Source organism: Eubalaena glacialis, chromosome 19 (genome assembly GCF_028564815.1).
Source record: "Eubalaena glacialis isolate mEubGla1 chromosome 19, mEubGla1.1.hap2.+ XY, whole genome shotgun sequence".
NCBI lineage: Eukaryota > Metazoa > Chordata > Mammalia > Artiodactyla > Balaenidae > Eubalaena > Eubalaena glacialis.
Genome location: NC_083734.1, coordinates 47,807,278 through 48,012,849, shown reverse-complemented (window position 1 = coordinate 48,012,849; position 205,572 = coordinate 47,807,278). Strand labels below are relative to the sequence as shown.

At 40.3% G+C, this 205,572-nt stretch overlaps 3 protein-coding genes, 1 non-coding gene and 1 pseudogene across 12 annotated transcripts; all 5 read right to left on the bottom strand.

The window, feature by feature from the left end:
- Positions 1 to 4,745: 4,745 nt before the first annotated feature.
- TLK2 (tousled like kinase 2) lies at positions 4,746 to 109,550 on the bottom strand. 6 transcript variants are annotated; one of them, XM_061174871.1, is made up of 22 exons: positions 109,229 to 109,550; positions 107,240 to 107,325; positions 75,455 to 75,526; positions 74,421 to 74,490; positions 73,335 to 73,378; positions 72,512 to 72,607; positions 62,683 to 62,850; positions 50,028 to 50,123; positions 48,530 to 48,622; positions 44,577 to 44,687; positions 43,209 to 43,345; positions 35,607 to 35,759; positions 32,270 to 32,336; positions 31,142 to 31,239; positions 29,463 to 29,544; positions 25,643 to 25,734; positions 20,244 to 20,333; positions 16,403 to 16,572; positions 15,038 to 15,176; positions 11,303 to 11,414; positions 9,342 to 9,449; positions 4,746 to 7,403 (listed from the first exon to the last, which is right to left on the bottom strand). In XM_061174871.1, exons 2-22 carry the CDS (start codon positions 107,318 to 107,320, stop codon positions 7,230 to 7,232), a joined length of 2,253 nt encoding a protein of 750 aa, XP_061030854.1. In that variant the 5' UTR covers positions 107,321 to 107,325; positions 109,229 to 109,550; the 3' UTR covers positions 4,746 to 7,229. The 6 variants fall into 6 exon arrangements, with proteins under 6 accessions (XP_061030854.1, XP_061030855.1, XP_061030852.1 ...); XM_061174872.1 differs by having other exon boundaries at positions 107,240 to 107,322; XM_061174869.1 differs by lacking the exon at positions 50,028 to 50,123 and having other exon boundaries at positions 109,229 to 109,302.
- Positions 42,126 to 42,197, bottom strand: TRNAE-UUC (transfer RNA glutamic acid (anticodon UUC)). The gene has a single exon. It is a non-coding gene; the product is annotated as a tRNA-Glu (tRNA).
- A 13,112-nt stretch (positions 109,551 to 122,662) lies between the features above and the next one.
- On the bottom strand, positions 122,663 to 136,674 carry LOC133080860 (serine/threonine-protein phosphatase 2A 55 kDa regulatory subunit B beta isoform-like; annotated as a pseudogene).
- A 4,201-nt stretch (positions 136,675 to 140,875) lies between these two features.
- On the bottom strand, positions 140,876 to 150,785 carry METTL2A (methyltransferase 2A, tRNA N3-cytidine). 4 transcript variants are annotated; one of them, XM_061174908.1, is made up of 9 exons: positions 150,676 to 150,785; positions 150,378 to 150,469; positions 148,307 to 148,665; positions 147,161 to 147,210; positions 146,772 to 146,832; positions 145,162 to 145,301; positions 143,580 to 143,686; positions 142,093 to 142,158; positions 140,876 to 141,239 (listed from the first exon to the last, which is right to left on the bottom strand). In XM_061174908.1, exons 1-9 carry the CDS (start codon positions 150,783 to 150,785, stop codon positions 141,085 to 141,087), a joined length of 1,140 nt encoding a protein of 379 aa, XP_061030891.1. In that variant the 3' UTR covers positions 140,876 to 141,084. The 4 variants fall into 4 exon arrangements, with proteins under 4 accessions (XP_061030891.1, XP_061030892.1, XP_061030894.1 ...); XM_061174909.1 differs by having other exon boundaries at positions 150,368 to 150,469; positions 150,676 to 150,765; XM_061174911.1 differs by lacking the exon at positions 150,378 to 150,469 and having other exon boundaries at positions 150,676 to 150,756.
- Positions 150,786 to 156,028: 5,243 nt separating this feature from the next.
- EFCAB3 (EF-hand calcium binding domain 3) lies at positions 156,029 to 186,752 on the bottom strand. Its single transcript, XM_061176364.1, has 9 exons — positions 186,664 to 186,752; positions 184,229 to 184,305; positions 176,339 to 176,482; positions 174,788 to 174,859; positions 173,586 to 173,706; positions 167,306 to 167,499; positions 166,772 to 166,956; positions 159,654 to 159,776; positions 156,029 to 156,349 (listed from the first exon to the last, which is right to left on the bottom strand). The coding sequence occupies exons 1-9, from the start codon at positions 186,735 to 186,737 to the stop codon at positions 156,029 to 156,031; spliced, it is 1,311 nt and encodes a 436-aa protein (XP_061032347.1). The 5' UTR covers positions 186,738 to 186,752.
- Between the last annotated feature and the right edge of the window lie 18,820 nt (positions 186,753 to 205,572).

Sequence of the window (205,572 nt, the reverse complement as noted above, 5' to 3'; positions counted from 1 at the left end):
ACAGAGCTGAGCTGAAGGATGCAGTTCCCAAAACCTTCCTTCTACTGCCCTACCCAGCTGGTACCAGAGCAGGCAGAGAGGGATGTCGCATCACCCTGTCTGCTCTACGGGGCCCTCTCTCAACCTGGAGGTGCAGGTCCTCTTAGCCTGTCCTTGCACTGAGGACAGGGCAAGCCAGGAGTCGAGGCCTGCGCTGGTCCACAGCTCTGGCTGGGCCAGCAGCTTCTGCATCCCTCTCTTCACGAGGTCACCTGAGGCTTCAAGAGGGAGGTTCTGACTCCCAATTCCCAACTCAGGAAGGACAGGCAGGATGAGGTTTTCTCCAGTCTCCGTACTTGACCCTCCGAATGCAGGGCTGGGCCCAGTTCCTGCCCACAGTTTTGTGTGGCCCTCCCAGATCCTGACCGAAGGCAGAGCCTCCCCTGGCGGAACAGAGCCCTGCATGCAGGTGGCTACACCCAGCTGGCCCAGCACCCGCACTCCAGCTGCAAGAGACTGGCCAGACCCTTCCACAGCCCCCAGCGAAGCAGCAGCAAGCACAGACTGGGGCACCAGTGGCTGGTGACCAGCATTTTTAAGATGAAGTAAAACAGTAAATATCAGTGCATTGCACATGAGCTAAGTTCTAGTCTGTGAAATGTGCGTTGGGTTGAGATGTTAAGGGTTTCTTTTTGCGGCTTGCCATCAAAGAAATTTGAAAAATACTGCTGTTGAAGACCTGGAACCAGTTACACAGGCTCCCTGGCTGTCCCTGCCCAGCTCCGATCTGCTCACTCCCTGACCAAAGACCTGCATCCAACACACTGCCCCGACCTCCTCCTCGGTCTCACATCGAAGGTCTCTCACCCCCACCTGTCCAGCCCAACTTCCCCTTCCAGGAACTGTGCTTCAGCAGGCCAACGACCCGTCGTTCCTTTAGCCACGCCCTGGGCTCACACACACAGACACACACACACACAGACACACGACAAGGCAGAGAAGTAAGGGAGAGGTGTTCAAGGTGCTGTGAGAGCCCAGAGGAAGGAAGGCTGCAGGGGACGCTTGAGCTGAGTTTTCAAAGATGCTCAGATGACCAAGTCCTGGAGGCATGAGAGTGCAGGGAGAGATCTAGGCATGACAGACACTTCATGGCAAGAGCACAGAATGGGTGAAGGACCCTTTGCTGCAAACACTGCCCTTCCTCACTCTCTTTCATTCTGCCCATCTTTCAAAGCCCAGTTCAATGCCATCTCCCGAATCCCCAGGAACCTCATCTCACTCATGGAATTCATCAGCTCCAAGCTTACATTTATTACATGTAGCTACTAAATGATAACGCAGGAGCCAAGTCTGATGTACCTTTTTACATCCCACACAGCCTAGCCCAACGTATTAGAAACAGAAAGCTCTCAAGAGAAGTGTTTTGAGTGGATGCATGAAGTTTAGAGCTGTGACAACTGTAGCTCAGAGTGTGTGAGTGTCTGGCCCAGGGTCGCAGAGCATGCAGTCTTCACTAGGAGCTCTCCTGTTGTCTTGTTTTATCAGATACCAAAACCAGGCCCAGTTTTGTCTGGTTCACGTGGCCTGAGGAGCAGGGTTAGCATTAAGGTTGTGGGTAGGGTTCTGGGAGTCTGTAGATGCGAAGAAGCAATGGCTCCTGAAATTAATTTGTAGGGAAAGACCTTCCTTTTCATGCATGCCCTTCTCTTAGGGCACAGGGCTGAGTCTGACTCTAGGACAGTCTTCCTTCTAGAAACAGGCCAGGGCCCACCTGCACTGGAGGGCCTTCTGTGTCTTGCAGACACCTCTCCAAGGGCCCCTGTGACTCAGAGGAGGCATCTAGCAACACCCTCTGCTTTTTACTTTTTCAGTTGCTGAAAACATCTTTACATCTCTCACCCCCTTCAAGACTTACAGTGACCATGAGCAGTCAAGGCAAAGGGTCTGATCCCCACTTGTCAATTAGGACACAGGAACAGGGAGTTACAGGATTTTTCACTTCCTCATCTACAAAGCAAGATGACACGATAAGAGGGCTTAGGGAACCTGAGGCAGGAACGTTCTGGGAAACCATGGCCCCTTCTTCCCACCTAACTTCACTTCTAGCTCAGGACAGCAGAGGCAGGGCTGCTGCCCAAGCCAGCTGGGTCTCCAAGTAGATTTCTAAAGGCTAGTCCTGAGGGAGGGGGTACTCAGTGAAGGGAGCCCCGGGGCAGTGGAACCCAAGATTAGAGAAAGATATGCTTCCGGCTGGGCGCCAAGGTGCAGCCTTTAGCTCCAATGCTCTCTGCCCAAAGATGACACTCAGAGAATCCACCTCACAAAATGTTCAAGCCTGCGGTCCCTCCCCTTCGATCCTGCTCTACCTACCTACTACCAGTCGCCAAATCAATCTGGGCTTTGGCTTCCTCATATATAAAATCAGCGAGATGTTTCTATGAAGCAACACAGCTGAGGAACTTCTCTGCAAAGTAGCAGTGCGAGAGCCCCTTCTGTTTGCTGATACCGCCCTCTGCAGCTCCTCCCCCAAGCTGCCTTGGGGGTGCAAAAAGGCTGGGACAGCACAGGAGGCCACCACAGTGGCAGGCTGTGCCTGGAGGCCAAGGAGGTTGAGGTTACCACAGTCCTCTGGCCGGGCACTTACCGCCACACCCAGGCCTGACAGGTGGCCCGCCGCTCTCTGACCCCTACACACCACGGGGTCTCTTGCCCAGCACCACACACGCCCCCTCCGCCGGCCAGCCTGTCTCAGGCCCTGCGAGCTTCCCCGGCACAATAGAGCTCTTTATTCCTTGCCCCTACCATGCCCCAGACCTGCTCCCGGGCCTGCCTGTTTTCCTAGCCTCTGGCAGGTTCCCCCAACCCACCCACAGAGCTTGGCATCGGCCGGAGTCCCACCTCCTCTCCCCACGATCTCTCTGCAACTCTCCTCCCCAGAGCCCTTCCAAGGAGCTGCAGCTCAGCCCCAGGATCTCCTCAGCCCGGATCCAGATTACCAGGCTGGATTCATAAGCAGACCCAGGTCTCAGTCCTCCGGCAGCCCTGGACCCCTCAGATAAAAGAAAAATATGATAAATTAATTCACAAGAAGGAACTGATAAGTTGTTACATATATTTTAAGAGAAGGCCAAAGGTAAGAAGCTTTGCCTGAAGGAGTGAATGATTCTTGAGTATACTGTTAGGTACCAAGGCACCGGTATAAGGGTATAAAAGGGCATATAAATGACATCTGGTCCTAGGACAGCCCAGAGCTTAAAGTAGATTTTTATCCCCAACACAAAAAACAAAACAAAGCCATCTCTGTCTTCCAGCTGGGTGAGTTTAGACAAGCCCTGAGAGCCACCCTCCAGCTGCCCCCTTGCTGGGGTGGATGATAAGGTCAGTAGGGCTTGTGACCTTCAGTGCTTATGCCATCTGGGAGACAGATAATGGGAGGGGGGCGGCTGAGAACCTACATTCTTAACAGGTTCCCAGGTGATGCTGATGCTGCTGGACTGGTGGCCCCACTGGCCTATAAAACGCCCCCTCCCACACTCAGCCAGAAGCAGTCCTGGATGCAGGGTAAGAGAAGGCTGCTGACCTTGCAGGACAGAGGTTGATATTGAATCTCAAGCCAGAGAGGAAGGCTGCTGAAAGGTCTACATCATTACTCCAGACAAAATCTCCTGACAACCTGGAGAGTAGAAAGGCTCTGAACCTCAACCAGCAAACTTGGGAGTCTCACTAAATCTCGTGATCTTTTTCAAACCACACTTTTTGATTTCCCTCTTATGTGCCAGGTACTTTAAATACCTTATTTCTACTCCTCACTATAACCATGCAAAGAGATATTCCTGAAGCTTGCAGAGGGGGGATTTGAACCAGACCTAATTCTAAAGCCCAGGCTCTTAACCTCTAGGTGATTCTGCCTTAAGAAACTAAAACAGAACAGCTAGTTTGTGCACCATGTCTCTCTCCCACTTAACCCCACGCGGATTTTAATTACAGACGAAGAGGGCTTGAGTGATTGGAATGATGAGTAATGGAGAGAAGGAAAAGATTCTCAGACAGCAAAAGATTGCCAAAGGTGGGTCGAGTTAGTTGTAAACTTCGCCTTCTTAGGAGCAAGGAGCTGGACCCAAAGCTTGCTTCTAGCGCTAGGATTCGAGGAGATAACTATGCTTAAGGAGAGTTATTTTCTAAATTAAGAAACACAAGAGCTCCTTGACTGCTAATCTTCTCAGCTGGAGGAAAACCCGTCCTTCCTGGACTAGAACGCAGGCAAGAAACAAACCCTCTAACAAGGACAGCAGATGTGTCCAGGTCAGCCACAGAGTGGGGTGCGTACGGCTCTGACTGGCGATTCTCTATTTACAGCTGCCCATGTCATGATGGACGATTCAGAGCCCAAGTCCTCCTCCTCGACCCCTGTATTCCATCCCTTCCTGGGGCCCAGTGCCTTTACCCCTGAATGGTGAGCTCATGGTCATGGCTGGGCCTTCCCCATTCTGTTCATTGCTGTATTCCCACCCACAAGCCTAGCTGTTGGCACATCAGGGGTAGAAAAGATGTTGCATGAATCCACACATTCCCATCATGCCTGCAACGTCCAATGGGATTCTGCCAGCTGCCAGGATTCCTCTAGCTATACTCTAGGTGGTTAAGGGCCCCGTTTGAAGCTGGAGAACTAGAGTAAAATCAAGAGGCTGGGAAATTCACTTCTTAAAACTTATTTTAATATTTTCCCCACCCCCCAAATTGGGAAAAGCCAAAACAGTCTGGCTGGATTTAATTACAAATTAGTATACATTTTTTTGTCATTGTTTAAAGTAAATCAACATTGTGGCAATGAGGGATTATCCTTGGAAAAAGTGAAACCCATATTAACAAAATATGTCATGGAAGAACTCCACTTAGTGATTTCACTGGTTACTTACAAGTCTAGAAAAGGTCAACATTCTGCATGTTCCCTGGGGCTTATCCATGCAGTGGAAAGAGGCCTTGGCCAGACTCAACCAAGCCCAATCAGCTCCAACCAAGCCCTAGACCCAATAAAAGCAAGAAGAGAGGGCATCCCTTCTTCAAAATGAGGGTAGAAAAAGTAGATCACCAAATAAAGTCCTACAGCTTCACTCATAAGAACTTGGGGGAAAGGAGGCAGGAAGTTAGAGGGAAGTCTTAAAGATGCAGCATTCCTTCATCCTTAAAAGAAAGTTAAAAATTAAACAAACACTTCAAGATCACTGAATGAGAGGGAAGAAAAGAGGAACAGAACTTAATTATCTTGAGTAAGTTTAAACATGGTCTCAACTTCATCCATCTCTTCACGTATACAGACACCATCCTTTCAGTGTTGTGCTCAACCTTTGAGACCCCATGGGTACTCTGCTTAGCAGCTTGAAAGTAATGGTTTAAAAAAGAGGTACGATACATACATGTGTATAAATATATATATTGCAATAAAATCGCTTTGGAAAGCTAGGGGCAACAAGGACTCTGGAGCTGACTTCCTTCCCTTCAGAGTTCCACACGGCAATACACCCACGAACCTCTCTCCAATTTGGAGCACTCCATCTTCCCTTAAGATCTCCTGACCCTGGAGAGAGTGGGGCAAGTCCACAAAACAAACAAAGGTCCTAGAAAATGTGTCACTACTGGCATTTTTCACATGTAAAAGAAATACTAGTCATGAGTCATTTGAGAGCTTTCTACCCTTCCTGACTGCCCTCCCCCCTGCCTAGGGAACTCGCATGCCTGAATGCTGCATCTTTAAATATTTCTGGCTGAGCCCTTTTGCCACATATGTCAGTAACATTCCAAGCTGGCTACCACATGTTCAGACTCTGGCCTCCTTCCCCCTCTACTGTCGAGTGCTCTGCTCTTTCAAGGGCACGGTGGGGCCATGCGGCTCCCATTTCAGCTCCATCTTCAGTTGATCATACATCTCAGAAACAACCAAATTTAAAAAAAATTAGTTCCAAGAGAATGTTCATATTTGAAATACCTATTTCCTTTGAGATTATTTAACTTCAATGAATCTATTAAAGTGAGTTAGACAAAGTGTGTGTGTGCACATGCACACACAGACACACACACCAGCACACACCCACGAAATTTAGGGGTTTGGAGGTTGTTTCCTGCCAAAAGAGCTGACAGAGGAAAAGCTTATGTGCTGACCGAGTTTCAACATCATGGCTAACAAGAAAGGTACACCATTTAGCAAGCACACACGGGACTGCGGGTGGGACTCCTGACCCCTGGAGCATTTGGCTCCCCGGCCCATTTGTTGCCTACCTTTGGAACAGTTTCAATAGTTACTACATTCAGAGAATCCAAGAGGACTGCATGGACAGATGAACCTTTATTTAAAAAAATAGCACTTCAAATAAATTAAAAGGGGCAACCGTCAAGTGTTCAAATTGTGAAGAAATAGTTGAAAACCTAGAGAGACTCCAAGCTGCAGAGTTCTAACCTCATTCTTTGTCCAATGGCAAAAACCCACACATCTCAGTACTCCCACTCAATTTTTTCCCTACTGAGATGAGGGAAGCAATTGCAAACAGGAGACCAGACGGAGGAGAAAGCTGCATCTGACTGGAATGAACATTGCCACGTACTTGCTAATACGGGTTTCACTTTATGACCAAATGTATTCTTTCAAAAATAAAAAAGGGGGGAGGGAAGCTGCATGTTTTTAAAAACTGAAATTATTTAGGGATAAAACACTAACTCTAGTGCCTTTAACGGGCAATAGCAACTTTTTTTCCTCCGAAGTCAAACACCATCCCCAGCCGAGCCTTTGTGCTACAAGCTTTTCAGGAGATGTTACCTAAACTTTATTAAAAGAAAAGAACAAGTTTAAATATAGACACTGGACTAGCCCAGTCTTGTATTTTCAAGTCCACATTCTTCATCTGAAGCACTGCATCAGGGACCCCCCCCTGAGTCTGCATGTTTTCAAGTTCACAGTACATGGAACCAGTTTTTCTTTTTAATTTTTTCCTCACTCAGAGCAGCCACACGCAGTGGCCGTTGACGCCGGAACCTTGGGCGGGGCCTTTTCCTACGAGGCCTGGCCAGAGCTGCCCAAGGTTTCTCCTCAATGAGAATCGATGCTGTCATGCTCTATGGATGGGAAAAAAGCAAGAAAATAAAAGCACCTGGTACAGGTTTCATGAGATCCATTTGGATTCGCTATGTTCCAAACCCGCTGCTGAATGCCATTTAGTCCACTTTGTGTGTGTTGAACAGTTTGTGGCTAGGAGTGGGTCTCAATTCGAAGAACTGTTATTGGACGCCCCAGAGGTTGATGCAATAGCAGCTCCAGCAGGGCTACTTGTGGAGACCGACTTTCGGATGTGAGGAAGCAAGTAGGGGTCACAGGCCAACTGCTGGACGTCGATGCGGTCCTCCTTTCGGTAGGCCAAGCATCGTCGAATAAACGCCTGAAAGGAAAGTTTCTTGAAGAAGCCTGAAGCAGATAATCCTGGCACCCCAAGAGGGAACCCAGGCGGTTCTGTAGCAGCTGCCAGGGCCCAGAGCAAACGTCTCCTAAAGAGAAGGGGCTTTAGGGCCTTGCCCGGAAACTATCAGGCAGACCCAGGAGAGACATGCCAGACGCAGCATCTCTCTCTGGCCGCTGGCTCCTTCCCCAGCGAAGGTGGCTGAGCCATTCCCGAGGGGGCACGGGGCATGACCTCTAAAGATCTCTGTCCCCAAAGCACAAAGACCAACGCAAAACTCCCTCTCTCTGCCTTGGCTGATGTGCATGGGCACAGTCTAGCTTCATAGTTCTGCATCTACAAACCACGGTCTCGTGTGAACTTCCTGAGGAAGTGGAAATTGTAGTGACAAACTATCACCACGTGCAGGGTGAGGAGACCAACACTGACTAACACTACAGTGTGTCACAGATGGGTAAATGCTTTCTCGGTGTATCTTATTTTTCCCTGAAAGATCATCAGGCAAATGATCAGGCACTACTACATCTAAGTAGTAAAGGAAAACCTGAACAGGACTTGTCTCCTCAAGAGTACTGCAGACATAAAAACTTACTGATTCGGAATCCTAATTCACTACCAACATGGAGGTTTCCTTTGTGCTAGGTACGAAGAGCTATGTAGCCTCAGTTTCCACAATCATAAACACAAAGGCCCTTACATAGATTATCTGTCTTCTCCCATTTCTTAACCAGCCAGTTCTATTTAATCACAGCCTTACAATATAATTATTTTAAATTGAACCAATTTTAAAAATCTAAAATATTATCATCCAAAGTCCATCCTTTACATTCGGGTGGTAATGATGCCTGGATGTAGGTCCATTGATCGTAGCAGATGTACCACTCTGGTGCAGGATGCTGACAGGGGGAAGGCTGTGCATCCGCGGATGGGGTGGCTGCGTCAGCAGGGAGTATATGGCAATGCTTTATTTTCCACTCAGTTTTGCTGTGAATCTAAAACTGCTCTGAAAAGTAAAGTCTATTTTAATATATCTAAAACATAAAATGAACTACTGATTTTCTATTTTTTTCATGTTTAATTAATAAAATTCCTGGTTTTTCAAAAGCAAAGACACCTACACATAGTTGCTTTATTAAAGCATTTGGAAAATAACAAATTCACAGAAATGAACATAAGGATCCTTGGCCTTTAAAAATTAAGCTTTCTTAGTGAGATACCTGGAGCTGGAAGGTTTTCTTGGGATGGGCACCAATCAAATAAACTCCTTTTGCCTTGAACTTTCCCTCTACACAGCTGCCAGGGCAGGCTTTTGAAACAGCAATCAGGTCACAAAGCTGCCCTGATTAAAACCTTCAACTGCCTTCCATCAGTTTACAATCTATCCTGCTGCCTCTCCTACTACTCTCCCCTCTGCTCGGCCTGCTCTGTGGACCTGCTAAGCTCACACTCACATCTGAGCTTTACTCACTTCTCTCTGCTCAGAATATTCTTCTCCCAAATCTATACATGGCTCCCACCTTCACATCAGTCAAGACTGTTCAAAAAAGTCACTTCATCACTGAGGCCTTCCCCGACCATGCCATCAAAAAAGGGGGTTCCCCCCTCTCTACTCCCTTACTCCGATTTGTTTTCTTCAAAACATTTATCACCACCTGAAATGTATTCATTTTTAGTTATTGTTCGTCTCACCTAGTAAAATGTAAACTCCATAAGTATACGGACCTTGTCTGTGTAGTTCACTGCCACATAGTCACAGCTCCTTCCACTACCTAGAACAGTGTCTAGTACTTAATAGGCACCCAATAAACGTTTGTTGTGGGAAGAGAGGGGGAGAAGAAGGTAGGGGTTGGACAAATTACCCAGAGAAATAATGGAGAAAGCAAAGCAGACATTTCTGCTGGCCAATGGGTTGAAACTTACCTTTGCTTCAGGTGTTACTACTGGCTTTGGCGGGAACTGCACTTCAGTAGCTTTGAGGATAGTATTTTCTTGTAGAATGTCTTGCTGGGACTGGTTATGGCCAAAAGGCTATCATATAAAAACAAAACAAACAAAGGTAGGTCTCTGGTTAAAATTAGAGAGAACACAGACTTCCCAGGTGGCACAGTGGTTAGGAATCCGCCTGCCAGTGCAGGGGACACGGGTTTGAGCCCTGGTCCGGGAAGATCCCACAGGCCGCGGAGTAACTAAGCCTGTGCGCCACAACTACTGAGCCTGCGCTCTAGAGCCCGCAAGCCACAACTACTGAGCCCACGTGCCACAACTACTGAAGCCTGCACGCCTAGAGCCTGTGCTCCGCAACAAGAGAAGCCACCGCAATGAGAAGCTCACACACCACAACCAAGAGTAGCCCCCGCTCGCCACAACTAGAGAGAAGCCCGCACGCAGCAACGAAGACCCGACGCAGCTATAAATAAATAAATTAATTAATTAATTGAGAGAGAGAGAGAGAGAGAACACAATTCAGAACCAAAGAGAAAGGAAAGGAGAAGACACATCTCAACAAGAACTGCTAGAAGGAACCCTGGAGATGATCTCCTCTAATTCTCTCATTTTATAGATAATGGATGGAAAGGCTCAGAGCTTAAGTAACTTGCTCAAATTCTAACATCTAGGTTAAGGCAGAGCTGGGACCAGAAGCAGCATCTGCTATATCACAACACCTCTGCTAAGCTTTGCTTACAGCAAAGATAAAGAAGATTCAGAGCAGGAACCACCAACCTCTTTTGCCCTGAGTGATACCTGTGGGCTTTAGCAAGTGCCACTGATAGACCCGAGACACAGATGAAGAAATGGAAAGGAAGTGAAAGAGGGGTACCGACAAAGTGGGAAAAAAACAGAGTCGGGGCTACTCAGTGAGTGGCTTCATCTGTGCCACAAATTGCTATCTTCTAATAAACTCCTAAAAAAAATAAGTTCACACCCAGTGTCATCTCTACAGTGTTTCTACTGAGATCACGATTCTTTCTAGATAACCTCTACCACCATTATCAGCAGCACTTCCACAATATCAGAGTATAAATAATAATTAACCCCTATTAGTTCTGAATAGTTTCCCCATGTTAGATAGGTACAATAAAGAAACAAAGCCCAAGGAGAAGTTAAAGAGGAAGCTGAGATTTGAATTAAGAGTTTGGTCTGGAGATTGTAATCAAAATATTAGGAGTCTAAGGAAGTTGCAGAACTCCCAAATGGCTTAAACCCACAGCCCAATGGGGAACGCTAAAACACACAAACACACTGGTAGCAGAAATAAGAATATAAATATACAACTGGATCCCAATATATACATTTATACAAGATATTATGCTCACAAGGAAAACACAAATGTGACAATTCATTAGATGTAGTTTACCATCTACGTTTTTACTTACGCAAATAATATATCACCTTTACCAGAAGTAACAGACAATGAGTACTTTCTGATGTCACCTCCCCGGTACAGGAATACAAAGCATGCTTTTATTAATAAAAGCTCTAACTAATGGGGTGGTTGGCAATAAGAAGCCTTGCAGATTTTTCAAGTTTCAATTCTTGGGACGCTTAAGAATGGCTCTTGGGAAGACTGTATACTTTAGTAAACTATTTCATATATTTCCCTGTACATATTATCAGAATCAAAACATAGACTGGATCTGAGAACAGCAAAAAATGCATGTCTTCAACAGCCCCGCAGAATTCATTAGGTGCCCTGGGGCTGAAAATTTCTGCTTATGCATAAAGCTTTTATAATTAAAGTCTGTATTTTCTTCAAACCACAACTTTCAGGATTCCATTCTGTATAACCCAATGATTAACGACAAGAGAATAATCCACACAATGCCACCGTGTACATGCACCACCTAAGACAGAAGCCACCACATCCAACCGGTCTTCATTACCTTCCTTCCATAAAGACACTGGTAGAAGATCACACCCACTGACCAGACGTCAACTTTATTTGAGATCTTTGGTGGTTCTTTCCCAACCACAAAACACTCTGGTGGTAAATACCTGGGACAAAAGGGAAATAAAAATTCTTAGGAAAAAGACTGTATAAATCTAAGACATTTACAAAAAGGCAAAATAAAGACCCTGTTAGAAATAAAAATATCTGAATCTTAACAGTTGAAAAGCCAACTTAGACCCAGCTGGATAAAGTAGATGAAAAGACACTCTAATTTAAGGAGGCAGCAATGTCCTATTATAAAGCCTTAAAATACATGTTTCTTATTTACGGAGAGAGGTGAATATTCTCCCTAGTTCCTACTTTACCCACCCCAGCCTCCTTTCCCAGTGCTGTGCCTAATATAAGGTGTCATTCAACAAGTTTTTAAAAGGAGGGGGAGCACAAAAGAAGTGCACTCCCTTTTATGACAGCTGCAGCAACAAACATTAAAATACAACTAGAAGTGGTGTGATTTCCTTTCAGGCTGGCAGAAGATGTCTCCAAAATAAATTACTCTTTTAAAAGTCCAAATGAATTCAGGACCCAGTACAAATCTCTGAGGGGAGTGGCTATTCTGTCTTCTTAAGGTAGCCTCTTTTGGAAATCTAGACTAAAAATAACTACAATTATAGTCAATAGTGACATTAAAGTTCATATTATGAAAGGATATTTTACATTCCCTACTTTAAGGGTGATCAGGGGCTTATGGAAGACTAACAAATAGTGCATAAAAAGCCAAACAAACTACCAGTTATTAGCCCAACTCAATCCTCATCTGAATTCCTTCCTTCCCCACCCACCCCTGGCCTCTAAAAAGACTAGCTGGACAGCCAACCACACCAAATTGTATGGTGTGGAAGGTAAGTGCCTCTTAGCATTTAGGAAACCAAATAAATATGTTTCTCCTCATTGCCTGGAGTCTTCACCATAGCACAGCTGGAAGGCAGAATTCTGAAGATAACAGACTGATTTCTGCAGATTTCATGCTGGCAAAATCAATTCCGTGAAAAACTATTATAAACCCCGCTGTGCTTCTGGTATAGAAATCTAAATGTATAGCTGGAAGGGAATCACAAGAGTTGAGAGGCAGAAAATGTTCAGATGATGGGCTTTTTTTCTTTTTCTTTTTTTTTAAAAAGAAGTTTTAGTTTCACGTTGTTCCTTTTTATTTTATTTTTAACAGTCATTTTTAAATGATTAAGACCACTGACCTAGATTATTATTTCACAACGAAAGCTTTTAGCCAAAACACACATTGAAAAGTGAAAATATAGACAGAGAACTCACAAAGGGGGGTGGGGGAGAGAGAAAGGCAAAGAAATAAAAATACAGACAAAAGAATCCATAAAAAGAACAGCTCTTCCAAATGCCACTAAAACCTCCCTGAACCATAAGTTTTCATGGTTCTTGATTCTTTAATATACATAACTTAAATATGATCTTGGATAAATAACAAATAGAACCTTGATTCTAAAATGATTTTTTTAATGTATTTATAATTTTTTGGTGGAAGTAGTGGGGAAGAAGTAAGTTCTTGTTTGTGGTGAGGAAGAACAGAGGTTTTTGGACTTATCCAAATGCAGAGCAATAATTTGGCCAAATAGACACTGTCCCTTAATAGTACAAATCTGGCATATCACTTTCTAGGACTCAGTTTCCCCATCTATAAATGAAGAAATACACTAGTTCTTCACCCAAATAGTAAGCATTCTAAGTCCCTATCAAGGACTCTGGGAGGGAGAGTAGAAGACAGTTCTAAGATACTACACTAAATTGTGTTTAAAAAACAAACATGGTTGCATACGCCATCACGATAAAATCCTCATAGAGAAAAATGATTCTCAAGGCCTAGTCTAGGGATTACTTATCTAAAAGTAGTATTCCATGTAGAAGAATTCTGGAACAACCAAATGCCGCAAACAATCACTTAAAATCTGTTATGTCCTCCCATTCTATCTGTATGTCTCTGGGACATAATACGAGGATGACACATTGAGGATGGTGATTAAAGTCTCCAATATGGAGACTTTTTAAACCTTCATAGAAACCCATAAAATTAATTTTCTCAGTAGCTCCCTCTCTACTTTACTCTTTATTATGAAAAAAAACCTTCAAATATGATCTAAAGTAGAAAGAATCGTAAAATGAACCCCAAGTAAACATCATCCAGCTTCAATAATTGTCAACATGCGGCAAATCTTTGTTCATATACACCCCTCTCCACCTCCCCCAAACAGATTACTTTGAAGCAAATCCCAAATATTATATATTTTTATTTAAATTCCAACCACTGAATTTTATAGCTTAGCAAATACAGCAATAGGCAGCAATGAGATAATTAATTTAAACATGAAAAATCTTTACCTTTAAAAAAGAACAAGCTATCAAATGAAAAGCTAAAATCCAAGTTCTGGTGAATTTATATAGCAGAGGTATAGACCTGCTTCCAGAATTTCCAACAACAGATATTTTCGTATCATTTACTGACAGGAACCCACAACCACCACCAAGTGAATAAACACTGTAAACGTAGCTTCTATTTTAAACCTAGAATCTCAAAGTTTTAATTTAGGGACTGATTTTCACTATAGGTACCATCTCCACAAACAATACGGAGCAAGGGAAAGTTGAAATTTTGTGTACATGGTGTTTCTAGCAGGATATGATTGAGTCTTTCTTTAATATGATGGGAGTGGTAAGACCAGGACTGACGTCCCCCTCTTCTCTGTCTGTTTCAGATCAACAACCTCATTCCGAGAGAGTCACTAATCTGCTACGGGCCAGGGCCCTTCAGTCTCAAACATAAGTGATTTGGCCAACTGACCCTGGGGTTTAACAGTATGTATTCCCCCTCCCTTAGTGCTACTGGAGGCTTTTCCATGTTCAGAATTACACATTCCAATGTATGGCTTTGTGTCACCACCACAGAAGTGAAAAGAAAGCTCTGGTAACATGCCTTTACAATCACAAAGTCAAATGCCTGAGCTGCAGGTATCTTTTATGGTTCTCACTGTCAAAAGTAATACTAGGCAGAGTAGGATAGGGCATAGAACAGGCAGGCAGAGCTAGCTGGGGTGGGGTGGCTGAGGGTAGATGAGTGACAACAGATGGGAAGAAATGTGGCTCAAAACCTTTTAGAACATGGCTGCCAGAAATGGATAAATTTCTTGGTAAACCATGCTCGTGTTTTCCTGTTTAGATTTCAAGGGATGCTATGGTTATTTTACATCCTAATCTTCACAACTCCTTAGTTCTTGAGAGTCCACCATCCTCAGGCAACTCTACAAACAAATCCCTCATCCCATTAACTCATGAAGAGAGAGACCTGCATTTGAAATTCTGAAAAGAATTTAAGGCCATTCTGTACATACACATGAGCAACCTCATTCTCTATCTACTCAGTAGGGGCAAACCTATGGAGGAAACAAACAACTCAAACACCTGGCCACACATAATCTCTTTCTCAATGGTTTTTCAAGAACAGAAAGACAAATTAAGACAAATTCATGTAAATACAAAGAGTCAAACTGTTGAAAAGACAGTAAATATTTGGAGAGGAAAGTCTACTATGGTATACTGCATTTTTGCCTAAGCAGACAGGATGTAGTTTAATTAATAATTACCAACACTTCAGTATAGCACAGCCACATCTCCATCAGCCAACTTGACAAATCTCCCAGGTACCTACCAGTAAGTACCAGCACCTTGTGATGTTAGCTCCATGCCATCCACTGAATTGTAGCTATCGTCATCCATGATCTTGGAAAGACCAAAATCTGTGATTTTTATCTCTCCACATGCTGTACCATTTACTAAAAGAATATTACCTAAAAAGATAAAAATCTTCATGAATAAAAAAGACTTACTAATTAAAATAAACCAAGGTAATAACAGGCAAGAAGAGGACAACTGAACTGAAACTCTTACATATAACAGCAAACATTTAAATCTCTGGAATAAAACCATCTGGACTCTGAATGCTAGGGGAGAGTTGTAAGTGTCTGGCGGCAAATTTCTCTTTTCCAAGAATCACCTGCTTAATGTGCCAAAACCACCACTATGAGCAGTGGAAAAAAATAATTAACTAGCCAAAGTAAAGTATCACTTCTATGGTTGGTCAAAAATAGTGGGAAAGTTACATCCGAACTTTCAGTAAGGATCTCTTAAGCACCCTGTTTAGGACAGTAGTTTCGGGGGGGGAAAAAAAAATCAAAGAAAACATACAAGAGAATCTAAGCTAGTACCACAGTGCCACCTACAGCTCCTGGGGCAGGAAAATGTAATGGATTCAGTGACAGAAAACCCAATCACACAATAGCCATCTTTTAAAAAAATCACTTCATTGTGATGAATTTTTTAGTCATTTGAATTATACTAGAACATTAAAGAATAGTGAATAGTGAGATTTAACATGTAGCTATCAGAAGAGGAAAGCAAAGTTAACAACTGTGCCCACCAGGAGGTAAATGGGAATCTTCCCAACACCTAAGCTCAGCTGGTTAGAGCTGTCTACAGACAAAATAGGCAGACTTCTAAGCAACAGCTCAGAATGACAACAACAGACAGAAGTAAGAAGTCTTAACTGCTCTCTACTCGACTGGCGACTATCAATGTTAGATAGTAACCATGAGAAAAGATGGAAAATTCCACTCGGAATTTAATGAAATGGGAGGCATATGTGTAAACTAATTTGTTAATGTGGGGGCACTTATCAGAGAGACTTGGAGTAGAGGAACTGCTATGCAGTGTGAGTAATGGGAAAAAACATAACCGAGCTTGCCAGAGCAGTTCTTTCTTAATCGGACTGACATCATGAACTGCCCTGGCTCTAAGACAAGGGCATTGTTTCTCCAGAGCATTTAATACGACCCACCCTCCTAAACCCAGTGCTGTGTGGCCGGGACTCTCTTATTCCCACTACCCAGGCAATTTAAAGTCAGATGTTATTAGGCCTTCTTGGTCCCCAGCCAAGTCCCCTAACTTTATAAAATTAAAAGTCACTTATAAGACCAAAGAAATACTACCAATACTGTCTCCTAAAAATTAGACATACCTGGTTTGAGGTCATAGTGTATGATGGGAGGTTTTATTTCATTTAAGTACTTTAAAGCATTCACAATCTGCATGATAATGGATCGGGCCTCTTTCTCCGACATTAATTTGTGCTGTTTCAGGTAGAAGTCCAGATCATTTCCCTCACAGTATTCCAATACTGTACAAAACCTAAACACAAATAAACCAACATTTGACCGTGGGAAAAGAGCAAGCAGATTAAGTCTAAACCAGCCCCACTGAAAACATCAGGTCATTAGCTTCTCACTTCTTTCTTCTTTGCTCCTTAAAATATTCTTCTATTCTTTATTCAGTATTAGCTAACTGAGTGGTTTACTGGAAGAAAACTGCTTACTCTTTCGGTGAAGAGCGTCTGCACCCTTCCTGTTGGAACCTGCTGTGCTAAAGTTCACCCAGGGCATACCTCTTATTGAATCAAGACTATAACAATACTGACAGGAACCGTAATGTATTTAAGCTAGATACCTCTTTTACTATCTACACAATGCTCCATTTCTAAACAAGTACCTTATGATCAAATACACAATTGTCACTGCAAACATTTTACATGACCTCAAGTGCTGACAGTGAGGAAGAATCTAGGGTTTGCCTAGGTCGCAAGGGCTGGTTGCATACTACCTCTCCTGCCAGATTGGCATATACTATGATTTCTCTTTGCTAAACACACAAGGTATAAAAGAGCTTTTTAAAGTATTGATGGTTCTAACAAATGTATTATTACACAGTATGAGTTTTTTTTCTTTCACTTGTATCAGTATATCATACAGACCCCAATTTTTTTTTTAACATCTTTACTGGAGTATAATTGCTTTACAATGGTGTGTTAGTTTCTGCTTTATAACAAAGTGAATCAGCTATACATATACATATATCCCCATATCTCCTCCCTCTTGCGTCTCCCTCCCACCCTCCCTCCCTATCCCACCCCTCTACGTGGTCACAAAGCACTCAGCTGATCTCCCTGTGCTATGCGGCTGCTTCCCAGTAGCTATCTATTTTACATTTGGTAGTGTATATATGTCCATGCCACTCTCTCACTTCGTCCCAGCTTACTCTTCCCCCTCCCCGTGTCCTCAAGTCCATTCTCTATGTCTGCATCTTTATTCCTGCCCTGCCCCTAGGTTCTTCAGAACCTTTTTTTTTTTTTAGATTCCATATATATATGTTAGCATACGGTATTTATTTTTCTCTTTCTGACTTACTTCACTCTGTATGACAGTCTCTAGGTCCATCCACCTCACTACAAATAACTCACTTTTGTTTCTTTTTATGGCTGAGTAATATTCCATCGTATATATATCATACAGACCCAAATTTAAAACTACATACCATTCGTGCCATTAAGGGTCATGTGTCTATCTTCCAAGGCAGTTATAAGCTAAAGAAAGGCTTCCTGAGAGATGAATACCTTTTAAAGTATTCTAAGCTGTGACAATGTGGGTAAATCACTCAGGGTCTAGCTGGGAAATAAAAACCAGTATTTAAAACAGAGGGGCTTTAATTCAGGGAACGAATCCCAGAAATGATGGAAGAGCTGAGAAGACAAAGTGGCCAGTGAGCACCCCAGAAATCATCTAGAGCAGGAAGGCATTAGCACCCTAAGGCCAGAGGGCCAAAGGGAGGAGATGGTGCAACCAGACCCAGAGTCACCAAGGGAAACTGCAACCACAGCTGGGCGGAGGGGTCTCCACCCACCACCACCTATCTCCCCATTGGCTGAACCCCACTGAATAACAACTGACAAAGGAGCCTGGTAAATACAACCTGCAAGGGCCAACTCACGTCAGATTAAACAGGCGCAGGACTAGCACTATGGGGCTCTGGGCAATTTGAGGCCTTCACAAAGCACAGCAACAAAATGTGGACACACACAGCCCCGAGGGATCCCCAAACTGAACAACAGCTTATGTTTCTTATGAAACAGCATGTCCTAGCATGCTAGCACCCTATTTGAGAAAATATGCCTAAAATTTATAGATTCTCTGATCTGATATGCTGAAATCTGAGGCACAGACTCTCATGCTTAGTAAATTTATTCTGGACCCAATGCAAGCTGAAAATAAAATCTCACTTTTAATACCCAAACAACTCTCAGAAGACTTTCTAAAAGAATGGTCTGACTTACTTTTGATAAAAATTCACCATACACACAACAGGAAGAACAAAGTAAACAACTTAACAATAGCACAGAATCAACTCAATTTCTCAGATTAGTTAAAAGTGTGTATACAATTAAAAACAGCAGATAATCCGAGTCATTATATTTATTTTTGAAATGATTTTTGTACTTACATTTGGGGGGGTGGTGTGTGTCCTTCCTAGTATTCAAGGAACTTACTGAAAGCAAAACAGTAAGCCACCCTGTGGAAACCTGCTCTCTAACTAGAGTGGGGTTTTCTGAACCCCACTCCATGCTACATGCATGACTGTGCTGGGTGCACCCGACTGGAAAGGGGAAATCCCTGAGTGGATGTTTCCAAAGGGAATTATGGTCTCCCTTTGGGGCCACTTCTAAATGTGGGCCGGCTCTCTGTGCAGCAACCTCTGAGACAGTTGCTGTCTGGAACAGGCTGAACAGCCTGAGAGGCGGAGGGAAACACTTGCGGGCCAGACCTAGGTATGTTCTCCTGATTTATTTCAGACTCCAACAGAGAATACGTTTCCAAATGCTGAAATATTTCTAAACTCCTGGATAAACCGAGAGGTCTAGAGCTTACCTATACCAAGTAATGAAATACAACAATGCCTACGATTATTAAAGATCTCAGACAAGTCATTTAACTTCCCTGGTCCTCAAATCTCCACCTACAAAATGAGAGGGCTGGACTGAAATCCCTATAAGCCTCTGAACCAACTTATATTTTAGGATGCAGCATTGGGCTACGCCACATTCATTCTCATTCTGTGATAAAGTCACATTGCTGGCACTTCTTTAAAAGGCCCATCAGTGCTCATCAGAGTCTCCAGGATGGGGCAGAGACTCTCTTGACTGGTACTTCTCGGTGGTATGCTGGCACCAATTTGTGCCAGTTTCTGAGAGCTGATAAATTTTCAGGACTTTTGTGAGCTGGCTTTTAAGCCACTGGTAGGATGAATGGATAAACAAAAAGTAGTGTATCCATACAATGGAATATATTCAGTCATAAAAAGGAGTGAAGTACTGATACATGACACAAGAAGAACCTTGAAAAAACACCATGCTAAGTGAAAGAAGCCAGTCACAAAAGTTCACATACTATATGATCCATTCATATGAAAGTCCAGAATAGCAAATCTATAGGCACAAAAAGTAGATTAGCGGTTGCTTACAGCAGGGAGTGGGGGTGGAAGAATAGGGGGACGATAGCATAAGGTTCAGGGTTTCTTTTTGAGGTGGTGAAAATGTTCTAAAATTGACTATGGTGATGGCTGCAACGTACGTATCTGTGAATATACTAAAAACCACTGAACTGTATACTTTTAAATGGGTGAACTGTATGTATGTAAACATATATCGATAAAGCTGTTCTTTTTTTTTTTTAAATTGGACATGTTCAGAGTATTTATACCACAGAAATTGGCAAACAGTACAAATCAGCCCTATGCCTCTCCCCACCAAGCTGGTTGTTAAACATTTACCAGCACACAACAGCACACATCCTGTGGCCAAGAGACGTCTTGCTGGCCCAAATCTGAATTCAAATATGATCATTTGCCCATAAGTATATTTGGTCCCCTCAGAGAGCATTTCCTGGACCCAGATTTAAACTCTATTCCATGAGTAGTCAACACACTGCAAGAAAATAATATTATCTGCTAAGCTAAAATGGCATAGCACTTACGAGTCAGTGTCCAGTGAAAAGTAATCATACAGTTTAACTATTCTGGGATGATCCAGTTCTTTGTGAATCCGGTACTCCCTACATGCATGCCTGTAAACAAAATGGAAAATTAACATTTTGTATTTTGGCCTGTCTCTTAGAACTCTTCCAGGATACTCCTAATTTATTCTTTCACTTCTCCATTGTTCCCGAACATTCATTCCATTCAGGTCCATCTAGTCCCCTGATCTTTCTTCATCTTATTTTCTCTACCAGTATCTACCAAGCTGTTGAGAAAATAGTAGGTGCTAACCTTTTATCCCTTTCGAGTTCATTCTACGGTAATCTCATCTCTTTTATATTTATACCCAAATATCAGAACTTTAAAAATTATAAAGACAGCATTTTTTTCTTTCCTCTAAAGCTGATATTTTCTATCTATAAATGTTATATATCCTGGGGTTACATCAAGGGGATCAATTTTAGCATGTAAATTCACTGGGTAAAAGGATTACCTGTTAGATAAGGCAATTAGCAATGCTTTGTATTTGTTTGTTTTTAAATCCTACTCCTTACAAAAAAAATTTTAAAGACTGTCAGCTTTACTTTAAGAAAATGCTAATTCGATAAAAAGTTTGAAATTATGGAAACCCTAGTTTTCTTATAACAAGAATATATATATATATGTATGTATGTATTAACATCTTTCTTCTTTAGTACTTTTCCAATTTAAAATTATTTAGTAAGACTAGGAACAAAAATGTATGATATAATCTGGCAAATTCATATACTGAATTTTAAAAGAATAACATTTAGTTCTTACTTACAAAGAGAGTAATAGGATATTATTATATTTTAAGTAATCTAGCACCATTTAGTTTGGGGCATTTTGTTATAAGACAAGAGTCAGAAAAGGGAAACTTTCCACAGTATGATAAAAAAAAAAAAGTGTGTTATTTTCTGAAATGTACTCTAGCATGTCAAAAATACACAGAAAGTACTCAACCAAAGAAAAGCTGAGGAACAACTAGGGGAAGAGGGAGGGGAAGGATAGGAATCTAAAAGTAATTAAATATTCTTCCCCAATGGAAATTTGTTTGATTAGGCTTATTTTTCAAGTGGCCATTTTTGGCAGTTTTTGCTTCTTCTGATGCTTAATTTCATCAGCATCTTTATGTCTTTCTGAAAAGAAAAAACTTTCCAGCACTGAGGGAGAGCAGCGTTAGAATGCAGGAGGCACTGGGATCAAGAAGCCTGGCTTTGAGTCTGAGCTCCATGATGCCCCCTCTCCGGCCTTGTGGGCCTGCACCACCATGGCAGCGGACTGGAAGTTTTAAAGGGAGCTCCCTAGATTTGGACGCCTCCAAAGAGAAGCTAAGCAAATGCAGCTTTGACCCAACCCCCCATCCCACCAAAGCAGCTCCACACTGTCCTTTTTCATATATCAAGATTCCACGGGTGGTGCAGTGATTAAGAATCTGCCTGCCAATGCAGGGGACACGGGTTCAAGCCCTGGTCCAGGAGGATCCCACATGCCGTGGAACAACTAAGCCCATGCGCCCACAACTACTGAGCCTGCGCTCTAGAGCCCGCGTGCTGCAACTACCGAAGCCTGGGCGCCTAGAGCCATGCTCTCCAACAAGAGAAGCCACCGCAATGAGAAGCCCGTGCACCACAACGAAGAGCAGCCCCTGCTCGCTGCAACTAGCGAAAGCCCACGCACAGCAACGAAGACCCAACGCAGCCTAAATAAATAAATAGACAAACAAATAAATAAATATAAATATAAATATATATATATATTCCACGGGACAGTCCAGTGCTTAAGACTCCATGCTTCCAATGCAGGGGGCACAGGTGTGATCCCTGGTTGGGGAACTAAGATCTCACATGCCACACAGTGCAGCCAAAAAAAAAAAAAAAAAGATTCCATGTAATATTTCATTTGGTAAAATAAAGGTGATGCTGTTTCTAAAAAAAAAAAAAACAAAGTTAGAAACCTATGGTCTAAACAGATTACCGTTAAGTCATTTCTTACTCTCACACACTATAAATCTATAGTCCTCTGCCCTTTTAACTTCTTTGTGCATTTCAGAGTAGAGACCAATTTCTCCATCATGGTATAAAAAATAGAGGAAAATAAAGGAGGCAAAAATTATGAATCAAAGAAAGTGGCAAAGTCCTCGCCAACTAAGAAAACTTTCTGTGTGTCACTGAAAGCACTCCCTCAATGTCACGTCAGGCTCTAAGGCCATTCCTTACGGTTCAGCAGGCAAGGCAGAGGCTCTGCCATGTCCTTTATATGTTCAACTTTCAACTAAGCATCCAAGGGATTAATGTACTATAAATACAGAAACTTAAATAGGAGGCTGGAAGAAACTTATCCACTAAAGTGTTAGTCTTTTACTCTAAGTGGATCTATATTTAGACTTTCAATAATTTTATCCTAGAAAATTAGAAGAGTATCATACAAGAGTATACTAACTACTTTGGACTTCCCTGGTGGTGCAGTGGTTGAGAATCCGCCTGCCAACGCAGGGGACACGGGTTCGAGCCCTGGTCCGGGAAGATCCCACATGCCACGGAGCAACTAAGCCCGCGAGCCACAACTACTGAGCCCACGTGCCACAACTACTGAAGCCCGTGTGCCTAGAGCCTACACTCCCCCACAAGAGAAGCCACTGCAATGAGAAGCCTGCACACTGCAACAAGGAGTAGCCCCTGCTCGCCGCAAGTAGAGAAAGCCCGTGCGTAGCAACGCAGCCAAAAAAAAAAAAGAGTATACTAACTACTTCAGATACAATTATTTCTGTGGATAGCTTTATATGAAGTTTTTCCTACCATAAAGTTCTTAATATGCTATTTTGGGGAGTTAAAGAAATCGAGTAATACCTATTAATGCCTTAATAATGCAAAAGTAAAACAATCAGTTTACTTTCTGTTTGTGGGGAGAGGAGAGGAAAGGGGGTATAGAACAGAACTCAAAAATAAACAATACAACAACCTTTTATTTTCTTTGAATTTTTCCTTCTTTTTTACCCAAATAAATGTTCTGATTCCAGATGGGGCTTGGAAGTCATCCCCACAAAGGGAAAAGCAATCAAAAGACCTTACTATGCAGGGTAACAGTAGCACTTTCATATTTTATAATGTTACCACAACACTGAAGTGTACTACTTTTCAGTTTAACACTGAATTTTTGAAGCACTCTCTAAAATCTGTTTGGTGCCTGATGTAAGCCTCCTTAATTTAAGTTCAAGGGAGTTCATAACATTTTGCTAATTCACTATTTTTTGTAGCCTGAAAGTCATCAGTATGATTTCATATCAATTAACAAGCAAAATCTTTCAAAGAAAGGTGGAAGTGCTTTAAGAATTTCCCCTCAAGGATGAATAGAGGTCACAAAAACTTTGCACACCCCCTCCCCAGTGTGTCTGTCAACTGGGAAACGGCTCCTGCCCAGATGGCGCCACAGAAGGTGCTCAGGAGTCATGATTCCCGCCTTGGTGAGGAAACAAAGAATAGGAGGGTACCACTGTGAACCACAGCTGAACCAGTACAGAACTCAGAAAAACGAGACTGCCCCCTTCACTTCCTCTGTGACTCCATCTGGTAGACAAATGTGAAAAGAGAACCAATCTACATCCGTCAGGACTCAAAACAGCTTGCCAAATGTGTCAAGGAGGTACATGGTCCTGACTTCAATCCCTCACTGCTTCAAAAGGCTACAGTGAGCACAACCCCACATGCAGCCACTACAGTATTCGACACCAGCATTCTCTTTAAGATCAGCCTGAAAGCGGGATACTGAGACTAGGTAAAATCTGTATAAGTCTCTGCACAGGAACTACTTCCTCAAGGTTGACCAAGGTTGTCCCCTTGTAGAGTCAGCTGGTTTGGAGTGGGCAGTGCACACAAGCTGCAGAACAGGCTCTGAGGATAGCTGAAGGGTATTTTGAAAGAGATGCAGGAACTGTTCCTATACCCTTAGGTACTCTGAGTCTCAATATAATGAGGACATTTTTCACCGTTTTCCTAACTGGTCAGAATAACATGTGGTTTCCTTCTCTCAAGTGCTCCCTGGCATTCGCTGCCGCGTGCTATTCGTCCCTGCATGTCAAATGCCTGGAATGTACTTATAATAATGTAACTGCTCCTCAGAAGCATCTGGACTGCAGCTGCCTCTCACATAAGGGACGCATGAGGGGTGCCATGCACAGAGCACACATCATCCTTTTTCCTACCTCTGCTAAGCCCTATTTCTCTTAATGCCACAGGAACCTTCTCTCCCCCAGTGCTGAGCACCACTGCCAATCTGCATGGAACAGCAAGAGTTCCCGGGTCCCTGATGAACAGTAGGTATAGAGCAGGAGTTGCCTTGCTCCATGCCTGAAGAATGGGTTGATGATGTAGAAATGTTTTATTTTTCCATTGAGACTTAGAAGCTAACTAAAAGTTGGCTAAAGTCCACTGCCTTTTTCCCTCCAAAGTACTATTTATAGGAAAAAAAACAAACTGCTTTTATAGAAAGGAGGTAGACTGCTTTATATCAAAAGGGGCTGTTTCCTCCTTTCAGGGGTAGGACATGTCTAATGTAGTACTTGTACCTACAACAAGGAAACAATATTAAACCCAGTGGGGATCCTAACAGCAAATTAAGTCTGCATGGCCTCCAAAGCAAGTGAGCCATGAACTCCAATGTTCTGAAGCTCAGGGGAGAGACAGGCAAGGCCTGACATCAGTGGACCAAAGACATTCACACCCGCTCATGTAATAACTATTCATTCTAAAGAGTCACCCTCTCACCCCGTACCCCAAGCACAGATGAGGGCCACCATGAGTGGCATTCTGAAGAGGGGAAAGCACAGTAAGCTGGACGCTGAAGACCAAGAACTTTGAGACGGGCAAACTATGACGGGGAAGGTGAGCTCAGCACTGAGGGCCTGAACAAGTCAAACAAGTACCACCGAGGCACACCAGGTGCCCCACATTGTCTCCTTTACGACGAGGTGACTGAGCAGCAGACAAAGCCCCACCCGAAGCTCCCCAGGGTCCCTAGACCACTGAAGAACACTCTCACATCTGGTTTCTACAGACAAGCAACAATAATTTCTGAGGCTTTACTTGTTTATTATAGCTAATTTTAGATGCGCAATGGAAGGGGATGGTTAAACCCACTGGCTTTGGATTAAGGGAAGTCTAGATTTAAATACCAGCTCAGCCATTTCTTAACTGTTACTCAAATTCTTTAAGTATTAGTTTCCTTAGCAGTAAGATGGAAAATTTATTCACTCTCCTAGGACAGTTAGGAGGATTAAATGAAACAACAACAACAATGCATGTAAAGCTCTTAACACAGTGCTCAAACTACAGCTATTATTACTAAATTTTGAAAAATGAGACACTCTAATATCACTTACTTGTGGTAATTCTCCTTTTTCTCATCTCTCCAGTTTTTATTTAACTGGTGAATTTTCACAGCTACATATCTTTGTTCTGTTAGATCAAATGCCTATAAAGAAAAGGAATAAATTATATTCTGGATAATACTAATAAGAATTACAGGCAACTGACTTGAAGCTTCTGTTTAACAGACCAACATACTCAAAGTCCAAAATGCATTATTAAATAACAACAGCAGTGGACAACACAACACACACTTGTTTCAGAGTTGCAATCATCTTTCTTGAAACCTGTGATCAGATAATTTAGAAGTCTCCAGACGCACTGGCACCAAGGGGTTTAGAAAATAAAACCAAGCATACACCACAAACAGAAAGACAGCCCATGCCTTAACGGTCACTTCTAAACAATTCTCTTTCTGGACATCATCTACCCTATTTGGGACCTTTCTTCCCTACGCTGGCTCTCTTCCCTCAGCTGACACTGGGACCTGACATTCTTCAACAGTAAGTCCTGCCACTTTTTTTTTTTTTTTTTAAGATTCTTTAATAGGCTTTATTTTTAGAGCAGTTTTAGGTTCAGAGGTCCTGCCCCTTTTGAAATGCTAGCGACATAGACTATCTGCCTCCTTGAGAAAGAATCCCCCAGGATACACCTCTTTGCTAAATTTGCTTAATCCCATCCCTACATACTGAATAAATAAAAAGCAATTTTGGATCGCAACAATGTCTGAAGTTAGTCACACCAAATAGCTTCTCCAGCACTGTCCAAAGAAAGGGACATGCTTTCCCCAAAGACCACCACTGCTGGCAAGTTCCACATCAGCTAGGTAGTGCTATATTATGGGGTGAAAAAAGGTAACAGATAGATTTTGGAAGATGCCTGGTGTAAATCACAATTTGAAAAAGTAAGTAGCATTTTACAATAGATTTCCCCAATACAAAAGAATTTACTGAGGAACTCTTTTAGAATGAATAGTTCTTCCTAGGTTTTAAAGTTCAGATTAAAAACTTACTACTCCAGTTTCAACACTATTACCACCGATCTGCCAGTTTCCACAAATGTTTGAACAGATGAAGGCAACAGGCACAGGATATACAGTCCATGAATAGCGGTGATTACCGTTCTACAGATCTTTTAAGATGTAAGCTACCTCTAAGAAAGCACAGGATACAAGAGAGGCCTGATTATAAAAGAAACCTCTAATTTATACCAAATTTAAACCAGTATTTTTTAAATATAAAAACCATTCAATTCAAACAGAATATCTTATTTCACAGAAATGGAAACTTTTGAACTCTATTTTTCTTACAGAGTCTGAATGAAGTCCACCTGTATGCATGTATCCATCATGGCTATAAGAGAGAATCATTTCAAGCTATTAAAAGCCAGATTAAATACCACCTAATTTGTAAGAGCACAAATGAACTACAAGTGTCATTTTCTCCAATTACCAAACCCTATTTCTGAATCCAAGACACTGTGATCCACCACTAATCTAAGAAGGGCTTTTGGAGAGTGGAGAACAGCAAAAGAATAACTACATTAATGAACATATCGTTGTAAGAAGCATTTAGATTTCAGAAGTGTTAAAATGTTTGAAGAATACATTAGGAAAAAATATGAAGAAATCACTAACAAGTAACTGGGAAGCCCCAAGAACCAATTTTTTGATGATTTTAAAAAAGGAATAGTCCCACTTCTGGGAATATAGCCAGAAGAACTGAAAGCAGGGTCTCAAAGAGATATTTGCACATGCATGTTCAAAGCAGCACTATTCACAACAGACCAGAGGAGGAAGCAACCCAAATGTCCACTGACAGATGAATGGGTAAAGAAAATGAAGTATATACATACAATTGAGGGTTATTCAGCCTTAAAAAGAAGAAAATCTTGTCACATGCTTCAACATGGCTGAACTTTGAGAACATTATGCTAAGTGAAATAAACCAGTCACAAAAAGACAGACACTGTGTGATTCCACTCATATGAGTTAACTAAAAGTAATCAAATTAATAAAAACAGAAAGCAGAATTGTGGTTACCGGCGGCTGGGGAGAGAAGGAAAAGGAGAGCTGTTGATTAGTGGGTAGAACTTCAGTTCTGCAAGATGAAAAAGTTCTGGAGATCTGTTTCACAACAACATGAATATACCTAACACTACTGAACTGTACACTTAAAAAAAGTTAAATTGGTAAATTTTATGCTATGTGTTTTTTATCACAATCAAAAAAGTTACCAAAAATAAAAAATAAACTAAGTATATGACTCAAGAATGAAAACAAAGAAAGCAGAAAGAAAGAAGGTTTGAAAGCAGAAGTTAATGAAATAGACAACAAATCAAATAGTAGATCCAATCAACAAAAATAAAAAGTTAATCTCCAGAGGAAAAAAGAAACATTGACTAATCTCTGGCCTATCAGTCAAGAGATACAAAAATAAACATTTCATAAGAGAAGAGAAATAACTAAGGTATGCATGATATTTTTAAATCAAGATGAAATAGGATGATTTTTCAGAAAAAATGAATTACCAAAACCGACTTAAGGAGGGGGAAAAAAATCTGAATAGCTCAATATTTGTAGAAGGAATTGAAAAGGTTGTCAAATAGTTTTCCTCTAAAATGACACCTGTCCAGGTGATTTTATGACTTAGCTCTAACAAACTTTCAAGTAGCCAACATGTAATGCAAAGCATTCCAGAACATGGGAAAAGAGAAATTTCACAACTCATTCTAGGATAACTATGACATCAAAGCTAGACAATGCTGCTTGCACATAAAAGACAACTATAAGCCAGTCCCACTTATGATCACAGATTAAAAATATGAGCAAAATATCAGAAAATCAAACCCAGCAGTACACTAGAAATATTATTATAGTTCTGGAAATGGAAAGTGATGATGTTTCGCAACATTGTGAATGTACTTAATGCACTGAATTGTACATTTAAAAATGGTTAAAATGGCAAATTTTGTGTATACATCATCACAAGAAAAAATTAACATTAAAAAAAAGGGAAAACAGTAGAACTAGTTTTTATCTGAAATAAAAACTAATTATTTTACTCAAAAGATTTCCTATATAAAAATTCATATGGGCATAATATAAGTCATTAACAGTGAAGGCTACACCTTAGAAAAGAGAGAATTACCAGGGTCATGCAGTAAAGACCACTTAATAAACCAATTCAGCATTTAAAAGCCAGGTGCCAGAAACATCTAGAGAAATTTAAGGAGGCTGTGGCTGGTGAACGTGTTCTATACCTACAACTATATTTAAAACAGGCTGAATTCCTCATTTAGGGAAAATCAACTGGAGGCTTAGTATTAGTAGCCTGTTCTTTGCTGGCCCAACTGAAGTACTCTAAGCCAGGACAATCCTTCAGAACACCAGTGCTACTAAACACTCTGACTTAGAAGATGAGAACATTTTAAAAGCAAAAAACAGGTTTTCAAAGAATTAACTTTTTAACACATCCATTTTGTAAAAATAAAACAAAAACTTATAAGAATAAAAGTAACACTCATCTCTAACAAATACAGATGAGGCAGAAAGATTCCATTATCCAGAAATGAGTGTTGTTTTCCCTCCCTGTTTTTTTTTTAAATCTGTAATTATTTACTTCTCAAACTTGAAAACAGGGTAAAATATTGAATCCTGCTTTAGTCAACAAGTTTACTGGAAGTAGTTCTCCCAAAGATACAGGTTCTTAAAAGTTTTGGAATTTCAACCAATAGATATCAACCCAGAGTTATATCACTATTCTAAATGATCTCCAAGTTTGTAATAACCAATAATTTAACCTTCAGTCCCTGTACGCAGTTCCTCATACTTACCTTGTAAACTTCACTGAAACCTCCTCTACCCAAAAGATGTAACAACAAATATCTGTCATTTAGCGTTGGATGATCTTTAAATCTGTGGAAACAGTGGATATATAACAACATCCTGAGGTCAAGGACTACACAATTTTCCATGTTTGCAAAATTTCCAGAATATCTAACATGTTATACACATGATTACAGATGCTGCCAACAGTTTGGCAACCATCACAATATAGCTAATTCTGAGCCTAAAATAAGTTCTATAGTTCAAAGAGACAGCATAATTACAATGAACAGCATTAGCTGTGGAGTCATGAGACACAGGTGCCAGTCTCAGCACAGCCACAATTAGACTAGTGACCTTTGTTGACTTCCCTCCCTTTCTGCCCTGCTGTAAAGATGGGGGGGGGGGGGGGAGGAGATACACTTGATCAGGGATTTTCAAACTGTGCTACTCAGGTCCTCCAAACCACTCAAGAACCACTCGTTCCCACCATTCCACAACTACATACAATAAAATTCCAAGATAGTTTACACGGCCTTAAAAACAGATTTCATTATAAAGTGAGTCACATGTTCTATGTGCATTCATTTTCTCTCTTTAGGTCTTCATGATATAACTGTTTTCCCCATATAGGATTCCACTTCTAACAATAAGACAAAGAAATGAGAGATTCTGGCAAAAATAACTTTTAGAGTATTTCTACCTGTTCCTCATCAGCCCCACTAATATTCCTGAAATTACTTTATTTTGATTTTGAGACAGTGGCATGCCTGTGGAGAGAGGTGATATTACTGCATGGGAGTTAGCTGTGGAGTCAGATCCACATTTCAACTCTTTGTTTGGTCACACTAGTCCCTGGACAAGTTAACTTAATCTGTCTAAGCCAGTTTCCAGATCTATGTATTGAAGATGACCTACCTCACTAGGCTATTGTGACAATTAAGTGGCAGAACACAGGGACACTTAGCACTCTGCCTGACACAGAGAGTGTGCAGTAATGGTAGCTGCTGTTGCTTGCCACTTTACAGAAAGCAAAGTCCATGGCTCACTCTGGTCAAACAAAAATACACAAGCTGTAGCCATGCCAAAACCCCCATGTTTCAGAGTCAGAAAAATGTGGGAAAAGAAAGGATTATGGTTAGAAGCCATTTCCCACTTGTAATCTACTTTTCAGTTTCAGTTCCTTAAATGACTTACAAAGATGGGCATTTATCTATAATTAATGTGCTGAACTTAAGAGAGTCTTTCTTAAAAATCTCAACACTTAAATGGCCCATAAAGGTCATTCAGAAACCGAGTGTCATCTCAACCCAGTAATCTTTCCACAACACCACACTGTCATCCCATGCTTCCCTTTAGTAAGGCTCTGAGGGTAAATCTGAATACACAGTGTATCTAAACCATTTGCAACTACAAAGTTGTATATTGTTTTAGTGACCTCTACTTGTGTAAAAATGCTATAATATATGTATAGATGTATACTTAATATATAAACTAATATATTTATATATATTTAAACTAACGCAAATCAAAATTTTATTCATAAAACTGTATTACACCTACAACAGAGCTAAATACACAGTGGAATGGTTTACCAAATTTACATTAAGCAAAAATATCATTCTAGACCATTCATGTCAGAAAGTGCTCAGCAATCTCTAACCCAACATACTCCCAAGTTGCTTACTGTGAATTATCTTCATTATGTATCCTTTTTAGTTCCCTGATATGTAGATTTCTAACCCTTTCTAGCCTTTCCAGCTCTGCCTGGATCTCTGCTTCCTCCTAAAGTGAAAAAGAAAGAAACAGCTCGGAACACAGGAAACTTTACCGTTCCAGAATCTCATTTCAAAAACAAAAGCAGACATTTCTCTTATGAAAAGCTAAGATGTTTTGCATTGAAAAAGATATTTTTAAGAACTAGAATTTTAATCATAAAAACGAGCCCACAGCAAAACAGTAAATAAAATTCAAATCATAGAAGTACAGCAGGAAAAGTGAAAGTCTTCTGTCCACCTCCAAGCCCACTCCCCAGATATAATCACTGTTAAGTTTCTTGTGTAAGTTTCCAGAAATATTTTGTGTGTATACATATAGGCATGCAATCTTTTTTAAAAAACAAAAATCACATTCTCTATCTGGTTCTGTTCTGTAAGGAGGGATTATACTTGGTGCCTTAAGTTCCACTGATTTAACAGGATCTGAGAAAGGGGAGGAGGAGACGACAAACATACACCAATAGCAATTTATTAGACACTTATTGATCATCTTCAGAATAAGCAGCATCCACCAAAAAAGCCACCAAAAAAGTACAGGCTGCTGAATTTAAGAGATGAGTGACCTACATCTAAGATACCTCCATGAACACTGTCAATAACAAATTCTATGTAGCTGCCTTTGTGTTTCAATATGGTTGGTGCAAGACCTTCTCTTCTTAGCCAGTTTAGCAAGAGATAAGAGCTGCTATGTGATTTAAAACATCAAAATAATTTAAATATCAATTTTAGAACCATCTGCTCTTATTTTATATTTAATTTTTACTAAAAACATAATCACTTGTGGAGCCGAATGAGGCATACAGAATTAAGTACTGGTACATCATTGATGGAAAAGGCACTCTCACCGGGTGGCTGGAGTTGACTTGCAAGTTGAAAGATATGAACTCCACCATTAGAATACAGGTGTGACAGAGCAACCACTGAAGATTTCCACAGGTATGTAAAGCTATTAATTTGCCCAAATGACCAAAGAGCTTTAACACCAAATGTAAACTAAAAATTGCATTTCTCCAGACAGATTTTCTCATTACACTTACCTTTTTAAGATGACCTAATCTGAGTTTGAAGATTTCTTCTTGTTCATGGTATTCTGCTAATGTTAACCTGGAAAATAATGATAAAAATTTCAGGAAATTGTTTGAAATCATAGTGTGCCTATTTAAAGAGAAATGCCAAAGCATGCTATACCGTATGTTAAGTCTCTTAGTTAAAATGACCAAAAGATAGATTATCTTGCAGTCCTTTGACAAGAGAAAACTTCTGTGATTTATCAGATGTGATGTGAAGGAAGGACTTCAAAGCCAGAAGTCTAATTTATCTTAAAAATGAGAAAAATAAATGAGCTAAATTTTCACATTACTTATGAAATGAGTTTTGTCCCATACCATACTCAGATGAAAATCCATTAAGAGAAGTAGCCAAATTATATGTCTAAAAGTTTTTATAAAGGGCATGTTAATAAGCCAATGTATTTGATTATTTTTGATAACTCTTGGACTTTGATACAAGGAGAAGAACCTAGAGGACAGAGTCCAGGATCTGGAGTCTGAGGACTAGGGTTCAAAGCACAACTCGGGCCATGTGAACTTGGGCAAGCAACTTTAACCTCAATTTCCTAAAAACGCAGCAAGTAATGATACCTATCTAAAAAAGCTGTTGTGGCTATTAAAATGAGAATATGAAAGGAATCTATAATTTGTAAAATGCTATTTAACACAGTTCTCAAAGGGCTTACTTGATGGGTAATCACTCATTTCATGTTCCACCTACCCTGATCGCATCCTCATATCTCAAGAATGAGCATGTAAGAAGTGATATCTTACTCCTCCATCTTCACCCTCTTCACATTCTAGAAGCACACACATATACTTCAAAGTTTTAGGTGTCACTGTTTAGATATATTCTAAATAGCAGGAGAAAGAAGAAACAGCTATCCTATCAACCAGGAAGGGCTACAAAATAGTGTCTCTGAGGTCTGACTAAAAGAAGATAAAAAGAGCAAGAAAAAATACACCCATTAGGGCTGTTACACCTATCATTGCACAGCTGCAGAAAAACTTACATCTATTACTCCATATCACACTAGTAAAAAAGGGAGGAATGGAAAATCAGAGCTTAGAATTCTCTCTGCCTGAAATAGGTTCAATACCAGGAAAGGACAATGTAACCCACTCCAAGACTCCAGAGGACCGTTTTTGGCTTCTGGCCAAAGGAACGAGCCAAGTCACAGATACTCTAATTATTAAAGACTAGACCAAAGCCCTTCCAGCTTGGATTTTACACAGGACTCCAGATGGCAACTGCTTACTGACACACTACTGGCCTAGACTGAATTCTAATTATTATTCTATGGCAAAAAAACAACCTATGCCTACTTTATTACTCCTAAGCCAATGGTTTTATGCACTAGCATGAAATAATTTTCAAGTAACACTGGAAGGAGAGTCCCTACACAATAAATATAGGAGTCATGAAAGAAGACAATAATTAGATTAACGTGTACAACATTTGCCTGAAGAATTCTTCGAATCTGGGCTCCTACTTGGACTTTTTGAAAGGAAATATTTTTTACTTAGAATCTAGTTTTAAAATATTTGTGAAGTGAAGATGTTTTCCAAACTTATTCACTGTGTATACCTTTATCACAACACTTAAAGTAATTATTAGTTTATTCATCTGTTCATTTCCCCTAAATAAACTGTGAGCTCCTAAGACTGGGCTGTATCCTTCAGCTCTGTACCCGAGTGTCCAGAACAGGGCTGAATATATAATAAGCATTTAACATAGACTTACTAAATGAATGTCAAGGAAAAGGCTCCCCAACACATCAGGTATGTATGGGGTGAGGACTGGTGTTAAGCCATCTTTCTCACTGGAATGAAGAAAGATACATTTCTGGGATGTCATGAACTTTTAACAATGGTGTAATATAAGTATTATTATACTTGAGGTGGATTATGGGTTAATATGTTTTTGTGAACTAATATGAAAACATTAATGGCAAAAGACATATTAGTCAATAAATTACATAATATCATTATCTCTTATTTGTAGCTATCTTTAAATCCCACAATGACAGCTTTACAAAATTTCTTTTTCCCTTGAAAAACCAATGTAGCCACTATGGAAATACTGATTACAATACCAATGACTGTTTCTATGAAAAAATATATTTTAAATTTCAAACATTCAAATATCCAATTCAGAAAATGACTTCATGGCTACCACCAATTCTGTAGAGATTTTCTACATCATTATTTGTAGATCTTTTTTTCCTTTTTAATTGGAAAGCCTCTTGAAGACAGGGGTGATGGTTTAAATGTCTTTAGGGTATGCATAAGAAATATTTTAAACAGGTAAGTAATATATAGGTTTTATTTCCCGTACCAATTCTAACTGTTTAGCAGTCCTGCCTAGTTGGCAAACTACAACCTGTGGGCATTCAGCTCACAGTCTATTTCTAGAAATAAAGTTTTACTGGAACACAGCCACATCCATTCACTTATGTACTGTCTATGGCTGCTTTCAAGCTGTAACAGTAGAGTTGAGTAGCTGCAACAGAGACCCTCTAGTGCGCAAAGCCTAAAGTGTTTATTATCTGGCCCATTAGAGAAAAAGCTTGCCAACTCCTGTCCTAGAGGAAGATTCTCTTAGTGGTCAAGAATTCAAAAATCAATTAGGAAAATCTGACATGGGGCTGGAGTGAAAAAGGAAGGCATTTGTACTCTGAATATTCTACTTCTCGTATTCATGATAGCTATGGAATAATTGTTGACTGGCAGTGAAATAGATGACTACACTGCAATTGAAGATACTGGTGTTTTCCTTAGGTTGCCAGAACAGGAAAAAGTACTGGGAATGTCAAGATTTGGTTTACTGGGAAAATGTCCTTTTCCTAAAATAATACCTATTTTTTCTTAGGTTACACCTAAATTTGTGAGTGTTAACTAGTGTTCTTTAGACTACTAAATAGCATTCTTCAGTTGTGCATTCTTCAGTCTGAAATAGAGTCAGGTAATCCCCATAAGATGAAGCCAACATACCATAACCTGGAACCACATGTAAGCAATTATATCATGTGAATACCTAATGACTTCACATTTGTTATAAGAGTGGCCAAAGATCATGACATCAAGTTAAATGACATTTTTTCTCCCTCTCATTTGAAACTCCTTATATAAGATCATGACTAAGAAAATGAGTTAATTTTAGATGGCTTTTATATGAGTTGAGCAAATCCATTAATGTAACTAAAAAGAAAATTTAAGCTCTAGAAATCTCCACAATCTATCACTTTTTCCAGTGGCACTCAATAGGAGGTTTGTATCTCAGGGGAGAATATGGTATCTCAGTTCACATTAATAAAGAACATACGTTTCATTCTCAGCTCCGTTGGTTTTGCTTTTCCGCTGTTTCTGCTCATTGGTTGCTGGAGGGGCCTGTCCCATGGCAGGAGGTTTCCGCTTTGCTAACATTTTTCGTTGTCTTTCTATCTCTTCCCTCTGTGAATTTATCCTTTCCTGTTGCCTAGAGATACAAAAGATGTTGCACAGAGGAAGAAGGTCAAAATTTTTTGAACATGGCTGTGGAATAAACATAAATATATTTGTTACCTGCATATTCGATAGACTCCAGAAAAAATAAACCCCTTTAAGTAGAGATTTGACTTTAACTTCAGGTTGGAAAAGCCAAATATTTGGTGATAGAACTATTTTTCAGAATGAATCTGTACTTTTAAGACACTAATTATGGTAATTCTCAGAGTAGGAAAGTGAGCAGGAAGAAACAATATCAAATTTCTATTGTGACGTTATTTTCTAACTCAAAAGGAAAAATTTTCTGATTGCTTTTTAACAGTTAAGAAAACAACTCCTGGGCCGCGATAATGAGAGGCCCGCGCACCGTGATGAAGAGTGGCCCCCACTTGCCGCAACTAGAGAAAGCCCTCGCACAGAAATGAAGACCCAACACAGCCATAAATAAATAAATAAATAAATAAACAAACAAACAAACCCAAAGTTTAAAAAAGAAAACAACTCCTGGTAATGAACCCATTAAAGAACTGTATTTACATAAGAAAGAAAGTACAAAAGGTTCCAAGTGCCTTTTTATTTTTTTTATTGGATTATAGTTTCCTCAAATTCTATCTAGAAAGATACCAAATTTGAAGGATGCTAAACAAAGTAAAAAAGATTTTCCTTCTAGACCTATCATTTATTCAGTCTAAGTGAGGCATTACCACAGCCAAGTCATTCCCAGTAACTAATATGGTGAAACCTAAACTAAGTTTTTTAAGAACAAGGATGTACATTTAGAGAAAGCAAAATGAAGCCTTTCAACTAGTAAAAACTCCTTAGGAAATAGTATGCAAAATGAATGAATAAAAAACATATATAAAGACTCTTAAGATATTTAACACCATTTCCATTAGAGTATTTCCTAATAAGATGTCTAATTTTTTAATAACTAGTTTACAAACTAGGAGTCAATAAAAATACCAATATAAGTAATCCACTTTCTCTCACGTATCCTGCTACCTGAAAGACACTAAGGTTTATAGACTTGGCATATAAAAGTATACCAAGACTTAACAGACTAAAGTCTTTAAATCACCCATCATAGTTGACCTGACAGTCAAATGCTAGCTTCCTTCACCTTCTCTTTCTACCATGCTTTTATCCATCTCCTTTTCTCAATCCAACTTCACTTTTGCAGAATGATACAATCTAATTTTTTAAACCTATATTCTAAAATGAACTCTACTCGACCCTCTTCCCTGAACACTATAGTTGTCGGTCTTTAGACCTTTTCCAGATTCAGTATATCTTTCTTGGAAGAACGGCAACCAGAAAAACAAGACTATATACCCCAGAGCAGATGCCCATAGTACAATTTACCCTGCCACATCTAAAATGGCAACACCATAAGCAAGGTTAACCTGATCAGACAGAGTACCGCAAATAAATATCCATTCACTTGATAATACAATTCTCTTGGCTTCAAGATAAGCTGGGTTATTGATTAGATGTCAATTTAACAGCAGAGTAGAAATTTTAATTCAAGTGTTGTCTGCTTGTGTAAGAAAATCTTTTAACTATTAGAGATATGCCTTTCCCTCCAAAATATATGTATATGAATAATTCATGGCTTGAAAGAATTCTGGATTAAGACACAGAATCACAATCTGTGATTGTGATAGGTAAAATCACAATCTTCCTTCTCACTTAATGAATGTCCTTGAGGAAAACATTTATCTTCTCTGAATATGAGTTTCCCAATCAAAAAAATTGGTAAAATATCTTTAAGCTCATTTCTACCCTTTCAGGGGCCTCACTGAGTTCAAGACACCCTGAACTCTCTGAAGATAACCATACAATATATAGTTTAACTATAAACCACAGTGTACTAGTGGAGTGCCACAACATTTTGTCTCTGAAGACTAACTGCTTTGGAAGATTGAGATTTTAGCAATTACCCTTATTAAATATAAAATAAAACTAATTTCCTAATGTTTTCAGGGAAAATCCACACATTTTTAAAAATTAATTAATTAATTAATTAATTTATTTATTTATTTATTTTTTGGCTGTGTTGGGTCTTCGTTTCTGTGCGAGGGCTTTCTCCAGTTGCGGCAAGCGGGGGCCACTCTTCATTGCGGTGCACGGGCCTCTCACTGTCGCGGCCTCTCTTGTTGTGGAGCACAAGCTCCAGACGCGCAGGCTCAGTAGTTGGGGCTCACGGGCCCAACTGCTCCGCGGCATGTGGGATCTTCCCAGACCAGGGCTCGAACCCGTGTCCCCTGCATTGGCAGGCAGACTCTCAACCACTGCGCCACCAGGGAAGCCCCACACATTTTTTTTTAATTAATTAATTTATTTATTTATGGCTGCATTGGGTCTTCATTGCTGCACAAAGGCTTTCTCTAGTTGTGGGGAGCAGGGGCTACCCTTTGTTGCGGTGCGCGGGCTTCTCACTGCGGTGGCTTCTCTTGTTGCGGAGCACGGGCTCTAGGCACGCAGGCTTCAGTACTTGTGGCACGCGGGCTTCAGCAGTTGAGGTGTGGGCTCTACGGCACACGGGCTTCAGTAGTTGTGGCGCGTGGGCTCTAGAGCGCAAGCTCAGTAGTTATGGCGCATGGGCTTAGTTGCTCCGCAGCATGTGGGATCTTCCTGGACCAGGGATAGAACCTGTGTCCCCTGCATTGGCAGGTGGATTCTTAACCACTGCGCCACGAGGGAAGTCCCAGTTCCACTATCTTTTTTTTTTTTTTAATATTATATGAATCCCAATTGTAAGCTACATTTGTAATTTATTAATTTATTTATTTTTGGCTGTGTTGGGTCTTCGTTTCTGTGCGAGGGCTTTCTCCAGTTGCGGCAAGTGGGGGCCACTCTTCATCGCGGTGCGCGGGCCTCTTACCATCGCGGCCTCTCTTGCTGCGGAGCACAGGCTCCAGACGCGCAGGCTCAGCAGTTGTGGCTCACGGGCCTAGCTGCTCCGCGGCATGTGGGATCCTCCCAGACCAGGGCTCGAACCCGTGTCCCCTGCACTAGCAGGCAGATTCCCAACCACCGTGCCACCAGGGAAGCACCTCCACTATCTTTTACAAAAGTATTGATGACCTGATAAATTTATCTCATTCAAATCTAAATAACTCTATTTAAAAAGCCATTATTTGTAAACGATAAGAAGACCATCAGCTTTAGGTACCATTATCAGCTGAACTGTGTCACCCAAAAAGATATGTTAAAGTCCTAACCTCAGATTATGACCTTTGGAAACAGGGTCATTGAAGATTTAATTAGTTAAAATAAGGTTATACTGGAGTAGGGTGGGCCCTTAATCCAATATGACTGGTATCCTCATAAGAAAAGGAGAGAAGACACAGAGACACACAGGGGAACACCATGTGAAGACGGAGGCAACTGAAGCTATGCTGCCACAAGCCACGGAACACCAAAGAAGGAGCCTCCCTAGCGGCCTCAGAGGGAGCATGGTACTGCCAACATCTTGATTTCAAGGTTTCTGGCCTCCTGAACTGTGAGAAAATAAATTTATGTTGTTTTAGACCACCCAGTTTATGATATTTAGTGACAGTAGCCCTAGGAAACGATTACAGGCAACTTCAATAGCAAAACTGTATCATAACTAGTAGGAGAGGTATTAAAAAAACAAATGCACATATTTTCAGACATTATTTTAACCAAAATAATTTTAGTGGTGATCTACAGATAGCATCTAAATATCCAAGATAAGAATTTTTAAAGATTCCCAGGATTTCATATGTTCTGTGTGTACTAGAGACTGTAAAATGGTATATACTACCCAAGGAAAATCTGGCATTTATAAAATCAACAAAAAGAGTTGTCTCTCCAAATATCATATGATATCACTTACATGTGGAATCTAAAAAAAATGATACAAATGAACTTATTTACAAAACAGAAATAGACTCACAGACACAGGATGCAAACTTAGGTTACCAGAGGGGAAGGACAGGGGGATAAATTTGGAATTTGAGATGAACAGATACACATTACTATACATAAAACAGATAAACAACAAGGACCTACAGTATAGCGGAGGGAGCTATATTCAATATCTTGCAATAACCTATAATGGAAAAGAATCTGAAAAAGAATACATATATATACATATAACTGAATCACTTTGCTGCACACCTAAAATATTGTAAATCAACTATACTTCAATAAAAAAATTAAAATTAAAACAAAAGAATGGTCTCTCATTATGGATCCTGTGACCAAGAATCAGATGGTTCAGGAGAAATCACTTTAAAATGGGATTCTATGATTCCTTACACACCAGAATAAATATGTGGACTAGCGTAACAATGCTATAAAGTTTAATTTACTCCCTCTGATAATCCACATCTTAAACAACCACAATTTTGTATACAGGTCAAATTCCATTACTTTAATGTGGTTTACTTTAATATAAAGAAAATCTTAATAAAAAGTTTTTATTGCCTTGCCATTGATTATTTGAGACTTTAAGACTTGTTTAAATAAAAAATTGTGTCCTGAATAACAATAGTATTTAATATAACTACTTTCTCAGAACTATAAAATAAGCTACTTTTTCAATAGATTCAAACATATTTTTAGGAAAAATTACTAACGTAGTCAAAAAACATTACAAATCTGTTATGATCTTCCTATTAGACAGTAAATCTTCTGTTTCAGGATCTTAATAAAGATCATTCAAAACAGAGCCAAGGAACAAAGTGAGAACAAAAGAACTGTGTTGAGGCTCCTACTGAGACTATATTTGATTATCTGATTAAATTTTTAATGTCTTGAGGTTTGCCTCTTCCTATAAAACCTAGTACTCCTGCCTTGTGTTCAGGTACCTTGCCCACCAAATTATGTGTCATGGAGTTTCTTATACACAGAAAATTATCATTTGTGAGGATATCAGCTACAGCCTTTTACAACTAAAGAACTTCAATTCTGCATTAAAATTAAGAAAGGGAATTAATTTATTAAAGCACAACTTTAAAAAATAAAATACTTATAATTAATAAGTATCAGCCAGGGGACTTCCCTTGTGGTCCAGTGGTTAGGACACGGCCCTTTCACTGCTGGGGTCCGGGTTCAATCCCCGGTCCGAGAACTAAGATCCTGCAAGCCGTGTGGCGTGCCAAAAAAAAAACAAACAAAAAAAGTTATCAGCCGGAAATAGCTTCCCAAGAGAACAGATGGATAGTCTGCAATTTATGTGACTTAAAACTATGAAAAAATGCTATCTACTTAGGAGAAGCAAACCTGGTTAGGGATCTCATTTAGATAGTCCCAGTTTCTCTGGTCCGATGGCTCTACAGCAAAGTCATTGTTTTGTCCTCTAACTACATAAGATTTCCAGAACCTTCTGGGCATCAGGCTGCTTACAGAGTAAAAAGATAAAACACCTGCTACTATCAGCAAAAACTGTAATCACTTCTTAAAAGTAATTACATTTTACATCTCTATACAAATCCACTAACCTTTTGAGTTTAAGTCTTTAGACATTTTTAAAACTGCCATCTGGGCTTCCCTGGTGGCACAGTGGTTGAGAATCTGCCTGCCAATGCAGGGGACACAGGTTCGAGCCCTGGTCTGGGAAGATCCCACATGCCGCGGAGCAACTAGGCCCGTGAACCACAATTACTGAGCCTGCGCGTCTGGAGCCTGTGCTCCGCAACAAGAGAGGCCGCGATAGTGAGAGGCCCGCGCACCGCGATGAAGAGTGGCCCCCACTTGCCGCAACTGGAGAAAGCCCTCGCACAGAAACGAAGACCCAACACAGCCATAAATAAAATAAATAATTAAAAAAAAACCAAAAACTGCCATCTGAGGAGTAACCATTGTCATGGGCTGGTAGGAGTCATTATCACATCTGGGATTCAGTGTGAACATTAGGTAGCTCTGGTCAATAATGGGGGATATAAGTTTTATCTTCTGTCCCATTCTAACGAAATTGGATGGTGTGCCCCTTCCAGGGCAATTTGCACATCACAGTCAGGGTGTTAAGGAATAGATATCATGCCTCCCTGCAGCAGCCGTTTACACTGCCCTAGTGCAACTCTGCTATCATCTATGCATAGAGCTCAGAGTGGATGCCACTCTGAGCCTCTGGCATCTAGCCTAATTCAAAAGCCTGTTTTCTTCCACAGTACTATATCTCTGACTGACAGCCTCTTATCACACCCAAATATACATACATGAGGTGCACTTGTGAGGCAAAAACACACCTAAACCAAGTTGGAGATTATTGTATCACATATAAAGCACTGACTACTAATATGTAATCCAGAGGTTGGTATTAACAAAGCTTTTTTTTTTTTTTTTTTTTTTTTAATTTGGCCGTGCAGTGTGGCGTGTGGGATCTTAGTTCCCTGACCAGGGATCAAACCTGGGCCCTGGCAGTGAAAGTGCCAAGTCCTAACCACTGGACCACCAGGGAATTCGCATTAACAAAATATTATTAATAATATCAGTATCCGTACTTTTCTTTCAGACATAAATTTATTTATTTATGTTTTATTACTATTCAAAAGTAGTTCTACCCTCTCCAATCGATGCTCAATAAGTTATTTCAGCAAGAAAAAAAAGGTAGGAAAGGCAGTCTATGGAACCCTTCAACTCGCGGTGATCTACAGATCAGAGGTTTGAGAGCCCATGATTAAAAATACAATGTGCCACCCCTGCCCCCCCGCAACCCAGTCTCAAATGGAAATGATCAAATCAAAATAAATAAATAAGATACAATAAAAGGTACTACAACTTGAAGGTTTTTTTAAAGTCCTGAGCTAATATTACACAGTTGGAATTCTAGGATTTTAAACGTTAACTCCCTCCTTGGAATAAATACTTGAATGTTTCAAACCAAAGTTATAATAAAGTGAAGGAATGCTCAAGATTCCAAGTTGCTGAGAGGCACAGGCAGTGGGGCTGGTCACCAGCCTGACCCATGGCTCAGTCCTTGCCTCCAAGGAGGTGATTATCTCTGCTGACTGGATACTCTCCCCTTAAAGGGCCCCAGGGACATGGCCTGTAAGTTCTTCCAAAGCTTTATTTTGTTTTATACCTAACTCAGGAAATCCTTCCTTGGGTCTTTGCCTATTTCATTTTCCTGTGGACCCAGAATAAATGCTGACTGTGGGTGTACTCCTCATGAAAATCAATTACATAATTAAAAGGATATCAAGTCAGGTCCCAGATTTTTCTTTCTTAGCTTTGTTGATTCTGATTCTTTTAAGCTTTAATGTAGAACTTGTTTTTTATTCATCTGATTATTTGTCATTTTTTTTCCAGGACTTTATCTCATTCCCTACATTTCTTAACACATGTGGTGACAAAAACTGAATGAAATGATGACTGCCACTACTAAGATATTAATGACTACAATTACAAAAAAATTTTTAAGTCCAAACCAACTTTTCAGTTCTCGACTTAATCATCACAATTCACTTACTTGATAAGGTTCTGGAAAGCATAACCGTCTGTCCACTGTTCAGTGAACGAGGCCCCATGTCGGACAGTGGTAAAGTGGCCCAATCTCAAGCGATCTTGCATGCTTTTATCTCTACATGCCATCTTCTCTTGTTTTGACTTAGAGGAAAACGACAAATAGAAAATAATTTTATTTTCCTATGAGAACTCACATACAGCATTATGTTTATTTTTTTGTACTATACTGCTCAAAGTTTAGGACAACTGGCTAAATCTACATTGACTTCAGGAAGTACCCTAAAGCTATAAACGTTCTATATAACCCATAAATGTCCTATGTTGACATATACCTCGTTATTTCTCTTATAAATGTGGAAAAAAGTGATTTCCTTTCTATAAAATTAATGGATTAAGAGATGAAGCAAAGTTCTCCGCAGTATCTTTGACATCAATAAAATAATTCACTTCACTTTTATCAGTGTTCCCTGTCTTTTTAACAGCATTTCAAAGATTTCAGCAAAAATAACCGCTAGTCTGGGACTTCCCTGGCAGTCCAGTGGTTAAGCCTCCAGGCTCCCAATGCAGGGGGCCCGGGTTTGATCCCTTGTCGGGGAACTAAGATCCCAAATGCTGCAACTAAGATCCCACATACCGCAACAGGCCGCAACAACGAAGACCCAGCGCAGCCAAAATAAATAAATAAAAATTAAAAAAAAGAAAAAAAAAAACCACTCGTCTGTCTCAAACCTCTAGCTTGTAATAATTTCATTAGGAAGTATTATCATCTTAAAACTTTCACTATAAGATAAATAAGTACTGGAGATGTAATATTTTTAAAATCTTCAGGAAATAGTTACTTGTATCTATTAAAGGCAAGTTGCAACTAATCAGTTACTATAATAAAGGAGACATCAGCCAATTAAAGTATCATATACAAGTAAATGCCAACTTAGTTTTTTAAAGCACAAAGCACTGAATTATCACATTATTATATACATAAGCTACTCCAAATACCATATCTGAAATAGACATAAAACTATTGCTAAATGTCTGTAATAGTAACAGGATACACGCTTTAATTAATAGGACGAATGTAAGAATTTTGGAGAGCAATACCCCGAATAAACTCAACTAGGACAAGCTGCCCCTGTCCAACCAACACCATACTCAAAGCAAAGCGCAATCAGAAAAAATATCCCAAATTATCACTCTGGATACTTGGTTCAGTGTCCACACAAGAAAGAATTCTAACTGTCAAATCATGAGAAGTCTTTTCCTAAGAAGCCCTACTCTGAAATACTTTCATTTCAGGTAAAGAGTAAGAAGCCACAATAATGACACACACTAAGCATCTTGGGGTACAGAGTTCAGGCCACCACTAATCACTTACCTTTTCTATAAGGAGTTTCTTGCTCATTGTCACACATCGATTTAATCGTTCTTTGTATTTCTCTAGCATCTTTTGCTGTTCATCAATCTGCCGTCTCAAATCACAGTTGGCCTTCAATGGAAAAAAAATTTTTTTAATTAGCTCCAAGGAAGATAGATTAATACAAAAGCAGTTTCTAGGGAGTCTGAAAATCATTTGTTGTTAAATTATAAGCAAAATTAAGGTTCAAAGAGGTAAGAGTAACTATGTCTTTTTAAAAAAGAAAGTAAATACTTCGTTCCTTGATTCTCTTTTAATAAACTTATTTATTAAAGATGAATTCTGTTACTAGAAGTGGGCATGTTTTTCTACTGATCATATTTTATTCCTCCCCAAAGCCAGTTACAGATAAATCTAGTACATCACACATACTTAAATTGTCACAAAATAAAAGAAAAAACCTACAATGAATGAGGTGTTTAAAATTCATATAAAGAGCAGTTTTTAGCACTTACAGATTAAATACTTCCAAAGGGTGATTAAGCACTACCAAAAAATTACAGAATTTTTTTAAAAAAAACTACATAATGTTCTTTATGTTCAATTGTTCTTTGTTTTTCTGTTCTTGTTTCCAAAGAAGAAGAGACATGGATTTATATAAATGTTCCTTACCAGAGAAGCCAGGCACACCCATGCCCGCCTAAGACAGAACTAACAAAGAAGTTGAATACAGCATCTTGGTTCAAGAACACCAGAATGTAAATACACAGTTACTTTAGCTGTGGTCAGAAGGGCTAAATACTTCGAAAAATTCAAGCCTCCTACAATAACAGAGAAGGGAAGAACCACTAACCCAAGGTCAACTTTGACTTGCAACTCCTGAATTTATTCTTGTGTTAAACAAAAGATATCTACTCTTTTGGCAAATAAATGATACTTTATAATAACTTGCTTGAATTATGAAAAAAATACAGCATTTCCCAATCAAATGATATAAGTGTTTCTGAAACAGTAAAAAGCACAAATGGAAGATACTATAGCACACTCAATTTTTGAGACTTTTCAGCTTCATTTTAAAGTGACCACTGTACAACAGCTTCCATCTCCAAATTTCTACTCTCCTCATAAACATAATTTCTTCTTATTAGTTCTTCTAACAGAGCCCTAGAGTTCTATGGACCACGTTACCGAAGGCTAAGTACAAGTACATTTGGGTAAATGTGACTAATTCATACTTAAAAATCTACAAGCCAAAGATCATGTAATGTTGGGACTTCCCTGGTGATCCAGTGGTTGGGACTCTGCACTCCCAATGCGGGGGGCCCCGGGTTCGATCCCTGGTCAGGGAACTAGATCCCGCATGCATGCCGCAACTAAGAGCCCACATGCTGCAACTAAGAGCCTGCATGCTGCAACTAAGAGTCTGCATGCCACAACAAAGATCCCACATACAGTGTGCCACAGCTAAGACCCGGCACAGCCAGATAAATAAATAAATAAACAAATAAATAAATAAACATTTAAAAAAACAACAAAAACAAAGATCATGTAATGTTTATATGAAATTCAATCTACTTTTGGAAGGTGAGCATTGAAATTTGTAATCAAATTTATGGCATCAATCAATCTCTGGCAGCTTATTTAAACTTTTAAGAACTCAATTTCTGTGGTTTCTAACACTAACGATTTTGTGTTCAGGTTTAAAATAGCACCTGGCTAGCAGCTCCTGATGCAGCCTTACCCAAACATTTAACTAAAATGGAAAAACTCAATGAATGGTCCATGCCTGCCTGAAAGGAGATATAAAGAGCAGTGGTCATTCCCCCTGTCCCTCCAAATCAGAAACACAAGCTCTCATCAACTTGAAAAAGTGGCAGCTGTCCTTTTGTATCTTCTTTTTTGACATATCCATTCCACTGGCACTGCTCTATACCCAAAGAAAGACTACAACCTTCAGAAAACAAGGCAGTAGAAAGAGGGTAGCAGTGAGTAAAGAGAACATACCACTTCCTGGAAAATTAAACCAGACATTTTTTTTAAACCCCCCAAAAAAGAGTCCTAAGTTAGGATCAGTTTTTCACTTCATCTTCTCAATCTTAAGCAAGTCAGGTGATGAAGGAAGAAGACAAGCCCATGATCCTTTTTTAGTCCAGCAGAGCTACCCTGGACAAAAACCTGCCAATACCGCAACTAGGTTAGGAACTTTTTAAACCCACAGTATCTAATTATAAATCTTGGTAATTCAACGAGCACCCAAGTGTACAAAGACAGGAATAAGAGCAACCCCAAGCAAGTATGGATGCTAACAATGAAAGATGGAAAATAGATACTGAGTCCAAACATGGCTCTCCTCATTGAAAGATGGAGAAAAGCAAACAAACAAACAAACAAAAGAAACAGGCCTAAGGAAAAATATTTCTGAATAGGAAAGGGAACATCAGCTTGAGAACAATAAAAACACTGGAGAAGATTAAAATGTTAGCCAACTTTATTTATAAATTGGTAGTATTTATGTATAGATGCATTTATATATGCTACAGGGACTTCCCTGGCAGTCTGGTGATCAAGACTCCGTGCTTCCACTGCAGGGGGCACAGGTTCGATCCCCGGTCAGGGAACTAAGATCCCACATGCCGTGCAGCATGGCCCAAAAAAAAAAATAAATAAATAAATAATTTTTAAAAATTTATATATATGCAACAAATAGCTCAAAAAATTACTGAAGTAAATGTACCAAATGTTTTACCTCAGTAATGGAATTATGGGTGTCATATTTTTTTTTACTATTCTCTAAATTTATTATAAAGAGTGTGTATTGCTTTTACAATAAGAAAACAATAAACCTTAAAAAAATTTTGTAAAGAATGGGTCAGTCAATATGCCAAACTGTATATTAAAAAATTATTTCAAGGGCTTCCCTGGTGGCACAGTGGTTGAGAATCCGCCTGCCAATGCAGGGGACATGAGTTAGAGCCCTGGTCCGGGAAGATCCCACATGCCGCGGAGCAACTAAGCCCGTGCGCCACAACTACTGAGCCTGTGCTCTAGAGCCCGTGAGTCACAACTACTGAGCCTGCGTGCCACAACTACTGAAGCCCATGCACCTAGAGCCCGTGCTCTGCAATGAGAGAAGCCACTGCAATGAGAAGCCCGCGCACTGCAATGAAGAGTAGCCCCCGCTCACCGCAACTAGAGAAAGCCCACGCGCAGCAACGAAGACCCAACACAGCCAAAAATAAATAAATAAAATAAATAAATTTATAAAAAATATATATATATATTCCAAAAAATATCATGGTATTACTGTATAGCACAGGGAACTCTACTCAATATCCTGTGATAACCTATATGAGAAAAGAATCTAAAAAAGAATGAATATATGTATATGTATAACTGAATTACTTTGCTATACACCTGAAACTAACACAACACTGTAAATCAACTATACTCCAATAAAATTAAAATTTTAAAAAACCACTGTATATTTTCTAGAGGTATATTTTTAATTCCATATTAGTTATTTTTAAAGTTTCTCTTGTAAGCACAGAAAACTTTACATGAATAGGTTATAAAAGATACAAAATGCAAAACCAGTGCTGAAAAGTACTTGTGAAATAGTTTTTAAAATTCAAGGACATTAAAAAAACAATTTTCCTGAAATGGGAAAACATTTTATACCTATTCTCACAGTTCCAAATGAAACACAATACTCCACACATATATTCCTCTAGTATATATTTAAATATTAAAATTCTATAATTGAGATGTCCAATTTAAAGACAGAGTTTAGAATATAGGTTTGATCCTCGTTCCCTACTCAGATTCCCTCCGATTAAAGGAAAATATCCAAATGTTTACTTTTTAACTTTATTATTTGGCTATGGTAATTATCTCTATGATATGTACATAATTCAAATATATATAAAATCAATTAGTGCTTGCTATAAAATCTCTTACGACATTTTAATACTTACTCTTAACAAATCATCTATTCTTCCTTCCTTCTTCTCTAAGTCAGAATTCTTACTGTTTTCTAGTGCAGATATTTTTTCTATTGTGAGGTCAGACTATAAAGAGAAAACAAATTTAGGATTAGTCTCAAAATACTACATGTCATCACATTTTTCTCATTACTTTTCTTAAAAAAAAAGCACTTGACAACACAACTAGCCTGGAATCGCATGGCTCAATAACTTAAATCTGCTTTCCTCATTCCATTCTTTAAGCATTATGTTCTGCTACACCTGCCCTTCAAAAATATATTAGCTCTGGAATCAAATATATAAATTTTCAAACTGCTGTGCACTGAACAGTACAGAAACATACTACTCTAGAAATGAAACTAACTTTGAATAGAAAAGGCCATCAGAGGAGACAGGACCCAAATCTCTAAACAACAAACATGCCACCTAGTGGAAACAAAGAGTAACCAGAAGGGAGAGATGAACACGCAACTATCTAAGTCTGTTCAACTATTCAAAAGCTTAATTCAAATAAAATTGAAAATCTGCTCCTGAGGGTTGTTTAGCTCTTGCATCTTAAGAAATTCTCCTAGATTGCCAAGCATCCTGCCTTGAAGGCAACACAGTGTCAACGGGCTTCAAGAAAACCAGGTATAATATTTGGCTAGCTCAATACCACAAAATGGAGGATATATCCACTATCCTTTTCAGATATTATCTTTGAACGTTCACAACATTCCCTAAATTAAGGAGTTTCTGAAGACTGCTTAAGGAGAAATTATGTTGGTGTGCCACATGTTAAAGAAGTTTAAAACAAGAATTTACTGTATAGCATAGGGAACTATATTCAATATCTTATAATAAACTATAATGGAAAAGAATTGGAAAAAAAGAATATAGACATATACATATATATGTATAACCGAATCACTTTGCTGTACACCTGAAATTAACACAATACTGTAAAATCAACTATACTTCAATAAAAATTTCTAAAAAAAGAAGTTTAGCTAGGTCTTGCTAAATGAGTATGTACAAGGAATAAATTAAGTACTTTCACAAAGTAGGGAATTAAGATTCACTGAAGCCTACCATAAGCATTGTGCCAACAAGCGTTTTGTATACACTAAGATAATGATAATCAACCACAGTTTTATAGATGATTTGAACTGAAGAAAACTAAGGCCCAAAAAGATAAGGTATAAGTTGCAGAGCTAGAGTTTGAATCTAGGCCTAGAGGTCTTTTCCTTAACATCATGCTGCAGTATAATCATTTCTGCTGCAATACACCAGAAAGGTAAACAAACACCTCAAAAAGTTAGATTAAAAGCACCTTCCAAAAGACTCTAAATATTCATAATGCAAGTTCTGAATACGACGCACACAAATAATGAGGTGAAGTCAGAGAAATAAAGGGACAACAAAGGGAGGACCTAGATTTTATATGTAGTTATTAGTATTTATTCCTAGACCCTTCTTTTCCTCCTCTGTTTAACAATCACTGACCTACCTGGGTCTGTCTGTGCTGGATGGAGATCTGTTTTTGGGAGCTGCAGGAATGCTCTGTGTTGCCAGATCCCGTAGATGAGGGACTGTTTTGCTGAGCCTGTAATAAAGGTCCATCACCAATCACAAGAAAGTTTTGCATCTTTCTCCACAAACATTTGTATGAATGCAAATGATTAACTCTATATAAAACAAACACTTGCTGATGAAAGTCAAAAGTCAGGGCCATGTAGCCAAGATGAAAGTATAAACAATTCAAATGAAAACTAAGGGCTAGACATGGTAGCTTAGACTACGTTACTGTAAATAGCTAGAAGTATCAAATGCTTATAAATGAATTTTTTAAATATGTAAATTATCAAATAAGTAAATGCCCTTTTCACTTGTACAATTGATACCTGAACAATGCATGGGTTAAGGGTGCCGACCACCCCACCCACCCCGCTGCCCGCAGTGCAGTGAAAATCCACGTATCTAACTTTACAGGTGGCCCGCCGTACCCATGGTTCTGCATCTGCAGATTCAGCCAATCTCAGATGGTGTAGTACTGTAGAATGGATTTGTTGAAAAACAATCCACATATAAGTGGACCTGAGCAATCAGTCCAAACCCATGTTGTCCAAGGGTCAACTGTATTTTAATATGCTTTTGCAGGAAAGGCTGGTGAAGCATCCAAAGCACAGGGGATGCTTGTGACTCCAGGCAGAAAGGACTGTGAACTACTATTCAGAATAGCGTCCTAAATCCTCAAACATTATTCATGAACATGCAGTGGTCCAAAAAATCCTGGTTGATTTCCAACACTGTCACTTGCTTACTGTGACTTTTACACATAAATGATGGGCCATTCTAAGGCATTTTCGAATTTATAAGGTTTAGGACTTAACACAATTCAACTGTTCAAGAATATGCAATCATTATACAGATGGTCCCCGACTTAACAATGGTTCCACTTAACGATTCTTCAACTTTAAGATGGTGTGAAAGCAATACACATTCAGTAGAAATGGTATTTCAAATTTTGAATTTTGATCTTTTCCTGGGTTAGCAACATATGGCACAATACTCTTTCATGATGCTAGGCAGCAGCAGCGAGCCACAGCTCCCAGTCAGCCACACAATCATGAGGGTAAACAACCCAATACACTTACAACCATTCTGTACCAGACAATCATATTGGGTTTTGCTTTCTCTACAGTATTCAATAAATTACATGAGATTCAACACTGTATTATAAAACAGGTTTTGTGTTGGGTGACTTTGCCCAACTGTAGGCTAATGTAAGTGTTCTGAGCACATTTAAGGTAAGCAAGGTTAAGCTACAGTATGTTCGGTAGGTTTGGTGTATTAAACACATTTTGACTTACGAATGATATTTTCAACTTATGATGTATTTATCAGGACCTAATTCCCATCGTAAGTCAAGGAAGACCTGTACTTCAGAAAGTCCTTTTAACAACAAAATTGCACCCAACCCAGTACAACCCATCATAGACATAATTAGAAAATATTGGATTATTCTGGGGATTATGGGCTAATGGCAATACAGTATTATCATCTCATCAGAGAATACAGTGTTTCCACATATGTAAATTTTTTGATACTTCCTATATATTCCTTTAATTATTTTCTTATTCATGAACATTAAAACAATGTATAACCACCACCTATTGAGCAATTATCACCATGATCACACACATTCCTTACAAAACCCTATAAGGTACTTATTATTTCCACTTATACATAAAGAAAATGCAAATCCGAGATATTAAGCACCTACATGCGGTCACAAAGCTAGTTAGTGGGGGAACAAGAATAGAGGGCTATCTGCATCCACAATAACCGATCTCTATGACCACGGTACACTGACTGCCTCACATCAACAGTTACAGGTACTGTTGTGAGCAGGCCACAAGCAAGCTAAGCACTTCATACACATAATCACACTGAGGGCTCACAACAGCCTTGTAAGGTAGGCAGTATTATCATCTCCATTTTTATTTATTCATTCAACAAGTACTCACTGAGAACACCCTACGTCTAAGCACTGTGTTAGGTGCTAGGGACACTGGCCAAGAAAAACAGAAACAAAACCCACAGACCCAGTCATTACTCTGCTTTATAACGCTTACAATCCAAGCGAAGATGTATTAAGTACTCGATAAATAACTGTTGAAAGAAATTGTTAAATAAACAATCATATAATAAATGCAAAATTGCAATTAGGATACGTGCTATAAGAGTACACAACAGGGTACATAACCTAACTTAATGAGTTGGGGATGAATTCCTTGAGAAAGTAATATCAGGGTTAAGATTTGAAGGAAATAAGCAATCAAAGAAAGGAGATGATGGGGTCATTCCAGGTTCTCACATTCCATACAAGAACCTTAGGGGAAGAGAGAAGAATGATGTGGGGATCAAAGAAGTAAAAAATGAGGAGTCAGTCTCAAAGAGGTTAAACAATGCGCACAGCCTGTAAGTCAGAGCAGCGATTAGAGCCAGGTCTAGGAGAGTCTAAATAACTGAAAATGTTCCCCACTCTTTCTACAACGTGGCAAATCTAACCTTGTCTTACTGATTAAGGGCCATCATTATAAAACTCACATATTGGGTTTCCCTGGTGGCGCAGTGGTTAAGAATCCACCTGCCAGTGCAGGGGACACGGGTTCAAGCCCTGGTTCGGGAAGATCCCACATGCCCCGGAGCAACTAAGCCTGTGCGCCACAACTACTGAGCCTGCGCTCTAGAGCCCGCGAGCCACAACTACTGAGCCTGTGCGCCTAGAGCCCATGCTCCACAACAAGAGAAGCGACCTCAATGAGAATCCCGCGCACCGCAATGAAGAGTAGCCCCCGCTCGCCGCAATTAGAGAAAGCCCGTGCGCAGCAACGAGGACCCAATGCAACCAAAAAAAATAAATTTATAAAATAAATTTATAAAAAAATAAACTCACATATTACACTGCACTATGATACAAGCATTATCTCCTTCAGTTATCATTAGGTTGCTCTTACAACCCTCTCCTTTTAAAATATGTCCCTAAACAAACATGACTGTTTGAGCAGCTTTTATAATAAAAGCCAATAAGAATCACATGACCGGCTAAAAAGGCCCTTCTATGAACTTCTAGATTCTGGTATATGGGCTTTGTTAAAATGCTTTTTTAACATGTGCTCATTTCTAAGTTTTCTTTCAGCAAACCAAGATTGATAGAATGTGATTCAAGGGGATGTTTCCAAATTAAAGCTCTCTGTAAAAATGTACATATAAATAGCCCCATGATAAGAAGTAAAAATGTAGAAAGTTAACTGAGGAAGTGGGACAGAGGTCAGGAGGTAGCAAATCCTCATGAAAATGAAAATAATACTTTCAAAAGGTAAAAGAACTACAAAAATATAAGGACCTACTGTGACAAGTGAATCCATGGTAGAAAAAAATGCTCTAATTCTGATCATTCATTAGATATTAATTATAAACCTCTGTGCCTGGTCCTGTGTTAAACACTAGAAGTGCAACACTGGAAAACAAAGAGAGCTTACAGTCTCCCAACAAGTCCACGATTACGGAATCATGTCCTCGAGAAATGAGAACAGAAGTCGATGGTCTTGCTAAGCGGGCCACTGTAGTTGTAAATTTAGTCCAACCCCTACTTTGCAAAACATTCTCCCCAGACTTCCGTATTCTTTGTTCCTATTATAAAAGTAATATTAGCTTCTAATTCATGATTACAGGCTGGATCTCCCAAAGTCCTACTGATATTCAGAGATTTTTAAAAAATAAAATCATAATAGCACGAAGAAACAAGGGAGAGTTGAGAATCAGAAATTTTTTAAAACTTTAAATTTTAAGAAACATTCAAAAGCAGTTGGTATCAGACTGATAGAGAAAGTGAAATAAAGAAATTCACAGCTGAAAACATCAGCAGTAAAACAGGCTGGGTCTTTTCAAGAGAGCTCCTCCAAAGCCTCACAATGAGATTTACCTTTAAAAAAACCAGGAGTGACCCATGGGACAATTATCAGACATTTAAAACCTACACGGGGCTTCCCTGGTAGTGCAGCGGTTAAGAATCTGCCTGCCAATGAAGGAGACACGGGGTCGAGTCCTGGTCCAGGAAGATCCCACATGCCACAGAGCAACCAAGCCCGTGCGCCACAACTACTTAAGCCTACGCTCTAGAGCCCACGAGCCACAGCTACTGAAGCCCGCGCACCTCGAGCCCGTGCTCCGCAACAAGAGAAGCCACCGCAATGAGAAGCCTGCGCACCACAACAAAGAGTAGCCCCCGCGCGCAGCAGTGAAGACCCAATGCAACCGTAAATAAATAAACAAATAAATAACCTATTTATTTATTTGTAAATAAATAAATACATAAATAAAACCTATACTGTCCAATAGGGTCCTCTCTTGATCTCCTCCTTGCACAATGAGGGTCCTGGATACTACTGCTTCTGACCCAAGGGTAAAGCACAAGAACTGGTCTCTTAAATAAAAAACAAACATGTAAATATTTAAAAATGGAAAATAAGTGGGTCCAGGGGAGGGCTCCTGCTATAAGTACAGTACCCCTGCCCTCCACAACTGACACAATGGAGGAAGAAATGGAATACACCACTAAGAGTGAAATAGTTACCTATCAAAACAATGCCCTCCTTATTTCCATGTTTGTAAAGGAGCTAGTCTTTCTGCCTAGAGTTTGCGAGATGCTTACACAGGGATAACGGTCACCGCCCCCCAACCCCCGGAATGATGGGTTATTTGCGAAGCAGTACTATGCCACTGAAGGGAAAAATCCATGCCAACAACCTATGCTAATCACCCTAATAGTACTGCTTTCAACTAAAGCTAAATATACATTTTCAAGAAAACAAACAGCACAAAAGGGAAGATCCAACATGAAAAAACAAAACCTGATCCAAAAGAAAACAGAGAATTCAATAAAAACAACTTTAAAAATAAAGTATGTTCAGAGAGGATCAAAAGCATACTATATCTATAAAAATGAAAAAGCAGCAAAGAACATGAAAAATAAACTTGATAAAATAAGATTACCAAAATTTTAAAAACTGAATAGATGAGATAAGTAACAAAATGGACACAGTTGAACACAGAATATCGGGAAAACAATGTCAAGAAAATCTCCCAGAAGGTAAAACAGAAAGTCAAACAGAGCAGGAAAGAAAAGTTAAGAAACATGAACAGCAAGAGGCTCCAAAACTATCTAACAGGCTTTCAGGAGGAAAAGAACAGAGGGAAAGATATAATCAAAGAACAGTAAAACAAAGTTTCTCTGAGGTTAAAAGGTTAAAAGTTTTAAGACTGAAAAAGCCTACGATATGACAAGCAACATTAATGGAGGAAAAGACAAATAGTGGATGGACCTCAAGAACAAAAAGATACCATCTGATCATCTCAATAGATGTAGAAAAAGCATCCAACACCCTTTCATGATAAACTCAACAAACTCAGAACAGAAGGGAACTTTTTCAATCCTGAAAGAGGCTGCCTCTGAAAAACATTTGCAATAGCATGAAAAAGAATAAATTCTTAGAAATAATTTGAACAAAACAAGGGCAAAATCTACACACCAAAAGCTCCAAACCTTATTAAAAAGAAATGAAAGATACCTAAATAAATGGAAAGATATCTCATATTCATGGATTGGAAGACAATATTGTTGTGAAGGCAATGCTCCCCAAATTAACCTACAGAGTCAGCACAATTGCTATAAATTCCATCTGGTCTGTTTACAGAAATTGAAAAGCTGATCCTAAAATTCATATGGAAATGCAAGGGATCCCACAGCCAGAACAATCTACAAACTACATTTTTTAAAATTAAGGGTTTTAAGAACATCTTGTATAATGTTAAAAGATGTAGCTTTCAAGGAAATAACAGACCATGTACTTAAAAAAAAAAAAAGATCAGTTAGACCTTGACAACTAGAACTGTCTCATTCAACCAAAACTAATTCAATGACTAGGACTGTCTTCTTCTTCTCAGTGAATCCAATAAAATCATTTGGTTTTACAGTGCCCAATAATGAAACAACCATAATATTGTAGGTGCTCCTTAAGTGTTTTCAAGTTTTAGAATAATTTATAAAGCAGAAACAACTCAATTATAGTTAAAATAACAAACAAAATACCACACACAATGTAACAATAACTAAAAAAGTGAAAGATGAAAAAGGAAGCTGGGTGATAGTATGTTAAACTCATCTCTTATAATGGGGAGTAAACAGACCTTGTTTAAAGTTGATTACACCAGAGGGACTTCCCTGGTGGTCCAGGGGTTAAGAATCTGCCTTCCCAGAAGACCTAAATAGACATTCCTCCAAAGAAGATACACAGATTGCCAACAAACACATGAAAGGATGCTCAACATCACTAATCATTAGAGAAATGCAAATCAAAACTACAATGAGGTATCACCTCACACCAGTTAGAATGGGCATCATCAGAAAATCTACAAACAACAAATGCTGGAACTTTGTTATAAAGCAGAAACTAACACACCATTGCAGAGCAATTATACTCCAATAAAGATGTTAAGAAAGTTAAAAAAAAAATTCTGGAGAGGGTGTGGAGAAAAAGGAACCCTCTTGCACTATTGGTGGGAATGTAAATTGATACAACCACTATGGAGAACAGTATGGAGGTTCCTTAAAAAACTAAAAATAGAATTACCATATGACCCAGCAATCCCACTACTGGGCATACACCCAGAGAAAACCATAATTCAAAAAGACACATGCACCCCAATGTTCATTGCAGCACTATTTACAATAGCCAGGTCATGGAAGCAACCTAAATGCCCATCGACAGACGAATGGATAAAGAAGATGTGGTACATATATACAATGGAATATTACTCAGCCATAAAAAGGAACGAAATTGAGTCATTTGTTGAGACGTGGATGGATCTAGAGACTGTCATACAGAGTGAAGTAAGTCAGAAAAAGAAAAACAAATATCGTATATGAACACATGTATGTGGAACCTAGAAAAATGGTACAGATGAACCGGGTTGCAGGGCAGAAGTTGAGACACAGATGTAGAGAACAAACGCATGGACACCAAGGGGGGAAAACTGCGGTGGGGTGGGGATGGTGGTGTGCTGAATTGGGCGATTGGGATTGACATGTATACAGTGATGTGTATAAAATTGATGACTGATTAAAAAAAAAAAAAAGAATACCAAGAAATTTTCAAAATTTGTTTTTTGCTTTTCAACTAATACTTGCCATAAGAGGGTGAAAAGAAAGGATGAAAATCACCACTTGAAAAAAAAAAAAAAAAAAAAACTACAATGAGGTATCACCTCACACCAGTCAGAATGGCCATCATCAAAAAATCTACAAACAATAAATGCTGGAGAGGGCGTGGAGAAAAGGGAACCCTCTTGCACTGTTGGTGGGAATGTAAATTGATACAGCCACTATGGAGAACAGTATGGAGGTTCCTTTAAAAACTAAAAATAGAACTACCATATGACCCAGCAATCCCACTACTGGGCATATACCCTGAGAAAACCGTAATTCAAAAAGAGTCATGTACCACAATATTCATTGCAGCTCTATTTACAATAGTCAGGACATGGAAGCAACCTAAGTGTCCATCATCGGATGAATGGATAAAGAAGATGGGGCACATATATACAATGGAATATTACTCAGCCATAAAAAGAAACGAAATTGAGTTATTTGTAGTGAGGTGGATGGACCTAGAGACTGTCATACAGAGTGAAGTAAGTCAGAAAGAGAAAAATAAATACCGTATGCTAACACATATATATGGAATCTAAAAAAAAAAAAATGGTTCTGATGAACCTAGGGGCAGGACAGGAATAAAGACGCAGACGTAGAGAATGAACTTGAGGACACGGGGAGGGGGAAGGGTAAGCTGGGACGAAGTGAGAGAGTGGCATGGACATATATACACTACCAAATGTAAAACAGATAGCTAGTGGGAAGCAGCCACATAGCACAGCGAGATCAACTCGGTGCTTTGTGACCACCTAGAGTGGTGGGATGCGGGGGTGGGAGGGGATATGGGGATAAATGTATATGTATAGCTGATTCACTTTGTCATAAAGCAGAAACTAACACACCATTGTAAAGCAATTGTACTCCAATAAAGATGTTAAAAAAAAAAAGAATCTGCCTTCCAATGCAGGGGACGCGGGTTTGATCCCTGGTCAGGGAACTAAGATCCTACAAGCACACGCGCCACAACGAAAGATCCCACGTGCCACACCTAAGACCCGACACAGCCAAAAAATATAAATAAATATTCAAAAAAAAATAAAGTTGATTACACAAGAGATAATTTGACGTTAAAATGGTATTCAGTAGAAAAATCTAAAACACAAACTCTTAAGAGTGGTTGTCATCTGAGGAACACAAAGGAAAGAATTTTACTCTTCTCCATCACTTCAATTTTTTGTGGGCCATGTGCATGTACTATTTTTAAAATTTAGAAAATTATATGCTTATAATTTTAAAAATTAATTTCCTATGTTGAAATATATAAAATTATGTAACAATACGATTTTAAACATTTAAAGGCTCAAACTCATAATATGCTGCCCCCTATTTTTATTTATCAATATCTATCTATAGATCTTTCATTGTTAGCACATATATATCTATCTCACTTCTTTGATCAACTGTAGAGCATTCCAATGTATATTTGTATTATATTTTATTTCACTAGTCCTTATATGAAAGATGCTCTCATTAATTCATACGACATATAATTACACTGAGTGTCTATGAGAGCAGATCCAGTTCCAGCACTGGAGATACAGAAGTGAACAACGCAAAGTCCCTGACCTGATGGAGCTTATTACAATCCAGTGGAGGGGAGGTAGTGTGGGAGTGGGGAGTGAGACAAAGAAGTAAATTATAGCAGGTCAGTTGGTGATAAGACCAAGAAGAAAAAATAGGGCACAGGAGCAACACAATGTGTGGGGTGGGCAGGAAGTGGTGCTATTTTATACAGTGCAGCCTCTCTGATAGGCTGTAAATTTAAGCAGAGACTAGAGAGAACTGAGGGAGCAAGGCATGCTGATATCTAGAGGAAGAATGTTAAGGCAAAGGCAACAGCAAGCGCAAAGGCTCTGAGGTGAGAGCATGTCAGGTAGTATCTGAGGCAGAAACGTAGGCAGTGTGGATGGAACTTGGTGAGGAAGGGAGATAGTAGTAACAGATGTCAAAGTGGTGGGAAAGAGGCCATACAAAGCGTTATGTGCCATTTTAAACACTTGTGAGCAGGGGAGTGGCATGACTGGACTTATGTTTCAATGGGATCACTCTGATCTGTTGAGAACAAAGGCAGAAGCAAAGAGTCCAGTTAGGAGGCTGCCACCATAATCTCAGTGGGAGATTAGATTTGAGTGGTAGTCATTAAGGGGGGTGGAAGTGGCAGGATTCTGAACATATTTTGAAGGTAAAATCAGTAAGACTTGCTGATGGATTTGGAATTGGGGTATAAAATAAAGAGATAAGACTAGAATGACTCCAAGATTTTTAAACAATTAGAAGAAGAGAGTTGACAATTACTGAGATGTGGAAGAAATGGGGGTCTGGAGTCGGGGAACAAGATGAAGAATTCAGTTTCAGCCATGTTAAATCTGATATGCCTATTAGACATAAAAACGCAACTGACTACATAGGTCTGGAATTCCGGGCACGGCTCTGGGCAGGAGATATAAATTTGGAAGTCCTCTGCATACAGGTGATAACTGAAACAAAGAAACTAAATGAGATTCTCATTACAGAATGAAGGTAGACAAGAGGTCTGAAGACTGAGCCCTGGGGCACTCCAGTGTTTGGAGATCCTGGAAATGAGGAAGAACCAAAAGAGTAGAAGCCAAGAGAAGACCATGTGCTTGGAGAAGAAAGGACTGATCAACTGTGGCTAATGAATTATATTGAATAAGTTCTGAGAACTGATTGCTGGATTTAGCAACATGGAGGTCACAGATATCCTTGTTCTAAGTTCGTCTGAAACACTGTGGAGGGACACTGCTTCCAGATTTTTGCAATTTATAAACAATACAATAAACATCTTTGTGTAGTTTTATGGGAATGGAATTTCTGGACCCAAGGATATATAAACTTAACACTGAGATACATTACCAACTTGTCCAAATGACTGTACCAATTTATAGTCAGTATAAAACTGCATGTGTATCTAAACTATTACCTGCACTAGGAATTATCAAATTTATTAATCCTTGCCAACTTGATAATTCAAAAGAGTTATTTTATTTTGTATTTCTCTATGGCTGAAGTTAAGCATTTTTTCTTGTTATTAGTCATTTGCCTTTTCTTCCTCCTGTAAGACTGCCTGTTCACAGTCTTTGCCTTTTTTTTTTAAAAGGAAACTGCTTGTCTCTATCTATTAACTAACATTTGTTATACATTAATGTTAACTCTTTTGCTTTTTTCCTTTTCTATATCACTAAGTTTACATCCTGGCTGGAACTGCAGAGAAGCAAAGAGAAACAGAACTGGACTTCCCTGGTGGCGCAGTGGTTAAGAATCTGCCTGCCAATGCGGGGGACACGGGTTCGAGCCCTGGTCCAAGAAGATCCTACATGCTGCAGAGCAACTAAGCCCATGCGTCACAACTACTGAGCCTGCGCTTTAGAGCCCGCGAGCCACAACTACTGAGCCCGCGTGGTACAACTACTAAAGCCTGCGCACCTAGAGCCCGTGCTCTGCAACAAGAGAAGCCACCACAATGAGAAGCCCACGCACCACAACAAAGAGTAGCCCCTGCTCTCCGCAACTAGAGAAAGCCCGCATGCAGCAAGAAAGACCTAATGCAGCCAAAAATAAATAAATATACTTATTTTAAAAAAAAAAGAAAAAAGAGAGAAACAGAACTATACCAAAGCTTCTAGGCCTTTGGTTTTTATACTGTTTCCATGTTCCTTCTTCAGACATGATTATTTTCTTACTCCTCTGTCATCTCTCTTCCACACGAGAGCAATCTGGCTATAGCATGTGCAACTCCTCTGACAGCCTGAGTACTAGGTGACAGGACTGAGCAGGTGGTTGTCCTTCACGTGTACCCGCCCCCAGCCTGCATGCCCATACCTCTGACGGAAGGCTCGCATCAGGGGAACGAGTTCTTGCTAATCAAAATCCTGTGTATTTGACTATGTGCCTGTCACACAATGAAATATATACATACATAGAGAGACAAACATTCTCTAAAACAACACTACTGCATTCTCATACAAACTATTCCATACTACTGTCAGGCCCACTCAAAATATTATACTGGTCAATTCTCCCATTTTACGTTGTGTCTCCTTTGCCACTGAAGCACAAAAGTATACTGTCTTCACACAAGAAGTTTCTCCATTCTTTTGATGTTAAACAACAACCAAAAAAATTGCACATTTTTAAAAAGCTATTACCTCTTTCTTGAGGGAAAGCAGTAATAACTACCAGAAAGTATTCCAAAGCAGAGAGATGGTGGGCCATTGTGGTGGCAGTGGAGACGGTAAGAGATGGTCAGATTCTGGAAATAAGTATATTTTCTGATGGATTAGATGTAGAATGTGAGGAAACACAGGATAAAGCCATGTGTATTAGTCCTCTATTGCTCTGCAACAAATTACCCCCAAACTTACAGAACTGTGAGGTAATAAATGGGTGCTGTTTTAAGCTGAGGAAGGAAGGAAGGAAGGGAGGGAGGGAGGAAGGAATAGATCCAAATAATACACAATGATCCCTATCTAATTATGTTATTATTTTTATCTCCTTTCCTTAAGACACCCACCATTCCATGGCCTTTCTTAATACAATCGTATGTGGGTTAATCCCAGAGATTAGAAATTTATCTGCTCAGAATCCACAGAGCAAATAAAGAGGAAACAGATTATTACTGGAGAAAATGAACCAGTAAGAGGGAAAGAAATTTTGATCAATGGTGACGTCAGCTCTGAATGATGCCCCTAAAAATGGAGGAATAGGGCAATGGAGCTTTCTCTTGCTTTATACCATCCTTGGCAACAAACAGGTACTTGGTAGGGCAAAGAAGCCGAGAAAAGCAACAACTTTTAAGCCAAACTGCATTATAATTTGGCAAATAAAAAATGGGGGTCAAACATTTATAATAATCAAATTCTTGTTCTTCAAGGAAGAAGAAAGAAGCAAGCTGAAAGGAGCAGGCAGGTAGCCAAATCTTCTTGGAAAAAGTAACTGTGCTAACACTCCGAAGAAGTGAGAGAAGGCAAGCATGTAGGTTGCCCAAGTACCATCAGGGGGAAATGACTGCTAAGCATGCCTGTCCCCACACTAAGATTTTATTAACTTGAATATTACTTTAAGTAAGTGATGGCTGGAGTTTGGAGATTTTATTTTTAATTCTAATGGAATTTGATTCCATTATTACAATTATTTTCTTTTCTTCTTTGTCAACCTAAGATTGTGTTTTCCTTCCCATGGTACACTCAGACTTTGACAGAGCGGTCTCTCTCAGCCCCTTGAACCAAGCGGGACTGAGTACAAACACATACCTTCAGAAGTAACACAGAGTTAGAAATCATCATCTGTCTACCAAAATAATTTCTCAAACTTCATCTCGGAGCTCCAGGAAAACAAGGATCTGCATAAACTTAGCCTTAGTACTCACTGAAACAAAAGTGAAGCACAGGCCAGCTCCCCTCTGGGCCAGCTGCTCTGTGTCGAGCCGAGGTTTTGCCAGCATCACTGACATCAGGGTTGGCAGGGCAGACTGCTCCTCTGACACCTCCTTTGCAGCGCTGCCATCTAAACCATAGAGGGGCTGTTCTACTCGCCGCTGGAAAACATTAAAGAAAACACACAAATTACATGAGAAAGAAAATCTGATACTGCCAAAACATGCAACAGATTAAAACACAGTTATCATATATAAGAAGGATTTTTTTTAAAAAACAGCTCTGCAAACAAATATGGAAAGCATAATAACATTATCACTGGATCATGACCTATCTAAAAACCTGAGTTAGTATCTTACTCAAATTCCATAAAATTACATTTTAATGGTTCTATATTTACATAACTCTGAATTTGCAGGATACTTTGTAGAGTTCAACTAACAACTTCATAATACCCTCAATTCTACAAAGGAAATGCTATTTCTCTCCTCTAGATTAATAAAGATTAAGGCATTTGTCCCCTACTCTACAGGTAGAACTCATTTCACTCTATTCTATTCTCACCCTACTATACCTATATGCAAAAATATAAAATAAATACAAACAAAAGAACAATATACCACAATTATGTACGGTTTATTCCAGGAACGTAAGGATAGTTCATTATTCTCTCTACTGATGTAATTCATTACATTAATGTGGGGGGTGGGGGTGGGCAGAGAATCAAAATTCTTTCCTTTAGACGCCAAACAAGATTGGCACATTGTTGGGCAATGCTTAAAAAAAACCCACGAAAACTAGAAGTATCCATGTTTAACACAACAAAGAGTATTTTTTCAGAAATAAACATAAATATAATTAATGGTGCTATACTCGAGGCACTTTCATTAAAATTGGGAACTAGACGGGTTAATACATTAATATAATCATTCACCATTATCATAGAATTTTTAGCCAAAGTGATAAGGAAAACAATATGAGGTATAAATATTAGAAAATATTAAACATTAAAAAGTGTCACTTTTGGATGATATAACTATTCACAAAGGAAACCAAACAAATCAACTGAAAAACAACAAATAAGGGTTCAGTAAGATGGCCAAATATAAAATAAATACACAAAAATCAACAGCTTCCCCACATATCACAACTGATTATAATCTGAACAAGTAGTAACAGAAGAAAAAGCAGATTCAAAATATCTGTGAAATACTTAAAAGGAAACTTAAGAAATATGCAGATTACACATTAAAAAAAACCCCACAGCTTCACTGACAAATATAAAAGATGACCTAGATTAAACGGCAATACCATGCTCCTGAGTTAAAATTTTACACATGTCAAATTTCTCTAAAAGCCAATACTTAGGGCTTTTTGTGTATTTTTGCTTCTGTTTTTGTAAGAGAAGGTGTTGTGGTAGTATAGAGATCATCTAGCTTCTCTCTTGCTCTTTTGGGGGATTGTTTTGTGGATTTTCACGAGTTAATTTGAGGTCCACTTGGAAAAATAATCAAAATTAGCCACATAATTTTTGATAAAGGGTATCAGGGAACCTGACCAGCTATTAAAACTTACTGCAAAGCAACATTAACCAAATGAGCATAACACTGGTACAGGAACAGACAGATTGATCAGTGGCACAGAAAATTCAGAAACGGACTCATATAAAATGGATGTATAATTTGTGATTATAGTGCATTTCTAATTAGTGGGATTTTATTACAAAGATGATAGGATATGTGTGTAGATATTAGAAAAAAGGAAAAGTAGATTGTTTCCTTATAGCATACATAAAAATTATAAGAAAATATAAACAAATGCTTTTATGACTTTCTAGTGGTGAAGGACTTTTTAAACATGACAGTAAAAATACAAACCATATAGAAACATCTAAGAATAAGACAAAACCAGTAAGTCATGAAGGAAAAACACTGATAAATTTGACTACTTCAAATTTTTTGACTTCTGAATGGTAAAAGTCAACATAAACAAAGTTAAAAAATAAATTACAAACAGGCAAAAAATATTTACAATATAAATGACAATGAGTTAACAATCTTAATAAATAACGTGCTCCTACCCATCAGTAAGACAATACACTAATAAATAAATAGGCAAAGGAACTGAATAAGCATTAAAAGAGAAATCCAAAAGGCCATTAATCATATGGAAAGATGTTTAATATCACTGATGAAGAAATGCAAGTTAAAACAAGGTATTTTCTCACTGGCAAAGATTATAATGATAAAATTCAGTATTAGAAGGGTAGGCAGAAATTGGGGCTCTCAAACTGCTGATAGCCTGCTAGCAATTATGTGGTGACATTTATTTTATTTTATTTTAAATTGACACATAGTTGATTTACAATGTTGTGTTAGTTTCAGGTGTACAGCAAAATGATTCAGTTATATATATATAAAACTGAATATATATATACATATTTTTTTTTTTCTTTCTCAGATTCCCTTTTAGTTTATTATGAAATATTGAGTACAGTTCCCTGTCCTATACAGTAGGTCCTTGTTGGTTATCTATTTTATATACAGTAGTGTGTTGTATGTTAATCCCAAACCCCTAATTTATCCACCCACCCTTTCCCCTTTTGTAACCATAAGTTTGTTTTCTATGTCTGTGGGTCTATTTCTGTTTTGTAAATAAGTTCATTTGTAACCTTTTTTTTTTAGATTCCACATATAAGCGATATCATATGATATTTGTCTTTCTCTGTCTGGCTTACTTCACTTAGTATGATAAACTCTAGGTCCATCCATGTTGCTGCAAATGGCAATATTTCATTCTTTTTATGGCTGAGTAATATTCCTGTGTGTGTGTGTGTGTGTGTGTGTGTGTGTGAGTGTATACACACACACCACATCTTCTTTATCATTCATGTGATGACATTTTAAAGTGAGCACATTCTTTGATTTGGCAACTATACTTTGTAAATTTATCCAAAGGAAAAAAATGCATAAGTACAGATGTATATACAAGGACGTTCATTACAGCATTACTTACAGAACACAAAATGTTTAAGGCTATTGATTAAATAAATACAATGAAAATGAGGAAATCTACTACATGAACATACATGTATACACATATATGCCCACTAAACTCTTTAATAATAGTTCTTGTGGAAAGGACTTTATATTTTACCACTTCTCAACTGTTAGACTTTCATAATCAGCATGTATCCCTTTATCAGGGAAAACTATTTAACACTTTCATTTTAGAAAATAAAAGTAAAATAGACTAATCAAAATGATCCTGACAAAAAATTTATTTTTTAAAAAATCTATGAGTAGCATCTACCACCTTAAAAATAACACTCCTGCCCTAACCAATAAAACGGTTTAAATTCAGGCTCCAGAGTACCTGTAATACTCATTCACAATATTCTCACTACTTGGGAGACTGTATCATTGAAGCTGCAATATTAAAACAAACCATTCTGTTATACATTCAATAAATATTTGCCAAGGGCTGAAATATCTTTAAATATCTCTGGAAATATCGCAGGCTGGGATGTCTGTACCAACCTCCCCTTAGAAAACAACTGTAAAGACAGGACAAAATATTTAAAAAAGATACTAAAAGCAATGAAAAGTTGATAAAATAGCAGGGGTCTGTCATGGCAAAACCTAAGGGAAACAAAGTCACATTTGCCCTAAGAGTACCTGCAGATCTTGAATTTCCATTTCTAGGGCACCATGTTGCCAACTGGATAGTCACAGGCCAAAGCCCACCCATAGTAGGGGGTTCATTATGAAACCCTTCCCACTTTAAGCTACACTTCCAAAGGGTTATTACAGCCTCAGGGAAAATGTAAGCCAGAAGAAATATTTCCCCTGCCCTCAGGGAGCTGCAATGAAGTTGCCTTGGCCATGCAGCAGGTGGAGGCTCCCCTGAGAAATGTTAACATAATCCGAATCAATAATGCCTGGGTGGTTGAAAGAAAGAAACAAAATAAGCAAACCAAACAGACAAAATGCAAGCCATGAATTCAGTAGTTTGTAGAGATGGGTAGAATCTCTAGGCACTTGAAAGAAGCAAATAAAAATTCTCCCTGGAGGAACATATCTTATTCTTGATCTCAAAGAAATTTCACAAATAATTTTTCAAGAACAATGAGCAGCACAAAGACAAAAAACCAAAAGCATAAAAGAAATAAAGCCCTGAGCAACAACTAGGAAAAAGAAGAGACAGCAGAAACAGATTCAAAAAAACTTCAAATACAAGAATTAACAGACAGGTTATAAAACAACTATGTCTACTAGATTAAAAAAATAAAAGACAAGTTTGAATATATCTGCAGGGAACATAAAATAACAAAAACTAAGAATTCAATGGGGCAAATTAGATACACCAAAACAGAGAATTTGGGAAATGAAAGGCAAGAACTATCCAGAATGGAGCATACAGAGACCAAAAGAAAATAGAAAAAAGAAGTTAAGGGGCATGGTGATAAAGTGAGACAGTCTAACATACGGTTAATTGAAATTTTATAGGTGGAGGAAAAAGAAACAGGGCCAAGATAATATCTGAAGACAACGGCAAATAATTATTCAGAAATGGTACAAGACACCAACCCACAAATACCAGAAGCCCAACGAATTACAAGAGAAAATAAAAGGATGCATCATAGTAAAACTGCAGAACACCACATATAAAAATGTTAAAAGCAGCTGGGGATGGGGGGAAGCAGAGCAGATACTTTCAAAGAAATAACAAGTAAATGAAAACTGTTTTCTCAGTAGTAACAATGGGAACCAGAAGATGGTAATGATATACTCAACTGTGTGAAAAGATAAAAAAATGCCAATCTAGAAATATACAGAGCATAAACATCTTTCAAGAATAAGGGCAAAAGAAAGTTATTTCAGCAAACAAAAACCTAGAGAGTTAACCCCCAGCAGATAAACACTGTACTAAAAGAATACTAAAGGACCACTGAAGGCAGAAGGAAGTGACCCTAGAGTGGAAGGTGTAATATGTAAGACAGGAAGAAGTACAAAGAAAGAGGTAAGTATATAGATAAATCTAAATGAACACTGACAGTATAATAATGATGTTTTATGAGACTAAAAAAAATGGCAAAATATAAACCTACACCACCACCACCAAAGCAGTAGCACATAAATGGAATCAAGGTTATCATATATTTGTGAGGAGGGCAAAGATACTATTAACATCAAACTTTGGCATATTAAAGATACCTGTGGTAACTTCTAAGAGAAACACCACATAGGACCTACATCCTAGTGGAGGAGAAAAATATGAAATAATTTTTTTTAATCCAAATGAAAACAAGGAATGAAAGAAAAAGTAACATAGAACAGGCAAGATAAACAGAAAATACATTAAAAGCTGGTATATTTAAAACCAATATAATGATAAGTTTATTAAATGTAAATAGGATAAATACTGAAGTTTAAAAAAGATTTTTTTTTTTTGGCCGTGCCGCGCAGCTTGCAGGATCTTAGTTCCCCAACCAGCAATCGAACCCGGGCCCCAGCAGTAAAACTGCCAAGTCCTAACCACTGGACCGCCAGGGAATTCCCTAAAAAAGATTTTAGACTGAATAAAGAAAAAAATTTCAACTATATGATATTTGTCAGATACACTGAAAACAAAATAATGAAAAGTTGATAGTATAAAAATGGAAGTATTTACACCATACAGTGGTTTGGATATACTAAATATCAGATATACTGCATTTAGAGCAAAAAGTATCAGAAGAAATGAAGAGAATCACTTAGTAATACATAAAGCAAAAATATATATACAGGAAGAAACAAACTACTCCCACAATCATGAGAGTCATAACTATACCTCTCTTAGTAATTGACAGAACAAACAGCCAAAAGTCAGAATACAGAAGATCTAAACACTGTGATTAAATGCCATGTTTAACAAAATTATCGTAATGACAAAACTAAACTATTTTGTTTAGGGATGCATATGTGGTCACACTATAAGGAAAAGCAAATGATAATCACAAAAATTAGAACAGTGGTTGTTTCTAGGGTATTGGGAGGGGGTTGTGATCAGGGAAGGTTTCCAGGGTGCTGGAAATATTTTACTTTCTGACCTAAGTGATGATTACATGGCGTTAACCTCATAATGATTTCCTGGAAACATTTTTTGTGAAGGGTCAGACAGAAATACGTTAGGCTTTTCAGGCAACGTATCATCTCTGTGATATATATTCTTCTTTGTCTATACAACTCAAAAAATCTAAAAATCATTCTTAGCTTGCTACTGTGGGCTGTAGTTTACCAACTCCTGCATTAAAAGGCTCACGGTTTATGTACTTTCTTGTATTTAACAAAAAATATAAAAGAATCACTTAGGGGGAAAAATGCTAAAGTAATTCTTTATCCATTCTTCCCTTTTGACAAATAGTCTTGAGCCCCCACTGTGTACCCAACACTGTTTTGGGTGTTAGAGACTAAAAATTGAACAAGATATCTATTCCATGTAAAGGGTGGGGGGGGGGGAATAGTTAAAATGATTACATCTTTATGTAATAAACACTGTAAGAGATGGAAACAGCAGTAAATAAAACAAAATCCCTGCTCTCTTAGGATTAACATTCTGGTGGGAGAAGCTGGGCAATAGATTAATTGTATAGTTAAAAATTAAGATATGTAAATTATTAAATAAAAATATTAAAATTATACCACACAACGACAATGAATGATCTACAACAACACACAGTATGGATGAATCTCACAAAAGTAATGTTGAACGAAAGAAGCCAGACACAAGAGTATATACTGTATGATTCCTTTTATACAAAGTACAAAAACAAAAAAACCCACCTGTACTGTGAGAAGTCAGGATAGTGGCTATCCCCAGTGGCAGGGAGGGGGCTAATGACTGGAAGGGAGCATAAGGGGGTTTCTGGAGGGCCTGGTATTTTGTTTCTTGTACTGGTACACAGTTTGTGAAACTTCATTAAGCTGTAGACTTACATGTATACCCTTCTATATGTATAAATATGAATCAATGAAAAAATCTACATATATATCAAAATTTAAATACATATGTCAGGTAGTAATAACTAAGAATTAAAGCAGGATTAGGGACAGAGTTACAAGGTGAGAGGGACTGATATTTAAAGAAGTTGGCCAGGAGAGACCTCTCTGATAAGGTCATTTTTGAGCAACAGCCTGATGAAGAGATTGCTAATCATGCTATTCCTGAAAGAGGGAATAGCAGGTACAAAGGCCGTGAAGCAAGAGTGCTTCACAGCGTTCCAGGAACTTCAAGGAGGCCAGCGTGGCTGGAGTGGTACGAGGGTGAGGGGGAGCAGACGGAGTCAGGCAGGTGGGGAGCAAAGATCATGTCAGAGCTTCTAGGCCACGGAAGCCCAGAACAGTCTGGACTAGTCCCTGGACAGTTTTGAGCAGGATCTGTCTTAATTTTTTCACAGAATCATTCTGGCTACTATACTGAAAAGAGGTGAGACACAGGCAGAAACAGGGAGACCACTTAGTGGAGATTTAATGCAGAGAACCAAAAGAATAGAAAAGAGGTTGGGATTTGGGTATTTTTTAAAAGAAAACAGGATTTATTGACAGGTTAGATATGGGGCATGAAGTTATGATCTGAAAAACGGGACAGAGTAAACTGTCATTTACCAGGACAGCGCAGACTGCAAGAAGAGCAGTTTGTTGTTGTTGTTTTGCTAGTGAGCAAGAGTTCCTCTGTGGACATTTTTAAGCTGTCCATTTAGTTATGTAAGTGGAAATGTCAAGTAGAGTTGTATACGTAATTTTCAGGGAAACCAGTGCCCAAGTAAAGGGCTGGCAAGTTCTTTCATCCTAAAAGGCAGATATGGATAATGATACAAGTAACTTGGTAGATTTGGCATAGGTGCATGTGAAAGTTCTCTTCTGATTGCTTCTACTTTCTCAGGAAAATAAAAAAGTAAAGCCATCAGTTGAAATAGTAGAGGAGGAGGAAGCGTTGCTGGAGGCTTGCAGGAAATGACAAAAATATGAAATATTCATCTAGGAAAGGGAACTAACTATGGAAATATAATAGGACTGGCAGCAACTAGGGGGTTCATGAGGTTGGTGGTCATGAACTTAAAGTGAGATCAGTCAGCATGGGTATATGTGTTTTCCTCTAACCATGCTGAGCTGCTTAGACAAGGAAAAGGTGGAAAATTAGATAACCAGGGCTGAGTTTTTTCAGGCAAGTATGATGGAGAGAGAGTGGGGAAAGGGAGCTGAAGGGTATACAAAATCAGTAATTATAACAGTGAAACACAGAATCTAAGTTAGAAGGATAAAGAGCTTCTCAGTGCAATGGAAAAAGGAAATTAAGGCTTGGTTCCTATTTTAACACCCAAGATATACGTAGATTTGCATAATAATGATGAGGCCCCACCACCATTCATAGAGGTGGCAGAAATGTCTACAGATCATTGAATCATCTCTTTTGTTTTCAGGTAAGACCTGACTTAAATGGACACATGATAGATGGGTGGTCACACTACTAAAAACCAAATGAAAAAAAAATCTTTTTCAGGAAGAAAAGAGTAATAGACAACAAAATTCTACAAATCATATTCGTCCCAAATAGATAATTCTGCAATCTCATTTAACATTTTAAAACTTTAACAGGTTTAAAACTTAAAATATAGATATAGGCCTCCTTGAAAGTTATCTAACAAACCTCAACCTAACCAAACAAATCTACACATCAAACATTTCTAACATTTTTAAATATGAGAAGGATGACAAAATAATAGCAAAAATTTCAAGTTGAATACATTTTCCTAAGTGCTTTAATAATTATAATCACCCTAATGAATGCATGTTTTCATGAGAGAGAAGAGGGGAAGGATATTTTAAAATACTTTAACAATACAGAAGACTAAATCATTTAGGAAAAAAGTAGTATTAATCAACTCTGCTAAGGCAGAGAAAAGCAACTTTCCTAAACAGAGACCTAGGATGAAAACTCCTGATCTCCCTTTTCCCTTGGATCCCACAGCAATACCTGAGGCATCAGTAGACATAATACACTCTTAAGTACAGAGTTCTTACTGGTATCAACAAATTATCCAAAGGCACTTGAGCAAATTAACACAAAACCCTACATTAGCTAGCTCAGGGATTCTCAACCTTGGCACTAGTGTCATTTTGGACTGGATCGTTCTTTGTTGTGGCGCCTGCCCTGTGCACTGTAGGATGTTTAAGAGCATCCCTGGCCTCCGCCCAGTAAATGCCTATGGCATCCTTCCACTCACCCTCTATTTCTGACCAATAATTACTCCAACACTGCCAAATGTCCCCTGAGGGGACAAACTACCACCGGTTGAGAACCACTAACTTGGCTATAATGTTTTTAAGAGTTTCAGATCTCACTTATAGGCAGAAAACAAACCTATCCCAAATTTGTGTAGCTTTAGCTTCTCTACTACATCACCGAGTAAGCCTTAAAAATAATTCAAATGCCAGGAGCTGACCAAATTTTTTTTTTAAGGAATTTAGTTATAGGAACATTTAAGTCTGGCAAGGATAAAAATCTAATGTTTGGATTGGAAATCACTTCCTTGACAGAACAATGAGCTGCAGGCCTAGAAGTAATTTATTATACTGGGAGAAAGGGGTCAGCTCTTATAAAATGTAAATTTACAGATACAGATTTGAATCTAAGTTAAGTGATTCATGGGTAATGCTATGAACGGTTCTCCTTAATGCCTCATTCCCCTTGGGTAATTAATGGAAGAGAAACTTTGCTCGAGTGTTCCTGGGCTTCTTGTCTCCTACAACAGGTGTCAAATTTCTCCAGGTGAATGCTTACCGGTAAGGGATTGGATAAGGAATGTTGCGGTGAGGATCGTGCAACTGGTGGAACACTTCTGCCAGGGCTGGTTCCTGGCCCGCTTCCCCCAGCAAACTGGCCAACAGGGAAAAATGGATATGAATAATTCACAACAGTACTAGGCTTCAGATAAGGAGAGTAAAAGATTAATACACAAACAGGTCTTAATTATATACGGCCCCTTTAAGTCAATACATCTTATTCTAGAGAGAAAATGCCATATAAGTCAAATTCTGCTATCTTTTCAACGAGATTTTAAGGAGGAGCTCCAGCAGAAATGTACCAAGATATAAAGAAAACATGGCTAGAAAGCTGAAGGTACACATGGTTTTGAAAGGACATAAGAGAAGAATGTTTTCCCTTCTTGTCTCAAAATACATGAAGCAGGAATATAGTGGTACAGTGGATGTTAGTGTCTTCTTCAGTAACCACTAAGGATGGGTCAGTGAGCTTACTACAGGTTCCAATGGACTAAAGGGAAGAGGACAAAACAAGAGTCCAAGTCATTTCACTTCAATCTTTGTAAGACACGAAACCTAGTCTGGCCAAGAGAAAAATCACCTCATTTGTGAATTTTTATATCATCACAGAAAAGACACATCATAAACAAATTTAAATTTAGGAAGTCAGCAGCCATTTCCTCTTATAGAGATGGGGCAGCATAGGGTTGATGAAGATGGGGAGGAAGGGGAGGAGAGCACAGTAAAGGCAATATATTCCTCTCTAAAGCCTTAAATGAACAAAAGGATTTAGGTTTTTTAAAAACTCACTATAGATTTCTTTTTCCAAAAATGTAACTTACCTCAAAGTAATCACTAATTTTATGTCCCCTAGGAGTGCCTTTCCCTGAAAATAAAACCAAAGTAAGTATAGTTTTTCCAGTAACACAAGTAAACCATCATTCACTAAAGTGTACTATGTATTCAGTAACTGCCTATGTTGTTATCAATTCAAATGTCAAGCTTACTTTTAACAAATGAGCCAAAATACCTGTATCATAAGAACAGAAGACAGTTTCCTCCACAAAATAGAAGACAGTTTCCTCCACAAAATTAAAAGACTGAAATAAGCAGTGAAAGAAAGACTTTTTCACAGCTCGCTTTCCTTTAAGATTCACTAATCTTTCTTTTACAAGTACACTAACAAAACTCATGCCACAACTGTGCATCAAAATAAAACTAAACTATAAACTACACCCCAACTAAGAGGATAAAAAATTCAAAACAAATTCATCAGAACAAAAGGGTTTGTTCTATTTCACAAAAAACTTTATGTGACCTTGTCACTTTGGGAAAATTTTCTCCCAAAAAAGTAAAAAATGATTTGCAGATTAAAAGAATATGGAAAAAAAAAAAACGACTAGGGTGTCCATTTCTTGGAAACCCTGCCATTTCATTTATTTTTTCTTTAATTATTTACAGAAATTTGGCACTATTACCATCATGTTTACAGATTTATTCCACTGGGCACCAATGTACAACTAAATAATTGACATGGAAGAAGGGTAGGTAAAAGGACAGCCATGTGACTGAAACCATTTCTGCTTGCCTATTTATTAACAAATCACTGATCTAGTGCAAGACATAGTTAAAACTCCAATGTAACCTCTTTTCTGTACAATAAATGCTTAGTCTGAAGACAAACCCATGGTGAGAAGATCGTTAACTTACAACAGGGAAAAACCAGAGTCCCCAAAGAACTAACACTGTTTCCTCAAGTGTGTGTCAAATGGCAAGTCTATAATAAACAGCCTGATATTCCCTTAAGGAATACAAATCTCCATTGTTAGGAATCCCTGTGCACAAACTAATTACTTAGTGTGAGCTGGAAATTTTCTATCTAAGTACATAAGAATCTAGTATTTTTACTGGTGTGAAATTATTACTACCTTGGCTAGCTTCATATGGTTCAGCTTTTCTTTTCCGGTTTCGCTGGTCATTCTGTTTTTTCTCAGGAGTCTGTTAAATACCATATACATCACAATTAGCATTTTGTTAAATTTTTCACATGAAAATTAGAGAGTATGTACAAAATATCAAATTTATAAGGAGATTTAACTGGCTCAGACAAGTCCTAAATGAGTGTCCTACTCTTAGAGCAGGGTCATGGAAAGAGTACAGGATCTGGAACCAAGCCACCTATACAATTTTTGGCAAACTGCTCAAAATATCAGAGCTTCAATTTACTTATCTGTAAATCAGGGTTGCTGCAAAGATTAAATGAGCTATTTTACAAAGCACAAATGTAGTACAAGCATCTAGCATATAGTAGGCTCTGTAGGCTGTATATAGTAGGCTGTAACAGACAGCAGCTGTTACAATATTTCTACTTTTTTTTTTTTTTTTGGCCATGCCACTCGGCTTGCGGGATCTTATTTCCCCAACCAGGGATTGAACCCAGGCCTGGCACTGAAAGCGCCGAGTCTTAACCACTGGACCACCAGGGAATTCCCACAATATTTCTACTTTAAAAGAGCTTAAATCTAATCCTTTTTTCCAAAAAGGAAAGATATACATAATCAACTGACTAATTTATTGAAAGTTTTATCTAAGTGCAAAGTAAGCGGTTACCTATCTATGCAGCTAGGTTGTGTGCCTTTAAAAAAAAAAAAACTTCAAATTTTCTTACTAAAGTCTGTCGGGCCACACTAACCCACTCTGTTGAAGTACTGAAAAGTGCTAAAATTCAAGGGTACCTAGGCTAATTCAGCTACAACTGCAAATCTCTACCCTTTATTGATAATTATGATTATCATAATAAAAACCCATCAAGGCCACATCACAACTGTACAACGAGCAAACAACTCAAAGGGGAGTCATTCACACAGACCCGAACAGGACCCCAGAGTTTGCAGTGCTATGGTTTAACCCAGACCAAAAGTGTGGCAATATGAGAAGTCTTGCAATGGATGTGGCTTCTTACCTCTACTTCTTTATCACTCAAGGACCCCACGCTGCACAAGCTCTGGTTGGAAGACTCACTATTGAGTGGCCCCTGAAAAGAAAAAAAAATAAAAGGAATCAAAAGAAACTAATTTAAGGATGACAGCAAAAATGAGGGAGAAGCCATTTGATTTTAATATCTAAGTCAGGTCAAAGAAGCCAAGAGTTAACTGCAACACCTCTGAGCCAACTTGAAAAGAACTCAATCAACCATATAGTACAGGGCCCTCATGTTAAAATTCTCTAGCTAATACTATTTTCATTTCCTTTATAAACTCTGAATTCGTGCAAATTTTCCCTTCTAGAGTACTCCCACATGTAGCAAGTTCATTCTTTAAGGAAAATAAGCAGGGGAAAATCAATTCTCTTGGCCTCTTGTATCACACAGGCAATATCTGAAAGTTGAGGTGTTAAGGGGTATGTCAAGGGTTCCTCATGAGGAGGTGGTCAGAGACCATAATGAAGGAAACGCTTTTCCGAATCATGCTTTAAAAGAGGCATGACTGCTAGCTCAAAAAACAGTTACAAGAGATTGACTTCTAGCCTAATGGCATGAGGATCTCTGCTAGCTCACTCCTCAGGGAAACTGATGCAAATTATTTTTAAAAACCACCATTCAAAGCCTCTGACAATGGTCCCTAAGGGCAAACAGCAAATGAAGAAACAACCATTCAATAAAATCTATGAAAATTCAGCCTGAAAGGTGAAAGTCTGTGGTATTAGAACCAAGACCACTCTCCCCACCCCACCCCTGCCCCCGCCCCCGCCCCCCCATCTCAGCAAGGCTCCAGACTGCTGCAGCCAAGAGCACAAGGTCCCCTCTTCCCCCAGTTCTCAGTCCAACGGCTTTCTTCCTGGGAGGAGCAGGACTTCGGGCTTCTCAACCCGTCCCCAGCCCCCATTACTGAGGCTAAGTCCCAGGCAAGTACATCAAAGACAGGAGGCTCCCTTCTGCCCAACATCGACTTGTGGAACAGAGGCTCTGCCTTAGGCATGGTAAACTGAGAATACTGGGACCCCAATAGCCCTCTCGCTCAGCTCATGAGACAGTGGTTCAACACCAGGAGAGACAAGCTGCTGTGGTGCCCCATCTCCACATTCCACCTCCTGGCACTCAGTTCCTACAGCCTGAATGTCACTCACAGAAAAGTATTACTCACTGTCCCCACTCCCAGCTCCAGAACACTGGCTTAGATATTTTGCCAGGGGGGAAAAGTTGGAACATGGAGTACCAAATCTTTTCCCAAAGGACCTGACTTCATTCCCAACAGAGTGTGGACAAGTTTAAATCTAAGGGAGGTTTTGGTAAAAGGCAAGCGGAAAGAGATTCGTGTAATGAAGATACAGTCTAGACTGTAGGTCAGCTAGTTTGCAGGAGAGAATCAAGGAATAAGACACCAGGGAGGAGACCTCCTGGGGTCAGAACAAATAGCAAACATTGACCTCAGAAACGTTTCCTTCCAAGGAGCCCCAATTTGATTGGATTAGTTTGTAGAGGAATGTATGCCTCAGGGCACTGTTGAAAACAAGAGAGCAATCTGGACAATTAGTGTAGTTTAACAGCTGGGTTGGTCAGGAAAAGAGAGTCCTACTGAGTACCAGTCACCACAGGGTACCTGCAGGCTTACCTAAAGCCATGCCTCCCTGAGGAATACCATCAGAGGCTTAGCTCTGGGGGGATGGGTGGTAAAACAGACTTCACTAAAATAATCCAGCCAGTCACTAAACAAATAAACAAGCAAATAATAATAACAAGGCCCCAAAGAACAGGATGAGAAATCAGTACCCAGAGGTGCTACAACGTATGATCTAAAATGACCAATTTCCAACAAAAAATCATGAGGCATGCAAAGAAACAAACAAGTATTACCCATATACCAGGAAAAGAAAAAAAAAAGCAGGCAAAAGAAACTGCCGGTGAGAATGACCAGATGCTGGATTTAACAGAAAAATATTTCAAAATAGCCATCCTAAATATGTTCACGCAACCAAAGGAAACAGTAACTAAAGAAGTAGAGGGGGCTTCCCTGGGGGCGCAGTGGTTGAGAATCTGCCTGCCAATGCAGGGGACACGGGTTCGAGCCCTGGTCTGGGAGGATCCCACATGCCGTGGAGCAACTAGGCCCGTAAGCCACAATTACTGAGCCTGCGAGTCTGGAGCCTGTGCTCCACAACAAGAGAGGCCACGATAGTGAGAGGCCCGCGCACCGCGATGAAGAGTGGCCCCCACTTGCCGCAACAAGAGAAAGCCCTCGCACAGAAACGAAGACCCAATGCAGCCATAAATAAATAAATAAATAAAAATTTAAAAAAAAAGAAGTAGAGGAAAAGGGACTTCCCTGGTGGCGCAGTGGTTAAGAATCCACCTGCCAACGCAGGAGGCACGGGTTCGAGCCCTGGTCCGGGAAGATCCCACATGCCGCGGAGCAACTAAGCCCGTGCGTCACAACTACTGAGCCTGTGCTCTAGAGCCTGCGAGCCACAACTACTGAGCCCACATGCCACAACTACTGAAGCCCGCGCGCCTAGAGCCCGCGCTCCGCAACAAGAGAATCCACTGCAATGAGAAGCCCATGCACCGCAACGAAGAGTGGCCCCCGCTCGCCGCAACTAAAGAAAGCCCACGCAACAACGAAGATCCAATGCAGCCAAAAAGTTCCCTTAAAAAAAAAAATAGGGGTAAATCTTCATGACTTCAAACTGGGCAAAGAATTCTTAGATATGACACTAAAAGTGCCAACGACAAAAGTAAAAAAAAAGATAAACTGGACTTTTTCAAAATTAAAAACGTTTACGGTTGAAAAGACACTATCAACAAAGACAACCCACAAAAGAAGATATTTGCAAATCACATATCTGATAAGGTACTTGTATGCTGTATAAAGAACTCTTACAGGGCTTCCCTGGTGGCGCAGTGGTTAAGAATCTGCCTGCCAATGCAGGGGACAAGGGTTCGAGCCCTGGTCTGGGAAGATCCCACATGCCACGGAGCAACTAAGCCCGTGAGCCACAACTGCTGAGCCTGCGCGTCTAGAGCCTGTGCTCCACAACAAGAGAAGCCACGACAATGAGAAGCCCGCGCACCGCAATGAAGAGTAGGCCCTGCTCGCCGCAACTAAAGCCTGCACACAGAGGCGAAGACCCAACACAGCCAGGAATAGATAAATAAATAAATAAATTTATAAAAAAAAAAAAAAAAAAAACAAAGAACTCTTACAATTCAGCAATAAACACAGATAACCCAACTTAAAATGGGCAAAAGGTCTAAACAGACATTTCTCCAAAGATGAGATACAAATGGCCAATAAGCACATGCATAGAAGCTCAACATCATTAGCCAAAGGGGAAACACAAATCAAAACCAAAATGGGGTACCACTTCTACTAGGATGGCTAGATTCAAAAAGACAACAAGAAGTGCTGGCAAGAATGTGGAGAAACTGGAACCCTCACACCTCACACACTGCTGGTAGGAATGTAAAATAGTGCAGGTGCTTTCAAAAACTGTCGGGCAGTTCCTCAAACAATTAAACACAGAGTTACATATGACCCGGAATGCTACTCCTAGGTACATACTGAAAAGAAATAAAAACATGTACACACACAAACCTGGACACAAATCTTTACAGCAGCATTACTCACAAAAGCCAAAAGGTGGAAACAATCCAGATATCCATCAACTAATAAATGGATACAATACAATACAATACAAAATATGGCATATTCATACAATGGAATATTACTTGACCATAAAAAGGAATCAAGCAGTGATACATGCTACAATATAAACAAACCTTGAAAACATTTTGCTGAGTAAAAGAAGCCAGTCACAACAGACCACATATCAAATGACTCCACTCATGTGAAAATCCAGAATAGGGGAATCTAAGACAAACATAAAGTAAACAGTAGTTGCTTAGGGGAGGAGTTGGAGAACATGGGGGTGATAGCTAAAGGGTATGGGGTTTCTTTTTGAGGTGATAAAAATATTCTAAAACTGTGTTGATGGTTGTACGTATCTGTGAATATACTAAAAACCAATGAATTGTGTAATTTAAATGGGTGAATTGTATGGTACATGAATTACATCTCAATAAGGCTGTTAAAAAAACAACAGTTACTAGGCTTAGCGTCAGAAATAATTTACATTCCTTTAAGGGTGTATTAAGTTTTCTTTTCACTGTGTCCTTAAAGCACTATTTTTAAACTGTAATCAACACAATATACCAGAGAGCTTCATAGATACTTGTGAAACTGCAAATAAAAAAAATAAAGTGAAACTAGGGGTAAGAAATAAAATCAAATCATGTATTCCCAGTGACATAAATCAACAAAGGACTTATTCCTTTAAAGATATAATAAGAGTTCCATGATGTTTTAACTGAAAAAAAAAAGAGCTTTATTTACATAAGAATTCTAGAATAATTTAAATTGAATCTTTCTATGCCTAAATTCTGGGCCCGTGTACCACAGCTACTGAGCCTGCACTCTAGAGCCCGCGAGCCACAACTACTGAAGCCCGCGTGCCACAACTACTGAAGCCTGCGTGCCACAACTACTGAAGCCTGTGCACCTGGAGCCTGTGCTGCGCAACGGGAGAAGCCACCGCGGTGAGGAGCCCGCGCACCACGGCGGGGAGTAGCTACCGCTCGCCGGAAATAGAGAAAAACCCACACACAGCAGCAAAGACCCAACGTAGCCAAAAATAAATGAAATAAAATAAATTTATATAAAAAAAAAAAGGAAATGGCAAGTGTGATGAATACAGGCAAGAGAGAACTGAAGAACCTATTTTTTATTAGCAATTATTGATAATGACATAAACTGTAAAGTGTGCATAACAGTGGTGTACATTGTAGTGTTTGAAATATCGATGCAAGAGGCACAAGGATCCTTGTGGTTCCTTGGGTATGTGTGTCTAACGAAAAGAAAAAAAGGATTAAGAATCACTTAATCCTCCCTTTCCCCATCCTTTTCTGATGCACAGCATCCCAAATTATTATAAAATCATTAGATTAAATTTAATTAGCAGGGATAAATGACATACATTCCCTGTTCTAAAACAGCTTACTGTCTAGTAAGGGAGCTAACCAAAGGCTTTTAGGTAAACAATGGTATCTTTCAAAAATGTCACTATCATTAAAAAACAAAAAAGGCAGAAAAAAACTGAACTAAATTAGATGAGGATAAAAAGGCATGACTAAATTCAATGTATGATCCTTGATTTGACTCTGGATAGCAAAACAAAGCAAAACCAATAAAGGACATTATTGGGACAAAGGCAGAAACTGAACACGGACTATATACTAGATAATTAAGTTCCAGTCTATTATTATCAGTCCTTCAATTGTAAATTTTCCTATTTGTTGCATCTTTTTACTAAGGTGCTTTATAAGTTTTGTATGAGTTCATATTCAGCTTTGGGGGAGTTCTCCACATTTCAGGGGTTAAGGAGCAGTCAGTCCCAAGGGAAGTTTAATGGTCACCTCTGCCAGTGCCCTACAACATTCATCAGTTCCAAACATATTTATACATTAGCTTTCCTGCCCAGGACTTCCACACAAAATTGGAGTTTCCATTTCTTGTGGCTTTTAACAGCCACAATCCAAAGTTAGGCAGCTCACTTCCATCCTATGTCCTGGACTGGTGGGCAGTTTTACTAGTCTTAATTCATAGACAGGTTTGCCCCTTCCCTATTCCCACCCTTATACAGTTCCAGTTCAAGCCTTTGACCTCAATTACTAACCCCAGGGGGAAATTAACCCCAAAGGCATAAAAGCTTATGGGTTACCAAAGTTTAACTCCCATTCACCACTGTGACATCTTCGTCTTCATCTCCCAAGTTAAAATAACTGGGATTCAATTTTTCCTATTTTTCTGATACTGCTGACATTCAGGAATTATATAATTTTCATTTAGCCAGTCACTTTACTGAACTGTTATTCTTTCTAATCATCTCGCAGTTTGTTCCTCCTGAGTTTGTTGTCTAGATATAAATCATAGCATTTATAAATAATAAGCTTATACATTCCTTTCCACAATTTATATCTTGTTTCATATTTTACTGCTTTGAATAAAACATAAATAATCACCATAAAGAACACTGTTTTGTTCTTCTTTTTTCAAGGTGACTCCTCTAGTGCTTTACCATTAAAAACTGTAATAAGACTGCAAAGAGCCAAAACAATCTTGTAAAAGTTAGAGTTGGAGGTCTCCCACTTCCACTTATTACAAAGCTACAGTAATCAAAACATACGGCACTGGCATGAAGATAGACATACAGACCGAAGGATATAGCATGTTCTTAGATTGGAAGAATCAATATTGTCAAAGGAGTAGCAGGAGAGAGTCTTGTTGGAGCAGTTCTGCATCTTGATTGTGGTGGTGGATACAATAAGCTACACAAGTGATAAAATTTCACAGACGTACATGTACACACACACACACACACAAATGATGTGCGTATACATGAAATCCGAATGAGTTCTGTGGATTTCACCAATATCAATTTCCTGATTTTAATATTGTACTATAATTACATGAGGTGCTCACATTGGGACAGAAGGGGTACATGGAACCTCCCTGTACATTTTTTTTTTGCAACTTCCTTTGAATCTAGATGTATTTTAAAGTTTTTAATATATTATTTATTTTACTTTTTGCTATTTATTTATTACTAATATGAATTCTATAACTACTTGCTATATAGTTAAGTAATGATAATGGTAAACAATACTTAGGTAGTGCTTGCTGCACGGTCAGGTATTCTATATTAGCACATTTAATCCTCCTAACAACCTGTAATGTGGGCTCAACTGTGTCTTCCTCAAATTTATACGTTGAAGTCCTAACCCCCAAAACCTCAGAATGTATTTGGAGACAGGGCCTTTGAAGAGGTAACTAAGCTAAAATGTGTCATTAGGGTGGACCCTAATCCAATACGACTGATGTCCTTATACAAAGTGGAAATTAGGACACAGAGGCACCAGACATGCACACACACAGAGGAAAGACCATATGAGGACATAGCGAGAAGGTGGCCATCTGCAAGCCAAGGAGAGAAAGCCTCAAAAGCAATCAATCCTACTGACATCCTGATCTTGAACTTCCAGCCTCCAGAACTGTGAGAAAATAAATTTCTGTTGTTTAAGCCGCCCGGTCTATGTTATGGCAGCCCTAGCAAACTAATGACAACCTTATATGATAGCTATCAGTAGTCTCATTATTAGATGAGGAAACCATAAGAGAAGTTTAGTGAACTCCCCAAAGTCACACAGCTGGCAAGAAGCAGAGCCAGGATCTAGACCTAAGCTACCTGGCTTCAAAATATGTGCTACTAGCCATTCAGTAGCACTATACTCTAGATATATTAGTATAGAGTCATCTCTACATATATTAATACATTTTTTTAAAGTGAGTGCTACCTATATATTTTTTAATAAATTTATTTATTTATTTAGGCTGCATTGAGTCTTCGTTGCTGCGCGCAGGCTTTCTCTAGTTGCGGCGAGCGGGGACTACTCTTTGTTGTGGTCCATAGGCTTCCCATTGTGGTGGCTTCTCTTGTGGAGCACGGGCTCTAGGCACACGGGCTTCAGTAGTTGTGGCTCGCGGGCTCTAGAGCGCAGGCTCAGTAGTTGTGGCACAGGGCTTAGCTGCTCCATGGCATGTGGGATCCTCTCAGACCAGGGCTTGAACCCGTGTCCCCTGCGTTGACAGGCGGATTCTTAACCACTACACCACCAGGGAAGTCCTATTAATACATTTTTAAAATATTGAACTTGTCCAACATTCTTCGGATAAACTCTCTGAAATAAAATAATTAGCCATTCGCAAGTATTTTTACTTGAATTTAAACATCTATATATTCATAAATGAAATTAGGTTATACTTTTACTTCCTCATATCTGTCAGGTTTTGCTATCAGAGTTTATTATTCCTATGTTATTATTTAACATGAGAATTATCTACTTCTTGAAAAGTTAGGAGAGATCACCAGTAACCAGGGAGTGGATTTTTTTGCACTGCTTCAAAGGAGGAGGAGGAAGAGGAGGAGGAGGAAATAATTTTATAATCTTGATTTTTCCTTGGTTATAGGAGTCTATTCTGATTTTACATCTTATTTTTGTCAACATTAATTTCTACTATCTTTGAGTGAAATTATCTACTTCACTGAGATTTTCATATTAATCACATAACTAACAGCATCCCTTTCGTTTTTTCTCTTTCTAAGTCCTCACTTTTGTTATATTCCATTTACTTCCTCCATTTTCCTCTTTGTTTTCTAATTTTCCAACTCTAGATTCATTCATTCCTAATCTTCAATCTATTGAAAGTCAGCCTTTGACACAACAGTTTATTTTTTTAAATAAAGATAAAAGAAAAAAAAATTTTTTTAACAAAGTATGATAAGTTAAGACTCCTCAGTAAAAGCCTTATTTTCTACGCTAACATTTAAGCTGATTACCCTGTCTCCTGCTAATGATTTTTTTTAAGTAAAACACCAAATGGACAGTTTAAAAAATAGACAAGAGTCAAGTTTCTCGTTTTAAAAAAAAGCAGGGCTCCCCAAAACAAAGTAAAACACACTTTTAATATACTTAAATGCACTTTTGGGGGGCTTAAAAATACTTCAGTAACAAGCCTAAAGAAAACCTTGTGGACAAGTCATAAACTTATGAAAACTGAGGTTAAAATACGAATGTTGACAATCAGCCTTTAGCACATGAATGAAGCCTATATGAACTAAGAAAACCTTGTAGAAGTGGGGGCCAAAGGTTAATCTTTCGCTCCTGTAAAAATTTAAATGTCAACATTTGTTGAGTTTCTAAAGTCTTCATTTCCTCCTTGAACTAAATTGGCATCTTAAAAGTGATTGAGAACAGCAGACAAAAGTTAAACTTAAGTATAAAGGAGCACAGCTGACAACAGGGTCAAACTACCTGAGGTAGTTAAAAGATACTCCATTAAAAAAAAAAAAAAAAGATACTCCATTAAAGACTAGACCTAATGGGTTAAAACTAGGGGTCTCTGTACTTTTTTTAGTCATTAGTTAGCACCACCTTTTCACCCCATAGCAGAGTCAAATCAGTGGGGTGATTTTAAATGAATGACTTTGTGTTCTGGCAAGCAAACAAAATATTACAGTACACTGTCAAGAAAATCCTTAACTAATATTAATGATTTTTAGTAGTATTTCAGTCCTAAATAAATGGCAAAATCCTAACCATGTAACTTATTAACATCCATTTCCAGACAAGGAAGTCCAACAATAAGAATAAGAAATCCTTTGTTTTTTCTCCTGGACCACCTGCCTATGGAAGTCTATGTATTTACTCAAGATCTGGCACATATAACCAACAAGACAGATAATACGACGTTGGCAAGGATATGGAGAAAGTTTAACCCTCATACACTGCTGGTGGAGAGGTAAATGGCACAGCCACTTTGAGAAACAGTCTGGCAGTCCCTCAAAGGGTTAAATTAATGACTAAAAAAAAATAGATCCTTAGTTTTATATTATGTTCATCCTTTAATGGACTATCTCTTAACCATAAGACCCAGCAATTCCACTCCTAGGAATATACCCAAGAGAAATGAAAACATATGTGCACACAAAAACATGTACATGAATGTTCATGGCACATTATTCATAATAGCCAAAAAATGGAAACAACCCAAACGTCCATCAACTGAAAGAATGAATAAACAAAATGAGGTCTATCCATACAATGGAATATTATTTGGCAATAAAAAGAAATAAAGTTCTGATACAGGAACAAATCTTATAAACATGATGCTAAGTGAAAGAAGCCAATCACAAAGGACCACATATTTTATGATTCCATTTATATTAAATGTTCAGAACAGGCAAAGTCTATTGAGACAAAAAGTAGACTAATGGTTGCCTAGAGCTGAGAGAGAGAGGGATTTTGAGGGTGAAAGCTAAGGGGTAAGGTTTTTTGGTTTTGGTTTTGGTTTTTGAGGTGAGGAAAATGTTCCAAAATTGATTGTGGTAATGGTTTCACATTTCTATAAATACACTTGGAGCCATTGAATTGTATACCTTAATTGAGTAAACTGTATGTTGTGTGAATTATATCTCAATAAAACTTAAAAATCAGTGCACTCGGGCGTCCCTGGCGGCGCAGTGGTTAAGAATCCGCCTGCCAATGCAGGGGACACGGGTTCGAGCCCTGGTCCGGGAAGATCCCACATGCCGCAGAGCAACTAAGCCCGTGTGCCACAACTACTGAGCCTGCGCTCTAGAGCCCGCGAGCCACAATTACTGAAGCCCGTGCACCTAGAGCCCATGCTCCGCAACAAGAGAAGCCACCACAATGAGAAGCCCGTGCACCACAACGAAGAGTAGCCCCCGCTCGCCGCAACTAGAGAAAGTCCGAGCACAGCAACGAAGGCCCAACACGGCCAAAATAAATAAATAAATAAAAGTTTTTCTCTAAAAAAAAAAAAAAAAAGGAAGATTCAAACTTAGCACTATAAAAATTAATCTCACTTACTCACATTTCCTGAATGGGAAAGAATGGGATGGCCCAGGGGTGTGACCACTAGAAAAATGAGAATAGCTGGTACCGACAGTTTAAAGTCAGGTCAATGTGGGACTGAATCACTGAACCACTGAATGAAACTAGGCAAATCACTTAAGCTCTATGAGCTCTGGTCTTCTCATCTGTGATAAAAAAGGAAAAACCACCCACCTTAGGGATATTGCAAGGATTAAATAATACTATATATTGGGGAGGTGGGTGGGTAAAATACTGCCTGAAATAAAACTGGTGCTCAATGGGAGTATGGGAAGATATGCATGGACCATCCTTAACATGAAACTTTAAACAACCAAGCCAACCAGTTTTAACCGCTCTATAAACTGTCAGGCATATATTACAATAAAATAGTTTGCCCGCATAGAGGCCAGATTATTCAACAAGTCACAATATTTAAGATCTAACTAAAAGGTAATGGCTTTGAACCACTGATCTAAATAAAAAATGCTAAACCAAGGCTGGGAACGCAGCACCCTCAATCTATTTCTCCCTGCAATCTCCACTAGATTATAAACTCCATGAGTGAAGGGATAATCTTTTACTCACTACTATATACTATGTCCCTAGCACAGTATCTATTACATAACAGGTATTTAACGAAGGTGTGCTCATAAACAAATGATGTTCTTTAATCCTTTGTACCTCAATGTCCTCATTAATGAAATGGAAATACAAAGCAACTTCTATTACAAGGAACTCTAAGAAATATTCTCACTCTTCTGTTCTTGGGGAATGTTTTTATATTTATACTATTTGATGCTATTGTAAATTGTACTGCTTTTCAAATTTCAATTGCCAATTGTACATTGCAAGTTTACATAAATACAATTGATGTATTTCAGAAATTGAACTTGTAGCCTAGCTAAACTTAAATTCTAGTAGCTTTTTTTTTACATCAATTACTCAGAACTTTCTACATGCATAATCATGTCATCTATTGGGTTGGCCAAAAAGTTCGTTCGATTTTTTCCCTAAGATGGCTCTAGTGGCACTTAGTTGTCTTTAACTTCATTCGAAACAATTTTGTTAGACTGCATTGTGACAGCTGTCATATCAGTGTGCATTTTAAAAAAACATCAAAATTGGTGAATTTTTGTGTGGCCATTTTAATATTGAAGATGGAAGAAAAAAAGCAACGTTTTCAGCATATTATGCTTTATTATTTCAAGAAAGGTAAAAATGCAACTGAAACGCAAAAAAAGATTTGTGCAGTGTATGGAGAAGGTGCTGTGACTGATCAAACGTGTCAAAAGTGGTTTGCGAAGTTTCATGCTGGAGATTTCTCGCTGGACGATGCTCCACGGTTGGGTACACCAGTTGAAGTTGATAGCGATCAAATCGAGACATTAATTGAGAACAATCACCGTTATACCGCGCGGAAGATAGCCGACATACTCAAAATATCCAAATCAAGCACTGAAAATCATTTGCACCAGCTTGGTTATGTTACTCACTTTGATGTTTCGGTTCCACATAAGCTAAGCGAAAAAAACTCTCTTGACTATATTTCTGAATGCAACTCTCTACTTAAACATAACGAAAACGTTCCGTTTTTAAAACAAATTGTGACAGGCAATGAAAACTGGATACTGTACGATAATGTGGAACAGAAGATATCGTGGGGCAGGCGAAATGAACCACCACCAACCACACCAAAGACCGGTCTTCATCCAAAGAAGGTGATGGTGTGTATATGGTGGGATTGGAAGGGAGTCCTCTATTATGAGCTCCTTCTGGAAAACCAAACGATTAATTCCAACAAATACTGCTCTCAATTAGACCAATTAGACCAATTAGACCAGCACTGTTTCGACAGTGCTGTCGAAAACAGCACTCGACGAAAAGTGTCTGGAATTAGTCAACAGAAAACGCATAATCTTCCATTAGGATAATGCAAGAAGACCACATGTTTCTTTGATAACCAGGCAAAAACTGTTACAGCTTGGCTGGATGGTTCTGATTCATCTGCCGTATTCACCAGACATTGCACCTTTGGATTTCCATTTATTTCAGTCTTTACAAAATTCTCTGAATGGAAAAAATTTCAATTCCCTGGAAGACTGTAAAATGCACATGGAACAGTTCTTTGCTCAAAAAGAGAAAGTTCTGGGAAGATGGAATTATGAAGTTGCCTGAAAAATGGCAGACGGTAGTAGAACAGAACAGTGAATACGTTGTTCAACAAAGTTCTTGGTGAAAATGCAAAATGTGTCTTTTATTTTTACTTAAATACCAAAGGAACTTTCTGGCCAAAGCAATATAAGACATCTAAAAAATAAACATAGTTTTACTTTTCATTTCCAATCTATAAGCTTATTCCTTTTACTTGCCTTAATGCATCTGGCTAGGACCTTCAGAACATGCTGAATTGAAGCTGTGAGAACAAATATCCTTGACATGTTCTGGACATTAGGTTGAAAGCACTCAATCTTTCACCATTTAAGTATGAGGTTCATTGCAGGTTTTTAATAGATGCCTTTTATCAGATTGAGGAAGTTCCCTTCTATTCCTAACCAGCTGAGAGCTTTTATCACAAATTAGTGCTGAACTCTGTTCAAGTGCTTTTTATGCATCTATTACAAGATCATTCAGCTTTTCACCTTTATTTTATCAATATGGTAGATTACATTGACTTTTAATGTTCAATCTACCTTGCAATTGGGATTAAACCCAATTGGTCATGATGTGTTATCATACATATAGGATACATAGAGAGAGCTAGATTCAATTTACTAATATTTTGTTAATGATTTTTGCATATATATTCATGAGGGATACTGAGCTATGGTTTTCTTTTTTCATAATGTCTTTACCTGGTTTGGCATCAAGGTAATGCTGGTCTCATAAGTGTTTTCTGAAATTTGTGAAAATTTTGTTATTATTTCTTCCTTAAATGTTTGATAGAATTCACCAATAAAGCCATGTGGGCCTGGACTTTTCTTCGTGGAAAGGCTTTTAATTACAAATCCAATTTCTTTAATTAATATAGGGTTATTCAGAGTTGCTTTCTATTTCATTTATTTCAACTCTTTATTTCTCTCCTACTTAGTTTGCTCTTTTTCTAACTTCTTAAGGCGGAAGCTTGGGTCATTGATTTTAGATGTTTCTTTTGAAACTGTTTCCTTCTAAAGCACTGCTTTAGCTGCATACCACAAATTTTGATAGACTGTGTTTCATTTTCACTCAGGTCAAAAGATTTTCTAATTTCCCTTGTGAATTCTTCTTTGATCTAAAGTTTATTTAGAAGTATGTTATTTAACTTGCAAATATTTGGAGATTTTCCAGGTATCTTTTTGATTTCTTATTTAATTTCGTTGTAGTCGGAATACTCTCTATATAATTGTAATCCTTTTAAATTTGTTGAAACAAGTTTTATAGCCCAGGATATAGTCTATTTTGGTAAATGTTCCATGTGCGCCTGAAAAGCATGTGGGTATAGTGTTCTATAAATGTCAATTAGGTACAGTTCACTGACAGTATTGTCCAAATCTTTTATATCCTTGCTGATTTTTTTGCCTGCTTGTTCTATCAATTATTGAGAGAGAATACTGCAATTTCCAGCTAAAGCTGTGGATTCGTCTACTGCTCCTTTCAACTGTCAGTTTTTGCTTTGCTCTGTTATTGGATGCATAACATTTACAACTGCTGAGTCTTCTCAATGGATTGATCCTTTTTTCATTATGAAATGCCCTTCATTACCCCTTGTAATATTTTCCTTGTTCTGAAGTCTCCTTTGTCTAATACAACTATAGGCACGCCAATCCTTTTATACTTAGTGTTTATACGGTATCTTTTTCCATCCTTTTAAATACAAAGATACAGGTTAAAAATAAGGTGGGTTTCTTGTAGACAGCACATAGTTGGATCACATAACAATGATCTAACCTGACACTCTTAATTGGAGTGCTAGACCATTTACAAATTTATTTAATTATCTGTGTTTAAACCTACTATGTTACTTTTTTTTTTCCTATCTTTTGTTTCTTTTCTTCCTCCCCATCCTTCTTTAGAACTGAGATACATATTTTTTCAAGTATTCCATTTTATCTCCACTAAGAGATCATTAGCTATTATCTCTGTTTTGTTATTTTCTTAGTGGTATGCATATTTAACTTATCATAGCCAACCTCCAAATGATCTATGGGAAAAGAATCTAAAAAAAGAGTAGATATATGTATATATATAACTGATTCACTTTGCTGTACTCCTGAAACTAACACAACATTGAAAATCAACTATACTCCAATAAAAAGAAAAAAAAAAGAAAAAAATTCGTTGTAATCAAAGGTTTGTTAGTAAAAGCAGATTCCCATTATAGCAAATGTCACTACAAAAAGTTCTATAAGGACAGCCCATAACAAAAATTTTGTTCTAAATTTCTATTCAGAAATAAATAAAACTTTGGAGAACTAGATAAAATAAGTTATCTACAACAAATAATTCTGTACAACAGACAGCTCCTCAGGTTCTATTCCAGAATATGTAACAATTTTTTTAAAAACTGTCCTAATTGAGTGCTATTAACAGGCAAGACCTTTTAACTTTTGCTCCAGTATCTAGTATGACATATAGATTCACCTCACTTTTCCCCACATGACATATTCTAAATCATCCCCAGAAAAATCCCCTTTCAAAACAAGCCACCAAATAATAATACAGCATCAAAAAAGAGAGGGCTTTACATAACACCACCAACTATCTCTAAATAAATTAAATCTTTTAACTTTCTAATTCATTTTAGATAGCTCCTGTTTTTTTCTCCAGGACTTAACAGAATTGTGACTTTCAATAATATGCATACTGTAATTACAGATTAATTCCATTATCCCAAAATATGAAAGCCCTATGGAATCTGTTATGGTGAAAGTTTATTTGTAATAGTACTTGTATTAGAACTTAATATGGGTCCTCATCAAAACCTCAGAATATATACTGTTGACACACAGAACTCAAAAGGGCCTTGGAGGTTATCTGGTATAGAGATTTGTTCCTTAGATCCCTAATAAGTCCTAAAGATAACAGTGGGGGTCCTGAACTATTTTTCACCTACACAGCCTATTTAAAATGATAAACTGACTTGACTTTAGCTAAAATTTCATCAACTCAGTATAGTTGAAAGGATTAACTCTATGTAGTAAAACTCACCTCATACTGCTCTAAAGCTCTAATTAATAAAACTGGGGAAATAAGGTATTGCTTAATAAATTCAGTTTAATAGAAAACAGGCCTTTTAAAACATGGCCTCCCAGGGAGTGAAGGGAAGAATAATAAAAGATTGGGAATTAGATTTAGTCCATTCTCCTACACAATAACTTTCCACACAACATCTCTAATAATTACTTACATGCTTCTGCTCAAATACTTCTGTAAAAGAGAAATACGATTCAAAGCGATGTGTTCTAATTTGAAACAACTAACTGCCAGATAGTGGGTTTTAACCCTATTTTTTTTAAAAAGATTTAATTTTATTTATTTTTTTATTTTTGGCTATGTTGGATCTTTGTTGCTGCACGCGGGCTTTCTCTAGTTGCAGCAAGTGGGGGCTACTCTTCGTTGCAGAGCACGGGCTCTAGGCGCACAGGCTTAGGTAGTTGTGGCGCGCAGGCTTCAGTAGTTGTGGCTCGTGGGCTCTAGAGCACAGGCTCAGTAGTTGTGGCGCATGGACTTAGTTGCTCCGTGGCATGTGGGATCTTCCCAGACCAGGGCTCGAACCCGTATCCCCTGCATTGGCAGGCGGATTCTTAACCACTGTGCCACCAGGGAAGTCCCTTAACCCTATTTTGAATCACTGAACTTTTTAAGAATGTAGTGAGAACTGTGGACCTGTCCCCCCGGAAAAAGACACGGCCATAAATACATACATATAAGTTTTTACCTATCATTTTACAAGGTTCAGGAACACTAGCATCTGTCCACAGACTCCCTTAACTAACTCCCTTAACATACTCAACTATGGGGAAACAAATGTTCTCATTCATTGATGGAGGAATACAGTTATATTCCTCTTCTCTATGGAGAGGAATATGGCTATAACTACCAAAATTACAAACGCTCATATCCTTTGATCCAGCAATTCCACTTCTAGGGATTTATCCAGTAAACATGTGTGAAATGACACTGTGTATTACAAAGCTATTCACTATAGCACTGCTTATGTCAATAAAACAGTGTTGTCCATCTAAGTGTCCATCCACAGGAAATTGGTTAAATTATGGTTCAGCTGCACAATGGAATATTAAACAGCCTTGGGGAAAAAAAGCCAAGGAAGCCCTATGTGTACTAATATAAAACAATTTCTAAAATATTTTAAACACGAAAAGGAAAATACACAATAATGTATATAACATACTTGTCTTTGCATTTTTTTAAAAATGGAGGGGTGAATATACATATGTATTTGCACACGCACACATATATATAACGTATACATATCATGTGTGATATATATGATATACACACACACATAAATAAAATACGAGAAACTGCTAATAGTTGTCTCCAGGGAAGGGAACCAGATGGACATAGGAAAAGCGTAGCAGGGACTTCCCTGGCAGTCAAGTGGTCAAGACTCCATGCTCTCAATGCAGGGGGCACAGGTTTGATCCCTGGTAGGGGAACTAAGATCCCACATGCCGCATGGTGTGGCCAAAAAAAAAGGAAAAGCATAGCAGAGATGTTTCATTGTGTATCTTTGAGATCTTCTGCATTTGGTACTATGTAAATATATCACCTAATCAAAATTAATTCTTAAAAACAAAACAAAACAAAACAAAACTCTGCCTTAGACCCTAAGCAGTTTTGCTAAGCTTTAAAACCAAGCTATTCTAGGGGACTTCCCTGGTGGTCCAGTGGTTAAGACTCCGCGCTCCCAATGCAGGGGGCCCGGGTTCGATCCCTGGTCAGGGAACTAGATCCCACATGCCACAACTAAGAGTTCTCGTGCTGCAACTAAAGATCCCACACGCGGCAACGAAGACCCCGTGTGCTGCAACTAAGACCAGGTGCAGGCAAATAAATAAATAAATATTTAAAAAAAATAAAACCAAGCTATTCTACACTATCATTCTGTGACTTATTCATAATAATATTTTATCAGAATTTTTCTTAGGTTGTTTAGCTATAGTGATCTTACTGTGAAACAAAAAGTCTCATCCTTCCACAAACTGACCCCCGAGCAAATTAATTACTACGCTCTCTCCTTTTAGGCTCATAATACCTTCACATCTCCATATTGTTTTTAATGGAGGGGAGTAAATATACATATGTACTTGTGCCCCCTTCTTTTAGGTTCATAATACCTTCACATCTCCATATCCACCATCAGCTGTGTGCCATAGACATATGGGTCCATGCCTGCCTGATTATAAGTGCCTCAAGAGTATGCAGTGCATCTGGTTGATTTTTTTTTAATCCTCTGTAACACCTATACATAGTACAGACTCAATAAGAGTTAGCTGAACTCAACTGCTGAAAAATTTGGGCACTAAGATTTCAATATAGCTATTATGGTTCTTCTCCTTCATCTCATCCGGATTATCACACAGCAGGTCAAACAGCTTTTCATTAGAAGCTGATGGAATATTTTGTGCCTTGATTCTAGCTAGTCAATTGTTACTATAATGGAGATTGGACAAGTAAGTTTTGGTTTGATGCTAGTAGCTTCTGTCAAATTTGAACATTAAATCTGCCTGCTGAAGTTAATTAATATAACAGAATATATCCTGAACTAGAGGCACCATCTCCTGAGATTAGCTGGCCCTTCAGATTACATTTTAATTCCACAATTAATCCTTAGTATTCCTCTGGAGACAGACAAAACAAATTAAATCAACATGAACCCTGGCAGCAGACTATGTGATAAAAGTCACATACTCTTTATAAAAGCAAAGTTATCAGTCACACGGGTCACATCTATTACAATAGATACCATCACCTTGTTATCTTTATGTAGGCAACATTAACAGTCTTCACAGGACTTAATACTTGAGGTAATACTGGTTAAAATAAAATTCTAGTACAGCAAATTTGGATAGCCACTTACTGTTACCATTTTAAAACTAAACTATGCTTTGGTTAAAATAAAAGGCGTTGAAATAGACATTTCTCCGAAGACATACAGATGGCCAACAGGCACATGAAAAGATGCTCAACAACGCTATGTAAGTCACCAAGTTACTTAGTTTGTCAACATCCTGGGCCAATAATACCGTTTGCAAAAATAACTGCCATTTGAGTAGTATTACTAGTTGTGCAGATGCTAACAAAATTTTCAAGACTTCTAGGGCTTTTGCTAAATGTGGACTAAAAGAAAAACAATCACCATTTTCTGACTGCGCTTTGTCAACGATACGGGATTAGAGGAGGTCAAGCTTCAACAAAAGAGTGAGTTTAATAAAATCCAATCATTCCACTTCTGCATATACACCCAAAATAACTGAAAGCAGGGACTCGAACAGATATCTGTACACTCATGTTCATAGCAGCATTACTCACAGTAGCCAAAACACAGAAGCAACCCAAGTGACCACTGACAGATACATGGATAAATAAAATGTGGTACATATAATATTATTCAGCCTTGAAAAGAAAGGAAATTCCGACAAATGCTACAACATGGATGAACCTTGAGAATATTATGCTAAGTAAAATAAGCCAGTCACAAAAAGACAAACACCATATGAGTCCACTTATATGACATTTCTAGAGTAGTCAAATTCATGGAAACAAAGTAGAATGGTGGTTGCCAGGGACTAAGGGGAGGCGTAAATGTGGATTTATTGTTTAATGAGTACAGTTTCAGTTTTGCAAGATGAAAAAGTTCTTGAGAGGGACAGTGGTGATGGTTGTACAACAAAGTGAATGCACTGTACACTCAAAAATGCTTAGAATGGTGAATTTTATGTCATGTATATTTACTACAATTTTGAAAAGAGTGAAGTTCAGCAAAGGAAACCATAAATAAAACTTAAAGACAACCTATGGACTGGGAGAAAATATTTGCAAATGATGCAACTGACAAAGACTTAATTGCCAAAATATACAAACAGCTCATACAACTCAATAACAAAAAAACAACCCAATCAAAAAATGGGCAGAAGACCTAAACAGACATTCCTCCAAAGACATACGGTTGGCAAACAGGCATATGAAAAGATGCTCAACAATGCTAACTATTAGAGAAATGCAAATCCAAACTACAATGAGGTACCACTCACACCGGTCAGAGTGGCCATCATTAAAAAGTCTACAAATAACAAATGCTGGAGAGGATGTGGAGAAAAGAGAACCCTCCTACACTGTTGGTGTGAATGTAAATTGGTGCAGCCACTATGGAGAACAGTATGGAGGTTCCTCAAAAAACTAAAGAGTTGCCATATGATCCTGCAATCCCACTCCTGGGCATATATCTGGAAAAGACGAAGATTCTAATTCAAAATGATACATGCATCTAATGTTCATAGCAGCACTATGTACAATAGCCAAGACATGGAAGCAACCTAAGTGTCCATCAACAGATGAATGGATAAAGAAGTTGTACGTATATACAATGGACTATCACTCAGCCATAAAAAAAGAAGGAAATAATGTCAGTTGCAGAAACATGGATAGAACTGGAGATTATCATACTAAGTGAGGTAAGCCAGACAGACAAGGACAAATACCATATAATATCACTTATATATGGCATCTAAAATATGGCACAAATAAACTTACCTACGAAAAAGAAACAGACTCACAGACATAGAGAACAGACTTGTGGTTGCCAAGGGGGAGGGGAGGCAGGGGACGGTTGGACTGGGAGTCTGGGATTAATAGATGCAAACTATTATATATAGAATGGATAAAGAAGGTCTTATTGTATAGCACAGGCAACTATATTCAATATCCTGTAACAAACCACGATGGAAAAGAATATGAAAAAGAATATACATAGAGAGAGAGAGAGATAGATATAACTGCATCACTTTGCTGTACAAGAGAGACTAACACAACATCATAAATCAACTATACTTCAGTTTAAAAAAAAAAAGTGAAGTTTGATGACCAACCTCTTTATCTCCCTCATCTAGTTAGAATTAGGAAACAGACATCACCCATTTTTAAAGAATACTTTCAGAAAAATGCTCCACCTCTGTTTTCCTTGCCACTGTCTCAGAGTATACTTAACGGGCAGAACAAAGTGCTTTTCTTGTTCCTTTGGTATTTGCAATCCAAATTCCCAGAAGTCTATATACACATAATGAAAGAATTTTGGCAAGATTTTTTTCTAGCCTTTGCTCCTGAGGGTTTTGTATTTTAACGCCACTACTCGTTCTTTGATAGTATTAATGTCTAAATGGAATTTTTTAGTTTTGTTTTCCCCTTTCTCAAATATGGCTCCCTCTTTTGGTGCAGATCATCAAAAATAATTTTCTTAAACTGGAAGTACCCAGAATTGAACTGACTTCCAAGTCATACAGTTAATTAACTTCTTAGAAGGTACTAGAATCAAAGCTAGATTATTCCTATTCCAGTACACTTTGCAGTATACGCAGTTGAAAGGGGGGAGAGGGAGGTTAAGTTAAAAGAGTAAGATATGACTATAACGAAATTCCATTCTTAGCTCTGTATTCCAAATTGCACAGGAAATTACCAATTAGGTTTCTAAAATTATCAAAAACTGAACCAGGGACTTCCCTGGCGGTCCAGCGGTTAAGACTCCCTGCTTCCACTGCAGGGGGGAAGGGTTCGATCCCTGGTTGGGGAACTAAGATCCCACATGCCGCACGGTGTGGCCAAAAAGTAAAAAAACAAACAAAAAAACAACCAAAATTCTCTTACGGTGAGCATTTGACTGTGAACATTCCTCAGCACAAGGTATATCTGTGAGGGGAATGATACCGCTTGTATCTGATGGCTAATACAGTATAACTATGTTCTATTGTTAAACAGTAAAGATAAGATTCTACAAAACTAGTGTATGAAAAGTGGGAAGAAAGCAAAGAGCCTGACTTAGTCATGAGAACCTTGGGAAAAAAGGCAAAACTAATCAACCAAAAGAGAAGAAGAGCTTTTACTAGTACTCCACATCCTTCAGACTGCTCTAACCTGCAAAGGAGTGTTCCTTGGGTAGAAAGCAAGAGCAGTCCAAATTATGAAACAAGATTCCCCATGAAAGTCTCTAAGGGCAAAAAAAGCTGACCAGGGGGCAAGCAGGTGCTAGGACAAATGACCCTACAATAGAAACTTTGTGGCGCCACACTAAGTCAAAGCCTAGCCTCAAATGAACCAAAAAGAACAGAGAGATGGGAAGGGCAACCCTTCTGCAGGGCAAAGTCACCAAATACTCCAGGAATTTTTTTTTTTTTTTTAAATATGCCTAAAGTCTAAACAAGGTATATTTGGGACTAGAAAAAGCCAAGTCTCTTTCTGGATTAGGGAAAAAGGGAAACTGGACTGTAAAACGTCAAAAAGAACAGCCTAAGAAGTGTTTCAACATGGCTAACATACTAGGAAGCAGATTCTAAACTAATCCATCCCATTACACACAGTAGTAGTTAGGACCAAGTGAAACCTACCATCAAGAGGGACCTAGCAAAAACAAAAACAAAAACATCGCAACAGATCTTGTTTAAAACCATTCATTAGAAACATTTTTAGGATGTAACTTTATAAACATTAGCACTGAAAAAAAAGAGGTACCTAGCAATTTGAGACCCAGACAAGGTAAAGAGGAAGAACAAGACTAACCAAGCCAAACCATCTCTAGACTCAAGTTTGAAATAAGAAATCATTGATAGGACCTCCCTGATGGCACAGTGGTTAAGAATCTGCCTGCCAATGCAGGGGACACGGGTTTGAGCCCTGGTCCGGGAAGATCCCCCATGCTGCGGAGCAACTAAGCCCGTGTACCACAACTACTGAGCCTGCGCTCTAGAGCCTGCAAGCCACAAGTACTGAGCCCGTGTGCCACAACTACTGAAACCCACATGCCTAGAGCCCTGCTCTGCAACAAGAGAAGCTACCGCAATGAGAAGCCCGCACACCACAACGAAGAATAGCCCCTGCTCGTGGCAACTCGAGAGAAAGCCCACAGCAACGAAGACCCAGCTCAGCCAAAAATAAATAAATAAAGTAAAAAATAAAGCCTTAAAAGCATTCAGAAAACGTTAAAAAAAAATCATTGATAATACAACCTTACTTGCTTTCCTTCTCCTTGCCTTAAAAAAAAAAAAATTTAAGAAATACTTCAATTTAATCTTTAACTAAAAGTAAACAGAAAATAAGAAGTAACATAAATGACTAACAGCCAGGCGCAATGACAATACTGACCACATATAGGAAGGAAGGAAGCAGATGAAAAGTAAAAATCACAAGGAGGAAAACTAGATATGGTTATGGATTCTCTAACCACTGTGGCACAAGAGTTCATGTACACTTTGTTAAGTGTCAACCAATTTTATACTACTGACTGCGAAAAAGAGAAATAAGGTATTACTGCACCAAAATCCATAAGACAAGAATTCAGAAAGGTAAGATCAGCACTCAAAAAATAGTATTTCTATTTGAGGGCATTTGCTGGTTTAATTCTAAAGAAAAAGCTTTGAAACTGAGCTAGCTGTACTTTAGGAGGCCTGAGTGTGTGGAGAAAGAAGAAAGTCAAAGCCCAGGACCTGCCCAATGAGGGGATTCTGGGAAATCTACCCTACACTTTAAACAAAGAGCACAGGGCTACCCTTTCAGGGTAACAGCCACCTAGGAATACACCAGCCCTCATGAAAACTCAATGGATAGAATTATGGAGATTAGACAAATTTAAAGAGAAAATAAAGAAGTGGAGGTATCAGAAGAAATACAAAAGTGCAAGGAAATTTCAGAACAACCTACTCAGTATTCAGCCCTGGGAAATAAAGACCAGCAATCCAGAAGATAGGGTAAGAGGCAGAGAAAATACAGTAAGAAGGTCTAACATATGTTTAAATGGAGTGCAAGAAAGAGAAGACAGAGTGGAAGGCAGAGGCAATATATGAAGAGACAATGGCTGAGAATATTCTAGAACTGATGAAAACCAGCAACCCACAGATTTAAGAAATCCAATAAATTCCAAGCAGAATAAATCAAAATAATCCAACCATTCATAAAAATCTGCATACAGATGTTTATAGCAGCTTTATTCATAACTGCTAAAACTTGGAAGAAACCAAGACATTCTTTAGTAGGTGAATGGACAGATAAATAAACTGTGGTACATCCAGACAATGAAATACTATTCAGTGCTTTAAAAAAAAAATTTTTTTAAAAGAGGTAACAACCCATGAAAAGACACAGAGAAAACTTAAATGAGCATTACTAAGTAAAAGAAGCCAATCTGAAAAGGCTACATACTGTATGATTCCAACTACAATGACATGCCAGAAAAGACAAAACTATGGAGACAGTAAAAAGATCAGTAGTTGCCTAGGGTTAGGGGAGGGAGGGATGAATAGCTGGAGCACAGAGGATTTTAGGGCAGTAAAACTACTCTGTATGATAGTATGACAAATATATATCATTATACATTTGACCAAACCCATAGAATGTACAACACCAAGCGTGAACCCTAATGTACACTATGGACTTTGGGTGATAATCTGTCAATATAGGTTCATCAGTTATAACAAATGTGCAGGGCCAGGAGGTATCTGGGAAATCTCTGTACCTTCCACTCAATTTTGCTGTAAGCCTAAAACTGCTCTAAAAACTAAAATCTATTTCTTTTAAGTGTATTCTCAGATTCCCCAAAAATATTCAGATGTAAATAAAGCTCAGGAAAATAATAAAGATAAAAAGTAATCCAATCTAGACATATCTCTCATCCCTACATTATAGTGCACAAGATCAAAGACAAAGAGAAAATCTCGAAAATGGGCAAAGAAAAGATAGATTACCTTCAACAGAATGGCAATGAGACTAAAAATAAAGAGTATAATGGAAGTCAGTGGACAATAGTAAACAATGTAGTGAAAGAAAATAACAACCAACTTAGAATTTTAAACCTAGCAAAAATACCACCATTCAAGAATAAAACCAGGGCTTCCCTGGTGGCGCAGTGGTTGAGAATCTGCCTGCCAATGCAGGGGACACGGGTTCGAGCCCTGGTCCGGGAAGATCCCACATGCCACGGAGCAACTGGGCCCGTGAGCCACAACTACTGAGCCTGCGCGACTGGAGCCCGTGCTCCGCAACAAGAGAGGCCGCGATAGTGAGAGGCCCGCGCACGCGATGAAGAGTGGCCCCCACTTGCTGCAACTAGAGAAAGCCCTCGCACAGAAACGAAGACCCAACACAGCCAAAAATAAATAAATAAATTAATTAAAAAAAAAAAAAAAAGAATAAAACCAAAAACAGACATTTTAAAGCAGACAAAATGGAGAGACAATCACCGGTAGACCCACACTAGAGAAATTCCAAAGGATATATTTCAGGCAAAAGAAAAAATATTCCAGAGAGAAGGGCAGAGATGTGAAAAGGAAGGAATGACAAAGAAAGTGGTAAACACATAGGTGAACATGTAGGTTAGGCAAAATAAACGTAACTATAAAACAGATGCAATAATAATCTGTGGACTCTTAAAAATATATATACAAATGGTGAATACATGACTTTTTTTCATCTATCAAAAGCCATAGAACTGTACAACACGAAGAGTAAATCCTAATGTTAAACTATGGACTTTCATTAATAATAATGTATCAATACCGGTTTATCAATTGTAACAAGTCTACCACACTTACGCAACATGTTAATAATAGGGGAAACTGGAGGGATGGGATGGTAGTATATGAAAACTCTCTGTATTAACTGATCAATTTTCTATAAATACAAAACTGCTCTAAAAGCCTACTAGTTAAATATATATACATATACAATTAAATACAGAACAATAGCATGTGAGGTGGGAGAGGAATAATGGAGTTAAATGTTCAAGGCCCTTATATTGACAAAAAGGAGGGCAAAGGTATTGATTTAACATTAATCTTTGATAAATTAAGGATACATATTGTAATTTCTGTGGTAACCAATAAAAGAGCGCATAACTTTCAAACTAGAAGGTGGAAAAATGGAATATTAAAAATAAATAATAATATAACTGACAAAAATTTGAAGGTAGGGGGGGAAATAGTATGAGAATGTTTGTCTCTCATAGCAGATAATTACTCAATAAATTACAAAAAAATTTAAAAAGAAGGTAAAAGAAGCATAAGAAAGATTTTAAAAGAAACATAAGGAAGATTTAAGCCCAAATATATGTCATTGCTTTAAATGCAAACTTAGACAAGAGTTTGGAGCTATATTAAAAGAAGAAACATGCCTATATGGGTGACAATTAACTCTATTTTCATCTTCTCAATACTCTTTTCCAATTCAACAAAGATTTATTCAGTGTATACAATGTGCTGAGCACTTGAATAGTCAGAAATAAAGGTTATCACCCACGTTCTCAAGGAGACTAATGGGGAAAACAAATGTGTTATAATAAAAGTAGGTTATCAGGTGCCAATAAGATAATGCAACTAGATGGTGCAGCTATCTGGAAAAGCTATACAGAAGGGATATCCGGATTATGCTTTGAAAAGTAAACTGAAAGTTCATTTGACAAATAAAAAGGAACGGTAGAGGAGACAGCATAACCCTGTTTACTAACATTACAGGTTAGAAGATCAGTCATGGTTTGAGGCAGCAGCACCCAGCAGTGGGGGAGTAGACAACGATCCATGAAGTTAAAAAGTTTGGCTAGGGAGTTTTAACTCTATCCAGTAGACAATGTGGAGCCTTTAAAGCAAGGGAGTAAAACAATAATATTGGTATTTTTAGAAATATAACTGGTGGCAGTTTACAAAAAGATGAATGGGATTAGGAGAAACTAGCTATTACAGTTATGAATGAGGAAGGTCTGGATTAAGGCAGTAGCAGTGGGGCAGACAAATACTAGAGAAAGAAGAGAAATGAGTTGATACTTGGCTACATGTGAAATGAGGGTAGAATTAAATAAATACTAAAGTACAGATGGTCCCCGACTTATAATTGTTCCACTTAATGATTTTTCAACCTTATGATGGTGCAAAAATGACATACATTCAGTTAAAACCATACTCCAAATTTTGAATTGTGATCTTTTCCCGGGCTAGTAATACGTGACACAACACTCTCTCATGACGCTGGGCAGCGGCATCAGCACAGCTCCCAGTGAGCCATGCAATCACGAGGGTAAAAGAACCAAGACACTTACAACCATTCTGTACCTAGACAATCATTCTGCTTTTCACTTTCAGTATGGTATTCAATAAGTGACATGAGATATTCAATACTTTATTATAAAATACACTTTGTGTTAGATGATTTTGCCCAATAGTAGGTTAATGTAAGTGTTCTGAGCACGTTTAACGTAGGCTAGGCTAAGTTACCATGTTCGGTAGGTTAGGTATGTTAAATGCATTTTCAACTTCTGATATTTTCAACTTACAATGAGTTTACCAAGACATAACCCCACTGTAAGTCGAGGAAGATCTGTAATGAAAAGGAGAAGGTAACATAAAAGCAAACATAATAATAAATTTATCAACAGTTCCTTAAAACTAACCGGTATAAACGTACACTATTTTTCAACACTTATGCTTACTGACCATCTAACTATGTACTAAATATAAACACCTAAACACATTGTTTAAAATTACTGGCACTGGTATGTGAAATAGCTAACACTAGATATTGATAACTGACACCTTCTAATTGATGCAATTCACTAAATGACAGGAGAAAGGTATTGGCTGGTTAAAGGTCTTTTCAGGAATCAAATGTGATCATTTAAAATGTTCACATATCAGACTCACAAATTTATAAAAGATAGGAAAAGAGATCATTTTTCTTTAAGAAGACATCAGTAATCTACTATGTGGTACTACCTATAATTACATGATCTTGCTTCAGGCTCTATAAAGTGAAGGTTCTTACTGTGCCAAAAGAGATAGTCCCACTTTTCATGGCTTCTCATTTTGCTCTTCTTGTCAATACCATCAACACACTGCATAATCCATTTCATTCAATACAACTGAAACCAATGACATTAATCAAAAAAGTAAGTGATAGTGGGGAATCCTAAAAAATAACACCTTAAACGTTTTCTTTGAACTTAAAACATATAAATGTTTATTCTGTTGCCAAGCTTTTGATATAGGCCTTTTGAGTTATAGATCCACTGACTATAGTTTCACACTGTCTTACACAAACCACACCCATAATGCATCATCTACAATTTCCAGTTTCAATTTCTTTAAAAGTGAAGCAAGAACTTTAAAGATACTTGCCAAGGATCTAAATGAAGAATTCTTCCAGATTAAAAAAAATTTTTTTTATAAATTTTTATACTTATCTCCTTATTGACTCATTTTATATTCAGTCTTTCCAAGGCAATTAACTTAGTTTTCACCGAATCGACAATTCTTTCATTTTACAATCATATGTCAATGGTTAACACAATTTTGTATTGAACTATATAATTACAATACAAGTGCAAGTTGTCATAAAGTGACCCTTTAAGTCTATAAATCAACTGGTGGGAGCAATGCAGTGGGCATTAGTTAGTATGTCTTATAAAAAGAGAAGGAATGTTTATTAAGACTAGTATCCCTGTTATGAAAGATCTAAATTCACTTATTGCTTTTATCGTACTCAGGACAGTATCTGGCACACAGAAAGTACTATAAGAGTATTTGTTACTATCTTAGCATTAAAATTCAACTAGGTACAGTTAACAGTGCATGTAAGGGTGGAAATCCACCTACTTTACAGTCTCCAGAATCACAGAGACAAGACTACCTGTATTTAAGTTGTCAAAAGGGGAGAGAGTAGGGAATATAAACTGCATTAAGTCCTCATTGAAAACATATGAATACAAGGTACAGTCAGTTTCACATTACTGGAAGTGGATTATCTAGCACTTAAAGGAAGAGAACTTAAAGAAGGATAGCTCACATGTCAAGTCAACAAGAAATGAAGAAGTAGGTTCATAACCCAATTAATCTATCACCTCAAAAATGCTAAGAGTATGGCTACAGGTCCTCCTAAAAAGTGGCAGCTAGACTAGAGGAAAGTCAGCTATAGCTTAGTGCACATCAGGTTACCTTCCTCTATTATCAACTCACTGATGACAGAAAGCATCAATCTCTTAAACAAAACCACATGGTGCATCCCAAAGCGCAAAACAAATGCCTTTGTTTTACCAATTATTATAAATTAAATATTATACATAAAATTATATAAAATTAATGCATATAAATGCAATGTACAAGAAAATTTTTAATTTGCCAATAACCTAAATATAAGTAAAGAGCAACTTAAATACTAAAAGTAATAAATGCGGTGGCTTGGCCATTTTCTTTTAGCCTAAGTTTTGTGATGTATATCCAATTTGCAGGTACAAAACACTCAAAGCAACATGACAGAATATCTACAATAACCAGGAAGTTCAAAGACTGCAGCTACTTAAAACACCCTGTCCACTAGGAAAGAATCCACAGTGGCACTGACTTTCTTCCTTCTATGGACATCAAAAAGTACTGAAAATGTTATGAATAGTTAGCAGAAACTCAAGAGACAGCCCATGAGGCTGCACCAGTCCCGCTAGATGGCACTATCACAGGAAAGTCACTCTGCTCTCCCATCTGGAGCAAGGGCTGAAAGCGCTCATGATCTCTGCAAAAATGAAAGCTGTCATCAACACAGTGACATCCTCATTGAGAAATTATGACCCATAATGAGGAATTCCAAGCTAGAAGGAGGAGTTTATCCAAAAGCACCTTTTCTCCCAGTACTGTGGCCACCTCCCCACTCCTGTTTCAAATCAGTGGTCTGAGAGATACAATGTCTTGCAGGCAAAAGTCCTGCAAAATGGAGATTTTCTTTTTCCTCTTCCTAACTTCACAAAACACAGGATAATTTACTTGCCTTTTTTTTTTTTTCTTCCCAAGTTTCTTTGCTATGGGTAAAAATACTCTCCTGCTAGTCCATGAATAACAAATTTATTTTAATCAATATACTTACCATGATTGGAAACTTCAAAAATAACATACAATTAATGGCATAAAAGCTTTTGGATATAAAGGAACTTCTTTCTATGTATCAAAGGGAGAACTTCCTATTAAACAGATAAAGTTTTCTGACACCTTAGTTACATGATTTTAGGTCGGGCCTGGGCAGCAAAATTCACAACGTTACTCATTCCCATAACTTACGCTCTACCCCATGGAAAGTACGCTTGGATACAGCTACCATGAACCTAAAAACAGAAGGAAAGAAAAGCATCCTAACAAGGAAGCCCAATGAGTTTAAACCGCATACAATTTGAATACAAACTCACTTTTACTCAGTAGGTGACCAATGGACAGACAGATTTGGATAGGAGCCTTTTGCTGAATTCCCCAGTTAAAAGACACAACAAAGGTTATTATTAGGTAATCAATTGAATCAGAAATCAATTTAATACTCAAATATACTGCTCACTTACAGTTGAAGCTACTTCACCTAGATCAGAGAATTTACATTTACACACGTAACTTTAATATACAGCAACAGTCAGGAGTATAGCTGCTCCAAAGTGCCACAAAAGTCAGTTACTTAATTAAAGAAGCCAAGAAACCAAGAATTACAAAATGTGTGACAAATCCTGTGTTCCCGTAGCACCTCACCACAGCTCTAATACAGCTCTCATCACAGCATCAGCTCTCTGTCTACAGCACTTGCCCTCTCCACACTGCGGGGGGGCCTGGAAGCACTGTACTGAGGCGTCATCCCTAACACCCTGCACAATGCCTAGTATGCAGCAGGTACTCAGTGGCTGTTGAATGAACAAAAACTATCAGGCTATTCCAGCTCACCAAAATTATGAGACTCCTCAAAGCAGCCAGTTTTTCCAACTAAACCCTGACAAACATCTCCTCTTTTAAGAAGCTACTGGGGCTTCCCTGGTGGCACAGTGGTTAAGAACCCGCTTGCTAATGCAGGGAACATGGGTTCGAGCCCTGGTTCGGGAAGATCCCACATGCCGCGGAGCAACTAAGCCCGTGCGCCACAACTACTGAGTCTGCTCTCTAGAGCCCACGAGCCACAACTACTGAGCCCAAGTGCCACAACTACTGCAGCCCGCACGCCTAGAGCCCGTGCTCCGCAACAAGAGAAGCCACCGCAATGAGAAGCCACTGCAATGAGAAGCCCGCGCACCGCAACGAAGAGTAACCCTCGCTCGCGGCAACTAGAGAAAGCCCGCGTGCAGCAACAAAGACCCAACACAGCCTAAATAAATAAATAAATAAAAATTAAGAAGCTACTGACCAAAGCATGAGACTAAGATCTAAGTCACCATGAGAAATAAGATTTCTTGAAAAGCACAGGAAGGAATGTATCACATGAAGTCAAAGATCAAAAATTCTCGAGTCTCAAGCCCAAGGAAGCAACATCTTGGATTGGTGAAGATTTTAAATAAAACATCACAAATATATTTTATATATTGTATTAAAATCATAAATCTGTTTTACATTTTGTACTAAATCCATCCTATGAGAGTAGAGGGGGGTGAGGTAGCAGGTATGTAACAGTGCATAGGAAGCCATAACACTGCTTAACTTAACACCCACCCATTAATGAGGCCTGATCTTATTTTATGCTCCTGGAACAAAATAAAGAATGAACAAGAAGGAAAAACAGAAGGAGAGAAAAAGCAGTCTCGGGGTACAACCAGGAGGAATCTGCTGAACTGCAGATTTGGAGACCTGACAGACTTAGCAGAGGCAGATTTTTCAAAACTCTACATACATATAGCTATCCAGAAAGTCCAGCGTAATGAAGCTATGCCAATACCTTTTCATTAACAGTTTTTTCTGAGTGGCTGAGCTTTGACAAAATGTGGCATAGAATCTATATACACGTCCTGTTAACATCCTTGCAACAGACCCATGGGAAACCTCTCCCATATTAGAGGGTAAAAAGAAGTATATCCTCCCATAGAGAGTACCTTCAAGCATACTGTTAAATGACTGGAACAACTGGTAGGACTTAAAAGTTCATTGGAACCATAAGCCAAATCGTCTCCCCTTCAGTGTATCTGTATGATCCACCCAAATTGCTCTTTGTTTTTAAATGTGTTTACATTAGACTCTAAGCAGTGTTTGTTATCATCATTTTACTCACCTTACTAACACCAACTCCAGTAAACCTGGCCTCTAATAATTCCTGCCGTCGGGGGTCCAGGCTATGCAATTCTTCCATCATTTCTACTGAAAAAGAAAAAGTACCTGTGAGACCATAAAAGCTAAAACATGAGGAACCGATTTTTAAATATAACAAAACTCAGAGTAATTATTTCACCGAATGGTCACGTACAGGTAAACCTCAAATAAATATGGCATACAAGTAATAAACTACAATGTGCTGCATCAAACAGTAATACATTTAAAGTTATAAAGTGGCTCAAAAGTCCTCTTCTGAGCAGTGGTTGAGAATCTGCCTGCCAATACAGGGGACACGGGTTCGAGCCCTGGTCCGTGAAGATCCCACATGCCGCGGAGCAACTAAGCCCGTGCGCCACAACTACTGAGCCTGCACTCTAGAGCCCGCGAGCCACAACTACTGAGCCTGTGTGCCACAACTACTGAAGCCCGCGCGCCCAGAGCCCGTGCTCCGCAACAAGATAAGCCACGGCAATGAGTAACCCCCCGCTCACCACAACTAGAGAAAGCCCACACGCAGCAACGAAGACCCAATGCAGCCAAAAAAAAAAAAAAAATACAGCATGAATCAGAAGCTACTAATAACTTAAAATAATGCTATTATATGCCTCCTTGCTCTGAGGAGCAGATAGTAGCTCATGAAAAAAGGAATTACTTCAAATTTAATAGAGAACCCATGGTAAAACCATCAACCGGCATTCACTCAGGAAATTAGTATAGCTCCATAACCATCCCTTTACAAAATCTTTCTCTGCCACTCCCTGGAGCAGTAGGTTTCTCTAGACATCTGCTTTTAGCACTCCTTCCAAGCAGGGAGGGGCAGGAGGACACCATTTTTAAACTCCTTCCACGACCAATTAATGCACAGGCTACTCTCAGCAAATACCTCCATCGTTTGCAAGAGATCAACTCTTGCAGAACCCATTGGAAACCTCCCCAATATTAAAAGTAGAAGAGGTGCATATACCATTACATAGAACCCCTCTGAACATATTATTAAATAGTTATTGGAATGATTGGCATGATTTAAAAGTTCACTGAAAACATGAATGAACCATGCTCCTCTGCAATCTAACACCTCCACAATTTCCAGTAACAACCCCTACAAAGTCCTCCAGTTTCATTTCCCTTCCTGGTTTGAGAGCCTGGGGCAAAGGGGAATGAAAGGGTGGCAAATTAAAGTTTCACCCACACAGACAAGTGCAGGTTACAGAGGGAATTAGGAAATTCTCGGAAGGGTACAAAGGCATCTTAAAAAAGAAAAAGGAAAGAAAAAAAGAAGAAGAAAAGAGATTGAGAGAGTGTTTCCCTAAGTGGCCTTCCTCGCGTCTCGCCCTGCCCTAATCGAGGCCGGAATGGCAGAGGTTGCAACCTCCCTTCAAGACCCAGGGTCTCTCGGCACGTTTCCTAAACCTCCATCCTCAGGCCTGGCCCGGAAAATGACGCCCCAGCGGTTATTCCATTTAATGTCAACTCATGTTAAGGAAAGATCCACTCTGTTCCATTCCAGCAGGGCCTTAGACTGGGATCCTCCCTGTAGCCCACAGCCAGGAAGCAGGACCGATGGGGCCTGGTCCCGGCGCCCCTCGCCTCCCGCCGGCTCCAAACTTTCCCCAACTCCAGGCCCACCTGTCACGGAGGGAGGGCGGGCCAGCTCTCGGGGGCGCCCGGGAAGCTGCCGGGGCCTCCAGCTGCCCGGGCGCCCCCCTCTCCCCGCCGGCCGCCGGCCCCACTCCCAGGCCAGGGCCGCCTGGGCCTCCCCCATCTTCGGCCCGGCCCCTCAGCGACCCGCAGCCCTCGGAAAGCCCCTCCCGCCTCAGAGCCGAGGAGCTGCGGCCCGGCGCCGGCCCCCGTGTGGGCCCGGGCCGCAGCCTCCTCAGCCGAGGGGGTCGCCCGGACGGTTAATGCCTCAGGCCCGGCGCCCTCCCCCGCTCGGGGCTCAGCCTCTCACCTGCTGCCGCCGCTGCCGCCGCTCCACGCTCCTCCCGGGAGGGGCCCCGACCCGACCCGGCTGAGGACCGCTCTGCTCTCCCCCTGGGCAGGCCCGGGGCGGAGCCGGGGCCTCTCCTGAGCACCGCAACCCCCCGCCCGGGCAGCCGCCGCCGGCGCCGGGCTCCACGAGAGGGCGGGCGGGGGAGGGGGGCCTCGGAGGCCGCAGATCCCCGGGCTCGCGTACAGAGCCAGGCGCCCGACGCGGGCCCGGGCCCGGGCGGCCGCGGGGGGCGCGGGACCGGTCTCCTGGCGCCGGACAAAGGCCAAGGGAGGCACAGAAGGGCCCAGGCCCGGCCGGGAGGTGGGGGCCCACTCGGCTAGGGGCCACTCGGGTGCGGCGTGGAGGGCGGGGGGGTCGGAACCGCTGGTGCCCAGGACCCGCCTCCGGCCCCTTAATCCGGATCGGTTCGGTCCGGATTAGTAGTGATCGGTGTAAACACACTAGTGAAACCGCGTGTTTCCTCGCGAGATTTGCACGGCTGGGAGGCAGGGGGGGTCCAGTGGGGGTGGGGGAAGAGCCGACAGTGGGGGAGGAGGGGGAGGGGACGAGGAAGGTGGGGGGGGGTCCCCGCTGCCCCGGCGCCCCGCCTCCTCCAATCAGCGGCCGGGCTGGCGGGCAGGGGTTAACCAGGGGACCCCGCGCCGGCTGAGGAGGCCGCCGCCTTGCCGGGAGGCTGAGGGAGGGCGGGCGGACGGGCGGCGCCGGTGGACCGGCAGCGACGCGAGGAGAGGTCGGACCGGTCCGGAGCTCCGGAGCCCCCACTGCTGCCTCCGTAAAATCGGCCCTCGCCCCGCGGGACCGGCCCCAGCCGAGGAGGTTGGGCCGGCGCCCTGGGTCGCGGACCGGAGCTAGAGGGGCCTCGCCCCCGGGGCCGGGCGCTTCCCCGATCCGCCTCGTCGAACCCCGCGCCAGCCTAATCACTGGTCTCCACGAGTTTGGGTGAGAAGTGGGGTTGCTCTGCCCAAGATGGATTTTTGAGGAAGAAAACCCGTGAGCCGGCGAACCCCGCCCGAACTTCCCCGGAGACGCCCAGTTAGTGAGTTGGCTGTGCCCACCCGTGTTGGCTGGCTCCCACGCCCCGCCACTCTCCAAACTCACCCTCCCACTCCCCAAATCCAAGCCGCCTTGGAAAGCGGACAGCGCTTCACCTCCACGTACCTGGTTGGCAGGACGTCTCCAGGGACAAGAGGTCCTCTGGGATCAAGGCTGAGTCCCCACCCCCACCAGGATGCTGCCCCAAAGGGACTCTCTCGGTGCCCCCGGGGGGAGGTTCCATTTCAACCTTTGATTAAAAACAAGGCCCTCCTGGGTACTTAGGGGGCTCGGAGGGTAAGGGCTAGAACGGAGAAAACAGGCCTGCCCCTCAGTGTCTGCTGAGGAATGGGAAATGTGAAAGGGTGCAGTAGCTCCCGCAGCTAGGAGGGCTTCCTGCACAGAAAAAGCCTCCCATTTTGATCACCCAGCACCGGAGAAAAAATCACATTCTCCACGGACTTCTATGAGCCAGGACACTGACTTCAACGCAAATACCCAACTTTTTATTTTCCTTTGATGCCGCCTTGATCAGATGTGTGAAGATGACTTAAGGACTACAGGCAAATAAATCACTTGGGAAAAATTCAGATAATGAACAAGAGCCTTGAACTTTTCCAGGGGCTAGGCAAGTACTTCAAGTGGCGTTTCTGCCTTTCTTTCTTCCTTATTCTTAATTCATCCTGTATTAATGGAACACAGACCTGCTGGAAGGGCAAAGGATGGCAGTTTACTTTTTGTTAGTTGCCCAGCCTTCCAAAGCCTTGGACAAATTCAAGCACTGTGGAAAAACTCCATTCAACCAAGAGTCACCTTGCTTCGAACCCAGCCAGGTTGGACCCTGTGCACACATGTATTTCCAAAGATAACAATGTTTGAAGGGGAGGGGGAGAGCAAGTTCCAGGCAGAGGAGGGTAGGAAAAAGGGCAAGGTGAAGGACCATCAAGAGAGCAGGAGTACCAAGAGTACCTTCCCCTACAACTCGAAAAGCAAGTGAGGCAAGCTCTGTCATTATAGCAAATGATCAAAAAAGTAACTCCTTAAAATGACACTGAAATGTCTCAAATGAGAAGAGTTTAAAAGGAAGAACACCGGACAGAGTTGGAGCTGAGTTCCAGCCAGCTCTTTCACAGACAAGCTGCATGGACCAGTTACCTAACCTTTCAAGTTTCACCAACCTCATCTGTGAAGGAGTTTGGATTAGAGGATAATAAGATAATAATAAGGCTATGATTCCATTTTTTGAGCTAATTTTTTTTTTTGGCCGCACCATGCGGCATGGGAGATCTTAGTTCCCCCAACCAGGGATCAAACCCGTGCCCCCTGCATTGGGAGCACGGAGTCTTAACCACTGGACCACTTGGGGAAGTCCCTGAGGTAATTATTTTTTAAAAAATAAAAGTAGTTACTGAAATACAGGAAAAGATGAGATTTTTAGTTTCACTTTGCCTAGTGCGTTTTCCTCTGCACGTCAAAGAACTTACACTGCCATAGGTCTGTTCACAGCCCCACTCCACATTTAACACTCATCCCAACAGGAATTGCTCATAGGAATTTAATGAATTTGCTTACCACAAAAATGAGGTGCTTCTGTTTATAAGCATCATATAAATGAAAATATCAAATATCAACAGTAAGGAAAAAGAACAATAGATGGATAATTTCAAAATAAGCTCTGTTGTTGTCAGATGGTTCTCACAATGTGATTTAACCTTGGGTTCATGAACCAACTTGTTTAAAGTGTGTTTACTGGGACTTCCCTGGCAGTTCAGTGGTTAAGACTGCTTCCAATGCAGGGGGCTCGGGTTCGATCCCTGGTCGGGGAACTAAGATCCCACATGCCCCGTGGCCAGAAATAAATTAACTAATTGTGTTTGCTCACAGGGCAACTTTGTGAGACTCAACTTGTCATAGACTGGCAAATGGTGACACTCCCCATGCAAAGGCCCAATTCCCATCAGCTTCAGAAGGCTCAAACATGGATTCATCTAGATGTGCACGTTGATCATCCGGTCCTTCCTGCCTTCAGTGTGTGACAAGTCCTCCAGGTTCATGTTCATAGTCACAGAGAGGACCAGGGCGCTGGTGTTCCCCAAGCTGTGCTCTGCACATCTCGATAGGTTAAGTGCTTTAAAGGGAGTAGATGTACATTGGACCTCGGGAAACTCTAGGTTAAAGTTAAGTGGAATCCTTTATTTCAGTACTACTTAGAGCCTAAAATGTACAATAGGCATATGACAATCTCCAGGCGGGAGGATCAGGGTATTCAGTGGTTGCCTATTTGATGTTTGGAACCACCACCCTGGTTTTTTGTTGGCTGGTTGGTGGTTTCAGGTACTCATGGGAGAGGTGTTTTGAGAAAGACACTGGGAAAAACTAAAGTAGTTGTAAGCACTCTTTTGCCCTTTCACCTGTACCACACTAATGAATGTCCAGCATCTTCTTAAATGTTTCATAATGTCCACCACCTGGCATATATTACTGAGCAGGGGACCTTACGTGCACCTTTTCTAGAAGGGGCCTGCAGTGTGGTGGCTAAGAGGACAAACTTCCTAGTCAAGGGCCCTGGTTTTCATCTTGGCCCTGCCTCTTACCAGCTGTGTGGCCTTAGGCAAGATATTTAACTTCTCTAAGCCTCAGTTTCTTTATCCATCAAATGGTGTTAAAAACCTGACAGGACTGTTGGAGGATGAAATGAGATAATGTGTATGCCTGACAGACTAATCCCTAAATAAATGGTCCCCAAACCACATTTCTACCAAGGATGTAGACATTTGTCATCAGATTGGTTAGCAGCACACAGTTTAACTTCGGAAACCAGGCTGCCAATGTACTGAGTTGTTTGTGGGGCTGTTTTCTTCATAACAGAAAAAGGACTTGATGTCTCTTTAAAGAAGGCATTACAAAAAAAAGCATTACATTTTATTTTGGGGGGGGGTAAGTAGAGAAAAATGTAAAAGTCATCTGGTCTATGTTCTTCCCCCATCCTGGAGAATTGAGGGTTTCTAATGGTGAGAAGAAATAACAAATTTTGTGAAGGCAATATTTCCACTATAAATTCTGGTAGGCAGGGCAATGTAGAACGTCAGGGCACTGGTGGTTGGAAAGAACTAGGTCCTAACCCCATCTCTTCACCTGTCAGGTTCCTCATCTGAAAACTGTGGCCAGCACACCTAATCCCATGAGTGGCTTTACTTAAAGTTGAAATAGTGATAGGAAATGCCTTGTAACTGTGCCTGACATACAGTAGGCATTTGGTCAGTGTTATTTCCTCCCTTCTCCCCATTCCTAACAAAGTGGAAAAGCATCTGGTTGCCATGAAAATGCACTATAGATGAAAGAAATTCAGATCTCAGCCTGCCTAAGATTCTCTGCCAATCTCTCCCCTATCTCTATGTTTTTCATACCCTCCTTTTGCCCAGCTTGCTTCAGAAAGCCTTCCTGAGCAAGTCTCCTTGACACAGTTTACTTTCTTTATCGTCATGCATTCTTCCCCACAGCCCAGTGATGCTGGAACAATATTCTTATTCTCCTGGAGAGTACCTCCCTTCTTTAATTTCCTCTTTCAACTCCCTCCCCAAATGTTACTTTTTAATACTTGTCTTCCCTGAATTATGTGTTCCTTCTTCCCAGCAGCTGAAATGTAAAATAGACAAGTAGAGGAGCAAAGAGAATAAATGCCCCTGAAAAGTAACAAGCCCCCTCCCCTGAGCTATTGAATCCTCCATTTTGGTCTTTCTCAGAAAACGTTAAGATAGGGAACAACAGCAAACACACTGCATTTGTGGAAGCTGGCAAAGTGTATTTTATAAATCTTAGTTCTTCCATTGACCTTTCATATTAGGCTTAAGTAATCAACCTTTAGACACAGTGACACAGGTCATGAGGGAAAGGGGGCCCAACAAGCCCACAGAGAAGAAAGAAGGGGATCATTCGGCTAGTGGCCTTGGGCATGGTCAGCCCAGAAAGACAAGTCAGAAGATGGACGTTGTATAGCCTCTGAGTTTAGAATGAGTTTTATTTTTAATGGCTGAAAGAAAATCAAAAGAATAATAGTATTTTGTGACGTGAAAATTACATAAACTAATTTTGGTGTCCATTAATAAAGTTTCATTAGAACACAGCCACACTAATTCCTTTACATACAGTCTGTGGCTGATTTTGCGCTACAAATGGCAGAATTGAGTAGTTGTGACAGGCAGGCAAAGCCTAAAATGTTTACTATCTGGTCCTTTACAGAAAAGTTAGTCAGCCCCTGCTCTAGGCCAGGACTTCGCAAATTGGACCAAGCATACGTATCCCTTGGGCATCTTGCCAAAATGCATCTGGGATAGGGCCTGAGAGTCTGCATTTCTGACAGCCCCAGGTGATGCTGTTGCTGCGGGTCTGCAGCCCACACTGGATTTCAAGGCTCTGAAGGCTTGTCTGTTACATTAGTGAATGCTTTATGTGAATGCTTTGTAAGTACAGTGAGCAAATCTTTAAAAATATGAAAAATTGGAGTGTAACCCATGATAATAACCTCAATCGAATCTTCCACATTTCATTCCACTGTTCTGGCATCATGTGACAGCCTGAATAGCCGTGGAAATGGATTTGCCAGCCACCTTGCTGAGGCCAAAGGGATGGCAGCCCCAGCCCTCTTGTGATGTGGTGCTTCCTTTTATTGGCCCTAAACGTACCAGTCCAACTACAGAAGGGCCTTCTGTGTCCTGGTATTGCAGAATTTGGAAAGGAGATCTGAGTTCACCTTATGCAAAATACTCGACTCTTCCAACTGCAGGCAAGTAGTCCTCTCCCAGCTCTTTCTTCAGTGAGCAGTGCTTCTCAGGGTGACAAACCCTTGCAGAAGCAGCTTGGATTCAAATCCCAGCCCTTCTACATACATGTTCTGAGACCCAAGGACACATGACTTCTGGAGCCTCGATTTCCTTATCCGTGCAGTGGAGATAATGTATGTAAAGCACCTGGCTTACTGCCGGATTCCTGCCAGGTGCTTCCAACCTGAAAGCATCATAAAACTTACATCCAAAACCTGCTCCTCCCCCTACCTAACTCATGTTAGAAAATGTCATTTCCATTCTTTCATTACTTATGTCAAAAACCGTGGAATCATCCTCTCTTACACCCTTATCCCCAGCACCTCCACTCCAGCCTCACTGGCCTCAGGGCCTTTGCACTTACTATCCCTCTACCTGGAACACTTTCACCAGACACTTAGCAGGTGTGGCCACATGTTACTGCATTGCACGGAATGTGTCCTATCTTGCATATGTGTGATAATGATACGGAGCTGGCAAGTGGCTGTTTCCATGATAGAGTGAGAAGAACCTCCAGGCCGTTTCAAGAGACAACCATGCTAGGCTTTTGAGTAGAAATAAGTGAGGAGGGCAGTTTGAAAAGAAAGACCATTTCATCACAAGAAAAACAATTTTTTGGGCTTCCTTGGTGGCGCAGTGGTTAAGAATCTCCCTGCCAATGCAGGGGACACGGGTTCGAGCCCTGGTCCGGGAAGATCCCCCATGCCGCGGAGCAACTAAGCCCACGCGCCACAACTACTGAGCCTGCGCTCTAGAGCCCGATGAGCCACAACTACTGAGCCCACGTGCCACAACTACTGAGCCCGTGCTCCGCAACAAGAGAAGCCACCGCAGTGAGAAGCCCGTGCACCGCAACGAAGAGGAGCCCTCGCTCGCCGCAACTAGAGAAAGCCCGCATGCAGCAACAAAGACCCAACGCAGCCAAAAATAAATAAATAAAATAAATAAATTGTAAAAAAAGAAAAAATTTTTTTCTACTTCTTTAATTTTGTATCTATATGCGATGGTGGCTGTTCACTAAACTTACTGTGACAATCATTTCATGATGTACGTAAGTCATTATTGCTGTACACCTTAAACCTATACAGTGCTGTAGGTCAGTTATATCTCAATAAAACTGGAAGAAAAAAACAAAACAAAAATAAATAAAAAGAGCAAATCCCAAAACCAAATCCTTGCTCTCAGGTGCATGCCGGTGAGAGAAACAGACAAAAAACACAAAACTATACGTCAGAGGGGCTGAGTGTCATGGAGAAATAGAAAGCAGGGTACGAGGATAGAGTGCTAGACCCCAGTGGTGGCAGGGATGCTACTTTATATAGGGAGGTAGGTCAGGCACAGCTGTTCTCTGATAACGTGACGTCTGAAACGAAGGTGCAAACCTTGTCACCGTCTGGGGGAAGAGCCTTCCAGGCAAAGAGAACAGTGAGTGAAAATGGCCTGGGGCCAGAACTGGTGTGTTTGCAGCAGGATGACTTGTCAGGCAAAGCTGCAGCGTCTCTCTGGGCCTTCTGGGCCTTGCGCGACAGGGTGAGCAGATGCCTGCTGCTGAGCCGGGCACAGGTGTAGGCCACAGTTTCACCAAGGTTTCGACATAATAAGGTGCTTTATGCTGCAGTGAGATTCAGTGTCTTGAGCCTGCGTTTAATGCCTGATCCCAAAGGGCAGGGATTATAACAAAAAGCATTTATTGAGCATTTATGGGGCAGGCACTGGAATGAGAGCATGTTCATTATCACCTTTAATCCTTTCAACCTTGAGGGAGGCCCACCATACAGAGGAGGAGGAGAAAGTGGAGAGGAGGTGAGGGAGTTCTCTGAAAGGCGGTCTGGCTCCAGGACCGGTGCCCTCTGCCCCGCCACGCAGGGTTAGGCTGGGGCCAGGGCGCGCAGCGCTCAATCCTGCCCCTCCTGGCTGACTCCAGGTTCCACCCGCTCCTTCAGTTTGCTTCAGTTAACACTAACTTTCCGTCACCTCCTTCTGGCTTCTGGCTTCATTACCCCGTATTTATTGTGTTTCACAGCTTTCCTCCCTGGCCATTAGTTTCCGCCTCCTCTGAAGGTGTGGATGTGGGCAGCTGGTTAGTCACTTAGGAAAGACTCTTATCAAACTCACCGTCAGGGCTTCCCTGGTGGCACAGTGGTTGAGAGTCTGCCTGCCAATGCAGGGGACACGGGTTCGAGCCCTGGTCTGGGAGGATCCCACATGCCGCGGAGCAACTAAGCCCGTGAGCCACAACTACTGAACCTGCGCGTCTGGAGTCTGTGCTCCGCAACAAGAGAGGCCACGACAGTGAGAGGCCCGCACACCGCGATGAGGAGTGGCCCCCGCTCGCCGCAACTAGAGAAAGCCCTCGCACAGAGATGAAGACCCAGAGCAGCCAAAAATAAATTAATTAATTAAAAAAAAAAAAAAAAACAACAACTCACCATCACACAGGATCTGGTTCTCAGGTCTTCGGGTTCCCCTGGCCCCAGAGTTAATCCAGTTTGGGAAGAACCTCATCAAAATGCTGAGAATGGTACACAACCCTGTGTGCCAACTCGTTCACAACCCTGGATGCCAACTTGTTCATTTCAAAAGGGGAATGTTACTGCCAAGCGGCAACATTTGACCCACAGACGCTGATCCCAGGATAGCTGCTCGGAAGGCTCCTCGGTGAGCAAGGGCAAGGGGATGGCCTTAATGGCGCCACCGCGCACAGCTGTGTTCAGCTGCTGTTCCCAATTCCTCGAAATAGTGCCCTGTCTTCTAAAGGAACAGGATGCTGGGTCTGTCCCTCTCATGAAATTACACCAGAGCCCTGCTTTTTAGACTCCCCTCTCTTGGACTCTCCTCTTCTGAAACCACAATGTATATATAGGCTTACATTTTCTTGGAAATTTGGATAACCCATTTTTAGCCAAAGCTGCTGCTTTGTAGGTAGTTGATCTCCTCCATCACCGTGGAGTCTTCCAAGTTTTGTTCTCTGGTTTTGCAGGTATCTTGGTGAGGCCTCATGTTTGAGACTCTGCTTTAATATTCATTAGCATAAGACTTTCAGAAAGTTACTTCAATTTCCTCCTCTCTCAAACCGGGAACTAACACCTGTTCTCCTCCCAGCATTGCTCTAAGGATTAAGTCAGTTAACACAATAAAGTCTTCTGAAATTTAGGGGGAAAAAAAAGTGACATGTAAATGCAAAACAGAATTATTCTTTCAAGGCAAGTTTTCCCTAAAACAATAGTTTAAGCAACAGGGAAAGACGGTGACAGTACAGCTGGCCCTGCACACGATCTGCAGCCTACACTGCCCATTCACGCAGCAGCCCAGCAGCCCTTGTCAATGGGAGTGTGGTTCCATCAGGTCCAAGAACCACTGCCCTAATAAATACTACCTCAATGTGAAGCCATCCACAGACTCTGGCTATTGTGTTTCCCTGGTCTCCCTGTGCTTTGTCCAGATTTAGTTTTTAGTTGCAGAGTAAATGTGACGCTCTGAAAGGTATATAAGACGCAGCGTCACAAGCCCTGCGTTCAAAACTCAGCTCTGCCGTGCATGCTGGGTGACACTCAGCCAAGTGTCCTCCCCTCCGCCTGAACCCCCCGCCCCCCCCGTAAAATGGGGCTGCTCACATGACCTGCCCCTTAGAGCTGATGTGAGGATGGGATGAGGTAACCGAGGTCCAGAAAGATTAGTGTGGTGTCTGGCATGCAGAAGACACTCCAATGATGCTTGTTTAATTAAATGTCATTGATTTGTTTGACGAGAGAAAGCAGTTTATCACTAGTCTTCTCAAAATGCTTGCTTTCTTCAGAGGTTTTAACTTTTGCCTGACAAACCAAGCTCTTCTGTCTGTTAAGAATGTTTTTTATCTTCCTATTCTAACAAAATATTTGGAAGCCAAAATAGATACTGTGTATGTGCGTGGGGGACAGACTTTCTTGGTCACTGTTTTAGCCACCCAGACAGTGGTGTTTTAGCTCCCACGTTTCTTAAATGGTAGCAGGGCAAGATTTTACTTTTGCTGTTTCAATCACCGGCATCGATGTTGCAATATCACATAGTAACAGGTTCCCCAATCTGATTACTGGCTTAGCATTTTATTGACCAGCTGGTCCGTTCCACTCCTGTATCAGAGCAGGAAATACCCTGATAGGTTCTTTTCTTCTCCCACAGATACAAGACTCACCTAAGTTACCAAGTCCTTCTTCCCTGGGGCGCCCCTTATACATACCTCCACACTGACAATCCAGGAGCTGGACAGAAGGACCTGTGGGATTGGAATGTGGGGAAGGGGCTGCACTGGGAAGCCTTTGGTGGTCACACTGCCCAGAGGCTGCATCCCACCTGGCACTGATTCAGCATTTGCATGCTCCCACCTGCCCCATTTGGCTAGAACAGGTGAGAGCTGGTCCTGTGTCCTTGTGGGTCCTACATCTCCTGCCCTCCCCTTGCCGTGCTCCCCATAGGATTGGACACCCCCAGGATGTAGGCCTGGGTTGGGTTCTTCAGCCCCTGGTGACTCATCTCCCCACTGGAAAAAGTATGAAAATTGTGCTTGTTACGTTAACAGATTCCTGAGAGCTGCCCCCGTTGCCCACTGAGGGAGTTTCCATCTTATAATTGGGAAAACAGAGGTGGTAGGTGTGAGGCAGAGAGCCTGAGCTGGGAGCAAAGCTGATCCAGGGTCCAGTCCAAGCTCTCCTCTCCTGGGCTCCATGAACTTGAGCTGGTTACTTCATCTTCCCAGCCTCACCTTCCACTTCTGTAAAAGGGGGATACAATGCCCATCTTAGAGGGTGGATTTAGGCCCATAAAGCATCAAGCACAGCACTGAGCACAACAGGGGGTCAGTAACCGGGGGCTTCTTTATATCTTTCACACTTAAAATGGACTGTTTAGTGTTTTCGGTAAGTCCCCAGACTAGAGCTGGGTCCCAGCACTGAGCTGACTGAAGCATGACTGCAGAGGCCCTAGCAGCACCAGCCACAGAAGGGGGATTCAGGTGTCTCCACCCGCCTCCTTGGGGGCAGCAATTCCCCCATCGCCCACCCCCCATAACGCCCAGACAGTAAATATTTTAGGTTTTGCAGGCCATGTTGTCTCTGTTACGAGTCTCACCCTGCCAGCACGGCAGGAAGATAGCCACAGATGATACGTAATTGAATGACTGTGGCCGTGTTCCAGTTAAAGTTTATTTGCAAAAATAGGCAGTTTGCCAGCCCCTTCATGACTCTCAAATTTTGGCTCACACCAGAAACGCCTGGGGGGTGTCTTCCAACACACCTTGCTGGGCCTCACCCCCGGTGCTTCTGACTCTGTGGGTCTGGGCTGGGCCTGCATTTGCGTTTCTAACAACTTCTGGGTGACACTCCTGCTGCAGGCCTGGGAACCATTTTGAGAATCACCAAAGCTTCTCCCTCTCCCTTCTTTCTCTGTGCAGCTGAAACACTTTATTCCTACTGCAAAAGAGCATTTATTGTGTTTTACTATGGCTAGTGGTTTGTGTGTGGGTCTCTGGGATCCGTTCTTAATCATCTTCCTACCCCAGTGCCCGACAGTAGCCACTGCCCATCATGAGCACTGAACTCCAGGGAGGTCATGGCCACGGGAGCCCTGGGTCCAGCTCTGCTCCTTGGCGGACATTTCTCTCTGGAGCTCTGTGCGATCCCCCGTCACGGAGAAGAGGAAAAGGGACTTTGCCCCCCTGCCAGTCTAGAAACAGATCAGGAGAGGAGACATTCCCTGCTCAGACTAGACCTTGAACCTGGACTGTTTTCCAAGGAAATGAAACAAGGGTTGGGGGTTTGGTTTGTTTTAATTTTGTTATTTTTTGCTTTGTGATGTATGAGTGTGGGGGGTTGAATCCAGACAGCTGACTGATGTGGAAAACCACTATTTCATGAGTTGCAGAGACTAAGAAGGCATTTAAAATGACCTGCAGTCAGGGTTTTTTCCTCAGATCAGGCAGAATCCAGTTTGGTCCTGATAAAAATAAATAATATTTGATGGGCTTCCTTGGTGGCGCAGTGGTTGAGAATCCACCTGCCAATGCAGGGGACACGGGTTCGAGCCCTGGTACGGGAAGATCCCACATGCCGCGGAGCAACTGAGCCCCTGCGCCACAACTACTGAGCCTGTGCTCTAGCCCCTGCGCGCCACAACTACTGAGCCCGTGTGCCACAACTACTGAAGCCCATGCGCCTAGAGCTCGTGCTCCACAACAAGAGAAGCCACTGCAATGAGAAGCCCGCGCACCACAACAAAGAGTAGCCCCCGCTTGCCGCAACCAGAGAAAGCCCACGTGCAGCAACAAAGACCCAACGCAGCCAAAAATAAATAAAAATAATAAATAAATTTATTTTTAAAAATAAAAATAAATAAATAATATTTGAGACCTTCCCTATCTTGAGTGGCATGAGCAACAACTCCTGGGTCCAACTCCCTTTTTTGGAACTTAGTGCTTTACTCTTGGTTTTTATCCTGAGGACGCTGCAAGTAGATAGAGCCAGGTGTGGACCCACATGTGCTTTCCCACCTCTTCTTGCTGGTGGGCACGGAGGAGGCCCCGCAGGAGCTCGCCAGAGACAGGGAGCCACTTAGTCCTGGGCTGGTGTAACAATGACCTTCCTCTTCCCAATTCCCAGGACTCTCCGATGCAAGCTTACATGGGAATTCCTTTTGACCTGTGAAGTTTCAAGACCATCCACACCTAACCTTCCGTGCCTCACTCTCTCCTTTCCAAACTAACAAACAGGGAGAAAGGACTCCTTCCCCTCCCCATCCTGATGTGCTCTGTGAACACTGCCCAAGGTCCAGACATTTGCTGCTCATCTAGACTGTGGTGCGGAAAGCTATGAGCTACGAGCCAGTAACCTGGAGCACGTGAAGTTAGCACGGCAAGGGAGCAGGAGTGACCCGAGTGGCTTAGAACTCCTGATATTCCCTGTCCCTGCCACCTCGTTACCCCTGCCTGCCAATCAGTTTTGCATCAATAAACTTTATGTTCCAGGCTTTGCCAGATGAATGAAAGGCGAGCAGCTAAAGACTGATCTCTGACCTCAGCTCGTAAACAGCCTACAGATTGGACTTGACAGTTAACAAAGGAAAGGCCTAGCAATTCTCTGATGCCTTTTTGCCTTAATTAGATTGAGCATTCATAAGCTTTGGGGAAATCTTCAATTTGAAGAGGAAGACCCCACAAGACAGGAATTCACATCTCTACTCATTCATCCGTTCAGACTGTCTGCCCCTCAGTCTATACTCACTGACACTGGTGCCACCCTATTACCCGTGCTCAGCGCTGTGCTGTGTGTAAGAATTCCAGAAGTCCGCACCATACTCTCCTGGAAGACAGCGTCCAGCTCGGCAGTCAAGCACATGCTTCGCTTCAGACAAATCTAAGCTTGAATCCTGATTCTGCCGGGTGACCTTTGGCAAGTTATTTAACCTGTCTGCCCTCAGTTTCCTCTTGGGGTTAATAATACCAACTGCCAAGGGTTGTCATCAGGACTAAGTGAGACCATCTGTGTGAGGCTTGCAGCACAGAGCCTGGTGCTTAGCAGGCACGCCGGTCGTGGAAGTCCCAGCACAGTGCTCGTGGCTCGCTGGGCCGGCTCTCAGGGCCTGAGAGGCTCCTCCCCTTGCCCTGGCCTTCTGCCTGCCACTGGGGAGCCAGTGATGATACGCGTGGTCTCTGCCTTCAGCGGCCTGAGAGGCCTACTGTTGACGATGCTTTTAGTTTCTTCATCTATAAAATGGGGTAGTGGTGATAATCCTCCTTGGAGGATCAGGGAAGAGCCTAGCACAGAAGCCTGCAAATGCACTTTGCCGAAGGAAACGACTCTGGGGATATTAGATGCCAGTAGCAGCCTCTGGCTTGTCATCGGATGCCACGGCCCCTGCAGGCTGTCTTTAATAATAGATATTTTAACATTCCTGAACCCGCTTCAAGCTATATTTGCTCACACACGGAGGTTTATTCAGTGTTAATCACATTAATGTGCGGTTTCATTTCACGCTGTGCAATGCCAGCTCCAGCGAGAGCCCAGACACAGCGGAATTTACGCTCAAAGGGACCTCGTACTGCGTTTACCCAAGCTTCGTCAAGGCATCTCAGCGCCCCAGCAACCTCCGGGCCACCCCCCTGCTCCCCCAGGGGTGTCCTCAAGCCTTAAGCAGTCTTCAAGTGTCTCTCTGTATCTCTTGGTTTTTTACCCTCAATTAGAAACCTCTGAGGCAAGTGTCCAATTTTTACTAGCCATCTTTAATCCTTTAACAACCCAAACACGTGCTATTCAGTAAAAGCTCTCCATCAGGTATCATAAGGGACCCTGAGTGAACAGGAGTTTGCAGGGTCCTTTGAGAGCCCCCAGTTCAATCCCCTCATGTTACAGATGGAAAAACTGAGTAGCAGAGGGGTAAGGACTTAAATCTCTCCCCTGTTGGCTCTTCCCCTAAGCTGATGAATAATCGCCATTCAGATCTTAAACACCAAACAAATTTGCCAGTTTTTCTTTGGCTCTGTGCCTCAAGCTGCTTGAAACAACCACTTGCCCTCCTGACTCTTGTCAGCTGAGAGCCTCAGATCCTACTTCCTGAGGGGTTGCCCCCCCGCACTGACCCCAGGGCCTGGCGCAGCACCTCAGTGCGGTGTCCCCTCCAAGCTCGGGGCCACCCGCCGGCCAGCCTTCCCAAGGACTTTACCTGGCACCTCTCACCCCTTTCTTACAACATCAATTTCTCCCTTTCCACGGGAACATTCCTGTCAACATACACGCTTGCTCTCATTTTAAACATTTTTGTGTAAAACCCTCCCTTGACCTCACGATCCCCTCCAGGTACTATACCATTTCTCTCCTTGAAAACTTGGCTGTTTCCACTTCCTCTACAGCCGCTGTTAACTTCTTTTTTTTTTTTTTTAGAGTAAACGGTGTTTATTTTTTGTTGAATTTTTTCAATCAAATGGAATTGCTTAATTTAAAAAAACTTCTCTCTTTTCTCTTTAAATACTACAGACAATTTCATTTTACCTCAGCAGACACCTAGAAACAAAACACTGGACCCACCAGAGAAAACAGGGCAATAAAAGCATCAGAAATTCAAGTCAACTATGGAAGACCTACTGTTAGCTGGCAGCTCTCAATTCTAAACAGAAGTGTCCCAGAACCTATCGGGTTTGACAAAAGTTTCTTAGAACTCGGGATTTGGGAAAGTTGGACTCCAACTGAATTCTATTCCAAAGAGGGAAATTAAGGTCGATGCATCCAATGAACACCCAAAGAAACATTTAAAAAACGTGTTTGAGGGACTTCCCTGGCAGTCCAGTGGTTAAGACCCTGATTCCACTGCAGGGTACTTGGGTTTGATCCCTGGTTGGGTAACTAAGATCCCACATGCCGTGTGGCCAAAAAAAATAAAATAAATTTTAACAAGTGTTTGACTAATACTCAGTATGTGAGATTATTAAGTAATAATGTGTCCTCCTAGTTACTTTGTCCTGGACTATATATAGGTTATTTGTAGCCATCACTGCTACAATATTTTCTGAAAGATGCCAAGCTGTATGCAAGATCTTTTTGCTAAAGTCCAGATTGTCGACACTGATCTCGTCTTTTCTCTGCTTGCCCCTCACGCACACTGCTCAGTTTTAGGATAGCTTGGGGTTTGCTGTTTTCCCTCGAGGCCTCAAGAGTAACATCACACTTGCTATTTCAGTCAAACATCCTGAAGAAGTTGTTGTAGGAGCCCGTCATGATGACACTGTCTGACCCATTCCACACACACTCAAATTTATCAAAAATGCAGTCATTTTTGTAGAGGGAGCACAGCTTGCTGCGGAGGTAGCTGTGAACCAGGTAAGTCTCAGTGGGGCGGTTTTCCATGTTGAGATCCCAAACTTTGATGGTCAGATAGTCTCTGGTCATGATATACCTCCCACTGTGGCTGAACTTCACATCTGAAATCGGAGAGATAATTTCAGAGAATAACGACCTGTTGCTTGGATCTTCCGGCTCTTCAAAAACTGGTCATGGAGGGTCTCCGGGGAGGCAGGGGGTGTGGGGGGCAGCTGTGGCTCACTGTGGGGACAAGGACACTGGTGGCAGAGGTACTGGGGACCAGTCATCTGCGTGAGCTCTCTTGGAGGCCGCCACCCCCGTACCACCCAACTGCCTGCAGGCTCCAGTGCTGGGACGCCTCAAGCCAAACAACAAACAGGGCGGGAACACAGCCCTGCCAGTTCACTCTTTCTACTTTTTTTTCCTTTTTTTTAATTTTTATTTTTAAAATTTATTTATTTTATTTTTGGCTGCCTTGGGTCTTCGCTGATGCGCGCGGGCTTTCTCTAGCTGCGGCGAGCAGGGGCTACTCTTCGTTGCGGTGAGCTGCTTTCTCATTGCGGTGGCTTCTCTTGTTGAGGAGCACGGGCTCTAGGCGTGCAGGCTCAGTAGTTGTGGCACACAGGCTTAGTTGCTCCGCGGCATGTTGGATCTTCCCGGAGCGGGGCTCGAACCCGTGTCCCCTGCACTGGCAGGCAGATTCTTAACCACTGCACCACCAGGGCTTCTGCAGTGGAAGTGTGGAGTCTTAACCATCCGACTGCCAGGGAAGTCCCTAGGAAAAATTTAAGCCTACAGGAAAGTTGAAAAAGTGTTAAAACAGCCCCCCACCTAGATTTTCCAATTAGCATTTTGCCACATATGCTATATCTCTCTCTCTAATAGATAACGTACCTATATATAAACTATATACATACCTATATATAACATAAATACAATTTATATAAATATTACATATATTACATGTAATATATACAGATATATATGTATAGTTTGTTATTGTTGAACCACTGGAAAAGTTTCAGGCATCTTGCTCCCTCACCCCTAAATACTACAATACTACAACGTGTGTCTCCTAAGAACCAGACCTCTCTGACGTAACTGAAACTGCACAACTCAGATGGGACTTGAACCCACAGGCTGGGACTCGAACCCACTGTCTTTTAATTGAGATCACACACCTGGTCTCAGGACTTAATGAAGCTCAGATTCTTTACGTCTCAGCGCAGAAGTAATTCAGCAAGAGGCAAAGTGATAGGTAAGAAGTGGATTTATTTAGAGAGATACACATTCCATAGACAGAATGCAGTCTGCCTCAAAAGGCGAGAGCGACCCCAAAACATGGGGTGGTTAGTTTAGGTTTTTTTTTTTTTTTGCCATGTGGCTTGCGGGATCTTAGTTCCGCGACCCGGTATGGAACCCAGGCCAAGACAGTGAAAGCGTGGAGTCCTAACCACTGGACTGCCAGGGAATTCCCTGGAGTGGTTAGTTTTATGGGCTGGGTAATTACATAGGCTAATTATGCAATTACCCAGCCCATAAAAAGTGGGAGGATTATTCCAACTATTTGGCGGGGGAGGGCAGGGGTTTCCAAGAATTGGGCCACTGCCCACTTTTTGGCCTTTTATGGTTAGCCTCGGAACGATCATGGTGCCCACGAGTGTGCCATTTAGATGCTAATGTATTACCATGAGCGTATAATGAGGCTCAAGGTCTACTGGAAGTGGAATCTTCCACCATCTTGGGCCTAATCAGTTCTAACCAGTTTTTGTGGGATCTTCAACAGCTATGTCATTCTTTTAAAGGTTGTGCCCCGCCCTCTTCCCTCCTGTTTCTTTTTTTTGGCCGCACCACATGACATGTGGAATCTTAGTTCCCCCACCAGGGAATGAAACCCCGCCCCCTGCAGTGGAAGTGTGGAGTCTTAACCACTGGATCGCCAGGGAAGTCCCTTCCCCCTGTTTCATAACCACAGACCATTATCACACCCAAGAAATTAAATGCTGATACAATAATCTAATATAAAGTTCACTTTCATATTTCTTCATTTGCCCCCAAAAGGTCCTCCATAGCTACTTTTTAATCCAGCTTTCATTCAGGGAAGAGGCCCACCCCAATTTAACTTTCAGATCCACCACTCCACCCAGAGTGTTCAAAGTCAGGGTGACTTCTTTACCAAATCTAAAAAGCCCTCTCTGGCCTTGGCAGGGGGTAACCCAGGGCAGTCTCCAATGTGGACTTCTGGGTCAAAACACATTCAGTTTCCCCCTTCCTTCCTTGCTCTGTCCCCTCTACCAGTCCTGTGAATGTTGGGGGAACCCAGGCCTTTGTGCTGGGCCCCTCCTCTCCAGTTCCCAGGTGGTCTCATCTAGGCTGGTGGCTTTAACACCAGCTGCGTGCTGATGCCACCCATATTTCCAGCATCCAAGCTCTGACATCCCCCAACTCCAGACTGATGTACCCTACTGCTTTCTTCTCAGCACCTCCCCTGTGACGGGCCATCAACACCTCAACCTTAACATGCCCAAACTGAGGTCTTAACGTCTTCCCTTCTTTCCCATCTCAATAACGGCATCCCCCTCACCTATCATCTGCCCTGATGCCACCCTTCCCTCACCAGCCCCCCAACCACTGGGTCTTGTCTGGACCCCTGCTCCCTGCATCTTCCCGGCCGCCTCTGACGTCTGGTCCACCCTCAGGGGTCTGCATAGCGCGGGAGCCTCCAAACTGCTCCTTACCCTTGCTCCCCACCCCCTCCAGCACATTTTCCAGCATTGCTAACCTTTTAAAATTGTAATTCAGGTCGGACCACTCCCTCTTTTAAAACCCTCCAACAGCTTCTCCTTGTAATGAGAAAACGCCCAACTCAGCAGGGTTTCTGAGGCCCCTGGTGGTCTAGTCCTGGCTTTCTCCAACCTCCTCCACCATTCTTTCTGGTGACCCTACCCTGGCCTCCATTTAGTTCCTTAAATGCCCAGGCTTTACCCTCTTGGGTCTTTTGTTTCTACAGGCTCTCGCCTCTGGCTGCTACGCCCTTACCCTGGGTCTCAAGGTCGGCCTGCCTGGCGTATAGCTGGCCCCGGCTCTAAGCTCACGCCGCCCTCTTCAGGCAACCTCCTGGGGAGGGCTCTGATTGGCTTAGCCGGTGTCACATGAACACCCCTGTCCAATCATCTGTGGCCAAGAACAGGTCACTGGGAGGGAAACACGGCTGCCGGGAGTTGCACTGGTTCCCTCGGGGGCTGGAGGGTTGGGGCGGGGGAGCGGTTTTGGGGGAAGAAGGTGGGCAATGTCTCTAAGTCTCTGCTCAGCCTTCAGTGCTCTCGGCCTCTCAGCAGCGCTTAACCTATTGGGAACCACCCCTTTTATTTTTCCAATAAAATGTCTATTTTAGCCAAAAAGGGCAATATATACTTACTGATAAAAAATACAGAAAATAACAAGGGGAAAAAAAACAGGATTACACCAGCTGAGGACACCCACCGTTAGCCTCCATCGGCTCTGCTGTCGCCTCCCTGGTCAATCTCCAACCATGAACCTTGAATGGATCCTCACCTCTCACCGCTCCTGCTTTTTCATTGTATATCTGGATTCTTTCTCCCATTTTTTTTTTTTTTCGGTTTTCACTGAGATATCACCCACTGCAATGGCTTCAACCAACCACCACATTTATGCTGGTGGTTCCCTAACTGAAATCCTTTCCTACCAATTTCTTGGTTTCAGATTTGTATCTGGCTGCTGGATTGGCCCCACAGGATGACCCCACAGGATGGCCCCACAGGATGGCCCCACAGCATGGCCGTGGGTGGCTCAAACTGGGAGGCTCTCCTTCCATACCCTGAAATCTCTTCCTTCTTCTCTGGATTGAAGCCCTAATTATGGCATTGATGAAGTAAAATTCATATTCTATGGCAAGACAAGAAAAATTTAAACAAAATTTTTCTTTGCCTATTTGGGCCTCCTCTCTCCCCTTTAGTGTGTAGTGTGCATCTGCATTAACCAGACCTTCTTAAGCAATAACCTTCCTTCTTAATCTTGTAAGGGGCCACAATGACCCATGACCCACTACTCACTTTGCATGTGTAGATCTGGATTGTGTCAACTGTCAATAATACATCATTTGATGTAGGACTCTGTCTCAAAAACTTATGTAACTGTGCTTTGACCTCTAACTGATGGAACAGTCCTCAGAGTTTTCTGAAAGACTGTCTCCTGGGTTATAATCCTCAGGTTAGCTCCAATAAAATTTTCCATTTCTTTCTCAGAGAACTGTCCCATGTACCATCCTTCCAGAACAGCCATGATCCTGTCCATTTGCTGCTCTTCCCCCATAAATGGGTCTTTGTGAAATTCCATTTCTTTGGCTGGACACCATCATCCCATCCCCATCCACTTGGTAAACTCTTCATCTTCCAAGACCCTGCCCAAGGGTTACCTGCTCTGTAACATCCTCCCGAGAAGTCCTGCTCTTCTGTGCTCCAGGAAAATGCCATTTATGGAAATCATTTCTGTATGAATAAATGTAAAAAGCCTGGATTTTGTTCCTCGATGCCACGGATGCCACCATTCCAAATTCCTGACCCACTGAGACTTTGCTCAAACAGTTAGACTGCCCTATATGCATACAGAAATGCTAAAGACTTTACACAACAATTCTCTCCACAAATGTTTCCCTGAGACTGTGTGGGTTGGGCAGAGGGGGAAGGTAGAGTGAGGGGTTCACCCACATCTACCTCCATCAACTCTGCCCCTCCATCTGGGAGGCTGATGCCACCTGAGGGGCCTAGTCACATTGTGACTTTCATGGGCCCTGGGTACTTTTGATTTCATGAGCCCTTTCCTCCATTCATTAAAAATTTTTTTTTTTTTTTATAAATGTACTGGTATAAAAACAAATATAACCTAGGCTGCCTTCATTATCATATATTCATTACCAACTATTCATTTTTTCCTTCTGGTTGTTTAATTTATTAATTTTTTTTTTTTTTTTTTGTAATCTTTGGCTGCACCAGGCGGCTTGTGGGCTTGTGGGATCTTAGTTCCCCGACCAGGGATTGAACCTGGGCCCTCGGCGGTAAAAGTGCGAAGTCCTAACCACTGGAAAACCAGGGAATTCCCCTCTTCTGGTTTTAAAATAAATCAAATTAAAACGTTTTCAAGGGCCCCTAAAAGTACTGTGGGCCCAAGTCACTGCACTGTAAAGGAGATTGTGCCCTGTGCCTCATGAAGAAGCTGACTCTGGCTGAGGGCAACAACCTGAAACTCACTGAAAGCTCGAAGGTTTTATCTCCTCTTCACTGTTCTTTGAGACTTTAGAGAAGAAATGTAGGTTAGTGCTTCTTGCTACAATCTTATCAAGACTCAGGAACACATGGTTATTCTCTCCAGGCAAAAGTTGCCAAGGGACATACCATCTATATAACTGCTAAATACACAACATATGATAAAGTGTGCCTTACGCAAACTAGCCTTATAAATACATAATAGCCCACAGAGGTTGGCTTTCAGTGCTGTCCCCTCAAGGAGTTAGGATGGAGTTATGGGGGCCGCTAGGGCTGCTGGATTATTATTGTTCATACCTGATTGACAGTGAGGAAACTGAGAATTAGAGGAATCCGGTAACTGAGCCAAGATGATGCAGAGAACAAATGAATTAGTGACTCCAGGATTTCAATCCTGGTCTGTGCTCTTATGAGTTGCTTTGGACAGACAGACAGACAGAGTTTGAGGTGCCTGAGGGCCTTCTAGGGGAGAGAGACATCAGAAGGTATTTAGATAAACTAGTTCAAGGCTCAAGTGAGATCCTTAGCTCGTGACATAGATTTGGGAATTATCCAAGTGTTGGTGGCATTTAAAGATTCAAAGTGGATCAGCTTGTTCACTCTGTTGCAATCTCTGTACCATGAAACCACCCTGAGTGGGCCCCCTCCCTTGGGGAGCTGAGCAGCTTTGCTCTCTTGTGGGCCCTTACTCCCTACTCTTTCCCAGGTATGCCTGGCTCCTGAGACACATTTACAGGGCAACTTCTGTCCACAGGCCCTGGGCTACCAGCTTGGGCTTCCATCTTCAGCCCCATTATTTCCTGCTGGATTAGATGCCAGAACTTGATTTTCCTCACTTTGATGCCTGATCTCTCTGTGGAACCAGCACCTCTGTGCACTCAGCTACACAGTAAGTATTTATTGAGCACCAACTATGTGCAGGACACCATTGTAGGTACTGAGGATACAACTGTGAACAAAGTAGACAAAGTCTCTTGAACCCAAGGAGCTTATAGTCTAGAGGCAGGAGGCAGACAATAAACAAGTAAGAATAGTTCCAGGTGTCAGGAATATGATAAAGCCTCATAATGTGGCGTGAGTGAGGGCACGGGAGGGCTCTGAGGAGTGGCGGTGACACTGCTCAAGGTTGTTGGTGGGAAAGGAGTCTCAGAGGGGGGATGTTGCAGCTGAGCCCTGAATGAGGAGATGGTAGCAGCTGTGAGGAGATAGGGTGCGTGCAGGGCCCTTCCAGCAGGAGCAGTGAGCTGTGGGGGTCCAGGCTCAGCATGTCTGGAAGGCCCTCCTGATGGGGGGGAGGGGCTTGGAAAGGCAGAAAGAGCCAAGGCAGGCAGGGGGTCCTGCCCTGGGTGAAAGGCCCAACCCAGGGCCACCAAGGACCACCTGATGAGATGGGAAGAAAAGACCCCTTTTTCCTGGGGAAGGAGAAAGAGGGAGGAAGAAGCAGCAAGGAAGAAGCAGCAGCAGGATTGGGGCCCTTGTTAAAAAATTGTTAAGAATTTCAAGATGGTGACAGCAGAGCACTGAACCTGGCGAGGGCCCTTCTGAGCACTGAGCATGGGTGCCACTCAACAGGACACGGTCCATGACACTGGCCCCAGCCCAGTGGAGACCCTTGGGAAGATGAGGCACGAATCCAGGTCCTCCTTTCATCCCAGGCTGAGCCTCACCTCGCAGGCAGGGCCACAGGGTAAAGGTGGTGGGTTAAAATTTTCTATTTTGATGAAAATGTTGCAAACTGTACAATGTTGCAAAACCAACATAATTTATGTAGCTGATTTCATGGACTTTTGATTACACTTCTGACAGCTGCAGTGTTCTTCTTTCCCTTGGGAGATTTGGGGCAGATGGGGCCCGGGAATCTCTCCTCCTCACAACAGGGTTAACCTCCGAGCAGGTGTGACATGTTCCCGGGCAGGCACAGTTGGTTGGAGCCAAGAATGTTTAACCCCCTATATTATGTCAAATATCATTTATAACAAACCACCCCTCCTTAATCTTAGGCTAATTACCTTATGACTAACACTAGTCCTCTGACCTTGGTAAACCATTTATTCTCCCTGAACTTCAGATTTCCTCATCTGTAAAAAGGAGATAATTATACTTCACAGGGGTGCTGTGAGGATTAAACATATGAAAAGCCTTTTTAGAGTATTAAGGTCTAAACAAATGCGAGGTAGCGTTACTACAGATCTGCTCAGTGGTTGCCTCACCCGCGCAGACAGGGGATTCGGGACAGCCACGGCTTGACAGAAGCTTCTCTTTGTGCCACTGACTCTGAGGCTCTGGTGTATTCTTAGCAATCAACTTCTGATCTTCAGTTTCTCAAGCAGCTTCCTTTCCTGGGGAGATCCCCTTGGCTTGTCAGGTATGCCTCAGATCACAGATCAATAATCCTGGTTTATATAACAGACTCTCGTGAGTTGGGCTGCTTTCATAATTTTAATAGTCCCTAAATGAACCGAGAAGAATCCAGATCCTGGACCTGAGGGTCTGAAGGAGACAAGTAATCATTCTCGCTAATTTCTTAGTGCATTTGGGTAATACTCTTATTAGTTTTTTAAATTAATTAATCGGTAGTTGCGGCATGCAGGGCTCTCTAGTTGTGGCACGCGGGCTGTAGAGCACGCAGGCTTAGTTGCCCCGCGGCATGTGTGATCTTAGTTCCCCGACCAGGGATCAAACCTGAGTCCCCTGCATTGGAAGGTGGAGTCTTAACCACTGGACCACCAGCAAACTCCCAGTAACATGCTTATTAAAAGGTGCTAAAGGCAGATACTTTTATTACAAGAGTGAGCAATGGTCCCCTATGCTTCTATTTGAGATGCAGTGTTGCCCATGCCGTGGGGTGGAGTCTACCAAGATCCTTAGGCCTTTGCAGTGGCCGTTCCTTCTGCCTTGAAGGCTCTGCCCCCACGCATCCCATGAAAAATGTCACCTCCTCCAGAAGATCTTCTCTGCCCACCCCATCTCAGAGGGCCCTTTCCCCTGCTCCCCGCCACCTCTCTATCCTCCCTACCCTGCTCGATTCTTCCTGGCATATGCCCACCTGACTCATGTTTTATGGGTTTATTGTTGGAATCGCCCCATTTAAGTGTGAGCTCCGAGAGAGCTGTGACTCTGCTCTGTTCACTGCGGTGTTTCCAGGCCTGGGGCTCAGAGCTTTTGACCAGCAATGCGATCCAGATAGAACTTGTATTATTCTCTTGTTTTCATTGTATTTATTTTTTAAAAATACTTTTGTTCAGGACAAATGATATTTATTTTACATTTATCACAGTGATATAGTTTCCTTTAAAAATAAATTTAAGAATGTAAGTAATTTAAAAAGATCAAGTAAATAACGGTGGTGCCCAGATGTCACATAAAGGGTGCTCTGTGCATGCCTTTTGGGGAGTCTGCTTGGTCTGTAAACCCATTTTGGCAACTGCTTACTCCTAAATGTGTGCGTGCACACACACACAAACACACTCATATTACAGAGACATCAAGCCTTAGGGTTGATGGTCGCCTCCTACAAGTGGACCAAGGAGCAGGGAAGGTCCTTGGCCAGACTGGGGAGTGCTGGTGAGTACACACTTCCCAGGGCTCCTGAGGCCCCTCTACCTTTCTGCCTGGGCATCCATGAGACCCTCTCTGTCCTCCTACCTTCTGTTTTCTCCCTTAAGCCAGCTTGAGCTGCTGATACTTGCAACCACAGTCCTGTACACTACGGTCTTCTGAAGTTAAATACAAACTGTGTGCCAATGCATGTCTGTTGTCGGGGGTGGGGGCATGGCAGGAAGAAGCTATTTAGTCATTCAGTCCTCATGCATCGTGCACGACTGTGGGCCAGGTGCTTGCTACTCGGCTAAGTGCTAAGAATACAAAGTTTCCCCAAGGAATTCATCATTTCCTGAGCTCCACTGAGTGTCAGCCTTAATCACCCAATAAATGTTGAGCAATGGGAAGCAAGGCTGAGCAGGGCGTGGGGGGCTCACTGGCAGCCCAGTACGTGAGGGCTTTCTCCAGTCCTGCTCCTCCCCGTGGAAGTGTTTAAAGTGTGGCTCCTTCTAAGGATAGTTGTTTTTTTTTTTTGCTGCACCATGGGCTTAGTTCCCCAACTAGGGATTGAACCTGGGACCTCAGCAGTGAAAGCGTGGAGTCCTAACCACTGGACCACCAGGGAATTCCTGGATATTTTAAGTTTTTTTTTTTTTTTTTTTTTTGCAATGAATCAGTGGTTCTTCTTATTTATGGCTGTGTTGGGTCTTCGTTTCTATGCGAGGGCTTTCTCTAGTTGCGGCAAGTGGGGGCCACTCTTCATTGCGGTGCGCGGGCCTCTCGTTATCGCGGCCTCTCTTGTTGCGGAGCACAGGCTCCAAACGCGCAGGCTCAGTAATTGTGGCTCACGGGCCTAGTTGCTCCGCGGCATGTGGGATCTTCCCAGACCAGGGCTCGAACCCGTGTCCCCTGCATTGGCAGGCAGATTCTCAACCACTGCGCCACCAGGGAAGCCCTGGATATTTTAAGTTTTAATGGAGAAAGGAAGGTGGGGGATGAATGAATGAATGCAATTTGGGGCTTACCTCAGGGTGAAGATGCCAAGTTTGAGCCCTTGGTCAAGGTTACTGGCTATTGTGTCTCAGAGCCCCCACTGGAGCATGGAATCTGACTGTGGCTGTTTGTCCTGTAACTTGGTCATGTAGTACATTCCACTGACTACAGTCAAGAGACAATCGATATCCAATCTTGCACCTAGAAATTCACTGGAGTAAAGTGAGGTGGCTGTGACACACCATTTTGGTGTTTTTACTTGCAAAATTCTTCACCAGCACTCCTCCCATCTCTCAACCCAGGCTCCCAAATCAACCTGCACACCGAATTAAGAAGCATATAAAAATGTGCAACGCATCGATGCAGCCCGGCACTGAAAATAGCAGCTGCAGCCACAAACCAAAAAAAAGGCCTTTGTGAACAGAGTGAAAGAAGCTGCTTGTCCTGAGTTCATCTTTTAAGCCACAGATAGAACCCCCTACTATTACTAAAGTAACGTCTTTAATCAAAGATAGGAATCAATTAGAGGAAAGTAGGATGTCTTAGTACATTAGATTTTCCTTTTCCTACTAAGTTTCCAAGGCCCTAATTTCCTAGTCAGAGCCCAAGAGAGTATGAACTCACATGAAGGCAGGTAGTGGAGCCATTGCAAAGCATAGATTTGACGGCATTAGCAGAGGCCAGGTTCAAGATGAAGCACACAAAATCGGGAGATGAATCATTTCTGAGGCGTAAGAACCCATGGTCTCCAGGTGACAGTGTTACACCCTGACCCTGGGCACCACCTTCAGGAACACGGCTTCTCTCTAATAGCTCTGGTGCACCCGTCTCAAATTAAACTGTCCCTCATGTTTCAAACGACGTTGAATTTATCTCCTCAGCCAAATTAACACCACTTAGGAAGATCAGTTTCAGAAACACTTCTCTACTAGACTCGAATCTAAACCACACAACTTCCTGAGCAGTTTCACATGTGGAGCTACCTTTCCAGCCAACACAGCACTTTTCTTGCTTTAAGAGTATTGAGTCAGACAGACGTAGAGAACAAACGTATGGACACCAAAGGGGGAAAGTGGCTGGGGGGGGAAGTGGCTGGGCGCGTGGGGTGGGGGGTAGTGGCATGAATTGGGAGATTGGGATTGACACGTATACACTAATATGTGTAAAACAGATAACTAATAAGAACCTGCTGTATAAAAAAGTAAATAAAATAAAATTCAAAAAAAAAAAAGAGTACCGAGTCAGACTGGAGTCAGACTTACAGTCCAGGCAGCCTGTATTTTTTTGAGTGGCACTGAGGTCATACTTTAATCTACCCTGACCATGTTTAATTGTCCTCTGCCCCCCATTAGTGATTCCAAGGCTGAAAAATTATGCAAAGTCCCTTACAGAGTTCAAGTTAGCTTGACAGAGTCAGAGAGCTTGGCAGATGGCAGAGAGGTATAGGGAGCGGGAGAGGGGGAGGAAAAGGCTCAACTTTTATACCTAAGCCCAAAGCACAAGGCAGGTGCTAGGATGATGGAATAAAAATTGTTCCTGTTGCTTTGAAATGCTTCAGCAACGCCAAAGGAAGGTTTTCTTGTTCTGTTTTTGAAAGCTACAAATCATTATTCATCAAATGAAGCCAATGATCAGGTGTACCAAATTAAGTGTCCCCAAACTATAATTTTTCTCGTGAGGAAAGCTGCCTTTACTGGAGTGAGTAGACCAAAAGATAGAAAAGACTTTTTGTGACTAGTTGAAACTTATAGAAACCCCACCAATTTTTTCATCTCCTGGCACACGGGATATGCTAATTCTTTGGCTTTTGCTGACCCACCTTGTAAAACCTTCTCTAAGTGGTCCTTGTTCATCTTCAGTTTTTCAATTTCACTCTTAATTGAAGCAAATTTCTCAATCACAGCATCTGCCACCATCAGCTTGTAGCGAGCAGTGTTGATGCCAGCACTGAGGCAGACCACCTCCTCCACTGGGAGTCCCGTCACTGCTGCATGGATGGAGACCTTGTTGGAGATGCCCCCTCAGCTGGCCGGGTGTAGATGACCTCTGAGGTGAAGTCTATCACAGCCTTGCAGACTTCTGCAAGGAAGGTCTTTAGTGGATCATTTAATATAGCTGTTCTTCATTTCAAAAGACAAATGAAATACATTCCAGTGACTCAGTGTTTTCATTTTATTTTTTAAATTTATTTATTTTTGGCTGCACTGGGTCTTCATTGCTGCGCACGGGCTTTCTCTAGTTGCGGCGAGCAAGGGCTACTATTCGTTGTGGTGCACAGGCTTCTCATTGCAGTGGCTTCTCTTGTTGAGGAGCACGGGCTCTAGGCACACGGGCTTCAGTAGTTGTGGCACGTGGGCTCAGTAGTTGTGGCTCACGGGCTCTAGAGCGCAGGCTCAGTAGTTGTGGCGCATGGGCTTAGCTGCTCCACAACATGTGGGATCTTCCCGGACCAGGGCTTGAACCCGTGTCCCCTGCATTGGCAGGTGGATTCCTAACCACTGCGCCACCAGGGAAGCCCCAGTGTTTTCATATTAAATAAATTCATTACAATGGAAAAGATGGGAGCTCCTTTCCTCCTACCTTTTAAAACTCAACAGGTGAAACCAAGCAAGGTAGGTGTTAGTGCAGGTGCAGAGGGGTGGTGGTGGCTCTGTGGGGTGCTGAATCCAGGGCAGGAGGGTGTCTGGGTGAGGAGGGTGTCTAGGTGAGGTAATGATGGAAACAGTGGCTTGGAGAGGGTGTCAGAGCCCAAGAGGTGAGAGGGCATCCATGTGTGGTGACAAAAGAATGGTTATATATGACTGGATTATCCCAGTATGCTGAGGATTGTGGGCGTTTGGGATTGTTGGAAAAGAGAACAAGTACAGAGAGAAAGAATAAAAACTAGAATAAATCCTGTGGTGTTGGATTGGAATCAAAGGTACTGGTTTGAACTGGTTTTCAATATATATTTAAGTACAGAAATATAGATGTAAGGATGTATACATACATATATCCCTGAGCTCCATCCACTGAGGGGGCTTGGGAGTAGGCACCACAGTAGCAATGAGCACCCTTGGCTTGGTTTCTAAATACCCTGCTCTATTAAAAGAAACTAGAACTCCTTGGGGGAAATAGCTGGTTTAGACTCGGGCAGAGAAAGTACGAGGTGAGCCTGGAACAACTTGTGCTTGAAGTGCTGGAATGGTATTTCATTTGTCCTTTGAAATGAAGAACAGATATATTAAATGATACACTAAAGACCTTCCCTCGGCATCTTTAAAGCATTCGTAACAACAGGAACAGTTTTTATTCCATCTTCCCAGCACCTATCTTGTGCTTTGCACTTAGGTATAAAACCCGAGTCTTGGGACTTCCCTGGTGGCGCAGTGGTTAAGAATTTGCCTGCCAATGCAGGGTAAACGGGTTCGAGCCCTGGTCCGGGAAAATCCCACATGCCATGGAGCAACTAAGCCCATGCGCCATAACTACCGAGCCTGCGCTCTAGAGCTCGCGAGCCACAACTACTGAAGCCCGCGCACCTAGACCCCATGCTCTGCAACAAAGAGAAACCACCGCAATGAGTAGCCCCCACGCAGCAACAAAGACCCAACGCAGCCAAAAAATAAATGAATAAAAATTTTTAAAAAAGCGGAGTCTTTTCCTGCTTCCTACACATGTCAAAAGGTCACAGAAGCATTTGAAGGGGCTCCCACTGGCCAAATCTGGGACAATATGAGCATCAATATCATAATCAAAGTATCAAAATGATAGTAATATATAATAATCATTGAGTAAAACAGAAACCCATGAGTCCATAAGCAAATGAATAGAGAAAAGGAATCCTTCCTTATGGTAGAATGCCAACCAATTAAGTGTAGGAGGAATGTGAGATTCAAAAACATTACTTGGCTGCCATCATAGTAGTAATTCAGCCAAGAAACAGCAATAGATGCTGAAACTAAGGGGTAGAGTTTAATGAGTAATGGGATATTTAGTCTCAAAGCACCACCCTACAAAATAGTTATTAGGAACTTTTCAGTGGAGAAACCCAGCAGGCACCACCCCAATTAAGTGATCAAAGTTAACACCACCACCACCAGGGTTCATCAAAATCATGGACCACAATAGCATCACTTCTGATATTCCTGCCCAAAATACGTACTTGAACCAAATCACGAGGCATTAACAAACCCAATTTGAGGGCAGTCTGCAAAATAGCCTGTAATCTTCAAATGTCAAGGTCACGAAAACAAACCTCAAGGATTGTTCCAGACTGAAAGAGACTGAGAAATGACTACTACATGCAACAGAAGGCCTTTTTTTTTTGATGATAAAGGATACTATTGGGACCACTGAGAAAACTTGGTTATCTGTGGATAGTAGGATTTCCATGTTGATTTCTACTTCCATGTTAATTATCCACTTCTGATGGATATATTCGGTGATATAGGAGAACATCTTCAGTTACACGAATTACACAGTATAAAATATGCAGCAGTGTTGGACTATCACCTTGCAACTTACTCTTAGAAATGATTCAAGGAGACTTCCCTGGTGGCACAGTGGTTAAGAATCCGCTTGCCAATGCAGGGGACACAGGTTCCAGCCCTGGTCCGGAAAGATCCCACATGCCGTGGAGCAACTGAGCCCGTGCGCCACAAATGCTGAGCCTGGGTGCTGCAACTACTGAAGCCCACGCACCTAGAGCCTGTGCTCCGCAACAAGAGAAGCCACCACAGTGAGAAGCCCGTGCACCGCAATGAAGAGTAGCCCCCGCTTGCTGCAACTAGAGAAAGCCCGCACGCAGCAACGAACCAACACAGCCCCACAACACAGCCAAAAATAACTAAAATTAAATCTTTAAAAAAAAAAATGATTCAAGGGACCTCTCTGGAGGTCCAGTGGTTAAGACTCCGTGCTTCCACTGCAGGGTTCACGGGTTTGATTCCTGATCAGGGAAGTAAGATCCCACATGCCATGCAGTGTGGTCAAAAAAAAAAAAAAAAGATAAAAAGATTCAGAAAAAAGTTGACTATTCTCACAGTATTTCTGGTACTGTACTTCTCTATAAGTTTGGAATTATTAAAATAAATGCTTATGACATATTTTTATAAATAAAATAAACGATTATGAGAATATTAAAGTCTGAGTTAAAAACCCAAAATGTAGGAATGAAGAAATTGAAAATTCTTAATTCGGTAAAATGAAGAACACATCATATAGTTTGTGGACCATCAACGGGGGCAATCACATTAAAAAAGTAACAGGGATGAAAGGATCACATTCAGAAGTGAAACAGCTAAAATGTCTCTCAGTCAAACATTTAAGGGCACACACAGAAAGACAATTTCCTAAAAGTGAAGATCCTTTTAATTTTTTTACATGCAGGTTACTTAGATGGGGAAACAGTACTTAAAATTCCATGGAACTAAGGTCAAGCGGAGACCATGACCAAATACTTAACAAGGACACCATATTTTGATGCTCTTTTTTTTTATTAATTAATTAATTTTTGGCTGTGTTGGGTCTTCGCCTCTGTGCGAGGGCCTTCTCCAGCTGCGGCAAGCGGGGGCCACTCTTCATCGCGGTGCGCGGGCCTCCCACCATGGGGGCCTCTCTTATCGCGGAGCACAGGCTCCAGACGCGCAGGCTCAGCAGTCGTGGCTCACGGGCCTAGTCACTCCGCGGCATATGGGATCCTCCCAGACCAGGGCTCGAACCCGTGTCCCCTGCACTAGCAGGCAGACTCTCAACCGCTGCACCACCAGGGAAGCCCTGATGCTCTTTTTTTGAGTCAGGAAAATATCCAAAGACAGGTGATTCTTCCTAATTTGCATCCCTGATGACCACTGAATGAGACCTTTAGTCATCTTTGTATCAATTTCTTAGTCCAGGCATTTGAATCCCCAACTAATTTAATGCAACTTAGTCATTCACTTCACCATATATAATACTTACACATGGAAATAAATTCTTTGATTCCCATGAATAACATTTCAACTATTAAGTTACAAAATGGCAAGAAAGATTCTTTGAGATCTCCAAGTAAGAAAAAATCTTGAGAAAAGTATATATCACAGGGCTTCACAAATATGAAGCAAAAATGGTTAGAATCTTTTTGTTGTTGTTGTTGTTTTTAAAACATCTTTATTGGAGTATAATTGCTTTACAATGGTGTGTTAGTTTCTGCTTTATAAAAAATGGTTAGAATCTTGATATAAAATAATTCTTCCTAGGTTCAAATCTGTTGGAACCCTTGCATGGTTTAATATCTACAAGACACCATTTGTGGACGTTCTTTTTAAAAAGCCCCAATGACCTCGCCTGTCAGGAGCAGGTGCCTCTCAGCTGGTGTTGGACAGAAGAGGCTTACGATATTTGCACTGAATCCAAACTCGGTACATTGTCAGTTGTTTCCCTCGATTCACTTGCAACCGGCGATCCACCAGGTTCTGAACCTTTTCCAGTCCAGCAGTAGTGAAAAGTGTGTCCAGTTCATCTAGTTTGGAAAGAGATGTTTATATATTTTCCCCTGAAGAAAAAGCACTGTGCCTACCACTTCCCATGTTAAATGGCACTCTGTGAGATTACTGTCCTTATTTATAGATTTTAAGTGGCTTGAGCAGTATTGTTTAGTTACACATGCAGTAGCGGCTTGGTAGCAGCAAGTCCACATTTAGGTAGGGGAAGGCAAACCACGTGTGAAGGGCAGCCTGGAACCCACAGGGAGAACCTCTCTAAGAGTTAGCTGATGGGAAAGAATTTTCTAGGGTTCTATGTACACCTTACAATTATATGCAAAAATTGATATATATGGCATGTCAAAGCCATTTTTCTTTTTTTAGGAGAGAGGTTCCATCACTAACTAAAGGCTCAAAAAAGTATGTGACCTGACAAACGGCCCAGGAATGAAGTATTCATAAGGCACTGGAGGAGGAAACCGGCAGCAGGACAAGCAGCAGAGGAGAGCAGTTCTGAGTTATACCTGGAACCCAGGGGGCCATGAGTTCACCGTAACTCAGCTGCACCTAAGGTACAACCCAGCTTAGAGGCTGAAACAGCTACAGTGGAGTCCTGCAAAATGGGCAGGTTCCTGTTTTGGACAAAGTGATAGAGAGGAAGAGCAGCCAGCAGAAGAGCAAAGGAGGGACAGAAGGCTCCGACAAGCTGAGCCTACTTGGAGAACAGTGAGTGGTTCAAGGTGGCTGAAGGTAGGCTGAGAGGTGGGGAAGGGCAGAGAAGAGGCTGCAAAAGATAGAAGGGGCCAGATGATTTCACTTCTGAAAGCACACGGAGGAACATGTAATCTGGCCCTGTGGGGGCTGTCAGCATAAAGACGAGTGCTTTCATACCTTGTGTGAAGAAGTACACTCTGGTGCCATCGCCTCTCACATAGAAATTTTCAGACAGACACTGACCTGCAGAGTGATGTGGTAAAGACCAGAGAAACTTTAAAGCACTTCTTTGAATTTCATTGCCAATCAAATGTGCATCAAGATATCAATTTCTTGGGCCAAGAACGGATCCTTTTCTTGGTTACACTGGTACTTTGCAGGAATCTGCAATTTCTCTCCTACAAAGGAATGGTGCTTTGGAGAAGAGCAGCCCAAGGGGAATAATCAAACTTCAGTGTTAGCTAACACATGCAATTCTCAGCCCCCTGTTCTACAGTTCCGTTTCATGATGAAAATAGCTTGTTTCCCCCTCCCTCCCCGATTAAATAATAGCGCATACACTGTTTAAAAACAGAAACTTTCTAAACGGCCTTCTGCCCCTCTAAAAACATGTTTAAAAAAACCTCAAGGAATATAGCTAAGTTTAAGGAAATTTGAGACAGCCACTATTCCTGTTTTAGTGACTGTCTTTTTGCATGTCTCTCCACGTATCCACATGCACATTCATAAATATGATCACATATATACCGTTTTTAGCAAGGACACACACTTCCCCTCCTGCTGCTAAGCCCCCTGACCTTGTCAATTTAACAACCTGACATGTAATCAATCCTTCTATACCTTCTGAATGTCAAAATAATCTTATTTTTCCCAGTTACTGTTATACATGGGATTAAGTTTAAAATACCTATGCGCACACTGCTTTTCTCACTTGGTAATATAGCATGGAAATCCCCCCAAGACCAGTGGTATGGGGTCTACCTCATGTGATATGCACAACATTCCCCTATCCAGAGGCAGTCACTTTGTTTCCAAGATTTTGCTTATTATACACATATTATGTGCTGGTTCTTGAATAAATCCCAAAAGGACTGTTGGATTGGATAGATAACACTAGGATGTTTAAAGAAAGGCCGTAACCATTCCTATTTCTACCAATAATGGAAGAGTGTATCTCTTTCTCTGAGTCAGCCAGCAATAGGTATCTCATTGTTATTTTTATTTTCTTGAAGTTTTGGTTTCGGCCATTTGGATCTGCTCTTTAGTAAATCAACTCTAAAACATTTCTTGTCTGTTTTTTGGTGGGTCACTGATCTTTTCCCTTATCAATTTGCCAACAGCCCTGCTTGAAGAGCACTGACATTGTCTTTATCTGTTCCTTTAACTGAAAATATTTGTCCTCAATCTGTCATTTGTCTTTTAACTTTTTAATGGCATCTTTGCCATACCACAATTAAAACTATTTATGTAATCAAATGCCTTTTTCTAAAAAAGACCTCCCTAATACCTAGATTATACAAGTCTTCAAAAACATACCACCCTTATCATGTATTAAATGGCTTTATGTATGGAACTATATAATTCGAGAGTCTCTATTTTATTCCACTGATTTGTATGACTATTCTTATGGCAAAGCCATTGTTGTGATTATAGTGGGAAAATACCTTTTTTAAACCGAAGCTGAGCCATGTCATAGCGGCCATAATCTCGCAGAAGCATCATCCCTCCAGGCTTCAGAAGCCTGCTTAGCCTGTTGATAGCCTTTTGCATCCTGTGGGACAGCAGGGAATGAAGATCAGATCTCTTTAAGAATAGGGTTCCTCTCCCCTGTAGCATATCCCGAAAAGCCCTAAAATCTCCTCTGCTCTTGTTTCAGTTATAACCTGAGCACACGCCCAAACCTCTGATGTGCCTTCTGCTGCCTGCTCACAGCTGTGCCTTCGATCCACTGCCTTCAGTATGAAGAGGTCTGAAGAGGCCTGCTTCTTCAGCAGAGGTCCACCGTGGGGGAAGTTACGTGCTCTCTGCCTGATTCACTTCCCACTCCTCATGGGGAAGCCAATCCTACACCAGGCTCCCACGGATCTCTGAGAGGGCCCCTGACCACCCGGTGTGGAGACTGCTAGTTGACCCATCTGCCTGCCCCACTAGGCCCAAGCTCTTTGAATGCAGCCTGCATCTTTCCATCTGTTAAATGAAGACTGAACCTCAAGAACTTACAATTTACATGGTGATACAGTCTGTATGCAAATGAGTACTCTGGGCAGAGTGCTTTACACTTCTGACTGCACTTTCCATATACAGAGTCTCAGTGCAGGTTTCAGCTTTAACCACTGCAAAAGTATAAATGCTTCAAACTTGCAAAAACCATTTGAAAGTCTATTTAAATATTGAATAATGAATTTTTAATTTTAATGTTTTGTTTCAGTCCATATCAGTTTTTAAAAGTGTACAGCATGTAAGCTTCTGCAATTAATGTTTAAAACCATGCCAGGCTGTTTGGGCTGTCCTCCACCTGCCTTTATTTCTCACTCACAATATCCCTGTCAGGTCAGATGACACAATGCTATCCTAGAGGAAATGTGGGCTAGAGAAAGTCAGTCACCCCCCACCCCCCGCAACTGCCCCGAATGCTACTGCCTCCTTGAGACAGTATTTCATCTTTGTCGGGACAACTGGTTGCCTGTCTAGGAGACTTTAATGGTATCTTTTAGGGTAAACCAACTGATTTTCCTTTTATCTAATCGTGATTTTACGGAATTCTCCTGTACTAGTTTTCCGAAGAACTTAAACAGAGAACACGTGAGTTAAACTTCACTGTAAATTTTGTGCTGTTAATAAGCTTGTTTTATTGAAAGCATTTAAAAGGCCAATAATGGGATGTTCTCTAATAGCTGTGGCATCCACAGTTCTAAGACATCATGCTACGTGATCGTCAATAGGAAATTTCCACACACCCACTAAGACAGCCCCTTCACTCTCTGGGGATGTTAAACCATAATCATGAGAAGAACCGACCACTGCAGTCAACAAGCAGAGGTTTAGATGCTAAACCAGAAGTTGGACTCCAAGACAAATTTAGAAAAATAGTTGAGAAGCTCCTATTGCTCCTAGGATGGAGGAGCTTCTTCCTGCCTATCAGAACATTAATAAAATCCTGCTTATTTAGGTTCCAACTCTGATATCCAGGTGCCTGACCAAAGCTTTGTTTTTGCTATGCTACTGGCTAAGGGATCTAAAACTTACTTGTCTGGAATGATTGCTGAGAGAACAAATATGAGGATGATGACATCAAGACTATCCCCGGGCACTGGGTAACTCTTATCTTCATCACACAGGTCGTGAACAAAGGCAAAACACCGAGAAGGATCATATGCTGAATTTGTCTGCAGACAGATGGAAGAGAGGACACAGGCTAGAAACTGTTCACATAGCCTCAAGAAAAGCTATCTTGCTTTAAACGTAATCACCGCCTCTTCCCACTGAGGAGATAGCTCTTGCCATTACGGCAAACATTCTTACTCTTACGGTAAGAATCAGGAACAACTCTAGGACCCTGTGGAATCTAATTGGCATGTTTAAAATGGAACGTTCCCAACTCCTCTAATTTTAGTCTTTATTCTGATGCGCAGTCAGATCTGAGGACTGGAAAATGACCAGGAAGGTAAGTGACCAAAAGGGCAAAGAGAAACCTCATAAGGAGGAAAACAAAACGTACTGAAAAAGCATGATTTAAACTCCTACTACAGCATATTACACAGATCATAGAATTCTCCAGGAAACTCTCTCTCTCTAGATGTGGAAGATTTAACCTACAATTTATTATCATTAAATTAACTAAGGATAAGCCTCAATATTCGTCTGGTATAGGTTTGCAAAAATAGTTCCAGAATTGGGAATTCCCTGGCGGTCCAGTTAGGGAATGCTTTCACTGTTAGGGGCCTGGGTTCGATCCCTGGTCAGGGAACTTAGATCCTGCAAGCCAAGCAGTGAAGCAAAAAAAAAAAAAAAAAAATCCGGAATTATTACCAATTCCTGAGCTCCTACGCTAGGAGCATCATACATTATTGTAACACGCACATTTTTAGGGTAACTTCCCTATCCACATCTCTCTTCTCCAAAAATGTGACGTTGTTCCTCATTGGCCACAGCTAATTGAAACAGGGCAAGTAGACTGTCAGCTGGGTTGAGTCAATCAGACATTCTGGGGACTTTGGAATCAAGACACTGTCATTCAGGGGAGGTTCTGGGAACACCTAAAGAGGGGAGACTTGTAAGGGACTGGGAGGGGCAAGTACGTTGAGGCCAAGGCCACGCGCGAACAAAACCAGGAAAAACCTATTAGAGAAAGCTGGTCTGCAAAGAAAAAACAAAACAAAAGGCAAATGGGCAATGAGAGATAAGACACTGTGAACTTGAGGGAGGTGTTGTGATAGGAGGGGGAGGCAACATCTCAGCAGCCAGCCAGTTTGCCTTTGGTACCTGACACCTTTTCAGGGCTGAGTTTTAGTCCTGGCTACACTTTACGCCCTTGAGTTCTATGACATTCCCTTTAGCTGAGTTTGTCTAGAAGTTTCTGTAACTTGTAACTCAAAGAATCCTGAATGAAATAATCATCTCATTTTAATCCTTAAAACATGAGTTTGGGTAGGTCAAGAGACCTGCCCAAAGTTTCACAGCAGGCAAGCAACAGATTCTGTACTCACATTTGGCCCTTTCCTCTACTCCATGCTGTTTCAGTACATCTTTTACTTTCAGACCACAGTACAATAAGAAAATAGCTAGAGACCTTGATTTTTAGCAGACCCTTTCCCCCTTAAGTCAGTGAAAATTAGTGATAGGAGCACTGCACTTACCTGGACCAGTTCTACAGCTGTAGAAGAAAAATCACAACAGTAAACAAAGAGTCTTGGGTCACTGAAATGGGCAGAAAAAAACAGCACAACAATTAGATTACAAACTGTACTATGTCTATTCTCTTTCCTATATAGTAGAGTTAAAATATGAAGGCACCATATATTAACAATGTAACAGGTTTAATACCCACTAATTTCCCTGATGACAAAGATAACTTATAAATAAAATTAAGTCAAAACAATCCGTAAATGGATAATGTAGACATCTAATCTCCTATAACCCACAGTTCCCAACAACCACTATTACCACTTGGATGCAGTAAGACTTCTAAGAAACAACAACCCCTCACTTTTCTCTTCTTTGTAGTTAAACTTTACAACAAACTTACTTGTTAGTTTGTAAAATTGGAAAGACTGTGTTTCCCACACCACAACCAACCTGTAGACAGAAATGAACTATTAATCACAGAACTTTCCAAAGAATTAATTCCCTAAAGCTAGATAAATAATCAACAATGGATAATCCTGCGTAATTGTATTAGGGAAGGTGTAGTGACCAGAGCTAAATAGTACCCATGACATTCCCTGCCCTTGACCTCAGGAACCCTTAAAGAGGTAGCCATAAAAGATGAGAGCATGGGCTTTCATTAGCGGGAGGGAGATGGTCTGAAAAAAAGGGCATGGGCTGCTTTTACTTTCTGAGTTTTGGCAAATGGTCTTGTAAACAAAACATTTTCTTACTGAGCTCCACTATACCATTATTGGAAAAATGTTTCTAGCAGACTGGGTTGAAAAATTCATGAAAGGAGGACCACGGCAACACCGTCCTAAATTCAGTGCTGGGTGTGGTAATAATAAAAACAGCACCATTTACTAAGGGCTTACTGTGTGCCAGACACTATTCTCAGTCATTTTACATACCTTATCTCAATTAACCCCCGTAACAACTATGAGGCAGAGAGAGGCAGAAGTCCCATTCTGCTGGGTAAGGGACGAGCACAAAGTCATGCCAGAGGACTCAGTCCCACAACTAGTCAGCTTCCGGTGGAGTGTGTAGTCACTTCTGTGAATATTCGTTACAGTGCCCACCCTAGACACCTTTTCAGGTCTAGCCTAGCCTCTGCCACACATCCAAACTGAGAAGACAAGAATTCTCCCACAACTGAGAGTCGGCACCACCACAACTAACCTCTCCATCTCACGACTATCTTAGAAGTAACAAAAGTTGTCTTCTGACCTGGGACTCTTTACTAGATGGCAGGTACAGCAGGATGCTACAACTTTTGGATGCAATATAATGCTCCCAGATAGCAGGTGATCTGTCTTTGTTTGCCATGACCACCAGGTATCTGGTCTGCATCTAGAGCATTTCATTAGTTCAAAAATGGAGGTGTTTCCAGGCCAACATATGGGTCCAGTCTAGTAAGGTTCATCAGTCAGAAGTTACTTTGGTGGTCAGCCTCTCTACTGCCACCCTATGTGCATAAAAAGACAGCCTCACTAACCCCACTACCAGGACAATAAAGGGAGGTTACCTCCAGTATTCGGTAGGTGGCTGAGGATCCAGGAAACTCATCAGCACAGATTTCCAGGTGACGGAGTTTCTGAGTTACATTCTCTTCCATAGGAGGTGGCTGTGTTTTATGTCCAAGGCTGACTGAAGAACAACTGTGCTGTTCTTCTATTATTAAACCAGATCCATCCTCACTGCTTCTACATGCAGGTACTTCACTCCCCTTGTTCTCTGAGAGCAAATCCTTCAAGTCATTTTGGTTTTGGCTAGGTGCCAGCTCTGGGAATTCAGTAAAAAGCCAATGTCTATCCTTGAAAAACCCATTTTCGTGGATTTTGTAGAAGTCATTCCAATATTTGTTGGCATTGATCTCATAATCAACTGTAAATATTTAAGAAAGAATTTTAAGAACAATTTCTCAATATTTTATCTGTATATAGTGTAAATCACCATCCTGCTTCACCAAAATTTGTACTAAAAGTTATACTCAAGTAGAGCCACAGTCTCAGAGCTGGTGGTCATTTAGTCCTACCACCTATCACACTTGAATTTGCTGCGTATCTTGTCCTTCCAGGAAGTTCAACTTCTGCCAGAGAACTTACTATCTATCAAATCTCCCCCCACATCTTTGGATGGCTCTTAACTACTAGAAAATCCTAATATTAAGCAAAAAAATCTGTCTAATCATTTCTGATCAAAAGGTCCTACTATTTCTCAGGGCCAAAGAGAACAACTCTTTTGTATTTGAGGGCAGTTATTTCCCCTTCTAAATCCTCTTTTACAAGTTAAATGTCCCAGGTTCTTCAGTTATTCCCCATGTGAAATCAATGGTTATGATACAGGTAGCTCTTTACATTATGTTCCTCTGTCAGTGATTCTTTAGTGTGGAGCCCAGAAATCAATTCTCTACTACTAATAGATACTAAAAATGGAAATAGAAAATGCTGACAAGAGGGAAAAATGTCTTCAGATGAGAAGAGATTTGATGATAGAATACAGGAGAGACTAAGGTATGGACTATTTAAAAGAAAGCTGCTGTTTAAGGTGATTGAAGCAATCCTAGATTTCAGTTTTTCCTTTTTATTAATTTATTTTTTTGAGATAACATTGGTTTATAACTAGATTTCAGTTTTCTGCTCTTTGCCAATACAGGGCCTTGACTAGTGTAGTAGGAGAATAAAAACCCGAGAAACTGGATTTCAATTCCACCACTACTAACTGCTTACCTCTGGGCAAAGCACTTAATGTCCTGAGGTCCAAGATTCTTTAACTGTAAAAAGAGGATATTGGACTACATGATTTTCAAAATCCCTTTAAACCTTAACTTGCTTTGATCTAGTCTTTGTCAAATTATGTAGGGTGAATATTTTGTAACCGGAATCTTCTAACTGTTGTTCAGAACTCTTTCAGTGGGTACTACTCTCCCATTCCTAGTGCTACCTTCAATTGTCACTTAGGACACAGGCCCAACCAGTCCTAGTTTTAGTATCTAGGGATATGTTGCAGTGAAATCATCCACCTCTGCAGAAGGGGCCTCTTTTTCTTTGGCCAGACTTATTTCCACTCTGCTTCATCCATCTTTCCTTGGCAGAAGCCCTAAATCCTCATAGCCATCACACAAAGAAAAGGCACATAATTCACTACTCATTAGCCATCCCCCCAACAATATTTAGAATCTGACCACTTGAATCTAGCTTTAATGGCAACATTTCCTCAGGCTAAGTGTAATGATGTAGAAAGTGTCGATACACCCTCTAAGACAATCATGTGACCACACGGTTGCCACACCCCAGCCATATTAACAGGGATCTAATCAACATAACTAAAGACTTAAATCACTAGAAAATACTATCAAGATGGTTATCCTCTTCCAAACAAAAAACCAAAACCAAAACACGCTCTACGCCCTAACAAGATTTTAACGCGCAGCCCTTTCCCATCCTTGCCCATCCCCTCCCACTCCCGTTCTACCCCCGAGTTCTGTATCAGTCCACTAACAAAGACCCGGCGGCCTCGGTTCTCTGGCCTCTCCGGGAGAGCACGTCCAGCAGTACGCTGGCTGTCTATACCACTGTGGGCCCACCTGGGCGCACCTTGCTTCTCCTGGCACACCCGCTGGGTACTGTTCTCCTGGACTTTCCTCTCCGCCGCCGCGGCCTGCTCTTCCGACCACTCCACACTGTCCCTGAGAAAATCAAACGGGCAGCTTAGGGGCCTCAGGTTCCCGCTGCGGGTAGGTGAGTCGCTGGCCCCGTAGCGCCTCTCCCGTGGGAGGAGAGCGCCTCGAGCAGGGCAGCGGGACTCTGGCCGGCGGTCAAGGGTTTCTCGGAACGCTCCGCGGCGCCGGGACAGAGGGCGAACCGCAGGCCGGGCGAGGGGTAGGGTGGTTACCAGGCATTGTGGTGGAAGACGCGCGCCGGGTCGCTCAGAAACCGGTTCCCGAACTGCTGCCTCTTCCCGCAGACCTCGGCGTGTGCACCTTCAGGATAGGAGCCGTCCATGACACCGGAGCCGGAAATCCCTACCTTTCCCTAACGCGAGAACTTCCTGCGAGGTCACGCCCCCTTCCGGAAGGCGAGAGGTCTGGGCGGGAAAAGACGGAGGCGGGGCGGGAAAAGACGGGGGCGGGGCGGGGCGGCCCTGGGGGCGGGGCGGCCCGGCGGCGCTCGGGGTCTGTCGGGTGGCGCGGGGCTCCTTGGGGAAGGAGAGCTGGCGGGGTGTCGCGCCAGAGTCTTTTGTCCCTGAAGAGGCCGGCGAAAAAGTGGGAGACGTTCTACTTGAGCCTCCTTTCAATGCTGGGATCCTCTAACGGGTTCCCTAGTTTCCCTTAAGTTGTAAGGCTGGAAAAATCTAGAATCACTTTAAGAATTAAGGGTACCTAGTTCCACTGTAGAGCTAATGGCCAAGATAATTGAGGAAGGTAGCAAGCAGGGTGACGAAATAGGGCAGTTTTCCAGCTTCTATAGTCAGATTATCATAGTGTGAAAAAGGAAGAAAAAATGTGTACACATGTATATTAAAGTATATATATAATAGTGTGGGACTATATATATTTTTTTCTGGGGGAGGATATGAAGTGAATTCTGAGAACACGAGGTTTATTCGTCAAATGAAATCGAATATCCAAGGACAAGTTTAAAAATATTTTATAACTACCTTTTTGGATTATCCGTATGAGAGCTTATTTGCACAATCAGAATTGTAATACATAAATTGTAATACATACACATATGTAGTTATATTAATGCATTTTCAGCCTTACATTTCTATTTTGATAATTACTACAAACTGATTCTCAAAAGAAGAAAGTGTGCTGTCAACATAAGGTAAGGTTAATTGAGAAGACTTCCAGGAGAAGAGTGATGACTACCATTTGTAAGAAGAGAAGGGAAGAGTTAGTTATTTAAGTAATGTAGTACTAGGTTTAGCATACTGGTAACCAGTGATAGTTTAACTCCACTGCTTAGTCTTTCCATAGGCAAAACCAAGGGGAGCAATGAAAGATTCTATACCTTTCCCACCAAAGAAATGGGAACAAGCTCTAAATGCTCTGTAATCACAAAGAAAAATACAGGAGTGAATCAAAAAGATAAGATAGTAAAGAACTTGTACTACTTTATTTGAAAACAAATACTTTTGCCATTCTCAAGGTCTTCTGAAACATTTTGAACAAAAGCTCCTTTCCAAAAAACAAGTACAAGGATTTTTATCTTTTCTCAAGGCCTGCTGTTTGCAGATAAGGTGGTTGGTTTATATTTATTTTTGGCATCTTGTTCCCTCATCTACAGGCTTTTTTTCTCCCCACACCAAAAGCTGTTTGTGGTCCCAATCAACAGTCCCACTGCGTATCTTCTTGCAGATAGCTCACTCTCTGTCTTCACTTGAAGTTACTTGCTATATTAGTTCCAATAATTAGAGCCATTTAAAGTGTCAAGCAACTTGGGCCTTTTAATAAAATGTGATAGAGTATCCTAAACTTAACTTATTTATTTATTTATTTATTTATTTATGGCTGTGTTGGGTCTTCGTTTCTGTGCGAGGGCTTTCTCTAGTTGTGGCAAGCGGGGGCCACTCTTCATCGCGGTGCGCGGGCCTCTCACTATCGCGGCCTCTCTTGTCGCGGCCCATGAGCCACGGGCCCAGCTGCTCCGCGGCATGTGGGATCCTCCCAGACCAGGGTTCGTACCTGTGTCCCCTGCATTGGCAGGCAGATTCTCAACAACTGCGCCACCAGGGAAGCCCCTAAACTTAACTTTTATACAATTATCTTTGGTTGACCTGTACAACTCATTTTTCTCCATCTTTTTTTTTTTTTTTTAAATATTTATTTATTTATTTATTTAGTCGCACCGGGTCTTAGTTGTGGCATGCGAGCTCTTAGTTTCGGCATGCATGTGGTACCTAGTTCCCTGACCAGGGATCGAACCGGGACCCCTGCATTGGGAGCATGGAGTCTTATTCACTGCGCCACCAGGGAAGTCCCTTTTCTCCATCTTTTGAAGCACCTAAAATAATATTTCAGAAGGAATTTGGAAGACATGTCTGTGAGTCCTCCGTGGTATCAACTGGACTGTAGTGTCAGCAAGCACTACCCTTTCAGAGGAGCTAAGGGTCCCTCTGCTGGTGAGTGTTGAGAACTCTTCCAGCTCAGTGGGTGGCATGGGTTCAAAGCATAGAAAGGTTAAGAACTCTCAGTCTGGATTATTGCTTTGAGTGTTAACCCTAGACAGGGGTAGTTAATTGTTTCAGGCTTTCTTTCAATTCCAGTCAGTGGAAGTTCTGGGCTGTGTAAGCATGTGCTCTGGAACTGAAGGACTGGTGAAGGTATCCTAGTGTCCTAATTTGCTCTCCTTAACAGTTTCATAGAACCTGAACAGCCTTCGTAGCAGCCCTAGATACTGAATAAGCTGGTTTAACAACGTTAATTTTAAAGCAGCTTTTGTGGTTTTTTCCTTATTGCAAAATACATATATGTTTATTGTAGAACATTTAGAAGATATAGATAAGACAAAAAGAAAAGAAAATATCCCATCCCACCTTTAATTTAATCCATTAGACACTTCGGTTTATATCCTTCCAGTGTTTTTTTCTAATTTATTTATAGAAATAATTTTTAAGTTAAACAATTTCAGAACAAACTGCTTTGTGCTCTTCTTTTTTTTAGTTTCATTGAAGTATAATTTACATACAATTAAATTCATCCATTTAAAATGGACAGTTTGATGAGTTTTCATAAAAATCTGTATTTGTGCAACCACCATCATAGTTAAGTTTTAGAACAACCCCATAACGTTCTCTCATGCCTTTTAGCAGTTGTAGTCTGCCTTGTAATTGTGAATATTATTCTTTTGTTTGAAATATGCTTTTTAAAAAAAAAAAATTTAATTAATTTATTTTTTATTTTTGGCTGCATTGGGTCTTCGTTGCTGCGTATGGGCTTTCTCTAGTTGTGGCGAGCAGGGGCTACTCTTCATTGCGGTGCGAGGGCTTCTCATCACAGTGTCTTGTTGCGGAACACGGGCTCTAGGAGAGCGGGCTTCAGTAGTTGCAGCACACGGGCTCAGTAGTTGTGGCTCGTGGGCTCTAGAGTGCAGGCTCAGTAGTTGTGGCGCACGGGCTTAGTTGCTCCGCGGCATGTGGGATCTTCCTGGACCAGGGCTTGAACCTGTGTCCCCTGCATTGGCAGGCAGATTCTTAACCACTGCGCCACCAGGGAAGCCCTGAAATATGCTTTTACAACATAATTTTAATGACCCTCGTATTGTTTTGTATAGCTGTATCATAATGTATTGGGCAATTAGGCTACTTTAAGTTTCTTACTATTAAAAATTCACCATGAGAAAAATCCTTATAACTAAATCATTTTGTACATTCATAATTCTTTTTTTTTTAAAACATCTTTATTGGAGTATAATTGCTTTACAATGGTGTGTTAGTTTCTGCTTTATGACAAAAGTGAATCAGTTATACATATACATATGTCCCCATATCTCTTCCCTTTTGCGTCTCCCTCCCTCCTACCCTCATGATTATTTCTTTAGGATTAATTTCTAGAAGTGGAAGTGCTGAGTGAATGGTTATAATTAGCTCCGTTACTAAGCTCTGGGAGGTCAGAGCATTTTATCTGTTTGCTCACTGTTAGATATCCAGGTCTGAGAACAGGGTCCACCACACAGTTTGCAACTCAGGAAATAATTGGTGAATAAATGGCTAAGTACCTGTTGCTATACTGTATTCCATCAGAGAGAGGCCAAGTTATGCTGTCATCAACAGTGTGATAATTTAATAGAATGTATTACTGCACATTTAAAATTTTCCAAGACAGATCTACTTAAAAATATTCTGTCCTGTTATCACATTGATCCAAGGAAATATTCCAGGAATTCTAATATTTTGGCATCCAAGTTAAATCTCTTAGGTTGCCTGTTATACTCACAGGCATACCAAAAAAAAAAAAAAAATCTCTTGTCAAACCATAAATTTTGTCTTTTATTTAGAAAACGTAGTCACTTATCTATAATGTTATCTATTTTTGTCCCAAACATAACATTATAAGGACTGGCAAATATACTTAGACAGTTTTGAATATTCAAGGTAACACAAAATTACTTCAAGGTTATTTCATTAAACAGTTTTGGGATCCTTCACTATCTTGTTTCTTCCTGGCATGTTATAATTTTACATTATAAGCCACTGTCTCCATCAATATGGAACATGTATTTTCCTTTTTCTAAAAGGAAAAATAAAAGTAATGGATGATATACACTTAAATATGATAAAATAATAAATTTTATATTATTTATATTTTTCCACAATAAAAAATTGCAACCCCTCAAACTTGTAATACAGTTATACATGTGCTCCTTTATTAAATGCATTAAAGAACAACAAGTGTAATGGATGAGGTCACCTTTAAAAAAATTTTTTTTTGGTAAATACCTAGGAGTGGGACGGCTGGTTTTCTTGTTTATAAAATTCCTATCTAGCTATCCTTCATTCTGGGAATTTTTCTCCAGGCATACATAGCACTGATCAAAAATAACACTACTTTTGTTTAGCAATGGCCAGAAGTCTGGTCTGGAACCTTTTTTTTTGAGTGATAAAACTTGAAAAGAATATTCTTTCCAACCAAAATCCATCTTTAATCACAACTACTACAAAACTGTTACTCCCTCGACCTTAACAGTAAAGAGGGAGTGAGATCAGCTATTCTTCAGGGTAATCCAAGAGATCAGTCTGAAAGTGTGTGGCTAAGGAGCCTTACGAAAACCGAAATCTAATCAAGGTTCCTTGGGGGATTGCGAAATTATTCCCTGAAACTGAAGGGTCATTGTCATCTGCTGCCTCTGGCTTCTATCACAAACGATAAAAAAACTAATGCCACTTAAGTCACATAAACTCAGATGCTTATTGCTGAGAGGGCTGTTAGGAGGTCAGAAGGGCAGCCCTGTGCTGAAGTAAGTGCCAGCTGTGCTTTTCTCCTTCCTGCTGAGGCCCAGGCAGTTTTGAACCAGGTAGGGGCAGCAAAGTGCAGCTGGTTGCTAGGGAAATAACCGCAAGGCATCTATCTACTAGCAAGAATTAGGAAAGGGAAACCATACTATGACTTAAACTTTTTTACTGGTCAGAGTTCAAAAGATGTCAACATTTCCAGCTGCTAAGAATGTATTAGACAAAAGCAAGAATAATTTTGATATCTATGAAAAAGTAGTTTGCAATGAGCTGTTTAGAAAATGTAGAAATTTCATTGTCGAAACCCTTTGAAGCCTTTCCGTTTTCTTTTTCTTCCTGTGTCACACTCACTAATATCCAAAGAGGAAGAGAATGCAGAGTTGTGGAAGGAATTTCTATTCACATAGGCATCATATAACCTTAAGTCCTTTGGGGAAAGTAATTCTTGGCAGACATTCCAGGACCATGTATAAGTAGAAAAGGTGTCATAAAAGGACTCATTTTTACTGTCTAAACCAATCAAATCCCCTCGGATCTTCCGCCAGAGGTTTAGCATTTGTTTCCGGTGCTCAAGGGCAATTCCCAAGTTATAGGTATCTGTAGCTCTCTTTACCTGCAGTGAGAGAGCAGAAGTTTACAGTAGTTACCTTAAAATGTCTTTGGTTTGTGGACCACAATTCTAGATATCCCAAGAGTTATGTTCCCAGGTTACTTGAAAGTCACTGAATTTATATATTGGGTAGTGCCTCTTGAGGACATGTGAGTTAGGAGTTGATGGACAATGAAAATGTATTACTTGGGAATAATGAGATTTTAAGAAATTTTATAAGAATTTAAAAACACAGTAGACTAAAACAGGAGGAAATGTGGGATGGAGATAGGCTCTGGATATAATAGGAGTGCCAAGGATGGCACTCAGTCCAGCCTAGGGCAGGGAGGGAGAAGATGCTGAGCTGAGTAGGTCCTCAAGGATTTGATTAAATCGAGGGAGTGGGTGGTGATGGGAAGGTGTTCCAGGGAGAGGGAATAGCATAAACAACGGCTCAAAGGCAATGCATCCTGGAGCTGGTAGGGGGAGTCCAGGCACTTTGGTATTGCTAAAGTGTCAAATTTGAGGAGAGGCAGGCCAGGTGTTGTTGCTGTAATCAGGCCCTGAGACTTGTTCTCAGTGAGGTTGGGGAGAGCCCTTTCATCAGTGAAAATCATGCTGTAGTGAGACACTTTTCTGTTGGAAGTGAGATAAATCCCTCAGTTGTATGGAGTGAAAAATATAGTTGAAAAACCCTGGCATCTCTGAGAGGGAAACATTCATTTCTGAAGCAGGACAGTGACAGGCTGGATCTTTGGATTCATTCCTCACAGCCGCTGTGTGGGGAATGGGTGGTGCTCCGAGGAAGGGATAACTGTTGGAGGTTGTTGGCCAGGTAAGGCCTAATGAGGACGTCAGTTGAGGCAGTAGTAACAGGATGGAATAAAGGGGACAGATGTGAAAAATCTTTGGGAGAATGAGAGTAGCCAGATTTGGTGATTAGTGGATGTAAGGAGTGAGGACAAAGTATAAATTAAGGATGGCTCCTGGCCTTCTAGTTTCAGTGCCTGGGTAGATGGTAGTATCAACAACTGAGATATGGAATCCTCAAGAAAGAGCCAGTTTGATATAGAAGATGATGAATTCGGTTTTGGACATGTCCAGTTTGATATGTGGTGAGACAGCAGGGTAGAGATGTTCATCAGGCAATCAGTGAGATGAGGAAGAAGTACTGGAAACAAGTCTAGGCTAGTGACAGTTAAGAGTTATCAGGTATATAGGTGGCAGCTGAAACAAGGAGGGTAGATTGAGATAGCTCAAAGAATACTCACCCTAGCTGTTCCTTTACTTAATGCAGAGATCCCCAATGTTCTGTTGCGACTGGGTTATAGGGATGCCAAATTATTGGTCTTCTCAAGTTTCCTAGCCCTTGAGGCAGCTAGCACCTCAGGGCTGGAGCCCTTTGGCTATAAGCGACCTCCATTTACGCCGGTGTGAATTTATGCCATGATGAGACAGAGGTTGGGAGTCCACTACTTTGCATTCTTGTGGCATGCTGAACTGACCTCCTGTAGTTCCATTTATCCCAATGTATTATTACTGCTCCTTTCCTTCTCCGTGTCTCCCACCTTACTGCTAGCTCATTGAGGGTAGGAACTGTGGTTTTTATTCTGTGGTATCTCATAATCTCAGAACTTGTTAACACTGGATAAATATTTACTGAACAAATGAATGTATATAATAAGAAGAGCAGTAGGATGAGACTAGAAAACTAGGAACCATCAGGACTTAAGGAGGGACATCCCTGGTGGCGCAGTGGTTGAGAATCCGCCTGCCAATGCAGGGGACACAGATTTGATCCCTGGTCCAGGAAGATCCCACATGCCGCGGAGCAACTAAGCCCGTGAGCCACAACTACTGAAGCCCGCGTGCCTAGAGCCCGTGCTCCGCAACAAGAGGAGCCACCGCAATGAGAAGCCCGCGCACCACAACGAAGAGTAGCCCCCGCTCACCGCAGCTAGAGAAAACTTGCGTGCAGCAATGAAGACCCAACACAGCCAAAAAAAAAAGACTTAAGGAACCTAAATGTCCATCGACAGACGAATGGATAAAGAAGATGTGGTTTACATATATATAATGGGATACTAATCAACCATGAAAAAGAATGAAATAATGCCATTTGCAGCAACATGGATGGACCTAGAGATTATCATACTGAGTGAAGTAAGTCAGACAAAGACAAATATCATATGATATCACTTATATGTGGAATCTAAAAAAAGATACAAATGAACTTATTTACAAAATAGGAATAGACTCACAGACATAGAAAACAAGCTATGGTTACCAAAGTTTGAAAGAGGAAAGGGGGGAGGGATAAATTAGGAATTTGGGATTAACAGATACATGCTACTATATATAAAATAAACAACAAGGACCTACTTTACAGCACAGGGAAATAGAAAAGAATCTGAAAAAGAATATATTTATATGTGTATGTATAACTGAATCACTTTGCTGTACACCTGAAACACTGTAAATCAACTATACTTCAACTATAGTTCAAAAAAAAAAGACCTAAGGGATGAACCTTCAGGAAAGAGAAGAGACAGGAAAGGACACAGAGCTACAAGGAGAATTAAAGATGCAGTATTGTAAATGTTAAGGAAGTAGCAAGTGTCCAGGAGAGCCTGATCATTAGTGTCAAATGCAGAAGGGAGGTAGCATAAAATAAATACACCCCAGTCTGTCTCTAGAGGACAAAAGTTGCTAAGAAGTCAGGGCACAAAAGTAGACAGGTGGCACACAGTTGTGGTTAATCCACAGTTGTGAATTCTGAAGCCAAGCTACCCATGCTTATAATTCTGGCCCTATTACTTCCTAGCTGTGTGCCTTTGGGCAAGTCACTTAACCTCTCTGTGCATATGTGTAAAACGACAAGGAGTAACAGTGCCTACCTCAAAGATTTGTTGTGATAAGTAAATGAATTAGTACCTGTAGAGCACTTGTAGAGTACTTATAGAGCACAGTGCCTGACACCTAGGAAGCATACTTAAACTACTATTATTACAATTATTCTTCTAGCTGCCATAATAAAGATGCATTCACTCATCACAATTCCCTGATTACACCACTCACTGTGACCGTTGGTTTACACCTTAATTAGTTGCTATTTCCAGCATGAAACAAATGAATGTCCCAGAAATGATGCTGGGTATGACTCCATAGGTGATTAGCAGGATGAATTATAACAGTTAACATTTGAACCCATTTGATTATAGAGCAAGAAATATCATTACAATGGATGAAAATAAGAAATGATCTGGTCTTATTTTAAAGACATAGTTGTCAATGGTTTCTCTGAAGGTGTTCAACAGTGAATACTCACATGCTGTTTAATAGCAGCTGCATCAGCCACTGTCCAATTCTGCTTTCTCTTGAGTATTTGGGCAATGGCGAGGATGTCAGTTGGGTAGCCTGAGGTAGGGTCGATAGGCTTTGTATTTGCTGCCTTTATGAACATTTAAAAAGGAAGGTTAGTAATATATTTTAGTTGAATTATATAACAAAGACAAAAATACACGGAAGCGTATTGTATTATGAAAGGGTGTGTATATGATTTACAAGGTTATTTCTACAGCACTTGTCAGTTGTTTTGGGGTACCTGGTATAGTGCCATGTGTAAATGGGCATCTAGCAAACTCTCTTTCTTAATAGTGAAGCTTACTCATAAGAGGAGTATAGACCACAGGATGGTTTATGTTTGGGATGGATGTGGAGGGTAGAGAGGAGTCAACTCCATCCTCACCCAAACTTCCAAAGCACGAAAAATGAATGTGCCCTCTACAGAGTACAACCTATACTACTCCCAAAATTCTCACAGGGAACCAGCCATCTGTTTTATTTCCTGTTCCTGGGTTACTGAACAATGTTGGTGGAAATCATGTAAATATGCTGATTGCTTTCTTTGAAAATGCGTATGACCCAGTGTCATCCAGGCCCTCAGTACTGCTTGACATTACTTTTCTTCATTTGCTGTAAACTCTCTTACAGTCCTCATAGCGGCTGCTGGAAAACAAGACCTTCAAACTCCCTTAGCTGCGCTGCGCTGCGCCGTCTTGTGGGATCTTAGTTCCCTGACCAGGGGTGGAACACAGGCCCTCGGCAGTTGAAAGCGCAGAGTCCTAACTACTGGACCGCCAGAGAATTCCCCTAATATGAATTCTTTCAGCTCTTCTTTCCACCTTATGATTTCTCCATCCTTTAAACCATTTTTTTCCTCCTTCCCTCTTATATCTGAGAGTTTTTCTTAATTTCCAAGGTCTCCTCCTGTACCTTATCCCTTCAATTTTCCTCTTGCCAGGGCTGGCTTCATGGGTGTGTGATCTGTGCAGTTACACAGGACCTTATACTTAGAAGGGCCCTAAGTTTGGTTTAATGTTTTTTTGTTTTGTTTTGTTTTGTTTTGTTTTTTGGTTTAATGTTTTATCGTTGCTGTCTTTATTTTTTTAAAAAAATATTTATTTATTTATTTGGCTGCACTGGGTCTTAGTTGTGGCATGCGGGATCTTTATTTGCAGCATGCGGACTCTTAGTTGCGGCATGTGGGATCTAGTTCCCTGACCAGGGATTGAACCTGCATTGGGAGCGTGGAGTCTTAGACACTGGACCACCAGGGAAGTCCCTGTTGCTGTCTTTAAATTCTTAATTATTTCTGGACAAGGGGCACTACATTTTCATTTTGCACTGGGCCTAGCAAGTTATGTAGCCTGTCTTGCCCCTCTCCTACATCTTCAAACATCTTCAGTTTCTCTTCTCTTTGAGCAGTGGTTTTCAGCTTTGGCTGCATGTTGGAACTTTAAAAAATACTGAGGCCTGGGCCCCGTTCCCAGAGATCTGATTTAACTGGACAGGGTTGTGGCCTGGGCACCAGGATTTTAAAAGCTCTCCCTGGTGGTTCTGTTTTGCAGCCAAGATTGAGAACCGGAGTTCTAAGGGTTCTTCCTCCTGGCTACAAATTGTGCTCATCTCTTATGTCCTGAAACAACTTTTTCTAGACTCTGATTCTACATCAAGTTTCATGTTTCTGTTAAACTTAAATTTTTGTAAGAGGATTTGATCTCCCCAACCGCTCCTTTGCATTATCAGTTTCTGAAGATGCATAAAAATCTCCCACCGTAATTATGGATTTGCTTATTCATTTAGTATTTATTTTTACCATGTATAATGCCTTAAAAAGTCTAAAGCCAATCCTTATTATTCTGTTAATTATCACCTTATCTGTTAACTTGCTAGGTGTGTACAGATTCAGAATAGTTATATCGTCCTCATGATTTAAAATTTTTTTTCCAAAAAGAAAAGGGACTACCTTGGTGGTCCAGTGGTTAAGAATCCATGCTTCCACTGCAGGGGACATAGGTTCGATCCCTGGTTGGGGAGATAAGATCCCGCATGCTGCATGGTGCAGCCAAAAAAAAATAAAAAATAAAAAAGTTGAAAATTTTAAAAATATGTATTTTTATTTTATTAAAAAATTTTTAAATTGAAGTATAGTTGACTTACAATATTATATTAGTTTCAAGTGTACAAACAGTAATTCAATATTTTAATAGATTACACTCCATACAAAGTTATTATAAAATATTAACTATATTCCCTGTATTGTACATTACATCCTTGTAACTTATTTATTTTATATCTGGTAGTTTGTACCTCTTAATCCCCTTCACCTATTTTGCCCCTGTCCTCATCCTTCTCCCCTCTGGTAACCCCTAGTTTGTTCTATGTGAATCTGTCTGTTTTATTTGTTTGTTTCTTTTATTGTTAAGATTTTCCTGATGATTTTTAAAAATCATTAAATAGCATCTTTATCTTTAGTTATATTTTCCTTAAATTTTCTTTTCCCCACACTAATATACGGATAACAACTTATTTTGATGTGTATTTGCCTGATATATCTTCTTCTGTCCCTTTAAAGTTTCTGTGTAATAATTTGGGTGTGTCTCCCTTAAAGAATATATATCTTAAAATTATTTTTTTAAAAATCAGAATTTTTTTTTTAACTTGAAAATGATCCTTTCTTCCTTCCTCCCTCCCTCCCTTCCTTCCTTCCCCTTTATTTTTTTAAACTGGTGTGTTTAATCTTTTATTGTGATTACTGATATATTTGGATTTTTCTGCCTATTTTGTTTTGCACTTTCTATTTTCTCATGTTCTCTCTTTTTTCTTATTTTTTTCTTCCTCTACTGTTTTGGCAATTATTCATTTTAGTTTTTAGTGACTGTCTTCACATTTTTAATACTTAAAATTAATGTAACAAATTATAGATTTAATCAATATCATAAGCCTCTCCCCAAACAATAAAAGGAATTTAGAAAGCTTTAATTCTGAGCACTGCCCTCCTCATCTTCCATGTTACCATGGTGTACTGTTTTAGTTCTTATTGTCTAATACTCTTCAAACCAGTACTTCTTTTTTATTTGTTTTTTTTAGAGGGTAAAACATGCACATGGTTCAAAATTCTGAAAGTATGGTGAGTATACACTGCGATCTCCCTGGCACTTTTCTCTCCCCACCCACTAGTTTCCCTTTCTACAGGCAACCAATGTCATAATTTCTTGAGTTTCCTTCCAGGCCATTTTACAAGAAAAAAATGTCCATATTTCATATTGACTTTTCCTCCTTTTACACCAATAGTTGTGTACTATTCATACTGCCTTGTATCTTGCTTTTTCCATTTGGAGATCTTTTACATCATTGCACAAAGAGTTTCTTAGTCATTAACATGGCTGCAGAACATTTCATTGTGTGTTTGGAGCCTAACTTAACTAGTCCCTATTAATGGTTATTTAGTCTCCCCCCCCACCCCCCACCAATCTTTTGCTAGCAGAAATGACCCTGTAATGAATTACCCTTTTATGGGTGGCATTTGGAATATGTGCAAGGATATCTGTGTATCTTAGGTGGTGTCCCAGGAGTGGAATTGCCAGGTCATGAAGGTGACAGAATATGCCACCCCCAAATATGCCACCCCCAAATATGCCACTTTGGCATAAGGATTATTTTGAGCTAAAGGCACTTGAAGAACAGCAGGTGTAAGAAGGGTACACTGAGTTCTCCTTTTTTTTCCCTAAATACAGGAGATAAACCCCCCCATATGGAAGATGTCCTCCCTATACCAGGAGGAAAGTAACATTCATATCATTAGGGACAAGGAGTCAAGGCAAAGAGAAACCTGTACAAATTTTGTTTTTTATTTTATTCTGTTTTTTATGATTTTTTACATTCTTATTTATTTTTTGGCCACACTGTGCAGCTTGTGGGATGTGGGATATTAGTCCCCCAACCAGGGATTGAACCCAGACCCTCAGCAGTAAGAGCATGGAGTCCTAACCACTGGACTGCCAGGGAATTTTTTATGATTTTAGAAAAGTATTTTATTCTTATGCAGTTACTCTTAACATACCTTATTAAACTAACCCTTATCTTCCTATTCACTTCTTCACCCACTTAACTACCCTAGCCCAAGCCTATTTGTCTGGACACTTATTCACAATTTACTACTCTGTCCATTTCAGTACATAAGTGTTCAATTCTAATTGCTTCTTTGGGTCTTCATTCTCCCAGGTACATGTAAAATTTAATAAAATGTGTTTGCTTTTCTCCATTTTAACTGCCTTATGTCAATTTAATTCTCAGGCCCTGCCAAAAACCTTAAGAGGGTAGAGGAGAAATTGTACCTCCCCTATAGTCAAAAGGAACGAGGTCTGTCATTTTGGTAAATATTACCAAATTTCCTCTGTAGAGGTTGAATCAATTTAAACTCGTATCTACAATTTAGGAGTGCCCCATATGTTTTTCAGCTTCTTGGTCTTGGGCAATCTAATATGGAAAGATAGTATCTCAGGGTAGGTTTAATTTGGATCTTTTATGAAGAGTGAGATTGAATATCTTTTCATGTTTCTGAAAACTGTTCATATCCTTTGCTCATTTTTAAAAAATTTATTTATTTATTTATTATTTTTGGCTGCGTTGGGTCTTCGTTGCTGCGCGCGGGCTTTCTCTACTTGCGGCAGTGGGGGCTACTCTTCCTTGTGGTGCTCGGGCTTCTCATTGCGGTGGCCTCTCCCGTTCCGGAGCATGGGCTCCAGGAGCGTGGGCTTCACTAGTTGCGGCACGCGGGCTCAAGCTGCTCTGTGGGATCTTCCAGGTGCAGGGCTCGAACCCGTGTCCCCTGCATTGGCAGGCGGATTCTTAACCACTGCGCCACCAGGGAAGCCCCTTTGCTCATTTTTATATAGGTTAGTTTTTTCTAATCAATTTGAAGCTCTTTGATGTATTAGAGAAGTTAGCTCTTTGTGTTATGTGTTGCAAATGTGACTTTTTTGGCCATGTAGGGATTTTTGATCTTGAAGTACTTGAATTAATATCTTTCTGTTAAAAATTACTTTTGTGTCATTGTTAGGAAGGCCTTCCCAGAGTTTCAGTATTTTAAAGATTTCTTTTATTCTCTTCCTCTTTCCATTTTTTCCTTTTACCTATATATCTTTGATCCATTTGGAATTTGTGGAAGGTGTAAGTTATGCATCTCAATTTTTTTTCTCAGATGGCTACCTAGTACACTGTTTATTGAACAATCTATCTTTTCCATGTTGTATTGAAATGTCACTTTTTTTTTTGATTTGATTTGTTTAATTTATTTAGTTTTGGCTGCGTTGGGTCTTCGTTGCTGCGCACGGGCTTTCTCTAGTTGCAGTGAGCAGGGGCTACTCTTCATTGCGGTGCGTGGGCTTCTCATTGCGGTGGCTTCTCTTGTTGTGGAGCATGGGCTCTAGGCACACGGGCTTCAGTAGTTGTGGCACGCAGGCTCAGTAGTTGTGGCTCGCAGGCTCTAGAGCACAGGCTCAGTAGTTGTGGCGCACGGGCTTAGTTGCTCCGCGGCATGTGGGATCTTCCCCGACCAGGGCACGAACCTGTGTCTCCTGCATTGGCAGGCGGATTCTTAACCACTGTGCCACCAGGGGAGTCCCAGAAATGTCACATTTTTAAAAAATTAAAATTCTCTGTATATTTTTATCTATTTTTGGATTTTGTATTTTGTTCTTTGGATCTATTAATTTGACAATAGCTCCACTATTTTAATTATTGAGACTTTTAAATATGCCTTAATATTTAGTAAAGTTACTCCCTGTGTTCATTAAGTTTTTCTTCCAGATTACTCTGACTGTTCTTATTTTTTGTGTATGAACAAGATTATTTAGTTATAAAAATCCTTTGGGTAAATTCAAAAAATCACATTAAAGTTATAGATCAAGCAAGAAAGAACATCTTTATGATGTCAAACATTTTAAATTGAGAACATGGTCTGCCTTTCTGTTTGTTCACATTTTCTTCTGGGTCCTTTAGGAGCATCTTAACCATTTCTTTATACAGATATTTTATATTTCCTAAGTAATCTCTAGGAGTTTTATCTCTTCTGTTACTATTTTAAATGAGGTCATTTTATCTTCTTATGTCTTCTAACTGGTTCTAACTGGTGGTTGTTTCTGTTGCGCCAGGGGACTCCTCCTTTCACTAAAAGGGCAGCCCTTCCAGATTCTGGTTTTGTAGAGGTTTCAGTCCTAGCTGCTCACCTACAGGGTCCATATCTCCTGACCCTGAACAGTCATCAAAACCCCAACCCCTTAGGGAGGGTGGGAGGGAGGGAGACGCAAGAGGGAAGAGATATGGGGACATATGTATATGTATAACTGATTCACTTTGTTATAAAGCAGAAACTAACACACCATTGTAAACCAGTTATACTCCAATAAAGATGTTAAAAAAAAAAAAAAGACATGAAAAAAAATTTTTTAAATAAATAAATAAATATTCATTCCCACTGGGGAAAAAAAACACAAAACCCCAACCCCTAACCATCAGGGCCTAGATCCATATGAAGGATCCAGATCCATGTGAAGCCCCATGAGGGCTTCACCTCTCACCTCTCCCTCAGCCACTCACAGGGTCATTTATGAACATACCATTCTAGCCTTAGGTTCTCTCTTCTTTCTGAAACAAAGAGGTCCCTTTCTTTTGAATGCATTTTTATATGTCACTTTATTTCATTTGGTATTTTTATGTGGTCACATGAGTCTGTGTGATGGGTTGGGCATGGTGAGTGAGTAGATTGGTGGGGTAGTGTTCATGTTAGCTCAGTTACTTTCATTCTGAAACTTGAAAGTTCCATTTCTTGGTTTCTAATTGACATTTATTGTATATTAGATTAGATGTTGTAATGGACTAGATTAGAATGCTAATATTATGTATTTTCAGTAAGTTTAACTATTTGTTGAAATTAAATGAAATATTCATACCTGGGCTTTAAATTTAGGAACATGGCTATGGAATCTGGTTTGAAATATCATGACTGAAAATATTTGTCATTAAAAAGCACATTACTAGTTCTGTTAAGTTAGAACTTAAACACCTGAGTATTTAACTGATATGACATAATCTAAATCTCACCTGTGTTTTCCAGTCTTTTTTATGGAAAAAATAGTTCTCAAAGAAATTCAGAGGCTCCTTTCTCCTTAGCATTTTAAATTTCTGTATGTCTTTGAATGGCTTTCCCATCACCACCCCATCCACATTAGGAAACAGTGGAAAGATGGGTATTTTTGAATATGGGCTATCTGAAGGAGGACTGCATCCTAAGAAGATAAAAACTGGTATCACAAATAATGTAAGAAGAAATTCACATAAAAGACATACATGTGGTACCTATTTTGCTCTTTGTCTATTCATCTCCTCAGGGGCCATGCCACCCCTTCTTCACTCTCCTGCTCCTACCACCCACGCATCCACAGACTTTCAGCTTCATACAGGTGTCTGGGGATTCAGGTACATTTGCTTTCAAATGATATCTGTGTGACAGAGACCAGACACTCAGAATAGGCTGTGGCCCTACTCTTAAAGCACTTGGCATCTAGTATTTATTTCTGACTAGTAATATACAAATAAATCCTTTACAACAGTGGGGAGAGGACAAATGGCTCTTACTCTTGAGCTCTTCAAGAAATTTAAATACATCCTTTTCTTTCATTATTGCAATCCGGGCAGCATTAGCAAAGGCGGCCGTGCTTGAGCTTGGAGGTGTGCGTATGTCTGGCTTAAATCTCCTTTTTCCATAACCCGTAGCATAAGGGCTCCACACCATTTCCGAGGTGGTTTCCTGGAATTTTCTTCGGAAATAGCTAGGAAAAAAAAAAGTAATTCAGAGGTGGTTAAAAAGTGCTACAGTCCTACTGAAAAAAAGTGCCATAGTCCTACTGAAAAAAAGTGCCTGAGTGTTGGACAGAAAGAAAAAAAAGTCAAGTTGCAAGTTATATATGCTGAATGCATTCATTTTAAATTTAATTTGTATATTCATTCAATATTATTTATTGAGGGCTTGTTTCTGTGACATTTATAGAACATTTACTGATATTTTCCACAGGCCATTTAATTACTTTATATATGCAGTCCCTGGGCTTTGCCTTCCTTCCTCTTCCCCAAGACTTCCCAGTCTTGTCTAGAAAAATACCTATCGATTATGATCCATGTTAGGTTGCTTCTACGTCTTGGCTATTGTAAATAGCGCTGCAATGAACACTGGGGTGCATGTATCTTTTTGAACCATGTTTTTCTCCGGATATATGCCCAGGAGTGGGATTGCTGGGTCATATGGTAGCTCTGTTTTTAGTTTCTTTAGGAACCTCCATACTGTCCTCCATAGTGGCTGTATCAGTTTACATTCCCATCAGCAGTGTAGGAGGGTTCCTTTTTCCCCACACCCTCTCCAGCATTTATTGTTTGTAGACTTTTTGATGATGGCCATTCTGACTGGTGTGAGGTGATAATTTACTGTAGTTTTGATTTGCATTTCTCTAATAATTAGCAATGTTGAGCATCTTTTCATGTGCCTCTTGGCCATCTGTATGCCTTCTTTGGAGAAATGTCTATTTAGGTCTTCTGCCCATTTTTGATCGGGTTGTTTGTTTGTTTGTTTTGATATTGAGCCACAAACTAGGGTCCTTCCCTAGCCTTGAACCCATCCACTCACAATGTTCTCACTCGCCTCTGAATATAGAATAATAGTCGTTTCTCTCAGTGTAATTTACTTCCTACTAGGTTCTTTAAGGCTCACCTTTCCTTTCCTTCACAATATTCTCTGCAGACTCTATGGCTCTGGGTGTGGTCCTCAAATCAGCAGCAGCAGCAGCACTGAGAACTTGTTAGAAATACAAATTCTTGGGTCTCACACAAAACTCCTGAATCAGAAACCCTGGGGCCCAGCGATGTGTTTTGACAATCGCTCCAGGTGATAATGATGAGTGCCCAAGTTAGAAAACTGTTGGTGTAGTATAGACTCTCTCCCTTCCCTGAGACTCTAATCTTTGTTTGATGATTATATACCAGGTTATATTTATAACTGTTTCCTTTCCTCCCTCCCTTCCTTTCCTCCTGTTTTAATCTTTCTTTAGTAACACAGGTTTTCCTTAAATATCTCTTGATCCTTGGATGTCTATTCATACTTAAGAGTGAGAGGAAACACTCTTTTTTTTTGAATTTTTGAATTTTATTTTATTTATTTTTTATACAGCAGGTTCTTATTAGTTATCTATTTTATACATATTAGTGTATATATGTCAATTCCAATCTCCCAATTCATCCCACCACCACCACCCCCCCGCCACTTTCCCCCCTTGGTGTCCATACGTTTGTTCTCTACATGTGTGTCTCTATTTCTGCCCTGCAAACCGGTTCATCTGTGCCATTTTTCTAGATTCCACATATGTGCATTAATATACGATATTTGTTTTTCTCTTTCTGTCTTCAATCTGTATGACAGTCTCTAGATCCATCCATGTCTCTACAAGTGACCCAATTTCGTTTCTTTTTATGGCTGAGTAATATTCCATTGTGTATATGTACCACATCTTCTTTATCCATTCATCTGTCTATGGGCATTTAGGTTGCTTCCATGACCTGGCTATTGTAAACAGTGATGCAATGAACATTGGGGTGCATGTGTCTTTTTGAATTATGGTTTTCTCTGGGTATATGCCCAGTAGTGGGATTGCTGGGTCATATGGTAATTCTATTTTTAGTTTTTTAAGGAACCTCCATACTGTTCTCCATAGTGGTTGTATCAATTTACATTCCCACCAATAGTGCAAGAGGGTTCCTTTTTCTCCACACCCTCTCCAGAATTTTTTTTTTTAACTGTCTTAACATCTTTATTGGAGTATAATTGCTCTGCAATGGTGTGTTAGTTTCTGCTTTATAACAAAGTTCCAGCATTTGTTGTTTGTAGATTTTCTGATGATGCCCATTCTAACTGGTGTGAGGTGATACCTCATTGTAGTTTTGATTTGCATTTCTCTAATGATTAGCGATGTTGAGCAGCTTTTCATGTGCTTCTTGGCCATCTGTATGTCTTCTTTGGAAAAATGTCTATTTAGGTCTTCTGCCCATGTTTTCTTTGGGTTTTTTGTTTTTTTAAATATTGAGCTGCATGAACTGTTTATATATTTTGGAGATTAATCCTTTGTCCATTGATCCATTTGCAAATATTTTCTCCCATTCTGAGGGTTGTCTTTTCATCTTGTTTGTAGTTTCCTTTGCTGTTCAAAAGCTTTTAAGTTTCATTAGGTCCCATTTGTTTATTTTTGTTCTTATTTCCATTACTCTAGGAGTTGGGTCAAAAAAGATCTTGCTGTGATTTATGTAATAGAGTGTTCTGAATATGTTTTCCTCCAAGAGTTTTATAGTGTCTGGTCTTACGCTTAGGTCTTTAATCCATTTTGAGTTTATTTTTGTGTATGGTGTTAGGGAGTGTTCTAATTTCATTCTTTTACATGTAGCTGTCCAGTTTTCCCAGCACCACTTATTGAAGAGACTGTCTTTTCTCCATTGCATATCCTTGCCTCCTTTGTCATAGATTCATTGACCTGGTGTGTGGGTTTATCTCTGGGCTTTCTATCCTGTTCCATTGATCTATATTTCTGTTTTTGTGCCAGTACCATATCGTCTTGATTACTGTAGCTTTGTAGTATAGTCTGAAGTCAGGCAGTCTGATTCCTCCAGCTCCATTTTTTTTCCCTCAAGATTGCTTTGGCTATTCGGGGTCTTTTGTGTCTCCATACAAATTTTAAGATTTTTATTCTAGTTCTGTAAAAAATGCCACTGGTAATTTGACAGGGATTGCATTGAATCTATAGACTGCTTTGGGTAGTATAGTCATTTTCATAATGTTGATTCTTCCAATCCAAGAACATGGTATATCTCTCCATCTGTTTGTGTCATCTTTAATTTCTTTCATCAGTGTCTTATAGTTTTCTGAGTACAGGTCTTTTACCTCCTTAGGTAGGTTTATTCCTAGGTATTTTATTCTTTTTGTTGAATGGTGAATGGGATTGTTTCCTTAATTTCTCTTTCTGATCTTTCGTTGTTAGTGTATAGGAATGTAAGAGATTTCTGTGCATTAATTTTGCATCCTGCAACTTTACCAAAATCATTGATTAGCTCTAGTAGTTTTCTGGTGGCATCTTTAGGATTCTCTATGTATTGTATCATGTCATCTGCAAACAGTGACAGTTTTACTTCTTCTTTTCCAATTTCTATTCCTTTTATTTCTTTTTCTTCTGATTGCCGTGGCTAGGACTTCCAAAACTATGTTGAATAATAGTGGCGAGAGTGGACATCCTTGTCTTGTTCCTGATCTTAGAGGAAATGCTTTCAGTTTTTCACCATTGAGAATGATGTTTGCTGTGGGTTTGTCGTACATTGCCTTTATGATGTTGAGGTAGGTTCCCTCTATGCCCACTTTCTGGAGAGTTTTTATCATAAATGGGTGTTGAATTTTATCAAAAGATTTTTCTGCATCTATTGAGATGATCATATGATTTTTATTCTTCACTTTGTTAATATGGTGTATCACATTGATTGATTTGCGTATATTGAAGAATCCTTGCATCCCTGGGATAAATCCCACTTGATCATGGTGTATGATCTTTTTAATGTGTTGTTGGATTCTGTTTTCTAGTATTTTGTTGAGGATTTTTGCATCTATATTCATCAGTGATATTGGTCTGTAATTTTCTTTTTTTGTAGTATCTCTGTCTGGTTTTTGTATCAGGGTGATGGTGGCCTTGTAGAATGAGTTTGGGAGTGTTCCTTCCTCTGCAGTTTTTTGGAAGAGTTTAAGAAGGATGGGTGTTAGCTCTTCTCTAAATGTTTGATAGAATTCACCTGTGAAGGGCTTCCCTGGTGGCGCAGTGGTTGAGAATCTGCCTGCCAATGCAGGGGACACGGGTTCGAGTCCTGGTCTGGGAAGATCCCACATGCCGCGGAGCAACTGGGCCCGTGAGCCACAATTACTGAGCCTGCGCGTCTGGAGCCTGTGCTCCGCAACAGGAGAGGCTGCGATAGTGAGAGGCCCGCGCACCGCGATGAAGAGTGGCCCCCACTTGCCACAACTGGAGAAAGCCCTCGCACAGAAACGAAGACCCAGCACAGCCATAAATAAATAAATAAAAAGCGGTTATATTAAAAAAAAAAAGAATTCACCTGTGAAGCCATCTAGTCCTGGACTTTTGTTTGTTGGAAGATTATTTTTAAATTAATTATTTATTTATTTATTTGGCTGCGTTGGGTCTTTGTTGTTGCATACGGGCTTTCTCTAGTTGCAGCGAGTGGGGGCTACTCTTCGTTGCGATGCGCGGGCTTCTCATTGTGGTGGCTTCTCTCTTTGTGGAGCACAGGCTCTAGGTACGCGGGCTTCAGTAGTTGCAGCTTGTGGGCTCTACAGCACAGGCTCAGTAGTTGTGGCGCACGGGCTTAGTTGCTCCGCGGCATGTGGGATCTTCCTGGACCAGGGAATGAACCCGTGTCCCCTGCATTGGCAGGAGGATCCTTAACCACTGTGCCACCAGGTAAGTCCCTTCTTTCCATTTATATTTTAAGCTCCTTAAATGCAAATGCCACCTATTAAATACTTCTGATCTCCTTAGGAACCAGGTATATGATAAGTAACTACCACAACCATAATAACAATAAAAACACCAACATCTGCTAACATTTCCTGAGCAATTACTGGATATAAGCAGCAATACAAGGAGGTGGAGAAGAGCATGGTTTCTAGAACCAGACAGTTTGTGCTAAAATCTAGGCACCCCTACCCCTTTGGGCAGATTACTTAACTGACCTGTGCTTTAGCTTTTTTAATCTGTAAAGTGGGGATGATAGGGCATATCAGTAGGTGAGGATTAAAATAAATAACGTGTGTATTCTATGCTTATTCTAGTTACTTTCACATAATAATAATAGCTAACATTTATTGAGCTCTTATGATGTGCTGAGCACTTTACCTGCATTATCACATATCCTCACAATTTCCCTATAATCGTGTTATGGGTATTATTATTCTCATTTTATAGATGAGGAAACTGAGGCTGAATGGTTAAGGAATGTGCCAAATTTGTGTACCAACAGCAGGCATTTAGTACACGTATTTGACTTGGAATGAAGTGTGGAATGTTGTGCCCCCTCTGCTCCACATCTGACCGAGGTATAGGACAGTATAGAGAGATTACCTGCTGAGGAGCAGAAGGATATTTTACACTGTTGGTGGCATTCTGTATTTTTAAGTCTCTCTAAGTGGGATAGTAGAATGCTTTGAGAGAGTAAGAGTTGAAAAGACTGATAACAGAAACATTTAATTTTTGTAATACAATGATAGACATAGATTGAGGAAATGTATCTTTAGTGATATTTGCTGGAATAAACACATTTGGGTGTGAGAATGTTTCCTTATCCTCTATTCTCAAGTCTAATTCTGGCTCTGCTCCAGTCCAAAGACTACTTTGGGAAGTATGAAATTGCTGTACCTCATCCCAAAGGACCTTTTGACAGCCCCTGGTAGATCCAGTGTGAATGGGAGTATCTTATATTCAAACTAGATTTCCAAGCTCACCCAAAATCATTCCTGGAAAAGTCTCATTCCTCTGGGATTCTCTAGCCTAGGGTAGGAGAAGCTGAACTTTTTTGGCTGTCTTAGGCTTTCATGGGGCACTGAGATCGTCTGAATCAACCTTGCAATTTCAGAACTAGGCAGTGCAGTGAGGATGAAGGAATACGGTCTCATGTTGTGGCACATGACTATTTATTTGCCTATACACCTTCTCCTTTGTTTTGGAGCAGATCCGTGGAGTAGGATGTTAGGGAGAGGTGGCTGCCTTGTTAATATCCTCATAAATGCTGCCGAGAAGGTTGTTTTTGTTCTTTCTTTGCCACCTACCTTACTATTTCCATTATAGCCTTTCTGGGTAAGGCTGAAGTCTCTACAAGCTTTGATAGGATTTCAAACAATAGGATCCCTGGGTTGCCAGCTAAATCTAAACAGCTCTCCGTTTCTGGAACTGTGGAGGGGAAAAAAAAATTCAAAATGACTTCTGAAAAAAAATCTATCATAAAAAGGATTAAAGTGACAGTTGTATTACTGTACATACAATATTAATACCAAGTCAAGAACAGAAACTTATAGAAAAACATCCAAAGTCTGTTCTATTTGGTAAAAAGGTCATTTTGATTACTGAACAGACAAAATAATCATGGAATTTTAAATGAAACACTTTTAGTTCAGTGACTTCTAAGTAAATACAGTAATACATTTAACATAAACATGAATTATGTGTTAAGGACTATTGTTCTGTTCTTCTATGTAAAGGAATTGTTGATAAACATACTTCTGGTGTGCAGGCAAACCCTTGTTACTATAGTGATACTTGAAACAGTAACTTCTGTTTATACTAAAACAGTTCATAGCTTATGAAAGGATGTATTTTTCAAAACTGTATACAATATTTGGAATTTGGAATGCATTCATCCTAGAAGACATGATATGAATAGGGTTAGATTTTCCAAGGCAGCTTGTTAAATTCATAAACAAACTGTTAGAGGACTAACAGCAATAATTTGAGTACCTCCACTTCATTATACCCTTGTGTGAGAACATGCTCTCGAACCTCCAGCAGACTGTCCAGCCCTCACACCGAGGGCAGAGGCTTCACCAGGGTGAGGAAGATATTTTTCAGGAATAGTGAATTATCTATACCCAAATCTGCCTGAGAGAGAGAGAGCATTTTTCTTTTTCTAAAAAGATATTTTTTCTTCTGTAGGAGGAGTACCTCCCAAAGTAGCACAGGTACTGGTAAAGAATTAAAGTACTATAAAAGGTGACCAAAATTTTCTACACCACTGCCTGAGTGTTCTCATTGGAGTCCAAAAAGCAGTGTCTTCTGCAGAAGGACTTGATGCATTTAATTTAAAATTCTAAAACTGTATCACTTTCCTTAGCAAATTTTGTTTTAGAGAAGCAGTACAAAAGTAAATCACATCCCAGACTACACCTTCCTGATTGGAGACCTAAATGAATAATCTTTACAGTGCCATGAATTGCAACTAACCATCTGCTATCTATTCAGCAATATCTCTACTCACCCACAGCCTTAAGGAAGCGGTTGTTATCTGTTAGCACCTTTATAAAGTCTGAGAAATTCACCTTCCCATCTCCTGCAACAGAGATCTAAAGCTCAGAACAAGGATATATTTACCTTCCCACTTCACTCCCACCTCTATATTTCTATTATTAGAATATGCCAGAGTTTTACCCTGTTTCCTCTAAAATTAAAGGATAGCGAGTGCTATTAGAGTGTTTATGTTTCAATGAAAGAATAAAAATTTCGGTAGAGTTCGTGGAAACAAGTGACACTTTAATTAAATGGTGACTGACACACATGGGATGCTGCTGATTGAATGGGGCACTGGCAGGTGGGTGAGGAGAGGTGAGATGAGGTACTGTGCTGAATATATATTCCACACAACATACCAGCTTGGGCTACTAGTCACTAAATCAGTATATTCAAAGAACACATTACCTATATGCTTTAAAAATATCAATAAAAATGCTGTGGCATTTAAGATTCAATATAGGTGGGCTCTAATGATGGAAGGAAGATTTGTACTAAAATGATTCAAACAGAAACAAAGGGCTTGGATTTCCTTGGCAATGTAGGCAGATAGGGTAGGGGGTCCCAGAGGAAGAAAACTAGGCATAACTTTCTTGACATAAGAGAAGCCATTTTAGGCCTAAGCCATTTTGTCATCTAAGCCTGGCCACAGTGCTTGTCCTTGTAGAAGAATACGCCTCATAGTTCATGATTTTAAAGGAACAAAGAATGTAAGAACAAACTGGTATTACCAGGCCAGGAAAATAACTGAACCATATTGGAAATAATGTATCAGTTGTAAAGACTCCCAGTTCTGTTTTGAAGGTTGAGATTAGCCTGAAGCACATTCTTGAGCTGTTTTGCAGGATCCAAACCCCCTTGAGCACTCAACCTTTACCAGAATACCTAGAGCCTAAGGAATGATGCTGCTGACCTTTGCTGACCCTCATAACCTCAATCAACTAGAGCCTGGACTCTGTCAACCTTTGCCCCAATTCTATGCTGAATTCTCCTCTGCTCCAGCCCCTTCATGAATATGCATGCACCCTTAGCTTAAAACCTTCCCATTTTTGCTGTTTGGGGAGACACTGCTTTGGGAAAGATCCCCAGCGTTCTCCTTACTTGTTGCAAATAATAAATCCTTCCTTCTGCTCTTTGGCTTGGTTGTGTCTTTTCGCTCAACACCCACCAAGAGGCGAAGCCAGTTTTTGGGTAACAGTAACAGGTTATTTTTGAAATTGTCAATGCCTTTGTATCTGTTATTTCAAGGCACCCTCCAAAATGTACATTAGGACAAGTAATCTGAATTTGATATTAAATACGACAGTCACTTTTCGTTTCCACAGGCTTTTTCAAAGACTAGCCCATTTTGTAGCATTAATTTGATTTCATAACTTGTACACCGATAACTTTAAAGAGAAACACATATATGTGCTTTTGGCAAATGAATGAGGTTTACTTCTCATGTTTATGTAGTCTGAGAAAAAATATATATTTATAAAAATTTTTTATGAAAAAAATAATGACAAGTCAAAGTACTCACGATCAATATCAGCACATCTTAGTTCATTATAGACATCATGCTTGGTTAGATTCATTCCCAACTTAGCTAAAGTGCACATCATTCCATGTAAATCAATACAGCCAGTTTTATCCTTGTTAAAGAAGTTGTAGGCATCTTGGAAGGCTGGGGAAATGGAATTAGGTTAGGACAGTTATTTAAGAATAAATACATATTCTTATGGAACTAGAACAGATATTACCGTTGATTGGAGGTCATGTTCTGATAAACTATTTAGAGAAATTCGAGTATTTAGTAGACATTTCTTATAAAGGACAGTGTCCTTCCATGAGATTTGAACTAGAATAAACTAATTGGTGGAAAAGCAAATATGTAGGCAAAATGGCTCTTGAAGGATGTTCATACCCTAATTCCTGGAACCTGTGAATGTATTACTTTACATGACAAAAGGTATTTTGCAGATGTAATTAAGGTAGATTACCCTGGATTATCTGAATGAGTCCCTTATGAAGCAAGAGAGATGTGGCAGATGAAGTGAGAGATTCAAAGCAGGAGAAGGACTTGACTCATTGTTGCTGGTTTGAAGATGGAGAGGGCATGTGATGTGGAATGCAGGCAGCCTTAAAGGTCTGAGAGAGGCTCCCGGCTGACAGCCAGCAAGGAAGTGGGACCTCAGCCCTATACTGCAAGGAACTGCATTCTGCCAAAAACTTGAACAAGCTCAGAAGCAGATTCTCCTCCAGAGCCTCCAGATAAAAGGCCAAGCTGGTCAACACCTTCATTTCAGCCTTGTAAGACCCAGAGACGAGGGACCAGGTGAGCCCATCTGACTTCTGACTATCGATCTGTGAGGTCTGAATGTTTTGTACAGACTCAAAGTTTTTTGTTTTGTTTTGTTTTTAATTTTATTATTTATTTATTTATTTATTTAATTTTTGGCTGTGTTGGGTCTTCGTTTCTGTGCGAGGGCTTTCTCTGGTTGAGGCAAGCGGGGGCCACTCTTCATCGCGGTGCGCGGGCCTCTCACTATCGCGGCCTCTCTTGTTGCGGAGCACAGGCTCCAGACGCGCAGGCTCAGTAGTTGTGGCTCACGGGCCCAGTTGCTCTCCGGCATGTGGGATCCTCCCAGACCAGGGCTCGAACCCGTGTCCCCTGCATTGGCAGGCAGATTCTCAACCACTGCGCCACCAGGGAAGCCCTCAAAGCTTTTTTAAATAAATACTCAAGGCATTAACTGGAGCCAAAGTTAGACATGTATTTTCTAAAATTAGTAAATGAAGAGGTGAATCCAGAACAAGGTATTCTCCCAAATGGTACCAGTATAAAACATTTCATATCACATTCAAATTTTAGCATCTCTGTGTATAAGAATGATTAATTCTATAGAAATAAGATACCTGCCTTATATTTGTGTGAAAAGTTAACATCCTTCTCCCTTGATATAAGGCTGTCTTCTCTAGGGCTGGAACTATCTCTGACGTGTTTCTTTATTTCTCCCAGTATTTCTGGCCATGTAGTAGGCATTCATGCAGCTTAATCAACAAATTTTTATTGCACGCCTTCTATGTGCCAGGTGCTGCTATAACTGCCTAGGATACATTAGTGCACTAAACAGACAAAAACTCTGCCCTTATATAAGTGTAATAAATAGGTAAGATAGAGAGCATGTTAGAAGGTTAGAAGGTGGTAAGTGCTATGGAAAAAGAGAAAAAGTAATACAGGGTTGGGGGGGTTGGGATTTCTAGGGATTGAAGGATAGGTTGCTTGTATTAAAATGTAAGATTTGAGCAAAAACTTGAAAGGTGAGAGAGTGGATATCTGGAAGAAGAGAGGACTAGGCAGAGGGAAGAGCTAGAGCACAAAGGCCATAAGGGGAATGGGCCCGGCATGTTCCAGGAACAGCAAGAATGCTAGCGTGGCTGGAGCAGAGTGAGCAAGAGGAAAGGAGTAGGAGAGGTCAGAGAGGTAATATGTGTGTGGTTATGTTTTAAAATTTATTTTAACTTTTATTTCAGATTGGTTTTAGATGTAGTTGCAAAGATAGAACAGAGAGTTCCCTCACCCAGTTTCCCATAACATTAACATTTTACATTACTAAGGTACATTTGTCACATCAAAGAAGCCAACATTGGTGTAGTACTATTAACTAAACTGCAGACATTATTCGGATTTTACTGGTTTTTCCCTACACCCTTTTTCTGTCCAAGATCCCATCCAGGACACCATATTACAATTAGTCATCATGTTTTTTTAACCTCTTCTCTATAACAGTTTATCTGACTTTCCTTTTTTTCTGATACCTTTGCTAGTTTTTGTTTGTTTGTTTTTTTGGGTTTTTTTGGCTGCGTTGGGTCTTCGTTGCTGTGCGCGTGCTTTCTCTAGTTGCAGCGAACGGGGCCTACTCTTCCTTGAGGTGTGCAGGCTTCTCGTTGTGGTGGCTTCTCTTGTTGCGGAGCACGGGCTCTAGGCACGTGGGCTTCAGTAGTAGTGGCGCGTGGGCTCAGTAGTTATGGCTCGTGGGCTTAGTTGCTCTGTGGCATGTGGGATCTTCCCGGACCAGGGATCTAACCTGTGTTCCCTGCATTGGCAGGAGGATTCTTAGCCACTGCGCCACCAGGGAAGTCCTGCCCTTGTCAGTTTTGAGGAGTGTTGTTCAGGTACTTTGTAGAAGTCCTTCAATTTGGGTTTTTCTGATGTTCTTCTCATGGTTAGCCTGAGATTATGGGTTTTGGGGAGGAAGACCACAGAACTGAAGTGGTGTTATCATCATTATATTAAGGCTATCAACATGACTTATCACTGGTGATGGCAACCTTGATTAACTGGCTGAGGTAGTGCTTGTCAGATTTTTCCACTGTAAACTTCCTTCCTTCCTTTTTCATATTCTACTCTTTGGAAGCAAGTTGCTAAGGGTAGTCCAGACTCAAGGGACAGAGGGCTCAGGGGAATGGGGAATTAAGCTCTACCTCCTGGAGGAGATAATATCTACATACATTATTTGGAATTCTCTTGTAAGAGAGATTTGTCTCTTCTTCATTTAAAAAATTCAATCATGGGACTTCCCTGGTGGCGCAGTGGTTAAGAATCCGCCTGCCAATGCAGGGCACATGGGTTTGAGCCCTGGTCCAGGAAGATCCCACATGCCATGGAGCAGCTAAGCCCGTGCTCCACAACTACTGAGCCCACGTGCCACAACTACTGAAGCCCGTGCGCCTAAAGCCCAAGCTCCACAACAAGAGAAGCCACCGCAATGAAAAGCCTGTGCACCGCAACAAATAGTAGCCCCTGCTTGATGCAACTGGAGAAAGCCCGCATGCAGCAACGAAGACCCAACGCAGCCAAAAAAAAAAAAAAAAAAATTCAATCATTTATTTCTATCACTAGGGACTTATTGATATTTATTTTATACTTTGAGTTATAATCCAATACTATTCTATTTATTTTTGTTGTTCAAATTGTTCCAGCTTTGGCTGTTGTGAGCTCTTTCAGGTTCATTTCTGTATGTCCTTGACATGCTCTTGTCCTTTTGTATTTTGAGCATCTCCTTACTTTCTGGCACTGCAAAATATTCCAGGTTCATTTTGTATATTCTCTGCCAAAGCCCTAGAATCAGCCATTTATCCAAGGAACTCTGATTCTTTGATAGGAGACTGACATTGGAAGTCAAGATCTGGGGGTGTCAGTGCTTTTAAGTCCTCTCAGCAAACAGAGCTAGGAAATATATGCACATATACTAACCCATGTATACACACATATATTATTTCTTGATCTATCCATCTGCATCCATATTAAGTTAAACATGAGTTCACACTGATGTCTCACTCTAATCCAGTTCCACTGCTTCACTTTAGCCTTCTCCCCTTGTTTATCTGAAACTTCCCACTCCAACAGAGAGAAACCTGGCTCCCACCATCCACCATTGAGTCACTTATTTATTCAATCGTCGTATACATGTACAACAGTTTCAGAATTGTTAATCTATACCCCTATGAGAAACAACTTTACTAATTAGAGTATATTGTGTGTTGTTTATGTATAGCTCCTTTTGTGTTCAGTCTTAACAGTTTCTAGTCAAAATGTCGTTTTCAGAGTTACATAGGTCAGTGCCTCCCTCTCCCCGACCTGACTTATATTTTAACAGGATCGCTGTGGCTATTGTTAGAACAGACTTTTGTAAGGATTTGGGTAGAAGCAGGGAGACTAGCCTCAGGTAGGAGGCTATCGTGGGTAAGCAATAACAGTGCTTTAGACCAGGGTTGTAGCAGTAGAGGTGGTATAAATCTCGATATATTTTAAAGGTAGAGCCAATGAGATTTCCTGATGGATTTATTTTATTTATTTATTTTTTTAAATACACATTTCTTCATTTATTTATTTATTTATTTATTTATATTTTTGGCTGCATTGGGTCTTTGTTGCTGCACGCAGGCTTTCTCTAGTTGCTGCGAGCGGGGGCTACTCTTCGTTGTGGTGGGCGGGCTTCTCATTCTGGTGGCTTCTCTTGCTGTGGAGCAGGGGCTCTAGGCACGTAGGCTTCAGTAATTGTGGCACGCGGGCTCAGTAGTTGTGGCTTGCAGGCTCTAGAGCGCAGTCTCAGTAGTTGTGGTGCACGGGCTTAGTTGCTCCACAGCATGTGGGATCTTCCCTGACCAGGGCTCGAACCTGTGTCCCCTGCATTGGCAGGCGGATTGTTAACCACTGTGCCACCAGAGAAGTCCCTCCTGATGGATTTAGAGGTAGGGTGAGAACGAAGAGTCAAGGATGACTCCAGAGTTTTTCCAGAACAAGTGGAAGGATGAAATACCATTATCTGAGATGGGGAAGGCTATGGGTAGGTCAAATTTTAGAAGAGGCTGAGGGGAGGGGAGGATGGGGAGTTACTGGTTAATGGGTCTGGAGGTTCAGTTTGGGATGATGAAAAAGTTCTGGAGGTGGATGGTAGTGATGGTTAGAGGACAATGTGAACATATTTAATGCCACTGATCTGTGTGAACTCTTAAAAATGGTTAAAATTGTAATTTTTATGTTATGTATATTTTACTACAATAAAAAAAAAAGAGTAAGAGGAACATATTAGGAGTTCAGTTTGTTTTTTTTTTTTGGCCACGCCATGTGGCTTGCAGAATCTTAGTTCCCTGAACCTGGGCCCCCGGCAGCAGCAGCGTGGAGTCCTAACCACTGGACTGCCAGGGAATTTCCCAGGAGTTCAGTTTTTGACGTGTTGAGTTTGAGGTGTCTATTAGACATACAATTGGAGATGTCAGGTAGGCAGTTAGATATGAGTCTGGAGCTGGGGAGAGAGACCTGGCTGGACATATACATTTGGGAATTGTTGGCATATAGGTATTTAAAGCCTAAGACTAGATGAGATCACCACATGTGTGAGTGGGATGAAGAAGAGAAGAGGATCAAGGACTGAGCTCTGGGGTGGTCTAACATTAAGAGGAATCAGGAGAAAGGGAGAAACTAGCAAAAGAGACTGAGGAGTGACCAGTGAGGTAGGAAGAAAACAAGAACGTGTAAATATCTAGGAATGGGAAAAATAGTTTTGGAGACAATGAGTATAGACACCTCTTTCGGGGAATTTTTCTGCAAAGAGGAGCAAAGAAATTGTGTAGTAGCTGGAGGAGGAAATGAGGTCACAATATATTTCTTAGGGGAAATAATAGTAAATTTGTATGATAATAGGAATGATATAATAGAGAGTGAAAAAAATTGGTGTTGGAGAGGGGGGCACAGTTTCTTTGGTCATATCTTTGAATTTGAGAGAGGAGATGTGATCTAGTCCACAATGGAAGGATTGACTTTAGATAAAAGTATAAAGTTCATTTGTGGAAGAGGGAGGAGGGCAGAGTTTGTGGGTACAGATGCTGGTGGGGGTAGATATGGAAGTGGGAGTCTGTGGAAGTTCTATTCTGATTGCAGAATCAGAATTCTCTGATTATAAAGGGGTAGGAAGCAAGGATATCAGTTGAGAGTGAGGATGGTAGCAGATGTTGGGGATTTGGAGGTGTTCAATAAATATTTGTAAAATGAACAAATTAACCTCTCATAGTGCTTAATCCTCACGACGACCACATTTTCTAGTTTCTGTATTTGATGCTTTGATATCTGGGGCCTTGCTGATCCTGGAGGGCCTGCCCCTCCCATAACTAGCCAGTTCCTAGAGATAGTAAAAGATTTGCCTGTGAGTATGTTCTTCATATACAAACCAACCAATCCAGAGACCATATCCCCAGTCACCAACTGTCTTAGGCTCTTAAACTCTGGGCTACCGTTCCTCTGTCCTAATCACTGCAGGGCCAGGTATCAGACAACTAGGGACAGCCCTGAAACCCAGAGCTCACTGAAATGAGTTAACTAGCCAATCCTAAACCTGCTTATCCTGCCTTGTCTATTCCTTCCTGCAGAAACCAAACTAAGGCTCTTGCCCACTTCCCTCTACCCTTTGCCTTTTGACTGACTCCGGTGCTTCCCTCTTCATGGTGTGCTGTGTCTCTTACTTTTAGGGATCTCTGAGAATAAAATACTTCTTCCAGGACAGTTGTTTCTATGTCTGTATGTATAACAATACCTGATTAAAACAAATAGTGGGTACCCTTAAAGCACCAATGTATATTAATGTACTTCAGAAACCTTGAAGTTTTATAAAGCCATAAATTGTTATTATTAAGGCACTTAGTTCAATTTTACAGTGAAAAATGAAGTGCTGATCCTGACAATCTTTTGTGTTTCCCAAACCAGCTTTCCCAGCAATAAAGGTGTTTTTTTGATTCCTGTCTCTTGGAGGAATTTCTTAGTTGGTTCCAAACTTGGAGGGGTGAAGCATTAACCTTCTCAGAACCCAAACACAGCCATGCTTGATTTTTTTTTTTTAGTTTTTCTAGTGTGTCATGTTTTCCCTTTTCTCTGGGCCTTTGCAGATTCCACTCTTTCTTCCCAGAACACTCCCTTCTGTGCTCTTTGTCTGATTTACTCATTATTCAGCCTTCTCTGGGACTTCCCTCCTATCCTTACTGAGACTAAATTAGGACACTTTCTTTTATGCTCCTTTAACTCTATACTTTCCCTATCATAACTTGTGTCATGTTGTAATTTAAATGGTTCAATCAACAAATTCATGGTTTAACTCTCTTCCCTGTAAGACTTCCTATTAGGGCAGGGAACATGTCTGACCTGTGTTTTGCCTAGTACACTGTTGGCTTTAAGTAAGTATTTGTTGTTTGGATGAATGAACTGTAGCGAGGGTAGCTCATTTTATCATTATAATTTTTTTCTCTGACAAATCCTGGGACTTTAGTTGTGTTGATACTGCTTTGTTACTTAATTTCTATTTGATCTTGTATTTTTTCTTCTCCACACCACAAGTTCTCCTTTGAATAAAAATATTTGGCCAGGACTGTCTAAATTCTTGAAGATGTCTATTTGAAAGTAATCCCCCAGGACTTCCCTGGTGGTCCAGTGGGTAAGACTCCACGCTCCCAATGCAGGGGGCCCAGGTTCAATCCCTGGTTGGGGAACTAGTTACCGCATGCATGTGGCAACTAAGAGTCCACATGCTGCAACTAAGAAGTCCGCATGCTGCAACTAAGAAGTCTGCATGCCACAACTAAAGATCCCACATGCTGCAACTAAAGATCCCGCCTGCCGCAATGAAGATCCCACGTGCCGCAACTAAGACTTGGCACAGCCAATAAATAAATAAATAAATAAATAAATATTAAAAAAAGTAATCCACCTCCTTCCCACAAATTAGACATTGTATCATAAAATATAGATATTTTTTGCTTTTAAATAACAGAGTACTGTAGACAACCCTTGAAATCCCAGATCTCCCGTAAAGAAAAAAAAATGATCAGATACATTAAGGGGCTTTTGTTTATGCTTTCATTTTGGGATGGGTCTCATTACCTCGCATCTGTGAAGGGCTCAACTTCCTTTCTTTGTGCTGTAATTGGCTTGGCAGAGGTCCTGGTAAATCTTTATCCCTGAGAAAAGAGATACTTATTGAAACCAGCAAATATTAGTTCCCTTCATCAGTTTCTGCTGACTGGAGTGAGTGTAAGCATCAAAATATATCCAGAGTCACACCACCTAAGGGCCCTGTTACTGTCAATTGCCAGTAGCTACAGGATGGACAGTGATGTTGGCCACGGAGGTCCACCTCTCCCCTATACTTGCCCATCAACCTTACCCCCTTAAAAAATCTGATTTCTCCTATGTTACAAAAGAGGAAGCTGAGGCTCAGAGGGATTAAGTAACTTGTCCCGAGTCACACAGCTAATAACTGGAAGCCCTGGGATTCAAATCCAGGTTTATTTGTTGCCAAAGTTGAAGAATATAAGCCTCACACTATTCCTATTGTTAGAAATATAAGTTGTTTCAAATTTTTAACTAGTTTAAATAATCTTATGGTGAATATACTTATAGTGAAATTTTGTATTCACATTTATTTTACAACTTTGCCAAATTGTATTTTTACCTGCATATGAGAGAGAGAGAGCGGTAGATCGATCTCTTTCTCTCTCTCTCCCTCTCTCTCTCTCTCTCTGTCTCGATGTCTCTATATCAACCATATCTATCTATCTCTCATCAAGAGAGAAAAGTTCTGGAAAGTTTGGAACCCTAGGTGACCTTTTATTTCCTCAGGAAAATAAAATCTGGAAAAAGAGGAAAATATTAATACTTTGGGGATATTTTGTATATATCTGCAGCAATTTATTAGTTTAGGAACATAAAAATGTATTATGCAAAACTGGGTTTACTTATAATATGGTAATTTAATAGTAAATTTATAATAATCATAATTTTATGGATTAATTTTATTGAAAATACATTTAGTTTTGATACTAGTAGAACTAAAAGTTTTAAGAAATATGTCATCTCTTAGTTTTTGTGCTTTTACAAGAAGCAATTAAAAAAGTAAAACTATAAGAAATACTAAACATGGTAGTTAAATTAAAAAATTATAGTTTATGAATTTCGTATCCTCTACAGTGTCTACTAGATTTAGCCCATTTTTAAAGAGGATCTGGTAAAATAGGAGGTGAAATGCACCATTCTCAATTTTTCTGACACAGAATTTGATCTAATTAGTCTTATTTTTCTCAGCTTTTACTAACATTGATATCTTCTAGTGTTTGCTTTTCAGTACCAACTTGATGCCTTTACTCAGATTGGTTATTTTATATTTGTTGTATTTCTAAATATAAACAGATTTCTTTTGCATGATATAAAAGATGCAGTGGGTGGAGAAATATGAAGTTCTCAAGAAGCAAGAAGAAAGTAGAAGCCCAGGCAATGTAAGTTCTTTATTAGCTACGTTTAAAAAACCATACTCTTGGCAGAATTTCAAATCTTATCTTGGATCAAACATGGGAAATAGTTTTTTTATTTTACAGTGTTTCAAAGGTTCAAAGAACTTTAGATTTGGAATGAACCCAGTCTAGCCTCTCATCTCATGTAGGAATTCCCTCTACATGTGGTATTATCTAGTCTTTGCCTGACTACTTTCAGTGACAAGGAAGTCACTACTTCGAAAGATAGTTCGTGATGAAGGGTAAGGGAACAATGAGATCAAGGGATTTGGCTGCTATAAGGTTATCTTACCCACATCCTGATAAAAAAAGTCTGTAATATATTCCTGTAGAATGGCATAGTCAAGGGCACTAGGAGAAATACTCTCAAAGTGGCAAAGAAAATGGATAATTGTGAGAGAGGAGAGAGGCTTTTCTTCTTATGATCTGATAAAATTTGCATCAGGCTTTCATTTTCAGTCATTAGTGGCTACTGTTTATTGGAATTTGTAGTTATCAGATTGAGAAAAAGCTATTGTTAATGTCACAGGCAAACCTCCCTTCCCAATTTTAGCTCAAGGTCAGTCATAGCTAATTTATCAGATTTCATTTTACTGGACATTTTTGAGCTACATACTCTTTCTCTATATTCTGACGCTTAGGGGTTTATGATCCTCTAAGTTTATTCTCCTTTAAACTGGCACTTGAAATGTCTTAATGTGTAACTGACAACTCCTTTAGCCTTCTGACAACCTTCTTCTTCTGGGGTATTCTGTCCTCTCACACAAAAATAGCCTCCCATTTGGGAGAATAGGAAGGAGAACTCTTTGTTTCTCTAATCAAAAAGTATATATATATATCTTTCTTTTCATAAAAAAATCTTTATCTTCAATTCAGATGTTTTGTTTTATAATTAACTTTGTCACAGAATAGATATTTGAGAACATTCTAACTTGTTTCATTATAGCCTTTATGAGTATTTAATATATTCATCACCTTAATAATTCTTTATCTTAATATATTGATCACCTTAATAAATTCATTACTTACCTCTTGCCATGGAAGTTGGGTACTTTTGTTGAAGGATTCAGTTTAAGTTTTGCTTTAATATCAGAAACTGCCATGTGTCCAGTAACTCTGTCTGGAATTCAGAAGATACAGTTAAGGATCAAATCACAGATTAATTTGTTTATATTCTTTTACAACTTTCCCAGCTCGAGACCTGGAGTTTGAAGTCCAGGGCCTCATGGAATGGAAATATGTGCAAATGCAAGTTAGAGGTATGTGCAAAGTTGGAGGGCCATGTGGACGGGTCCCTGTACTATCCCAAGATCTCTAAGCAAAACTTCTTGCCATTGCTCCTCCTGCAAATAGTATCATTCTGATCCTATATAAAAATAAATGGTAAAGCATTCTGCAAATATGTAGAAAAAGTTATTTAAAGACAAAATTTATTTTTAAAATGTGTTTTTCATCTCATAATTGACAGAGAATAAAATGTTATAGCATTTGCAAAACATTTACCTAATTGTTTATATCTTGGATAGCTGCCTGGTAGTAAGTAGATTTTCCCAGGGTTTCCTTCTGGGAGGTCCACCCCTGCCCTATCAGTTCTTATGAACCCACTGGTCTTTTTTAAAAATAAGAATAGGGGTGGGATATAATGCTGTTTTGCTACCTTAGATCCCCCTGAATGGACTATTAACCACTAAGGACCCCTTAGTCCTTCCTTTCTACTTCTGCATAGTTTAAGAATCAGGACCTATGGACCAGAAGCTGGGTTGGTAGGGCTTCTCCCTTTTATTGTTGGTCTTATCGCTCTAATTATCTTTTTTTAATATAAATTTATTTATTTACATATATATTTATTTTTGGCTGCATTGGGTCTTTGTTGTTGTGCATGGGCTTTCTCTAGTTGCAGCAAGCAGGGGCTACTCTTTGTTGTGGTGCGCGGGCTTCTCATTGCGGTGGCTTCTCTTGTTGCGGAGCACGGGCTCTAAGCACATGGGCTTAAGCAGTTGTGGTGCTCAGTAGTTATGGCGCGTGAGCTCAGTAGTTGTGGCTCGTGGGCTCTAGAGCGCAGGCTCGGTAGTTGTGGCACACGGGCTTAGTTGCTCTGCAGCATGTGGGATCTTCCCGGCCCAGGGCTCGAACCTGTGTCTCCTGCACTGGCAGGCGGGTTCTTAACCACTGTACCACCAGGGAAGTCCTCTAATTATCTTTTTAATATATAGAGTGTATTAAGTAGTTCACTGACAAGAAAACTGGGTTGCTGACTTAGGAACAGCAGACAATCATACACTATTAAACCATGAAGAAAAAGTCTCTGAATGTTTGATTAGAGTTCAGTCAATTTTCCTAAGTCTTTACCTCAGACTCGAAAACAGTTGCTTCTAAACAACTCAATTACATGTGCTCCAAATCTGGAAACCTACCACAGAGCTGGGAACTCTGGAGAGGCTCGACAATGTAGGCAGTTGAAAGGTGCTGTGAAATCATCCTCATGGCTCAAAATAATCATTACTTTAAAAAAACTACCTTCAATCTCTCACTGAGATGATAGATTCAAAAAAAAAAAAAGGACTCCTTGTAGATTCCTACAAAACCTGGATATTTACCTACTTCTAAGTGGTGCTACTTTACAACTTCCGGGCTTCAGTCAGATCAAGGATCCAATAAAGGGTTTGTTCCATCACACAACTGTGACCTCATTCACTTCTCAGGCTCAGGTCCAGGTAAGAATGACCCACAAGCTCCTTCCAGCTTTAGAGTAACTGTGATTTCAATGTGGTTCATTCGGCACCCTCAGGGTATGTGTGGGTATGAGTTACAGAATCAGAATATTTTGACACTGATTGGATTTCGGGGAAGGGGAAGTTTTTTTTAAAATTCTGTATTAATATATTTTCATGTTAAACATTGGTGAATTGAAAGTTGTTGAAGTAAAAAATTTTACCCAGTTCCCTTGGTTGAATGCTGATTAGGAACCATTTCATTGTTTACATCCAGAAAGAAGGAAAAATCAAACTCTCACAGGTTTTAGTCTATAGTGTTATCAAAAAGAGTGATTTTAAAAGAGCAATTAAGGAAAGTATTATGATTGTTTTAATCAGAAATTTTCAAGATCTGACAGGTCTCATGGTATTTAAATCATCTAAGCACAGAAGTTAGGAGTGTCTCTAGTCTTCATGATGGCTAAGCACAGATACCTCTGGCAGCAAAGGCTTAGCTTGAGCCCCCCAAGTTGTTTCAGGCTTCACTTGTTAGCTGCAATTCTACAGATTTTCTATTCCTGCTCTGGGGGATTTATTTATTATGTGCATAATTTGACTTTTCCCTAGTCTGTCCAAACTTGGTATATTACCTTTCATTCTGGCTAGGGATACAGAGGAAAGAAAGGGAAGGTTTAATTTACAAATTAAACAAATATTTAATTAGGGCCTACTATGTTAGGGGCTACCAAGACTTAAAATGAAGTTAATGACCACCATTCTACTTTCTGTTTCTATGAATTTGACTACTCTGGGAACCTCATATAAGTAGAATCATACAGTATTTGTGACTTGCATATTTCACTTAGCATAGTATCCTCAAGGTTCATCCATGTTGTATCATGTATCAGAATTTCCTTCCTTTTTAAGGATGAATAATATTGCATTATATGTACCACATTTTACTCATTTATCTGTTGATGGACACTTGGGTTGCTTCCACCTTTTGGCTATCATAAATAATGTTGCTGTGACACATTGGTGTACAAATATCTCTTCAAGACCCTGCTTTCAATCTTTTGCATATACACCAGAAGTGGAATTGCTGGATCACATGGTAATTCTATTTTTAATGTTTTGAAGAAATATTGTTTTCCATAGTGGCCACCATTTTACATTCCAACCAACAGTGCATAAGAGTTCTAATTTCTCCACATCCTTACAATACTTGTTGTTTTCTGTTTGATAGTAGCCACCCTGATAGGTATGTGGTAATATATCATTGTGGTTTTGATTTGCGTTTTCCTAACGATTAGTGATTTTGAGTGTCTTTTTATAAGCTTGTTGGTTATTGTATATCTACTGTAGAAACATGTCTATTCAAGTCTTTTGCCCACTTTTTATCACTTGTTGTTGTTGTTGTTACTGAGTTATGGGAGTTCTTTATATATTCTGGATATTAATCCCTTATTAGATATGTGATTTGCAAATGTTTTCTTTCTGTAAGTTGCCTTTTCACTCTGTTGTGTTCTTTGTTACCTACGCTTTTGGTGTCATTTCCAAGAAATCATTGCCAAACCCAATGTCATGAAGCTTTTCTCCTATGTTTTCTTCTAAGAGTTTTAGGTTTTGTGTGTAGGGAGAAGTAGAATTTTAACACGTAGCATGTAGCTCCTAGGGAAGAGTAGTCTAGAGTGAAAGAAGAGCAAAAGCATGTAGAGTAATCATGGGAGCTTAGGAGACAAGGAACTGTTCAAGACTGCATGAAGTGAGATAATGGGAGCAAAAAAGATTAGGTATTTGGGCTAGGGTTGGTTATTAGAACAGAGATTGCAAATTTGATCCCCATACAAGTTTTATTTGGCTTAAATAACATTAAAAATTTTCTTGAATTCATAAATGAAAACATGGGTAATTTAAAAGTTATCAGTTTATGACTTCTGAAAAGCCCAAAGATCAGGGAACGCATGGCCCACATTCCTGCTTAGCAATAATTGGCAGGAGCAGAAAAACTGTCACCCCTTTAACTGGAACCCAAGGTTTCCTGATTGCCACAGTCCCCCTTATTTTTTCTAGTCTCTTATACCCAGCATGTCACTCATTTAACATGTTTTTTTTAAAATAAACTTATTTATTTATTTATTTATTGGCTGTGTTGGGTCTTTGTTGCTGCACGCGGGCTCTCTCTAGTTGCAGTGAGCGGGGGCTACTCTTTGTTGTGGTGCGTGGGCTTCTCATTGTCGTGGCTTCTCTTGTTGTGGAGCACGGGCTCTAGGTGCGCAGGCTTCAGTAGTTGTGGCACGTGGGCTCAGTAGTTGTGGCTCACGGGCTCTAGAGCTCAGGCTCAGTAGTTGTGGCGCATGGGCTTAGCTGCTCCGCGGCATGTGGGATCTTCTCCAGCCAGGGCTCAAACTTGTGTCCCCTGCATTGGCAGGCAGATTCTCAACCACTGCACCACCAGGGAAGCCCTTAACATGGTTTTTGTGGATACATGTACATCCTGATTGTTAAGCTAAGGGAGTCTAGACTTTATTAGCATTGGGGAATTCTGAAGATATTTAAGTAGGGATGTTGCATAAATATAGCTGTTTTCTATAGGAATTAATTCAACCATATCAATCTAAGAATCGCCTAGGCTCGTATTCCCTTCTGATTTTATGAAGAATAAAAAGGAAGTGACTATTAGATGATGGAGAATATCTATTAGGCTTCTTCCTATGTAGTACTGTTCACCAAAGGAGAAAGGAGCTTTATGGGAAAAGGTTGTGTCTCAATGTGATTTATAATTTGTGGACTCTGAAAACCTAACATTTCAGGGTAATGTCTAATTCATCCTGTATAGTTAAAGATATATGAGCTTTAAGGAGAAGAGAATCTCACCAGTTACTTCAGTTACCAGACCAATGGGAATTGGATTTTTCAGGGGGAAAAAAAAAGTAGCTACCTCCCTCTTAGAGATGCTGCCCCTGTAGGCGAATCAGGCTTTACAGGCAGATGCCCTTCACTTCTCTCCCTGGCTCTTTTGCTTTCACTAAGTGTGTAAGTACCTTGAGGCCAGAAGCTTAATATTCTATTTTCCCAACATTGGCTCTGTCCATTGAACATAGGTAGTCAGTGAATGACTAGGGAAAGGCAAGATGTTCCTTCCTTTTGGGGCAGAGATTTTGTGCTTCACCATTTCTCCCTCCTCTTAGGCTTTTCTCAGCCTCCATCACCCAGAAATCATCAGGGTATGGCAGCATGAAGGAACTGACTATTATTTCCCACTTCAAGTCTGGTAACCTGGGTAGGCAAAATTCTCTGGGTTGGCCTAATCCTGATGAGCCCTAGTTCCTCTCTTGCTCCCTCCTGACTAGTCTAGATTAATGATGGAGATATTTGCAGAAATTAGAAGGCTTACTCCTGGGACTTCCCTGGTGGTCCAGTGGGTAAGACTCCATGCTCCCAACGCAGGGGGCCTGGGTTCGATCCCTGGTCGGGGAATGAGATCCTGCATGCATGCTGCAACTAAGAGTCTGCATGCCACAACTAAGAGTCCACATGCTTCAACTAAGAAGTCCGCATGCTGCAACTAAGAAGTCCGCATGCCACAACGAAGATCCCATGTGCCACAATAAGACCCGGTGCAGTCAAAAATAAATAAATAAATAATAAATAAATAAATTAAAAAAAAGAAGGCTTACTCCTCTTTACACAATACCACTTAAGTTATTATGCATGCAAACCAACTAGTTATAATTTTTAAATTTAGTGTACACCAACATGGATGGTTTTTGGAGCAGCAACTATGTAAATGTACAGCAAAAAACCCTTACTCCCATACCACCCAACCAAGTCAGGGAGAGCAAGGATGTGAGAGGGCTTACAAAATCACATATAGAGGCAATAAGAGGAAAAGATAGAGAAATATGTGGCAACCACTTGCTCATCCTCATTGATTTTTTCTTGAGAGTCGATCCAGAATGTCAGAAAATTTTCCTAGCATCAACTTAATAGCAAGTTATAATAATAGATTGCTTAACCCATGTTCTGCAGATCACTAAATACTCGGATTTTTAATATCTCCTCTTTATATAATATTTGAATCCATATGGATTTCATTTAGTTTCTTCACTAGTTCAACAAATATAATAGCATTTAACCAGTCTCTTATTCATTCATCTGTTCATCTCAGGAAATGATAATTCCATCTTTCCAGGCCTATGCTCCATCCTCTGTTGAAGCCAAAATGCTTGGAATATGCTTCAATCCTCTTCTTTTGTGTTCTACATCTAATCCAATTCATCCATTTCATAAGTACATTTTTAGTGCCTATTATGTTCTCAGCCCTGGGATATCTATCAGGAAATACTGTTGATTCCATCTTCAAAATATATATGTAACTCAACCACTCTCACCACCTCCACCTCTACTTCCTGCTCTGGATTACTGCAAAGACCTCCTAACTGGTCTCCCTGCTTTTGCTCTTGTTGTATCCACCCCTGCCAAGTCTCTTCTACACAGGAACCAGGACAGTCCTTTAAAAACTTAAGTCAGATCATGTCCTATCTCTGTTCAAATCCTCATTTTCCTGTGTTACTCAGGAAAAAAACCCAATCTTTACAATAGCCTTCAGGGTTCATATGATCAGCTACTCCCCACACCTGCACCACCCCCTTCCCCCAAAAGGAACATCTCATTGCACAATCCTGGACTTGTACAGTGCATAGCTTATGTGGCTCAATGTGGTGGTCCCGTCCCCTACCTCTATGACCTTATCTCTTCCTACATTGCCCTCGCTCACTCTGTTCAGCCACAATGGCCTCTTTACTCTTTCTCAAATATTACGAGCATGCTCTTGTATAAGGGCTTTTGCACTTGCTCTTCCCTCTGCATGGAGTGCTCTTGCTCCAGATTTCTGCTCCCTGGTCTCCTTAGCTTTTTGCTTAAATGCCCTTTATCAGTGAGTCTTTTCTTGATTAACTTCCTCCACTTACAGTATCCCCTATACCCATTTTCTTTGCTTTATTTTCTCTGTAATCTCTGTCATACTATTATTTGTTTATTGTGTATATCTCTTCACTAGAAAGTAAGCTCCACGAGAGTAGTGAGCTTTGTCCCAAGCATGTACAATAATACTTGGCACACGGTAGACTACGATTGTTAAGTGAATGGATACACGCATCCCTTCATTGCTTCAGCAGACACCTACTAACTGCAGGTACAGAGAATAAAAAGACTTACAAGATGGCATGTCTGGGTAGGGGATTAAGAGGTACAAACTACTATGTATAAAATAAATAAGGATACATTATACAGCACACAGAATATAGCCAATACTTTATAATAACTATAAATGGAGTATAATCTATAAAAAATTTGAATCACTGTGCTGTGCACTTGAAACTAATATAATATTGTAAATCAACTATACCTCAAAAAAAAAAAAAAAAGATGGTATGCCTACCGTAAAGTAGCTGACAGGAAAGTGGGACAAGTTCATCCAAATTCAGGTTTCTATAATCTGTGAGTGAATAGTGGTGACAGAAATCATCAAAATTAATAGGGTAGAATACATAAGGAACTAAACTATCCTGGGGAGTAGGTATGTATTATAATTTAGCTACATCAGTACTCATCTGTTCAGAACCAAATGGGATGAAGGGCTGATTTCACTTAATTTACTGGTGGGCATATGCTAGGTAGTTTAGAATTGGTGGACTGGTATGATACTTATCTGTAGGGCTGATGGTCCCGACATAAGCTGGGTTCCACAGCTTGGTGCACTGGATACATGGAAGGTGCTTTGGGGTTAGGACTTAAGTTTGGGGCCAGCCTGTTGTTTATTATTTCCACTCACAGAGCTTGACAAGCAAATGGGCATGGATTCTGAGTCCTTGTGCTTTTCTTTTCTTTTTTTTTAGCAGATATGTTTTTGGGTCAGTCCTGCAATTAAAAAAATTAAAATATAATTCACATAACATAAAATTCACACTTTTGAAAGTGTACAATTCAGTGGTTTTTAGTATATTTACAAAGTTGTATAACCATTACCACTATCTAATTCCAGAACAGTTCCATCACCCAAAAACAAACCCTGTACCCACTAGCTGCTACTCCCCATTCTCCCTTCCCACGGTGGCTGTCTCCTGGCAACCACTCATCTATCTTTTGACTGTATGACTTTGCCTATTCTGGACATTTAATAAAAGTAGAATTATGCAATTTGTAGCCTTTTGTGTCTGGCTTCTTTCTCTTAGCATAATGTTTTCAAAGTGCATCTATGTTGCGGCATGTATCAGTACTTCATTCCTTTTTATGGCTGACTAATATTCCATTGTATGGGTATACCATATTTTGTTTATCCATTCATCATTTGATGGGCATTCAGATTGTCTTTGCTTTTTGACTATTACGAATCATGCTGCTATGAACATTTTTGTATAAGTTCTTATGTGGACATATGTTTTCATTTCTCTTTGGTATATCCCTAGGAGTGGAATTGCTTGGTCATATGGTAACTATGTTTCACATTTTGGGGACTACCAAACTCTTTCCCACAGCAGCTGCACCATTTTATATTCCCACCAGCACTGCATGAGGACTCCAATTTCTCCATATCCTTATCAACATTTGTTACTGTCTTTTTCAAATTATAATCATCCTAGTGGCTGTGAAGTAATATCTCATGGTTTTGATTTTCATTTCTCTAATGATTAATGGTGCTGAACATCTTTTTATGTGCTTACTAGTCATTTTTATATCTTCTTTTGAGAAATTTCTATTTAGATCTTTTGCCCATTATTAAAATTTGGTCACTTGTCTTTTTCTTGTTGAGTTAACAAGGTTTCTTTATATGTTTTGGATACTAGACCCTTAACAGATATATCATTTACAAATATTTTCTCCTATGCTGTGGGTTGTTTTTTCACTTTCTTGACAGTGAAGACCTTTCAACCACATAAGTTAGTCCTAGAATTTTAAAGCTGAAAGAGAATCGATAGATCATCTAATTCACTTTTTTCATTTTATTGATAAGGACACTAAAGCCCAAAGAGTTGAATTAATTTCTTTAGTGGCAGAGTTAGGAACAACTGCTTTGTATAACTGCACTGTAAATTGCACCAAATAGGTTACAATGTAGAGATGAAAACAATTCATCACAGTTGAAACCACTGGAAAACAATATGAAATACCTAATAATCACATGTGATGCAGCATGATGTGTACTATAAAGGCAAAAGGAACTCAGAAAAACAATCAGAGAGATAATGGTATTCAAACACATGTCAACAAGTAGATAGAGGGTAGTAACTGATAAAACAATTAGGGAAAATAACTATGGGATTAAGAAATGTAAGTCAAAGTATTAAACCCCATCATTACAATGCCTTCACATCAGGTTTCACTCACCTTTTGTATCATTTGTGATTTTCATCAACTTCTGTAGAAGCACCATTCCTTTTGATTAAAGACAAGATTCAGAGTCAAAATTATATAAATTTCTTAAGTTATGAAAAGTAGAATAGGAGGATGTAATTTTATATTAATTTTTCCTTAGATGAGTGGGAAACTGAATAAAATGTTAGTTATATCTGATATACATCTTAATTAAAATTGCTTCTTTTCGTGCCTTACTGTCTCAAACTCCAAAAAAAATTTTTTTGAAGAGTATTATAGAGTCAGCATTGAAGTCAAGAGTATTCACTTATCATCTTTTAGGATAAGAGGAAGTGAAGTAACTTTGGAAACCTGTTGACTCAAGAGCAGGATGCTCTGCTACCCATTTCATTTTCATTAGTGCATTGGTTATGAACTGTTGACCAATTACATACCTCTTAATGATACAGATATTTCTTTCTAGTGGATTCTCCTGTGAAATGTGTGGGTACAATATATGTCATAATATTAACTGTAGAATCTCCTCCTCTCAGTCCACTCCATCCCACAGCCAGAAAAACAACAGACAAACAAATACCTTAAAAGTACTAATTCAACTCTTTTCTCAAAACATGGGGTAGTTTGGTTTTCTAAATGTGAGGAGATTAACTCTCAGAAAAAAAATTGCTCAGTTACTGAGGTTTGGTTTAGTTTGGTTAGATAAAGCCAATAATGTACTGTTTTAATATCAGGAAAGGTCAGTGGCAGGTTATGGAAACCTGGAAAATTCTGTGGTAACTTTAGGCTGTGAAGGTGGTACAGCGCAATATATCATGCAGAAAGCAGTACACATAAAGTATATATATTTTCTTTATGGGAGGGGAGATAGTAATATTAATATAAAACACATAATGTGTAGAATTAAGAAAAACTGATCAAACTCCTTTTATTTCTTCTCCCTCCTTCCTCCCTTACCCCATTCTCTCTCTCATTCTCTCATTCTTTTCTTCTTTATTGCTCAGCTCTTCTCCCTGCCTAGACATTAGTTTGCTAAAGGTATCCTATGCCATTTTTGGATATTGTATGGAGCACCACTCTGCCCAGCTCCGGTTGGGAATGTGACTTGGAAGATATCTGTTCCTGACAAGAAGCAGACTTTATTTTTATACAGTATTTTTTTTTTCTAAATATGTAGTAGAGTTTCTCTATATTCCTAATGAGTGTGATTTTTAAAATTCTCATGTAGAACCCCACAACCCAAGCACAATTGAAGGTCAGAGTGGAATTTTGAATGTTTACCATCAAATGACATAAATATTAGCAGGTCTTGAAGTTGTTCATATAAATGTGTCATTTTCATGTTTGTGCCTAGGTAACAAATCCACCTTTATTCCTTAGAAAAACAGAAATGGTGAAATAGGAATTGGGGAAAAAGATTTTTGTGTGAAAAATGTTACTGTCTAAAAAGTGACTGTATAGTCATCTGAAATTTGAGTGTGAAAACTTAAATCACAGTAGTACACATTTGAATGCACAAAAAAGTCAATATAGTATTCAGAAATAAAGTCTGTTCCCTTAATACCTATATCTACACAGAAAATTTAATAAGTGGAAATTGAGTATTATTTGGTGAGTTTGTGGAATAGACACTACTGTTTGTAATTTCTAAAATTATGAAACATACTTTTAAATGTCTAAATTTTCTTTAATGCACTGTAGATTTCACAGAATAAAATATATTTTGGTGTCAGCAAGTGGAATGGGGCTTTTACAGTGACGAAAGCAAGAGGGTGAGCAGGGTGGGCATGTGAAATGTATATGTTTGATAGAGACTAGAAGGAAAAGAAACAAACAAAAAAGCAACACCACTAGGAAAACCAGGGAAGCAGGAGTGAAAGAAAAATAATCTATTAATAGAGACATGGAAAAGTTAAGAAAAATAGGGGAAAAAAAGAAATGGAAGAGGAGAAAGAAGAGTGATGGAAAGGTAAGCAGGCAAGACTGTGAAGTTGTGCTTTCTCAGCTTTGTAAATGGTTTTTTAACAATTGATTCTGATTTGGGTGACTCACTTAGGACTCACATAACTGTTTCTTCTGCGTAGCCCGGATTGGGAGGGTTATCTCAAGAATGACCTCAATACAGCTGCTTGGGTTAGTGAATGTTTAATTATGTGAAAGCAGGAAACTAGAACCTCTAATAGTCAGTCAATCAATAAGCATTTATTGAGCATATACTATGTATTCAAAAACTAAGCCTTGCTGAAAAGCAGGAACTTTGCTTGTCTCTTTTTCATCTTTGAACTTTCTTTTTTTACACTGCTTGGGTACTCAGTAAACGCTTATTAATGAACTCAGATCTTATACATGACCGTGGAGGATTACTTCCAGTATCCCTAAATTCAGCAGCATGGTTTTAAATGCTGGGGTTAAAGCCTACCAAAGAGACATTTCTGAAAGTTTTCTGGCACCAGCAACAGAAGCAGCAGTAGATGAGATAGAATGGACCTATTCAACGAGATCTTTTTCCTTTTACAAATAATAAAATAAAACAGCACTCACTTGGAAAGGTTACGTGTGGGTACCCAGAATTTAAATTTATTTTCTCTTACCAAGATTCATTTTGTAGATACTTGCACAAAGTACCTTCAGTTATTTTAAAATTCTTGTTTTTGAAACACAATCAGGCTTTCAGAGACACATCAATTTTTTTTTTATCATACTCACTGAAAAACACTGGTACAGAGAGCAAATTAAAATTACTTAAGAATGAAGTACAGACTGAGGTTGTGTGTGTGCTGGGAGAAAGAGGGCAGAAGACAAGTTTTACTTGCCTCTACTGATCAATTTCACTTTATAATTTTCAAACCTTCCATTCATTCTTTTCTATGTAAGTACAGAACATAGTATTCTGGCCCTGGGAAAATTATTTTAGACATAAATGTGATAAGAGGCCTGCAAACAAAAAGTACTGAGATTATGTATTAAATTTTAGAAGCATCCAAAAAAGAAATTTTAGGTCATTAGACATACTTATCAACAGGTAAGATTTTAATATTAATAAGAAAATGGGAAAGTACATTGCAAGTGGGACTTTAAAGCTAAATGCACAAAAATTGTGTATGCGTAAGGAAAAAAATTTGGGGTTATGAAATTACAGATTATCACTGGTGATAGAAGTAAGGATTATTCAAATTTTTTTCATTCTTTCATTTTGTGAATATAGAAATTTTCTGTAATGAATATGTATTACTTTTATAACCAAGAAAACACATATAAAATATGTTTTTAAAAAGAATTTAAAAATAAAACATAAAAATAAGTGCATAGCATCAGATTATCAATTTTATATTATGTAAAAAATTTCTACTCACGTTTAAACTTCTTCAGGCCCTCCATTATTGAATGCACTTTAACCTTCCCATGTTCTATAAAACATTTTGAATCAGATACAGAAGAAGTCATATAAAAACTCATAAAAGCAGATAAAAGTTATGAAATTATTAAAATAACATGGCAGGCTGGAACTTCTTCCATGAGTTAGAAGAACTAGAGATAATATACTGGTTTGCTTTGGAATTGGATTAATTTTTCTCTCAGGTGAGTATGATGGAAAAAGGTATAAATCAATGACAGAACTATCTCAACTTCTTTAATGCAGTTTTTCTCTTCTGTGTTTCAAGGTATTACACTTCAAAGGTGATACATGGGAAAGGGATATTACACAAAGAACCAGGGCTTGAGTCTGGCAGCATCTTTTCCAAACTCAGATAGATGGCATTTTAAAAAAAGATATGAAGAGACTTTGTTGGCAAATGCTCAGAGTTGGAATAGGGAGAGAAGGACTTGCTCTGTGTTTTTGTTCTGACAGGTTTTTCTTGAGAATCAACCCATTTGAGATGGCATGTTTGTCACCACTGAGGATAGAGTAGGCTTCTCTGACTGGAATGATCTTCTCACACTTGTTCAACTTAGAGTCTTCTCCAGGAGACCCCAGTCTTGACTAAACGCTCCTTTAGCGCCTTCTGCATACATTTATCACATTATATCGAAATTATTTTATGTGCCTATCTCTTCTGTTGGACCATAAGCTCTTTGAGGACAAGGGCTGTGACTCATTCACCTTGGTACTTTGCACAGAGCCTAGCACATGGGATCCCTTCCTTTAACGACTTAACAATCTGTTGGGAGATAGTATAAGTTTGACCTAAGGAAGAGCACTAAGGGGGATCAGTCTGAGTACTGGAGAACACTGATGGGGAGGTGGAGGCGAACAGGACCAGAAAAAATAGGAAGAGAGTGGTTGATACCTGAGAAGTTAATGTGAATGCATGAGAAACCCAGAGATTTAAATACTGTATCTAGGACAGAATAGCACTTGCAGGAGAAAAGACTAAAGAGTAGCCTAGAAGAAGAGCAGCTGTGAGACAAGTGGGACTGAATGTTTCTTCCATGATGCCACCCAGTAAGAGAAGGGGCAGAAAGGAACCCTGGGTGGCACCTTCAAGAATTCTGATAAAGAAGTAATTTTTTGGGTCTATAAAATGTCACACACTCTTGTTTCAAGACTAACAGCATACATCTCTTTCTCCCTTCCTCTCTCCAAAACTCTGAATATATTTCTAATGTTTCCTCCTCAGCAATGAAATGGGAGGCTGGAACTTGAAGAACAGAAACAAAAATGAAAATTCCCCTAAAGTAGGAATAGTGGCAGAATCTATAAGAATAAGGACATCTATTATTTAATTTTAAGCAGTTTCAGTAAAATAAGCTACCAACCCAGCCTTGAGTTGAGAAATGACGGAATTAGGCAGCGCCCAGGGGAGTAACAGAATAAAAAAAGACAACAGCATAGTAGAGGAATGCAAAGCAGAGATTTCAAAGTAGAAAGTCAGAACCATTGGTGAGTAGGAGAAATATATGTCTCCCCTAACCTACCCAAGAGTCCCTAGATATTGGAGAGTTGCTGGGTTTCGTCTATACGTGATAGTATGACAAATCAGTTCGGTGTTGGGAAATTTGTTTGCTATGTGGAAAAAAAATCCAAGTGGGATCCCTGTCTTACCATATGCAGAGGTGGTATACAGAAGAATTAAAGACCTAAATGTGAAAGGTAAAATTATATAGTTAGTAGAAGTAGTAAAGAACAAGAAAATGAAGCGTTGGCAAATCTGGTGTTCATTACTGGGGCAGTGAATAGGTAAATTATGGTCATTGTATTGAAGGGATATTATGCAGCAGCCAGAATTAGATTGATTTATAGAAACATGGGTAAGTCTAAAAAATATAGTGTTGATTCACATCCACTAGGATGGCTAGAATCAAAAAGTCAGATAGTAACAAGTGTTGATGTGGGAGTGGAGGAATCAGAACCTTTATACATTGCTGGTGGGAATGCAAAATGATGCAGCCACTTTGGAAAACAGTCTGGCAGTTCCTCAAATAGTTAAATGTAGAGTTACCTTATGACCCAGCAATCTCACTCCTAGGTGTATACCCAAGAGAAATGAAATATGTCCACATGAAAAGTTGCACACAAATGTTTATAGCAGCATTATTCATAATAGCCAAAAGGTGGAAACAATCCTAATATCCATCAACTGATGAGTGGATAAATGAAATGAGATATATCCATACAATAGAATATTATTTGGCCATTAAAAGGAATGAAGTACTGATACATGCTACAACATGGACGAATTTTGAAAACATGTCAAGTGAAAGAAGCCAGTCACAAAAGACCACATATTTTATGATTCCATTTATATGAAATGTCCAGAAAAGGCAAATCTATAGACATTGAATGTAGATTAATGATTGCTTAGGGGTGGGAGGATAGGGAGTGAAAGCTAAAGTGTACAGTGCTTCTTTTTCAGGTGATGAAGATGTTTGAGAATGACTGTGGTGATAATTGCACAAAACTGTGAATATTAAAAACCATTGAATTGTACACTTTTAGTGAATGAGTTGTCTGGTATGTGAACTATATCTCAATAAAGCTATTAAAAATAATGTTGAGTGAAAAGAAATAGAAGTTTTATAGCACAATACCATTTAAGTAAATTAAATACCACACACACTGAATTTTTAAAGGGATATGTGTATATCTAAATAAACATGAGGAAGGTAGGTTGGAAGGACAAATATTAGATATAATAGAGAATGGACTTATGATGGGGGAAAGGAAATAGGAGTGGAAATAGGAGGTAAAGAGGAAAAATACAGTAAGTCCTCTAAATATGAACCTTCAAGTTGCGAACGTGCGTTCGCATGTCCAATCACATAAGTTAGTTTACGTGTCTGGTGTACATCGTCACGTGTGTGCATCCTCTACAAGTGGTTGTGCTTTTGTGTACTTTACTGTACAGTAGTGTATAGAGTACAGTAGTATAGTATCTTTATTACAAGCCTAGGATGTCTGGAAGCAAGTGTAAAAGCAGCGGTGATGTGACTCGTACTGTACTGTACTTTTCAAGGTACTGTTCTGTAAGAATAAAAATGTTTTCTTTAGTTTTTGTGTTTGTTTTTTATGTATTATTTGTGTGAAAAGTATTATAAACCTATTACAGTACAGTACTATATAGCCGATTGTGTTAGTTGGGTACCTAGGCTAACTTTGTTGGACTTACGAACAAATTGGACTTACAAATGCGCTCTTGGAATGGAACTTGTTCGTATGTAGGGGACTTACTGTAATAAAATAAAACACAAAGGGTCCTTGCATGGATCAATGGTGATAGTGTGCCATACTGATGAGTTTGATTAACTCAACTGTGTGCATCTGATATTTAAGAAAAAGTTCACCCTTCCCCTGCAAAAGAAGTTTAACGTGCTGGTGAGATATGAAGGGAGAAGTATCTAGCAGGCAGTTAGAAACACAGTAGTGACAACAAATAATCCAGAGAGCAAAGGTTCTCAAACATTTTGGTCTCAGGACCTCTTTATATTCTTAAAATATTTTGAGGACCTCCAAGAGTTGCAACTATGGATAATTACCCTATTAGATAATAAAACTGAGGAATAAAAAAATAATAATTCATTTAAAAATAGTAATAATAAATCCAGTATATGGTAACATACTTTTTAATGAAAAACATATATCAATTGAAAATGAAAAATATAAATTTCCCAAAAAAGTTTAGTGGGAAAGGTAGTGCTATTGACTGAATATTTATGTCCCCCCATCCCCCCAATAAAATCCTATTCCCAATGTGATGGTATTAGGAGGTGGGCCTTTGGGAGGTACTAGGATTAGATGAGATCTTGAGGATGGAGCCCTCATGAGTGGGATTAGCGCCTTATGAGTCAGAAGAGAGCTTGCTGCCTGCTGCTCTCTGCCATGTGATGATAATGAGAAGTTGGCAATCTGCAACCCAGAAGAGGACTTTCACCAAAACTCAACCATGCTAGCACCCTGATATCTGACTTCTAGTCTCCAGAACTGTGAGAAATAAATTTCTGTCATTTACAAGCCACCCAGTTTACAGTATTTTTGTAATAATAGCCCAAGCTAAGACAGCATTGTTTTACATTTTTGTAAATCTCTTTAATGTTTGGCTTAACAGAAGACAGCTGGGATTCTCAGTCTGTTTCTGCATTTGATTTACTGTGATATGGTCACAGAGTTATGTAGTTGGAAAAGAAATATTTTAATAGCTTTTTCAGATATATCATGGGTGGGGGGTATGTCATGTAGCTTATGAAAAATGCTACTGTACACTTGTGAGTGAATGAAGGCGATAAAGGCAAATAATGTCTTAGTGTTATTTTAAAAATAGTTTTGCAAATATTTTCAATGGATAAGGGATTAATCTCCAAAATATACAAACAGCTCATGCAGCTCAATATCAAAAAAACAAAGAACCCAATCAAAAATGGGTGGAAGACCTAAATAGACATTTCTCCAAGGAAGACATACAGTTGGCCAAGAAGCACATGAAAAGATGCTCAACATCACTAATTACTAGAGAAATGCAAATCGAAACTACAATGAGGTATCACCTCACATTGGTCAGAATGGCCATCATCAAAAAATCTACAAACAATAAATGTTGGAGAGGGTGTGGAGAAAAGGGAACCCTCTTGCACTGTTGGTGGGAATGTAAATTGATACAGCCACTATGGAGAACAGTAGGGAGGTTCCTTAAAAAACTAAAAATAGAATTACCAAATGACCCAGCAATCCCACTACTGGGCGTATATCCTGAGAAAACCATAATTCAAAAAGACACATGCACCCCAATGTTCATTGCAGCATTCTTTACAATAGCCAGGTCATGGAAGCAACAAAAATGCCCATTGACAGATGAATGGATAAAGAAGATGTGGTACATATACACAATATTACTCAGCCATGAAAAGGAATGAATTGGGTTATTTGTAGAGATGTGGATGGACCTAGAGACTGTCATACAGAGTGAAGTAAGCCAGAAAGAGAAAAACAAATATCATATATTGACTCATATATGTGGAATCTAGAAAAATAGTACAGATGAACCTGCTTGCAAGGTAGAAATAGAGACACAGACATACAGAACAAATGCATGGACACCAAGGGGGGGAAAGAAGGGGTGGGATAAATTGGGAGATTGGGATTGACATATATACACCAATATGTATAAAATACATAACTAATGAGAACCTGCTGTATAGCACAGGGAACTCTACTCAGTGCTCTTGGTGACCTAAATGGGAAGGAAATCCAAAAAAGAGGGAATATATGTATACATACAGCTGATTCACTTCGCTCTACAGTAGAAACTAATGCAACATTGTAAAACAACTATACCCCAATAAAAAAAATAGTTTTGATCTCATAGACCTCCTGCAAGAGAGGGGTGTTCCTGGACCATGATTTGAGAACTGCTACCCTAGAGAGTTGATAGCTCAAGCAGTGATCAGGAAGTAATATGATTAAGGGAGGGAAGGAATTAAAACTGAGAAGACTGAGAAGTAAACCCTGGATTGTTTCTACATTAGGAAATTAGAATAAGTGGAGCTGGCAAAGGAAATTATTGGTGATTTCTGATTCTGAGAGCTATTTCAGTAGAGTTGGGGAGTACGTGAGTGGGAAAGCCAATTGCAAGGATTCAAAGAGAGAATGTAAAGGGAGGAAGCAGAAGCAGCGCCTAAAGACCAATTAAAAAGTGGGCTGAAAGAAATGAGGGATGAATGATCATAATTATAAGGCAGAAGAACCAAGTCAACGTTAGTTTTTAAAAGGAATGGGGGAGTATATGCTACTTTATAGGCAGAGTAGAGAGAAATAGGTGAAATTGAATGTGTTGAATTATGAAGTAACTTTTATACAAATATTGAATCATTATGTTGTACACCTGAAACTAATATATCAATTATCCCTCAATAAAAAATATTTTTTGAAGAAATGGGAGATGATCAGGTCAAGAGGAATGGATTTGGAAGGGTGAAAAGAACCTCTTCAACTGAAGAGAGGAGAGGGACATAGTATATCTTCCTGAATAAGAAGAAATGATTAACTGGAGAAAACAGAAAATGGAGATGTTTGCAATGAATAGGTTCAAATTTATTAAAACCATGATTTGAGAACATAATGGTTGTGTTTTATTTCCTACTTTCTGTTGCGTTTAGCAGAGAAAGTCAAGTATGTATTCCCTTCTTCATCCCTTAGTATAGTTCCTGGACATATTCAGTGATCAATAAATATTTGTTGTTTGAATAAATCAATATACAATCTTTTCTTTCAAGGCCAGAGCTGTACAGAAGCTTTCTAGAAACATCATTATAATAAGAAATGCTAATCCCCAAATGCTCCTAGATCATCTTTTTTTGTATCAGAACAACAAAGAGAGTAATAGAAATAAAAAGACGAGTCTAAAGTAGTTACATAACACAAGAGCCAGCAGATAAGTCA

Coding starts and splice junctions, on each gene's coding strand:
- METTL2A (XM_061174908.1), bottom strand. CDS start 150,785: ATGGACGGCTCCTATCCTGAAGGTGCACACGCCGAGGTCTGCGGGAAG. Junction 150,470..150,675: donor GTCTTCCACCACAATGCCTG/GTAACCACCCTA, acceptor TGATTTTCTCAG/GGACAGTGTGGAGTGGTCGG. Junction 147,211..148,306: donor CCACCTACCGAATACTGGAG/GTAACCTCCCTT, acceptor TTCTGTCTACAG/GTTGGTTGTGGTGTGGGAAA.
- TLK2 (XM_061174871.1), bottom strand. CDS start 107,320: ATGATGGAAGAATTGCATAGCCTGGACCCCCGACGGCAGGAATTATTA. Junction 16,573..20,243: donor TTTTCACTGGACACTGACTC/GTAAGTGCTATG, acceptor ATTTGTGTTTAG/GTTTTGTACAGTATTGGAAT. Junction 15,177..16,402: donor ACACTATGACCTCAAACCAG/GTATGTCTAATT, acceptor TTATCTTTTTAG/GTAATATTCTTTTAGTAAAT.
- EFCAB3 (XM_061176364.1), bottom strand. CDS start 186,737: ATGGCAGTTTCTGATATTAAAGCAAAACTTAAACTGAATCCTTCAACA. Junction 176,483..184,228: donor GAGCCCTTCACAGATGCGAG/GTAATGAGACCC, acceptor CCATTTCCCCAG/CCTTCCAAGATGCCTACAAC. Junction 166,957..167,305: donor ATTTCTTGAAGAGCTCAAGA/GTAAGAGCCATT, acceptor TTATCTTCTTAG/GATGCAGTCCTCCTTCAGAT.